This window comes from Drosophila nasuta, chromosome 3, assembly GCF_023558535.2.
Source record: "Drosophila nasuta strain 15112-1781.00 chromosome 3, ASM2355853v1, whole genome shotgun sequence".
NCBI classification, from domain to species: domain Eukaryota; kingdom Metazoa; phylum Arthropoda; class Insecta; order Diptera; family Drosophilidae; genus Drosophila; species Drosophila nasuta.
Genome location: NC_083457.1, coordinates 36,570,457 through 36,857,003, shown reverse-complemented (window position 1 = coordinate 36,857,003; position 286,547 = coordinate 36,570,457). Strand labels below are relative to the sequence as shown.

General features: G+C 37.5%; 30 protein-coding genes and 1 long non-coding RNA gene across 39 annotated transcripts; 19 read left to right on the top strand and 12 right to left on the bottom strand.

The window, feature by feature from the left end:
* The first annotated feature begins 44,160 nt into the window (after positions 1–44,160).
* Positions 44,161–45,150, top strand: LOC132792956 (uncharacterized). Its single transcript, XR_009633058.1, has 3 exons — positions 44,161–44,245; positions 44,521–44,592; positions 44,653–45,150. It is a non-coding gene; the product is annotated as an uncharacterized LOC132792956 (long non-coding RNA).
* A 4,378-nt stretch (positions 45,151–49,528) lies between these two features.
* LOC132790297 (homeobox protein caupolican) lies at positions 49,529–69,513 on the top strand. The gene is made up of 5 exons (XM_060798782.1): positions 49,529–50,522; positions 54,011–54,706; positions 63,697–63,803; positions 66,551–66,855; positions 67,081–69,513. The coding sequence occupies exons 1-5, from the start codon at positions 50,481–50,483 to the stop codon at positions 68,088–68,090; spliced, it is 2,160 nt and encodes a 719-aa protein (XP_060654765.1). The 5' UTR covers positions 49,529–50,480; the 3' UTR covers positions 68,091–69,513.
* A 21,831-nt stretch (positions 69,514–91,344) lies between these two features.
* LOC132790227 (tyrosine-protein phosphatase 69D) lies at positions 91,345–97,780 on the bottom strand. Its single transcript, XM_060798689.1, is given in 13 exon segments — positions 91,345–91,718; positions 91,788–91,923; positions 91,993–92,300; positions 92,363–92,542; positions 92,607–92,717; positions 92,786–92,932; positions 92,999–93,887; positions 93,950–94,193; positions 94,253–94,280; positions 94,282–94,502; positions 94,553–96,384; positions 96,642–96,744; positions 97,517–97,780. Coding segments are annotated over 13 exon segments (4,368 nt in total). The 5' UTR covers positions 97,608–97,780; the 3' UTR covers positions 91,345–91,640.
* A 323-nt stretch (positions 97,781–98,103) lies between these two features.
* LOC132790935 (probable small nuclear ribonucleoprotein Sm D1) lies at positions 98,104–98,879 on the top strand. The gene is made up of 2 exons (XM_060799696.1): positions 98,104–98,234; positions 98,483–98,879. The coding sequence occupies exons 1-2, from the start codon at positions 98,221–98,223 to the stop codon at positions 98,841–98,843; spliced, it is 375 nt and encodes a 124-aa protein (XP_060655679.1). The 5' UTR covers positions 98,104–98,220; the 3' UTR covers positions 98,844–98,879.
* Positions 98,880–99,173: 294 nt separating this feature from the next.
* Positions 99,174–102,636, top strand: LOC132790930 (ankyrin repeat domain-containing protein 11). Its single transcript, XM_060799689.1, has 3 exons — positions 99,174–99,404; positions 100,555–102,254; positions 102,317–102,636. The coding sequence occupies exons 1-3, from the start codon at positions 99,272–99,274 to the stop codon at positions 102,494–102,496; spliced, it is 2,013 nt and encodes a 670-aa protein (XP_060655672.1). The 5' UTR covers positions 99,174–99,271; the 3' UTR covers positions 102,497–102,636.
* Positions 102,637–102,684: 48 nt separating this feature from the next.
* LOC132790933 (hsp70-binding protein 1) lies at positions 102,685–104,022 on the bottom strand. Its single transcript, XM_060799694.1, has 5 exons — positions 103,867–104,022; positions 103,727–103,804; positions 103,124–103,661; positions 102,858–103,066; positions 102,685–102,801 (listed from the first exon to the last, which is right to left on the bottom strand). Exons 1-5 carry the CDS (start codon positions 103,903–103,905, stop codon positions 102,754–102,756), a joined length of 912 nt encoding a protein of 303 aa, XP_060655677.1. The 5' UTR covers positions 103,906–104,022; the 3' UTR covers positions 102,685–102,753.
* Positions 104,023–104,171: 149 nt separating this feature from the next.
* On the top strand, positions 104,172–118,558 carry LOC132790928 (intermembrane lipid transfer protein Vps13D). Its single transcript, XM_060799686.1, has 18 exons — positions 104,172–104,334; positions 104,477–104,705; positions 104,773–105,563; positions 105,921–106,982; positions 107,281–108,188; positions 108,250–108,386; positions 108,471–108,605; positions 108,668–109,280; positions 109,341–109,472; positions 109,531–109,888; positions 109,944–110,742; positions 110,799–111,051; positions 111,106–111,250; positions 111,314–114,700; positions 114,757–115,833; positions 115,892–116,200; positions 116,258–117,865; positions 117,933–118,558. Exons 2-18 carry the CDS (start codon positions 104,609–104,611, stop codon positions 117,987–117,989), a joined length of 11,868 nt encoding a protein of 3,955 aa, XP_060655669.1. The 5' UTR covers positions 104,172–104,334; positions 104,477–104,608; the 3' UTR covers positions 117,990–118,558.
* LOC132790931 (kinesin light chain) lies at positions 118,446–122,283 on the bottom strand. Of its 3 annotated transcripts, none has more exons than XM_060799691.1 (5): positions 122,173–122,283; positions 119,725–120,469; positions 119,174–119,653; positions 118,628–118,933; positions 118,446–118,560 (listed from the first exon to the last, which is right to left on the bottom strand). In XM_060799691.1, the coding sequence occupies exons 2-5, from the start codon at positions 120,442–120,444 to the stop codon at positions 118,543–118,545; spliced, it is 1,524 nt and encodes a 507-aa protein (XP_060655674.1). In that variant the 5' UTR covers positions 120,445–120,469; positions 122,173–122,283; the 3' UTR covers positions 118,446–118,542. The 3 variants fall into 3 exon arrangements, with proteins under 3 accessions (XP_060655674.1, XP_060655673.1, XP_060655675.1); XM_060799690.1 differs by lacking the exon at positions 122,173–122,283 and adding an exon at positions 120,709–120,730; XM_060799692.1 differs by lacking the exons at positions 118,446–118,560; positions 118,628–118,933; positions 122,173–122,283 and adding an exon at positions 118,978–119,116.
* Positions 122,284–122,732: 449 nt separating this feature from the next.
* LOC132790934 (uncharacterized) lies at positions 122,733–123,898 on the bottom strand. Its single transcript, XM_060799695.1, has 4 exons — positions 123,759–123,898; positions 123,365–123,570; positions 123,051–123,309; positions 122,733–122,999 (listed from the first exon to the last, which is right to left on the bottom strand). Exons 1-4 carry the CDS (start codon positions 123,817–123,819, stop codon positions 122,812–122,814), a joined length of 714 nt encoding a protein of 237 aa, XP_060655678.1. The 5' UTR covers positions 123,820–123,898; the 3' UTR covers positions 122,733–122,811.
* A 257-nt stretch (positions 123,899–124,155) lies between these two features.
* On the top strand, positions 124,156–127,094 carry LOC132790932 (protein ABHD18). Its single transcript, XM_060799693.1, is given in 8 exon segments — positions 124,156–124,329; positions 125,183–125,360; positions 125,362–125,451; positions 125,512–125,624; positions 125,689–125,827; positions 125,887–125,976; positions 126,036–126,748; positions 126,813–127,094. Coding segments are annotated over 8 exon segments (1,500 nt in total). The 5' UTR covers positions 124,156–124,237; the 3' UTR covers positions 126,898–127,094.
* Positions 127,095–127,249: 155 nt separating this feature from the next.
* LOC132790929 (huntingtin-interacting protein 1) lies at positions 127,250–132,306 on the bottom strand. The gene is made up of 9 exons (XM_060799687.1): positions 132,189–132,306; positions 130,716–131,137; positions 129,923–130,659; positions 129,754–129,863; positions 129,161–129,694; positions 128,845–129,099; positions 128,345–128,780; positions 127,882–128,283; positions 127,250–127,816 (listed from the first exon to the last, which is right to left on the bottom strand). The coding sequence occupies exons 1-9, from the start codon at positions 132,222–132,224 to the stop codon at positions 127,329–127,331; spliced, it is 3,420 nt and encodes a 1,139-aa protein (XP_060655670.1). The 5' UTR covers positions 132,225–132,306; the 3' UTR covers positions 127,250–127,328.
* Positions 132,307–133,035: 729 nt separating this feature from the next.
* LOC132792132 (flightin) lies at positions 133,036–134,801 on the top strand. The gene is made up of 4 exons (XM_060801379.1): positions 133,036–133,133; positions 133,701–133,976; positions 134,043–134,198; positions 134,260–134,801. Exons 2-4 carry the CDS (start codon positions 133,705–133,707, stop codon positions 134,390–134,392), a joined length of 561 nt encoding a protein of 186 aa, XP_060657362.1. The 5' UTR covers positions 133,036–133,133; positions 133,701–133,704; the 3' UTR covers positions 134,393–134,801.
* Positions 134,802–135,249: 448 nt separating this feature from the next.
* Positions 135,250–136,925, top strand: LOC132792131 (N-acylneuraminate cytidylyltransferase A). Its single transcript, XM_060801378.1, has 7 exons — positions 135,250–135,447; positions 135,507–135,697; positions 135,766–135,970; positions 136,037–136,204; positions 136,263–136,359; positions 136,430–136,781; positions 136,837–136,925. Exons 1-5 carry the CDS (start codon positions 135,344–135,346, stop codon positions 136,357–136,359), a joined length of 765 nt encoding a protein of 254 aa, XP_060657361.1. The 5' UTR covers positions 135,250–135,343; the 3' UTR covers positions 136,430–136,781; positions 136,837–136,925.
* Positions 136,926–138,699: 1,774 nt separating this feature from the next.
* LOC132791622 (alpha-1,3-mannosyl-glycoprotein 4-beta-N-acetylglucosaminyltransferase B) lies at positions 138,700–145,359 on the bottom strand. 2 transcript variants are annotated; one of them, XM_060800625.1, is made up of 5 exons: positions 144,921–145,359; positions 143,853–143,966; positions 143,426–143,764; positions 142,507–142,603; positions 138,700–142,438 (listed from the first exon to the last, which is right to left on the bottom strand). In XM_060800625.1, exon 5 carries the CDS (start codon positions 142,382–142,384, stop codon positions 140,612–140,614), a length of 1,773 nt encoding a protein of 590 aa, XP_060656608.1. In that variant the 5' UTR covers positions 142,385–142,438; positions 142,507–142,603; positions 143,426–143,764; positions 143,853–143,966; positions 144,921–145,359; the 3' UTR covers positions 138,700–140,611. The 2 variants fall into 2 exon arrangements, with proteins under 2 accessions (XP_060656608.1, XP_060656609.1); XM_060800626.1 differs by lacking the exon at positions 144,921–145,359 and adding an exon at positions 144,681–144,695.
* Positions 145,360–145,719: 360 nt separating this feature from the next.
* LOC132791626 (tRNA-splicing endonuclease subunit Sen34) lies at positions 145,720–146,989 on the top strand. The gene is given in 6 exon segments (XM_060800635.1): positions 145,720–145,952; positions 146,013–146,099; positions 146,155–146,360; positions 146,362–146,416; positions 146,476–146,583; positions 146,641–146,989. Coding segments are annotated over 6 exon segments (834 nt in total). The 5' UTR covers positions 145,720–145,897; the 3' UTR covers positions 146,964–146,989.
* Positions 146,990–150,280: 3,291 nt separating this feature from the next.
* Positions 150,281–159,331, top strand: LOC132791623 (transcription factor GAGA). Of its 4 annotated transcripts, none has more exons than XM_060800631.1 (6): positions 150,281–150,728; positions 153,767–154,232; positions 154,292–154,639; positions 154,921–155,184; positions 156,634–157,148; positions 159,191–159,331. In XM_060800631.1, the coding sequence occupies exons 1-6, from the start codon at positions 150,537–150,539 to the stop codon at positions 159,251–159,253; spliced, it is 1,848 nt and encodes a 615-aa protein (XP_060656614.1). In that variant the 5' UTR covers positions 150,281–150,536; the 3' UTR covers positions 159,254–159,331. The 4 variants fall into 4 exon arrangements, with proteins under 4 accessions (XP_060656614.1, XP_060656613.1, XP_060656612.1 ...); XM_060800629.1 differs by having other exon boundaries at positions 150,283–150,728; positions 154,921–155,058; XM_060800630.1 differs by lacking the exon at positions 159,191–159,331 and having other exon boundaries at positions 156,634–159,172.
* Positions 159,269–160,898, top strand: LOC132791625 (putative uncharacterized protein DDB_G0277255). The gene has a single exon (XM_060800634.1). It carries the CDS (start codon positions 159,269–159,271, stop codon positions 160,289–160,291), a length of 1,023 nt encoding a protein of 340 aa, XP_060656617.1. The 3' UTR covers positions 160,292–160,898.
* Positions 160,899–161,191: 293 nt separating this feature from the next.
* On the bottom strand, positions 161,192–252,278 carry LOC132791621 (venom dipeptidyl peptidase 4). Of its 2 annotated transcripts, none has more exons than XM_060800623.1 (10): positions 251,993–252,278; positions 242,439–243,133; positions 165,450–165,701; positions 164,613–165,392; positions 163,591–164,047; positions 163,308–163,528; positions 163,078–163,247; positions 162,854–163,014; positions 162,589–162,794; positions 161,192–162,246 (listed from the first exon to the last, which is right to left on the bottom strand). In XM_060800623.1, exons 2-10 carry the CDS (start codon positions 242,892–242,894, stop codon positions 162,130–162,132), a joined length of 2,820 nt encoding a protein of 939 aa, XP_060656606.1. In that variant the 5' UTR covers positions 242,895–243,133; positions 251,993–252,278; the 3' UTR covers positions 161,192–162,129. The 2 variants fall into 2 exon arrangements, with proteins under 2 accessions (XP_060656606.1, XP_060656607.1); XM_060800624.1 differs by lacking the exons at positions 242,439–243,133; positions 251,993–252,278 and adding exons at positions 176,660–176,753; positions 211,844–212,021 and having other exon boundaries at positions 161,195–162,246.
* LOC132792744 (uncharacterized) lies at positions 179,782–181,628 on the top strand. Of its 2 annotated transcripts, none has more exons than XM_060802201.1 (2): positions 179,782–179,939; positions 180,022–181,628. In XM_060802201.1, exon 2 carries the CDS (start codon positions 180,068–180,070, stop codon positions 180,665–180,667), a length of 600 nt encoding a protein of 199 aa, XP_060658184.1. In that variant the 5' UTR covers positions 179,782–179,939; positions 180,022–180,067; the 3' UTR covers positions 180,668–181,628. The 2 variants fall into 2 exon arrangements, 1 of the variants encoding a protein (XP_060658184.1); XR_009633037.1 differs by lacking the exon at positions 179,782–179,939 and having other exon boundaries at positions 179,961–180,857; positions 180,943–181,628.
* On the bottom strand, positions 184,529–185,283 carry LOC132790342 (thioredoxin-2). Its single transcript, XM_060798836.1, has one exon. It carries the CDS (start codon positions 185,176–185,178, stop codon positions 184,681–184,683), a length of 498 nt encoding a protein of 165 aa, XP_060654819.1. The 5' UTR covers positions 185,179–185,283; the 3' UTR covers positions 184,529–184,680.
* On the top strand, positions 213,485–214,241 carry LOC132790632 (uncharacterized). Its single transcript, XM_060799237.1, has one exon. The coding sequence runs from the start codon at positions 213,555–213,557 to the stop codon at positions 214,038–214,040; it is 486 nt and encodes a 161-aa protein (XP_060655220.1). The 5' UTR covers positions 213,485–213,554; the 3' UTR covers positions 214,041–214,241.
* LOC132792884 (uncharacterized) lies at positions 219,155–220,759 on the top strand. Its single transcript, XM_060802408.1, has one exon. The coding sequence runs from the start codon at positions 219,263–219,265 to the stop codon at positions 219,797–219,799; it is 537 nt and encodes a 178-aa protein (XP_060658391.1). The 5' UTR covers positions 219,155–219,262; the 3' UTR covers positions 219,800–220,759.
* LOC132791627 (dynein axonemal assembly factor 6) lies at positions 235,262–236,249 on the bottom strand. Its single transcript, XM_060800637.1, has 3 exons — positions 235,992–236,249; positions 235,690–235,928; positions 235,262–235,632 (listed from the first exon to the last, which is right to left on the bottom strand). Exons 1-3 carry the CDS (start codon positions 236,131–236,133, stop codon positions 235,369–235,371), a joined length of 645 nt encoding a protein of 214 aa, XP_060656620.1. The 5' UTR covers positions 236,134–236,249; the 3' UTR covers positions 235,262–235,368.
* LOC132791624 (venom protease) lies at positions 246,549–251,008 on the top strand. Its single transcript, XM_060800633.1, has 2 exons — positions 246,549–247,449; positions 250,009–251,008. Exons 1-2 carry the CDS (start codon positions 247,106–247,108, stop codon positions 250,778–250,780), a joined length of 1,116 nt encoding a protein of 371 aa, XP_060656616.1. The 5' UTR covers positions 246,549–247,105; the 3' UTR covers positions 250,781–251,008.
* A 966-nt stretch (positions 252,279–253,244) lies between the features above and the next one.
* LOC132790919 (peritrophin-48-like) lies at positions 253,245–254,403 on the bottom strand. Its single transcript, XM_060799678.1, has one exon. It carries the CDS (start codon positions 254,359–254,361, stop codon positions 253,300–253,302), a length of 1,062 nt encoding a protein of 353 aa, XP_060655661.1. The 5' UTR covers positions 254,362–254,403; the 3' UTR covers positions 253,245–253,299.
* Positions 254,404–255,544: 1,141 nt separating this feature from the next.
* LOC132788214 (alpha-1,3-mannosyl-glycoprotein 4-beta-N-acetylglucosaminyltransferase A-like) lies at positions 255,545–256,225 on the top strand. The gene has a single exon (XM_060795547.1). It carries the CDS (start codon positions 255,545–255,547, stop codon positions 256,223–256,225), a length of 681 nt encoding a protein of 226 aa, XP_060651530.1.
* A 360-nt stretch (positions 256,226–256,585) lies between these two features.
* On the top strand, positions 256,586–257,557 carry LOC132788213 (procathepsin L-like). Its single transcript, XM_060795546.1, has one exon. The coding sequence runs from the start codon at positions 256,586–256,588 to the stop codon at positions 257,555–257,557; it is 972 nt and encodes a 323-aa protein (XP_060651529.1).
* A 673-nt stretch (positions 257,558–258,230) lies between these two features.
* Positions 258,231–259,687, bottom strand: LOC132788212 (peritrophin-44-like). Its single transcript, XM_060795545.1, has 2 exons — positions 259,053–259,687; positions 258,231–258,718 (listed from the first exon to the last, which is right to left on the bottom strand). Exons 1-2 carry the CDS (start codon positions 259,054–259,056, stop codon positions 258,231–258,233), a joined length of 492 nt encoding a protein of 163 aa, XP_060651528.1. The 5' UTR covers positions 259,057–259,687.
* Positions 259,688–259,865: 178 nt separating this feature from the next.
* Positions 259,866–260,546, top strand: LOC132788211 (alpha-1,3-mannosyl-glycoprotein 4-beta-N-acetylglucosaminyltransferase A-like). Its single transcript, XM_060795543.1, has one exon. The coding sequence runs from the start codon at positions 259,866–259,868 to the stop codon at positions 260,544–260,546; it is 681 nt and encodes a 226-aa protein (XP_060651526.1).
* A 361-nt stretch (positions 260,547–260,907) lies between these two features.
* On the top strand, positions 260,908–261,879 carry LOC132789079 (cathepsin L-like). Its single transcript, XM_060796840.1, has one exon. It carries the CDS (start codon positions 260,908–260,910, stop codon positions 261,877–261,879), a length of 972 nt encoding a protein of 323 aa, XP_060652823.1.
* A 115-nt stretch (positions 261,880–261,994) lies between these two features.
* Positions 261,995–269,349, bottom strand: LOC132789078 (tyrosine-protein phosphatase non-receptor type 23-like). Its single transcript, XM_060796839.1, has 10 exons — positions 269,167–269,349; positions 268,405–268,755; positions 267,496–267,894; positions 264,608–267,439; positions 263,533–264,549; positions 263,280–263,408; positions 263,043–263,224; positions 262,800–262,987; positions 262,519–262,638; positions 261,995–262,457 (listed from the first exon to the last, which is right to left on the bottom strand). The coding sequence occupies exons 1-10, from the start codon at positions 269,248–269,250 to the stop codon at positions 262,345–262,347; spliced, it is 5,415 nt and encodes a 1,804-aa protein (XP_060652822.1). The 5' UTR covers positions 269,251–269,349; the 3' UTR covers positions 261,995–262,344.
* Between the last annotated feature and the right edge of the window lie 17,198 nt (positions 269,350–286,547).

The following is a 286,547-nucleotide window of genomic DNA, read 5'->3' as shown; positions in this document are numbered from 1 at the left end:
TTTAGTATAAGTATTTAGTGTAGTAAATACTTCTCGTTTTTTGTTGAATGGGAACGCAGGAGAGAATATCGCTGGAGGTGGTTCAAGTGCGTGTCGTGTATTGTCGTGTCTATATCTATGTCGATAATGGGGATACACACATACAATACTGAGATATACTCGGTGCTGTTGTCGTCGATACATGCTCATGCTGGGGCTGCTTTTGGATTGGTTCTCCAGCAGTTAGCCAGGCTTTTGTTTCGCGCGTTTTTCGTGTTGGCAAATGCGGCAAAAGTGGCGACAGCTTCGGCTCTTGTTGCTGTTCCTCTTGCTGTTTGGTTTTGCTCGTTGTTGTCAGCAGCAGCAGCGAAGGTGGTAGCAAAAAGAGCAGAGAACACACTGAATTATAAACATTTTAAATTGAAATAACGTGTCGCAATTTTTTTGTGTCGCTGCGCTCCTTTGCCACCAAAAACAACAGCAGCAGCAGTAGAGAAAAAACAACAACACCAACTGAGCTTGGCAACTTCAAAAACGTCGTTAACGCTTACCTACCGCGCATTCTGCAATCGAATACGATTGATCTCATACTGTGTTGTTGTAGTTGTTGTTGTTGTCTGTGTGTGTGTACTCTAGAGTGGGTCGCGGGTCGTCGGGCTGGTTAGCAGCAGCAACAACCCCAACAGGAATGACAATAGCAACAGCAGCAGCAGGACAGCAGGCGGACAGACAGACGGACAACAGAAGAGTCGCAGGAAGTTGAAGTTTGGGGGCCTAAGCCATGGTCCCTCATTTCGGCACTGCCTGCCTGTCTATCCGTCTGTCCGCCCGTCTGTCCGCCTGTCTGTCTGTCCGTCTGTCTCTTCGTCTCTTCTCGCGTGTCGCCAGGTCGGTGCCAAGCGGTGGCGGTGGCGGTGGCATAGGTGGCAATGACAATCGCGACCGGATGCTTCAAATCAGATATTGTTTTACTTTGCGCCTTCATTCAACATTTCGGATTTCGATTGTCAGCGTGTCTGTGTCGCAGCTTTGCCTCGTTGTCGTTTTTTTTTTATTTGTTTTTCCTTTTTTTTTGCTGCTTTTTGTTGCGCTTTTGTCTCCAGCCTTTCAGCCTGCAATTTGAGCAAGTTGCGGATTAAATAAATGTGTCCCGACATCAGCAGCAGCAGCTCTCGATTCTCGATTCCTTGACTGCATTCAAGCTTCTCCTTTCTGCTCAATGAATGAGAAGGCGAAACTGTGGAGCTGAAGTCGTAGATCTAATCGCTTTTAACACCATCACACTGCGCTTGGAATACAATATTTGTTTGCTGATGCGCCGCAGTTTGACAAATTCCAGCCCTTAATTAAAATGCAGAGACGAAATCACTGTAGTTCGAGTTGGGAGATGAGGAAGTCGAGAGACTTTTAGATAGAGAGAGGTCAGTTTGAAAGAAGAATAACACTTAAGTGAGATGATGAAGTGCTGGAAGAGGTGAGTTAGTCCAAGATGATGAAATAGGAAAAATAAGACAAGTTTGGGGAAGTTAAGGAACAATGATAATTTATCTAGTCCCAGATGGTGAAGAAGAAACAGAACTAAGCTATGATAGTCTAAGTGGATGGTGGTTGAAGAAAAAGATATGTCAGCTTTTCCTCTATAATAATAACGACACTTCAGTTCAGTACGAAATGATAAAGAAGAAAACGAAGTAAGCTAGTCTCACATAAAAAAAGAGGAAGAGAGGTACGCTAGGCTAAGATTATGAAACAGGAAGAATTAGACATACTCCATGAAGTTTAAGGATTAAGATGTAGAGATATGTAAGCTAGTGAAGTCAGATGTTAATGAAGAGGGAGAGGTAAGCTAACCTAGGAGGTTACAATTCAATTATTTAACAGTCTAGGATTTAACAGACGAGCAAAACTGTAATAGTTGCTCTTCAAAGTTAGTTTTTTTTTCATAATTAAATAATATTATATAAAAATAAAGACATGTAATTGTAATTTTAATAGAATTAAATTTAAAAAATTATAAATTGAGTTTCATAATACTAAATTCTTGACTCGTGATAACAATATTTGTCTAACATCAGAAGGGTTTAGTCATAGTTCTACTTGTAATTCTCTTTTAATTAAGTCAGCTAAGAACAAGAATAAGGTTATTCATTTATATAAAGAAAGAGAGAAAAAATGGTTTTAAGAATTGAGCTTCTCTACCATTATGAATAATGTGTAAGTCGTTCATTCTGGGATATTGATTTAGTTCCAAATGATAAAGTGATGAGAATCTCACTGATATATTAGCTAGTCTTAGATGATGTTGGGAACGAGGAAGAAGCTGAAAGAGTTAAGGGAAAAAGTGAGCTAGTGTACCATAGCGATGATATAGTAGCAGACTGCTGGCCCTAGCGCTTGAGCCAACTGGGGACTTACCTCGGTTATTGTCTCAATTGAAGCAATGGGCAATACTTTAAGCCAACTTCCGCTTGTCACTTGGACGCACTTGGAATCGGTTTGGACTTGGATTCGGCTGCGTGCGAACTTATCGAGGAATGTCCCGGCTGGGCTTTGGACACTGATGCTGACTTTGGCTTTCATTCATGAAGCCTCAAATCCCACCGGGAAAATAAGCAGGCAGCGACACAAGACACAAAAAAGTGAAGCAAAAAGCGCAAAAACCAAAGTAAGGCAGCAAGAGTGCGAACCTTTTGTGTCTTGGGCTCTTAACATTTTTGTTTCGGGTGGAAGGCGCAGAAGTGTCAACAAGCCAAATTGACAGGGCATTGGCAATGGCAAACAGCAAACGATTTTGGAGATTTGTCATTGATAAGTTGGCCGAGTTGGCCAGACTGCGACTCAGAAGCGAGTAAGAGAGCAAAAGGGAGGCAGACTTTTCGCAGAATTGAGCTTCGAGAATTTCAGCGATGAGACAAGCAAAAGGGTGGCTGCGACTTCACATCCAGTTCAACATCGATTTCGACTTCGACTCCGACTCCGACTTCCACTTCGGCTGCGAGTTGGATTTCTGTGTGTGGTTTTTCTTCTCAACATTTGACTTTTGGCGTGCGGAGCAAATTAATTCACACCTTGCCAATCCATTGTTGAACGACAAGACGTACATACATATGCAAATTGTTTCTTACGAATCAGCCTCAGCTCCCCTCTTTCCCTCTTTTATTCTTTCTTTCTCTCGCTGCCCAATTGATTGCCGACCAAAAGTGGCAAACAGCATTTTGGCAAGCTGCTGGTACAAATAACTCCTCGTGTTCCACGAACACACATCTTTAGCTTAGAGTGAGGCCAAGTAGGGGGGAAAGGAAAGGTAAAGGGGCAAGCAGTAATCAGAGATATAGATACAAAGTACGAGCTGTAGAAAGCAGCAATGACTTGATGACGATATTCATTTCGTAGGCAGCTCAGCAACTGCGTATAATAAATTACAAACAAAATATGCTCATGTCTTCGTGAGTAGACAAAAAGTGGCACACACTTTGTGGCTACCACACGACCCATTCAATCGACAACAACAACAACATCAGCAACAACAACAACACGGACAACGACAAAAAAGAGCCTCATTGGAACATTACAATAATATTATGTCAGTAATTCGGCCCGAGACGGACTGATGTGTACTCGTAGTAGTACATGTACACGTTCCATCGATATTGACTCCGCTTCCCCACTCCACATTCCTCCCACTCCACAGCCACTTCCCGATTCCCAGCTACCAACTATAGCTCTTACCTCTCAGCGCAGACACGGAGAGAAATAATCAATGTATTTTAATTTGAAACTAACAGCATTAAAAGATAAGTTTTGAGGCATAAATTAGGCGAACAATCTTTAAATTATTTGATTTAGAAGTATTATTACATATTTTGTTGTGCTACATTTTAGAAAATAAGCTTACTATCATATAAAACTATGAGTACTATCTAATGGGACATCAATACAATTTTTACTTACCATTTTAAGATTAGATTTTACATTAAGCATTAAAATATATCTTTTCTTTATTTTTATTTTTTATATTCGAATTTAAAATAAGACATCTTAAGTACATAATTTATTAAAACAAAATTGTAAAATATACTAATACAACAGAAAGTGATATTTAATATAAAAATCTATCGTCAATAAAAAAGTTTATTCGAAATGCATATATAAAACTTAAAAATATATTATTCATTTGATTATGTTTTCAAATATAATATCGATTTTATTGTTATTTTATTTTATTTGTTGATAACAAAGATTAACATGTTTTGTTTTTAATGTTCTCTATAAAAAAAAAACAAATTTTTACTAAGACTTTAAAATAAAAATTTCGGCATTTTATTTATTTCATTTTTATTAATTCATAGATGAAATTCTCATCTGAAATCTATGTCGAAATTTGCAGAATAAAGTTTTCACTTAATGAAATTTATCACTTTGAGTTTAGTTCATCCCAATTTCGCTCAGTGTAACCAGCAGCTAACCGGTCCGCGTCGCGTCGGCGTTGGAAACAAAACTATCGATTCAGATATGTATGCAAAGTGTTGGAGACCGCGACGACGGCTGCTTTGTAGAGACATTTGGCTCTCCCCCGCCCCCTCCCCACTTTCCACCACACTCTCCAGGCCAGGCTAGTCCGGGCGAGAGCAGAGCAGAGAAGGCAGGGCCAAGCAAAGCAAAGCAAAGCAAAGCAAGGCAAAGTCAAGCCATGGCAGGCCAGGGCAGGCACTTTAAAGCCCGAACATTGTGTGGGGTCAAAAAAAAATAATTAATTTAAAATTCCCGCAACGCACACCGAAACGACACATTGAAAGCTCTTAAAGTCCCAAATTACGACCATTGTACCACAAACAACAGCAGCAACAACAGCCACAACAACAACAACAACAACAGCGAAATGAAACTGAAACAAATGAAAGAGACACAGAGTCGGAAAACAACAATATTTCTGACACATTTGCTGTTTGTCGTAATGCGATTGTCAAACTGAATGCGACGACAACCAAATTCGGTAGTTCGATTAATCTATGGAATGTGAAACAACAACCGCATATTGCTCCATAAAAGTGCACACGTCGTATACGTAATTTGACCAAAAGCGTATGAAAATCACAATTTAAACATATTTTAGCTGTCGACTTTTATGTTGTGTGATTTACATAAGCTAAAAATTAAACAAAATTATTATTAATATACAAAAAGTAAAAGTAATTCCCAATCTTATACTGATCGTAATTTTAAAGAGAAATATTATTATTTTTTGTTTGAAAATTAACTGACTTTAAATATTCTAAGATAATTTAATATATTCTTCACAACTGGAGAAAATTATTTAATATATGTATAAAAACTAGGAAAGCATTTAAAATAATATATATATTATTAATAATTAAGCTGAAATTGAGTGCAATAACATAAGAGTTTCCAAACAATTTTCATCATTTAATTATATTCTTTCTTTTATTTTAATCTTTACAAAATCAGCAATATTCAATAATAGAAATCTTTAATCATCACTAATTATCCATGATCCTTACTTTTTTTCAGCTCTTCAATATATTAGTCATACTTTTGATACTCGATCTTGTTGAATTAGTTCTGCAATCAAGAAACTCTAATCTATTAGATCTCAAGATTGATCGTGATTGTGATTGCGATAAATGCAGCTAGTTAAAGCTGTCGAGCAAAAAGAGTAAGTGGTAAAGTGTATTATAGTGAGTGCCAGTTAGCTGAAGGAATGTTGGGGAAGTATTCAATTAAGTCGAAACGAACGAAATGGGAAGAAGTCTGTGCGCATGTTTGATAAACACAACTCGTAAATCATCGCCGCAAAAGAAAGAGAGAGAGAGATAGAGATAGAGACAGCGATCCCTTGAAGTACCGCTGACGTTTGCCACGTTGCAAGGCAGGTGCGGAAAATTACTTTTTATATGCTACCTTTTAGTGGTTTATTATGACAAAACAAACGCGAGGCAAGACGACGAGCTGCTGCTGCTGCTGCTGCTGATGATGAGGCGACGGCTCATGCGCGGCGGGCCAAAAAAAACTGAAAAAAAACTGGTAACTGGGCACAAGACATTGGTAAGACCGACGAACCGACAGTAGCGTCATACACTGGCTTGTGTAGCGAGCAGAGTCGAGCGCCAGGTTTGCCGATAAAGACGACCGAGGAGGAGTCGGAGGTGGACAGAAACGCTATAAGCGCTATAAACATAATAAAAGAGCTATAAAAGTGGCCCAAAACGAAACAACAACCGCTAGCTGAACAACATAAATCATCAAATTGTTAGGAAGATCCATTATGGCCCATTACGGACACCAGCAAACAAAACGCGACCTCCAGCTGACCAAGCGAAAGGGAAAGGGAAAGGTTAAGCGGGTTGACGGGCTTGGAGAAAGACAGATAAAGACTGAGTGAAAGAGACAGAGACAGAAAGGCAGCAGCATTATTAAAATGCCGTTTTGCTTAATTTTATTTTATTGTTTTTAAGAAATTTCAGCCACGAATACCAAACGAGCCTACAACACTCCACAAAAATGAGACCAGCAACTGTTCCTCTAATCGGGTGGTCGACCAAACAGCAGCAGACAGAGGGAGACACACAAAGTGCGGGGGAGAAAGAGAGAGTGCGAGAGGTGGCAGCGCTAACGAGCACAATGAAAAGCAAGCAAATTCAAATTTATGAATGTGAATGAGAGATACGCTAAAGATACGAAATACGAATACGATCCCAGGTTCCAACACCGACTTCGACTCCAACAACCAACTCCAAAGATGGTCGCTGACCGGGTGTGCAACGTTCTGAGTTCTCTTTGGTCTGGTGTCTCTTCTGTTCTGTTCGGTTGTCCACATCGCGGCGATTCCTTGGAAGTGGAAATGAGTAATTTTTTTCAATTTTCACATTTTTTTCTCTCTCGCTTTTAAATTAGATTGGAAGGCGTTGATAATGGTAGTAAAGATGCAGATAAACGTAATGCGTGTCATGAAGGCTACCGTTTACCTCACCCACCAACAACAAATATTCTTATGAACAATGAAAAAATTAATAAGCCTAATGGTCATCTTGATGGAAAGGTGGATAAGTTTTTCTGTTTTTTGCTTTTGCCGGAACTGAATACATATGCATACGAGTATGGGAGGTCATAAAATGATATAATGAGTTGACAAGTTTACAGTTTTTCTTTCACTTTATCTACTGTCAGATCCTTGAGGTAGTATAATACAAAATTGATATTAATGTTTTCAACAGATGATATCGGCTAACTATTAAAGAGTTTATGGGAGGTATATTTTTCGAAGAAGTTCTTGATGACTATGAATATAAATATTCTAATGTTTATATTTGGTCTTTTTAGATTATTGAGAAATTGATATTGGATGATTATTTCAACAAAATTTTGTATAATTTATTTTAGTACATTTTAAAAATATACATATATATTATTTAATTGTTAGTTATAAAATATTATGGGCCTATAATCAAGTATTATAAAATATTATATCACTCAAAAATTATAGTCTTGTAATTTCCTTATTAAATTATTAATTAATAAAACATCAATAACTAAATTATAAGGGTAGCAGCAGATTTTCTACTCTTAATATAATAATACTACATATAATTTAAGTAAATTAATAATAATTTGCGTTTCTTGTGTCATAAAAATATACAAAATATGTATTATATTAAAAAATGTTGATACTATAATAAAAAATGTTTAAGTTCTTAACTATTATTTGCCTATGATCAAGTGATATTAAATGAAAAATACAATTTTCTAAATACTATAAATATTAAATATCAATATATACATATGTATGTGTAAAACCTTTTGCTCTCATATATTTAATAAACGATAGGTTTAATCAATAATAATGGTTTAGTTATTAGACTAATATTATATTAAATTCTTTCTTCTTCCACCTGAAGAGACTTTTTTGTGTCCAAGCCTATGAAGTTAATGCTCATTCGATGTACTCTCTGCAATTCTACATCTTAAATAGCTCCATAGAAGTTCGGTTTAGGCGCGGCAGTTCTTTGAAAATCATTTGGACCCGAACCCCGAAATGCTTATCTGGAGTTCATCTATGCTAAGCACTCATTGGGCCGTCGTCATAGTGTCTGCTGGAACGGCTTCTGTCCGACACCCGACGTCTCCACACCATGACGTTCACCGGGAGGTCTTCGAACATAGAGGAGGATTGAGAATGGAGTACGAAGAGCGGGGAGAGAGATAGAGAGGGGGTTTGGTATGGTGATGGCTGGTGCGTAGATGGTTAGAGATTGTTAAATGATACTCAAACAGCAATTTGGAATTTATTTGATGCGATATTAATCGCCATCTAAGGGTTACACATTGTTGTGAGAACACACCTTGCCTTCCCTTTGTTCTTTCATCTGCCTCTGGTTGCTCTTGTTGTTGTCTGTTTGTTTGTTTGCTCGGAGATATCGTTAATTCGACTTATATGCGTACTCTGCGTTCCTACAGTGATCATGTCAATCCTCTGAGATTCCAGCTTAAATTCCGAAATTACTTTACACCTTTTTGTAGGCATGCTCGCATTGTACGAGGAATTGTAGTAGCCCAGATCTTAAATTGTTTTCTTTTTATTCTCGCACCTTCTTTTCTCTTTGATCTACTCTTAATGGCTTAAAGGAACTTGTTATAATTTGGTTGCCATACTTGGAAACTACAAGGTACTTAGAAATGTATTTTATTTTAAATCATCAAAGTTTTCTATTTTTTTTTTTTATAATTTAGGATAATTTTTTTCTAAAATTATCTTTATTTGAAGCTGTTGCATTACTTGAAATTTACACAAATACCTGAAATATAGCTTTTGTTCTAATTTACAATTTCGTTCTGTAAAACAAATTATATTTAAATAAACCTTTAAATATCCAATTTGTAGTTTTTCACCTTTAAAAAAGAATTCTTCAAAGCAAACATTGTTGTTGAACATTTTAGCAAGCAACAAAGTATTCAATTGTGCCCATAATATGATTCTATGACAGAATTTGCGTATAAGTTTGTATTAATCGGATTATCAAAGGGTGATTACCCTTACCCCTTGCGTAAGTATCGAGAAACTAGCGTAAACTACTAAAAATGTGATTAATTCACCTTACAATATTGCATGCAAAACAGGAAAACAGCTGTTTACACTGTTTGAGCGGGTTCATAGAGGGGAATATTTAAATATTGATGCATTGCGTTGTTGCGTCTGATATACGGATATAGTATGCAATAAATGGCTAATGGATGGGTCACATTCTGTGCGTAATCGGTTCATTTGACGGCAGTCAAATGTCCGACAAATTGTGAGCGACAAGCGGACAGTGAAACCGACAGACAATGAAATAGTTGATAGCTTTAATGAGTGTGCATTTTTAATATTCACTGGTTCTCTGTTCACATGTTCGATGTTTCACTGTTCACTATTCAGTGTTCGGTGTTCAGTGTTCGGTGTTCGGTGTTCGGTGTTCACTGTTCTTGCTATTTAAATGAACACATGTTCCTTCATTGCCTGTGGACAATTTTGCATATCCAGCAAGCGCAACCGCTGGGCGCCATTGACAATTCATGGGGTATGGCAACAGTAACTATGCAAGCCAGCGAGTGTGTGTGTGTGTAGTTATCACACACATACATACATATTTGGGAACACATGTCAACATTCCATGAACACATGTACCAAACATACACACACACACACACACACACACACTGGGAGCATAACTGCAGATCTGTTGTAGTGTGCATTGTGGGCGGCGTTGCCGAACTTCAAAATAGACTCTATGCAGTGGGTGGTCTCAATTAATTAATTGCCTTTGCCAGCCTAGGCGAGTGTGTAAGTGTGAGTGTGAGTGTGAGTGTGTTTGCCATTTGGGCAAACTGCAATTAAAACACTTACTGGCAAATGTGTCTGCATTGTGCGTGTATAAGTGCGTGTATGTGTGCGTGCCTGTGTAGATATGTGTATGCGTGTTGAAATAATGGTGTGCGAACACAAACACTGCGCCAGAGGCAAGAGGTCGCCACTCTACACAAATAGTTTGTGACCTTTTGGTTGTTTTACAAACAAGCCCCAAACAGTTGGCGTCGTCGTCTGTCCGCGTTTCGCGCCTCAATGTCACACGGCCGTTTCTCGCAGTTCAGTTCATTTTGTTGTTTCAGTTCATGTTGTTTCATTTATCGTTGTTGTGGTTGTTGGTGTTGTTGTTGTTGATGCTCGCAAAAGACGCAGTTCTGCCTCTGCCTCAGTCGCTGTCGCTGTCGCTGCTGACGTCGCGCCGTCACCGGTGTTTGGAATTGCAAATTGCCATCGGCGCGTCGCATCGTTGAGCCCAGGCCCATTTTAATTGTTTACATTTTATTTTGCTTTCAGCGCTTTTAATTATTAATTTCACTTGGCACTCGCCACTGTGCTTGTGTCCCCCCACAACTCCCTTAGTCACTCCTGCCATTCATCATCAAGTTTTCATCGTCGCTGCGTCGCCATCATCTCGCTTCTCGCTTGTGTCTCTCTGTCTGTGTCTTCATCTCTCGCTCTACTGCTTGTGGGTGTTGTGTTATTGGCTTTTGCGAATGCAGCAGAAAATGAATGCAAGCAAAGCTGAAGCTGAACCAGAAGCAGAAGAAGAAGCACAGTGGGAGAGATGCCAGCACAGCCATTTACACCATTCGCTTGGTGGAGAGCTTGAAGCTTGTGCTAAGCAGAAGCAATAAACAAGTTTGTTTATGAAATGATAACCGAGATCTTTATACACTCACTTTCAAGCAATTGTGTGAAGAGTAGGCGAAATATTTATGCAAGTTAGCACAGCAAAATATTAATTTAAATTTACTAAAAAAATAAAATAAAATATTAATGTTATTGTAATATTCAAAAAATGTATTCCTTTATTTCTTTACTTTACATTCTTCTGTAAAAACCTACCAAACCTTATTATTCTTTTGATCCATAATAAGTTTCGTATTTTATTATATTCTTTTCTTACTCCATATATTATAAAATCATCATATTACAACATTAGTATTTTTTTTAATCAGCACGCGTTTCTTAACATTTTCAAGCTCTTCACTTCCTACTTATTAGCACGAGGCTCTTCTATTTAGCTTATCTACACCTACATATAATACCACATTTTATTATGCATCCATAGTTATGATTAGGTTTTCTAGGGTATGTAAACGCCAGCTTAGATACATACAGAATTCTTCTCAATGGTATTTGCATTTGTGCTGGAAGTCTACACAGTTGGAGGCAATGTCGCTGTTTCGCTATTTCTTTATTCATTGTAGCGTCTATGCACGCGACCCGCACTCTGACTAAAGCTCTGTGACTCATAATCAGACGAACTACTCTAAAAAGCGGCGGCGGTTGCAAAGAAGAAGAGCAGATTGTCTACACGAAACTGAGTATCACACCGTTAGCAAAAATCGTACTTATATAGCATAGTCTATGTGTATTCTATGCATATCGCCTGTGCCAAATAGATAGCAATACTTCTTCAGCTATGTGAAACTCAGTGAATTTGAAATCTGAACATGTTATACGTGTGCACTCTACATGTTTAAGCCGCAACTAAAGTGATAATTGCTTAGCTCATTATTAGCTTTTGGCGTGAGATGTTCTCGGCAGGGAAGAAACACGATTGCCTTATATAAGTAAGTAAGTAAGTAGACCTCTAGACTCACATATATTATTGTTTATTCTTGTTCATGTATGTCAATGTGGGATAAGTTACTTATCGTGTCGTGACTATACTTAAGTCTGACTTATCCATGTTTCCGCAGCTTTCAAATCCATATTGATTAACATTTTGTGCATCGCTGAAGATAAAAGAGAATATGTTTAAGTTTTTTGAAAAAGTAATTAATTTATTTTAATTCCCTATTTAGTAAAAAACTTGATTCAGTTTAGAGTAAGCTTGATTTTTTATTAAGCAATTATTCGCTGTTTATAATTTGCATTAAGCTGTTTGGCAATTAATTTACATGTCTTCTTTATACAGTCTTCCCATCAATGTACATCATGTCTCATCAAATCTAATTGCCAATTATTATAGTTCAATAAAACTTTTATGACTTTTAAGCGACTTCTCCTACATACGTAGAACATATCATTATTTTTTATAAATCAATTAATCTTTTTATTTGCAATCAAAGCTAATTTATGACAATTTGTATCACAACTGTTTTATAGTTTTTATTGTGAATCTATTTGTCTAGATACGAAAATTTCTATATTGTTTTATCGGTGAAATAAATCCCTGACTTGAATATATGGTTTTTCTAAAGTTTTTTCTTTCATTTAAATTACTTCCTGTTTGGGAGTATTAAAATACTTTATTAAAAAGTGTGAATCTTTGTGAATAGAAAACTAAAATGAGAAAATAATAAAATTTAATCAATAAATATTTCAAATTTGCAATAAATTATTGAACATTTTTGGAAAAGAAAGAAATAATAAAAGTTTATTTTTGTATACATATTAAATAACATAAATCTATTTATAATATGTTGAATTAAATAATATATAACAAATATAATTTGTTAAGAGTTTGATTCGAAATTTTCCTATTTATCCAATTCCATTATTATTTTTATGACTTCATCAGGTAGAATATGAAATGTTTCTACAACTTTCAGAGCATGTGCAACAATGTATTAAAAGATCTAAAAAATGTTGAAAAGAATCAAAAATGTGTTTGGATCTGGAGATGACAGACAAGATTTGAATAGCCTTTTGAGTAGAAAGAATGGGGAACATGGAATGTTATGCTCATGCGCATGTTGCTCTTTCTCTGACTCTGTCTCCGTCTCCGGCTTCGACTTTGGCCCCTAGGCTCTGACTCTGCTTCTGTCCCTGTCTCTGTCTCTGTCGCTGGTCGGGTGTCGTACGTGATGACAGTGTGGTTGCTTAGATTTGGGAGGAAAACATGTGTAGCTCAATTGTTAATGTGAATGTCGGATTGTATGGTAAGAGAGCGTTTCAAACCGTTGCCGTCCTGCATGCGAATTAGAAATTAATTCGCCCTTGAATGAATATTTAAGTAGAGTCATTGAATCAGCTTGCGTTTGCCGCGTGTGCAACTGCATTTGTGTGTCCATTAAGAAATGCGAGTAGTGCCAATCGTCAATGATTTATACAACCTTTTTACAAAAAAAGGTCTTCCCCCCCCATCTGCTTCCTCTCTCTCTTTTGGTCGCCAACTGTCAATTCGACGATCGCATTCCTGAAGCTTTTGTTCTACAGTTTTGAGCGTAACGCATTTGCTGTCAACCGCATTAAATTTAGCTTCTATGTATTTTCCGTTCCCACGACATTTCACAAGTGGGAAGAGTTCAGCTCAGTTCAGTTCAGCTCAGTTCAGTTCAGTTGAAGCACCTGGGGCATCCCGAGTGCCTAAATCAACCGGCAAACGCAACTCAACCATTTGGCAATTAACAATTTTATTTCTATGAGCCACAAACAATGTTTACCGCTGCCAAGTTGCCACTCTTTCAGTAGCTGCGAGCTGGGAGCTGGAGCTGGAGCAGACTGGCGCGCGTTACGCCTCCATTACACCTTGTTGCAGTTGTTACGCCGTAATTTTATGTCTTTTCTCGGAACAAAGTCATACAAAACGGCGCGGAACTGCCTGCCATTCAAAGACACCCTGAGAGACCCCCTGACTTAACTTGACTTCACTTCACTTCGCATCACATCACATCAGTTTACTTCCAGCACCAACTCCATCCAACTCCAACTTCAACTCCAACTCTTACTTTGACTTTGACGATGTCGAGGCGATAATTGCGTGTTTAACTTAACGTTCTTTTTGCTCTTGATAAGCGCACTGATCTTTGAAGACGCAGTCACAGACGAAGACGAAGACGAATGCGAACACGGGACAAACCTCTAATCAAACCCCTTTTTTGACGGCTAGTATAACACCTTTTTATCTCTGATTGTAGCCCGTTGTCAATTGGTTGTTGCCGACAGCAAACCAAATTCTTTCCATGTAATGGAGTTAGAGGTTTGCTTTCTGTATTTATTATACCCGCTACCCATAGGGTAGAAGGGTATTATAACTTTGTGCCGGCAGGAAATGTATGTAACAGGTAGAAGGAGGCATCTCCGACCCTATAAAGTATATATATTCTTGATCAGCGTCAACAGCCGAGACGATCTAGCCATGTCCGTCTGTCCGTCTGTGTGTCTGTCCGTCTGTCCGTCCGTCCGTATGAACACCTAGATCTCAGAGACTATAAGAGATAGAGCTATAATTTTTTTTCGACAGCATTTGTTATGTTTGCACGCAGATCAAGTTTGTTTCAAATTTTTGCCACGCCCACTTCCGCCCCCGCAAATCAAAAAAATCAAATAACAAGCGTAATTGTAAAGCTAGAATTGCGAATTTTGGTATATATAATAACTACTATAGTAGTTATGATTCCTGAAAATTTGGTTGCGATCAGATAAAAATTGTCGAAGTTATTAAAGAAATACTTTTGTATGGGCAAAACGCCTACTTACTAGGGGTCTAATTTGCTTTGGCCGACAATCTGGTATATTGTGCCGTCTATGGTATATTTTGAATGGTGTACTATATCGATATACCAAATATACCATTTGGTATATTTTAGTATTTTTAGTATATTTGGTATATTTTTTATAATAATACCCCAAAATATATTTTTAGTATTTTTGTAGTATAATTGGTATGTTTTGAGAATAATACCGCAAAATATATTGATTTTATTCAAAATGGGTAGCGGGTATCTCACAGTCGAGCACACTCGACTGTAGCTTTCTTACTTGTTTTTATTTGTTTTCATTTCAAAAATTCATAGATTTACCATTATTCTATTGGTAATGAAATCACAGAGTATTATCCCTAGCAAATCCCAAATATATGTAATTTCAACCTCAAATGAATTTGTGCGATAAATTGGCATTTTTATACCCGCTACCCATAGGGTAGAAGGGTATTATAACTTTGTACCGGCAGGAAATGTATGTAACAGGTTGAAGGAGGCATCTCCGACCCTATAAAGTATATATATTCTTGATCAGCGTCAACAGCCGAGACGATATAGCCATGTCCGTCTGTCAATCTGTCCGTCCGTCCGTCTGTCCGTCTGTCCGTATGAACACCTAGATCTCAGAGACTATAAGAGATAGAGCTATAATTTTTTTTCGACAGCATTTGTTATGTTTGCACTCAGATCAAGTTTGTTTCAAATTTTTGCCACGCCCACTTCCGCCCCCGCAAATCAAAAAAATCGAATAACAAGCGTAATTTTAAAGTTAGAGTTGCGAATTTTGGTATATATAATAATAACTATAGTAGTTATGATTCCTGAACATTTGGTTGCGATCAGATAAAAATTGTCGAAGTTATTAAAGAAATTCTTTTGTATGGGCAAAAACACCTACTTACTGGAGGTCTTAGTTACTTTGTCTGACAATCTGGTATATTGTGCCGTCTATGGTATATTTTGAATGCGGTACTATATCGATATACCACATATACCATTTGGTATATTTTTTAGTATTTTTGTAGTATATTTGGTATATTTTGAGAAATATACCGCAAAATATATTGCTTTTATTCAAAATGGGTAGCGGGTATCTCACAGTCGAGTACACTCGACTGTAGCTTTCTTACTTGTTCTTAGTTATCAGAGAACTATCTTTATAATGTTTAGGTAGAAAAGAGGCATAGGAATATCATATGTAAATAGTAGATAAAGCTTAAGGCTTGAGGAAAGCATGCTAAGAAAATGTAATATTAAATTAAAGTTGCATTTGTCAGAACTCTAGAATATGAATTAATGATCAATACATACATGTATGTACTATGCATTTAAAAACCTATTCACTAAATAAGATCTTATTATGAAAGTAAAAACATATTAATAATTATAGTGACCATTTATATAAATAATGTATGAAAATTAATAAATGTTAAAAGCAAATAACTGATTTTTTAATTTATTAAAATAAGTTCTGAATAAATCTTTCAAAATAACATTTTGATTTCTTACATTTTTTTGTATTCTGAATTTGACAATCTCTGCAGATACCTTTGGCAGACGTAAGTCATTATGCAGTGTGTGATTCCTGACGTAGAATGGGGCATTGGTGATCAGACGCATTTCTTACATTGCCCTATAATTTGAAAAGTTACAATGTTTTCATTAATATATCTTAAGATACGGTTTAAAAATGTTAATCATAATTGAGAAAAAATATTTGGCTTTCTTATGGCACATCATATCCACTCGAAATAATAATAATAAATGTAAACAGTAATAATAAAAATGATAGAAAATTTGAGATAAATTCTTTACGAAATAATAATAAAATCATAATTGGGAAATTACAGTGGCTACTTTATGGCATTACTCAGGCACATTAGTCATAATAGAACTTCCGAGAATATTACAACATGTTTAATAAAAAGTAACAGTTTCACATCCGAGTTGTACAACACCAAAGAAGGAGTACTATAAGTTACTCACCTGTTCAGCACTCCCTCAAAAGGGCTTCCCTAAGTAGGCTCTATAGACACCTGGCGCAGGTGCTGTTTAAGGGCAAAGAGCTCAGCTCAGCTGAGTACAATGTGACTGTGTGTATCGTAAGGTGATTGGATGTGATGTGCGTACATGTGATTTGTGCTAAATACTCGGAACATGGCCAAATGCGTAGCTGTTGCTGTTGCTATTTGCTATTTGCTGTGTGGTTGAACGATTAATCTTTGGCCAGCAAGCGTTTAGTAGCTTGATTGTTTGATTGCACGATTGCTTTGATTGTTTGTCCCACAAATTTGCATAGCCTATTGTGCGAGCATACGCATTGTCATTCTCCGTCTAAAAATGGCAGAGCGAGGCGGAGAGAAGGAGAAGGGGAAGTTGGGGAGCTGGGCGCCGCATTTTGTCGGCTTGGACATTGGATTGTGCGTCATATGGCATCGTATGGATTGCGAGTCTTGCATACATATGCCGCACCTGCGCCTCCATGCCAAATCCAGAAGTCAAAGCCAAAGAAGGCGTTTTTTTAATTGCGTCGACATGCCCGAACTACCAATGAGACTTTTGTTGTCATCGCCTAGAGTTGAGCTGAGCTGAGTTGAGTTGAGCAACTGCCTGTCTATCCGTCTTTCTGTCTCTCCGTCCATCTACCCGATGCCCAGATAGCGATAGCGATAGCTAAAGCGTCGTCGTCGTCGTCGTCGTAGTTGTCGTTGTCGTGCGCAAAAAGTGGCAGCCACATGTGCGATAATCCACTTTCGAGTACATCCATCCATACATCGAGTACTCGACCAGTTTGGTGGCAAGGCATACATGCCTTGACTAGGCGTCGTCATCGTCGTTGTCGACAAAAGCCGTCTAAATATTTGTCCTGCTTATTATAGCTCTTGTTGTCGAGGGACCAAGAACAACAACTGCATAGCTGCCTAACTCTGGCAGCTTCTTAGCTTGTGTCTATTGTTATACTCGGAGTGAAGAGGAGTATGACAAATTAGTGGCAGAAGAAAAGGCAAAGGAAACATTTTCAAATTTTAAAAAATGAATTAAATAATTTGAATAAGCGTAAACAGTTCTGAAAACAAAGACATATCCGTCTGTCTGTCATCCGTCTATAAAATCAACTAGATCTTACAGGTTCTTTAAGCTTGAACTACCAAATTTATTGACAATACTTGTGGAGATCCTTGATAATTAAAAAAATTGAGTCTCACACACAATTGAGAACAACAATCAAATTCCCAATGTCTGAAATGGTAAAAAAGAAATTTAATATTAACGTGTTTAGAAATTATTTTAGATACTAGTAAAAACTAGGCGCTGCTTAGTATCTTAGAGTCAAGCTCACGCGACTGTAGCTTTAATTTTATTATGGAATATTATAATATTATGTTTAAACATTTTTTTAGTATAATATAATATTTTATTTCTTTGGCCTAAAAATACTTTTGACAAAAACTTATAGTACAGCGAGTATCTCAAAGGCGAGCACACGCTGCAATTGCAGCTTATCTAAGTGTGAAACCAAGTATCTATTGAAATTTTAATTTACTATTTAAAAAAAGATGTCAGAAATCGTAAAAGTTAGGTACATCTAATTTAATAAGTTTCTTAAATCAAAACTAATTTTTCAGTACAGCGAGTATTTCAAAGTTGAGCACACTCGACTCCTACTTGTTGCTGTTGTTGGCGATGTACTCACGCTCGACCATTTATGGGTCGCATTGTTCTCGTATTACCAGACCAGTTATATGTAGGGGCAACCAATCAGCGGCTCGTCTTTAAAAGCTGGCATCATTTCAAATATTTGCGCAGCCGCCATCAACAAGCGTTCGATCGATCCATCGAGATGGATGCATGGACGGATGGTTGGATGGATGGACGAATGGATGGATGGATGAATGGTTTAAGATTCCATTACGAGTACGAGTATGACATTCGACACTGTTTGCCTGTTTGCCTATTTGCTCACATTTAACGGATTACTGCGCTTCGTTTTGACGGAAACTAGCCAAGATCGCACTTTGCTTTGCTTTTGGCAAACAACAAACAGCAGTTGAAGCCGTTGACGGGGGGAAAACAGACAAACAGCAGCTTCTCTCTCTCTCTCAAGCGATCATCATCTACAGCTCAGCAACATCTGTAGAATGTGTAGAGACAGCAGCTTACTTTCTTCCCTCTCTCTCTCTTTCTCTCTCTCTCTATGTTGTTGTGGAGCTGCATCTGTGTTTAACAAATAGAAATCAATGGCCGCCTCAGTCCATGGATCAATGGGAATGTTATAATCATGCCAATCCTCGCTTGCTGTGTTCCGACTCATTGGTTGGCCAAGGCAAATACAAACTAGTATTCAAATACCGACAACGGCAACGACAACTGCCGCTGTATACCCTGTAAAATGTGGAAAAGAAAGGATATAATAGATGCGTAAAGAAATTGCTGTTATTTCAAAGAAAGTAAAAAACGATTTAGAAGTAAAATTTACTAATTACAATCTACTTTAATAAGTTCAAATATTTGGGCTTTTCGTCTGTATGTTGCTTTTGTATATTATTATTATTATATTGGTAAGTTGAAAATATATTTGATAAGTGAAACACTTCTTAACATATCGCCTTGAAATTATTGTATATTAGTATAACATTTGATGTCAATATTCCAATACAGAATGAAAAATTAAAAAAACCCTATACCTCTAAAAAAAACATGTAACAATACATAACACTAGATAATTTGGAAAGATGCAAATTTTACGTATGATAAATTTCGAATATTATTTATACATGTAAATATATTTTTTGTAAAATAGTAAAATATTATCGAAAGTTTTAAGCTAATACAATTAAATAATTTATAAATATACCTTTTTTTTTTCTTTTTATGCTTGTATAAGCCTTTCTACGCCTGTTGCAGTATTTCCTCTTTATTTACAGGGTATACCAACGTCACGCACACTCAGCCAGCGTTTGTTCACTTGCTGTTTGCTGTTGTTGAAACTGTCAGCGCTGTTTTGCTATTACCTCCTTTTATCATTTGTCTTATTTACTCATTCGCTCTGGGTGTTGTGCATGGCCAGAGATCTAAACCATGAGCCAAAGAGCCAAGAGCTGGCTAAGTTGAGGCTAGGCCACTTGGCCAGATCGATTTGCATAGCGGCAAGTGGCAGTGCAACACTGCAACGCTGTGGCACTGTGGATCGCGGCACATTAGTCGTGCCTCTTGGCGACACAAGAGTCCCGGAGCCGACTTGTTGTCGTTGTCGTTGTAGTTGTATTTGCTTGTTGTTGTTGCTGTTGTTGTCGTTGCCGATTCCCGCTTGCAAAACAGATGCCGCTTGGTTTATTTAGTGCGCGTGCGCATGCGCATGGCCCATCAGCCTTGCAACCAAGACCCGGACAACCGGAGACATTGCCACAAAACGCTGGCGACAGCGAAAGAGAGAGAGAGAGAGCGAGTGAGCGAGCGAGCGAGTTGCATTGCGGCAACCGGCAAAGGAATGCTTGAAATGTTTAGGCCAAGTTGGGATTACTGGCGTCCAAACATCGGTCGACATCAAAGAGTTGCCAACATTTGATGGTAATTGCCGCTAAACGATTTTCAATGTTAGCTTGTAAAAACGTTAACATTTTTAATTTGTGTTATATACTCACGGACAGCTGCTCTTACTCCCCAGTCAACTCGCCATTCATTCGTATCTACATAAGTATCTAAATATATCTGGCAGGCTCACACACTCACTGTCTGACTGCCAGCCTGACTGCTGCCTGCCACATGCAACTGCAACGGCAACGGCAACCAAAAAGATCTTGAGCCATAATTTCCGTTTCTCATCAAGGGGCAAATTCGTTCAGTACGCGGACTTTACCCACCGCAGTCATCAACCGCCTGCAATCTGAATGAAAAGCACATTTAAAACGTGCTTTAAGATATCCCAGTTGTTCATACATTTTCTACACTTCAGTATCAGTTTTATTGGCCATATTTACTGTAAGCCGCCGCTTGTCATACTCATGAATGATGGACGCTGTTTAGATTCAAGTTAGTTATAATACTCCAACCGGAAGTCTTCTTGGAGCAAAGATACATTTATTATTCTGGTTGATATTAAAGAGGGAAGAGAGTCTTTTCAAATGAATTGAAAAAGATGAAGTGTTGTCTCGTTTAGTATTTTATCTAACGCATTTATAATAACTAGAAATATATTCGTAAGAAATTCACTATGCAAAAAGCTTTATAATAAAATGAATTTATTTGTCATTCTTTAAACTTGTTATCTTTTTATTATGAAATATAATTTCACTGTCATTTAAACGTGTTATTCAGTTAGCTATCGCTTCAAATTGTTCTTCAGTTCAACAATTGATTGAATATCTACATGTTTAATAACGGATTCTATTCTCTAACTCTTTAAATGTATTACTGAACAATACTAAAAGAGCTTGTTCATAGTCATAAAAAGGAATATAAAATGTTGAGCGATTATGTATGCAAGCGGCAAGCTGCAGCAATAAATTTTATTGCCGCTTGCAAATTAAATGTTTGAGCACTAAAAATGTGTTCATATTACATTTTATTGTTTATCAAATTTTATATATTTTGTATTATCATATTAACAATAAATCATTAAATTCTAAGTTGCAAATTCAGTGGCATAAAAACGGCATTAACAATTCTTTTGAAATTTCTTTTTATAGGTTTAAGATCACAAAGAAAAAAAGATTTACCGTCTTTAATTTCATATTTGTACTATTAAAAATAAAAAAGTGAATAAATAAAGAAATGAATAAAAATTAAAATACTAAGTAAAACTTTTTATTTCTGCAATTTTTGATAAAAATAAATAAAAAAGGAAAAATAATAATTAAATAAAAAATTCAACTTGGGGAAATGAATTGTCGTAAATAAAAAAGGATCAATAGTATAACTTCCAGCTGCACTTTTTGGCCACAAAGATAAAAAGCTTGTTGCTGTTTGCATTTTGCGATTAAAGCATATAAACTTGTAATTAATGAAAATAATAGCGATAATAATCAAGAATGTATACACCACAAGTTAATCGTACAGGAAACAAGATCTACAGGTTTTTCAAGAGATCATCGAGTCTGGCAGAGGCAGTGGCATGGCAGCTATTTTTATTAATGTTTAAAGTACACAACCCCTCAGAGAGAGAGAGGGGGAAGGGGTAAAGGGCAGAATGGAAGGTGAACAGATCGAACGAACTTGATGACTGTGCCAGTCCTAAGCACAATGATGATGACGAATGATGATCATAACGACATTGTGCATAAAGTGGAATTCTCGAATCAAAATCAGCTCATTACGGAGGCTAATGTAAGCACAACAAAGCCATTCTACTCAGATTTATTCAACAGCTTTAAGTGCTTGCTTGCCATGGCTTGAAGAAGGATGGATCGATGGATGGATGGATGGATGGAAGGAGGATGATGCAGCGCTAATGACATTATGCACGATTGCTGCTACGAAAGGAAAACGAAAGGAGAAGGTTGCGGAGGTGGAGTCAGAGTCAGAGTCAAAGTCAGAGACAGATTCAAATTCGAATTCAGTTTCAGTTAACGAGTGAATCAATGCATTGAAAAGAAGTATTAATAAGAAGAGCAGAGGCTAGCTAACAGTCAGTTGCAGTCAGTCAGTTCGTCTTCTTTGCAGTCTCTTCACTGGAGCTGAGGTCAAAATGTGAAGCGGTGTGAAAAGGCTTTCATTTCAAACGCAAACAATCGCTCGGAGGTTCGTCGGTGTAGGAATTGAAATTAATTTCATGTATCATCATTAATCAAAACACTCGCTCGCGAGCAAGCCAAAAGTGCTGCGCGTATACACAATGTGTATTCACTCATACACTCACACTCATACTCATACTCCATTCAGAAAGAAAGAAAGAAAGACGTTGACTGCATTTTGGATTATAGTAAGTAGTCATGGTCTTGCTCTTGCTTTGGACCTCTTCACACACACACACACACACACACATACGAAGTGATGAGTATACTCATATTCTCGCATGTAGTTATGAATGTATAACGATATTCATTCTGCAATCGGGGGCCTCTCTTCAATATACAGCAGACAGCAGGAGGGGAGCGCAGGGACATTCCCCGAGCTCAACTAATCAGCATGCAAAGAAAACAACATTAAGAGTCAACAACAACGACTGGCACTCAACACAATTATGAGAACTGACGTTGCAAGAGTTTCATGTTTAATGACAAGTCACTTTCTGCGCCCCAGTTCAGTCATCGTCATTCAGTCAAAACTGACGAGAGCTGACTCTCTGTGCCTCTGTACCTCTTTGCCTCCCCCTCTTCTCTCTCTCTCTCTTCGCCTCTGGCTCTAACGATGTTTTCTTTGGAAAGTTAGAAGCCGTTTCCAGTAGTTCAATTACAACTTCACCTCACTTCAAGCGTTTTGTCCAGGCCGCACCTCTCGCACTCGCACTCGCATTCGCTCTCCCTCTCTCTTCCCGCCCCCAACCACTCGTATTCATAACTCATACTCATACTCATACTCAGACTCATAACCATATCCATGCCCCCACTCATACTCGCACTCATACTCCTACCCATACTTATACTCATTTCAAGCAGCATTCTTCGTATACTCGAATATAATTGAAAAATGAAGACGCACATTTATCTGCTGCAGCCTTTCGACATTTGCATAATTTTGTTGTTTAATTAATTAGGCGAATGCTTTGCCATCATTACAATATAATTATGCCTTTTGTAATCATAAATATTATTATAAGTTGCAAGCATTTTCAACAGTTTACTTTCAGCAGCGAAGATCCTTACATAAGTTTGATTTAAATATTGTTTTTGAAATATGAGTTTAATTTTTATTATATGAAACCACATAAGCAATAGTTTTAAACCTACAAATTAATACAAAAATATAGAAAAATTATTATACAATTTTTACTTTTCTATTACATTTTATAAATTAATGCTAAAGAATCGCCTTTCAAGTCAGCCCGAACAAAAGTTACTATTAAAATTGTTAAAATGACAGAGAATAAAAACAAAAAATAAATTATTAAATAAATAAACATTTGAGAGTATTTACCATAAATGCAAAATAACATAGAAAGGATATTTAATTAATTTGTTATCAAAATAATATAAGAAATACAAATTTGTATTAGAATTTTGGTTGACTTTAAACTAAATCTGTGCAAACTGTAAAAATTCTCAAAAGTCATTTTTAAATTTAAAAAAATATGTAATTAAATTAAATTGTCCGTTCGTGCACATTATGTACATACATATATCCTAAAAAGCATCCTAGCTGCAAAAGCTTGGAAAAAATACTAACACCTTCGTCTCGCTTTCTTCATATTCACAAATAAATACTTATTTTCACAGCAATCTTATAAAGAAGCTTTTGTATTTTTTTAATTGCCTAAACTAATTTATTTAAATACTTTAATATTTCATAATATATTCTCTCCCATTTCCAACATAAGAACAATTCAGGATAGTTTATCAAAAGTCAAACAACAAATCTCATCCTAATAAGCACGAGCAATGCCGCCTTCAACTACTCGAGTAGTAAGCACATATTGTAGTTGTAGTTGAGCATAATCCCATCTCAGAAGAGTATTATTTTGTGCTGTCGCAATGACAACATCGTGCTTATCCTCCACACATAAATACACACACAGAGACAACAGCAACATCAGAGCTTAACTGCCAATTAGGGCCAGACTGTTTGAGTAATCAACGGCGAAATAGAAAATAGAATTGTTTGATAAAAACAAATAATTGAATGGCATGCACAAGAGATTCCGACTCGAACTCGAATTGGAGCTGAAATCCCGCCATGACTTTGATCATTACGACGATGGCCATAATTTGAATAGTTATCGGAGAGAAGTTGAGAGAGGGGAAGCGAGGGACATAAATCGAAATTGGTATTAACCATTAAACACGGCATTTAATGGCATCACGTGTGTGCATGTGTTTTGTTTTGAATCTACAATATTAATAACGCTGATAAAAACTTGACTGCAAACGTTCCGACCTCATTTGTTTCTCAACCTTTCGCCGGCCAATCAACAACAGCAACAACAACAAAGGCAATGGGCTAACACTGTGAACGGCAGCAACGAGTTCGAGATACAGAAATAACAACAAGATACAAATACATACTTGTACCACAGCAACAACAACAGCAGCAACAGCAACAACAAATGGGTAGCAACAGAAAGCTTTTTAGTCAGCGATAACACTTATGTATGGGCATTGTAGACGTATTATTAAATGCCATGTTTTGTTAACGGCCGAAACCGTTCCCAAAATTGTCAACCTACACAAACGCACTGAAAGCGACAACATTTGTTGCCGTTCCTGTCGCTTTTGTTGTTGTTGTTGCTGTTGATATCGTTGTTATTGCTGTTGTTGCTGCTATTACTGCTGTTGCTGCTGTTGCTGCTGGCGGTGTCAGAGCTGCTGTTGTTGGAGCTCTAATTTGAGACACGATTTGTTAATGTGTTTTCGGTGACTCCATCCAAACAAAAAAAAATTAAAAACAACAAAAACATAAAAACTCGACCTGAACTCTAATCAACTGTGCATAGTTCAGGCCATGTTCGAGAGACAGAGTTGCTCTCGTTCTTGTTATCCCCTCATGGCCTGTCGCGACAACCCTTTTCAAAATATATTCACAGTGTTGTGTAATGTGCAAATAATGTTGCCGGATATCTTATGCATGAATAACTTATTCATATGTTGTCTAAATAATCTAGAGATTTATTTCTATTTATCTTAAATATATTTCTTTATACTTATTTTTGTTTGCTACCTTTATTCTGTTAAAGATTGATTCACACTCAGTGTTTTAATTTTATACCTTTGACCTGTTTGATTGAGAGCAAGGAATTATCATGTGCAAAGCTTAAACAAAATATTATCTATACTTTATTTATATTATTTTAGATAAAATATATATAGTAATATGAAAATATAATTATTAGTCGCATTCAAACATTTTTTCCTTTTTTTTTTGAGTATTTAAAATATTTGTCTTTTAATCTATAATTGATAAACATTTTATTTATATGCAATTTCCGCGATTTATTAATTTAGTTCTGCGATCTATTCTTTTCTCTTTATGCAGCTTATAAAAATATTCCAAAGTAATTTATTGGCAATAAATTATGATTCGGGCAGCACGTTAAATACGCATTCTTTTGTTGGACTCACAACAATTTCCGTTAATGGACAAATCGGAGTTGGACAAACAAATGAAACGCACAGGATATTGATATTAGAAATACTTATGTGGTTTTCTTGTCTGTCTCTCTGTGTGAGTGTGTGTGTGTTCCCGAATGTTTGTCAACAAATTGCATTGGCAGTAATAAACGAGTTTGATAGCTTCAACCCTGAATGTGATGCGAGTACTCGCATTGTTTCTACACAAAGTGGCATAACTACACGGAATAAAACGAAACGAAAATCAACTGAATTCCAGCTCTGCGCCATTCGCATCCTCATCCGCATTCGCATCCGCATCCTGTCATTTATGTATCTCCATCTGTCCTCTCCGACCCCCCTTGGCAAGGACGTGTGCAGTCCTAAAGTATTGCCAGAGCATCATTGTTGCTCACAATGAGCATTGAATAGTCACTCTCTCTACCCTTCTCCCTCTTTCTACCTCCCTGGAGTCGCTTATAAATGTATATAGTCTATACTATGGACATCTGTGTGTGTGTGTGTGTCTGCTATGTCAATAGAGACAACAATGCGGTTCAGATGCGACAGTCGTCGTCATCCTGTCAAAACAAAGTGTGATTATTGATAATTTATGATGTCACGGATTTTTCCGCTCGCCGAATTATTATTGTTTTTCGCCAATATTTTCATCTATCGAATTTGCCTTTCTCTTTTGCCCACATTTCAATTGATCACAATGATTTGCAATCTTAAATGCTGCAAAATGTTTACAAAACTACAAAACTATTAAGTATCAAGGAAATTTATTGTAGTTTCAAATTCGTTTCTAAGAAAATTTCCAAATTGTTTTCAAAATATAAATATTTGGTAAATATTTGGTAAATATTTGAACCTTAAGCCTAAATTATTAAATATATTTATATTCATTTAATTATATTTTAATTCCTACCATATCTATGTCTAGCAGCAGGATTCTATTAAAGTTCTTAATTCATATTTAAAAAAAAAATTAATATTGCTTTGAAAAAAATATATATTTATTTGAACTTTTTAAATAATTATCTATTTTTGCATATGATTCTTAATACAATTATGAATTCCTCCTTATTATACTTTCAAATGCATTTCGTAAGCTTTATGTAATCTTAAGCTCTGCTTCATTAGCAGAAATTTCGCTTGAGCAAATTCAAACCCTACAATTTTCCAATTTTTAATCCCATATTACTGCAATCAAAATATTTTCACAACAAAGTTTTTCACACGTTTGCAAAATTTCCCCCTTTCTTTAATCAAAACTGTTTCACACACAGGTTTTCCAGCCATTTCCATTTACCTAATTCCCGTATTGTTGCTCACTTATTGATTGTTTGGTAATGATCAGTTAACTTGCCACATGCCACACCACAAACACCACATAATATTCAACATCTGTTTAGTTGCTGCAGACTTCCCCGCTTTACCACATTTGACCTGTAATTGTGATTTCATGCTAATGCTATTAGCAGCAACTTTTCACTAGAGAGAGAGAGTCTCTATACCTCGTTAGGGGACTTTGCTGCGCATGCGGAAATCCTGGAACCTCACAACATTTATGCGTGTCTAGTATTTGAAATGTCCTAAGCAAATATTAGCTAAGAGCCGCAGTGCCATGCGCAGAGTGTTTGTTTTTCGACTGTTTAGCCAGGGATTTATTTAGTGGTTGCCCGACGCTCTCTTTGTCTCTCTTTAACGGTGACTGTGACTGTAACTCTAACTCTAACAGCGACTGCGGTTTATTGTGTGAAAATCTGTTTTTATGCTCACATCGCTTAAATGTAATGACCAAGTAGGCATGTAAATATAGGCACAACAATAGCCGAAGCCGCAGCCGAGCCTTGATTTTCTTTGCTTTGCCGTGCTGTAAATCAAACAGAGTCCGGAAGTAATGTGCACACAATTGACAGCTCCGATGATCCGGCAATCACTTGGGTTTATTTTGGATATTTTGGAATAGCTGAAGTGCAAAATTAATGAACAGTAGAATAGTAGAAAATATACAATTTTTATTTTAGAATGCATTTAGTGATCGGAAATATGCTATGTACAAGCGAGTCTTAGCTTCTTTGATTGACGATCTAGTATATGCTACATTATTTGGTATATTTCGAACGTGGTAGTATATTGATATACCAAATATTAAATTGGTATATTTTAATAATAATACCACAATGCTTTGCTTTTATTGAAAATGAGAAGCGGGTTTCTCACATCCGAGCACTTGTGACTGTAGATTTCTTTCTTCTTAAATTATTTTATCTGCATTTTATTTAGCTAATTTAATATTAAAGCCGCTACTATGAAGTGCGCTTAAATAAAATATACAAATAATAATAAATATAACTCCTTTCTTCTGAAATAATATTGAAAAACTTGGCATTATTACTGAATAGAAATTAGATATTACTGTGGCAATTTCTTTATATACAGAAAATGGAAGTACGTTTGATAAAAAAGCTGTGAAATTTCTTTCACATAACTACAGTTCATTGATCGTCGCTAATTCCCCATTAAATGTTTTGGAGTGTAAAAGGAAATGTGGTAAACGAGTAAGTTTAATGAATTTTATTGCTCAATAAGCAGAGCAATGCGTAAAGCTTCCAAACATGGCAACAGTTGGTATATAAGATAAATATATAATGTGTCTGATCACGGCCCCTATTTGCCGTTGCAAGTATCTCCATCAATTGTAACCGAAAGAAACATGGGCGGCCATAATTTGTATCGAATGGAGTTGCGTCATTTAATCCATTTAACTCACACGACCAGGCGTCAGTTATGAGCGGGACTTTGTTGTTGCTGCTGCTGCTGTTGCTGTTGCTGATGGTGTGTGGCACAAACAATGCGTTGACGGCAGCGTGGGGCACGCGACGGGACACGCAGCCCCGTCTCGAAGGCTTATTAGGTTAATTACGAGTTTTTTGATTGGTAAATTAAGTCCAACCGACCAAAGCGACCAGCGTCGGGTTTTGTGAGCTGCGGCACGCGGCAAGTCGCCTGCCGTCTGCCCGCCTGCCTCTCCATCGGCCCGTCTGTCCGCCTGTCTGTCCGCCAGCCATTTCGAAATCAGTTCTCAACTCAGTGCCTCAATTCAAATGCGTAAATAATTAATTTAGAGCCAATTCATGAGTTGCTCTGCCTTGGGGTCTATCTGTCCGTCTGTCTGTCTGTCTGTCAGTCAGTCCCAAGTCGGGGCTCTATCATTGTAACACTATCTATGCTGCTTCTGCTGCTGTTGCCAGAGATAAACCCACCCGCCGCGTCCCATAATTTATCCGCGCTTCCCAACACAGTGGGTAGCCACCAGTTAAAGAATGGATTCAATAGCTTCCGAGTTCGCTGCGTGTTTATAACTGCCACTGGCATCTTTTAAGCAGGGAGCAAGAGGAATGGGATTATATTTGATGCAGACTTTGACATAACCCCAAACAAATATGATAAATTGTGAATAATTTATAACCAAAAACCCCGCAAAGCTTGTAAAAATTTGTATTCAACAGCATTTCAGGTAAACGAATTGGGCCACATTCATTTCCCATTTCCCATTACCCGATTTTCCATTCATGCGTTTGTTGTGCAAAACTCAATCCCTAATGGACGCTAATAAACAGCTCAGACAGATAGCAATATGTTTTAACATAGTTGTGTATCAAATTGTTGTTATCAGCTCACACTCAATCGCATATTATCGATAATGCATACACAATTATTAGCGCAGCGCAACTAAATGTACTTACTTGCATAGGACTTGTAATCGGCAATTCGGTTCCGATGTCGCTGATAACTTGACTCATTTACCATATTCATTATCTACATATTCCATTCAGTTTGCGATTGTCCCCGAAAATAAGCACTCGTAACCAGTTATCAAGAATATAGTATGTGTAATGCATTGCATTTTAGTTAAGTCGGCTTACATAATATTTACAATACATTTAATATATGATTAAGAGGTAAATCAAATAAAGTAGCGAGTGATATCCTTATTGAATCGAACGGTCCGAGAACTCAGTAGCAGAGGTTAGAGAATAACTTTTTCAGAATGCAAAACAATATATTAATTTTTTTATTAATTTAAATAGAATCCGAATTCTATCTAACCCATTGTATAGATAAGTCCAATAATTTAACTAAAAACAAACTTAATACTCGAAAAAATTTTGTATAACATTTTATGTCTATATTATTTTGGTTAACATAAGATTCTACACAAAAAATAAAAAGGTTTTCAATTATGAAGTTATTTTTAGGTTTCCTACGAAAAATTTTATTGAATTGATTGAATGACTATTGACTATTGACTATTCATAATGCTAATAGATATGAAAAAAGTATGTTATGTATATATATATATAAATCTGTAATTGACTTATTGAAGCCTTTACTTAAAAAAAAGTAAAAAGTAATATTCAAAGTGGCATAACAGCCAGGTGACGATATTTCTGACCTCAATATCAAGAAAATATATTTGGTAGAATATTAATTACATCCATTGTAAGGTAGACCAACAAAAAATAGTCATTTACAGTCAACATTATGATATAATTTTTACTTGTCTGATGAAAATACTTCAATCGAAGTGAAACAATGTATCTTTAGAATAAATGCTTTCTGTTTATTAACCTCTGGGTGCTAAATTTATCTTCAGCAGAGAGCATAAATGGAATATTGAATCCATTTGCAAATGCTCACATGTGTGAAGTAGTTAGACTCAAAAAGTGATACAATATATCGTTTATTACTATCGCTTCCTGCTGCATACTAATGTCAGAGACTGTACTCGCCCCAAGCTGTAACTATAACTACAGCAATAACTATAACTATAGCTGTAACAGTAGTTCTAGTTGTAGTTGTAGTTGTATTCGTAGTGGAGTAGTTTGTAACCGTAACTGTACATAAGCAGATAAGCATCGAGGTCCTTTTTCGCATATCGTGTGTGTGTGTAGGAAAGTTTCGTATGCCAAACCGCAAGGATAAATGGCTCAGCTCGTAAATTCTTGTCTACGCATGGCTAATGTATATGCTTATGTATAGAGTTGTGATGTTAAATTTATGATTATTATTTGGGTATGTATGTTACACACGCGGTAGTAGTACTTGCCACGACACATAGAGGGCGTGACATATCATGCGAAATTTTTATTGAAGACGCGCTGCGCTGTAATTTGAGTGTCTGTGCCACACTTATCAGCAATCGCCTTGCTACCGCCTCGATTGAAAGCTCGCCAACTTGCAATTACATTGCAAAAACATCAAGTCACGCACCCACACACACATACACCCTCAACACACACACACACACTCCCTCTGAGAACGAAGAGCACGCAATGACGAAATAAATCAAACAATATAATTGCTTCTGTTTCAACACCAAGTACACTACTTGGACCTGCACTTGGGGCATGCCTCGCACCTGTTCTCGTGGTTCGACGTGGTACGAGGCATGTAACTTAGCAGCAGGAGCTGTTCCACGCCTCGACTCGCAGCGGAGCTTCCACTTGCCACAGCAAAACTCAAATTTACGGCACGCAACTTGCGCCCAAGCCACAAGCTCGGGCGTGAACTTCTTGTTCGTCTGTCTAGCTGTCTATCCGTCTGCCTTTCTTGCTCTCTATTTGCCTCTCAGTCTGTCTTTCGGTCTCTCTAGCTCCGTTGTTTTCCAAGACGTTTTCGACAGGCCAACTGTCCTTTTAGGCCGCAGACAGTAACAGCCACAGCAATAGCAACAGCAACAGCAGCTCCGGCAGCACCTGCGGCAAGTAGACAACCTGCGGCAACTGGAACAGCTTGCAACTAACAGCATTTTGATGTTTTAGTTTTGTTTTCGTTGCGCAGTTCACCGTCTTCGACTTAGAAAGTATCGATTCCTGCCAAACGCACAAATTGCCCCCCACACAACGAACACAGTAGTTACTGCCTACAAAGAATGTTGTAGTAGTGAAGATTCTATCCAAAACTACTTTGATTTAGGATTCAAAATTCAAACCTTAAGCCGCAGCAATTTTGCAAGGATATCCTTACCAAATTTCAACTGTTATATACACTAACCAAATACTTCCCACTTTCTTGAGAGATATTCAAAAAATCTTAAATCTCATATAATCTTTGAAAAATACGAAATCGAATATATCCAACAAAAATAAGAAATACTACAAATATACCAAATCTTATTTTCTTTATTTGAAATAATATTAATTTATTTTCTTTTAATTTATTTTTTAATTTAAAATTAGAAATAAATTTTCTTAGGCACAAAACTTTTTACACATCTTACACAAATATTTTCTATATATATGTATATATTTATTTTAATTGAATTGTTATGTATACATCTAAAATCAATATTTTTTTATAGACAGTTTACTCTATTGAAGTTTGACTGTACAGTGATTGAGGCAGAAAAGCTTTGACAGTAAACTCTAGTATATTGATTGCGGAAAAGGTGCGAGCTTGACAGCAGTTTGTTAACTTAAACAACAACACAAGAAAATGAGGGGTAAAAACTCACGAGTAGAGCGTGCTCGACGGTGAAATACTCGCTAAGCAAATACATAATGAAAACTGACGTATGTTAAAGCAATATCCTTTGCAATTATTGTACACTTTAACAGTGAATATAAATATTTATTTTCATTTAAATAAAAACCAGTTCAAAAAGGTCTCTTTCTATTACCATTTTGATTTCAGATGCACAAAAAGAATGTTGTTTTAAGATGTAGTGCAAGTTTAATGAAGTTTCTGAATAATGAAGTGATATTCTGGTTGCTTGCAAGAAAGTGCAAGAAAGACCCTTGTCTACCCTACTTCCGCCAAATATGGCGGGTTCTAAATGCCAAATGATGGCACAGGAATGCCATTCTCAATACCCGATTCCTGTTCCCATTCCCATTACCATTCCCATTCCCATTCCCATTCCCATTCCCATTCCCAATCCCAATCCCCCTGCCATGTTGCCGATGTTATTATTGTCGGCCATTATTTTATTGGCATCGTTTTTGTTTCGAATTGTCATTGTTGCAGAACTTTATGTATTTACGAGTGTGTGAGTATATCTCTGTGTGTGTGTGTGTTTTTATGCTCTACCTCCCGACCCAACAACCCTACCAAGTCCATCCCTCCCTGGCCCAACCCTACGCTCCTCTTCACTCCACTCCACTCCTCTTCCCAATCCAACCTCGTTGCCAGCCGTTCATTCGATCAGTCTCATTAACAGTCGCGCCGCGGGATACGGGGTAAGAGGTGAGGCAGAAGTGCGGGGCATGCGGATCCGGGCGGATAGCGTGCATCAAATTAGAGCCGAGGGCCATGCCATAACTGAAGGAGAAGAAGAAGAAGCAAAAGCAGAAGCGGGGTGGCTTTTATCGGGGTTGCTACGCCCCGGCCAATTTGTATATAATTTAATGCAACCAGAAGTATGTCGATGTTGATGTCGTTCTTCTTGTCGTTGTCGATTTCGTTGTTGTTGCCTCGTTATGAAACACCCTGCATTACGCTTTAGTTATATATAGAACACTCCAAGTGTGGCACGAAGATGGCCATAATTGCACTTATCAGTGCTCAAGTTTTGCGTTGCACCTGGGGCTGAAATCACGGAACAACATTTGACGCCTCAACGCATCCTGCGCAGGCTGCGCAGGAATTGAATTGAAACGGGAAATGCGATTGGGATTGCCTTTGACACGTCGGCAAAGAGAGCAAGAACAACAACCTCTGGCGTTGCCTGCAGGCTGCATATGTGTGTGTTTTGTGGTCCTGTGTGTGCGTGTATGTGTGTTGGCTTTGTTGTCACACACAAGTTAACAGCGCTGTTCAGTTTTTCCGCACTAATTAGATTAAAGAAGGCTGCTGCCGATGAAACGAATGGATTGCACGACGATATATCTCTTCAGGAATCCGCCGATGCCAAAACAAAGGCACAAAACTCCCGACTTGAGCCGAATTCCGGCATCGAAACTCAACTCAACTCAACAAGAACGTTGCCGTCAACAACATCGATGATAAAATAAAAAAAGGAGGCGAAACAAATAAAACGAAACTGGGGAAAATACTTTAATCCTATTAGACATATAATTCAACAATAACAGCAACACATGTTGTTTGGTCCTCTCTCTACTTTAGCTGCCGCTGCCACTGCCGCTGCAGCCGACAGGAAGGATCAAGCGACAGTCCGATTGTCCTTTTCGCGCCGCTTTGCCAAATGCAGTCAGTCAACCATAGCACAAAAAAAACACAACACAAAAAAGCAGAGCGAGGCAAACGTGACATGTTGCCAATTAAATACAAGCTTAATTATATTCACCATATTTTTAAGATCCTGCAACAGTGCCTCAGATCGTATCCTGCCACATCCTTGCTGTCGTGGTATCCATCACAATGTGCTAAATATATGAATTAAGTGAATGATATGCGCTGAAAGCACAACTGACATTTTAATTATGAAACGAGCAATATTTCAATAAGTGAAACAAGTGGGATAGATACAGTTGAGTGTGCTCGACTTGCAAATACTCGGTGGAAAACAAGTGAACTTGTTGGAATTTAAATGTAAATAAAAATACGACGTAATCATTGTAATTATATTAAAATATATTTCAATGTAATATAAATACCAATCTTAGTTTCAAAAAAATATTAACTTGAAATAATGGAAGAAAAGATATAAATTTTAATATAGCTGACAAAAACTTTTTTATTTTATTGTTTTATTTTGGAATTTTTTGATTTTCTAAGGCGTGATGAATCATAGCGAAACCTTTAAGCAATCTTAAGTTATACACAAGTCACAGCAACATTTTCTCCAAGTTTCAGAAACCTATCTCTAATATTACCGGAGATCTTGGCATTCAAATACCTGGACAGACGGCCAGACGAATAGGCCAATGCACAAGACAAGACTCTATCCAATTACTTATTAAATCTATACCTCAATATTCACACTTTCCGCCTCAGTAATACCTTTCTCAGCCCATTCACTTTGTCACCAAGCGATTACACTCTTGTGCCCTCTAGGTACCGGGTATAAATCCAGCAAAAATAATAAAGAATAGAGTAGCAAAGAGGGAAACGTTAGCTCGCCTCCCGCTCGAGCATATTAGTTTGCTCATTTCACGGTTTTCAGCATGCTCGGACATCGTCATCTCTGGTACAAAAATATCTCCATCGGTCTGCTTGATTGGCTGATCGCTTGACAGATCCATTGTGCGAGGGATTCAAATGTCCTTTGGCTGCCTTTTCAAATGCGCAACACAAAGGCAAAAGGAACTACTGCTGATGTTATTGTTGTTGATGTTGGCAATTTCTAAACAGATTTGAACGTTTGCTAAAAGCGGATTATGTGCAGCCGGTAAATACCTTTAATTTTTGCAACTTTATAATCATTCTAAGCGGATTTCCACTGGGCTAATGTGGAAACGTGAAAACCTGTTATGATTCGACAGCCTTTTTCTGCATTTTTCCCATATGCTCATCGCGTTTGTTTATTTGAGATTTGTAAATGAGATACATTACGGAAGACAATGACATCCGTTTGCCAATTAAATTTAATGCCAAAATAATGCATTGTTCGGAGCCAAACTATGGCTCTACTAACGTGCCTCGTTTTAGCCACAATACAACAGACGTAGACGCAGACGACGACGTCAGTAGCAGCAGCAGCAGAATAATGTGTAATGAGCATATATAGAGAATAAGCGTATTGTTAGAAACTTTTTTAATATAAACATGAATATGCATACAGGATATGAAGATGCGAATCAGGATGAGAAGAGGCAGCAGTAAAACTCTTTGCATGCAATGAAAAATAAGGGCTCTTATTGTTAATCAGTTAACAAAAACGCCAGCCAGTCTGGCTAAAATGAGTAGCACTGAATAGCATCCAAAACCAAAAAAGTTGGCAGTAAAAATAAATACGAAAGAGATGCTGAATGCAATATCAGAGACCAAAAACTCCTGCCACAAGCATTGAAAATGTGAACAAAACCGAAAATATTTTAATGACAACACCAAAAACGAAAACTGAGCAAACAACAGATGAGGCAGTGAGGCGAAGTCTGAGGCAGCGACAGAGGCAGTCAGGAACCCCATCGAAAGCGCCACAAGAGCAACACCACAAGACAACAACAGAGCCAAAAGCGAAAAAGAGCTGCGGCAACAGCCATTTCCATTATGTGCGCTCTGCTCGTCGGTAATTATTTGCATAAAAATATATGCAGAGGGTCTAAACAAAACAGTTTAGCAATCAATTATGAAAACACGTTAAATAGGTGAGTGCGAGTGCAAATGTCGCCGCCAGAGGCAGAAATATATATGTATGTGTACATAAGTAAGCATAGGCATAGGAGACACAGACAGACAATGGACTGCGACCTCCAGGAATCCGCACATACACAAAGACTACGCAATCCGGTAAAGGGAATGAGCATCCAAACAGACTGAGAGAGACTGAGACTGAGGCTGAGGCTGAATAATCGACAGATGCACAGGGCTCACATGTGGCCAGTAGTAAGTATTATAAGTATTACCTAGTAGGTACTCTCGCACTCGGAGAATGCGTAATGACTGCGGGCCTCTGTCGCTTTTCGAGTAATACGATAAGTGAAAACAAATATGCGAGGCGACAAAGGTTTTGTTTACCCAACTAAACACAAGACTCAAAACTCCAAACTGAAAACTGAAAAAATGACTGAAAATAATGCGTAATGTGATGTCGCAGTGTAAATGTTTGGCATATTTGAGTTTTGAGCTGTGAGTTTGAGTTTGTCAGCGATATCACTTAAAGTATCCAAAACATTTCTCCAATACTCTTTCTGTGTAATCTAATGCCACTTACACTTTGTATCTATCAACGGAGTAATACTTGATATTTAGAAGACCGCAACAACGCGTTGTTTCTTCTGTTTGGCTTTTGGAATGAGTTCCCTAAGTGATTGACAAGATTGAGAATTGTCAGAGTGAAGTGATATTACTCGTAGTACCATGAAGAACACCTTATCAAACAACAGATCGTTTGTACAGGACAATAAACATTCGAAATTATCATTATTATGATTATGATACTAATGTGACAGGACAGAAAATTTATACTCAACATTATGATAGATAATGATCAAAAATATTTGACCCTTTATGTGGTAACAACTTAGGCTTTCATGATTCGTTTTTTTGGTTTTTTACACAACTTTTCGTGTACGAAATAAATAAGCTAATGTTTGTAAGAAATATGTAACAAAAACTTATTATTATTAAAAATTGAATGTTTCAGATATGCTTGAAATTTTTTTTAGACAATTTTGATTAAATTTTTTCTAATAATTTTGTCGGAATACTATAGGGAAATAGGTAGAATTTACCTTACATAGATAAAATAAATGAATCAAATGATTTTCATCTTTATCTTAAAACACTTTTTAGGCATTATGTTAAAAGGGGTTAAGAATCCTTTGATGTTAATTTAACCTCAAAGAATTATAAATTGCTTAGAAAAATGAAGAAAGTTTGTTTGAAAAAAAATATCTCATTTCGTATGGTTCCTTAAAGTTCCATCAGCTCATGCAAATGTAGATTGATTAATAATCAAAAAGTAATTTGTATACTCATATTATTTAGTTGAAAGTTACTAAGCATTGTAAAAAAAAGAATTTCACAATAATTTTAGTTAATTTACTTTAGAAAAATATGAAAGATACCAACGAGAAGAAAAATACTTTTTATTGATTATCACTTCAATGCCACTGCTAACACGTATTATAAAGTCGTTTGATTAAATCGTAATAGTATTAGTAGAAATATCTATTTCAGCACAATCAACAATAAAATCTCTGTGCAAAACAAATGAAATAATTTCGAAAATGCTTTTTAATGTGAACTCAATTCAGTTGATACTTATTATGAGCCACAAAATGAAATCTTAACGATAGGCCCAAGAAATCAAAACAAGTACTTATTTCCGCGACAAATGGAGATATTTTTTTAGCAGCTATTTGAGATAAGTAGTTGGCTACTTACAGTCACCTGGTGCTTTGGGGTAATTCGATGTCTACATGAAAACGACATTAGATGGGACCCGTGCCAAAAAAAAGAAGAAAAAAGTCAAAGAGCCGCCCAAATTGGTCACGATGACACTTTCATTTTACTGGCGGAGCAAGCAAAAAATCTACCACGATTTATGGTTCTACATAAATCGTTGAAATACTTTTTGGCTACCCACCGCAGTTAATCCGATTATAAAACAGAGAAAGAGATGGGGAGACATCAGATAGAAAGAGACAACTTACTGTATGTGTGTGTGATGTGTCTGTTGCTTTTCAATGATGGCGTTGATAATACGCCACATAATTCTGCATACTTTTTATGTACCTAGTCTCGAAAAAGTTTGGGAAAGGGCTTTTTAGCCCCGGACCATCAAATTAGCATGTTGAAAATTATAAGTACTCACACATTAAACTGCCATCGAAATGAGTGTGGTAAGTAAGACTTGAGGTTGAGGAGCAACTAGAAGCGGGAAGCGGGGAGCGGAGAGAGTCTATATACATAAATCCACTGCTCAAGTTGAGTTGTTATGCTTGAGTTGAGTGTTGGCAAATATTTAACGTAGTATAAATATACACATATATCTCGCTCTTCGTCTCAAAGTCATCCCCCAACTTTTGTCATCTCTAGCATTGTTATCTGGCCGACTGCGTTTTTATTTTTTCTTGGCTTGGGGGTTGTTGTTGGTAGTAGAGGAAAAGCGACCCGCGCTCGCCGCTTGTGTTCAACACAGAAAAAATCTAATTTTCCAACTTTTTACGACATTCGCTTGCCGAGTTCTGCGGCAATTTCATAAATATTTTCCGCTTCTTTGCGTTTGCATACTTTGTATGCAAAAAAACATGCCATCATCAGAACATTATCCCGCCGCGTGTAAATGAAATTCCCAAGTTCCCCCTCGAGTCTCCCTCTCTCTCTCTTTCTCTCGCTCTGTTCGATCGCTTGCGTCGGCAAAAAGCGGCGTCACAGTAACAGCAGAGAAGAGGAGAGGAGAGAGGAGAGTGAGGGGGCAGCACAACACCACAAAATGGGGGAGCATCGCGGAGTCGAGACTCGACTCGACTCGACTCGAGGGTTGTTGACTTATATCATTTATCATAAGGAATTAGGTTCAAGCTTGTTATTAATATTAGACGTGGTCTTCCACTGCCTCCGCTTCCGCCCCCCTCACAACGTCCTCTCTCCCCTCCCTGCCAAACATGCCTCTGCGAGTCCTGCTCGGCGTGAAGCCGCTAACGTGCGAAGAGCGTTAATAAAGTTCATAAAATAAACAAAGTCGAGTCGAGTCGAGTCGAGTCAACATGTGAAATTAAAATCTTTGCCGATGTCAATTGACGCCGCGCTGAGCGTTAAGTGTGCAGCTGTAGCTGTAGCTGGAGTTGGAGATGGAAATGAAGCTGGAGATGGACATGGAGAGAAGGAAGCAGAAGCTGAGTTAAGCACTCAGCTAAAGTCTATTAAATAGTCGCAAATAACGTTGCAGCTTTACGACTCAAGCACACACACAATTATCTGGGGCATAGCATTAACCCCCAGCATTTCCATATCAATTTCCTTATCCATAACTAGCGAGCGAGATAACGATACGCTTATTCAATTAGAGAGCTGTTCAAAATATGATAACATTTGCTCGCAGACACTATTCCATTTTATTTCTTATACCTCTCTTTTATTTTTATATGGTTTTAAATTGGTTGGGAACAATATTAAGAGTTTTTAATATGCTGTCAATCATTCTAAATAGTATTTTTATATAGTATTTTTATATATATACAATTCGAAATGTTTATTGAAAAAAGTAATACAGCTATCATAATGAAAATGTAGTCTGAAAGTAAATAAAGTGAAATATGTTTTTAATCGCTAAAAACTTTAAATTAAACCTAATAAATGAAACTAAAAAAAAATCATACAATTCTGGTAAATTATAAAAATGTAATTATTATTTATCAAATTACAATAACTTATCTTCAGCATCCCGCTGTTACTTTTTTAATCAATCTCACACCTTTTTTTCCAAATATACATACATATATAATCTTCGTAGCAAGACAATTTTTAAAATTGATATTAAATACTATTTTCAGCAAGTCTTTAAAGAAATTCTGTAGTTGTCTTAACCCTAATATATATTCTCCTTTTAATTTTCTTAACTGCATTACATAAAAAATAAAATATATCAATTAATTGATAGCTCAATAAAATTATCTTCATATTTGTAATACCATTTTTAATCAAAAAATAATACATTAATTAAATGCGAACACTTTACAAATCTCAGCATGCTTTGCTAACTTTAAGTTAACTTTATTAACCAACAAGAAGTCACTCTTCTTTAAGATTCGTCTTTGATAAAAATACTTTAAGCTTCAAGTTCAAGTTAGAGAAGTAAAGAATTACTTCAATCAGTTTCAATCTGTTCGCCTCGCACAACAAGAGTTCAATAAACTTTATCCGCAATGCTTGTACTTTTATTCCTTGGCAAATTTCAAGCGAATTTGCGTTTGAAGAACAAAGTAAATTCACAAGATGCCATTTCAATGACGAAATACGAAATACGAAATACTTTTCAATCAAATTAACGTGCTTGTTGTCAGCTAATAATGATGAACATCCGTCGAACTTCAACTTGTTCGAAATGTTTCGATAGCTGCATTGATTTCTTTTGATATTCCCGAATCCATATGCCATATTTATTCCATATTCCACACAGCCGTATTATGAGTTTGCAGTCTCGATTGTCGAACTAGAGTTTGGGGATTATCTTTTTTGCGCCGTGACGCGACGGCTAGTTGTCTCATTATGATGTGTTCAGCTGGCGCTAGGACAAACAAGGACATTGCAGCGACTGTCAGTCCAGGACATCGAGTGGAGGAAGCAGCACTTATTTTTCCGACGCTACCTCACTCGCTTTCTTGCTATCTCGTTCTCTCACTCGCTCTCTCTCTCTCTCTGTCTACAACGTTGTGCTCTCGCTCTTTAAGAGGCAGAGGCAACCCCCTAAGCGCCTGAGTGAGCTCTCAGCGCTCAGCTCTCGCTTCCCCTATGAGCGATGCCTTTTTTTTTTGTGTGTAACAACTTTTTTTTTGCTGCTGGCTTTTCTTTTTGCAGTGACCAGAAGCCACGCCCTGTGCATGTCGAAGCGGTGCAACAAACACGAACACACAACTGTTAGATACGACAGCCAAAAAAAAAAAAAAAAAAAAAAAAGCAAGGAAAAGCGAAAAGAAAATTGAATGAACGAGCCAAGATAAACACTTAAACCTAACGAAAAACGATAAAAACAGCCGCAAAAACACGAAGACCGAAAAGAAAGTTGCCAAAGGTAACAACCCATGTACAATGTACGAGAGGCACTTTGTGCCGAGCTGGCGAATATATGCAATGGAAGAGAGAAGGGGGGGGAGGGGAGAAGGGGATGGCACATGTCCAATATTCACTTAACGCGATAAAAATGAACTAGGAACAACGAAATCTGGCTGAGAAAGAAGAAGGTGGCAACGGGCAACGGCAGCAGCAACTCGGATGCGGCAAAAACACACAAAAACATCAGTTACACTTTGTTTAGTCGTTTTGCGCACTGGACTCGTATGCAGATACAGATACGGATACTACAACTACAGCAGCAGATACAGATACATACGTGTGAGCGTGTATCTATTGAAATGCCATAGAACTCAGGCACTAAAAAATATAGGAGAACCAGAGCGAGAGAAAGAGAGAGAGAGAGAGGGAGTGAGAACGAGTGAGAGTAAGGACAGTAAAAAGAGCTGAAAGCGAAGAAAAGCGGGGGAGGGGAACTAAAGTGGGCTGGCAATTGGGTGGTCAACGTAAAAAAGATAGCGTGGTTAAACGCGCTTATTTTGGTTTATGATTAAATTTATTACTTGTACGCCCAACCACAACGAACCGACAAGCGACAAGCGGCAACGAGGAAAACCAAGGGAAAAGCTCAACAACAACAGCAGAAACAACATCAGCAAGAAAATTTACAGAGAGAGAAATGGTTAACTGAATTTAAGCTGGTAAAATTGGATTGACGGTTTTCAATTGAGTTTTATAGTAATGTATTCGAATTCATAAGAAATTGTGAATATAAAAATACTAACAAGAAATTTTATTTAAGATAAAACCACCAAAATAAAAAAGAGGTGTTGTTAAAATCCTCTTTAAGAAACTTAAAGGCTATCAATAAAATTTTAAATTAGAAAAACATCTAATTATTGTACTAAGTAAAAGTAAATTTCACTTGATAATCAATTTCAATAAATTAATACAAATTTTGAACACAAAAACACAAATTGAAAAAACACATCAGACAAAACTAAGATCTTTCTGTTAATTCTATTTAAGATAAAACTATCATGAGACGTTTGCAAATATTTTATTTCCACTCTAGTGTACGAGTAACGAAGTCGAATTCATATAGAAAATTATATCATTTATTAACGTAAAGAATCAAATTTATTGCATATTAAATACAAAATACACAATTTTGCCTGTAAACTTAGGATTTAGTTAAATTACAATTTGCTTAAATTTATTTCTCGCTGTGTGTTATGCTCGAAAAACAAAATGAAAACACAAAGTGAAAATTAAGGGAGCTTGAAACAGTTCTTTGTTGGTGTTTTTTTTCATTTTTTTTTGTTTTTTTTTGGGCTTGCCTTGAATTTAATTAATGCCTAGACCCAAAGAACAAACAAAATAAAAAAGTAGAGAGAAAAGTAAAGCAAAGAAATGAAAAAGGGAAAAGCATGCTAACTTGATAGAATTGGCCATTCTTTTAAGCTTAGCCCGTTTTGTGCCAACTTGTTTGCTCGCCTCATTTTTTTTGTTTTACTTGCGTCTAATTAAACAGGTCAAACGCGGTCTCAGCTCTCTCGGCTGACTCTTGACTGCTTTTGTTGTGCACGTTAACTGTTGCAGTAGCCGACAACATGCAGCATCCCCCTTCCCTCTTTTAGCCCCCTTTGGGAAGTGCGAGAGAGACAGAAAGCACAGCCATGTTGGCAGCGCCTCCTTCTTACCTTTTTTTCGTTCGTTTTGTGACAGCTACAGCTGCAGATACATGGCAAAAGTATCTTTTTTATCTGCCTCGCTGTGTGTTTCTACGATTGTGCCTCTGTGGCACGACTCCGACTCGAACTCGAGTCGAGTGGAGGCGAGTCCAGGCGAATCGATGGCGCTAGCTTTTGTGGCGCTCGTGCTCAGCCTCAGCATCCTCATCGTGCTCGTCTCGCTCGCTCGCTCTGCATCGTTAGAGCTGCCACCTAGAGAGAGAGAGAGAGAGGAAGCAGGAGCAAGGAGACGACTATTCTCTGGGTCTCTTGGTGCCTGCGTCTCGTTTATTTATGATTATCTGTGTACAACTTGTTTCGTGTTCATCGCATGTCGATGCCGATGATGGGTGTACTCTGTACTCTGTGTTCTGTGCTCTGTGCTCTGTACTCTGGCCATGGAGCATCTCTAGCTGGTTTTGTTTGTTTGTTTGTTTCGCGTTACACCCCACGGCATTAAACCCTGCCCCGAAGCGCACACATGTACGAGCGAGTGTATCGACGCAGTATGTACTAGCCATATATACAAGCTTGTAGATACAAAAAGGGAAACACACTGAAGAAGTGGAATATGGAAGATGGAAAAGAATGGGAGGCTCACCTTTTGCTTTATTAATGATTTGGCTGCAGTTGACCCACGAATTGCAGTCGAGCTCCTCCCACTGTCAATGCTCAGTTCAATCCTTGGCCACGTCCAGCTATAAATATTTAATGCATGTCCCTTTTGCTTTTGTGGCCATATCAAGAAAAAATCAATCAAAAGTCTTGAATAAATACGCACACACACACAGTGATAATCGCTTGGCACGTACCGAAGGAAAACCACAGACAGACATACACAGTAGGATAAACGGACGCACAGTGGAGCTTGCTTGGTGGGTCCTGAGAGGTTGAGTCCTGAGGGGGCGGACACACACCAACACACCACACACACCCGCACACACACATATGCTCAATAGGCGGGCAGGGAGCAATAAAAAAACGGTGAGCAGGCATTTGAAAATGAATCAATACCCAACGAAATACAGTGTACAAAATGCATAAAATACGATTCTATACAGAGCGAAAAAAATCTGGATTAGAAAACTAAATCTGAGATATAAAAACTAATCCGTGCCAATCGTATTTACTTAACATGAAAACTGTTAGGTCCAGCAATTTACTTTACATCGAACTTCTTAAATTTATAAATTTTTGGTATAACATATTTGTTGTTCTTTTTTAACGTAAATGTATAAAAAAAAATATTGAAGATACGTATACGATATTGTAATTTAGGTATTACATTTTCTTTGTTTTAACATATGAAGAACTACCTCATTGAGATATATTTCAAAAATTAACTTAAATTTTGTATTTCTATTGATTATTATTTAGGAATAATTCTATAATGGAGTTTGAACTACAGATCATTCATCAAAAGAAAATTTCCAATTTAGTATTTATTTTTTTGTAAGTACAAAGAGAAAAAATTTCGATAGTTCAAATTAATTGCTTATAAATGGCAATTGTATATTGTATTTTTTAAACATTTTTATGTATGTTATTGTCACATCTTTTGTTATCCGGGTCCATAGTTGAGTTTAAATTATTGATCATTCAATGTCAACTTACTTTACCAATACAAACTTTTAAAATCTGTTTGATTCTTAAATCAAAATTAAAAAGACAAAGTTTTTTTTCTCTGTAAAATAAATATAAATGAAAGTCCTAAATAATATTCTCAGAGCTGGCTCGTTCGATCTCTGGCCTCGATAGCTGGAGTTTTTGTGGCTGTTGAACTGTTCAATCTATGCGCGGTTTGCAACACCTTTTCATTTGTATCTATTAGATTAAAATTCATGTCGACGCACTCGCAGCTGTATCTGCAGATACATTTGTATCTTGTGAACTCTTGTGTGTTTGCTTTGCTCATGTGTGTGTGTGTGTGTGTGTGTGTGTGTGTGTGTGTGTGTGTATGTGTGTCTCTGTGTGTTTTTCCCCAAAGCGACAGCGTAAAAAGTGGCAAGAAAATTGAGCTCGAAGCTCACAATCATCATTGGCTTTGTGCAAACACAAAACAAGGGGGTATCATCACAAGAGACGAAGGTGGGAGGAGGAGTAGGAGGAGGAGGGGAATGCCACTGCTGCTGCCGTTGCTGCTATCTACAAGAGAACACGAACAAGAACAACAATAACAAGCGAAGAATAGAGAGGGAGAAATGAGGTGAGGCGTGGCGTGGCGAAATGATGCGAGGCAAGTTGAAGCTGCCACCAATGCGAGAGTACGAGTAACAGATACAGCTACAGATGCAGATACACAGCGGCAGATACAGATACGCACGACGACGCGCTCGTTTGGGTGTGTATGTGTGTGTTGTGGCAACAAGAAAAATACAAAAGATACAAATGTATCTCGTGTTCGAAATATAAAAATCGTTAAACAAAGACTGACGTTGTTCCTGGATTTGGATCGACTGCGACGTCGTCGACAACGATGGCAACGATGACGCTGCAGTCGACTCTGGCGTCGAGTCGAGTTGAGTTGAGTTTGTGGCAAAGTCGAACCCGCGGGTGGCAGTGCCACAGCAACTGTGTTGCCGTGCCACATAATCTAGCCTGCCCGCTTTTGCAACCGCCTCGTCTGCTTTTTGAGCTGCTGCAAAAAGCTTTCTCTTTCTCGTCCCTGGTGACGTGCCCCAAAGCGCCACTGAGAGCGCCCGCCTCCTGCACTCCAGAGATGTGGCTGCCACCCTGCCTCTTGATTCCTGCCTCCTGCCCCTTGCGGTGGAAGCTGTGGCTGTTTGCTGCGGCTTCGCCTGCGTCGGCGACCGCGACGACTTCTGCTGATGTTGCCAATGTTTCGAATACTGCTGCTGCTGCTGCTGCTTCTGCTGTGCCGCATCTCGTGTGGCAAGCGCGACGGCATTTTGTGGGCCCCCATCAGCAATGACTTAATGTGATCTGAATTTGTTGCAAGCAGGCCAATTACTGCCACACAGCCATGCTACACTCCATACACTCCCATATGCAAAATATGCCATCGACGTGGCAGGTCGACTTCCGACTCCAACCCCGACTCCGACATCGACTTCGCCATCGATTCAAGCTCCATTGTTGCCCTGTTGCCTGTCACTTGAGCATCAGTTCAATGCGATCGCTCTTAACTTGGCCAACTTGGCCCCTCTTCTTCTTTTTCTGCTTTTTAGCTTTTTGCTTTTTCTGGCTCGCATTAAATGCCAATTCTTCGGCTTCATTGGCAGTTTTTTTAATAAGGCAAAATCAATGGAGAAGAGACTTTTCAGAGGTTTTCAATGGACACAGGAAGAGCATTTATTATGTGAGATTGAAGTTGTGATCAGCTTCAGGTTTATTTTGTCGATTTACATATCTTTTCAATGGATTAAATATAATGGACAAAGCTGTTTCTTCTACAAAAGTAAATTTACAATAATTGGTTAATAAAATAAATAAGTAATTGAAATTTATTTTAGAAAAAGAAACAGTTCATAATAGCACATTCCAATAAGAAATTATGTAAATAATATTTCAAGAACATTTTAGAAAATAAGTAATCTTTTTTATTATATCGATAATAGTGGACCAAAAAATGGTACCTTCAGTAGAATGAAAGTTCCTTAAATCTTCTATTCCGTAAAAGTATTTAAACATTTATCTGAAATTACTATTGTATTATTTTTATATTATACTTTTTATAATTCAATAATTATTAATAATATAATAATAATTATTTAATTTTACAACTTACATAATTATTTTTAAAAATTTTATATTTTTGATTAATGAAATAGTGCAATTTAAGGTTTAAATCATATTATTGATATTTTAAATTTTTATCCATTTCATAATATTTCCATTTTAATAATTTCCTATTGTTTAAATTGTATTATGTATCGTAATTACAATTGCGCTGTTTGCCCAATAAGGAAATTATCTAATCGATCGAATGATTTTTTCGCCTCGATATCAAATGCAATAATTTCGCAATGCGGAATTAACATAGTGAATTAGTTTATGGATGGTATTTTGAGTTGTATTATGTATTTATGGATTGTATTCTGTATTTACCATATATAATTGTAATGTAGATTGCGTTGTGGATATTATTGTGACTAATATGATATGATATGATGATATCTGATGCAGTAAAGATATAAATAATTTTGTTATGAAACATTTTGGAGATTGTTCTAGAGATTATATTGATAATGCATTTTAGTTTATAATATACAGATATTTTGTAAATTTTTGAAGAATAAAAACAAAAAAAATAATAATAATAATAAATAAAAATATTTATTGCTTGCTCTAAAATTCGATTTATATTGTGGTTTAAATAAATTGTCAATAATATTTTGGATTCAATTGTAAATTACCCACTGAATTATATTGCACTCTATAGTATAATACTATACCATTAAATACTAATACTAATTAATTAGATTAAACCTGGTTAGATTGTGGTTTGTCTTAAGGAAACAATTAAGGATTTATATGTAAGTTAGTAATAATAATAATAATCGATCGAAGGGTTAACGTATTCACAATAGAATTCACTCACAGTTTAAGCCGTTACATTGATGACACGCACCTCTGGCCACATTGTCATCTAGCATATAGAGCAATCATGCATGCGTTTGATGGAGAGGGGGAGAAGTAGTAAGCGGTGGAGAAATGGAGATGGGGTGATGACAGGGTTAAACGTGTCACAGGCTGTGGCATAACCAACTCACTTACACGAAAGCAACTCGTACAACAAAGTAACTTCATTTAAATGCTGTAAGAATTTGTTTTCTGCGTGTGCGACACACAGTAGGAGGAGAAAAGAGATGATAAGAAGGGGGTTGGGGTGGCAATATAATGTTTTAAATGAAATTTCAGCTGCAGCAGCAGCAGCAGCAACAACAGCAAACGACGATTTCCATTCAAATAGCATACATATGTTCAAACATCTCTACACACCATATAAATCTATGTATGCGCGATGCCAAGTGAGTGTGTGTCTCTTTATGTGTGTGTGTAATTATCTTTGTATAAATGTTGCTACAAAAAATGATTCAACTGCGCTCTCAGTCTCTCGACAGTCGGCGGCACTCGCTTGCACTCGCTCTCACACGCGCGCTTTGCCATTTGGTGGGCTTGTTCGATCTCTCGCTCTCGTTCTCGCTCTCGCCCACTGGCGGCGCCGTCGTCGTCGTCGTCACTGCTCACGAGTGGCGTTTCAATTAATTAGAAAAAGTTAAAGAAACCCCACCACGACCACGACCAAAAAAAAAAGAAAAACAAAACAAAAAAAAAATAAAACAAATATCTCCGTAATAAAAATGTAAGCGCGCATGCAATAGCAGCTGCGGTGACGAAGGCGGTGGCGGTGGCAGTCGGCGCCAATCCAGCAAGAGGCAGCGTGGTCAGCAGCGGCAGAGGAGGCAGCGCCAAATCGACTGCGGGATGATAAAACTGAAGCTGAAGCTCAAACTGAAGCAGCAGCAGAAGCTGAAGCAGCAGCAGAAGCCAAAGCAGCAGAAGCAACGGTGTCCCACCCCTTTCATGAGTTTTGTTCATGTTCATCAAGTTTTTCTTATTTCCAACGTTCGTTTCGTTTGTTGTTGTTGTTTATGGCAACAAATACTTGTACAGGCCCCCAAAGCTCTCTCCCCCCAACTACTCTACACTAGGCACTCTACACTCGAGCAGCAGCAGCAGCAAGTAGCAGCATTGCAGCAGCAGTAACAACAACAGAGTCGACTGTAAGAAATAACAACAAAGGCAACAACAGTGCGTACAAATACATACATCGGCATTTACAACAACACGCAATAACAGCCATTTTTCTAGTTGTTAAGTTAATTTTTTCATGTTCTGTTGGCTCGCTCGCACTTAACACGCGGCAGCGGCAGCGCGCCAACCGACCAGAGAGACCAGACCAGCAGCAGCAGAGTCGGAGTCTTGCAGTCGTCGTCGTCGTAGTCCACACGACGATGTTGACAACAGCCAACAGCCAACAGGCAACAACCAACAAGCAACAACGTGCTGAGCAAATGCGATTCGTGGGCACTGCCACATGCTGTCTCGCTCTCGCTTGCGCCCAACTCAATGCTCCCAGATACTTTATTTATGGTCGCAGCAGCAGCGACAGCAGCAGCAGCAACTCAGATAATTTTTCTGCTTTGTTGTCGTTGTAGTTGTGTAAAATGTTTGCAGTCGCCGCGCCGCTTCTCGCTCCCTTTGCTATTGCTGCTGCCATCGTGACGCAACCGGTTCTCGATGAGCAGGCAGTAGCAAACAGCAACACAGCAGCAACCCGTCTCGCTTCCACTCACGCGCACTGTGACAAACAGCCAGCCCACTTTTAATGATAATCATTATTGCCGTTGTTACGGTCGCTGTTCGCCGTCTCTTGTTGTTTTCTTTTTCTGCTCTCGCACACACACACACATACCAACTGAGAGAGCAGAGAGAGAGCGAGCGCAAACACAAACACACGCACACTCATAAGCATGCCAACGAATTTAGGGGAGAAACGAGTTTTGCCAACCGTTGCGTTGCTCTCTCGCTCACACATACACCGCAGCCACAGCGTATCTGTGTGTATCTGTGTGTACATGTTATGCTCTTGTGGTAGCAGTTGTTGTTGTTGGCAGCAGTGCTGTTGCTGTTGCTGTTTTCGCTGTTTTCGATTGTCGGTTGTCGTGTAATTCCCATTTGTCGTACACTTTGTAGTTGCTCAAGAAACTCATGTTAGTCTACTTTTGGCTGTTACGCAGATTGTTCGTATCGTTCGTACGTTCGTTCGTTCGTGTCTGTGCTGTGCTGTGCTGTGTGCTCTGCCTGTGCTGCCTGCCTGCTGCCTTGTGCGCGCCTCTGCCTCTGCTGTCTTGTCGTCAGTGCTCAGCTCAGTGCCCGCAGTGCCAGCGCTAGCGCCTGTCGTGCCGCCTCGCCTCGATTCGATTCAATTGACAAAAAAAGAAAAATACACACAAAAAAATATTTCCATTCAGTGTGCGTTCGTCTTCGTCTTCGTACTTCGTGTCCCCCTCTGAACCCCACCCAAAAATTACAACCTGGGCATCAGCATCAGCATAAACAACATAACATCCCAGTCGCATAGATTTTTTGGGAGTTCTCAATCGACAAACTGTACGACGCTGGGATTGTTCCAACCAAACACGTTCGTTGAATCGTGCCAAACCGTTTAACCGTCGGCAAATGCGAAATCGAATTCGAAATCTATTAAATCGGTAACAAAACGGTTGAAAAGCGGTTCCAATCCAAAAAAACTAGTGCACCTCAAAAATACAATTCACACACATACACTTACTCACACACTCACCAAATACGCCTCGGCTTAAGAGTGATTATTGTTAAATCAAAAAGAAATAATACAAATAAAAATAAAACACAAATGCATAAAAAAAGTATAATTAATTGAATACTTAAAACACAATTAGGAGACCAACAACAACAAGAAAGACACACAAATTAATGCACAAGTTGCCCCAAAAGTTTGGTGCCCCTCAAAATTCTATTGAATTGAAATCGCGGATCGAAATCGTGTCGAAGCCCAAATCTGAATAGTTTTTTGGAAATTGTGCGTGTTTTCGAGTGTTGCGAATCCGTAATTCGTGTCCGTTACTTAAGCGTATTTTATTAGTTCGACTTGAAAACGCAAAAAAAAATCGAAAATTAAATGACAGTGCACAGTAATGAAACCGGTGTCTGTTTAGTAATGGTGCGTATATATCTAGATAAGTACTACTATAATGCTAAGTGGGAATTAATGGTGTACAGAGATGATCTTTGCAATTGGCAAACTGGATGTGAAATTAATTTCAACTTGTTTCTACAAGTTGTTGAATACAGCGCATTGGACTTGAAAAAGAGATTGAGATCCGCATCGAGATCGAGCAAGAGGAATGAATATACATTTGTACATATGTATATGTGTAGTATATGGTTGCGCTGTTAAAAATAAAAATCGAAATCGACGCGAGAAATTTCAAATCGATGTCTGCCAAATCCCATTTGAATCCCAAAATGTCAGCCATACACATTGTGCTACATTTGTTTAGCGTGCCAAGCGACGGCATCGGTGTGTAGAATTTACACTAGTATGTGTAAGTGTGTGTGCTTTTGTCAATTCCTTTGTCGACACATGTCCAATTGGATGCCAAGCACAGACACACATACACATTTGCATGTAGTACATGCTTGCTTGCAGTATTTGTGGTGACGATTGTCTTCACTGCACTAGTAGTGAACTCTACACTTCGTAGACATCACACACATTCGACTACTTAGCTTGTCTCTACATGTTTCAAAATCAAAAAGGCCTTTTACCATATTACTTAGTAGCCGACTCGGCTTGGTAATCTGATCTACATGCTCGCAAATATGGCAAGTTAATGTTGCCTCTTTGCTCAAATGTAATCAATTCAACATTTACTTGACACTTCAGCGCCAACACACAGAAACACACACTCAGACACATTCACATACTTGAACACACATTAATTACAAATAAGTAAAGAGGCAGAGCAACAACTACATCGACAACAACAACAAAGAGGCCCCATAAAATGCTTGCGATAAACAAAACAAAAACAAATAATGTGGAAATGCAACTTGTAGAACAACAAAGAAAACTGAAACCGAAACAGAAACCGAAACTGTAGCCGAAACCGTAAACCGAAAATCGAAAAAATTCGAATTGAAGTCGCAGCGAAAAAAAATTAAAGAGAGAAGAAAAACAGTAACATGAAAAAAGGCAGAAAAATGCAAAACGCTGTGTTTAGATCAAAATGCCGCTGTGCGCGACAGGGATGGCGATAGTGTCGAGTGGATATTCAACACTTTTTGATCGATGCCCAACAAGAACAACAACAGCGAATAACAAAGCACTCGCAGTAGAAAAGTAGAAACGATTTGTTTATTCAAATACACTCTCGGCATGCACTTAGCACAAAATTCGATAGCATTTTTTATACCCGCTATATATTTAAGTGGAGTGGCATTATAAATCGATGTTGAAGAACGCCAGTCTCAACAGCAATTACTACAATATGGCGCACTCCGTCTGTCTGTCTGTCCACCTCTTTAAACAGCTTAATCTCTGAGATTTTAAGAGCTGCAGCTATCAAATTTTAGGATAATTCCTCTTATTGCTGCACCTATATGCAAATTTATTTAAGAAGTTGGCCACGCCTCTTTTTTGACTTTCAACTCAATCAATTATAAATTGTGAGTGCACTTATAAAATTCAAAATAGGAATTTTTAAAACACTCAATTAAGAGAAGTCATATAATCGATCACATAATACGCTGGCTAGCTTTCAATAAACATTTTTATAAGTACCCTAAAAATTCGTAGCGGGTATTCAACAGTCAAAAAATGCGTCTACAACCTTTCATCTTGTTTTAATTTTAAATTGTCCACACTAGACATACAAATATATTGGACTTATCGATTTGAGCGAGTGTTCTGTGTATTTCTTTAATGTACGTGTGAGTGTGAGCGAGCGAGTGATAAACATCAGGGCGGCTGCTACAAAGGCGCCAACTGATAAGCGATCCATTGGATGGCAGCGCAGCAAACAGCAGAAGCAAACATCGGGAGCCGCGGCCCCCATATGGGTCATAGAATTAATTTTTTAATCGCGTATGGCCACTTGAGTTGTCACTTGGACGCAGTGCATCCGTCTATCTCTGTGAGTGTGAGTTAGTGAGAGAGAGAGAGAAAGAGAACGAGAGATGAAGAGCGGCAGAGTAACACAGAGATAAAAATCCAATCTTACAGCCTTTCGATCATTTGTTAAAGAGTGAGAGCGCAGTAGACGAAGCAAAAGCGAGAGGGAGTGAGGTAAAAGAGGGGGATACGAGTTGATGAGGGAGATGGGAAGGGGGGGAAAGGGAGCGCCGCCGTTTGCCGCAAAGGCAAACACGAAAAATCAAGAAAAGTTTACGAAAGCAGCCAAAGAGACGATAATAAATAAAAAAAACAACCTGAAAACTTGTTTGCGACCGCTGTGCTGCATGCCGCATGTGGCAAAGCACCCAATGCCCCATGTGTGCAAATGTATGCGTTGCAGTTGCAGTTGTTCTCATCGTCGTCGACGTCGTCGTCGATGTTGGTTGACTAAAAGTGTTGACAAAAGTGCGCGATAGGCTTACAATGCACACAAGGCAACATGAACAAGATCCACACACACACATATACACACAACGCACACTCACACACACTTAAGTTGCGCTTAGGACATTGCCGTTGTCGTCGCTGTTTGCCGCTCTTCGTTCGTTGCAAGCAATCGGCTGTGTAATTTAAATCAATGTTGTCAATCGAAAACATGATTTGTTGTTAATGGCGGCTCCACTTTGATGATCGGCAGACAGACCGAAAGACAGACAACCGAACCTAGCAGAACCTACGCTCGGCCATTAAGAGGGTCTCGAGTAGAGAAAAGGAACAACAACAAATTACAGGGAGTGGAGAGCGGGACACAGTCGTGTGCTTATCGCATTGATAACAGAGGCAACGATTTTAATTAAGTTTCGCTTCCCCTTCTACTTCTACTTCTACTATTCCCACTCTGCTACCTTAGACTGCCTGTTTTTCCACCTTACTCCGCCCCTGTTTATGACCGTCTTTCTGTCTGTCCGTCTGTTTGCATTCCTAGATCTCAGAGACCATAGGAGCTAACGTTATCAAATTTGGGCACAATACTTCTTATTGTGGCACGCAAATCAAGTTTGTTTTTGAAGTTAGCCACGCCCACTATCGAGTGCCTAAATCAATAAAAATGCGCATAACGAACGTCATTTTATTTTTAGGCTAGAACTCGGGGGTACAAAATATTAGTGATAGTCTAGTGACTCCTAACAATTTGCTTAGGATCGTTTGATTAACTTAGTGAAGAAATAATTTTAATAGTCCAAATGTGATTTTGTATTTATTTTAATTTCTTAGATTAAATATTGGGTGCTCATTATATCTTAGGATAAACTAAAAAATTCCTGAACACTTCATGATCATCGTGTGATAAACCCATTTAGGAAAAAGTCTTTAAACATATCAGTTTTTAAATATGGTTCGCCCTTATGAAATGTAAAATATTTCTTAAATCTTAAATTTAGATCGCTTTTATTAGCTATTATCTATTTTATTATTTACTATGTCCAATATTAAATACAAATAATGATACTAATATATTGCATTGCTTGCAGAATGCCGTTTCAACTCGCCTTGCTGCTTCGTCGCCCACAACACCCTCCACAAACGCCGCACAGACGCCACATCCTCCGCCACAGCCGCCACTGTCCTCGTCCGCAACCCAGCTACCGACACTAGCCCACTCCGCTTCCTCCGCCGCATCAAGCGCCGCCGCCGGCCTCGGCCTCGGCTCTGGTCCGGGGCCAACGCTGACCGCCGCCGTTGTTGCCGCTGCCGCCGGCTTGCCCAGCAGCGTGCCTCTGCCCTTGACCACAGCCGGCGTCGGCATGGTCACCTCCACAGTGCCGCCGGGCGCACGCTCCGGCTCGCCTTGCTCCGCCGCTGTCACACCCTATGGCGTCTCGGCCTCCGCTTCAGCAGGCAGCAGCGCCGGTCCAGGACCATCAGCATTGCCTGCCGTGGGAGGCGTTGGACCGCCGCCACCAGGCGGACCACCAGCACCGGGAACGGGAGGACCGAGCGGGAATCCGAATCGCTGCTGTGACACGGGACGCACCATCTACACGGATCCCGTGAGTGGACAGACGATTTGCTCCTGCCAATACGATATGCTCAACTATCAGCGACTGGCGGCAGCTGGCGGACTTGTGCCGGGACCTGGTGGTGTGCCACTTGGCGTCTATCCCGAGGGCATGTCCGCTTACCTTTCGGGCATTGCGGCGGATCAGCCGCCATTCTACGCTAATCCGGTAAGTGAACGTGCCACACATGCAACATACAGCGTGCAGCATACAGCATGCAAACGCAGCTCGTTGACAACGTCAACTGAAAGAAGAGAAGGAAGACAGGAAAAAAAAGAAAAGGGAAACGACGCTGTTCATAAGTCATGCGACTAAACAATGGTGCAATAAATTTCTGAATTTGTCCAACGTCCGTGAGGAGACCACCGCAGTCGTCTTCTTCGTCGTCGTCGTCGTCGTTATTTGATCGTGTGCCAGCCAGAAAAAGAAGAGACCTGGAGACTCGAGACTCGCCAGTGCTTCCGAACATGTGTTCAAGCTCTTTTGGAGCTTGGGCTTTATTGGCGCGTTCTAGGCAGAGATTTGTCAAGTCTCCTGCCTTGGACAACTGACACTATGATCATTCTCTCAGTCTGCGTCTGTGACCTTTCGAGCTACGTTTTGTCTTGGTGATATTTCAAGTCGCATTATTTTGCGAAGACTAAGCGTGCCTGGGGCCGAGGGCCATGTCATATGTCTGCCTTACAATCGAGCGAGAGGCATCCTCTGTTGGTTTGCTCGTTGCTTTGCCTGCCTCTGCTGGGTTACAGCAGTGTGTCCATCCCAGTGTCCAATGTCCGGCGCTTCATTCATTTTTTTTGTTGTGGCATTGTTCGCCGAATTATTTCTAATAGCAGCGTGTAATTTGCTTTTGTTTGCCAAACAATTCTATTTGGTTTCACTTCCCTTGGACCACATGCCGCGTCCTCGGGTCAAGCTGGTCAACTTGTCCTAGGGATCGAAGGTTTGCCCCCCCACTGTGTGTGTTTTGGCCATACGATAACCATTCGAAGGGATCCTGTGTGGCTTAGGCAGTTCACTTGAATTCCAAAAAAACAATCGAAGAGTCCATTACTTGACATATGCTTCAGAAGACACTCAATTAGCACAGACTCCGTCTCCGACTCCGATTTCTACTTATCTTTTTTTGCTGCAGACTCTTCTTCTGTCTCTGGCTGTGAGTCTGAGCAATAGTCCCATCAAATCATAAAATCACAAAGACCACAAATGACTGCGGATTGTGCTATTATTGATTTGCGGGATCAGCGATTATGTGAGCTATAAAATGTTAGTGACATGTTAGGGAGACAGAATGATAATATTTTAGGGAACTTACTTACGTAAATGTAAAAATGATATTAATACAATCTCTCAATAATAAAAATTGTTAGAATTTAAATCTATCCTATAAAAACATTCATAAAATACCTTCTTAACTTTTGTTAGATTTTACAAGTTCAATGAGCTATTATTTTTTTCCAGTAATAGCTAAATTCCTTAGAGATAATTTCTACATAAAAGTATTTAAACATTTGCATTGCATTCAACTCTTTCAAGCCACTTGCAACCTTAAAACAGACATCCAAGCAACAAGTTTCCTGTAGAACACTAAGACAGACAGCTGGACAGATAAGTTTTCGCTTGTCCCAATGCGTTGCTTCTTTCCCTTGCACGATAACATTATAATTCCCTCTGCACGAGGGTTATATATTAACATTGTTTTAAAGTAAACATATTTTTATGGCTTATAGCTGATGTTCTGCAAGCTTTGCATATCTCGTTCCAGTAGAATGTTTATGATACAAATCGCTTGCATCGCGTGCAGCGCGCAGTTGAAGCTTCAAAAGGATGTTCTGCAAAATAACAAGAAATTTACATACATGAAAAGAATACTAAACTAAAACCTATGTCAAATGGCTTTCTAATAAGCTGAATATTAGACGAAACTATGACATTTCGATTTGAGAATATTATGTTTGAATAAAAGAAATAAGTTAACGTAAATTATAGATACAATTCGATAAAATAAATGAATTCCTTCTTCAGTACTCAGAATTCTTGAAATATGTTAAGCAACCAAATTACAAAAAATATTCTTAGTCGTGTAAAAAGTTGTCAAAATGTTGTTAAATCAACCAATCGTCAGATCTGTTTGAGTGTCGCGTCATGTTGTCTGTACCCGACAATGCCAGGCAACGAACTGTCCATCCATCAAGTATGTAAATATTTACATCAAGTGTTTGGAATGCCCGCAATAATGACAGAAGTCGAAATAAAGGCGAGTGAAAAGCGATCGACGCACGGTCCATTGTAATGGGGCATTGTGTGTGTGCGTTGATAATCGAATGAATATACATTCATCGCTGCCATTCATATGTATATGAATAATCGAATATATGCATGTATAAATATCGATTTGTATTTTGAGCCAGCTTAGACAAAAGCTCAGCACACAAAACCGGAGCCAGTCTCCAGTAGCTGTGGTTTTGCATAAATTTCGGTTTTATTGGCGCTTTTCTGATTGTTATAGAAGATGCACACAGACACACACAATGACAGACAAACATATCTGTATCTGTATCTCTGCATATTTGTGTGTCAGTATCTTTTGGGACTTATTAAAAAAGTCGTCGCTTTTGAAATTTATCGATTGGTGATTTACCACTGTCGCAACTTGTCGCCCACGCTTCGCCTCGCTGACGCAGCAATTGATGTATTGATGTATTCTATGTACGCATGCTTGTATGCTGTGTATGTGCATACACAGAGCGAAAAAATCAATACGCTTCCGCATTCGTTGACAACATATTTTTGCTTCAATTGGATAGAAATTTGCTCACTTTGTAAATTTATTCTTTGAAAAAAGGTTCATTCAAGATTGTATTCGGTATATTCCTTAATATTTAGTATTTATTGATATTTATTTCCCAAATATTTATTTCTTGATTCAATTTCAAGTTCTTACTGAAATCTCTATTTAAAATTTATAAAATGTATCTATTTTTCTCTCTGTGTACGAAGCACGCAATAAATACAAATATGTCTTAATATTGATTGAGGCATTTAAGTTTGAATTTTCCGGCCGCGGCGCAGCTGCATAAATCATCCGGCGATCGTAATTAGTCAACTGCGGCATTTTCAAGAGCCGCCGGCGCTAAACTGGAGCAATTTTTCTTCGAACTTAGGCAGCGCGAGTATCATCTACATACGCATACATACAGTAAATATACTGATATATAGAGATATAAATGTGCGATACACATTTCATTCGGGGAGTCGGGAGAGTTGTAAAAGTGTCGGCTCGGTGCGGTGGATTCATTACTTTGACACGAGCTGTCAAGCGGCTGTCATTTTGCCGCAGCACGGGAATATATTTCGTCGTTGTCTTCATGCTAAATGGTGGATGATGGTTCCAAGGTGGATCTGGCTCTGACTCTGCCGCTGACTCTGTCTCTGTGTAGATGTTGCTGCAACGCGCTGCCTGTCATTTCAAATGGGCGCAAAAGAAGAAACATTTGAAGAGCGCCGCCTGCCAAACAAATAGGCCAAGCCGAGAGGCAAAGTCAGGACAGGCCGCGCCCGGTGTCGTTGAGGGCGTCGACTGCTACTTTTCGTACCTTATTAATAAATTTGTCAACACGCAACTGACAGGCCTCTGTGCCGCATGTCTGTCTTCCTGTCTGTGAGTTTGCCCCCGCCCCCGCCTACGAACTGCGCCCCTTGCCCCTGTCAGACGTCAGTTGATCTGTATTTATCCTTGACGTTAGCGCATATGTTGCATCCTGAGTTCAGCTGCCGTCGCAATTAGACACTCAACTGGCTGAGTATATTGACTTTTTTGCTACACTCAACTCTCAACTCTCTAGTCTCTAAGTGCCACAACATCATCAAGAGCAACAGCAACAGCAGCAACATCAACATCAATGTCAAACGCCAACAACAATGGTTTTGAGGCATGAAATTTCGCACTCGACAATCAGCTTGCTCTTTGGGGGGGGATGAGGGAGGCGCAAACAAAAGGCTACGCACAAGTGTATGTGGCATATCCATTGCTGCCACACATCCTGTGAGTCCTGTGGGAGCTACAAAAACTTTTTGCCAGCGGCAAAGTTGACTTGGAAAATCCTACGAAAAAGGCAAACTACAAATCGTGGCTGGTCGTCGCTTACACCACCAATGAGCGCCAGAGTTGCCACCCTGCCCGCACGCACATGTGGCACATGAAACAACCCTAACATGAGGCACTTGCTACATGCACTGATTTGTCAACTTTCAAAATGTCGAAAGTGTCGTTCCTTTGGGTTGGGGATTTGCTATTCTTGTCCTGCTGTCCGTCCCTCCGTCCCCCGGTCCGTCCTTGTTGTCCTAATGGCAAGGTGACGTCTCTGAGGCTGTGTGTTGTGTTGTGTGTGCATGTGTTTGGTCTAAGTACTAAATACATTTCACTCTCACGGTCTCCTCGTCAATCTCTCGACTCTCGACTTGCCTCGCATTGTTATTTTGCCTCTAAGTGTTGTGGAAAGTTTTTGTGTTGTGTTGGCATTGTTGTTTGGCTTTTTGGCAAAGTTGAAAATGTTCGTTAACAGTAAATTTTGCACTCACTCACTCAAGGGAAGTTCTCTCCTCCGCTCTCCTCCATTGGGTGTCTACGAGAATGTCTGAATGCGTTGGAGTTGGGGTGGGGGGCGGCTCCTGACTACAACAAACAAATTAGCAGTCATGGCAACTGCCAAACAAACCAACAAAACGAACAACGGGCCAAACAAACAAGTCGCCAGCCCAGAACCCCGCACTCAATCCTCGTACATAACTGAAGCTTGAGCTTGAGGCGCCACAACCATGTTGTCGTTCAGCACATTGAAGCAACAACTTTATAAGCGCCGTACGCAATAACTGTCAAGCCTACGTGGAAGCGTTTTCTGTGGCATTTACTGGCTGGCGCTAGGAGACATCATCTTCTACTAAGCATTTCCGAAAAAGTCAAAGTCCTCACAGATTGAGATTCTGCTTGACTCTGATTCTGATTCTGATTCCGATTCCGATTCCAATGCTGATGCCATTCATTCCATCCACTTCCACCTCGAACTCGCTGGCGAGTACAGACAGGAATGCGATGCGTAAACGTGCGTTTATTTTTAAATCGAAGCAGCAATTAATTAACTCGACCCGTCATTACGCGCATCATTCACATCGCGACGCATCAGGCGACAGACCACCACAGGCACAAACCGCAGGGCTGCATCGCCGGCAGGGACGGAGACGAGGTACCGACTAGGGACTAGGGACTGCCATCAAATCGCATCCGAATTCGTTTCGTTTCGAATATTGTATCGACAATGTGTCGACCAATTGTCGTGGGGTTGTTGGCGTGAAGCGTGAAGCACACAGTGCTCCACATTGAAAATTCGTTGCATTTCCAGTTTCTCAGAGTTCTCTGCCTCTTTTTTTTGTTGGTCTTCACATTCATTAATTTGCTGGCTTTCATTCACAAGTTGAGCAAGCCGCGAAATCTCAGCTTGCAATGCGTGAAGCTGTACACTACGCCAAAGACAGAAGTGACACAACACAGAAGAAGTTAAAAGAGTATTTTCTTATACCAGAAGAACAACTGTGGATTATGCTTAACGTTTATACAGTATTTTTTTTATACTAAAAGAAGAGTTTCAACACTAATTTCTATTTAAAATAGGTATAATTCCTCACGTGTTTTAGCAGTTTCGAGCTCTATTTTGTTGTAATAGGTTTCCGTGAAATAACTTTGTAAAAAGTGATCAATTATGCCAGCTACATTATTTTTTTAGCATTCATAAATACAGTTTACAGTTTTCGGCTTTTTTGAACAGTCTTTTTAGTTGTACTTAATATGAATATTCTTTTGACGTTCCGAAAGCGTTTACAGAATTTTAAATATTTTTCAATCGATCGCTTTAAAAGTTTTGTGTCAAAAATAAATGAAAATGTGCGCAAGTGATTTAAGTAAATGAGATTCTTGGCGATATAAATAGTGTTTAAAGTGCTAAATAAAAATTATATTCAGTTGAAAAAGAAAATATTTAAATACATAGTGCTTTGATAATTGATATTCTATTGAAAAAGATAGATTTAAATAAATATTGTTTGGAGTGTTAAATATATTTGTTATTCTGTTGCATAACCAACTTCAAGAAGGCAAATAATGTGATATATGTGCGATAAGCAATAGTTATGGAACTAAAACAAATACCTTTTAGATGTCTCATAACAATTCAACTGAAATTCCGCTGCACTCTAAATAAATTTCAATAAATGTCATCAAATAAAGTTACTAGAGTGCAAAGTTAGCTTATTAAAATATTAAATCCATGAAAGCTAACTGTATAAGCAACTTTATTTGCTGTTCCACTTTCATATTAATTCCTCCACTTAGCGTTAAAGCAACTTTAAGCTACCACATCGCTTAGCAACTTTTACAAGTTGAGTGCCTGTGCTTGTAGGTGTTTTGCAGGCAGCATTTGAAGAGAGCAAAGCGAACTACTTATAACCGCTATTAGCAGTAGAGATACAGACAAATATCGAGGAGGATCGGTTGCAAGTACAAGCGCTGCAATTCGAGTATCGTATTTGCGCTTGTTGCCAGCCTCGTTGTTGGGGCTGTAATAATAAACGCGAAACGTAGTTGCACACACTTGTCGAGTATTCATGTTGTATTCATATTTTGCATCACACGCAAAAATCTCGGGAGCTGTTAAACGGTAGCGCAAAGGAGGAGCAAGGGTTGAGGAGAAGCAGGAGACTGTTGGTTCCTACTGTAAGTGGTAGCAAACGCAACAATTTATAGGATGTTGCACTCGCATGTCCATGTCCGTGCCCATGTCCATGTCTGTGGGCAGCACGCACTATAACGCGCTCCATTCGCAGATCGGGAGGAGAAGTAAGAAGAGGAGCAGGAGAAGTTAGCAGCGGATACTCTTGATGTTAATGCTAAACATGGTGCTGATGCTGTTGTGGTGGCTGTTGCACGTTTGATAGTTGAATTGCGATTATTGTAAAAGTTGTAAAAATGTATGGAAACCGGTTGAGTCGACGGCGACGACGACCTTTTTAACTTCATTGAGGAATCGGATTCGAATCGTATACGAATTCGATATCAGACTCTCTCAATCGTAGGATGCGGAATCCTTGTATTTGTGTTTGTGTTGTGTGCTTGCAACTGGTAATTGATCGCTTGGCTGCAAGTTTTGCAGCGACCTTCTTCCGATGACGATGCCAAAAACTGTAATTTAATATTGTCTCGCGAGTCTTGGCCAAAAAGGTTGTAAAACGTTTTGCTAAATGACTTCTGCGAACTGCACGTTACGAATGCTTTCCTGCCATGTGCTCTGACCTGTCTAAAGACAGCCAGCTAGCCAGTCAGCCAGCCAGTTAAAAGGGACTCTCTGATCTCTTGTCTGTCTGTTGCTGGCCGTTTATCAGTCTATCGCTGACTTGGCTCAAAGCAAACCTGACCACATGCTGAGCCCATGCGAACCTTTGCCGTTGCCAATGCAGACAGCATTCTCTCGTAACACACACAAAATATTTCCGATTTGCTAAGAGAGAGTAAGAACTCTGAAGATGTTGATAAGACAGTTAAAAAAACTGAAGAAATAAACATGGCCAACTGAGCAGGAGATGTGTATCGATCGTCATCGCCATGACCTTTGACACTCGCCAAGCAGCAGCTGTCTCTCTCCTGTCTGTCTGTCTGTTTGTCCTTCTCCACTCTGCAGTCGCAACTCGAGCAATCGCTAGTCGTTATCACAACGCTTAAAACACGGCAAACAGCTGACAACGACAACAGCAATGACAACAACAGCAACAGCAACGACAATCGACGGCGACGTCAACGGCAGCCAACATCTGTCGCAGTGAATTTCGACAAGACTAAATTACTAAATGTGTATATAAGTAATTGTCATGTTACACTTAATCAACATACATACAACATCCCATCACATCGCATCGCATCGCATCTCCTAGTCTCTTCGCATACCTTTGAGTCTCTTCACTGTGCATCAATTGTCTGCGATTTTAATTACACAATGTGCAACTGTCTGTGTGTGTGAAATGTGACTACATACTTATGCACATGTATTCAGATGTTGCTCATTATCAAAATAAAATGAATCCCAATTGAATTGAATATAGCGAATACTCGCTGCTTTAATCACGTCGCCTCCTCATGCCACAAGATCAGAGCAGCGCAGCAGATGCTCCGACTGAGGTTCGATTGGTGCTTATCTTATTGTACAGTGGGGTAAAATGGGTACACAAATACAAATAAATATGTATGTACATACAAGTGTCTCTTTAATCACTGAATTTAACTAGAAATTTGGAAATGCTTTGCTTGAAGTGCCAAGCTTAAAAATTGCCCTCAAATTCCCTGTAAATTTGTTAATAAATAATTAAAAATAATTTAGAAATATATTTGACGATTATAATTTCACATATTCTTCTATATACGAGCAGTTCTCTAGTTATATTTCTATTAGTTTTTTGTTTAATCGTACCTCTTAAGCCAAAGTTCAATCGCAGTTCTAATTATTGCGCGTGCTTATCGCTCAATCTGACAGAAATTTATGATCATTAAGCGCACATTGTTTAGCTTAACACATTTACATATAATCAATTGATAGTTTTGTATGTCTGACAACAGCTGCTTGTCTCTTTCTAATCACTTGATAGCAGCAACTTACCTCTTCACTTGCCATTGCTCTTGCTTGCTTGGACTATGGAAGGAATTGAAAACAATCTGCATACATTTTAAAGCTAAAACTAAACTTGAAAAGTATTTTACACAATGTGTTTTAAGCAATGCATTTGTATTTTTGTTTATTTTTCTATATGGTTAACATATTTGCTCTGCTCAAACTCGTAATATTAAACGAATTCCTTGGCCCAACAAACGTCTAGCTGCCACCGTATAATTAATTTGTTGATAACAACGCACAGCAGCCGCAGCAACAAAACACGAAATACAAAACACAAAACACGAAACTGTAAAATGTGTACTAATCATTTGTTTAACATGATTTTTAAATACTCATAACTCTGGGGGTTCAAGGTCTTCCCGTTTGGTCGGCTGCAGATTGTGTCGAAAAGTATTTATAATACGTATTTAACTAATTAATTTTAATCTCTTTGTGTTTATTTTGCAGGCTGGCATCGATCTGAAGGAGAACCTGGTGGCTGGAGCAGCGCCTTGGCCATATCCCTCGATGTATCATCCATACGATGCGGCATTCGCTGGATATCCCTTCAATAGGTAAGAAATGCTCCCTTACGATACTCACTTACGATATTCGCTTACGATACTCGGCTCGACATTGTGACATTGTGTGGGGCGAGAACATGAGCGGTGGTCCGACAGGCGATCAACGCCAACACCAGCCTGACTACGTGATCGTACGTGATCGGCAAGCGAATCGATGTGCTCAGGGCGCGGCCTCAACAGTAGCTCACTCGGAATGAGTATTCGAAAGTACGAGTAAATGCAGTTGCAGTTTGGGGCAGTGTTGCATGCAAATGCCAACGCAAGAAATTCGGCCAATTCAATTGAAAAGTAAAAGCCAATACAATACATGTGTGTACATGAAAGCGCAGTCAGCTTTATTGCATTTTCTATTATCATTAACGATAATTTATTTGCTTGTAATTGATCGCTTGCCGACGGCAGTCGACAGAGTGGCTGCTTCCGCTGGACATCGACAGCGACATCGACAGCGACGTCGACATCGACTTCGACATACTCGTAAATATCCAAACAAAGTTGTCGATTGAACAACATCGACAACATCCCGTCACGTCACGTACCCCGCTCTCTCTCTCTCTACCTCTCTATGCGTCTCTCACCTTCTCTTTATCTGTCAGCTCTTCCCATTGTTTCTGCTGTAATTGACACCCATAACAAAAATTTGAAAGTTGAGTCATGTCCATTTGCACAGGTTGTACATTGTAGTGATTGTTGCTGTTGTTGTTGTTGTCTATCAATAATATTCACAATAAATCAATTTTGAGTTATTTTACTGTGACGTGCCGCCGAAGTTCTTCTGCTCCTCTCTCGCTCTCTTCCTCTCGATTCTCGATTCTGAATTCAGCAAGTCAACTCGAATTGTGGAAGCCAAGTCGAGTTTTGTTTTTTAGCAGCCCAACCCTACTATATATTGTAGTTATTAAAGGGGCGTGGGTGCCTTTTGCCATTGTTCCAGAACATCCACAGACGCCATCCACATCCACATCAGCATCGCCTCGCGACGCGACGCACGACGCTTTTTGTGTTGTGTTGATAGTGTAAAATTAAAAAAATTTATTCAACTGTCATGTGATCAAAGGCTGGAATGGCTGTCGGCGCAGGTGTTTTGCACTCGGCAACACTTTGCTTTTCAAATTTAAATTAATTAATGCAACGCACACACTCCATCTCCATCCATCCAGCCAGAGTGAGATAGCCAATAATTGTGTGGCAGCCACACAGACACAATATCGTCAGTGCAGCTGGCAGCCAACAACTGGCAACTGGCAACTGGCAACAGACAACGGGCAACGGCAACTGCAAATTGTTCAGGGTAACACATGCACATTTTGCCTCTTCCTCCACTTCCCTATACCGATACATATATAGTATAGTATGTATGCTAACTGCCCACAAAAAGCGATAAAGGACAGTTGCCGCTGCGCCATGTCGCGTCCATTGACTGGGCAGTTAAGAGCCGATAGCTGAAGCGGTGGAAGAAGAGAGAAGGAGCGAGGCAGAAGTAGGCTTTGGAGATAAAGCAGGAGCAGCTTCAGCAGCAGTTCAAGCGGGAATACCGCCAGGGAGTAGGAGAATCAGCAATAGGTAAAAGAGAACGAGTAAAACAATAAATAGGAATAGAAAGTGGTGTAGCAAAGGTTTAGGAAATAGGGAAGGAAAAATTTGTAAAAAAAAATTGAATAAAAATGGAAGTAGAGTTGGACTCATAAAAAGTTAGTCGAAAAGGTAGCCATAGTGTTAGTGTTAGGAGTAAAGAATGTAGAATAAAATGAAGTAAATATCACAGTGGAAAAGGTATAGAAAATGCAGTATAGAATAGAATAGAATATAGTATAGAAACAAATATTAAATAAAGAAACTAAGTAATAGAAATTAAAGTATTACTAAAAGGAATGAAGTAGAAGGTAGAAAAAGAATTAAGAAATGCAGTAAAAATTAAGTATGAATGAAATTGCGTAAGTAAAAAATAACTAAGAAACAAGTAGAGATACTATAGTAGAATATGTATTCAGGTAAATAAAAAAATAGAAAGTAAATAAAGTAAGAAAGTATTATGCAACATTTAAAGAAGGAAGTAAAAAAGAATGGGAGAAGGAAAGTATCAGAAGACACTTTAAAAATGGGAAGTAGTTGAGGATTATTCTCTGAGTGGATGCGAATAGAAACTCTAAAGTATATAAGGAATAAAGTGAGGAAATAGATGAGTGATTTGAGGAGGAAATGGAAGCAGTACTTTTGATAGTCGATTCACCAGAGATAACATTAACAATCGGGGAGCAGCAGGAGAGAAACCAGAACATGCTATAAAAGCAGAAGTTGAGCTAGGAGAGAGGAGTCAACAGCAGTAGGCACAAGAGTTGTGCCCGGCAAGCGAAACTGTTGCAGCACCCACGAGGGGGAGGGCAGAGAGCTGGCAGCGTAGCCACAGCCACCATGGGGTCAGCTTGGAAATATGTTGCGAGACCGCAAACTGCACATGTGTACAAGCATTAATGTTGCCGGGACACAGACATGGCGCAATTGCCCAATGGGTTTCATGGCCATGGCAAATGTGTTTATTATGAACAAATGTTGCACACAAGTGGCCAGTGTGGCAAGTGCGGCAAGTGAAGCAGAGAGGCAGAGTCAGTGGGATATACACTGCTAATAGCCGCACCAGCAGTTGACCAGTTTAATATAATAATGAGTGGACCACACTCCCACCCCGTTATTACAACCCATTTTAACCCATTCCTTCTTTAATCTTGCTCTATTTGCAGCTATGGCATGGATTTGAATGGAGCGCGACGAAAGAATGCCACACGGGAGACGACATCCACGTTGAAGGCTTGGCTCAACGAGCACAAAAAGAATCCGTATCCCACCAAGGGGGAGAAAATAATGCTGGCGATTATCACAAAAATGACGCTCACTCAGGTGTCCACCTGGTTTGCGAATGCGAGAAGAAGACTGAAAAAGGAGAACAAAATGACCTGGGAGCCAAGGAATCGTGTCGACGACGATGATGCCAACATCGATGACGATGATGACAACGATAAGAACACCGAGGATAATGATTTGCTAGGTAAGTTTAAGTTCCTAATTTAGGTTCGTAAATCTAGATAAAACCTAGAAAGTAAAAAACTGAAAAATTAAAGAAAAATAGTAGAAAATTTCCTAAGTTAGGAGCTTACCAAAGTTAGGAGCTAAATTCTCTTAAAGAATTAAAGGAGAAATATTCTTAAAACACTAAAATGTATTAATTTGCCTAACTTACTAATCGTTTCCCTACTCCATTTGCTACTTACAGATGCCAAGGACTCTGGACTCGGATCGAACGACGACAAGGATCGCATGGGCCGCCTAGGAGACATGATGGGTGATCGCCCCGGTGAGAGCAACAACAGTGAATGGTCGGAATCACGACCTGGCTCACCAAATGGTTCCCCTGATCTTTACGATCGTCCTGGCACGCATCCGCTTTTCCATCCCGCCGCCCTGCATCATCACTTCAGACCGCCAACCGGCTCGCCGCCGGACATTGCCGCCTATCACCACCATCAGCAGCAGCTGCTGCAACAGCATCAGCAGGCGCAACAGAATTCGCTACAGACTGCAGTTGGCGGCACTGGCGGCAGTCTGACTGTAAAACCAAGGATCTGGTCGCTGGCTGACATGGCCAAGGATGGCAAGGAGACGAATACGGCGGCCAAGGATAGTTCACCGGCGAGCGAATTGCCGCCCGCACAACCAGCGTTCTACGGACATGCGGGTCAGCATCAGCATCCATCGCCCGGCAAAATACTCTCGCCGCTGGCGGCTCGCATCCCCAACTATGCGCCCTATGTGCGACCCGATCTCTATCGCGGCTTCTACGGTCCCGCCGCCGCAGCTGCAGCGCACCTCAGCGCCCCGACGCAGGAGTTCCTCGAGCATCAGCGGCACTTTGGCGCCAGTCTGGCGGCGCACAATGGCCTCGGCATGAATCCGCTGCTGTGGAAGGCCGCAGTTTCGGGAGCTGCCACCGGACAGCACTTTGCGCCCCTCAGCCTGACCACAACGAGCAATGCGGGACAAGGACCGCAAGTGGCGCCACCGCCAGGTGCTTCGCCCTCGGCTTCGAGCTCCTCCTCGTCGATGGGCTGCGATGTAGTGCACATTCCCACCAGCGGTGGGCATACATCAGGTGGCGCTGGAGGTGTTAGCACCCAGCATATGATTGGTCCCATCTCCAGCAATTCGACGTCGTCGTCCTCGTCCTCGAATTCGGGCAAGATATCGCCAGGCGTGAATGTGACCTCGCTAAGCGGCAAGCCATGACCCCCATCGCTATCGCTCTCGCTGTCCGCTTCAGCATCAGCATCAGCTTCCACATCCGCGTCCCCCGATCCGTACGCATTGCCGACGGTAGTTGCCAACAGCAACAGTGGAGCAACCACCGCATCTCCGATCTCGGCATTTCGATCGCTCTCCCTGATCGCCATACGCGAGCATCAACTGCAGCAGCAGCAGCAACAACAACAACAACAGCAGCAAGGAAGTAAACTGGCCATGCTGAGGCCATAGATCACTTGAGGGGAAGCTGGATCATCGATCGGTCAACTTTCGGACAATAATTTACATGTGATTATTCGGTATTTTGATTAAACGCCGCTTACACCAAATAGCAAAGAAGAATCATCCCGCTCAGAGGAGCCAACGATCGGTGCACAACAACAACAAGAACAGAACAAGAATAGCCACCGCATTAGCAACCGCATTAGCAAGCTGCAACCGCAATCGCAACAGCAATCGCAACAGCAAACCGCAACCGCAAGGACTTTGTGCAATTTTTCGTGGGAATGAAAAATCCTAAAATCTAATTGATAAACGATTAATGATAATTCATAAAAACAATGCATAGAAATGATAACTGATAATTGAAAATACATTAATTTTAATACGAGTACATACAACTTATGCAATCAGAGCTTATAGGAAGTAAATTTGTAAGAGTTAGTGAAAAACGATCCCCCAATGATATAAACATCAAAAGCGCGCGCGCAATCATCAAACAGCGCTCCACTTTCGTCCTCAGTCCTATTTCCTCCTATACTATAGATATTCTTTACTATAGCTGCTTCATTCTTGGGGGCTGATCCATCGACAATTGCGGTAGAGACGATTCCCTCCTTTGGGTGGACTAAACATATCAAAAACGTCTCGCTCCAAACACAATACAACAAGAGAAGAAATATCCCTACTCTCACCCCCTACACACACTTTGGCCCCTTATCCAAACCAAATATGCAAGTTAAATGCGAGCAATGATTGATTTAGTTGTTGTAGATCTTTTTTGTTTTTATTGTCTTAAGTTATAACTTTGTTCCTGTCGTTTGTAAATTTAATTTATTGCATTGTATTCTACGATAATATTGTATTGTATTGTATTGTAATTGTACTCTACGCTATTTCTCTATTGTATGTATTTATTTGATAAATTGGCAAAACACGTCTTACCTATAATAGTGTACGAATGAATATACATATATATTATTACCAATATATATAGTATATATGTGTGTGTATATCTAATCTAATTATTGCTGTATTTTATGCACAAATCGTATGTAAGCTCGCATAATTTTAGCGCCCTAAGCGGATAGTGTAATATAATGCAACTGTATATAACTACATAAATATATATATACGAGTATATATAAATATAAATAAAAACTGAAAACGATACATATAAAAATTCAAACTGACGAGTTTTTTGTTACTTAACAGGGGAGCTTTGAATTTTAGTTGAAAGAAAATAGTCGATATGATAGTACCGAATCTTTTACTGATATTTCTAAAAATCTATATGGTGATTTTAAAAGAGGCGGTACTGTCGAAGCTTTCTATATAATACCCAGTTTTCCAGCTTATTCATAGATTATTTACTAAAAAAAATTTATTGCATTCAAAAAAATATTCCACAAATTTTTCCACTGACAGCAATATGATTTAGTAATCCGATTCGGTTTCGTATTGAATGGAACTATGATGTGAACAACAAAAAAAGTAGAAAAATGCATACCAAGATTTAAAATAAAAATCATATAAACAAATCATTTAATTGTGAATAAAATGCAGAAACGAAAGGTAAGCGATATTTTAGGAAAATTTCGATTGCCGAAAGTTGAATATTTTAATACACTACAAGTAAAAACATAAAATATTGTTATGAGTATATAATAATATGATGCCATTACAAATATGATACCGTAATTATAATTAACTGTTGCGTTTAAAGTTCCATTGCCACTCTTCAAGTACAAGTTAACAGATCTTCTTTTGAGCATATTTTAAGAATGAGATTTTCAAGTATAAGTCGCGGCTTAAATTGGTATTTGTAATTGGAATTGTAATCATTAATCGGGAACAATGTCAAGTCATTTTACAGTTTACAGTCGCCGATTATGGGCCTTGGGTTCTCTTATTGCTGTCGTCATGTCATCGTCGTTGTTGTTGCTGTTGTTGTTGTTATTCTTTTCGTTGTTGTTGTTGTTGTCTTCGTAGTCAACGTTGTCGTCGTCGTCGTCGTCATCGCAAGACAAACTCTTTTGGTTATTTTTCAAGGCGTACGATTTGGTGCACTGGCGACGACTTTCGACTGGCGAAAAAGCTGAAAAGCAAAAATTGCATTTTGCTGGAAACGTGTTTTCCTGTAGCGCAGACCGGAAACAGCATTCGCAAACCTAAACAGAACCAAAAACAGCAACACACTGAGGCGAAGACACACTCATACCCATACTCATACTCATACTCATACTCATCGTATGAATGAAAATAATAAGCTGAGTTCTCCAGCTTTGCAGAGTTTATTAAACTCTGTTTGAGAACAAAAAAAGAGAAACAAACAAATAGAATTTAATATTGACAGTTATGTATTTTAACAGTTTTGATTAGCTGATGAATGTATTTATTTTTTCATTCAATAAAATTCAGCTTTTTAATTGTGCTTTCATTCAAGCCAAATCAAGTGCTGACTAATTAATAAATTTTTGAAAATTTAAAATGAGTTTTATGCAATGTTTGCCACTCAAGTCAACTAAACAATTGTGTTTTCCTTAGGAATTTTTCCAATTACTTGAGTTGATCAATCTGGTCTATAAGTCGGCTACCTGCATGTAAATACTGAGAAGTTCTTTGCCTTCTTTTTTCTCAGATCAGCTGAAAGTGATTTCATAAATGCACACTTTATTTTGATCTTTGTGCCGCCGACCAATCAATAAGAGTAATGCTATAAACCGATTAGTTGACTACATAGTGTTGTAAGACAGCAGCAAGAAAAAGAAAAAATCAAGTCAAATAAAGAAAAAGTGAAGAATCAATAATTTGTATAAAAGAAAGTTGTCTGTAGCTGTTTCTGTTTGCCAGCCTACCGACTCTACATAATTAAATCATTCGACTGAAAAATACCAGACCCAGACTGAGATACTCTCGACTCCGACTCCGACTTCGACTCCAACTCTGACTCCGATTGAGACTTAATCTGGTGACAAACGTTATCCGTTCCAATTTCAAATGACGACAGAGTTTTAGCGGCGCTGACAATACACGCCCGACATTTTATGTTTAGGCCTTTTGTTTGGACTCACAATGAGGGACAAGAAACGACAAAGTGCTCGGCGCATGAAATAATAATTTACTTCATAAAAACAGACGTCAGCTTAATATTTGAGAGCTCTGTATTTTTTTGTCAGTGTGCTTCTTTTCTTTTGCTGCTGCTGCTTCTTCTACTGTTGTGCTACTGGTTTTGGTTTTTTATGTATATATTTTTTCTTCAATTTTTTGTGTTGTATTTTTATTCAAGACACCAGATTACGCTGCTTGTGTGGGATTGACAGACACCTTTTGTTGGCATAAAACGCTTCGCTTCCAGTTAAGCCGAAGCGTTCAGTTCAATTGGCGTATCGTGGTTAACTCCTCCATTCGGTTGTTATAACTTTGTCACAATATTTCTATGGCATTTTTACCCACCGAAATACGCTGAACCCAAAACACAACAACAAAAAATTGTTGCTGATAATGTGCCGACATCGGAATTAAGCAAAGTGAGAACGCTGAAAACGAGGTAGCTCGACTTGAAGATACGCTAGAGTATCAAAACATTGCAATAAACAAACTAACATATTATATTTTATTTAAAGATTTAAATAAACTTACAATCATACTCAGCTCAACCATGACATCGATTGCTTTATCTTTGTTTAGTGCAAAAGTCGCCTTGATTTCGCTTTGCATTTCATTTTGAACAGCATTATCGTGAAAACATGCAATTTAATAAGTATTATGTTAATTTTAAACACAGCATTTAATATATGTATGTAGATCCATACACAGGTGACTTGAACTTGATAAACAAATCTGATGATAATGACACGTCATTAACACAGACAAAGAACGATTTCCAAACAATGCTGGGAATTGAAAAGCGAATCGCTCGAATTGTGGAGCAAGCAAATTGAAGCTTCCGTGTTTAAGCAACTGGAACCGACCCCAAAAGAAAAATACACACTTACAAAGTTGTGCAATTTTCTGGATCCTATACCCGAAAATTATTCGTTTATTAAATTTGTATTTCGCAGTCCGTCAAAAGCTGTCATTAAGCCGAAAAACACTGTCGGTGTGATCTCGCAAATTATGGGAGTTCAGCCAGATCATGTTTTGTTCTTTGTTCAAATTAAAAAGATTTAATATTTGTTCAGGTAGCTAAAGTTCAGTTTATGAATTCTATGACAAATCCCAGCTAATTTATTACTTTTGTGCTGTTCGAGAATTTCAATAATTCTACATTAATTAATTCAATATCGCTGCGCGACTTTTGCATTTTGATTGATGGAAATTTGTGCAACCAAAATTATGAAAATACATCAGGTTTGTTGAATTAATTAGGAGTTCTTTCACACCCCGACAAATTAACAAATATATAAAAAATAATTGCAACTTTAGTGTTAAACATTTCTTAAATTTAAAATTCAAACGTGTTTAAAATAAATCATTAAATTTACCAATATGTACATGATATTAAATATAGATCAATAATAAAAATGCACTCAAAATTTTTACTATAAGACAACGGCATTTTAACTAATTTAACAAAATAAAAATTGTATTACAAATATTTATATTTTTTCATTCACTTTTTTTACTTCACTTTAATTTAAAATCATACGAATTGAATTTGAATTAACTTATAAATTGTTTAAGAAAGTGTTTAATATAATTTATGTTATTGCTCAATATTTACATGGTATTGAATACAAAAATTTTCAATCAAAATAATTCTAAGGCTGTCAAAAAAAGATTGACAAAATTCCCAATATTAAATGTATGTAGTAACTTTTCTTATTCAAATTTTCTTTTAAATAACCAGAAAGGCAACACAAAAAGCAACTGGGATGACAATAAATGACTTTCTTATCAATTTATTAAACTTTAATTAATCAAACTTTCTTATGGTCGTTGCAATCTCTTCTATCTCTGACACCCCGCGCAGACAAATGAGCTTTAATTGAGGAAAGGAGTGTCAGGGAGCAAAGCAATTGGCCAATATAGATCTCGAATCGGAGGCATAAAGAAGTCCGACAAGATAGCGTTGATGTGTCCTTTCAACGGAATTGCGTTTCACACTTTCGGGTACTCATGTGAGTGTACTCGGTATTTATTTTGACACGTGCGGCCCCCGCGCTCCTTGATCAGCGTAATGCAGAAGACATTCAGACATTCACATCCGCGGTTGGCCTTTGATTTAAAAATTGTGTTGATGCAGCAAATTAAAAGATCAAAGTGAACTCATCCGTATCCCGAATTATGAGGTACGAGTGTATATTCATATATACTCATATAATAAGATGCAAAACTAAAGCAAAATATTCGCACAACACAAACAAAACAAAAAAGAAGTGATGTATGAATGCGAGTGTATTCATGAGTATACAAAACACATCCGTAGGGCGAAATGACAAATGGTGCAAGTTGATTGGATTGAACGAGCGAGGTGCGTACGATATGACAATGCTTCAGCACAAGGAGTCAACTGTGAATACGAATACGAATACGAATACGAATACGAATGCGATTGTGAGTACACTCACACATAATAAGTATGAGTGTATGTAGACGAGGAAGAAGAGAGATTATCTGGCTAGGTCGTGGTCTTCTGAACAACTTGAACATGTGAATCAATGAGGCACTCACTCACATGTGGGTGAAGTGTTTGTTGTCAGGAAGGTACGCGAGTGCCACCTTTGGGTGCCAGTAACTGAGTGTGAATGCGAGTGTGACTGTGAGTGTCAGTGTGAGTGCACATCAGGCAAACAACACTGCCAGTTGCCAGTTGCCAGTTGGAAGTTGCCAGTTGGTGTTGCAACTGCAAACGGCAACAGCAACGGCAACGGCAACCGAGATCGCTGTTGCAGATAAAGGCACTTGGGATGTTTCTTATTGCATGTCGTGATTGTGTCAGTTTGTATGTTCCCACTGGCAGCACTTGCAAAAATTAAGCAGCAACCAATCATTGTTAAATATAATGCTTGCCCGTTTGTTTAAATTGAAAAGTTTTAAATTATCACGCCACAGCATCAAAACCAAATCATTCCAATTAAATGTGAATCCATTTCAGCCGTCAACACAGTGGGGCAAATGTTGCAACATGCTCTGTGCTTTTAGCATGCATTTGCCATTCAAACTATTGGCCAATGAATGTGTATATGTATATTTAAATAGGAATTCATGACGTCAACGATTACATAGCACATGCAGCGAAAATATGTTTGAAAAATGAATTTAAGTTACACGTAATTTATATTTTATTCACACTCTCATTATTCATACTATAACATTTATTTGATAATTAATATATTAATATATAATTAAATATCTAATGTTTGCAAAAGCAATTTCATTGAAATAATTTTAATTAACTAAACATGAACATAAGAACTTTCAAAAGGAAAAATTATTTAAGATGAATTGTAATATTATTAACTCGAACTATAAACTTTATTTTATTGACGCTACAATTCATTTAATTCATTTATTCTATATTTCTCTAATTTACTACTCTATTGATGGAATTGAATAAATGTTATATGATGTAATGTTTATTTGTAAACTCGATCACTATTCAAATTGATACAACAATATTGAACTCGAGATAACAAATTCAAAGTCATGACGAGATTGCACAGTGAAGCAAACAAAAAACATTAACATAAGATAATAATATTCATTTATTATGCAATTTTACACTCGTTTTCACACATATTGTTTTAAATCATGTCTACTTTTAATTTAATATTATTTTATAAATTGGTATTACCCATTAACATATTGATTAAAGACACTTTGAATATTTAAAAGTTAATGTAGTTTCTTCTTAGTTATTTTCAAATAAATGTGCCTAATATAATGAATACTTTTCTAACATATTCACTATTCAAACCTAAGCACAGTGGCGCATGCATTAACATGCTCAGTCAGTGTTCGGAGTAGTTTCACTTTACAAATTGAATATCATTAATTATGATATCATGAGTGGCCGCAATAATCATTCACTATTCAAATTGGTGGCAAATAGTGTGTAGCGATTCCACCTGGGGATTTGAATTGTTGACAGTGATCGCGCCACATGAGATGAGAAGATGAAAATGAAGATGAAGATGTAGATGTAGATGACGATGTAGACAGAGAGTCGACATTTGGGATAGACGAGCAAGAAGAGCAAGATCGAGATCCGAATAGGGATAGAACTCGAGATCGGAATCGGGAATCTGAATCGGGATCGAGATCGCGATCGCGATCATTAAGTGGCTGCTTACCCATATCATCTCGTTGTCTGTCAGTTGACTGTGCCGAGCGAGGTGTGCGTCAGATGCTTAATTTAAATTACTCGAGGGGCGGCAACGAAGCGATGCCAACAAACAGCAGGAGTGTGTAGAATGGAGAATCTGGAGAGTGGAGAGAGAGAAAAAGAGAGGAACAAGAGGAAGAACAAGAGCCAGCAGCTCAGCATGAGTAGCTGCGATTTGACACCTCGACTGACAGCTGAAATTGTGGAAAATTATTGAGCGCATTGGAAGTGGAACCCAAGAGGGCGCCCATTAGATCCCTGCTTCGTTTTTTTCTCCTCAATCTCGCTTTCGCTCTCTTTCTCTCTCCGTCTTTAAATGTATATAAAAACAGAATGTCTTTATTTTGAAAAGCACTCGCAGAGCATATTTGGAAGTTGTGAACAGGGGAATTGTGCAGCAGACCTCTAATTTATTCCACATCAAATTGCCGTATAATTAAAATGTTCTTGCACTTGGTTGCTGTTTTTACGACTTCACAAACAAATAATCATATATTTTGTAACCGAATCTGGCCATCATTTTCACTTTGAAATTCACAGTCGATTCTTGAAAACCAAAAGACGATCTCTTAATAAAAGTTGAATGCCTAAATGATGTCTTCATAGAAATAAATGCTTAAATGAGATATTCACAGAAGTTGAAGCCCCAAATGATAGAATGCAATTAGCGCCCCATTCAATGGGAACTAGTAGGAAGTAATTCCTTCCCCATATTGATAGGCATATGCTTTAATGGGATAGCAATATTGTTTTTAAACATGCAAGCGATTTGCATTTTGGGCACTATGAAAATGTTTCTGCTTAAATAATATATTCTATGAATTTTATATTGATGATTTCGCTTAGATGTTAGGCAGAAAATAGGAATTGAGTGTTTAGATAAAATGAAGTCAAAACTCCTCAAATGTATTTATACTTTATTGTTGCAAATTTCTGTTTGATACCTAACTTCTTGCTAAATTTGTGTTTACTGCAAAATATGAGAATTCTTCTAACATAAATTTGAAATACAAAGACATCTTAATCTTAAAAAATATAAAATACTACATTTCCGATTAACATCTGATGAATGAAATGAACGAAAAATGGGAGCAGACTACATTGAAGTAACGCTTTATTGGGAACTCGTCATTCTCTTAATTGAACACACACGATGCAAGCAATAACAAAATGTGTTATTACTCTATACCTATTATTAACTCCCATTTCTTCTAGGCATAAATAGAGCAGGTAGACACATCTATATCAATAGCAAAAAGAAAACAATTTAAAAACATGTTTCTTTTCTATTTAACGATGTGGTCATTGAGCTGTCTTTTCAGTTGCAACCCAATTCCTTAAGTCAATTCAATTTACACCCAACTCAAAATATAAATTTGACTTCGAACTACAATTATACAAGTAGATTCTAATCGTAGAGAAGAAGTTGCTTCTAAGAGGAAAAGGTGCACTCTCTAGTGAGCACAAAGAACACTCACTGCTTATTAGGTGAGTGAGTTGAGTCGTGCTCCTTTTAAGGGAACGCAGTACAATATGTTAACAATAATGAATTCAGAATCATGTCTTTTGTCGCCGAAAACATTTACCGCAACGAAATGAACATAAAACTGTCATATTTTCTGATGACTTTATATTTATGAAGGCCAAAAATGTTGATCGTAAAAAACGAAAACACATAACAAAACCAGTTGTTTTTCTTATTGCAAAAAATTATCATTATGAATTCATATTCGATGGGACTCTTTGGGATTGAAGATTGAAGAAGGTACCAACAACAACAACAACATCAAGAAGCCAGGGAACTGGGCACGAAGTACATCTCGAATGTCAGAACACACAGGCGGTACGTGCTTTACATTTTAAACGATTGGCAAAGTTGTCTGCACTAATTGATCGCTTCCGAGCGTGGAACCCTTTAGACGATTGTCAAACTGGACCAAACTACGACTCCGAATATGAACTGAAATCATCAAATGAAATGTAATGATGTCCTCCTGTCACTCTGACTAGATTATTTCCTTCCCAAACTGATGTTCTCTTGTTTGACATTTGTCAATGTGATTATTGTGATAATATTTTGGTTCAGTTTTGTTTTCTTTTTGTTATGATGTCTCCTCTGAAATCTTTTCTTTACCTGTTGGCATTTCGAGTTGATGAAGATGGTTTTTTTTCCAGAGCTTTTGCAGTTCTGGAACTAATTGCTTATGGCCATTGTCTTGAGTTTGTCTGCGACTATGCGCATTACTTTTTTTTCAGCTGACAAAGTTATTTTTTTATTTTTGTGGTTGTTTGTTTGGGGCCTTATCAACGGGGCTGGGGCTGGTCTCCTAAGTATTCACCACGAGTAATACGTGTCTGTTTTCGCTGCAGTCTGCTCATATATCCGATTTCCCGCTGTAAGCTGACTCTTTGGCGCAACCTGAGCATATGCATGATATGTATTTGCCTCGTTATTCACTGTTGTTTAACACCGAATTCCGGAATATTTTCTTGGAACTTCATTTTCCCAAGCTTTTTGTGTAAGCGCTCCGATATCCGAGATGCGGCAGCAGATACCCTGTAGACAATGATTGAATACTTTAATTTTAAATAAATCATTTGCAAAAAAAATTATATTAACTGGGAAGTGGGTGAAACTTCTATTTAAGGTTGGTCTACAAACCTCACATATTTAATTAAGATGAAAATTAAATCAAAATATATATTCTATACATTTCGAAACTGTTGCATATAATTTTTGGTATTATGCGTATATAATTTTTGGTATTATAAAATGCAGAAAATTCTAAGAAATTATAAATTTGAAAATAATGTAAATTGAGATCTTCAAATAATATTATTCGGAAACTTATTTATAGTTTAAGTGGTTAGGTTACTTTTAACCCTTAAATTAAAATTTTTAAAGTAAACTTTTTAAAATACAACAAAGTAAATAGTTTTAATATTTATAGTGCAAAGATGAAACAAATTTTCAAAAAAATAAATAAATTAGATACATCCTATACATTTTTCATATTAACCTTTTCTTGTTTCTTACAATTTAATACTAATTCTATTATGAAAATTTTAAGATTATGATTTTCAAAATATAATAAAATCATATAATAGTTCATTACGATATTTTGAAATAGCATCCATTGCGAAATTCCTAAAATCAACTAGCATATCAAAATATTTAATAACCCATTTATATATTGTATATTAAGTCCTGATAAAGTTTCCCCATAAACCAGAAGAACTTAATTATGTAAAACAGTTATTGAAAAGCAGTTCAAGAGTGTATATATTTCATAGAGTGGAATGGGAATGGCGATGGGGTTGGGGTTAGGAAGTTGCCTCCTCTTGGCACTTCCAAAAATTTCATTAGCAGCAACATTATTTCGCATTCGAATCGAAAGTGCTTGAAACTTGTTTATGATTCGAAACTACGCGTGTACATAAAACGCACTCATACAAATCCATTCATATTCACGCACACAACATTCACATTTGTGAGCGTGTTGAAAATTTGTAAAGGATTGTCCGGAAGGTTGTTGCCACACCGCGTCTTCATGCCTCATGCCACCGTGCCACATCGGGCCACATTGTGCCACGCGTTGTGCTGCTGGGGGAAATGTTAAAATGGAACAATCTGCTACATTGTGTAAAGTGTACACTGTACACAGTGAACACAGTGAACACGGGCAACCACCGCGCGTAGTCAGCGCACCGAGCAGTCGGCATCAGCATCAATAAAATCATAGCACGCCCCCATTGTGAAAATGTGGAAAATGTTTCAAATAGTAGTCAGTACACTGTGAGTGTGTGTGTGTGTGCCACAAAAGGAACTGTAACTGAAAATGGCATTTAGGTTCTGCTTTCAAAAAAGGACTTTTCAAAATAAATGGCCTCAAATATCAAATGATTATTGACGCTTTTTATGTTTTAATAATGCGAGCAGAAATATTGTATATTAAGGGTTAAATGAACCCATCCAACGCGTCATCAACACTCGTCGTCGCCTTCGGCAACAATAAAACTTTCAAATTCGTTTTAAAACGACACCGGCTGTTTCCACAATTTATGGCTGAATTTTCTTTTACAACAGCCGTTAACTTCTAAAGAAAGCCGAATACACTTATAAATAAGTGTATATGAATATGTCATGCTTAACACTTTTTTGCGCCACCAAATGTTCACGACAAAAAAGAGCTGCGACAGCTTCACAAAAATTTGCTACACTTGTTAGCTCTTTAATAAACAATTTTCCTATCAAGAAATTACATTTAAGTTGAAACATCTCTTTACATTTTTAGCTTGCAATAATTAATTTGTGGTATTTATAAATTAAACTCTATATGAAACAATTTTCATTCAAGAAACTTAATACTGTGTATGTTCGCATAGAAAAACCGATAGCTGAATTTAGCTAACTTTTGAAAGCATACTTTTGCTCTAATACACAATTCAAATATTTATAAAAACAGTCGTTAAATATATACAAATATTGTATATCAAATTACAATGTTTAAGCATTTATTTAATTAGTTAAAACAGCAAATAAGAGAAAACTTTTCCAACATTCAAGTAAACTAAAGCACGCAAATTGCAGATGATCTGCTTGTCGCAAGCAGTTCAAATGTGTTCTCATGCACTGCTTGCCAACTGTTCCCAAGACTAATTTACCTGTAGTGTGACAAAAAGTGAACAGTTGCAAACATTAACATCCATTTGATTAATTGTGCTAAACTATTTGTAATTAGATGGCACTCGCATTAATCTACATTTAGATGTATTTCGAGGATGTTGAAATTACATTTTATTTATGTTGACTGCGATAACAAGCAATGAATGAATGAAGTGCGCATAAGTTTGGCATCAACAGAAGAAGAAGACGTGCTACCTCTGTGATGTGCAACATATTAGCTAAAGGAAATAAATACATTTATCATTTCACTGTGGCAGGAACCAAGACAGACCACCCGTCGCCATTAGAGAGCAATAGCAATATAGAGCGAGAGAAAGAGTGAGAGAGAGAGAGAGGGAGAGAAAGTGAGAGTGTGAGCTGCGACATCCTGTAGTTTAGTTTTTGTGATGCGTTTGCGTCTTCGACTGTGGTCCAGCATGAAAGTCTTGTTTTCCTGTCGAAATTGCCACAATATCCTTTATGTCCATCGATATAATGGACAACACACAGCAGCAACAACAACAACAACAACGCACTGTGTTATTGTTCTGTTCAACTCATACACTGTGTTATTGACTTGGGTGTCGGTTAAATCCCCTAGTTGTCCGGAGACTTTGCTCACTGTGTATTAAAACGCATACAAGAATAATACCCAAGTCATTTATCACTTGGCATATTGTCCGGCTCTGCGATTGGCGTAGTCTCCTGAACCCATTTCCCGCTTCACTGCCACCGTCGGCCGCTTTTCCTACTCCTCCTTCATATGCGTTTCGCACTATAATAATAAATAAATATCGGGATTGTATCGAACTGTGCGGCACGAGAGCAAATGGTCCTTCGATTGAATGGGATGACCTTTTCACTGTCATTTCATTTCGAGCACAGCTCGCCTAGCCCAGCTCGGTTAGCATCATTGTCTATTGCGCTTTGGGAACGGAAACCCCTAATCTAGCCATGATGTTATTTCCAAGTGCTATCATTTCACTCACTCACTCAGGGGATGGAAATTGAATTGAATTGAGCATTGGGCGAAATATTTTTCGTTTCAACGTTGGAATTCATTGTCTCATTTCTCCTTCTGTTCCTTTCTTTCTTTCTTGCTTTCTTTCAGTCATTCTTCTTAGCGTCTGAGGTCAAAATATTTACGGTCAGCATTTATCTTCCTTTATAGGAAACTCCTTCAGACAAACCTTACCAAATTATTTTAATACCCTTACCGAGGGTAAAACAACATTGGCCACAAATGTGTTAAGCATTTGGCTATAGATAATCCTTAATGCATATACTTCATCGAGTAGACGAGTTTATAACAGCATTCAAGAAACGTGAGTTGTAATTGGAAACGAATGCGAACATTTATCATGTTTGTAACATGCTTGTAATATGATCAAAATCAAAGTAAAAAAATGTTCTACCCCTAGCCCACCCCATTTGGAAATAATGATGCTGCTAATATTTTTTTGGCCTGACTTAAAAGTGATTTCGTGACTGTTTGACTTTCAGTGGGATAACGTTAAAATTATAATATGACTGATTACTCCAGTAGCATGTCGCATAAACACAGAAATCAATTCATGTTCTCGCAAACTCCAGAATATAATATGCACAATGTATCTGAGCCTTATATGGGGATGATTTTGTGTGAGGGAGAATTTAAGGTAACCTTTTGATAAACCATCAAATTAATAGCGAAAATGTTTCGTATTTCTTAGTCGTACTCAATTAGCCCTAAAGTCCTTTCGATCGATGCAATGCAGAGAAAGTGCACTGCTTGCATTGCAGCTGCGCTTCAATCAAGCAGTTCATGCGTGTAAAAACTGTTCCCAGTGTTTTAAATTAACACATTTCACGTTTATTAGTTTTAAAATGGAAAGTCAAAACAAATGAACCTAGAATCTCAACAGCTTCACATTAAAAAAAAAGTTTGCCTTTAAACCTGATTGGGTACCGTTGCCACCTCCTTTGTTGGTAGATCAGAACACGTGTTGACGCTACCGCAAAATGCAACACGGCATTTACTCGGCCCGCACGGTGCATGCTGCATGCTGCATGTGCAGTGGCATGCCCCAAAGGCTGATAGGTGTGTGCTCTGTTGTGGCATGGTTTGGGATGGTAAAGTGGTTAAGGACTCGCGTATCGTAAAATTGCATTCGATGCCAAACAGACCGATGAAGCTGCATCCTCATTAAAAACAAGGGAGGCGTTCTTTGGCATGTGTGTGTGTCTGCAAAAATTTCCATATTGAAATTGAATTTTCGCTATGTTTGTTGCGGTTTTGCTGTGGGCGTTGCCGCTGCTTTTCAGTTAAACTGCAGCTGCTGCAACCGACACGACGTTTGGAGAGCAATCTAAAGGAGAATGCGAGTCTACGCATACTTATGCAAAGCAGCTAGGATGTCAATTTTCACAGTGACAGATAAAGCAACAGATAATTCAGTCAGCATCGCAAGCAACTTATATACCATTCATACATATATATATTTACATAAATATTCTATGTAAATGCGAGTGTTTGTATGTAATGTGGCAAGTTGGGTGGTAGTGTTAAAAGCTCGGGATAATTTAATTAAAATTGTAAAATATTTGGCGGATTTTGCATAAGCTTGCAAAATCCCATTAATTCAGAAAGCAACCCATTGTTGACCGCAACACAATCAAAATATGCAAATTTATCGCATTAACTCGCGTGAAACTTCGAATGCTGGCCCCAGCTTGGCAGCCAGTCAGCGAATGGGATAACAGCACAGCAAAGAAAGCCCAATGCTGTTAGTAAACAAATACCATAGCCATTTAATTGAGAAACGACCTCAAGCAACGCTCAACGCCCAATGCCAACGACCAACGACCTACGCCCTATGCCAAAAAATAAGTAAGTATAAGATACTCACTCCCATCACTGAGCTTGAGGAGTTTTGTTAGATGGCCCGTGAGATCATAGTCCTATTCCTTTCGACCGCGTTCGCCACGCCAAAATAATTTAAATTTCCTTTTCTTGCGCCAACCCTCTAAGAAACATTCAAACATTTACTTGCTTCAGTTGAGCAGCAAAAAGAAGAGAAAAAAAGGGCCAGCAATCCGCATAGAATAAATTCGCTTTCATTAATTTTACGACAATGTTGTTGGTGAGTGCTTTAACCGTAAGTACACTTACATAGACATTAAGAATTGTGTTTTAAAAGCAGCTAACTTTTAGCTTTGATTCGTTATGTTTATAGCGTTTAAAAAGCATATAATTATAACAGCTTAGCAAGCTTTAAACTCGATAACAGTTCTAAGTTCGATAACAGTCAATTGTATCGAGGTAGCTTCGATCACTTGCCAACTACACCTATTATGAGAGCTTAGCAAGGTTCAAGTTCGATAACAGTTATTGTATCGAACTACATCTTTTTATCGTTCATTAAGTTGGTTCATCACTGTTCAATTTAAAGCTTGTTCAGCTCGATTAGTTCCCCTAAACAATGTAAAGTAGACAAAACAAAGTGCCTCAACAACAACAAACAAATTCACTAATAGTTGCCGCATTGATGAGCTTTATTTATCACAAATATTGTCGGGTTAAATTTATGTAAATGATGTATCTATTAACTATGCATGCTTTCAGCTAAACAGTTGTCTATTGCGCTCGACAAAAACAAACAGACAAATAGGAAATATGCAAATTTGATGTGTATGTGTTAGTGTGTGTGCGTTTGTACAGTATGTAGATTGAACAATGGACTAACCGTTTAAGTAATTGAATATCCATTTTCTTCTGTTTACATTTCCACCAGCAAAACGGACACTTTGGCCCAAGAATACAATGAAGTTGAGTTGAAATCCCCTATTCTAGTCTCATTGGCATGTCCTGGGATACCGCAATTGAGCATTTGGCTGGCACATTAACAGCAGCCAGTCAACAGCAAAAGCACAGTATTGAGTGGAGAGTGGTGAGTGTTTCTGTGGGCGTGGAGGGGGGAAATGGTGGGGTGGAACAACCGAAATACTTACCCATAACTGTGTGTACTGTTGTTGTACTCTGTGTCTGGTTGAATCTAGTTTGGTTTGGTTTCAGTTTCGTTTCGTCTCGTTTGCTTGCCGTTCAGCGTGACAAAGAGTGGGCGTTACTCTCCAATCCAATTTTCGGATTTGACTCCATTTAGATGAATTGAAGGATTAGAATAGGCGAAAAAAAAGGTTCTGCAAAGCCAATAATGGCCATGGGTACAATTCAATTTCGCCTAGCCTAGTGTACTTAAAATTTAAAAAGGATTTACGCCGTTTTTCGAAATTGATGATGTTTTCTAATTACATTTACATAACATTATTTCCACTGTTAGATGCTCATTATGTGTTATCCGAAAATGCTAACACATGTTTTTATACCCAACCCAAGAAGGGTATTCAGATTTGATAAACGTCACAAACCAAATGCAAGTATCTATGCTTGTGAATATATCCTGTAAACGAATACTCGAGTGATCCTGTATTTATTCCTAATGCAGTTTATCAACTTTTTGTACTCCATAAATATAAAGTCAGAAATAAATACGTTGAACGAGTGACCTTAAGTAGAAAACTATTTGAAAAACAATGTTTTCGATTATAATACCTTATTCATTATTTTCTCCTAATATGACTCGTTTATCTTAATATAAACAACAAAAACCTAATTTGACAATCCATATTTTAAAACTTAAGAATACCAATCCCTAATTTGTACATTACTATTAATACCCTGCACTTGGTTTTTTATTTTTTTTTTGTAATGGAAATGGTTTTTATCCAAAAGATATACAGTGTCGAGCAAAAGTGAATACATGTTTGACACTTCTGACTTTAATGTGATGTAAAATTCTTAAAAATATGTTAATCGATTTAATTTATTTTTTCCAATAACCTTTATTTAATTCTAATATATAAAAACAATTTAAAAAAAAAAACAAGTTGTTTATATTTTAAATAATTGTTTATTTAAAAAAAGCCAAAATATCGCCTTTTCCACGTTTGGGCTTTTCATGTGATACTTGTGCCCGAGCATTAACTTTAACTAAACAATAATATTTTATTTTAATATTTTGCTCGTAAATTTGAATTTTTCAAATCGTCTCAATGTAAACTCAATTTTAATGCAGTTTTAACAATTTCTGGAATTAGATAGTTTGTGGTTAAAGCAAATCCCTCACTCCCACAACTCTCTGTAGGGTACAATTATTTATGACTGTGGTGTAGACGCTTCAGTGAGATTGGTGTGAGCCGCAAAAGTCCCCCAAAAAAATAAAAATCAAGAGAAGAGAGGAAGAAAGAAGAGAGTAGAAGCGAGTACGTCATACTGCGCAAGCTGTGTTGGACCTGCACAGCAGGCGCTGGCGGAATTTTGTTCTTATCTTATCCTGCTGTCGTGCTTTGTGTACACAGAGAATATGTTCTTATTTGTGAAATTGCTTACTTGTGCCGATCTCTGACTAACTAGTTTCTACCATGCTCCTGATGGTCTCTTGTCTTCCGTCTGTTCAGTTCAGTTCTGTTCTGTTCTGTTGTCTACAGACTGCTGTCGATTGTCTACTGTCCGTTGTCCAAGTTCAACTTCAATTTCACGTACAACTCCAAGTCCAACTGCAGTGCCTTGTTTCTGTAGTTATGTTGATAATGTAGAACAACAATATATGAATGCAGACAATGAAACAAACAAGAGATTACTTGCAAACTGTTGAAACTCTTGATGGCTTTGGTACAAGTATCTTTGGCAACAAGCGAGGACCCCCTGGCGACCAAACACAGCCACATCCGATGTTATTTCACCTACGAAAGGATGTTTGCACTCCGTTATCAATGCTTATATCTGACAAAATTATTTGTATGTACGCCTACAACATAACATGACTCAAAAATCATAACAATCGAACATGCATGCATACATAAAGGTGTGGAGTTCCCCTCCTCACAAAAATAACTCTTTCCCTAAAAAAAACCTCGAGGGATTTTTGTTTGGTTTTTGGGATCGCTGTCTTCATTCCTAAAGATTGTCACGCTAATTGGAAAAATTTAAAGTTTACATATTAAAAGAATTCAAGACTTGGCTTTGACTTTTGGAAAAAAGTAAATGTTTCTTTGCATTTAAAATATTGTTTTGGAGTTTGTCAGATTTCCCTAATGATAGTCTAAGGGCTTGTTAAGTCATAAACAAAACGTAGCTGGAATATTCATGTTATTCTTGCCATAGATTGCTGTGGGAAAATAATCTCTAATCCTAGTTAATGCCATACTGTTTGGGAAATATCGAAATAATATTTCGCTACAATTCGCTTGTTTGCCGCCCAATCGATTGATGACGCTACCGTAATTAATTTCACTTAAACCCCTTGGCTGCCCTTTTTAAAATCTCACCCAAACGAATTAAGACACGTGTATAAAAGTGACTTGATTTCAACAGGAACTACAGGGAAGCATTACTTCCACCCTTCTGTTAACACCCCCCTAACACAGAGATATTGTGAGTCGACTCTCTGGCTCCATGCTGAGAGTTAATTCCTTTCGATGTGGTTATGAATTAGGCACAACTCATCATTTGCAGCAGCAGCATCTGGGTGGGAGTGGGAGTGTGAGAGAGTTTGTGTGCGGTTCGGAACAGGATGCAGGGTGGGCGTACCGGTTCGGCTTCACGAATATCGAATCAGACACACAAAGTTTGTGTTAACACCCGACCATAACATTACACATAGCCGAAAGCCGAAAGCAGAAAGCCATCAGGATGAAACAATATGGCACGTGACACGTCCTTTACTGCTGCCAAACGTCGTCGCTATGTGACAACAAACAAATAAAACGTGTCGCTCTCCCCGCTTCTAAGGAACATGCCCCCCTTTCGTTCCACGTGATCCAAAGATGGCAAGTAAAAAAACATAATGTGCAGGATATGCCCATATAGTATTGTGCATTCATATGTGGGGTACTTTTTTTGCCAACAATAAGAGTTGTTTCAGAACGAACTATAAACTTAATCTTACATGCGATACATACATTATCCTGCATGCGAATATAATGGCATGGCTAAATCGAGGATGACGAAAGGTGGCTTTTAAAAAGTCCATTTATTCCATAAAAGTTTCTATATAATATTTTTTTTAATTTATAACAAGCCTTTATAGCTTGTGTAAGCTTTAAAGCTACAAAAATGTAGTGTCTAACTGGCTGTGATACTATTTTTATTCACTAAATCGAGTTCAAAGTTGTTTATTATCTCATATAATTAAGTTCACTTTTTATTTTAAATCCCATTGAAAATTCTCTTAAGTTTTTTATCAGAAATCTTAGTTTTATTAGTTCGTCAACTTGGCTCTACATTGTTAAATCAGCTGTATAATATTCCTAAGTTGTTACATTAATCTTTTCCACCCCACTTCCACTTTTTGCCCAACAATTTCCCTGTATTCAAAAATGCAGTGGAAATAGAGGGAATAAAGTAATACTAAATAATAAATAAAGTAATACTAAATTAAAACCAAATATTAAACATAGTCTTATATTGACTGCCATTTAATATAAGACTATGCTTAATCATTTGTTTGTGTTTAATTCATGAGGATATTTTTTTTTAAAGTACGATCCAACGGCAATCTCACCTTATTAATTTCAATTATTTCGTTATGAATAGAATCTTTGATAATTATTCTAATTTTGCTGATAATATTTCCTTAATACAACATAACAAGCTGAAACTAAAATATAGAGTATAGAGTATTTATATGTATTTTCTATAATATACAACCTATTGCACTTAAAACAACACAGCTCTATTCCTTTTTTGCTTACAAAATAATTCAGTAATAATGTATCCTTGTTAAGTAACATTGATTCATTCGCAGTAATTAAGTTTGTTCAAAATTTTACGAACAACCAGTTAACTTAATGAGAACTGTTGTATGATTGCGCATAGAACAAACACTCTCCATTCTGCCTGGCGGGGTGAGTTTCTAACAGGGGTTATTCCTCGTAGCGTCACTGATTACGGATTCCTTCAAAGCCGATGGGCAAAAGAGAAGCGGGAGGCATGCGTTAGCGAAGTTGGTGGGTTTTATGAAGGTAAACAAGGACCAACGCTCGCTATTTGTGTTTGTTTTTGCATCACTGTCAGTGCGCTGAGCACTGACTTTGACACGTTTTCTGACTTAATTTTAGTTTATTGCTTTTTATGTGTGCGCGATGTGCGGTGGGAAGTGGGAGGTGGGCAGTCAGAAGTGGGAAGTGGGCGGTGGTGCGATGAGAAGCTATCATAGCCGAAACTGTTCGACTGCAGTTTATGTCCGACAAACAATTGGCGTTCTTAACTCGAGCGTCGGGGCGGCGGTCGCCGTCGAAGCAGGCACGTGTTGCGGATGAGACCGGCACTGAAATGCCCACTGCGCACACCGGACTACACAGTGAGAAAAAATGTATAGTATTGATAAACTTTTACGGCACAGATTTTCCTGAGTCATAAATCGATTTCGATGATATTTAATATTAACAAATTAACATTCTTCTTACACCAAATATTTCAAAACTATTGCAAATAGTTAAATGTACTTTACACTATGGAAAAATTGTTTATATAAAGTAAACACAAAAACAAAACTTTATTTTTTCAATACACAAATAACGATAAATAAGAAAAAAATTAGTAGTGGTAGTTCAAAATGCGCTATATAAATACTTCTTATTGTTACATTAACAATTTGGACATCTGTAGATTAAAGCAGCAGAATTTTTGCCAACAAACTTATCTTTTCTCTCTGTGTATATGCTGCTCCTTTGAAGTCATCCACAACCCTCCCACAATGCTGTCTCTCTATCCCTCTCGACTGACTCTAACGTTGACTTTTCCAACTCGATGCTGCTGCTATTGCTGCTGAGCCATGAAATACTCGTAAGTCAGCCTCCGCAGCCAGAGGACAACATCATCAGGTTAGGGTTGCCGTTGGTTGGTTTTGTTATTGCAGGGTTACCAAAGTTCGCTCCACTTATGCATGTCGCAGATACGAAGTTTTGTGTTTGCTCTTCTCACGCTTGTGACTACCAAATGACGGATTGAAATACATATGTAAATATTTGTTTGTGGGCCGCTGGTCGCTTTTCATGCTTTTCATGCAATCCTCCAATCCCCCGGGTGCCCTTATTAGATAGCAGGCACAAGGTGCCTGATTATAGCTTTGTGATAATGATAATTGTTTTTTTTTTTATTTTATGTTTATAATATATTCATTTATTTGGTTCTTTATTTTTCGAAAAAAAAGAGACATCAATGTCTGGCACGTGGCGAAGTTTATCGTATTGATAAGATGATAAGGCAAATGAATGGATTAAAACAAGTACTATATTTGCGATAAATTATTCATTATGTATGCATAAGCTTGCCTGTATAAAACCATATCCTGCGAAACTATGAGAAAAATTATAAATGAAACATTGCAAATCAATTTGTCAACTTAATTTATTAATAATAACCTTCGGAGGATCCTATAATTTTTATTTAGCAACTTCGATACGGACTTTGCCACTATTAGCATAGCAGCATTAACATAGAATATTTAATATTCTATAATATTTTAGTCTAAAAATTTGATTTAATAAATAGATTTTGCCGATTGTCAATTATTGAATTTGAGGATCAAGGAGAAATAGTTTTTTAAATTCTTATTGACCCAAGCTTATGTATAAATTAAATCCTATACTGCAATGTAGAGTATGCATAAGGACATAATTTAGGCAGTCGTAAAATCAGACTCCTGATATTTATGTTCTACCCTCTCCACTTTAAATTTACACAAAGTTATTTACAGTGCATAAAGACTAATTACTAGAGAAGCCGGAATCAGAATGCGGGCAAACAGGCATAGAAGTTCATCAACTGACCTTTCAACTCCATCCACATTTCGTTCATCAGCTGCATCTGTCTTTTTCAGACACTCCTACAATTTCAGTTAGTGAATGAAAATGGAAAAAGAATCATTAAATTTTCAACATCGTACTCGTCGTACAGGCCGAGTGGCCGTTCATAAGTGTTTACACAAGTCTTCAGTTTTAACTGAAAACATAATTTTCAGCTTGATGATGAGTTTAAGTGGCAACCGGTACGAGTCTCGACTCGCATCTCTCGCTCTCTGGCTCGTTTCGTATTCTGATTCTGACATACAGAACGTTTCTATGCACCCGGCAATATTTGCACAAAAAAGTTAATTAATTTAATGAAAGCTCTGCTCTCTCCCGTGTACATTTACTAATGTATCTATGTGTGTATGAGCAGATACTACGAGTATGTAGTACAACATAATTTGTTACCTCTGCGCCAAATTTACTTTTACCATTCCAAGTTCATGCTTCAGATTTGTTTGAACTTACTAAATAAGTTTATGATATATATTAAATTAAAAGTAAAGAAAGAAAAAAAGAATTCTTATATGCGTTATTTCAAATAGACAAAGTTGTAATTTACACTAAAATTAAAGGAAAATAATAAATCTTTAGTATGTTATGTATGTATAATAAAAATTACTGCGAACTTTAAAAGTTGAATTAAAAATTTAAGAAAGGTTTTTAATCATAAAACAAGTTTATCATATAAGTAGGCAATAACATTAATTTGTATTTTAAGAGTTGTGAAAACAGAATTAATAAATCACCCTTTATGCACCCAATTAACCAGGCAACTCAATTAGTTTTGGTTTAGTCGTGAAAAGTATTTTCTTAAGGTGATTGATGAGTAGAAGGCCCGAGAAGATTTCAGTGTATTATTCCCAAAATAGTAGAATTTTAAAGTTCTTCATTACATAATTTTGGATAAGCTTCATCACACTGCGACATGTACACTGTACTCTTTTCCTTCTCCCTCTAAATTATTATTCTTACCTACTCGCAATATTTCCCTTATATTTAAAACAGATCCACACAATTAAAATTGTTTTTCAAATTAACTTTCTAACTTCTCCTAATTTTTGTGTTATCAAAACAGAGTTTTACCAATACTAAAAGAAAAGGGATTGTTTTCATAAATGTAAAAGATACATATTTTATTTATTATTTTTTACACGAAATCTTATAAAATAAATTAATATACTTCCTTTGGTAGCTTTATCAATATATATATAAATACGCACGTACAGACATATACATAAGCATCTGTATAGACACATTGTATTGTATAAGGTTAAAAATATAATGGTAAAAAAATGTATACATTCGCCGCATTCAAATACTCGTACATACTATATGTAGTTTCATGAAATGTACATTTTTATAATATCTATGTATTTTAATGTGTAAAGCTGCCTACACTTATCTTATGAGTACACACACAATTATTTCCTTAATCCACAATATTTTCCGATAATTTATGTAGATCTGAATAGTTTATTATGGCGCGATGTAGGAACTCGTATTGTGCCTGCAAATTAACAAATTGTTTGTTATTTATTTGTACTAATTATTTAAGTGCCGTTGTAATATAACTTACGAATGAATTTAAAAGTCCTGGTCGCTGAGATCGCAATTTTCTTGTGGTTGAACATATATCTACGCTCTTCTCGAATCGCAAATGCTGAACCAAAATGCACATGGCAACAAAAATTGAACTTCGATCAGTACCCAAGCTGTAAAGATAAGAAATATTTATATTTATATCAATAATTTATCACAACTAATTGACATATCTAAATTACCTGCAGTGAACTGTGAGGGGAGATCGGCAACCAATATTTTTATGGTTTTTATAATGTTTGTGCGCTTGGTCTACAAGTTCAATAATTCCCCGACATACTTCAGGAACTTCCCCATCCACAGTAGGCCAACCGTTATACTGGAATTGCGTAACCTTCAGAGTATCATCGATTTTGCAATTTGTTACATAGAATTCACGCCGTGTATAATACGGGCAACTTTCACTGTGTACGTATTTTACGAGTATTTGATCATATTGAATTTCATCATCTGCCCAATAGCGTGGACACTTCCTTGGACCTTCGCCAATCTGAAAGAGAGATTTGGTCATACATGTAACTATTGTCAATCTGGCATCAATCTCATACTCACTTCGGAAATCGTTATAAGAGTGGAAACACTTTGCTCTGAAATCATTCTCCAAAAATCGCCTATAGTACTTTCCATAGGATCTTGTGCGATGATAAATGATTCAGTATTATCATATCCTTCAATAAACGAAGCATTTATGTATGTGGAATTATCCCGCATTGGAATTGGACTTAGAATAACCTAAAGAAGATTTTGAATATAATTAATAGGTAACTAACATTCATTAATAAGCATATATAATTACTCTATTGCGGTCATATGGAATTATTTCATGGCTTCTGTTTTTCTGCATATTCTCCTCAACTTCACCTACGCTGCAGGTCTTATTTATCTCATCAGCTGTCGAAATCAATTTCTTTAAATGGAGAACAAATTATATTATTATTTTTGTGAAGGGAACTTAAATAAAGATGTGGTACTAACCTCAAATTCTGTTTCCAGCAAGCATTTTCCTTCATTAGGTTTAAATTTAAGAGAGTCAATTGTCGATTGAAGCAAAGCTAGCGGTATATCCGTATTCCCATAGGTGGCAGTGTCCAACAATGCTCGGTAAAGGAAAATGTATTGTTTCTGTTAAGTAAAAAGAGTATTAAAGTATGCACTATTATCCATTATTAAACTGCTGCAATAGCTTACCAAGGACTGAACCAAAAAGTTACGTTGATGTCGCAGATCACACACCGTATTAAATATCGAAACCATGCTTTCTTCTTCCAATTGTTGTACAAGAGAGTCGAGTGCAACAAGGGTTCCAGTTCTGCCAACACCAGCACTGCAATGCACTAATATTGGCCCCCTTTGCACAGAGTAGACGGAATTAATTTGTCGTATAAACTTAATGATACCATGCGGATGCTCGGGAGCCATAAAATCTTTCCATGTCAGATAATGGTATTGTGTTATTTGTCGATGGTCTTCCTCTTCACCAATAAGATTCGATTTCGTCACGTCCAATGATCGTATAATGTAATCACCAGTTTTACGCTCTGCGGTAAATTTAACCGAAATATCGCCAAATTGTTTGGAATCGAAAACTCTTTCTGGCCAATACTTCGCGCATTTTGATTTGTTATACTCCTCCAGATTCGTAAGCATCACAATTATCTCTAAATGTTGTTCCCATATCATACGCCAAAAGTCATTGATGGTCGTTTCCATGGGTCCCTGGGCACAAATGAACTTCTTCCGCTCCTTGTAACCAATCACAAAGTTAGCATTAATATAATCAGTACTTTGGGTTCCATTAGTTGGAGATAGTTTCACTCGAGTTTGATCGTATGCCTTTATATCAGGATATCTATTCTTGCATGCATTTTCTTTCATATCACTATTCTTTGTCGTACGATCACTAAAGCGATTGGGCAGCATCTCATATTCGCGTAGAAAACCATAATCTGTGTCCTTATGTCGATTCTTATAGGCTGTCACCAAATCGGTTTTATGTATAGGCCCAGTATCGAAACCCTTTTGGTTACCAGAGCCAATGAATTGACTATGGTTGTTGATTCGTCGTCCAAATAGTGCCCTGCTAAGTGGGCAAAACAATTAATTAGCTAATCACAAATAGTATTTTAGATAAATAAATACCTTAATGAGTCTCTCAATGTCAAGGTATCTTCGTCGGGCATTGCGTTCTTAGTCTTTTGATGATGTATAATCCATAATGTTACAAAGATCACAACTACGGCCAGTGAAATCGCCAGCACTTGAATACCAGTATTCAAATAAAACTTTGTGTCGTCAAGAGATTGAATTTGTTCAGCTTTAGTAGCGGGTGTAATGACATCAAAGTAATCACTATATGCCATAAGAACAGTCTCCCCAGATCGCACTGTAGAGAATAAAATAGTTAGTATACGTGTAATATAAACAAAGTTTGTTATGACTTACCAATAATTTCAATAAATCCAGTATAATTGGGAATTTATGTCAATTTCGCCATCCCAAATCTCTAGGGGATTACTGACAGCAACTTGTTCTGGCGCATTTGTTGGAATGTTAGTGCTTAAGCTCGTGTCTTCATTGCTTGTAGCAACTGTGGGATTTCGTCTTCTACGTTTTCTGCCTTCTAACATTTTAATCGAGTTTTCTGTTAGATTGCCAAGCTTGATAAGATCTTCCTTAGGTGGCAAAATGGGATCTAAAATGAAAAAGAAATTCTTGATTAACTCATTAAATTCAAACATAAACATTGAGATTCGTACCTGGTTTAGAGATGGGGCGTTGTGTGTTGTAAAAAAGGAGTATCGATAAGACACTTGCGGCATATCTCATCATTGGCAAGGAGGTCCTCGAGATTATTCGAGAATCGCATTTCATCGCCCAAAAATATCTCCGATTTGAAATAGCGAGTACTAAGCATCTCAGCCAAATATGCATGGTTATGTGTCTTACTGATGTTGCTCAGTTCATTAAACGTGGCTATATTCAGCTTAGCCGGAGGAGGCAACTCGCTGTCACCATTTACGATCTTAACCAGATACAATCGATAGCAGCAAATAGGACCATTTCTCTCGCTTACTTTGGGCAAGTACAATTTCAAGACATATTTGGGACCGTTCTTAACCTTTGTCCACATCGTTTTGCCAATTGTTTCGGGCGTTGAAATAGGCATAAAGCAATTGGCCACAGCAGGTTCGCCAGTCTTCTTATGTCTCGTAATCGCAGAGACGGTTACAGTGTAGTTTGTATTGGGGCTAACATTTTCGTAGCTCGCTTTGTGACTGGGTTCATCCACTCTGCGTATGGTAGGTCCCCACTTTTCAGTAGATATAATTCCATCTTGATTGTATGTGTAATTGCCCTCTAAGTTAATGAGATATGAAACGATTTTGCCATTTGGTGTCTTGGGCACACCCCAACCAACAGAAACGGAATTGGATCGGGAGTTATTCTGCTGATTGCAATGAATAGTCAAATTCATGGGTTTCGTGGCAACGCCATCCATGGTGGTGCCATTCACAATCTCAGACCATGGACCACATGTCTTTGTTAGATCACTGCAAGCGCGCACCTGAAACTTGTAGTCGGTTGCAGTTTTCAATTTATCAAACATATATGGCAAATTGCGAGAGTTCTGTTGGTAAGTGACTGTCTCAATTAACTTGGACTTTTCACCCGATTCGGACACAGTCAATTCATAGTACTGAATGAATTCAATTAAGTCTTGCGATGGCGGATTCCAGCCAATCGTAATTGTCGATGCTGTGCTCCCAGTTGTCTCCACTTTGGGTATAAACGTTGGATCATGATCCAATGTAGTGACGCCAAATGGATATTGATTTGGTGTTCCATCGCCAATCGAGTTTTTGCCAGTTATTCGTAAATGGTAAGTTGTATTCGCTTTGAAATTGTCGAGCACATAGGATGTGTAATTGCCATTGATATACTGTTTATAATATTCGAAGGTCGATGAACCAGCCTGTGCATATTGTATGAAGAACTTTTGTACTGGATCGTTGCCATCGTATGATGTCCAATTGAGAAATATCTTGTTGGCGCCCACAGCTTTCACATAATCAATACTGATCTGTGGCACTTCCATCACAAGCAACGCAATCTCTTTGGCCACAATCTCTTCACCAGTGGATCCATATAGCACACATTTATACGTGCCGTTTTCTTTTTTATAGACTTCTGTGAATTCCAAAGTGAAGTTTAATCGTGTCTCGCTCAGCTGTGTGATACTGTAAAAGTTTTCGAGATCTGCCACATGGCTGCCGTCTTTTAACCATTTCAACTGCTTATTTAAGGTCATATTTTGTGGATAAATGTCAAATACACAATACAATATGGCACTATGACCTATCTTTCGTTTAATGTAATCAACCGTACTATCAATGACTTTTGGTTGAAGAAATGGCTGCAAGTTGTATTCGATTGTGTCGTTGCTCTTAGGAAGTTTGCATGTGTAGATGCCAATATCCGTTATAACCACATCACGTATGTGAAGCACATTGTTATATTTAGATATACCATCGCTGCTGTTATCATCCGTCACAATATCAGCACTAATTGTAAATCTGAAAGTAATAAATAACAAAAATATTAACCGAAATGTTTAGAATATTCCAAATGTAATAAAAGATATAATTTTTATAGCAATGGTGCATAAAGATTTGTTATATTTATACTACAGAGGATAAGAAAATATATTTAAGTGTTTTTTTTTTTGTGTTTTACTATCATAGTAACTTTCACAGAAGATTATGTATTATTATATAGAATTATTTCCAAAGATTTCTTAAATTACCAAAATATATGTATAAAATATGTTTACCTGGTATCCACAGCATTAATGCTCTCGTTCTTAAATATCCAAGTCGCAGGTTCTATCTCGGAAACACATCCTAAGGATGCGTTTGTCCCTATTTTCACCCATTCTACAACAACAAGTGAAGAACAAAGAAGTTAGAAATAGTTTTATAAGTGCAGTCAGAAAAATACAGCATGATGTCACGAAACCCTATCAGCAAAAAGGGTTTAACAGCTCCACTAATTTGATGACGAATGAAACGTAATAAAACGTACTGCACTTTGACACTTAATTAACAGCACAGCACAACAAAAAAATGATTTTATAATTAAAAATGACGACAATAAGCATCGCAATGTTTCCACTAAACTTCTATGTGGTTGATTAAAGAGATAAAAAATTAAAATTGTTATAAAAGTAACATCGAATAACTCAACTGTTGACTGAACTCAACTGTTGACGGCGGCCGGTCTATGAAACGCCCTCCCCCCTCTACATCACCACACCACCCATTTTCAACAACACAATATTAGTATACACTTGCTGGCCCATTTTTAGGGGTGTACTACACACAAAAATGACAGATCTAATAAGCGTACTTGCAAACGAAATGTCGAGCATGTCTCATAAAGTTTCTCATCCTTCGACTAGCACATAAAAATCCTTTATCACACATAAAGCAAATAGGCGGTGTGCACTCATACATAAGTACATAGGAGTATGCATGTGTGTATATATACACATTGGGTTTGTATATCTGCAGATAAATTTGCGTAGATATTTATGTATGTGTATATGTATATACAAAATGCAGTCAAAACACGGAAACTATCACAAAATCCATATAGTTGTTGTTTGCTTTGCAAAAATGTTTGATTTTTTTCACACTTTATTTATACCTCTAATAGATCCTTGTGCAAATTCATTTGTAAATAAGAAAAGTAAAAGAGTCACAAAGCCATATATTCGGTGTTCGTAAAAACACGCCATCGCCTAATAACTATGTGAATACTTTTCAATATTTAAAAGGACATAAGCGCTTTAGTCCCTTTCCGTTTTATTTATTTTATCAATTTCACTGTTGCAAACTTTTACAACAACATATTAATTTATTTCTGCTTCTAGTTTGTTAAAAACTGGCTAGACTCTATTTGGCACAGGGTGTAAGAAGACCAAAAAAAAAATATTCTCATCAATTCCACACCCTTTAAAAAATGTTTCACAATTTTGGTACATCGAAAACGAAACACCATCAGCTGTGTATATCGATGTTGTATTTCGATAAATTCCGTTGAAATGCTCAATTTATTATAAATAGACCTTTTTCGACAAATCAATCAATACAAACCATATCATACAATTAATAAAGCGAGTACATTATTAATAATTAAAACCTTTGTATTTATATTTTGGAATTAAATTAAAATGATAACATTTAGATAGCTGTTTCATCAACCACCCTACGAATAAATCGATAATAGAAAAAGCGACGCTATCTTGCCTACGTTTAATACAATTGATGCGGCGTTGTAGTTTCTTTTTCCCTGCCGGCTTCAATTTTTTGCATTTATCTGATTTTTGGTACCAAATTAAATAAATCAAAATGAAATTGGTGAGGTATGTTAAGTATACGAATGCCACCAAAAGAAATTTATAACCTAAACGCGGCTGTGTGTATTAATTACATGTGTGATTGCAAATTTGTATACATATAGCCCAAGTGTTTGTACTTAAGTATGTGTGTGTGCATCTGTCAACATGCTTAAGAGTCGAAAAACCCCGCGAAATGTTAAATACTAATTTTTAATGAATGATGCACTCATTGAAACTAAACAATTATATTTATAATTAAATTTGCCTTTCAGATTCTTAATGAAGTTAAGTCACGAGACTGTGACAGTTGAATTGAAGAACGGAACTCAAATTCATGGCACAATCACCGGAGTGGATGTTGCTATGAACACACATCTGAAAAGTGTTAAAATGACCATCAAGAATCGAGATCCCGTCCACTTGGAGTCCTTGAGCATTCGTGGTAATAACATACGCTACTTCATACTGCCCGACAGTCTGCCATTGGAAACTCTGCTTATTGATGATACTCCCAAGTCGAAGTCAAAGAAAAAGGATAATGGCCGTGTTGGAAACCGAGGACGAGGAAGAGGCAGCCGTGGACGTGGTGGACCAAGGGGACGTGGCAGAGGCAGAGCTCCGGCCAGACGTTAAATATGTAATACACAATATAATAAAAACACATACAACTACTATTGGACTATTTCATTAAGTTGCCACAGACTGGGATGCATTCTGTCAAGTATATATATTCAGAATATTAAATAGCAGTAAGCACAAAAAGATTGTATTAAAAAGTATAAAATATGCATCTTTTAAGCATTATTAATACGTTAATAACAAAATATATGAAACTTTAATGATAACGAATGATAGGAGTGAGCTGATAATGTGACCGCACTTTTATTTGCGAATTATTTATTTTCTTGCGCAACAGTTGGTCACACTACAGCGTGATTAATGTGATTCTATTGAGTGATTTAATAATAACAAACAAACGGGCACACTACATTAATTCAGTCGTAGTTCTTGTTTTTGTTCAACATTTTAAGTTTTCGTGTTTGCTGTTGAATTTAAGTATTATGCCACCCCCAAGACCAAAGGGGATAGGATTTAATACAGGGGTCACACCAGCTAGGCCCAGCTCAAACACCCCCATGTCGGAAAGACAACAAATGGCGTTATTAATCCAAATGACAGCAACCTCCTCAACAGGTAAACCAAACGCACCAAAATACAACGCTCTTAAAGCATAAACAATTTGCTAAATGTGTTTAATTACATAAGTAAACGCTAAAGTCGGCGGCAATAAAGTGTTTAGATAAAAACAATAAGTTACAGTGCTGTAAAAAACATATGTTTTGAGGGCGTCGTAATATGCAGCCATTGTACCACTCACACATACAAGGCAACCCGTCACATGTACGTCTGTGTCTGTGTGTGTGTGTAAATTTTCATGTAGATACATATGTATGTATGTATGTGCTTGCAATTTTCAGTGTGATCTTTTTCACTTCGCGTGAGTGGTAAAACTGTGTGAGCAAGTGTTTGTAATAAGTAACAAAAGGGTAAACTATAAACAATATATATTCGTAAAACATCTAAGTACTTGTAATGAAATAGTTACTTCATCGGAAAAGTTTTATTCCAGCGTAATAACAAAGAAAAGCAATAGGAGCAGTATGGCCATCAAACTTTTTTTTGTTCACGCCTCTGACATTCTGGGTTTTTTCTTCATTGCTACGAAGTTGTCCAGTGCTACCCATTGCATTTATAGTACACAACTCTCTTTTCGATGAAGTGAATTTTAAACTACCCATTTCGATAGAAAGAAATTCTAACTATATTATAACTTAAAGAAAATATATATACATGTGTAATTTGAGAGAAAATGTATTCATTTGAGACTTTTTAATGTACATATATAAATGCATATTTCCCAAAAAACAAATAGTAAGCTAGAGACACGCCCTCGGCCGCTAAAGAATACAAAAGAAAAAAACGAATTGTGGCCGGTGTTTTTAAGCTACAAGGACGAAAATCTAGATACATTCGGAAAATTTAATAACGATGTAATAATACATTTGGAAGCCATTTAACAAAATTATAGGGTTGAAATTGAGGTCTTATGTTACCTCTGTTTCACTTAAAATTCTTCCTTATATATAGTATCCCATCTCAAAGTTTAACAGTTTACTTTTTTCAATTGGAAATGCAGTTTAGCTTAAATCAGCCTCTCGGGCGAAATTGTGTTTTTACTTAAAAAAAAATTTTCTTAAAATAGTGTAGTGACTGCAGTATTCTTCCTATTTTCAATCATATTCAAACAATGAATTAAATTGAATTTCCGCATAATCCTTTTTAGAGACATCGCGTGCGCATTCAAAGAAAAATGATAAAAAGGGAGATGCAACAACAGAAATTGATGAGCAGCTCAATGCTACGGAAAAGCAATTAGAAATCACTGAAGGCAAAGAGAAGGCGTCAGCAGCTAACGATGATGGAGGCGGCATCACGGCGGATGGCAAAAATGTCGAACCAACTATAGTGCAAAGCGTGACAAGTACAAAGCGTAGTTATTCGGATGTAGAGGAAGATTTCGAGGAACATGCTGGCGGCGACGATGTGAAAAAGAAGAAACGAAAAGATTTGGATAATGCAGCGAAAGATGTAAAAAGCGCATCCCTCAAGTTATCCTCAAAGATTGATAAGAACACAAAGCAAGCGTCGGCAAAGAATTCCCCTTCGGCGACAGGCAGTAAATCTAGCACAACTGTGGCAACCGCCGCTGCCAACGCTGAGAAGGAAGCGGACGTGAACAAGGCCGTTGACATTGAAAATGAAACAGAAGGCGGCAGCAGTGAGGATTACAAGAGCAATGATAGTCTCTATAATGGAGGATTGAAGGTACCACCTCTGAAAATTGTGATTCCCCAGCAGAATTGTTCAATCGACACCGATGGTAATGTGTTGCGAAAAGTAGCCGCATCAAAGAACGCAGCATTGCCGTATGTGGTCAGCTCGAATAGCGATTCCATTGACAATCAACAATTGCTATCAACTACCAATCAACAACAATGCCTCAGCCCGCATGAGAGTCCACAGAAAGTGAACATTGCCTGCTCCTCCACAATACTGGATGATAAGAACATTAAACTATTCAATGACGAAAAGAATCTAAGAGTCTTGCGTAGCTCATACAGAAGCTGTGTGACAAGCGCTGAACGCAGCTCGAACAATTCATCACCGCAAATGCAAAGTAGCTCCCCATCGCCAGCGTCATCGAATCATGCCAATGATAATGCCGACATTAAGGTATCATATACAAATATGACATCGAGCCCAATTCAACACAATCAATTCGATCATGACGTTTTACCGAATGTGCCCAGTCCATCGACTTCATCCACATCCTCGTCCAAGGAGATAATCTCATCATCGAACGCTGATTTGCATCCGCGCAAACGAAAGATAAGACCGAAAAATATTAATGATGATAGCTCCAAAACCCCCCAAGCAGCTGATACGTCGTCCGTAACCACTGGCGAATCGCATCCACATGATTATCCATTCACAAATGGATTCCAAATGTTTTTGAATATTCGCCGACAAGTTGAGAAGAAATGGAAGAATTTGTATCCGGTAAAACCGCGTCCGCCACAAGGATACAATGATTATCTGCTCACAAAGAAATCATACCTTCTCAATAAAGATGTAAATACCCCCGAAATTGAAATACCCGATGCTATTCCTGAGAGTATGAGATCCTTCTATGTGCAACAGGAAAAGGCCAGGCGAGAACTGGTCGAGGAGCATACGGTGGAGCGTGAAAAGCTATGTTTAAATGTTGAACAAGAAATCATTCGAGTGCATTCGAAGGCAGCTAGAAGTTTATCTGGACAAATTGCACCGTATTCCGTTTGTACATTCTTAAAAGACGATGAAATTTACAATATGATTACCCCAGAGCAAGATGAGAAAGAGAAGAGTGCACGATGCCGCTTCAATGGTCGCTTGCTACTGAGCTGGCTGCAAGATGTGGACGACAAGTGGGAGAAAATCAAGGTAGGTTCTTATTGATTACGCCCGTATTTCCGTTTTATTTATTAAAATCCTTTTCTTTACAGGAATCAATGGTTCTGCGGCAGCATAATGAGGCAGAGAGCCTGCATGCCATCCAAGTAATGGATTGGAATATCTGCCTAAAACAAAACAAATTGTGTGACTACATATTTGAGTCCAGTGTGGACAAGAATCACGTGCCTATCGTACATGTCGGAGAGGATTTTGATACATTGCCAGCATGAAAATGTACGGAAATTAAGTTAATAAGTTACAATATACTTTATTTTTACAATATGTGTATTGATTACTTCATTTTTTTTAAACGTCACATTTATTTATTGTATATGCTCTCAATAAACATAAGCTAAGAGTCCACACGCAATTCAAAAGCTTCCTATGTTAAGGCATATTAAAAGCAAAGCTTCGCAAATCAGTTTTTATAACGTTTTGCTATATTCTTAATATTATAAATTAGTTCACAATTGGAGTAACATTTCATTTACTTAGAAATTGTATTCAATACAGTTCTCGCATACTGAATCGTCTCCTGAAACATAAATTTAATTAATCAATTGATTATAGTAATTCTCCATATGAACTTACTTCGCAAGTATCCGCCAAAGCTTTGTTATTAATAACTTGCTTAAGTGTCACAGCAGCTTCCTTCTGTTGGGATGAAGAAATTTTCCATTTGCTATTCACGGAAAGTGCCGATAATGCGTATAGAGTGGCTTCTTGTTTATCGTCATATTCGTCTTTAGCCTCCAACTTGCTTAAAAGGATTTGCGCCGCATTTTGCTTATTAACGAGATCTAGAAAAGTCGCAAATATTACTAACTAAGCAGACAACCAGCAATGAAAGTGGTTACCTCGGAATGAATTGTCATTTGATGATAAGGTCGCTATAAGGAATGCCGCTTTAATGTACACTGGGCTATGATTCGAACTTAAACAGGACAAGAGTTGTTTAACGCCATTTGTGCGCAGAAACTCTTTGAGTCCAGCTGGAAAGTTTTGCACCAAGGACGAAACAGCATAGATGGAACCCTTGGCCAAGTCCTCATCAGTGTCATTCATAGTGGACGTCAGCACAGGAATCAACTTTTCATTCAAGAAATAGTTCTGACAAAACTCATTATTTTGAGCCATTTCTGCGACTATATAAATGGACTGTGGCCGCAAATCACGATTCGGAGTTCTAATATATGCCAACAAAGTTGTTATACCACCAACTTTCACAAACGAATTGGCAGCATCGATATCATCAATATTATCACGAATTATATCCAAACACTCTAATTTCTCGGCCGTGCTTATGGAATCATTGTTCAACTTGGCAAGTGCGTATTGAACTTCATCGACCGTCATTGACATCGATTGCAAGGCGCCTTGTAGGAATTCTTGTTTCTAAAAAGATTTGTAGGCATATAGCTTAAATATTCATAGATTATGTGTGGAAGCCGTATAACTACCTGGGTATCTATGTTATCAAGGTTTTCAGCTGGTTCGGCGTCTTCTCCTGTATGTTCAACTGCTAGTCTAAGCAATCCCTGGAGAAAATTAAATAATTAATGCAATGTCTATATCACACATGTTGAACTCCTATGATTACCTCTAAATTTTGCTTATGTTTCGGAGGTACTCTAGACATTTTAATTGTTTACTTTTAAATGTTTGTTTGAAATAGAAAACTATTCGCATGTGTGATTGATTTGTAAATAAATGAGTAAACATGTGGGCAGCGTGACCGCAACTTGAAAATAACAGATATTTCTAGAAAATATACCAATATACCATCAAATTAGTCTCTTTATAATATTCAAAAAATATACTCTTGCGTACCAAAAAGTAATATACTCAAAATACTGCAACGTTGCGTATCTTACATTTCTTTTATTTCTGAGTTTTGGGCTGGTGAAATTAAAATTTATTTGTAGTTTTTTGTATGTCAGATTGCTCAGCTCCACAAAACGTCACAGCTTGAAGTCCATCAGCAAAATCTGCTTAAATTTTTGTTTTAAAAATTGCCTATGACAATAACATTATATTATATGCATATGCAATGAATATAATAAAATGAGTAAGTAATTATAAATAGTTTAATATGAAAATAAATTCCTTTGAAATATGAATTCAATTGCTATTGGTCCATCAATTTTCCGTTCCATGCCAACGTTTCAATTCAAATCTACGTTTTTACTCTACATGTTATGTTTATACAGCTGATATTAGACTACGTTGGATTAAGTGTTTTTGCTTGTGTGCATCAGATCATCTGTAAAACCATAATAAAAGCAAACAAATAGTGCGGAGTGCTGATTTAAGTGTTGCCGTCCAACTGTGCGGCAGTCATAATGTTAGGGGACTTGATAACATGGGTGTTAAACACATACCTCGGCAAGTATTTGGAAAACTTGAACTCTGCCCAGTTATCTGTTGCGTTGTTATCAGGTAAATACTCTAAACATGAAATTTCATCAATTGCCTGAATAAACAAATACCATTTGTTGTATTCCAGGGGAAGTAGAGCTCGAAAACATTCCAATTCGTAAGGATGCGTTACGTTCCTTCGGTCTGCCCATCGAAGTGTCGTCGGGAAGTATTGGTAAAATTAAGCTTCAGGTGCCGGTTCGACAATTTCGCACGTCACCATGGTGCATCTCTGTGGAAGGATTATTTTGTGTGGTTTGTCCCAAAGACTTCGAAAACTGGGATGAGGCTAAAGAGAAGCTTATGGATTTGGAGTACAAGCAATCCGTGTTGGATACGGCTGAAGCCAATTGGCGCTCCGAGAAAGGCAAACAGGTGGAATCCTATTACTTTTCATCGTATAACAATTGGCTTAAATATGGCACAAATATGGCCACAAATATCATCGACAACATTGAGCTGAAAATCAATGATGTGCACTTTCGCTACGAAGACATCGTCGATGTTGGCAACAGCAAAATTGCTGCTGGCATTCGAATTGGTTCGTTGACAGCTCAGACCTGTGATTCGAATTGGACAACGGGTACAAACAAAACCATAAATAATGATGTTAACTACAAGATTGTGGAACTAAAAGAATTATCGCTGTACTGGGATACATTGCACGATGATATCAAGTGTCAGAAGTTCACCAATCAAGAACTACTGCAGCATATGAATCCGACGTGTCAATTGCGACCTCACGAGTTCATCATTAAACCCATAAATGCAACCGCGAGATGGAAACGTGAAAAGTCACCACAGGTTATTCGTTCCAAGGAGAAGCCACGGGTCTCTTGTGATCTTCAAGTGCCGGAAGTCATCATAGTGCTGTCAAAGGTAAGTTGGCAATCGTTCTTGTATTCTGAAAATGTTAATATTATAAACTTGATATCGTAAAGTAGATAAGTCGAAGGTTGCGAAAGAAAGCCAACAATTAAAAATATTATCTAAATGTTTGGTTTGTTTGTGAACGAAAGTAAAATTTATCTTTCTGCAGATAAGATATTTAGGTAGCGACAGTGTTTAATAGAAAATTTACTTCACTGAAAGCTATAGAATATTTATTATTCTTTTAGTATTTATTTTGTTTAGTTTTTTTCCTAAATTTCTAATTTATATTATTTTTATTCTAATGGCCAAAGTCTAATGATCTAATTCTTTAAGTACTAAAATATTTCACTATTAATATTTCAGACACAACATGTCCAGATACAGGATAAACTTGCGGGAATTCAACAAATAAAGGAAATTTCGCAATACAGATTAAAAAGACCTGCATTCAGTATTTTGGAAAATCCCAGAGCCTGGTGGAAATATGTTCTCATCTGCCACGGACGTGAATTGAAAATGAAGGACGAAAAGTATTTAACACTCAAAGAGAACTTAAGATATGTGCGTATCTATCAAGCGGTTATCTTAAATCCCAACGAAAATCTGTCTACCGAGGACAAAGAGTTTAAATCGTACATTGAGAGCGATCGTGCAGTTGCAGAATTAATCATACTGCGAAGGATATGTTTTGAGAAAACATTCACCAAAGGACTGGCGATTAAGTCGTACAATGCCACAGGCAAGCGTATGTTGTTTCACTGGTTTCCCAACTGGATGGGCTGGTATGGTACGAATAATGCAGCCAGCACAGAACAGGACGAAACCCTGCAACATTTGGAAGATGATATATTGGTTGCTTTAGAACATTCACTGCAAAGCCAATCGAATTTAAAGTGTGATACTGTTTTTGGTTATTTTACGATTGAGCTCCTTAAGGGAATTGTCATTTTACAAACTGAGGATGCGAAGAGCGAAAAGAATGCTTGCATGGAAATGCAATTTAATAATCTATCATCATTTCTGCAATTGAATCCGATGTTTACGTCCTATGTTGTTGGCATATCGTTGGGAGAAGTCTATTTGCTAGATAAAACAAATAATGATTCAAAGCATTGCTATTTGATAAAACCACAAACAGAGAGAACAACGTTAACACATCAATCAGATCTGCGAATTACGACGACATCGACAAATAATCAGGATCCATTGTTTCAGCTACAATACGAAAATGACGATCAATTACAATATCGACTTTTAATTAAATCAAAGAGCTTGGATTTGATATATAATCCAGATGCACTTGATTGGTGTCTAAAGTTCTTTACCAAATCGAATAATGTGCGACCAATAATTGAGAATAAATATGAAACGGGCAAAGAAAATAACTTTTTAAATTCCTGGAATCAGCTGCTGCTGGGCAATGAGGTGAGTACGTGCTCTAAAAACAGAATAGTGAATCATAAATTCTTTTTATTGCTCAATTTAAAAAACGATCAACTTGTGTGAACTTTGCCACCTAACCATGACAACTCAATTCTGTTGGGTAATCGCTAATGTCTAAACATTTTGTCTGCTTATCTGACTATTTATGATGGTTACAGCGATTACCAATATTTCGTAGTAGTAGTAACTTCATTACAATCTTACATTCTGTTTTTATCAAAACAGCCTACAAATATGATCTTTGGGACTAAATGTTTTGATTTCATTTTATTTTAAGCAGAATCGCAAGAGTTGGACCTTTGAAATTGAAGTGTTTGCGCCACGTATTATATTTTTGGAAAACTACAAAATCAACAATTCGTTAATGGTTCTCATGGATTTCGGCAAGTTTCAATTGGTGAAAACCGATTTTCAAAAGAAGAGCACAATATTCACCACAAAGACTGTAGATAACTATACCACCGATAGCAATGGTGACGAGGAGGAAACATATTTGACACCATGTTCCACGCCACCAGGATCTGAGAAAAGTGGCTCCGAGTCGCCCACGATTCATGAGAACTTCTTCAGGGATGTGATGAACAAGAATAGTCAACTGGAAACTGTATTGCAGAGTAAAATTTACAATACGTATACGATAAATTTCACAAATCTACAAGTGCTAGTCTGTAAATATCAGGAGAGATGGGAGACCAACTTGAAGTCGTCGTCCAACTTTCATTTGATTGACAAATTCAATATTACATTAACAATTAAACAGCGAATTGTCTTTACATCTGATCCGGAATATCCTTCCTTTACGCTATTTGGCACTTGTCCCATGATCTTGATTCATGGTAATGAGGAGCGCATTAAACATTTCCTAAATATTGTTTATCCAATCACAAATAGCTCACGGTTCAGGGATAAGAAAATACAAAAGCCGGAAAGTAAACTTATCGCTGATAATTATAATGTTAATGGAAGTCATTTGGTTGTTCAATTTGCAATTGGCCAACTGATTATTGAAATGCAATCAAAGGAGAAAAGTATTGCCGAACTGCAGATTATTGGAGCAAGAGCTGGCATTATAACGATGGGCGGCAAATCAACAATAACAATGTCGGTTCATGGCTTACTACTTGTGGATGCCATTCAGTCGTTTGGACCAGACTTTGAGTTATTGGTCGCCAGCCATCGAAATGTGGGGTAAGTAAATGTAGTTTAGGATTTTGAATTATATTTAATTGATATTTGTTTTTCTTCTCAGCATGGATAGTTACTCTGGAAGTCTCAAACATAGCACAGCCTGTTCACCTGTTTCACCCAGCTCACCTGATCCAGCAGATTATCACAGACCAACCAGTCCACACATCATTAAGAAAGCCGTTCAAAATATTCAAAGCGGTATTTAATTGAAAATTTATTCTTCTCCAAGGCATCAACTCTTTATTTCCTGATCGTTAAATTTAAAATTTATATAATTTTCAGAATCAACAGATTACTACGAAGAAACGGAGTTAAATGCTCTCATAAACATTGATATTGTGATTATTGCACCAAATGCGAATAATCCGAACTATGTGCACACTACTAAAATAGCATTCAATAGCTTGGAAATTATTGGTAAACATGTGATAAACTTTAATTTAATAGATTTAATTTACAAAACTTTAATATTTTTGCAGCAAATCAAGAAACAATATTAGAGCTGTTGAACTTCGCCGAAAGAATTTTCAATGGCCAACCAATAAGGAAAAATATGAGCCGTGAAATCCCAAAAGAGACTGCGTTGGCGTTAATTGAACCCGAAGAATCCCTGAGTCACAACAATAGTGAAATCATTTTTGATTTCTTTCGCCTAAATGTATTAATATTATATACGACCAAATTGGATAGATACGATGTTGCCCGCAAAGTGGGAACAATTACGATAAGCGAAGCGAAAATTAATATGTCGATGCAATCGAGTTTAAATGTCATTGGATCGCTGGGAGGAATACAAATTATTGATATTACGCCGCAAGGTATTCGACACCAGCGCATACTTTCAATTGGCAAAGATCCGGAATCGGAATATAATCGACAATCAGTGCTTAATAAACTCTCCAATGAAATTTATTTAAATAATTCCGATGAGGATAAAAGTGAAGAAATTGAGGCTCTCAGTTTTACGACTCAATGGAATAATAATACGGCAATAAGTCTTCAATTGAGAATGGCATCGGTTTCTTATACTCATAATCCTCGTTTCCTGCATGATTTCAACTTTTGCATCACAAGCTTTAAACAAAGTCTGAGGTAAGTTGGGTATCTCAAAGTTTGATAACTAAATATTTGTAACAAAACCATATTTTTCAGAGAATTTTTAACCTCAATTGGTAATAAAGCAACGGACATAGCCAAAGAATTTGTGCAGCAAATAAAAGATGTTAATGCTCAAACAAAACCAGCGCTTTCCAGCAAGTCGAATGAGGAAAACACAAGAATATCGTAAGTATCTTATACATCAAATTTATCTACATACTTAATTTTTTTTTATATTTTACAGCCTTGATGTTATCATTAATAGTCCCATCATCGTACTTCCCGTATCGAATGATAGTAAAGAAGTTTTTATAGCAAACTTGGGAAAACTTTGTTGTCGCAATGATATTAATGAATCGTTAGAAAATATGCAAACAGATGTGATAGTTAAGTATATAATAGAAGTAACCAATATTAATTTATTCTCATTGAATATCAATGAACAAAACGAGGATTGGGCGTTCGCTTTACCCATTGCAAGCCGATTGTATGCGAATAAACAAAACGCCTTTCCAATTTTGCACGATACCGCGATATCCTTAAAATTAAATCTTGGATATGGAGATGACGATGTGGAAGAAAGAAGAATAGAAACATTATCAGTAAGTATAAAATCAATTGAAAATATTTATGCTACTAACTATATTTCTCTTTTAGGTGGAAGGCAGCATGGTGGAAACCCTGAAAGTCACACTCTATCGAAAGCAATATAAGAATATTTTAGATTCTATTAAAAATGCTACAAACTTTTCGGATGGCAACGAAAATATCAAACCAAAGATACATAATGCAAATACAACAAATTCCATAGATCCCAGTAATGACGTCCAACGTTTAAGTACTACTGTTAAGTTCTCAGTACCTGTTCTTGAAATCAATTTGCAAAATGAAAGTCACGAGCCTTTGGTCAATGTCACGTTTAAGGACTTTTTTGTCAAACATCGTATTAGAGGCAACGATGAGCATGTCAAAGTCATACTCAACTCAGTGTTAATGGAAGACTTAAAGTCGGACGTGTCGTCGCCTTTCAGAAATATGGTAACATCACTAAATCTGGAAAATAGCTATCGAAAGAATGGACATTCATCATCATCATGTCCAGATCTACCAAGCTTTTGTAGCAAACAAAAGGCAATATCAACATCTGTACCCTCCAACCTCTGTGAATACATTAAGCTGAAAAATAACCAAAAAGAACTCAAATCGAAATTATGTAGCTCAAAAGACATAAGCGATCAGAAGAAACACAATTTAGTCATCTATAGATCGCATACTAGACGCCTACCTCAACAGACTTCCGAAACTAAAGTAGAAAGACAAAACTCCATTGAGTTTAATTGTTTGAATTTAACAATTTGTGTGGACAGATGGTACACGATATTTGACTTCTTCGGCCTTATTGCCGAGCCGGAGAAACCACATCATTTGATAGAACGCAAAGATATTGTACCAGAAAGTAAGTTCATTTATTGGAAATGTAAGAAACCTTTACTAATTTGGTTAATTTCTTAGGTATTCCGGACTTTTGCAGTACTTTAAATGTTTCGATTCGCTCTTTAAACTTTAATTTGACTCGCAATGAAGCTGCTTTAACCAAAATTAATGTATCCAATGCAACGTTTTCGATAATACAAGAGGAGGCTTTTAAAGCTGTTGAAGGTTGTTTGGGTTCCATTTCAGTGTATGATCTGACCAAGTTTGGATGCATATACAAGGAAAGATTTTTAACTAGCGGCTCAGAGGCTTTAAATTTCGTTTACAAGCGGTAAGTAATTTATTTCCTTTTCTACAATTTTTTATGACCTTAATGGATTTATAGAAAACTTACTGATCTGGATCCTTCAAATGTCATCAATGCCGATGCTGTGCTCTGGATTAATATGTCCTCAGTTCATTATATTCACACCAAGCGGTTTATAGTCGAACTACACTTATTTATCAAAGAGTTGCTGCAGTTGCAAACGGTAAAGTAATTATTGGTAATTAATTTCTTTAAAAAGTACTAAAAATTGTTTGATTATTTGCAGCCCGTAATAAGGAAATTGAAACGGCATAATGTAGATCGCGATCGAGGTGAACAGTCGTCGAAGATAAAGCTTTGTATTCAAGCAGCTACACCTATAATTGTTCTCCCAGCATGTTACAATAGTAATCATGTTTTAATCGCATACCTTGGACAGTTTACCCTGAAGAACAGCTTTCACTTTGCCAATGACGAGTGCATCATAAGCAAAAAGGGTATTACACCAAATCCAGATGAGATTTTGGACGTCATGCGCATCGATTTGGTCAACATCAATTTCTTCTCCGCCGAGCGTAATGTGCAAAAACTGGAAACAAACTACGACAAGGAAATATTCATAAATATTGCAAATACAATCTTCATCAAGGGGAGTCCAATATTTAAAGAGTCTTGCTATCTGAATGTGCAAGTGGAGCGCAATCTGACGACGGAGAGTACGCGAGTTTGCCCAGACATTAGTGTGAAGGGAACCTTCTCCAGACTAAATGCAACACTAAATATTCAGACATACAAACTGATTAGAGGACTTTTGGCCAACAATATGGGTGAGAATATTGATGACGTTCACAGCAACACATTGAGCAATAATTTCTCATCGATGGAAACCTTTTCGGCATTGAATCTTTTCACCAAGACCGAGGATTCGGTGAGAGTTTTGACGCTGCTCTCGATAAGTATTCTGCTGGAGGATGTTTCAATCTTGCTGGTGCTAAATACAAATACCATGCCCGACTTTGTGCTGGAGCCTTTGGCCTGTATTCATTTTATACGCTCGCAACTGGAAATCGATATGTTTAGCGATGGCGCACAGGATATTGATTTGATATCTAGCAACATACTGATTGTTGACGAAAGGCCCGAAGGTAAACATAATGCGAATGTTTTCCGCAACGTGCTGCAGCCTTCAAAGAAAGCAACGCCACCAAAACATTCCGCGCAGGTGGAAATCCACTGCAGAAAAAGAGCAAGTCTAACTAAATACACAATTATGTTGAATGACATGAGAGTTATTGGCATTCTGGACTTCCTGGATCATCTAAAGAAATTCTTGGAGGAAGACTCTTTGCCTGTGATGCCAATGAATCATAGAGCAAGTCAAGCGCTGCAAATGGATCAGGGAACTGCTCAGCCAGTAGAAGCCTCTGTGACCGAGTATATAATAAATGTAACAGACTCGGAAATTATTTTTGTGGAGCAGTACAATCGCTTAGACTCGAATGCCATTATATTGAAGAGCACAACCGTCATCTCCTACAAGCCGAATAATAGTTGTGTGCCGTTGTCTATAAACATCAATCACCTGGAAATCTTTTCCTGCACACTAGACGCCGAGGACGAAAGTGCGCTCTCCATCATTGATCCATTCACATTGAATATTGAACTAAGAAACAATTGCCTAAATATTGTTGTGCATAAACAATTGAATATACGCTTGTCGTATATAGATATGAAACTTTTTCTTCGCATGATTAGCATGATACCAAACCAAACTTCAACGCCTCCAAATGTGCTTTCCAAATCGAATTCGGAATTTGAAAAAATTGCTCCGCTGCTGGCAATGGGTTTCGAAATAACCAATTGCTGGTACGCCATGGAGTTGAACAATTGGAAACTCAATGATGCGGCATTGTGGCTTTCGCAGCAGAAACGCAACACGACACAGAATCCAGCACTGGAGTTGAAGACCGCCGTTTTGGATGCCAATTGTATATCAATGTGTGTGATCGATGATTGCATGGATGCTGATGTGCCACTCCTCGAAATATCCCTAACAAAGATGCTGCTCAAGTATAAATTCCAAGCCAATGGCATCGAGGTGGATAAATTGAGTAGCAATAATTCAGCTGAAGGAGATTTGGATACAGAAGTAACACTCAACTATTACAATCGTCGTTTGAGTGGCTGGGAACCTCTGGCGGAGATTTGGCAATGTGCTGCTAAATGGAAATACAAAAGACTCAGTTTCGATAAGAGGAAACGTTTTGAGATCTTCGTGAATAGTAAGCAATTATTGAAGATCAACATCACCTCGACGCTCATCGAACTGATTCACATGGTTGTCAAGAACTGGACCAGCGATTTCCATTCGCTCGACAATGTGAAAAACTCCAATTTCCGGCAACGTTCGCCTTATGTTCCTTTTGCTCTGCAGAACCTGACGGGTTCAGCGCTGCTCTTCAAGCCTATCTATGCTCAGCTAGGAGATTTAACCGGCTCAGAGCTGCATCAACTAGAGATCATCAAGAACTGGATAACTGTCGAACCGAATGAAATCAAGACCTTCGATTTTAGTCAGAAGAGCAAGCTGAGGCACATTGATTCGCATCTCCTCAATCTGCATCAAATTCTAGTTCAAATCCATGGATGGACGCTGATTGGACCGATTTCTGTTGATAAAGTTGGCATATATTTCCGCTCTACAATATTGGATTCGAAGTATGAGAAGAAAACACGCATCATCTTTGACATTTCGCTGATGGGTTCGGCGCAAAAGCTGATTAAAGTCATGTCTCCACTGAAGATCATTAACAAATTGGATCATGAAGTTTATCTGAAGAAAGTGCTGAATAGGAATCAAGTGGATGCAATGACTGCCATCAGCACAATTACACCCAATGATCAGCAGTGTGTGCCGTTGAAGTTCCTAGATGCCTCGTTGTACATTTCTCATGTGCCTAGCGATGGCAAAAGATCCACAAACAATGCAGATGTCGAGGATGTGGGATTCAGCAATGATGAAATCACGTGGAAACATTGCTGCAATGACAGCGTGCATAATCTGTACACTTGCTACGACATCAATAAGAGTATATTGTATACCCTGATTAGTATTAGTAAGGAGATGTATCCTTACAAGGATAAGACGATGCCGGGTCATACAATCACGCTCTTGTCTCCCTTGATGCTGAAGAACATGCTCTGCTGTGATTTAATTTTCAATATAAACGGTTATAGCATTGGTCGCATCAACGCCTTCCAAAGCAAGAATATATATAATGTAAATGTTTGTGAACCTTTTAACTTAAGCATCACATTGGATAACTTCCAAGTGTCCGGTCAACTAAAGATTCCAACGAATCTGAATGGCATTGTTGAGCCGAAGCTAAAGTTGATTGATGCAAAGAAAAGAGAACTACATCTGCACATATCGATTCATGGCACCAAAGGCAAGGGGATCGAGATCTACATTAGTGCTCCCATCTGGATTATCAATAAAACTGGATTGCCGCTTATCTTCAAGCAGGAAGGAGCTACTAATATTGGAGCTGGACAATTCGAAGAGCATGAAACGGCGCGACAAGTTTCTCCGCTTATGTTTTCCTTCTCCGATCAAGAAGGTTCGCCCTCTTTGGAAGTGCGACTGGGCAACTCCTTTGGCACCAACAATCAGGTAAGCTTCATATTTAAATATAATTTTCTTATATTAATAAATATATTTATTTTTAGTGGTGCAAAAGCTTCTCGCTGATTAAGCACATCACACACAGAGAGCTGCGTACAGAAGGCGGACCAGGATGCTATACGATTGGCATAAGTGTGCGACGAGGACGTGGCTTATATTCGAGCACAACCTTTCTGACAATGGCTCCACGTTTCCATCTGTATAACAAAAGCGGACATCCGCTGCAGTTTGCTCAAAAGTGCAACGTTGTGCAGAATGAATATGCAAAATCTTCGCACATTATTTCGGCACCAATTGATTGCAACTTTCAATTCCATTGGGCGAATTGGGATCGGGAACCTTTAATTTGTGTGCGCATCGCAGATGTGGAATGCTGTTGCTGGTCGAAGGGCATTCCGATTAGCGACGAGCAAAGTTTGTACATAAATGTTCGGAATGAATGGTGTGAAATGTTCTTCTTGAGACTGGAAATCATATCCAGAGATGCAACACTTATACTGCTCTTCACGGATGCTCGAAGTTTGCCACCGCCCATCAGAATCGACAATTTCTCCGAGGTGGTTGTGAATTTTTCACAGAAAGGCTCAAGACCCGTTTGGTCAACACCAGTACGACCGCAGTCTTCATTATCATATGTGATGGATGATCCCTTGGGATCACAAATATTGCTTTTGGAGGCACCTGGCGGCAATATCAATGAATTCCCTGTGGAATTGGCAAACATTACTAAATCATTAACTTATTCAAACTTTATATATATAGCTTTTCACAACACTTTCGATCAGTTTAAGCGGGATGGCGATAAGCCGGATGATAAATATCAACAGCTAGTGCTGGGTGTTTATGACAAAAGTGTTGTCATTATGGAAAAGAATTCTGGTGATCGTTCGCAACTGTGGCTAATGAATTCAAATGGTCAACTAGAGCACGAAGGATCCACGCCGCCCGTACAATCAAACGAAGGCAGCGCTGTGCGCATGGTGTTGGATCTGGAGAAGCCACCGAATCCAACAGAGTTCACTGCTCTCGTAGTGCGCACGCCGAACAAACAAAGAGTCACCACGCAGACATGGAGGTTTGAGAACGGACGTCTTATGTGTCACGCCAATATGTGCGTGCAGGTAAGAAGTAGTGTTTACTTCGTATTTAAATCAACTCTTCATACTTTATTCATTGCAGTCTCCAAATGGCAAATCGGGTTTGAGGCCTGGTGCTCAAGCAGTTTTAGGGCGCATTAAACATAGTTCAAAAACTTCGGACTCAATTCCGATCCAACAACATCTGGTTACTCAAAAACTAAGACCAGGCTCGGGTCAATTGGAGATTTCCTCCAAAATGGATGGACCGATTCGCACTGTACAAATTTGTGATATTAAGCTAAAGCCAAATGAAATTATATTGGCACCGGATTTACTTTGGACTCATGCGTCGTTCAACAACAGACAGATTATGGACAAGACCAAGCCGCAAGCTGTGCTCGAGTTTCAGGTGTGTATTGTTATATACTTAATATGAAATGTAATTAATTGTAATCGCTAATTACAGGTAAATGTGGAGCTGCCGAAAGGAATCGGCATATCAATTATTACGCTCAAGCCTTGCGAGGAAATTGTTTACATCAGCTTGGACAATATAATTGCTGAGATTAGAGACAGCTCTTTGGAAAAGTCACTTGATCTGAATATTGCCTATATCCAGGTGGACAATCAGCTAATGGATGCAGCCAGTCAAGTGACGTTGCACAGTGTAATCCCAGCTGCCGATGATGTGCAGAAGAATGCCTTGTTGCTGAAGGTGAAAATGTTGCCCAGCCCCAATAAGCACGCGTTGATATTCCAATATCTGACATTGGATGTTAAGCCTTGCATAATGTGTCTGGAGGAGAAACTCATACTGAAGATTGCCGCTTTTCTTGGCTATGGCAGAGAGAGTAAACAGAACACATTTCTGCCTAGTGATTATGAAGATTTCGTGAAGAAATCTCTGGAGAACGACATGAGAAGATACTACTTTGAATCCTTCAGAATTGAGCCAAGTCAGGTGCGTTTATCGGCATTCACCTCGTCGAAGTTGCCAGAGGAACTGCAAGCTACGAAAAGGGCTTTGGGTCTGACGTTGATTAAATTCGAAGATGCGTCAATAGATTTGGATTATTTCTCGGATAAGTATCACTTTGAAACCATCGACATCTATCTGCGAGCAATCAAGAAGCATTATATTAACCAAATCAAATGGCATGCCGCATCGATACTGGGAAGCGTTGATTTCCTGGGGAATCCTTTGGGATTTGCCAATGATCTGTCGGAGGGCGTATCTGGACTTATATTTGAGGGGTCGGTCAAAAGTTTGGTGAAGAATGTGACGCATGGCATCTCAAATTCGACGGCCAAGCTAACAGAAACTTTATCAGATAGTTTGGGTAAAGTTGTGCTTGACGATCACGATAACGAGACAAGGCAACGAATTTTAGAGCTACAATCAAACACATCCGGCGGTCATCTGGCAGCGGGTATTAAAGGCTTTGGATTTGGATTGCTCGGCGGCGTTACAAGTATTGTGCGGCATACATACGATGGTGCTGCAGCTGATGGCGTGCCAGGCTTTCTGAGTGGCCTGGGAAAAGGTCTCGTTGGCACGGTAACAAAGCCAATCATTGGCATGCTCGACTTGGCATCAGAGACAGCAAGTGCTGTGCGAGAAACCAGTCGAGATACACATCGAAATTCGCCCAATCGCAAGCGCTTGCCACGTTGCATTACCGGTGCTCCTGGTGGACTCTTGCCTTCATATTCTAGTCGTCAGAGTAAAGGACAACAGTATCTTTACTTGATCAATCGTAAGAACTTTGCGGAAAAGATCATATTCTATGAGCCGAATATTTGGAGCGATAAAGAGGCAAGATTACGCCTGTTGGTTTCCACCGAATATGTGCGTCATTTTTCCTTGTGTGAAGAAAATCCAACGGTGATGTTTGAGTGTCATCTCAGCGAGATTCTATCATGCCATCATGTGACAACCAACACAGCGACCACGTCAACGGCAAGCAAAACGATATCGAGTTATTATATAGAAATATCAATAAACTTACCAAAAATTACAAGACCACGAATTCGATGTCGAAACGAGGAGTGCGCTGAAGCTGTTTCCCGATGTGTAAGTTGATACATATTCAAATTATTTCCTAGACTGCTCATTACTAACTACATTGTTTTCGTTTCAGATAAATTATGCTAAAAGTGTTTTCGATGAACGTGAAATGTCGCTCACTAAATACTAAAACTAATCCTAATAAATAATTATTTTGTAAATATTTAATGCTAATAGTTTTGTAGTGTTACGAATGAGTAAAGGGTTTTCAAAACGGATGATCTGTAAACTTGTTTAAAACAACATCTTTACTTATGATTCCCATGGCTAAGCCACTGTAGCTTTAATCCCGAATGCATCACAGGTGAAATGTACTCAAATAAATAGTTTACCAGTAAAAACATTGAATAGCTAGTTGCTTATATTTGGTTTTGTTTTTTATTAAAGAGCCGTTCCCATAAATTGTGGAACTTTGTCTATTTACTAAATTAAGCTTGAGTTAACTGAGTCAGCTCTCTCAATACACGGTTAAAAATATAAATTGTGTAAAGCTATTTAAAAAATCTTTAAGAACATAAACAGCTTTATTTAAATAGAATGCGGTTAAAATTTTACTCTCCGTCATTGAGAAAATTAACCCAATTAATATTAAGGAATGAATAAATATATTTAATGTTCGAGAGTTAGCGTTATGTATAAAAAGCACATTGATTCCACAAAACACCGCGCGGCAAAGAATGTACTTAAGGCTTAATGGGTTTCTGAAAGACAATAAACAATCATAATATTAGCTACAAGAGTCGAATAAGATAGATTTGTATCTTTTACCTCATCTGAAAAATCCATGTCATCCCGCATCTGTTTTGAACGTCGTTTTTCGGTCGATGTGAGAAGTTGTGCAACTTTTGTTTGTTTTGCCAAATCGTATGCCTCCTTTTTACTACGCATTGCACAGTCTTCAAGGGTTTCGGCAGCTTCAAACATGCCCTGTCGCCTATAGAGTGCGCCAAGGTTCTTTAATGTCGTGGTTACGGTAGGTGAATCCACTTTAGCCGCTTTGTGCCAGCCACCATATTCTCCATAGGGCGTATTCTCGCGATTATCATATTTGTGTTCCTCACGCTCTTCCGCCACCTATAATTAAGACAATCATTAATAATAGAATTGTAAATCAATAGAGGCTTGAAATTCGAAGAGTGTGCCATTGAAGAAGAGACGTTGCAGATGCATAATCTTCTGTGCGAACTAAAGAAGTACCTGTGCCAAGTTAGGTAACTATAAGATTGATTCGATGGTTTATCGGAACAACTACCCCAACTTCAACAGAAAAATTATAATCAAAACCTTCAAAATGAATGCAAAATAATATATTACCTGCCAAATGGGCTTATTCTTGCTGTCGATAGCTCCAAATTCACGTTCGTGGGCTCGTGTCAATACTTGCTTGTATAGAATTTCGGCCTCGGCATATCTGCCCTGCTTCAGATAGCAACCAGCCAGATTGTTCTTAGTCTTGGCCACATTGGGATCATCAGGGCCAAGCTTTGCCTCATAGATATCCAGGGCACGTTGATAATACTTTTCGACTTCATCATATTTGCCTTGGTTTTGGCAGAGCAATGCCAGGTTGTTCAGTTGCTTGGCAACATCTGGATGGTCTTTGCCTAGAACCTTTTCACGGATTTCAAGAGCACGCTTGCACAGTGGTTCGGCATCCTTGTACTTGCCACGCTTGCCGTAGAGGACGGCCAAGTTGTTCAAGGTGGCAGCAACGGCTGGATGATTCTCTCCCAATGTTTTGCCTCGAATGGACAAAGCATCGTTCAATAAATTCGCAGCCTCTTTGTATTTATTCTTTCGAAAAATAATAAATATGGCGTTTAAATCATTTACCCTAAACTTTGTTGAATGTTTTCAATACTTACTTGATCACGATACACAAGGGCCAAGATGTTCAACATGGTTGCAACATCTGGATGATCGTGTCCGCTAGTCTTCTCAAGATCCTCGAGCGCTTGCTTGCAAAGCGGCACAGCAACTTCATATCTGCCCTGTGAGGCATATTGAATGACCAGATTATGAAGTGTTCGCAGGCGAGCTGGAATCTCATAGCCTGACGTTTGATTTGCAAATTGGCTTGGAGGAGTCGGAGACATATTGTTACGGTCTTCATTTTCTTCATCGGGGAAGAGCTCGACCACAGGATCTGTGCGCGCCTTTTCGCAGGACTCATCTTGTTCCTGATTGTCATCGTACTTCTTTACGGATGCCATAAATTCTAAGTGTTTCTTTTCTTCTTCTAGCTGAGCAACCAATTGCTCGGAGGCCTGGAACTTCTGTTGAGTATTGGCAAGTTCGTCCCTTAGCCAAGCATTTTCCTGATGGAGGCGACGCACTTGTGTCTTCAGTTTCTGTTTTTCCGCTTCGATATTTTGCAAATGGGAAGTGAGTGCCATCATTACTTGTGCTTCGCTCAATCCGAGCTCAATGTTTTCAATATTCTTGCGCAATATATCGGATTTCTCATCTTTCTGCACCTCCGAAATGCCGTTCATAATGGAGACATGTTCGACGCGCAAGGCTTCCAAGCCTTGCAACACCGTTTTGGTGTTACTTATGATTTCGTCTTGCGACATTTGCGTCATTTTTCCGATTTGCTCAATTTTCTGTCTGTAAACGAAGGAAATTAAAAGAAAATGAAACCGATTATTTAAAAAACACTTAAGAAATTTGGCCGCTTGTTTTTAATTTTTTCATTCTTATCCATATGTATGAATATGACTAATGGTTGTTTGGTTTTTATTGTGCTATCGTTTGGCTCAAAAGTGTTACATGCAAGTAATTCCAAGTCTATACGATTAGAACTAAATTCACAATTGCAATATGCAATGAATTTCTTGTTTCCTTACATTCTGTAATTTTTAATAGCTTTGGAAACAATCATTTTCACAAAACGCGTGTGGTCGGAGAAATAATTTCAAATAAATCGATAAAGACAAAAAACTTGCGCATGCGCAGGACCAAACTACGCAGACTGAAATGGGAATATCCTTAATATTGTTTACGCTTAGTTAAGGGCATTCTTGAACACTGAGTTCAATGCACTTGCCGCAATTATAACTAAAGTAAATAAACATTTGCCGACTTTCAATTGGAAATAAACAAAACATTAGTTAATGGGAAAATAAAACAAAATATGTGTTTACTTTTTTTACACTTTGAGAAATGTTTTTTTTTTTTGCATATTTAACAGGCTATTTATTTATATAAGATTCTTTGAAAACTGATGAATGATTGATTCATGCAGTATGCGTTATTTACGATTCAATAAAAGAACTATTGGCAATTAATTTGGAGTTGGGAAATAATAATACATCGAATATTTATCGGCGTATTAAATTTGCATACTTCTAAAATGCAAATTTAAAAATTATTTGCAAGCCACACGGATTATTCATAGTCGTTTTAGCTCTACAGTGAAACAAAGAATGAGTTAATCAACAACATATTGTACAGTAAGTACATCGATGTGGAGCAGTGGAGCATTAAAGGCCAGCTTGACTTAAATTTTCTTGCACGAAAGTCGTCTATTGCTTACAACACAACAACATCTACAACATGCTGCTGAGTCAGCTGCTGTTGCTGCTGCTTCGTGAACACTGAACATTAGAAAACATTAATAATAAGCAGCTCTGCAGTGAGTAACATTTCGTATGTTCGTACATACATACATATGTCTGTATGTATGTACATAGGTACGCAGCACAGCTAGCAGCTAACGATGGTCGAATAATTGCAAGATAGACTGTATATCTTTTTATGTGTGTGTATGCAATTACATACATATGTGTGCGTGCAACTATCTGCTGCAAAACTGCAATAAAGTAAATGACTATATATTTGTAACAACTAACTATGTGCATTTAGGTATAAATCGCAACAACTTTATCTCTTTATAACAGTTTTCACACGCACATACTTATATACGTACATATGTATATTAGTCATTTAATCAAGAGAATACACCAATTATTTAATCTCAAAATAAACACACACACACATATGTATGTTCACTGTTCGCATGTTTTAAAGTGCGTTAACATAAAAATATATTTTCGTCTTTATATTTATGTACATGGCATACTTATGAATGGTAATGTATCCACCGTATACAAATGTTTATGACGAAAGAACTTTCAACACTCACATACATATGTACATGCCTACCGCATTTACATATGAATTAAATATGAAAAATTGTACAATTGCAAGTACATATATACATGTACATATATAATTATATATGTAGTTTTTAGGTACGTATACACATTATTGAAGTACGTATCTTAGTGTTGCAAATAATAGAAACTTACATGCAGAAACACAAGTTATAAAAATATTTAAAAGATACAGATTATTTCTAACAATTTTTAGTATCGAATAGATTTATTAAAGTGGTAAAAGCTCTTAAACAAATGCACACTTTGGAACGTCAAAATAGTACACTTTTCACTGTTTCTTGAGCTTAGTACGCAGTCGAGTGCCAAGCAAAATACACCACTACATTTATCTAGCGAATAAATTTACTCTCAGAGATAAACTTAAATTAAAAAGAACGATGTAGATACATTATTTGCCATGAACTGAATCTATTTGCTGATATTGTTAATATATTTTTTCCAACCTTATTATTATTTAATCGGTGACTTGTTTCTTTTCAGTGTTCCTCGGTGATATCGATTGTTGTGTGTGAATTAAAGGCTGCGTAATACATATCGATTCTGAACCAAGAGTAACAGTTCAATTTTGACTCACTTGTTCATGACCCCAATCACCTGCTGTTCCTCGAGTTTGTTTACAATTGAGACCGGTTGTGATTAGATGAGTGGCTATGTATAGAATCTACATTTTAGGTTCAAATATCGTTAATCAATTTATTTTAAGCTATACATTTATTTTGATAAAGTATTATATGTTTTTATTTATTACAAATATTTTTTAACTAACAACAATTAATCACTGTCATTATCATTTAATATTGCTGACATAACCTCGGCTAATTGCTCGGCTTTATTTAGTAATTCTTCCCTCGATAAATTGGGATCGCTACGAAGTGTTTGAGCAGTAATAAGCAAATTTTCAAAATCGTTCAGTTGGTTTTCCAATTCTTCCGGATCAGCAGATTGATTGCGGTTTGAACCTGCATATAATATATTTAGTAAATATTTCACAAATATTAATATAGACTTACCAATTTTTACGTTTGACCACACACAATTTTTTAGCCCTTCCAGGATTTCTGAATAATTTAAGCCTTGAGTGTCGTCTGCATCCTCGTCATCCTCTTTTAAAGTAACAATATCGAATACTACATTTGTGTGTTCTCTAAGATCTTCGGCATTCAGTTCATTTGTTTTGCCAGAAAACGAAGTTGTCGCCAAGAAACCAATTTGAATTTCGTTTGATTCTACAAAGTCATTTAAACCGGAAATATTTTTTATAAAAGTTCTCTGCAAAAAAAACAAATGTAAGTAAAGTATAACTTTTTGACAACAATAAACTTACATCAGATGGCTCAAAGTAAATGATTAAAGCTTCAGTTCGTTTTTTGATTTCTGGTGGAACACTTTCAAATTTCCCATCAAAGGGAATTAAAGATATGCTGGTATTATAATATTTGGTTATAATGTCACATTTATAACAATCGACAGATGTTGTTTCATAGATATTTGTTGTTATCAATTTGGGCTGCTTCAGTTCACCTAATATACCTGAAGAAGTATGAACATTAAAAATTATAATTTTATAAATATGTATTATTTGTAGAGACAGTTGTGTCTTCATTATGAATCATTGAAGACGTTTTCACACCGTGCCATAAGCGCACAGCATCAGTAAAATAAACTCCCGTAGAGCAGAGACATAAAAGATATGTAGATAACTTCACAATACTACATACTTTCAGCAATCTCCTTAGAAGAAACGCTTCCATAAGATAGAATCAATACTGCCGGATCCATGTTAATGCAAATTGTGCTAACCTCTGCAGCACTGAATTTGTAAACAAATGAGTTTTTTATGATTAATTCTGCAGTAACTCAATTATCGAACTATTCAATTAATCGATAAAGATTTAATTGTTCGATACTTTTAGAGAGCACATAAAATGAAACAGAATACATGGTTTTAATTGAATAAAAACTATGAATTACACTTGTATATGAGATATATAATCAATAACATTTTATTAGTTGCTAAAGCTAAATTTGTTTAAAGTCTTAAGCTTTGAATTAAATCTGAAATTGAAACAATTTATCGATAGGGAAATGAGTTAGTTCATTGTTCACCGGGTGAACTTGTTAATTAGACAAGGCACCTCAGTTGGTGCCGACAAACTCCCTTCGGTTATAGTACAAATTTTTATTGTTATAGATTAATATGCCGCCTAGTAAACTTGATAGCCTTTACCGACGAATGCTCATAACGCGATTCTTTGAGAAGGGATGGGGGAAGCCAGAAAACTTACGTAGGTAAGTTAAGTAAGTTTCTAGACTATGCACATACTACACATGCATCTCGGCATATGTATTAATTGAGGGTGTGTGGGTTGTGTCTCTCATGTCCTTTACGTAACTTGCAAATGGAATAAAAATATATTAAATTAAACTAATTATCCGTCATTTATCAAGCAGGAAGACATATAATACATCTTATTTCATCAACGTTCATAAATATAAATATCTAATAATAACATTAGGTGCCGACATAAGGGTTTGTTTTTGCGGTAATGTTATCTGGAGTATGTAGTTGCGATATGAAAAACATATCGTATTTAATTACGGGTATTCCCAAACTAACCACATACTTATACAATATTAATTAATATTAAGATAAATTATGCTAAGGTAGCATCAACTATTTTCCGAGCAGATAACTAAAAAACAATTTCTGTATAAATTTTATTTATTATTTCAATGCTGCTTTCCTGGAACCTTTTTTGCTGATCGTGAAATTATATTGATAGATGGTTTGCTTAAATTTAAATTTAATATATTTCAAGTTGTATCGTCCTGGCTGCCAATATGGATAGCATTCCCCACCTGGTTCATCAACTGCTACCCATCTGCCAGTTGAAGGACTTTGACAACCGATAGCATAGCTGGAAGGATACACATTGAATGTAACAGTTCTATAGTTATCACAGATTACTTAGATTGTCAATAATATCTTTAGGGATATACAAATCGAGGGATTATTTGATAAAAGTTAGACAAAATGCAGCATACTTCAACTAGCTCGAGGACTTTGTAAGCAAGCTCGGAACTTTCGAGTTATCTAGTAAGTACCTGTAATAACCAGTTATTTGTATTTTTACATTTGCAGAGTATTTCAGTTTCGAAAAATTATTTCCAGTAGAGAAACATGCTACAAGCTAGTACCCCGAGATTATCCCGTGGAGATTACCAAGAAGAAAAAATACTCGGATTCCACATTGATAGAGGGTAATTTTATGACTCCACTGGAGCTACATCTTCCCGGAGTTGTTCCAGAAGCCGCACAAAAAAGCTTATTTCCAGTTATTAATTCCCAATAAATGGATTAACGAAGAGCATAAACCAGTCTGTATTCATTTGGCAGGAACTGGAGATCATGTAAGTTTAGTATACTTTAAAATTAAAAAACCTGATTTTATATAAATTACCATTTTTTAGTTCTTTTGGCGTCGAAGGAACCTTATTGCTAAACCTTTATTGAAAGATGCCAACATTGGATCTATTATACTGGAAAATCCATTTTATGGTCTCCGAAAACCTGTCGATCAAATGTATGTCCAAGAGACTTTATTTTAATAGCGGAAATACTTACACCATACCGTTTTTATTTTTTAGACGATCAAATTTACACAATGTATCTGATATATTTGTTATGGGCGGATGCCTAATACTGGAATGTCTTGTGCTATTGCATTGGTGTGAAAGAAATGGATTTGGTCCTCTTGGTATCACTGGATTATCAATGGGAGGACATGTAAGTCAAGTCAATAAATATTATAGCTTGCCTTCATTAAGTACAATTTATCTTAATAGATGGCATCGTTGGCAGCAACAAATTGGCCCAAACCTTTAGTTCTTGTTCCTTGTTTATCATGGTCTACTGCATCTGCAGTTTTTACCACTGTAAGTAAAATCTTTCGTTGAATTATTTCATTCCAATTATATTATTTTCTTACACATAGGGAGTGATGAGCCAATCTATTAACTGGGATATGTTGGAAACGCAATATTATTCGGATGGTCAATTTAGAGAACGTCTTTCGAAAATGGTTACTATTATCGATGATGCGTTTGCAGCTGGTCAAAAGTTTATTCAGAATTTTAATCAGTCTCTGCATGAGTTGAAAGAAGACATTGATGATACGAGAAAGAAACAGTGCGATACTGTTGGAAATAACTATGACACCCAATGCAATTCAGCGGATAAGGATAATTCAATATTCCTAATGAAATCGCTTGAAAATAAAGCAGTGAATTCAAGCAATTTGCCATTGCCATTAAAGGATATGCTTGGTAAAAATATTGGCAACTCTTCAGAACTATCCACATGCCAGCCTGAATCAATCGAAGATAGTTCTGCATTAACGAAACTCATGCAATATATTTTACCTTCATCCGCACATGACAAGACCAAAAAGATTGATATTACAAAGACAAATTGGTGGGAAAGAGAGGCTCTTCAATTTATGCGTGGAGTGATGGATGAGTGCACTCATTTGAAAAATTTCTCAGTGCCACATGATACCTCCCTAATAATAGCAGTTTGTGCTAGAGATGACGCCTATGTTCCACGAGAAGGCTGCTCGAGTCTTGAGGACATATGGCCAGGTGCTGAAGTCAGGTATTTAGATGCTGGCCATGTAAGCGCCTATGTTTTGCACCAAAAACTATTCAGGTATGGAGAAGCCTTGAATGTTATTTTTTAAATAGTATAAAAATAAATATTAAATGTTTTGCAGATCATGTATAATTGAAGCATTTGAGCGAGCTAAAAAGGTTTATGGAAATGCCAAATATGATGATTTGAAAGCGGCCATAAAATAAATGCAAGAGACTAAAAACAATCCTATAGAAACGATAATCATGCGAGGAATCAAAGCTGCTGATCATCACAGTGTATAAAAACCAATTTGGCAATCCAAAAGTAAAGGACAACAAAGTATATAGTTGGTAAGGCATAATTAAGTATAGATGATGGCCTCCAAGGCATACAAAAAGCTTTTTTTTTTCGAAAGTTAAAGTTATTTTATTTGGACAACTTTTTAAAATTTTGGTACTTTAACATTTGGGGGAGTTCAACAAGGTCATTTTACAAATGGTTTAAATATTATATAATAATATTATTTTCTGAAAAAGTAACTATGACTGTATTTTACTCCAGCACCACACTAACAAATTATACACTTATATATATTAAATTGTATATTAATTTATAGTAAACAAAAAATAATACAAACTCTTTTCATTTGTCATGTTTAGTACTCTGTTTTCTGGTAATGCTCCTTCCGGAATGAGGACAACTTCAAGCGTTGCGTTTGAAGTGCCTGCTCTAGTTCTAATACTTTCACTTGTATTTCCATTTCCATTGTCTTCAATTGTGATGGTGTTAACTTCGCAAACTCCAAATCCTGCTGTTGCTCCGTTCTTGCATTGCCATCCTTCACAGTTGCAACAACAACTCCAGTGGCTTTCGTTACGTTGCGCGATGCGAGAGTCAAGTTGCTCAAGTTTGGGCTATTGAGATTGGCTTTCACCTTACTGGCCATCACCAGCTGAACTGTGCAAGCAGCAATTTCCTGGGCAGCAACGATTAGTTCGAAATTTTGTCCAGATTCACTGTTAATCGCATTATTGGCAGCTTCAACGAGATAGTTGGCACCTTTAGCCACGCTCTTGGATGCAGATATCAAACCCTCAGACCATTGGCTATTACGCTTATAGAATTCATTCTCTGTAGCATTGCCTAAGATATTTGTGAGATACATTTCAATTAGCAAATCATTAACCGATTTAAATATCTTAGCTTACCTTTCTGGGAGGAAACAATCTCCTGTTGCAGCACACGGGATTTCAGGATCAATATCTTAATAGATTCCATTAGGGATGTGCAAGCCTCCAGAATCTTTTCATTCACTTCCAGTTTTATTTTGCTGTCGGTCTCACGCGATTTGGAAAGCAAATCAATAATTTTAGTCGCTGCTTCCTCAATAGCAATATCCATTTCTTTCAGTTCGGTTTGAATAAGTTTGTCCAAGTCCACGCTATTCTCAAAGTTGCTCATTAATCCGCGCACAAGTTCATTCAATTCGGACAATTTATTTTGTATCTTTTGTCCAACGTTTTTAATTTCCGAACTATTTTCATCCTTTTGAACAACAACAAACAGTTCAGTTAAGTCAGGACACATTGTGCGAACCTTATTTAAAATATCTAAAACAGAATTAAATTGGATTAATCCAGTTTACATAATTAATTATTTGATAACACTCACCTTGACCCTTTTCGATCTCTGTGGTAGATTTATAGATCATGTCGCATTGATCATACAGTTCTATAAAATAGTAACCTAAATATAAAATATCGTGCAACTTTTCGGTGTTTCCTTCATTTGGTGTTTGCGCGGAAGACATTATTTTGCTAAGCAAAGTTTCCGTCTTTGAGGAGATTTTTAATACTCCCTCCATAGGCTGTTCGATCACATCGGTTAGTTTCGAAGAACACATTTCTTTCACAGTCTGAATTGTCAGATTCCTCATCATCTGTAAGGCATTCTGACATTGTTGATTCAGGTTCGATAGCGAATCATTTTTATTCGATGCATTTACTAAATCCTCTTCACGTTGCTTTAGCTTAATTTGTACATCGCTTAAGAGTTTTTCCGTGGACACTTTTTCCTCGCTTACTTTAGCTAAAGATGATTCAGTTAGCTACAAAAATAAAACAAAATATTAAAATTATGATAAAAATAGTCGAACGTTGTATATCACTTACCTGTAAAGCATTTTCCTTTTGCTGAAGTCTGCTTTCGGTTTCACTCAACTTCCCGCGCAGGTCTTTTGTATCTTTTTGGTGAATTTCCTCCAATTCTTTGTGTTTAATAGACAGCTGACTATATTTCTCTTCGTGTGCCTTTAGATTTTCAATGACTTCCCTTTCTTTTGAACTCAAGGAGACCTGCACTTCCCTTACGAGTTTCTCCAATGTTACTTTTTCTTCTCTTAACCTTGTTAAAGAAGTTTCGGCTTCCTAAAAATATCGAAAATATCAATAAGCATGTTGTTAAAAGAAATATATATTTATAAGTTACCTGCAATGCATTTTCCTTTTCTATGAGCTTGGTTTCACTCTCCACTAATAAACCTCGAGAAGCTTCGGAATCCTTTTGAAGCGTTTCTTCCAAAACCTTATTTTTGGTAGAAAGTTCCGAGTTTTTTTCTTCATACGTTTTAAGGTTATCGGCAATTTCCTTATCTTTCGCAATCAACAAACTTTCTGCTTCTGCTAGCTTTTGTTCTTTTTCTATTAGAACCAATTTAACAGTGCCCAGCTCAGTTTCACTTTCTTTTAGCACATTTACCATTGAATGTACCTCAAGATTTTCACTTTCCTTTTTCTGTATTATAGCCTCGTATTTAGCCTTCATTTCTTTGCCAACACTTTCAAGATTTGTCGAATGAGTTTTTTGATTTTCAATTTCCAGCAAAAGCTTTGCGGTATTCTCTTTGTCGGCTTCAATACTTTCGTCCTTCTTCAAGATTTCATTGTTTAGATCTTTAATCTGCACTGATAATTCTGCATTCGCTTGCTTCTCTTTATTTAACGATTTGGTAAATTCGCCATGCTGCAAGGATTGGTAAGCAATTATTTAATAAGAGCAATATTATATTATAATATAATTACCTGACGAAGTAAACTTATGTGCTCATCTCTGATTTGGGTGTACATTACTTTAAGCTTGTTAAACTTTTCTGAAGACAACTTTTGCTTCTCCTCTTCCTCAAATACTTTTTCTATGAAATATAATAAATAAATGAATATTAAAATTAATATTGATTGTGGTTTTACTTACGAATTAAAATGGGATTATTTGTCAATTGCAGTTCAAGCTCATCCTTTTGCATCCGCAAATTTGCAACCAATTCCTTCGATGATTCTAGATCATTACACAATGCTGTATTACTCCTTTGTAGTTCCACGATATTGTGCTTATACGTCTGTTCCAATCCATTAAAATGATTCAGGCTTCCATCGAGTTTATCCTTCAGTTGTCGTATAGTATCCTCCTTATCATCTATCATACTTTCGAGAACTTCAATGCGCTGAACCAGAATTTGATCCTGCTCTACAATATTATTGCCGGAATTCGTATCAACTAGATCTTCAACAACCGGATCTGGTTCGGATTGAACATGGACAACAGGGGGAACATAACTGCCAAAATCGACCTGGGACTTGAAGTTCGGACTATGTTCGGGCAACTGTGGAACTGTAATCAGATCATGGAAATACTGCAATGGTCTCACGCTCTCGTAGAACAATTTTAATCTGGCAAAAATGCCAGCAAAGCGTTCTCGATGACCGCTGAGCACGTCGTTGGGCAACTTTTCGTGCAGTTTAAACATAAGTCGCACGCTCATATCGTACAATGGATTGGAATCTTGAATCAGCGTTATCAGCGGTGCTAATCTACATTGTCCTGCCTGCGTCATCGACGATATGCGATACGTATTAATGGAACTGAATACGGCGACTTGTAGAGCAATTATATCATCCAGGTAATCGAAGATTTCCACACAAAGTTGAAAACTAAAATGAAGAATAAAGTAAATAAATATGAAATAACTACAACATTATTTACATACTAGAAATTTAGATCTCCATTGGCGACATGTGCGATATCAGCAAACGATATAAGCAGAGTTCCAGGATACATGCGATTCTTCTCGTGAAAGTTCAGTTTGGTTACCAAAAATTTGCTATATGCCTTTATGCAGTTACCAATGTCACCGTGTAGATGACCCCACAATTTGCCAATCTCCAGTATCATATTGGAATGCTTCAGGGATTGCTGTATCGCACATTTGGGGCCTTCTCTAAGGACTTTGTGCAGCAGATGGCAGAATTTCCAAGCTGTAAAGCGACTTTCCATAATCGGCTGTCGTGTAATGACGGCCCAGAAGCTTCGCGCTTCTTTCGATTTGTGTATGATAATAATAGCTGAGCGAGCATGTTTCGACTTCAATGGAGCCTCCAGCCCATTGAGCGCCTTGCTGACACTTTGGTTCTACGAAAAAATATAAGTAGTTTTAAAATATTATAGTAAATATTGGGTCTAAGTGTTATTCCTTAATACGAACTAGTTGATATTATATTTTTAAAGAAAGGAGAGAATTATTAGATGTTGATTTACAAATGTATAAATGAGTCATGAAAAACAATAACTTCTAAATTAAACTCAGAGTTAATACAAACATCTGTTCATAAAAGGAAACCTTTTAGAAGTGCATTATTTATTTACTCTACGGATTCTCCATATGAACAAAAAATACTTTTGGGTCATACCCTTAACTATACGCACGTAATCGTAACCTATTTTATGATAAGTAAGAGATAATTTTTATATCAGCGATTATAGATAACAATGGCATTTCAGTAGTTAATGGATTTATGCAAATAATAAAAGTACTATGTGACTTAATTTAGTTGTCTTATCGTGCCGTAGGGCAATAAGTCCCTATCTAAGTTTAGAACAGAGCAGAACAGGTTTCCCATCTTCTCGTAGGAAGCGTAAGAACAAAAGAGAAACATCTTTTCAGGTAGTAGGCATCGCCTAGTCGAAGTGTTTAGGCACAAAGGCAGCACTTGTCCGCCACTCTAGTATAAGCGAAACCCAAAAATTAAAAATATAATGAATGATTACTCATTGTTCGCGGATGCCTGCGATTTCTATTTGTCAACAACAAATATGCAAAATTGTGAATGTGCGCAATGGGCTTGGTCAGATTTTCATTCAGCGCATGCCTGGCACTGCCTCCGCCTTTTTCTGAATGGATTAGTATGCGGTTAAATCACATGTGTGTGCGTAAGTAAATAAACAAAAATGCACTATTACTATTCACTTCTGCTTGAGTTATTTGCCGTATGAGTAACAAAACAATATGTATGTACATATGTATAAGTATGTATGTACATATATCAAGTACAAACAGATGTGCGCATTTAAAGCGATGAAATTACAATTGTATGTGCGTAAGTAACTCAATGTACAAGCAATGCAAGTAATGATGTTGGATGATGTATTTGTGCTGTTTACAGATGTAGGGATCTGTACATACCAAGTGAAAAAAGTCCTTCTCTGCGTTAGTTGTCATTATTTTGCCTTACAATAATTTTACTTTACGAACTGAACTGGAAGTGAATCACACTCAGATACAAATGAGTGCATGTGGCTCGTATGTATGTGTGTATAAACTGAAAAACAGAAATACATTTGAAACATTAATTATCTTATCAGAAAAGTATTCATTTGTACTCTTTCGCTCAAGCATTGTGTACACATATGTAAGTATATACGCTTGTAAATACATACATATATACAATCATTTTTGTTTATTGTTTTTATCGATACTCCATTTGGTGGTGTGTAGCATATTGGCAGTAATCGGAAAGACAGCGGCGATTTGTGAAACAATGGAATCGGAACATGAAACAATGCGAATTTATTAAGCTTGTTCAAAAAATTTGACTATAATTAAAAAGCAACAAAAATAAACTAATCTAATTGGTTAAATACTATTTACGACGTAAATTAACTTTTCAGTTCGTTCATTGTTCAACGAAGCAGAAAGTATGACCTTTTTTGTATATTTGGTATATTTTTCATTATGTATTAATGTACCGGATATTATTATAATATACCGGAAAATGTTTTTATGACCGTTACAATAGTTAATATTCAAAACAATCGCTTGAGTGATTGGTTTTACTTTTACTTAATTCTTATATAAATTCTTATATATATATAGCTGATCGATGCATTATTTTTTTCGGACTTCTTAGGTGTTGTGAGTGCCTGGTAGTTTGAGGATAGGTGTTAATAGTGTCCAAGTGCTCATTAGCTATTTCACTCACTTCACACACAGATACAAATTCTTTTATTATATATTCTATTTGAGTATGTGTATTGTCGGATTGAGAAATTGCATGGCATTTTCGTTCAGGGAAAAAAATTTACTGGTTAGTCTTTTTAGTTTAATCACATTATAAACACTATATTACAGGTATAAAATAAATGACAAATAAAATAAATTTAATGTTTATCAAGGATAAAACAAGATCCTTTATCACTACGAATGTGAAGAAAGAGTATCTTCAATTGGGGATATTTACTTAAGTTGCATAAATTTGAAAGTGTTTTATAATTAATTGTCATGGAGTTACCGAGTACACCAATAATAATTCGAATTCATTCATTTAATTATTGTGCCAAGAATAAAAATGTTTACATTAATCCGACCTACATATAAATGTCAATATGCGGTAAGACTGTGACCTAACTTCTATGCACTTGGTGCCCCAAATAACATAACCTATTTTGGGAAACATTACATAAGCGTCGCCTCTATTCTTGGCTTTATTCTTGCATCGCTATATTTAGTAGCCCCAATATAATGACCTTTTAGATAAAAGCTTTTGCAGCTACTAAACTTCTGAGAACGTTCCGTTTACCTTGGATACATTTTTAAAAGTGTTCTTTCTTTTTGAAGATCCTTTCTAACTTAAACAGAATTTATTAGAAATATTTTGTGATTTACTTTTATTATATAATTTTGTATTTAATGTTTTAGTAAAATGGCGGATGAAGAAGATCCTTGGGGTTTCGATGATGGCGGTGATGCTAGTGATGCAAAGACTTCTTCACAACCCGGTACTGCTGATGTAGCACTCTCAAAAGCTGAGAGCGTAAAGTCTGAGCCAAGATCCGAGGCTGCTCTGGCTGATGCTGCACCAGAGGCAGAAGTGGAAAATATAGTCGAGCCTGAAATTGAAGTCAAGGCACCTCCACCTCCACCTGAAGACGATGGTTACAGGAAACCAGTTCAGCTATACCGTCATTGGGTCCGGTAAGAATATCTGAATTGAATACTATAGAATTGACAGACTTATAGACTTCGATTCTATATTTATAGGCCAAAGTTTCTGCAGTACAAATACATGTACAACTACAGAACCAATTACTATGACGATGTCATTGATTATTTGGACAAAAAGCAGGTTGGAGTCGCACGCGAAATCCCAAGACCACAAACTTGGGCTGAGCGTGTGTTGCGGACACGAGACATCAAGTGAGTTAAAAACTGAAATAAGTTATTTCCAATTTGTATGATTTTCTTCATTTTTTTACAGTGCCGGCGATCTGGACTCTTTTGTGCCAACAAAGCGGGACAAGCACTTAATCCAAACATTAGCTGCATCAATCAGAACTTATAATTACCATACTAAAGCATACATCAACCAGAGATATGCAAATGTTCTTTAAATTGATTTCACAACTGCCTTGAGCTTGATAGAACTGAAAAGTTATGTTTGTTTATTATCGTAGGATGTGGACATAGGAATTTTTGTATATACATATGTACATATAATAATTAAAATTACATTCTTAATTTGATAGCCAAAATTGTAGTTGAAAGAAAAACACGTCTCAAATCAAATATCATTTTCAATATTTCAATTCAAGCTATTTTATTTAATAAACACTAAGAAAAAGACACTGTTAATAGACTAAGCAATTGTTAAGTTTATTTCTCTTCTCCTTTTCCTACTCACGACCAAAAATAATTAAGTAAGTGATAATTTTACAATCGACAAGATCTAAAAGTACAAATAACCATTGAGCAATATATAATAACTGTGCAATAAATATATAAATAAATCAAATAATACAAGCTACAAATCAAATGCATGTATAATTTTATTTTCAAATTTACAGTGTAATATTCGAGGGGCGTTACAAAAGTTCTGTAAGCTTGTGTCTTTTAAAAGTTGTTTGCAAATCTTAAAGTATAAAACATTTCGCAAGATTACACTTCAAATTTTGAAATAATTGATTTAAAAACTCAAAATAAATAAATGTATCTTTGAAGAACTCCCTCCACCAAACAGAAATTAGTATTTATAGGGGAAACTGAAGTTTAGCAAACGTTTAGCAATAATTAGTTTAATAACTATGAGAATATATATATTTTAATTTTAAGATACCTCACATTTTGGTTATACTACGATTACGTAATACCTTGCGTGGACAAGAGCTTATTTATGTTATTTCTTTCGAAATTTCGTATGCTTCAGTAAATCACAAACTAACCGCGTTCTCATTTTTTATTATTATCAATTTAACGCATTGTACGCTCATTCAATCCACGAACGTGTGACATTATTCTTATGGGTGCCTCAGATTTATTCACTCTAATTTTATTTGTGGATCTGTATGGTTATCCATACTAAGTTCCTAAACGTGAATATCACAATGAAAAAGTCGCTGATACTTTACATACTTTATGTTCTTATTCTTGTTGAAACAAAGCCCTCTTGGTAAGGTTCAGCAAATAATAAATATATTTAAATTAACTAAATTGATGATTTTTTCTAAGTAACGACAATGATTTACATGCTCTGATACTCGCTCGTGGAGGAAGCAAGGGAATTAAGGACAAGAATATGGTTGAAATTGATGGATTATCTCTATTATCGCGTACTATACTGACTATCAGAAATTCTAGTTGCTTTCAACACATTTGGGTTTCTACGGATGACAAGAAAATTGCAATGGAAGCTGAAAAATGTGAGCTGTTTTTTTTTTACGAATATTAATGCCATTTTTGTATGTACATATGTATATTGACTTTTAAGATGGTGCTCGAGTACATATTCGACCTCCGCATTATGCAAGAGATGAGTCGTCATCCATTGAAGCTGTTATGGAGTTCCTGGAAGTTCATAGCAAAGTTCAAAATTTTTCATTGTTTCAATGCACTTCGGTTTTCCTAAGAGAAAACTATATTCAAGAAGCGGTCGAAAAATTTCAGACACATGATTGCGTTTTTGCTGTAAAAAGGTAAATTCTTTTATACACTTATTTTTATACAATTTTTTAATTAATTAATTCTTATTTCTAATCTAGAATTCATTACTTACGTTGGAAAATGGTTGATGATAAAATCCTGCCTGTAGGCTTTAATGCGGAAGCGCGTCCTAGAAGGCAAGATTGGTCAGGAGATTTGGTTGAAGCGGGAATGTTTTATTTTTCAAAAAGAAAACTCGCAATGAAAGGAATTTTTCAAAATGAAAAGTGAGTGTATATAATGTTTACGCAAACTTAAAAATATATATTTTTTATACGTGATAAGGTGTTCTGTTGTTGAAATTGCACCGGAGGATGGTCTAGAAATTGATTCCTATCGAGATCTCACGGTAGCTCGCAGTATTATAAAGGATGAGTTATAGGTAAGAAATTTACAGTGATTGCAAATATAAATTGTGTGCATAAAAATAATAATGTTATTTTATTTTACAGAATACATGGATCAAATGTATTAATTAACTTAACACCAAGAACACAAAAAAATCTTGATTTTATTCAAATTTGTAGTACTTGAAACATAAAATTTTCTTTGTTGTTTGATTTTTTATTTAAAAAACCAAAAAAATTATGTTTTGCAGTCCCTGGCGTTTAGATTGTTAAATATTCAAATATCGGTGATCAACCCTGATATTGTTTATAAAAAGGCTATACTATTAGAAATCGTTTGGTATTGTTTATGATGCCTTTGCAACAAATGTTGCATTCGTTTGATTTACAATGGATTCCAAAGTATTATCGTCATTCTTTTTTTTTAGTGTGATCATGCTGGTTGTGATTCATGCTGGTAAAAATAAAATAATTTAAAAACTTCTCATTTTATGTTAATCCTGTTTATTTAGAGCCATTTCGACAAATGCGAGTGGATTTGGAAAATGGAATGTCAAATGATTTTCATGGGGATATCGCACCTTTTAAAAAAATCCTTGAGAAATACTATTATATCGAGCAGAACATCAAAGTTGATTGGTATACAGCTTTGCACAAGTGCCGTGAGTTGGGCGGCAATTTGGTGAATTTTCAGAGCGATAAGGAATATGATGCGGTGCTACGCGAATTAAATGTGAGAGAGTTCTATTGGATCGATCTTAACGATCTCGGTGAACAATTTAAATTCCACTCCATAACAACTGGACTTCCGATCAGCTTCAATAGATGGGGCAGAGGGGAACCGAATAATATGGGAAAAAAAGAGCGTTGTGTACAATTAAGAAACAATCACAGTGAAACGTTAATCATGAATGACATTCAATGTGATCGATTGTGTTCCTTTATTTGCCAGACCAAGTTACCATTGCAAACTAATTTTGTGGTCTGGTGAAACTAAGAATATATAAATATATTTTACTCTTTTTACTAATCGAAAGCCTCTGATTCATTTAAGTTAAAGGCAGTAAAGAGAATAGAATAAAATACAATAATTTTACAATTTTGCATTAACATAATATTAATTTATATTTAACTTTAAAATGAAAGTGGAGCCATTATAAATATGGCCAAATACTTTAACGTTGATTATTAATTATGAATTTGGTTCAAATCGACCTAATTTTTCTGAAACATTAATTCTTTGTATCCAGAATTCTATATTATAATCAATATTTCATAGAGTTCCATACAAAGATATTCTTCACCTAAGTATCTGCGGTTGAAGTTGAAATACTAAAAATTATTATAAATGTTCATAATAATAAACATTGCCTTTTATTTAAAAGTTGAGGGAATCAAATCATAGTAAAATTAGTAATAATACTTGTAGGCTCTGCCTGTGTATAAGATACGACTGCAAATTAATTTTATTGACCAGTATTTATTATATCGCTGCAATGTTTCCTAAATAGTTATGGCTAGTTTATTATATTTTGATTCACCTCACCATACTTCATCTATCTGCCGTGCCGAATAATAAGGGTAATATTTCAAGTATTTAAACAATCGTGAAATAAGATTGATCCCGTACAGATCAGATACTGATAAGATGGTAAAATGATTTTAATGCAGACGCGAAACCATTTAAGAAAATCCTCGATAATTATTATTACATTGAGGAAGACACCACATTAAATTGGTTTGTCGCAATGCACAAATGTCATGAACTGGGTGCCGAATTGATAAGCTATGAAAACGAAAACAAACGAATACGATGCGCTACTAAATCACTTAAGTAATACTAAATGTTATTGGATTGATCTAACGAATCCAAGTGCGGAGGGAGGTTATCAATCGATTACCACCGGCTATCCGCACAGCTTTACAAAGTGGGATGTGGGTGAGCCAAATAATAAGTTTGGAGATGAAAACTGCGCTCAGTTGATCACTTAGGTTTGGGGTATTTTAAAAATGAACGATAACAATTGTTATGACTTGTGTCAGTTTATTTGCAAAACAAAATTTCCCCTTCAAATAAACTTTGTAGTGTGATAAAAGTTATATTATATCATCTATAATTCTAAAATATATAAAGAAAAATAAAGATATATAAAATGATAAAAATAAAATTGCAAAATATAATGAAATACGACGCAACTTTATCATATCAGTTTTCTTCTTTGTAGTTAACATTGACTCTAAGCACCGAAGAATATAATTTTTAACAAAATGAAAATGTAATCGAAAATATTTCAACTTTTTAAAAATATTTCTTTCTACTTGTGAAGCAAAGTTACCACATCAGATATTTTAAATAAAAATGCAAATTGTTATCAGATATCTTTGTTTTAATGATTTATTAAGCTTATACACATAATAGCACGCAAGTTTTAAGAACGTTTTACAAGCGTGCTGATTCTTGGTATATTTTTGTTGTTGTTGTATTCGAGTTCGAACAAAACCATCAATAAATATTTTGTTGTATGCGGGAAACGCGTTATATACATATATATATTTTGCTATTTATATAAACGATTTCAATATTGAAATCGAATACATTTTTTGTTGTAATTTAAGCACATGACATTTCATTCAATTCATTTGTAAATGAGCTGTGCAAAATTATTGTGGCTTTCGAAGTACGTACATTGGACATGTATATATAAAAATATATATAGTATAATATCTATAATATAAGTATACATATACGAGTACATATGTTAAATTAAGCAAGCAAATTATTAACGTGACATCAGTTTTTATAAACATTATACCAAAGCAGTCTACAATTTTTGTTCGTTTATACATTCTTTTAGCAGCACACAAATTTTAGTGTTGGCATTAAATTAACATTGTTTTTTACAATGTTTTTATTTTTGAAAAGATTCGCTTCGTTTCGAAATTGTTAAATTAATTGTAGAATATGCCACTATAATTAAGAATATTGTTTGCTTAACAGGAACCAAGTGTAAATCTTTTCTCTTTTATATGCTATAATAAATTTGGCAAATCCAATTGTTTATCAATTCAATACAATGTTGTTTTAGTTACATTTTTCTTTTTTTTTTTGCTTTCGTGTAAAAAACTTTGTTTTGGAATTTAGATTACTAATCAGCAATTGTTGTTATAATTTATAAAAAACACACATTATTATAATGTATTAGTTATGTTTAGTTTGTTCATGGTTTATATGCATAAATTATTAACAAATCACAGTAAAAAGCAACAATGCTAAAAAATGTCCGCTTCCGCATGTTACGATGAATTCGATTATGAATATGTGTTGAATTTTGTATATTTTTATGAATATTATTTTTATTACATACTAATTCGATTCGTATGGCCCGAGTTTACTCGATTTTCTTTTTAACTGCGATTGCGATTCATATGTAACTGTAGCTTACATAAAAATATAAACAATAACTTAGAAAACAAAGTGGTTGCGAAATGAATACAATAAATTTGTAAATGAGTTTCGAGTATGATTAAGAAGTACATCTAAAATTCAGCAAACAGAAAACAGTCGGAATGTTTGGATTCGAAATAGTAGCCAATCAATAAAGATAACACTTAAAATTAACTCTAAGAAATGCATAGCAAATAACAACCAAAAAAAATAAGAATAATAATAATAATAACAATAGTTGTGTATAAAGAGTGGATAACGAATTGCTCGCAGTTACATACACCTCTTATAAACTTTAGTTGGATGTATAGTATAAATATGGAAAGGGGCACTTGGGATATGCGGGAATGAAGGACAGTTAATTCACAAAACTCTAATAGTTATGACATTGCTAGTTACAAAAAGGTGGACTCACACGAGCCAGATATTAGCATGAAATTTAATCACTCCAAGACTCCAAAGAGAACTTCAATTACATTAATTACTTTGACGGGTAAACGCTGCTTTGCAGTCTAGTTTAGTTTACGCGCGACTGTGAGAAATGTATAAATTCGAGTTAATATCTGTTGAACGCGTAAACCTATTTGTTGTTGCAATTGCAATTATTGATAGTAGTCGACGATCGTTACAAATAGGGTAGAGAGTTATATACACATTTAGATGGTAGGCATTAAAAGTAGCGCTCAAAAAATATACACACAGTTAATTACACCAGACATCCAGTAGACAGACACACAAATAGAGATACAATTAGGGACACATCAATATCAATATATTAATATCGTAGTAGACATCCGTTTCAATCATCAATCATCACTCAGTTGCCGATGGCGATGCAACAATCAGCTCCCTGCCACAAAACGCGGCTTTGCTGCATTCGTCTCTGAGTTGCTCGCATTGTTGCCCAACTCTTGCAACTCAATCTCACTGAGCAGCGCCCAATTCTCGCTGTCGCTGTGCACATGCAGACGCAACTCCTTGATGGCACCAATCTTGGGATCTAGCGATCCTTCGGCCACGCCGAGGCTATCGAAAGAGCCAACAACCAAATAACCATCCGTTGTCGTGTTGTAAGTACTCCAAACGGATGAGTTTTCGCTCAGACTGTCGGCGGGCAGCAGCTCCACGGTGGTGTTGTAGAAACGATCCGACGGATGCTCCGAATTACCGCTGCGAAACAGATAGCGACGCAACAGCGTTGGCTGCTCAAAGATGAACTGCACTAAGTCACCAGGCTGCGGCAGCAGACCCCAGAAATACGATTCTCCACGATATGCACGTTTAAGCAAAAAGTTTTTATATGGCGCAATGTTTGACTTGACCAAAGCTGGCGGATTGTGCGTGTGGGCATAAAATGTGGGCACCTTGCTGCCAAATTGTTTGTCTTTTAGCTTTTGTACTTTGCCCTTTAGCGAGGAGCTTGTGCCAATGTGTTGAAATAGCGATTTACGAAAGTGCTGCCAATACTTGGCCTTCTCCTGATTGCAATGCTTTTGATCCTTATCCGTGCGACACACTTTCGACTCTATGAAGTACGTGAGCAACCAATCGACTGGCTTATCGTTGTAGAACATTTGAAAGTAGGTGATTAAGTAGGGCAACTCGGCACTCTTGAACATCTTGCCAATGAAGCCGAGCTGACAAAAGTCGAGCACAAACCATTCCGGTTGATCCGGCTTTGTTAAAGCACTCTTGATGAGCGCAAACTTTTTCATTGTGGTGATAAACTGTCGCTTGGTCAAAATATCATCCTCCAGCTGCACATAAAAAGTGCCCTTAGCATGCGCATAAGCCATCAGATAGGCAAAATCCAGATTCTGTTTGCTGCGCCATTTCACACGCTCCAAGGGATCGTTTAATGTAATGCGCAGTCGCTCAAAGTTGGGATAGTAACTTGGTGCCGGTGCAATGATATCGATGAGTCCACTCTCGACTTGCGACTCGAAGTTTGACTCGATTTGTTTGGCAATCATTTGCACCGCTTCGATATCCGTTTCTCCAATGTACACAATGATGAGTGTCTCGTTCTGCTCCTCATCGTTCATGTTCTCGATGAGATTGTGTAGTGTGCCCAACAGATAGCTTTGCTTCTCGCGATGCACTGTTGGAATCCCAAGTACAATGCTCACATCGCAGCGTCCTTTGCTTCTCAAATACGCGGGTCGCAGTGAGCCCGCATCGTCGAGCAGATGAGGCAGAAAATGATAGGCGTTAGGTAGCCGGATGTTGTGGACAGGCACATAGCCACGTGTGGTCGTTGTGCCGGTAGTTTTTGTCACATGCGATGCATTGCGCAGCAGTTGACGTGCTTCTGGACTCAATGCATCCAAAAAGTTGGCCACCGATTGCGGTGGTGGACTCACGTTCGACACATTGCCGCTGCCATTGGTGAACTGCAGCTGACCCAAGTACTGAGAAAGCAGTGAAACATCCTCCTGGCGGGCGCGATACATCGACTCGAGGTACTGCAATCGCATGTGACACTCGGCCAGGCGTTGTGTCAGCGATTGTTCGGTGGATAGTTCTGGACCCAAGACCATCAATATCACAATGCAGGGCGCGAGTATGAGCACCGTGGCAATTAGCATGCAATTCCTCTGACGTATTTTGAACATATTGCAGTCTGTTTGCCGCTGCCTTGGACTTCAATCGATGCAATTCCAGTTAAACTGAAAGAGAGAAAGAGATAAATGTTAGTGTCATTTTGAATTCACATTAAATTAAGTGCGCTGCATACCAAATTTAATCATTGCCAATTGTAAATATTGCTCGATATGGTGGCGCAATAAATTCCGATTTGTTTACGAGACGACCAACTTTGACTTGAAAATGCTCTGCAATTGAAATAAGGTTTGAATAAAGGAGAGATGCGAATGGAATGGTACAATAAAGAATCGATAAACTTTTCTCAGAACTGCATATCATTTAAGGGGCGTATGCAGAATTCTACAGAACAGACAATTAAATTAAACGCACATCGAACTTTGATGCTATCAACAATTCGATTGCCCATTCAATCAGTCTCAAATTGAAGCTCTCTTAATTGAATTGTAACAGTCAGTCAGAATATTAATTGATTGTTATTAATAGCAGAACCTTGACTCTGTTGACATGACTCTGATCTCGGATATTCTCGTATATATCAATTATCAGCGGGTTTTCCTTGATGCTGTTAGTAATCAGTTTATTAACAATGTAATAGATCTGCTTCAGCAATTGCATTTTAATTTAAAAAGCTGAAGCTAAAGACAGTATATTAAATGTAAAATGAAGTGCAGAAATATTCAAATTAAATGCAATTAAAAAACTGCTATTATATTCAAGATAGAATACATGATTGTAAAACAGTTAAAATCACATCATTTGCATATTTACAACTCTAATTAGCATATGACGTCGGCTTTGAAATTTCCACAATATTATAACAATGCCTTTTTTAACAACTACTATCGCATGTCAAATTATATAATGCAAATTTGTGAGTGATGCACTCATTTAAATAGTTGCCCTTGCAGCACTAGAAAATTCATTAATCACAAATGAAATAATGACTTTTACAATCAACAGCTTGACATTATCTGGAGTAAACTCTAATGCACAAATTCCTCAGCCCCTATAGAGGAATTTTGCTTAAATGAAGCTTCATTTCCGCTTACCAGCGTTAAGTTTGTTGCTCGACTACGTTGTGTAATTTGTCGCCACATCGCTGCTCAGCCTGAACTGATGGCTGTCGTCTCCACAGTTCGCATTTTGACGGCACGTTTTAGTGACTAATAGAAGTGGGTTGCCCACCCATTGTGGACACTGCTGCTGCTCTGGCGATGGGGGGATTGGGATTGGGCGCTGGTCGGAAGCGTTTAACAACGTCTGGCAGTGGCAATAATAATTGTTGTTGTTGTTGTTGTTGCCACTGCTGTTGTTATTGTTGCCCTCAGCCGTGAACGTTGTTGTTAACGTCTTTTATGCGGCAGCTGTCGCTATTCTCGCCACATGACCTGCAAGCAACAATAGTTGTATAATAGATATTGTATTGTCGCATATGTACTATAAATGTATCTAGTATATAAAGAGAAATCTATTTACATGGCCAAGCGCCAAATGCTTGCGATTTCCTCCTCTTCTTTCTCCTTCTTCTCCTGTAGCTGTTGCTGTTGATGTTATTGTTGTTTTTATCGTCGGTGGGGTTTTGCGAGCAAACTGTAAACAAAAAAACAACAAAACAAATAAAAGTAGTCAAACACAACAGGGAGAAGTGCAAATAAATGAGCTAATTCGCGTTAATGAGCTAAATCCCCATTGTACACAAAATTTCTAAAAACGTTCTAACTGGCTCGCAATTTGCTCGAAATTGAACGATTACGGCATACGAAAACATATTTGCTTTGTAATTACTATATATACTATATATATAGAATTTGAAGCTTTTATTTAGATCGAAGGTGATTCGGTGTCAAATCTCATAGAGATTAAAGCATACAGTAGACACCAAAATATTACCAATTACTTTAATAGTATTTCTAATCTCACAAGAAGCCAAAATACATTTTCGGGAAGATCAAATTTCAACTCATTGTGGTCCTGAAATATAATCTTTCAAAGATTTGACTCTAAATCACCTTTGATCTCAATTCGGGATTGAACTTGAAATAACAACGTTATATCTTTTTTATAATATACTTTTTAACACAATAGTAAATCTGTTATTACACTCATAAAAAAAAAACAAAATTCAAGTTCAAACCAGGTTTCAAACTAGTTAAAAACTGATTAGGCCAGGTTTGCCAACAGCTTCGTTCTAGTTTAAAGCTGGTTAAATATTTTTTTTAATCCTGTCTCAAAGGCAACTTACAGTTGCTTTACTCACACACACATATGAGCATTAATGTGGGTTACGTTATATTTATAAATTACCGATAATATCAATTTATCGCTGAGCTAAGTGTGAACATTAACGGTGCCAATGCATATTTGAGAAAAAAAAATTAAAACACACACGAAAGTGAGAGTGCAAGCGAGAACGAGCGACGTCCGGGCAAACATAAATAAATAAACAACATTAGCAACAGCGCCCCATGAATGCTATACACACACACACGCCCAGTCACTCACTCTCTCCACTCTTCAATGTTTGTGCGGTGTGTCCATACTCACTGCACGTAAAATAATTCCGTTAATTGCGGCAGCTTTACAAATAACAACGCACAATCTGTGCGCAATTTACGCAACTTTATTCAAAACGACACGCCACTTGCGTTAATAGGAACTGATTAAGTGTGAAAACAAAACGCTAGTTTTGAATTTTTTTTGTATGTTGTGTGGGTGGTGTCTTCGTCGTTGTTGGTCGTTGCAATTTTTCTTCTTTCGTTTTGCTGCCATACGCAACTTTTACAATTTGCATGCACTCCGTTAACAATTGGTTACATTTTCGTTACAAATTATTGGTCAGTTGGTTATGTAAATCGCGATTGGCTAATTATTGCAACACTCGCGATACTCTTTGTGTATTAAATATGCGGAAAAAGTTAGTAAACTCCTCCGTGAGCAACAATAACAACAGTGAGCAACATTCAATTCACAGTGCTGAATAACGTGAATGTGCAGCTGCAACTACTGAAGAGTGGTAAATAGCGTTGCCAGACGCTTGCTTGCATGTAAAACTATCACTTATCGATAACTTAATACTGGTGCTGTTAAATTTTGAGTGCTTTATAGTTGTACAGCAGACTTTGGGAGCTTAGATACTTTCTTAGTTTATATCAATGTTACATCGGTGTTTTTAAACAAATATATATACATAGATTATTAAATATATAACAGAAAACAACACAAACTTCCAACAGAGTTGTTCGAGGTTTGAAATGATGAGCCGTTGTCCGTATACGAATATGTTAAATTAAGTGCGACCAGATTTCTGTATATTTTTTCTTGGCGTAAATAAGTATATTCTGTTCACGTTGCTTTCGGACACATACCGGCACAGGTGTTAAATAAAGCTATTTAGAAAAACAGCGCTTAATTAATGGGCGAATATAATAAATTAAATAATAATAATTTGATCAAAATAGTCAACAAGAAGCATACACGTTGTTATACAAAATACGGGGCATTGAAAGTTGTAAAGTATAAATATGAAGATCCACTTAACTTTATTAAATGGCACTGGTTATGTTTTCGATGCGAATGGTAAGAACCAAGGAATGACTATTGAAGCTGCATGTTATTATTAATTTATATCTTCATTAGATTACATGGAGCTACGCACAAAGCACCGAATAATGGGTGCTCTTGTGGGCACTGCTAACAGCAAGGGCTGGAGCTGTAGTGAGGCCGGTAGGTGCGCGTTCCTCATGAGTAATATAAATTAAATTCTTAATACTATTTGTAGCACTCCCAGTGGAATTGAGTAAATGTGAGACGCAGTTGCTCATTGAAGAAGGAATTGCAGATTTAGTTAGCAAAACAGCAGCTTTAACTGCTCCACCAACTGACGAAATGGTGCAAGCGTACAAGGCACAATTTGAGGCAAGTTTAATGGCGCAAGCGGATGCTTTAAAGGCGGAAAAGCTGCGGGAAACCGAACGTCACGTGGAAAAAAATCCTTCAAGGCAAACGCAACAAGTTATTGAAGCAGGGCAAACCAAAAGAGGGTAAACAATAACTGTGCTATATTTTTAGATTTGTATTTGATTTTTTTTAAATTTTGTAGCTGCTGCTCTAACTGCCAACGATGTACTTCAGGAAATTGCTAATAGTGTTGTTTTTGAACGACAAAATGCGCTTGTGGAGTTGCCCTCTTTACATATGACAAATCACTGTAAGGCATCCCAATAAGTAATTGCAGTTTTCTGTGTCTTATGTTACTATTCTACAGCTGCCCGACTATGTACTGATCCCGTTTACGACACTTCTTCTCTGAAATATCGCGTCTTTCACGACTTGTGGTTACGCGGAAAGTTTGTATCCACGGGTGAAGCTTTTGGAGCCGACTTCTTAGTTTATCCAGGCGATCCTTTACTTTATCATGCATCGCATATTGTTATTATACAAGATGCACCCACTATACGTCCAATGGAACTGATTTGCAAGGTGCGTCTGTCAGTGATCGTAAATAAAAGCTGTGTGTTTGCTTATGAGGAGGTCGAAAGCAGCAAGATCGCTTATCAAACGATTAATTGGTGCAATCCCAGCAAATAAATAGTGGTGAGTGTCATGTCTATTATTCTTTTAGATTAAATGTTTAGTTAGAAATCTTTATATTTTGTTGAACTTTTGCTTTAACCTTAAATACAATTGCCATTATCAATTTAACTTAGTTTAACATTTAAAAGTTGCTCTGATTAGAACTAAGATTTTAATCAGGTTACTAAAAAAGTATTATTGAGTGAATTATACTTCAATAATACGATTTTGGCCATTATTCTTGGATGATAATTTAACTTTCAATATTTCGCAATTAATGAAATTAACATAATAACTTTAGAGTAAATTTATCGTTTTTTAACAGGGTATTTCCTGTTTCATACGCTCTTATTCGCATTTTGTGATCTTATGCTCTGGTCACACCGTCAAGTATCTGTTGCTGCAGAGCGCAGATAGATCTCTTGTAGTTCGTTCCAAATTCAGAAGATCTCGTTTTGTGGAAATCGGATACAATAACAGAGCAATGCATGACTTTGGACTCTTGCCCATCTCTCTCTATCTCTCCCTCTTTCTATCTCTCAATTTGAACATTTGTGTTAGTGAGTGCGCGCACTCACACTCGCACACATGTGCAAACACTCAGTTGTATTGTGGGAAAGCGAACTAATAAAAATGAAACTCTTGGACAGCGGCGTTTGGTTCGCTTTTCGAAATTTCTTGGAGTACGCGCCGGGCGAACGGCGCTAGCCTCTCTCCTCTCAACAGTGTTGCTGTCAAACCTCTCCGCTTTTGTATCTCAGCCGCAGCAACAGCAGGAGAGGGATACTGCTGCTGCTGTCGCGTCACAGTCAGGTTAAAATGTTGTATGTAAAAATGAGTTTATTATTGCGACGACATTCAAAACGTGGAGATGTTTTTGTTGCGTCTCGGACAAGTTTCAGAAAGTCAAATTAGATTGAACTAGTAGTGACAATAAAATGAGGCAATAATTTGATTGGCTGCCGAGGCACTAAATAAATTCAAATGTGTAAACAAGCGAGCATAAAATACACACAACCAGTCGCACACAAAACTCTTCAAATCATTCACACAAACATATAGCAATGTGCATGAGTGTGTGTGTTTTGAACAAAATTTTAGCATGTTTCGTGAACTGCGTTTCAAGCATTTGGCTTCTTTTTTTAAATAGATTTTGTCAAAACAGAAACAAGAACAACAACGATAATAAGGTTGTTAGCGCATGGCGAGGAGACGGCAAGGCGAGGCCGCCAGTCAGGCATTGTCGTGCCGTTCGAATTTCAGCGAGTCAGCCAATCGTACCGTGGTTCTTGACTCATTGGTTTCGCAGTTATTCCATATGACGATATTCATATCTGTTCTTCCACATTGCGGCCTACTGTGCGTTTCACTGTGGCGCTCACACAAACAAATAATTTTCTTGCTACTACCCCCAAATCAACCCACAGAGACGAGCCACCCAATGGCAGCGACTCTTTATTCAATAGCGTTGCCAGCCATATGTAAAATGCGCGCTCATTGCTTTAATACTACTTATTGGACTTTTAAAGCAGCATTCACATTTCTCGTCTCGTGTCCAGCATCAAAATCAAAACAGAGAAAATTGTAATCTTGCGTAGTTTGTTTGTTTTTTTCGGCTCTATACTCACACACGCCGCTCACATTGAACACATTACTTCTCAGAGTACCATGGATAGAACTCTCCCTGGTAATATTACTCTCCTCGCCAATAGCAGCGGCAGAAGCAGCGAAACGAAAACAGCACGTTGTTTCCAGTCTCTGCTCTTAAGCGGGACTTGATCTGCATAAAAATAGGGTCGAGAGCTCTGTCTCTGGGATGCATGTCAAAAGTAACAGGTGACTGAACGTGCTCGAAGAGCACATCATATTGTCGCATAGCGGGTGGAGAGTTCGTAAGAGCGAACCGGCTTTTGAGCAGGATCTGCTGATAGGAGATGTTCGCTATTCGAAGGAGCAAAATTATCACTGATAACGTTGTTCGGTAAACTAGTGACAGCATTTGACAGTCAAATTGTGGCATTTATTTAGACATATCTTAGAATAATTTTCCATATTTTTTCATTTTGAATAAAATTTATTTTTAAAAAATATCTTTAATTTTTATTTTGTATTTGCTGAAAGAAAAAATACTCTTGCATTTACGTTTCACTTAAATTTGTTTCCACCTGGCAACGCTGTTCGTCAACTGTACTTTCAAGAGCGCGCACTGCCAGCCATCTCTCTCACTCTCACGTTGCTCACCACCGCAGCAACAGTGTCACCCACACTCAAGCTGTATATGTTCACATACACTCACTCACACAGGCAAACATGAAACCACCACCAAAAAGCGGTTCTGTGGCGCATGATCAGAAATTTTCTCCGTATAGAGACTAAAACTCGTCATACGACGCGCCGCGCTGGCAGAACGTAATTCGATCGAATGCTCAGAGCTCAGTTCGAGTTATTCAACGTTGGCGAGCAGAGCAGCAGCAGCAAAAAAAGTAGAAAACCAAGAGCTATAGAGCAGCCAGCCAGCCGTGAGCGGCGGCCAAGAAGGGAAAGCACAAACCGAACCGAGTATAAAATAGCAGCCAGCAGATTTTTCTTTGCGCTCCGGTGAGAAGATAATTTCAACATGCATAAAATTGTTCGCTCCGGGAGCGACAGCAGCGTGTAAACAAACAACAACAACAAAATAATAACACTACGGTGGTGAATGAAGTGCTACTTTTAGTTATAAAACAATTGCAATGCCTAAATGCGTGGCGTTAACTGTACAAAAGTAAAAAAGCGAAAAAGAAAAAATATATGGAAAAACCCGAACAAAATGTGCATACTGTTGCATCTACACACATACGTTTGATTGTGTGTCTGCTTGTGTTTGTGTGTGTGTTGGCGCGCTATTTTTATTTAAAATTCAAAGAACAGAATTTTATTTGTTGCCTTAGTTGCTTAGTTGTGTGTTTTTTTTTCTTTCCTCCAAGTCTAAAGTCATGCATTTCCATACGCTCGTTTATTCGTTCGTTCGACTATCGGTCTGAGTTGGATTGTGGGGGGGGGTCAAGCGGGTGGAGGGCGGCAGACGGCCCACATTTCACATATATATGAGCTGTAAAACTTGCTCTCTTGTTGTCTCGCTCTCGCGCGCTCACATAGCAAAAACTTGCACAGTGTTTTCGTTGGAGCGAGAGAGTGTTGGGGGGTGCGCGCGCATGACAGCTCCAAACCCCCTCCCCACTCTCTCTCACATACAAACACAGACACGTACTCAAAACTGAAACTTTTTCTCGCGAGAGAGCGAGAGCACATGAGTGCTATGTGCTGTGTTATTTAGTTTGCCATCTCTGCTTATGCTCTTTACTCTTTATTTTTTTAAGGGGAACCGATAAGAAGCAGCGCGCGCGCCATTCAGTCATCGTCGTGAAAGCTTCGTGAACGTGGTGGAGTTTGGAGCCTGAGCAGCAGCATTTTTAGCGCTGCCATTTAATTGAAAATTTCTTGTTGATACGTTGCAACAATAACAGCCTCGTCGTGTTGGCCACAAACAGCAATCAATACAATTACAACGCTGGAGAACAACTGTTGGATTTGGACACGACAGCCCTAATGTCGTTGCCAATGAATTCGCTGTACTCGCTCACCTGGGGCGATTATGGCACGTCTCTGGTATCGGCAATACAATTGTTGCGCTGCCATGGCGACCTCGTCGATTGCACGCTGGCCGCCGGTGGACGCAGTTTTCCGGCCCACAAAATAGTGCTATGTGCCGCTTCGCCGTTTCTATTGGATCTGCTAAAGGTGAGAGCTTTTTTTGATGATGAACATATTCCTATCCCCCTTAAGATAAGCACACATAACCTCAACAATTTTGAATTTTAATGGCATGTGTGTGCTGTGCTGCCTGCGCGTACAGTTTGTAAACAGAGAAACCAACGTCGTGTCCGCTTTGCCAAATAGGTTAATATGTGTGTGTGAGTGTGACTGCGATTGTAAGTGTATTGGAGCAGCTTTGGCTCCCGTCTGTGCATGTGAGCACTACGTGCGTGTCTGTGATTGTCTTTGCCGTTGTGTGTGAGTTGAAGACGTGTGCACTCGCGCTCTATTCCTGGGTTGCGCTCACTCAGCAGCATTGCTGTGCTAACGTCTTGTCTCGTCTCCTACTTTCTGTAGAGAATTCTGTGCAAGTTTTCAATTGTCAATTGAGTTGAATGAGTTGCGCACTCTGGGCGCTGTCTCTAAAAACTCCAACTCTCCCCTGTCTCATTTGCTTCTTCATGCGTTGCCTTTAGTCGCGTATTGCCTTATCAACTTGTTTGTTATAACAAATACAAATATAAAAGAAAAGAACTTATAAGCTTTTTTGAGTATCAAAGAGAGGGAGAGGGCGAGAGAGAAAGACAGAGGCAGAGCGAGAGCGAGTGAGCGCAACGGGCAGTCATATAAAGTTGCGCCAACTTTCAGTTCGAGTGTGTTAGAGCGAGCGCAAACGAGAGCGCCAACAAAGTGACGGGGCTGCCTGACTGCCTCTTACTTGCTTTGCTACTCTTGTTGTTGCTGCTGTTGTCGCTGTTGTTGGGTGCACACGAGCGCGACCTCTTTTTGCTTATGTGTGTGTGTGCGAATGTGTTGTGTGTGTATCGGTGTGAATGTACAGTCGATATTGGCTATGGGGCATGCTAAAAAGGGGAGCAGTCGATTTGATAAAAGTGACAAATTTAATATATGTACATATTGCCTTGCCAGAAAATACATAATTCTCTTTGTATGTATATTTATCTTTCAAAATATTCATCGTTAAATAAGTTTTACTGTATGTTGTTTGTGTTTGTCATAAACAAGTTGTACTGTTCAATGAGCAGAGCTCATATCAAAATTATTTACATACCGACATACGGACGTACATACTTACCGAGTATTTTCGGTATGTGTTTTGCTTTTAACTTTGCATTTTTTTTACATTTGTATTTAAATGTGCTCTACTGTACTTTTTTAGCGCCTTGTTTTATTTCAATGTGGTAGTTTTTGTTTAATATTTGATATTTGCAATACACACTGTTGATCAGTGCCAATAAGATATTCCTATTATCAGTTGTTGTCCACATGTCATTTTGGACCAAAACAGAGCGCAATGCTGCTGAGTGCAGATGGCCAGTGAGAGGGAGAGAGTGTGAGAGGGAGAGCGTAGAGCGTAGAACACCTGACACGGCGGGCATCTGGCATCGGCTTTACGTGCTCGCTCCCCGTTCAAAAAGTAAACAGAGCGTAATTTTTAAAACGTCGCTCAGAGCCGATTTTGTCGGCGGGAAATGTCAAAAATTGGTTTTTATATGTGAACTCTGCAAGAGTCGCAGTCGCAGCCGCAGTCTCTGCTGTCGCCATACTAAATACAGAGTGTGTAGTACTGATCTCGTTACACTCACACACACACGCAAAACACGTAAACAATGCTCTTTGTTGCTCCCGCTCCCTCATCAAATGCAACCAGCGAAAAGCAACCACTCTGAACTGAACTGCTGAACAACAGCAACAAAAATCGATGAGCGACGTCAGCAGCAGAGCGAGCAGGAAGGCACAACATGGCTGGCAGCAGACAAGCAGAAGGGAGTGTAGAGTTCAAAGAGCGTTCACTACGCGGCCTTGCTGCTGGTTTGAGTGCGACGGAGCGTTGGCTGCTTGGCTGGCTGGATGACATTTAAAGAGATTTGGGATTGGGTGAGAGGCGCAGACAGAGAAAACTAACAGACATTGGCAGCTGGGGGTAAAGAGAGGGGTGAGCTGCCTCTGTCGCTGCCGCTCAGTACTCAGAGTGGTGCTCACTTTAAGCGCGTCTCTGACAGCAAAATTTTCTACTTGCCGCCCGCTAATTAAATGTGTTGTGTGAGGAGCGAGTATTATGTTTTTTTTGCTGGCATGTGAGCGGGGTGCTCTTTCTTGAGCAAGCAGCGAGCGCAGCGCAGCGGTCATGGGCAGCATCTCCAATCCTGCTGCAGAATGCAGAGCGCGCATAACTCAAAAGCCGGTTTATTCATTCCAATGAGAGTATGCGTATGTGTGTGTGTGAGTGTGCGTGTCGTCGAATTGCCGCTGTATGTGTGAGTGAGTGTAAGTTTTGTCGTCGTCGTTGTTGACTGTGTTTATCCGTTTCTTTCGGTGGTCTCACATGATGGCCAGCCAATTCTTTTGTCTCTGTTATGACGCACTCAGCAGCAGCACCACTGATTGAGCGCGCGCGCTCAATGCCGCCAGCAGCCGGCAAAGTCTCTATTTGGAGCGTCAAAAACAAAAACAAAACAAAAACGCACGCTACGAGCGTATTCAACTAGAGAAATTACTAGTTACCCAACAGTGCTTTGTGTACATGAAAACAGTGCTGACAATAACATTGGAATTCTTAAGTATTTTACTTAAGATGAGTTAAGTGTATCTTATTAGGCAAATATTCGTTTCATACTTAGATTTTTTTTTTTTTAAATATAATTAGTTCATAAAAAATATGGCGATTTTTCTTACCTCTATCATTATCGAACTTTATTTTTTTTATTATAAAGTTTCTTAAATTTTATAGAATATATGATAATGTCCAATAGAGATGCAAATAAATAAGTGGGTAGAAAATAAAGAAATATCAACATCCAACTAAACAAAAAATAAATAAGTTATATGTTGAATAATCAGAGCAATATAATTTATCTGAAATTAATAAAAAATGCAAAAGTATTCAATGTTCAAAACAGTCATGAAAAGGAATTTTATAAAGGAATTGTTATCATTTACTATTTTTTTTTTTTTTTTGGTAAATTGGCTATAATTGTAGCATAATTTGTTTTCTTTTGTAGAATACGCCATGCAAGCATCCAGTTGTGATGTTGGCGGGCGTGAATGCCAGCGATTTGGAGGCACTCTTGGAGTTTGTCTATCGCGGTGAAGTGAGCGTCGATCATGCACAGCTTCCATCGCTGTTGCAGGCGGCGCAATGCCTCAACATCCAGGGACTGGCACCGCAAACAGTGACCAAAGATGACTACACCACGCACTCGATACAACTGCAGCATATGATTCCACAGCACCATGATCAGGACCAATTGATAGCGACCATTGCAACGGCCCCACAGCAAACTGTGCACGCACAGGTTGTCGAGGACATTCACCACCAGGGACAAATTCTACAAGCCACCACACAGACAAATGCCGCCGGACACCAGCAAACGATTGTGACAACCGATGCATCAAAACATGATCAGGCCGTTATACAAAGCTTCTTGCCCGCTCGCAAACGGAAACCGCGCGTTAAGAAAATGTCACGTAAGTGTTAACAATGAAAAGTGTCTCAATAGTTACTAATATTCTGCTTGTCAATATAGCCACGGCACCGAAAATATGTAAAATTGAAGGAATGGACACGATTATGGGCACATCGACATCCTCGCACGCAACAGCCGGACAAGGACAAGTGGTTCAACAGCAACAGGTGCTAGATGAGAACGGTGCGGAAGCGCAAATGTTGACATCCACGCCGATCATCAAGAGTGAAGGCCAAAAAGTTGAAACAATTGTGACCATGGACCCCAACAATATGATACCTGTGACGTCGGCCAATGCGACAACCGGTGAAATAACGACCGCATCTGGAACAACTGTAACGCCAAGCGCCAGCGGAAGCACCGCCACGCCCAAGACCAAACGAACCAAACATCCGCCTGGAACAGAAAGTGAGCTCATCCTCAATGCAATTGCCTTATTTTCTAGCAATTTAGTTCTATTCATTAGCCTTATGAGAGTGGTAGATTGTCTGTTGAAGATTTATACAACCGACCAAGGAAACTTTGTGCCCATGAACTAAATAATGTTCATCAGATTGAACGTCTGAAGAATAATTTCCAAATCATGGAGAGTTTTACAACTTGACATTCTAAATCCGAAGACATCATCTTAAACTTGAATTGAACCCTTAATTGTTTTATAATCTACAATAATACTTTTCTTGTTGCAGAACCAAGATCACGCTCACAATCGGAACAACCTGCAACTTGCCCCATTTGTTATGCCGTCATACGTCAATCGCGCAATCTGCGGCGCCATCTCGAGCTGCGGCACTTTGCCAAGCCGGGCATCAAAAAGGAAAAGAAAAGTAAGTCCGGTAACGGTAACGATAGTACACTAGACACCAGCGCCGAATTCAACACAACCACTGAGGGCGACACCACGATCATCTCGGGAGCGGGAACACCAGCAGCAGCTACAGGGACGCCAGTTAGTGCGGTTGGCACGCCCATAACGCGAGTCATTGCCACGCCTGTGACAAGCAGAGACACAATTATGGCCAGTACTGTGTTGCCACAGCAGCAATTGCAGCAACAACATCATCAAACGACGCAACAGCAGCAGCAGCAACACTTAACAACACCAACACTTAATGCAGCAGGTGGAGGTCAAACACATCTCATGAGCGTGAATGTCAAACATGAAGGCAGCGGCGGTGGCGGCGGCAATGCGGCTGTGCAACAACAGCAGCAGCAGCAACAACAACAACAACAACAGCAACAGGGCATGCAAAATGTTATACACATTGTGGGCGATCAAGTGTTTATGCCACAGCAGCAACAGCAGCCGCAGTAAAATTAGAATCGACGACGCTGCCGCCCAATGCCACCTGCCAAATCATTCCATCTTATCACCACACAAAACACACACACCACGCTCATCATCTACACACATTTCAACACACATCTACATACACACATACATGCAATGTTTGTAAATAACAAATAATTATCCGTCAGCAAATGAATGTTTGATTTCATTTTGTATAATTTTTGTTGTAAGTTTCATAATTTCGCTTTTAAACTTATTTTAACCCAAAGCCCAAATAACAATAATAGCAAAAGGCAAAGACGAAAACGAAAAGCAAAACAAACGATAATTATCATTTTATGCAGTATTTTCTTGCATATGAACTAAGCAACGCTAAATACTCCAACAACAACAAATTTTACTTAAAACCACAAAAACAAAATATAAGCAATTATGTCGCATAATAATTCTAAGTTGTAAAAAAAGAAAAATCCCGATTAACAGATATTTTTAATTGTAAGCTTACGTTGTGGCTTAAAACGACATGCAGTTTAAGTTTCTCTTTAAATAATATATAATTTTATATATATTACAAATTGTTTAATAAATATATACGTACTTCATTTTTATATAACACACATTTTTTTGCAATTAATTGATTTTAATTATGATTGGCTCTCGTTTCGTGTGCGTTTTTGTGTATCAATTTGTTTATTGTTTGTTTATTTTGTGCAAGAAAATACTGCGTACTTAATTTTAAATGAGTTATAGACTTTCGTTTGTTTTTTCCATTAGCTTGTTTAATTTAAAATTTGTAACGAAATTTTCATTGCTTGTTTGTAATACTACTAACATTTTCTAATTCATGACTTATTTGTTAATCTCGTTAACTCACTCACTACACACACATCATCCACACACATACGAACACACAACTTAACTGTTCTACATCTCTTTTTTGTAGTGCCTACGATCTATACTCTCGTTATTGATATCACTACTAGTCAGGTTGTTACAGCTGTGCCTCCCAGTCGGTGTCGCCCTAGTTGTAGTTGTTGGCCTCTTCTCTATTTAACACTCTTGCTTGTTGGTCACATTGTTTATACTCCTCTCTTCTCCCCACGCTTTGCAGTACCCAGCGGCAAGAAACCTGGCAGCGGAACATCTGGATCTGGGCAATCGCAAGCAGGCGCTACTGGCACATTGAATGCCAGCGGTGGCGTGCCTCAGGTGCAAACAGTGCAATCTCTGCATCCGTTGCAAGGCGTACAAGTGAAAAAGGATCCCGATGCACAACAGCAGCAACAACAGCAGCAGCAGCAACAACAACAGCAACAACAGCAGCAGCAACAGCAACAAACAATGACAGTGACAACCACGGCCGGAGGTCAGGTGCAGCAGCAGCAGGTGCAACAGGTGCAAGTGCAACAGCAGCAGACGCTGCAGCATCATCAGATCATCGATTCGTCGGGCAACATGACAACGCCAACGACCAGTGCCCAGGCAGCTGCCCAGCAACAGGCAGCGAATCAGCAGCAGCAGCAACAGTTGGTGGCACAGTCCGATGGCAGCGAGAGTGGGGCGCCCTTGTCGATTGCCCAGGTGCAAACGTTGCAGGGTCATCAGATCATTGGCAATTTGAATCAGGTGAATATGACTGATTTTCAACAACAACAACAAGCGCAGCAGCAGCAGCAGCAACAACAGCAGCAGCAGCAGCAACAACCAACACAACCACAACAGACGCTCTGAGTAGAGCAAACAAAAACCAAAAAGAAAAGCACGACGCACGCACCACTTTTGTTGACGTAGCGGACGGATGCGTAGTTTCACTATGCAACACCTAAATCCCTGACTTGGTTATATACAAAACGCTTTTATTCTCCCGGATTGCGTGTAGTCCTAATTTTTACTATCAGAACTTGGCCAAAAGGTGTAAACTAACCATTTAATAGACTCTTTCCAATTAATTTTATATTTTTGATTTTAATATTTAAACAGGAAAGAGTTTATTGATTGTATAATGATACTTTCCTAAAGTCTTTATTTTCAATTTGGCTTAATCCAATGTTCTGTTGCGACTTTAGACACTTGTCATTAGTTAGTTTACTCCATTTGTCCTATTTTAGTTTTTATTACCAATTTTGTTGTACAATTCTGAAAAATTGAAATGTTGATTTCGCTACGTTTAATTTGTTTTCGCTATAGTTTAACTTTAAGTACGCGCTATGGTTATTGGACTATGTAATTGTAATTGTGCTGTAGTTTGCCCCCCAAAAATATCCACGTCCCAGACCCAAACCCAGATTCCCTCTTCCTGTCTTTGTTATGTGTATGTAGACTTAATTGAACAGGCTAGGCTAGGATCAACCTAGTCAAAAACTTAATATGCAGATCGTTGAGTGCTCAAAAAGTTGGGTTAAGACAGTTTGGCAGTGCTGCCAACTTGTTTTTCTGTGCAATAGCTAATCATTCACTTTTGTGAATAAAAACAAAACACTTTTATTGTTTACTTTAATTGAAGAAGGTTGAATTTAAATTTTTACCCTAAGCTTCTGTTTAGTGGACAAAATCATTTCAATTACTTTCTCAAACTTTAGTTAATCCCTATTTTTGCCTGATCTTTGCTATGATGATTGCAATCAAGCCACAGATATCTATATAAGCTTTAGTTCTTTCATGCTTCCCTTTTTTGGGTCCTTGGCCAAAACATCTTTTACGCTACACAGTACAAAACATTTGTAGCCGCCAACTCTAATTTTATTTACAACTACAAAAAAAAAACACAAAAAAAAGAAACAAAAATTATATATATTTACATAATTATTTCTTAATTTTAATAGTTACAAATTTTTTAAATAAGTTGATGTTCGAGTGGATCGTTTATTTGCACCAAAGCAAATATTTGAGCTGCTCGAAGAAAACGAAAACAATTACCTTAACTCTTATTACTTAAATAAAATTAAATTTTATTTAACTTGACAAATAAATGAATAAACCAAAAAATGTTGAAAAAAATTTATGAAAGTATTTTCTGTTGAATTTTCGGTGTTGGTTTTTTTTTATCATTCATTCTTATTGTTAAGTAAATAATTTAAATCATTTTTGTAATATTTTAATAAGTTAAAGCTATGTGTTTACTAACTGTATTCAATCTCTATTAACTTAATGTATTTATAAAAAATTTGTTTTGGTTTTGAACTAAATTTCCTATATAATCCCAAACTGTTTGAACTCTACATTGTGACTTACTGCACCAAACGCATTTACATGAAACTCACACACAATCACTTACACTCACAAAACTTGTTATAAAATAGTTTCTTAATATCTGTTATAATTTGTAAGTCTGGATTTTCTTCAAAATTTCTTAAGAGACCCAACGGTATCAGCGGAAAGTTGTAATGAATTTTCCATACTAGTTTTCTTCAGTTCTTATGTCGAAACTATTTTATGACTTGTTCGCATTGTCCTTACACACACACACACAAGCTCACATGAAACCCATAACCAAATCATTAACGAATTGTTTGTTTTTATCTTGTCTTCTTCTCTCTTGTCGCTGCCTCGTTGTTAACAATCACCAACTCTAACCTGAAATGAAATATGTTAATTAATCGCCAACTCATGCATCCATCGAATCAATCAAATCATATCAAAAAAAAAAACAATCACAATGTATAAAACAGGGCAACAATAAGAACATTTTGGTAAAGAAGGTTTTCATTTTGAAAGGCGGGAATAATACGTAATGATGAGCCAACGATATGACCAGCGGCCCTGGAGGTGGAGGAGGAGCATCCGGGGGCGGTGGGCAGCCAGCGCAACAGCAACAACAACAGCAACAGCAGCAGTCGCATAGCAAACACAACATCAGCAGCAACAACAACAGCGGAAACGGCAACAGCGGCAGCAGCAACAGCGCGGCATCAACAGCAACAACAGTGAACAGCAGCAGCAACACTCAAACCGGAGCAGCAACAACTGCAACTGGTGGAACACTGCAACGTCGAGTATTGCGCGGTCATGCGGCGCAAACGACAAGCGGAGAGCGAGTGTTGCTGATTAACTATGTGCCACAGCAAGGAACAGCGGGAAGCACATCCACAACGTCCACGACGAGCACAGCATCACAGTTGCCCACACGCAAGATACTCCAGGCCAGAGCCACGGCAGCAGCAACATCGTCAGCAACAGCAGCAGCATCGGCAACAGGAACGACAGCAGCAACCACAACAAGTGCTGCCGAAGCATCCACAACGCCAGCTGTCTCCTTTGCTGGCCTCGGCTCTGAGGTGACAGTCACATTGACACGCACCAATCAGCGTGCCAGCGTGACCAATGTCACAGCCGCCGGTCATATTGTTAGGAATCAGCAGACAACAGTTTATCAGACGACAAGCACAGCGACGACAACCGGATCAACGAGCAGCACTAGCACAATGCACGAACCCGTGCAGCATATTGCAACACCCACGACACCGCCACCATTGCGCTGGCAGCAGCAACAGCAGCACGAATACCAGCACGAACATCATCTGGTGGAGCAGGATCAGCACATTATCATCGATCATCATCAGCAGGCGGACGCCGATGATCAGCTGATCGAGTATGATGCCAGCGAAGGTGTTGTTATTGAGGAGCAACATCATCAACAGCAGCAGCAACATCATCATCAACAGCAGCAACATCATCTGCACCATCAGCTGGAGCTGCAGGAGGATCTGCAGGATCACGATCCACAGCAGCAACAGCATCACGATGTTGTGCAGGAAGTGTATCTGCAGTAGTAGCAGACAGTGTTAAATACGAGTATATATATTATCTAGTATATAGCTATGAACCGATTCAAATTAGCGATAAGTTATCGAGTCTTCATTATCAACAAATTACTCATAGAAGTATCTACAAAATTTATAGAATTTTCATTTAACCCGACCAAAACACCGTAAATCATTGAGTTGAGCTTTGGCTCACGCACACTGCACACATACGTTAAAGCTTTGCAAGCTCAAAGCTTAGCGCAGCGTGCGGACAAAAGCAAACCAATACATGTACATTTTACAGCTGCAGATATGCATATGTATGCATCAACTTACAATTTAAATTGTAAATAAATTTATCATTAAGTAAAAATTTGCATATTTAACAAATTTATCTAAGTAATAAAAGCATATGTATAAAGTGAATTGGCCTAGCACATAAGTTAATCATATTCCATAATTATAAACGTATTTTTAGATCGTTTGCATAGAAAACAAATCAAATAAAGATAAATATTTTTGTACCATACAAATTATGCTTCGAATTTCAATATAAAATCTTAACTTCTCATTTATGAAACAACAAATCAAATCAAATCAATTATTTATTATTGTCTGTTTGCAAAGTTTAAACTTAATCAATATCAATTGTAAAATACAGATTTCAGAACTTAGAAAACCCCAAAACAATTAAAATAAATACGTAAATATACAAAATTATTTATTTAAAATTGCAAAAGTATTTTATGGAAATTTCGTATGGGGATTTTATACATTTTGGGGCCAAGAAAGAAAACTAAAAAGTTGAATGCTGAACTAGAATTCTATCAGCAATGAAGGGAACATAAAATATTAGATAACGATACATTTCATTTGTTTTATGTAGGAGATATTTTAAGAGTTTCATTCATTCAACCAAATAAAAAAGAATTGTTTTTGTTTTTCATAATTTATTTTAATAGTTTGCCTTTTTAACTGTTGCCTATACACAATTTCCATCTAATTTACAAAAAGCCATTTAACAACTATTTATTTACAAGTTTTCGTTTTGTTTTGTTTTTTACAATGTGGCAAATTAAAAAGCTAGAACAAACTACAAGCTATGAATTTCAGCTGGCGCAATGTACAGGAGATAATCTTAGTTATATAAGAGAACACCTGTCGATTCAGCTCTCTCCGGTCGGAGCCGAAGTTATAGTCATCTAATACCCTTGCGATACCGATTTATAGTACTTTATAGTGCTTGCTTGAAATATTTGATATATGATTTATATGGTTATACTAAGTATGCAAGGGCATCACAAAATTTTAAGCAGATTACTTTCACTAGCATCGAATTTGAGCAAAGAGTTTATAAAATGTTTTGAATAGTTTTCTAAGAATTAATTGTATCTACATTTTTGTTTGCGATTTGTTTGTGAAATAGTTTTATAATATTCCTCAGTTTTCTTGAATTTCTATTTAACAGGCGCTAACTACAATGTCAGACAAGGTCTGTACGCTAGGTAGTTAATAATTGTATAAATATTTTTGTATCCATTTCGTTATTTTGTAATATGCTTAAAATGTCTTAAAATGCAATTTCAAATATTATTGTTCCAAGTTATCTTATAACACTTTTGGACCTGCATTAGTTTGGTTTTCTTGTGAAGCATTTTCTTTTTTACTTTTAATGTGTAACTACATTTTTAATTAATTGCTTTGATTTAAAACTTGTTTTTCTTTTTTTGTTATGTTTAATGGAAATGCAACTTTTTAAGTACCAATTAGTTTAGCTCATCGTCATTGAATAATTTAATTTAATTGAATTCTGCTTGCAAGCTTTAAAAGTTATTATTTTTAGATGCTTATTGAAATAGAGATGTTTATTTGGCGCTCTTCGCGAGACGACTGCTGGCAAAGCATTCGCCAAAGAAACGATCCAGCGAATGATATAAATGCGGACGCACATTGGCCAGTCCATGATCCTCGTCAGCGTAGCTCTGAAAAGATTGAAGAAGAATTAGGTATCAATTTAATTACAAGTATTTTATGGCGATAATTGTACAATGCAGATAATAGCCACATTTATGCAATTAAAATAAAATTATAGTTGGGGTTCTTTTATGTCAAATGGATGTATAGTATACATTGTATACTAAGATTTGACCAATGTGTTTAACTGAAAGATTTCTTAGAAGATCTAATGTACTAAAACTTATGCAATAATCTTAAATGTGTACTTATATGTTTTGCATTTAAATACATTTGCTTGCAGTCATCTTCGATGTGCAATTAAATGAAGATGCCATCATAGACTGTACTTATTTAAAAATTGAACTTACAATCTGCTTGAAGAGAATGTCGTGACGCTCCAGATTCTTGGCCAGAATCATGGACTGCTGGTAGTGCACATTGTCATCGGATGTGCCATGGACGAGCAAGTATTTCTTGCCCCGCAGTTGCTGGGCTCGTGTGCTCAGCCTAGACTTGGCATAGCCAGCCTCATTAGCCTCTGGCACATTCATATAACGTTCCGTATAAATGGAATCTGCGAAGATTGTTCAATTAAAAGGCTGCAAAAAATAACTGATGAAATTCACAACATACCATAATAAGTCCAATCGGTAACAGGTGCAATGGAGGCGGCGCACTTGAAGACGCCATTTTCATCATTGGCCAGCGCCATGGCTGCCGCATAGCCACCATAACTCCATCCCCAAATACCAATGTGATCAGCATCAATGTACTTATACAACTGTGTCAAATTTCTATAAACGAAATAGGAATTCAAATGATGTTGCACTAAAGGGTCTTACGCAGTCGTAACTCACTGTGTGACTGTGATCTGATCGTTGATTTCCACTGTGCCCAATTGCATATAGATGGCATGCAACAGCGTCTCGCCACGCAGTCCGGAGCCGCGTCCATCGATCTTGGCATAGATCACAGATTGATTTGAGGTAAGATAAGTGCCCCAGTCCATCATCCACTTGTCGGTCACCTGGAAGATTATATGAAAGTGGTTAAACCTAGAATTTTTAGACTGTTTCACTTCACTTACGGAGTAAGAATCAGGTCCGCCATAGACATCGACCAGCATGGGATACTTTGTGTTGCCGCTGGTATCCAAATTGGGAGGAAGTTGCAGCAGCACCTTGGCCTGGAATCCGCCATCGATGTTTACCGTTAGTATCTGATGCGAGGGCAGTGACACGCCCTGCAGCTTGCTGCGCAACACATCATTGGTCTCCCAATCCAGCAGCTTCTTCAGCGTCACTTGAGCTGTTCATGTGCAGATCACAATATTAAATCTTATGCGATTCATAAAAGTGAGATAAACTTACAGTTGCTATAGCTCCACTCGTAGATGGCTGTTGTGGGTATGCCTGGTCCCAGGGAGCTAATCACAATTTGATTATTGTCATTGAAGATGGCCGAGTAGTACGTTTGCTCCACGTTTCCCGATGTCATCAGTTTGCATGTGAGACAACTGGGGGTCTGCTTACGTGTGGATGCCACCGCACGTATCGCATACAGATGCAGCTGCTCGGGGTTCTTTTCCGTGTTGGCCGTGTAGAAGATGACGTCATGCGTGCCATCCCAGTGGAGAATGCTGTCCACCACAAATTTACCGCTGGTCAACGGCTCCAGCTGTACATTAGTGCTGCCATCTGTTGGCAGCAGCTGCAAATGCTTGTAGTTCTCATGCGGCAGCACAAAGGCCAAGCGGGAGCCATTGCGATTCTTGAATGGTGCTGTGTACAGATCCACCCAGCCCGTTTCAGACGTCTTGCTATACAGCTGTAGGGGGATTATAAAATAAATTAAATTATTACATAAAAAAGTTTTTGCATGGCTAACCAGAGAAGCACTGTCACTAAAGTTTTTAACTGCATTGCTTCCCTAATGTCGCTGTAAACTGTGTGCATTATTTTCCTTTTAACTTCCATTTAGCACCACAGCGTGCTGTTGCTGTACCTCTGACTAGCTTGGCTGCTCTTAAATACGATCTTTCACTTGCTAAGCCTAGCTCTGCACCGTGTAAAGTGCAATGCACGTAATTGTTTCCACTCATTCTTAATGTATTTTAAATGTACTTAAAGCTTCTAGATTAGTGCCTTCTGTTCTCATTCATTAAAAGTGTTGCTCATTCCATGCACTACACTGTTCTCACTTATAAGATGTCTCAACTGAAGATCAACTATTCCCAGTTCTGTCCAGCTTAAATCTAACCCTCATTCATTGCAGCTGCTCTTAGCGGTCGTACTAAGCGTAGCTTCAAACCCCAACTGTTCTCACTCAGCTCTTGCAACTGATCTTATGAATTGCATTGCTAAACAAGCGGTTCTTTTCCCTGCGAACTTACCCGCTTGCGGCCGCGTCCATCGAAGGTAACAACATAGGCGGCGTTTTGAATACGATTCATCCAAATGGAGAGCACGTTATTGTCATCCAGCCAACTGACAACGGTGACAATGTAATCGGTTTCAGTGTTCAGAGCGCTCGGAATTGGCATCGGAGTAAGGAAGTCTGGGCTACCAGCCAACGCGCTCTCGAGATCAGCCATGTAGAGCACAACACGCGGATTGGATGAACCCGCCTTGGGATAGTGAATTTCCTGATGCAACGGATACTGGAAGCGCACATCGCCAGGTTCGCCATAGTAGGGGAAATTAATGACATGCGTCGGTGAATCATCAAACTGAATGAAGGCGATCTGAGTGCCCGATGGATTAAACCAGGTTGCCACATTCGAGCTGAACACTTCCTCCTCATAGACCCAATCGGGAATGCCGTGCAAAAAGATGCCATCCTCATTGGTTGTGATGGCAATTTCACGCTCCAGAGCACCCTTCTTATAGTAGAGATTACGCTCAAAGTTGATGATCAGCGCATTTCCCACCGGAGACCATTGGACCATGCTGAGAAAGACCGGCTCATTCTGAATGGTGAGTGAGGAAATATTGCCCGAGCTGATGTTATAGATATCGTATTGAGCCAAGAAACTGTAGCGGAAGTTCTTCTTGTAGTTCTTAGCCAGCAGCAGGAATTGTCCATCAGCGGATTTCTCATAGAGCACATATTGCGCTGCATTGGTCATCAGTTTTGTGACCGTTAGCGTCTTAGTATCCAACTCGACAATGTCCTGCACACAGTATGTATTCAATATATATTCTTAACAGGAATGTCTCATTTAACCTACCGAAAGCTCTTTGTATATCACTGAATTGCCATTGCTCCAGCTGCCATTGAAACGTTTCGCATATAATTGACCAGTGAGCACATCCTCCAGATTAATGCCCTTATCCCCAGTATTGTCAGCAGGCTTGTCATCATCTCCAGAGCCCACAATGAACACGATCATAGTAGCCACCAGGGCTACGGCTACGATGGCAGCAACAATGCTCAAGATGATCCGCACGCGGCGTTTCTTCTCCTTGGAATACACCAGGTTCTGTGAAGGAATATTATTTTGGAGACTTAGTAAAGTTTTATTTGAGAGCATTCGCTATATTTAAAAGGACATTAGATTAAAATAGTTTTCCTTTTTTAGCAGGTTGATTTAACACTTAAATTTATTAACTGCAAGTTTGTCTTGAATAAAGAAGAGATTCCTAATTAGAGCTAATCCAAGAATATCAAAAAACAATTTACTATACTCCTAGGTAAGTATGTTTACACTTAAGGGTAAATATATATAAGGTCAAAAAATGTATAAATATTTGTGAATCATTATCATATTTTAATTATTTATGAATAATACAGAAAAAAAGGAATATAAATTACAGTAAAGAAATAAAAATAAATTTAATTGTATTACAAATTATTCACTTGATTTTTACCTTTTTTTAGATATTTCTTGTTAAAAGAAGTTAATTTATTTATTAACTGTTGTTTCTGAGTAGCTTAAAATTAAAAGTTTGGAGTCTAAAGCCAGAGCAAATTAAAACTTTAAACTTGTATTTTATATAGTTTGGTCAATCCGTGAGGAGCTATATTGTTTTTGTTATTTGTATTAGATTTTCATAGGAGAATAGATAAAATAACATAATTTTAATAAGTGTAAATCAACCTTACTTCATTATGAATTAAAAATATTTTCTTGCAAAGCATTTGGTGCTATTAAAAGACTTTCGCAATTTTCGTTGTGAAGACAAAGATGACTTTTCATTTTTCTTGAAAGAAGCAACTCGTTAAAGCTTGCAAAACTAGTTGTGCTATTAAAATTGCATAAATCATATTTTAAAATTTGTTCAAATATTCCAATTTTAGCTTGGCACTTTTTATGCTTTAAGTTGTAAATCTTTTTAGTAATTAAAATTTATTATGTACTCAATAACCACAAAAGACCGAACAATTTTTTCTAACAAGTTTCCAAGCTTGTCTGTATTATACAAGTCTTTTTCTCATAAAAACTGCAACACTTGCAAAAAATTGCCTAACAATATTTGAGGAATATTCCTAAAATATATATAGAAAGTAATTGAAGTTGGGAAACCGCATTTTGGTCCGCCACCGCCTCAAAATGGTTATTTGGTCAACTCTTCCTGTTTGTCGTACGCCACTATTTATGGCCAACAGCAATTTGTGGCTCAATATTTGAAATGAAAAAAAAAATGCGACTTGCTGTTTTGTTGATGGTTATGCACCTTCTAAACCTGACCAAAATAAACGTGTGGTAAACAAATTCCCAGTTTGCAGCGAGTGTTCATCAATCCCAAGCACGTTCCACAAAGTCGCAGTAAGCGAAGAAATAGAAATATTTATTGGAATTGGAAGCGTCGTTGCGCATGCCCAATAACTTTTTCTTTCTGTTTTTTTTTTGCACTGTCTACTTATGGCCGGGATGGGAAGGGAAGGGGAGGGGAGACAGAAAGTGAGCCCAAAATCAAAAAGACAAGACGCTAACTGAAAATGAAAGTAGTTTTCTATACGTATGAGAGATACACGACACGGACTGAAGTTGTCTTGAAACTGGTTTTACGATGTTGGGTGATGATGCACTGCCGCGGGGAATTTGGAGAAGGGGGAATGGAGACAAGGGAAACGGACAATTGGGGCATGACGTAAGCACATTAAACATTTACCAGGTAGCAAAAACGCTAAGAAATTGCTCTTTATGTAAGTATTTTTTATTGGTTATTTCTTGTTTTGTTTTTTCAGTTGTGATTTTTCACATGATTGCATTGCGCCACTCTCTCAATTACAAATTATTTAATAGAGCTGTCGATACTCGTTTATTTCGCATAATACTCACAACAAAAAACATTATTTGTTTATATTTTTTGTGTCAATAGGTTTTTAGTTGTGAGGCAAAAAATCAGAGACAACATGACAATTGTTGACAATTGTGCGTTGGAGTTTTTTTGTTTTGTTCAAGCTTCAAGGTTAGACGACTTTTATAATGAGATTTCAGTCGAGTCTCAGCAATTTTTTATTATACACTTGCTGTGGGTATTTTTTGTGGTTTAGCTCAAAGTGTGACGGATGCCATAATACATTATTGATCAGGGCAACGCGTAATGAATTCGCATGATTGGCGGAATGGAAATTTCTATGAAAACTATTTATGGCAGCAGTCTTTAAAAAAGTTGATATGTTTGGTATAAATTGGGATATTGAAAGTCTGAAGTCAATGTAAATTACCTTAAGATAAACACAGTTACTTAGTTAGAAGCAAACTTTTTTTTTTAATACTTTTGTATCACACATATTTTGATATGATATGATATTCTTTATTGTTTTGTTTATTTTATATATATGTATATTTAACAACTTTAATAACTTTTTTCAGAATATTTAAGCCACAGATTAAAGGTGTGAATTCTCAGACTCACTAACAAGAAATTTAGCTACTTCTTTGCATTAGCGTCTTTGAATTTTTCTCCATAAAGAAACGAAGTTTTCTTAAATTTCTCAAAAAAGTCACATTTTATATTTGAAGTATTTAAATTTTTCATTTTATTAAATAGTTTTATGTGCTAAGTGGGGATTGGAACCCATCAACAAAAAAGTTTAAGGTATGAATTCCCTGGATCACTTAAAACTAATAAAAAATGTACTTGCTCATAAAGAAGGAAAACTGTTTTTAAATAACTGTTTAAAGGTCATATTTTATATTTGAAGTTTTAAGCTTTCAATTTTATTAAAATATTTTATAAGTTTCACCTCAATTTCTCGACATCTAAAATATGGGAGAATTGTAAACTTTCAACCAAAAAGTTTAAGGTGCGAATTCCCTGAATTCGCTTTGAATAAATAAAATATCTACCTGCTGTATTAGGGTCTTTAAATCTCTCGCCCCGCCCATTAAAAAATCGCTCTTAAGCTCATTGTCGTTATTGAGATAATGCCCTTGGCTGGGGAATTCTTGGCTGAGAATTCTCTAAGCACGTAGAACGTATTTCACACCTCAGGCAACCGGTTAAGATCCATTCCAATTGCAATTTGCATTAAAGCCAACAAGTTTGTTCCACTTGGTGTCAACTTTGACCTTAACCCGCCAGCGATTGCATGGCTTTTGGCCAAGAGTACGCACATATTTGCCATTAAAATATGCAGAATGAAATCGAAAACAAGACTTCTCGCACACACACATGCACACACGCACACATTAACACTAACAAACGGGTAAGTCCACGCCCACGCCTTCGCCACGTGTGTTCGAGGGTCTCCAATGATTTGTGGCTGTGGCAAAGCTGAAATATATGGCACCTTGGTGGCAACTTGCGACTGGCTACAAGTACAAAGACATGTTAGTTACAACTTGTACGATTTTATGGCTAGCACAGACATAAAATATGTTCCCTCTGGTGTCCCTCTACTGCGTATCGCAATGATTTCATTCTCTTTTTGTTTCCCTGTTTTTCTTCTTCTGCGTTTTTCTTTTTGTTTTTGTTTTTATTTGGGTTTTTAGTGGGGTTTTGGGGTCAACGCAGCATTTCATAAATGCAGATCAAATTGAAATGGTTTGCTCTCGTTTAGTTACTATTCTGATACACTAACATTGTAATTGTAAATGGGGTACTTCGATTAATTGATAGATTTTGGATTTATGAACTTGTAAGTATTTATTTCCATAGAAGTATTTTTCAAATTTGCGACGTTTTTCAATATATGACAATTTAAAGAGAATTGTCAATTAACAAGACTCTTTGTAGATAATGCATATTTCTAACTCGAATTAATATACAAAGTTTCGATAATTAATTTCAGAATATGTATTTATTTATATTATTTTTCAATAATCTTGACCCTTCACTTCTTAAAGAAGGGAGAAAAGTCCATTAATTCTAATGATAATTATTCTTCACTAAAATATATTTTCAAAATGTTTGTTGTATTGAATTTTTGTTGTAAAATAATTTATTTATTATTTGTAAACTTTCAGCTTTCATCTTTAAAATATATTCATTAGAATATATTTTTAAAATATAATATACATTGTTTTATTCCTATTTAACACTTTTATTATTATTTGTAATGTTTTGAAAAGGAATTCTAATATAATTATTTATTTAGAATTTATAATTGTGGCTTAGAATGAAATTCTACACTTCACTAATATAATACCTCTATTTTTTTTTTACTATTTATTATTATACATCCATTGTAGAGTATCAAACAAGTCGAATTGGCACGCATTCTGTTCACTTCAATTGTTTTTGATAGTGCACAAATTGAAAAATCGCCCGGCTAGCTTCCTATGCGGCTTGCCAATGCATGACTTTTGTTTGGTCTGGGATTGTTTGGGGATTTGTGCACAATATGGCGCAATTAGTGGCGCCAGAGAAGCCCCGAAACGAATTCATTAAATAAATATGAAACCGAATGCTTTTAGGAGCATTCAAATCCCCAAGGCACCGCTAGAGGAGCACAGGGGGAAGACTAAAGCTAAAGAAGTGATTGGAAGGGAGTAATTCCAATTGAAATCGACTCGAAACTCGATGGGAATCAGCTTGAAGCTGTGCTTTTTGCTTTTGTTTCTTCTCCTGCTTCAGATTCAGCTTCAGCGTCTGCTTGTTGTGCACTTGAACTTCCGGCAATTAGTTGGGTGAGGAGGCAAAACAAGTTGAATGAAATTTATATATCCATGTTGCACCACATGTCGTATACATGTTTAGTGTTTTGCTACCACTGAAATTGTTGCTGCTCTCCCTCTCCCTCTCCCTCTCGCTCCACTCATGATTGTTTGGTTGGGGTCTTTAGCCTCCTCTAGATGTCCTGCCACTGCTAAAAAATGAATGAGCCTCGTCGTCTGCCTTCTCTGGTTTCGAGTTATTTTATTTTTTTTTTGTTTTTGTACGGGTTTGGGGTTGGTGAATGGCTTCTCCTTGGGGCGCTCTTGGCCTGTCATTTGTCGTTTAGTTTTTCATTAAACTGGCAAAGTTAATTAGTTGTTGTCCTGGGCGTGCCGCTTTTTGTGTCCTTGGGCGCTTTTTGTTGTCCTTTTGCTTGTTTTTGTTCTTGTTGTTGGCTTTTTTAATACAATTACACTAATTGTGAACACATTTTCGTATAAGCGAATTAGACAAATTATCCCCATAAATTGTGTGCTTACATTATGTGGTTTAACAACTTTTTGGGGAAGAGTTGAAACACTTCTTAGGGGATTAGTTTGCTAAAGCGAAATCACTGAACTGTTGAAATATTATTACACTATCACTTAAAAAGATATTTTGTACATTCCTTTTTTTTGCTCTTTTCCAACTTTTTCAACAGTGTCTTTTCTGTGACTTTTTGCTGGTTGGAAAGATGCTCTTCCGTTGACTTGAAATAAACTTTAGCTGCGAAACTTTTTTAGCTTTGTATTCGCAAAATCTTTCATAACATCGGAAGCCTTTGAATTCGCACAACTTGATTAAGAGTTAATTTCATTTTGAATAAGTTTGCGTAGATATTGTTGGCAGAAAGTTTAAGCAGAAAATTTGTATCACTTTAATTATTATGAAACATATATTTCATTTAGTAATTTTGAGCTCAATAAATCTTTAAAAAAGCGCTGACATTGAATACAAATGACTTACTTTGTTGGTTATTTAACTTTTACTCTTTCTGCATTTTGAACTCGCTATCAGATCTTCATAAATATAATCTACAAATACAATAAACAAGTGAACTTTAAGCTCTCACCAAATCGTTGAAAAAATTCAACTTGTTTATTTATTTATGCCTTTATTTGATTTGGAATAAATTGTCTTTGGAATTGTGGCTAGAAGTGGCTTGAATAATCACACAAACATGAACTAGAGTTCAAGCTCTCAGCAAACATAAGAGAAAACTCGTTTATCTAATACTGCATATATGATTGCATGCGCATATTTATCTTGAAAATAATCTAGTTTAAATAAATGTTTCTTGCTTGCTTCGCTTCTATGCTTTTATTGGCTTTTTTTTCTTCATTCACTATTATTAATGTGGTGTTGCCACTTTTAATTCTATATATAGAGATTTATTTGCTTAAGAGAAATGGAACTAATCATTGTTTCTTTTGTAGTATCTCGTGTCGTTTTATCTACACTTAAAATAATTATTTACATTGTGGCTATAATGAACACAATTTTTTTTTAAATCGTGTATATTTATTTTACAATTTATTATTATATTTATTTCTTTCAATTATATTACATATATTACTTTCTGCGCTGAGTTTCTTACTTTATATTTCTCATTAAGATTATCCACTACTTTTTATTTATTTATTTATTTTTCCTTAAAGATTTTCCATTTAATTTCTTACATAAAAAAGTAAATTTGATTGCATTCTAATTATGTCAAATTTATTCTCATCGAAATTTTTTTTAAAATAGTTTTATTTATAGTAAAATTATTTAAAAAAAAATGTTTTTTCTTTTCCTCTTATTATTTTAGATTTTTTTTTTCCAATTATAATAATTCTATTTTATTTTAGTTTACTGACATTTCTTTCTTGAACATAATTTATAATTGCACTATTTAGTTTAGCTTAAATTTGTTCATATTTTATTTTCATTCATGTTTATTTGCCGCATTTTCATAGCGGTATTTGTTTTTGCTAATGAGAATAATTTCATTTTAGTTCATTTCCGTTAATTCTTTTTTCGCCATTTTAATGATTATTTTTGTTTAATTTTGCATAATTGTTTATGAATTATTTAACATTTCCTAATGAAAAATAAACGCATTTCATTAGCATTTAAATTGCATATTTTGCCCGCAGTTTAAATAACGTTTAACCAATTATTTTCGCTGTTATCTGTGCACACTTGTTGCATGCCACATTCACACACACAAGTTCATGCCACCCATCAGTGGGAATTGTCATTAGGACAGCGTTGTCCAGCTGCATTGACTTCACTTGACAGGTCATCAGCAGGAGCAATTAGTGGCTCATTAGCATTTAGGAGGAGCCAAAGGAGGAGAAGTAAGTGCCACACTTGCCACTTGGGGGCAAATCAATTTTAATTGAAGAGCAACAATCTGTCTAAACAGTGTTTGGCAGTCACTTCGAGTCGAGTCGAGTCGCGTTGAGTTGAGTTGAGTTGAGTGTCAGTCTGTTAGTGTGTCAGTGGCTTACCTTAAACCGTGTGATGCCACCGCCACCTCCAAAGCCACCGGCGCTGTGCAAATCGTCATCGTCGAGGCTGCTGCCACCTACGCCGCCCAGCATGGATTCGTGCAACTTGGCACTGTGGCGCCTCAGCTGATAGCTGCCGGTTAAGTTGGCGTGGCTGTTGCTGTGACTGTGGCTGTTGCTGTTGCCAGTGGCAGCCTTATAGTAATACGGCGGGTGCTGGTGACGATGATGCGCGTGTGCGAGTGCGGAGGCGGATGTTGTTGCCGCTGTTGTTGGCGTTGCAGCCGCATCCTCATAGTCATAGTCCAGCAACTCGATGGGATGCTCGCATTTGCAGCGGTGCGGCGGTGTGCGATGCGGTGTCGTCAATGTTGCAGCTGGATGTGAATGGGTATGTGCTTGCTGCTGTTGCTGTTGATGTTGCTGCTGCTGTTGGTGATGGTGGTGCCTGCTTTTGTGGCCGTTGTGGTGACTATGACTGTTACCGCCACCGCCTCCGCTGCCATGTGGTGGATGAGGTGGCGGCGGAATGTCTGCGGGTGTTATATAGATTTTGCCCTGCTGCTTGCTCGGCCAGTGGAACTCATCAAATTCGCTTGAACTGTTCGCTAGTTGTTGTTGCTGCTGTTCCCATTGCAGCTGTCGAAGTTGCTGCTGCTGCTGTTGCTGTTGTTGCTGCTGCTGCTGTTGTGGTATGTGTCGCATGCAACTCTGTTGTTGCTGCTGCTGCTGCTGTTGCTGTTGTGGCTGCTGCTTGTGGTTGTGGTAGCGATAATATTGATGAAACGCTGTGGTCCCACTGGCGGGCAGATACTGCGCATCGATGTGGCAGGAGGAAGAAGAAGAGCGTGCGAGAGAGTGGCCATAAAAAGAATTGTTTGTTGACAGCAAGTGCGCCTGTTAAATCTTTGTTAAAGTGTTCGTTTTTGTTTCCTGTATGTGTGTGTTTTGCTAGGATATGTGTGTGTGTGTGTGTGTTTGCGTGTCTTTTGAGGATAAAACGTAAAAACGAACGCAACACAAATTCACAAGCAACAAGCATACGAAACTCGGCAAGCTACAAACTTAAAATCGAGTGCATTAAAATAACGCTACTTAACTGGATTTATAGTGTGATCATTGCTATCGATAAATTGTTTATACGGCGTGTGGAATCAATAAACGAAACGAGGGAAAAGCATTTTTCATTTTATTGTTCGTGCATTTCAATAAAAAAATTTTGATTTTGTGTAAATAAAAAAAAACACATTTCTTTGTTTTTTTTTTAAGAGGATTTCTTATATTATATAGATTGATTTAATTTTCTATACTTAAAATTAATAAACATAATAATTTCTAAGTCGATTCTATACTTATTAGAAATATTCTTAGTAATAAATACAACATTAAAGCAAGTTATTAAATAATATTTTTCAAGGCAATTAATAACAGGCAGAAGGAATCATCTTCGATCTCATAAAGTTGACACATTATTGATCAACGTAAACACCCGTTTGTTCGTCTGTCCATTTTTTATATATACCATAACAACTTTATTCTTTAAGACTCCTGCAAATTTTGTTGCAATTAGATAAAACATATGAAAGGTATTGAGGAAATAATTTCGTGTAACAAAAAAGGGATAGTTGAAAATTTGGCTCTATATCGATATACCAAATATAAACTTCGGTATATTTTTTTTTATTTAATTGGGTATATTTATTTCCTAATAAAACTAAATGAATTTTTTTTCTATATTTTATTTTCTTTCATTCGCTTGTATGCACTTTATGGTACTTATTTGCTTGAGCTAGCATACCAAAATTCATAGTTAAAGTTTGCTATGGCCATAATTGATAAAGTGCCGTATTAAAGCAGGTTACAACAGCGGTTTTGAATAGCAGCAAATTCTCAGCTGGCTCAGTGTGCATACAAAACCCCAAAAAACTAAGTTATGAAATGCAATTTCCACATGGCCAAATAAAGGAAACAAAACGCAAACAGCTCTGGTAGAAAGCAAAGTCATAACCAAGTCACAACCAAAGCCAAGTGAGATTTGAGCCAAAAATGCATTAGCTCGATTTGGTGGCCAGCTCACCGCAATTATTTAATTACACTGTGGACGCTGATATTCCCCACCGAATACACTTTGCTCTCCTCTCCGTTCTGCTCTCCTTTCTCTGCTTGCCACGAACTTAATCAAAGAGCCAGCGCCAAAAACGTGGCAAGTCAAGCACAACACAAAAGAGCGACGAAACTTTTGTTGCAAGTTGCAAGCAAAGGGCGAACAGCAAAACCTCAAAAAGGACGACGACGTCATCAGCAATGGCCCAATGTCACCCACACTGAGAAAGAGATAGAGTCAGATAGAGTGAGAGAGAGAGAGAGAGTCTCACATGCTGGCTGGGCAACCTACAAAGCTTAAGAGCTACAAAGCTCAGAGACCTCGGACCGATACGTATCGCTAATGATGATCAAATAACGGGTCTATTCCATATAGCAACAGCAACAGCAACAAAAGGACCCACAAAAATCGTTAGCCCAGTTGGCAGCACACCAGCAAACCAGGGCTGGCCTCTTGTACTCGTAACTGAAACTGTGTCATGTGCAGCAGCAGCATCCTCGACGTCGTAATGAGCAAAGCTTTTACTTTCTCCTCGCCAAAGAGTCAAGAGAAGAGGGAAGCGGTGGAAAGCGAGCTCCTTCCACTTTTGGCACTCGTTTAGTGCTCGACTCGAGTACAAATGATATGTAAATAACCAAACAATTTGCCATGAACTGAATACAGTTGGTCCTTATTTGATTAGTGCTTGATCAATGCGTCAAAAACGTTTAATGAGAGGCAAACTCTTGACGATGACGATGACGATGATGATGGCAAAAGTTGAACGCAACATAATTTATTAATTTGCAATTTCACCTTTTTTGTGGCATTCTTAATTGGCTAAGCTAGCTTATGGCTTACCAACAAAAATACGAAATAAAATTTCTACAATGTCAGCGAAATGTTTTTTGGGCTAATAAATATGCACACGCAGCATGGCCCCAAAAAGTATGCAACGTTTTTTTTTTATTCTCTCTCGCCTGCAGTTATTTCGCTGCCTTCATTTCTCTTCCGTGGCCACAGCCATTTCTGTTTTTTTTGCTCATGCATAACCAACGAAACACAAATTCAAATGCGCCAACATAATAAATAATATTTTAAAACACACATGCCAAAATCACACGTGCCAATTCTATGTGTGTGTGCGTATGAGTGTGCGCCTAAAACTAGGCAATGAAAACACGCCCAAAAACTACAATGCATAAATATTTCCATGTATTAAGGCTTGTCGCAAACACACGCACACATACACACAATCAGCCATAAATTATGCGTGGCAAATGTTTCAAAATTAAAATACAGCCAACCAAAAAAAAAAACAACGCAAACTCAATTTGAAGGATTTCTACCTGGCCAAAACTGAAAATTATAGCCAAATATCATGCCAGAGGGGAAAACGGAAGAAAAAGTTTCAGTAAATGTTTGAGGCTTAACTAATATAGAGGGCAAAAATTCATGCGCCAAATTTAGCATAAATTGAAATAATGTAGGGTACTTTGTCAAGTGTTTTTTAAATTTTTTGGTGTTGCAAATGGGATGTGCTGAATTGCGTTTTCGCTTGCAATTCGCAAAGTGTGATAAATTGAGATTATGGAATTCGTTACAGCAAATCTCAGTTCGCATTCACTGAAATTAAAGTGCTATTTATTTCACTTTCACATCAATTTAAAGTAAAGTATTTCACAAATACAAATACAAATGAATATTGAAACACTCAACTACAAATTCCATATTCCCAAGCAATTTAATATCTTCGTTGTGTATTTATACATACCTGATCGCTTTGTGCTGTTTCAGTGACAGAAACATCATTGCCAGACATTTTATATGCGTTGTGTGGTTTTTAATTGTGTACTTTACAATTGTAACTGCATTGAAAAAACAAACATTTGTAAATTAAAAATCAAACGATTTTATTTCATTAGGGGTTTTCTAATTTTCTTTTGTTTTTGGCATTTCGAGTTATTTATGGGCTTTGATTCTTTTGTATTTCGTTTAAGTTTTTATTCACTGATATTTATTTAAATTTGATTTATCACACATTCTTTCAGTCAGCTTTTATTTGCATTTCAGTTTGTTAGTTTTCAGAACAAATATTTGGAATTCTTTTTTATAAATGTTTTTATGATGCGAATTTGAATGTGAATTTGTTTTAACACCAGCTGGTGCAGGGATTTATGTGGATTATGGTTTGAGTTGAATTGAGTACGATTTAGTTCAGTTGAGTTGAGTGTCTGTTTTCAAGTGCACTTTTCACAGCAAGCAAGTCGGCAAATATATTGTATTGTGCATTTATTATTGTTTTTATTTGAGGTACGTGTATTTTGGTTTTAGTTCATTCGAATGGAGTTTTGTTATTTGCCTTGATATGTTTTATATGTGTATTTTATTATTTGTCTTTTACGTTGCGTTTAGCCTAATCCTTGTCCACACAAGCGAAACCGTTCAGATCTACGAGCTTACCCTCAACAAACACACACGCTTACGTCTCTGCTATCGCACATTTGTGCTATCTCATTTTGTGCAGTCGAGACACGAGGAATTGCCTGGCGCTTGTCATTTAATGCAAATTAAGCAATTTAAACAACAAATAAACAAATGCGTAGAAAACAAATTTGCGGTTAAATGTGGGAGGACTAAACTAAGCCGAAGACGTAGCCAAGGATAACCCAACACACATACAACACACAGTGGATATACACACGAGTGCGTTTTGGCTTGCTGTTTGTTTGGTTCGTCGCATTGCACATAACTCGTTACTCATACGACGCGTTGTACGATACAGCAAATGTTACCGCTACAAACGTGTTTCGTGTGTGTCTTGGCCCTTTTGCCCGCCTGCGGTTTTCAATTGTCAGCGGCAAGCGACTGCGGTAGACAATAGTCCCAAGCTCTGGGCGGGTAACCAGGTCCCAAAGTAAAAATAAATAACAAATATAAAATACCAAAGAAATTGAAATTGCGTATACGTTGCCAAAGACAACTTCTCCCCTCATCCAAAAGAAAAAAAAAAAGAAACACCAGAAATAAAAAACAACAACTGTGAAGACACAAACAGAGAGCACACACATTTAAGTCTTACACAAACAGACAAAAGTAGGTAAGAATTGCGTTGCGGAACAAGATAAAAGAGAGTAAATCGTTGCCCCAAATAAGAATGAAACCAAAGAAGAAAAAAAATGTGATAAATGTGCCGTGCCCTTTGTGCTAATGTGTTTGAAAATATGTGACAACGCTGATGCCGAAGCCGGGGGGATGGGTAATGGTTATTTAAAATACTGCGAAAGAGCAAAACAATGTACCTTTGGCTGAGGGAATCATAGTTATTATTATAATGAGATGCCTTCTATTGAATATTTGGTTACGACTGGTTCGACTGTTCAATTACATTAACATTTGTAAATGGCAACGAACATGGAATGCACACAAAGCTTTGACGAACTTAAGTTTGGAGTCTAGAAATGATTGCTAGATGATGAAACAACAAACTGAAGTTCTAAAATCATATTAAAGCTTTATTTTTATGAAAAAGCTTCAGTTACCATTGCATCTCTCCTTTTATTTTCAAATATCAAAGGACATTGAATTTAAATTCATAAATACATCAGCAACTTTAATGTAGACAAAAAACGACAAACTGAAGCTCTAAAATCATATTAAAGTTTTATTTTTATGAAAAAGCCCCTGTTAGGTTTTACAATTTAACATTGCATCTCATTTCATTTTCATTTTCAAATGACAAAGAACATTGAATTTAAATTCATAAATACATCAGCAACTTTAATGTAGACAAAAAACGACAAACTGAAGCTTTAAAAACACATTAAAGCGTTACTTTAATTGAAGAAGCATCAGCTAAATTGTAAAATTTAACATTACATTGCTGCTTTCATTTGCAAATGGCAAAGAACATTCAATGCACTCAAAGCTTTGACAAATTAAAGTTTGAAGTCTAGAAATAATTGTTAGATGATGAAAAAACAAACTGAAGCCTTAAAAGCATATTAAAGCATTACTTTTGTTAAAGGATCATATGCTAAACTTTTAACTTGAAGATTGCATCTCTCTCTTTACATTGACTCTAAGCTTTAGTACCATTTGAAATAACACTTTTAAAGCAGCTGAAATCGTATTTCTTACACCCAACCCTTTACATTTAATGTAAAGCTTACAATTTAGTATTTAATTAAATTTCCAAGCATTATATCATTTGCTGAATACTCAAGTTATTTACATTTAAATGCCAAATTCCTGCCTATGTTTGGTTAAAATTTCAAACTTGTAATGACCGACTATCAATCAAGAGCTCATAAAATTGACCAGACACGAAGACGACGGCGTAGACCATTAGGCCCAAGCACAGAGGCCATCTTGAGGCTTGAAAAATAACCAAGATACTTTACTTTGCGGTGCGGTTTTCTTAGCTGGCTATTTCATCTTGTGTCGTATTGTCTATGAGGCCCAGCTGTTATTTGCCAGAAATTCATTAAATATTAATGAGTCTGAGAGCGACGGGCGATTTGTCGTTTTGCGAAAGAGGAAAATTTTAAATTTGCAGCTGACAAATCGCTTTCGTTACAGTCAGTCTGACAACAACAAAAGTTGCATAATACATCAACAAATACGAAGATTGTTAATTCTGAGTTTACTATTTGATATTTCCATTTTATCTATAAATAAATAATAAATATTATTATCGAGTAATTTTCCTCTTTCTAGGATTTACGAGACTTAATTGTTCAATATAAAATTACCAATTGTTCATAGTGGCAGCAATTTTTGATAATTTCTCGTCGACAGCTTAAGATATCGATAATTTCATAAAGTGATTTACAATTATCGATTACACTTTTGACGCAAGACTGTAAGCTTCCATGCACTATATAAAAATATACTCAAAAGTCAATATTTCAAAAAAATCTAAAACGGTAATATGAAAATTAAAGTATTGTATTTACAAATTTAAGTCAAGTTTTTGGATATTTCCTTTCTTCATCAATATTTTGACAAGATTTATAGCGTGAGCAACCATAGCTCCATAAGTCAAACGCCAGGTAAGCTAAGATTCACATTATCGAATCATTTAGTTGACAGCGTAGCAAATACAATCGGCCTATTAATTTTTATTCTACACAGTTTGTGAAAAAAAGTTCAGAGCAAATCAAATAACTATACGCGAACAATGTCTGACGATACTTGCTCGAGTAATGATGAGGAGAGTCTGACAAGCATGACCTATGAAGTGGATGCAACGCTACGAAGACTATTAAGAGCTGAGCTTGATGAAAGGGAAGAGGAGCGTGAAGACGATGTTTCCGACTTTCGTGACTCGAACACATCATCCTGGATTGACGTGGAGGAGAACGATTCGGAAGAATCCGTTGAGACCGAGCCTATGACCACACAAGCAAACGACTCGGGTTTGGATCTACGACCAGTGCAGGCCTCCATCGATCTGAGAATTCGTCTACCCGCCAACTGGCGTGAGTATTATTCACGTTTACGGACTTATCGACAGAGATTACAATCGCGTCATGGCAGAACGTCGAGAGCAATGGACGCTGGTCGTCTGCGCGGTGGACAGCCCGATCGAGGACATCCCGTTCCTGCACTGATTGATCCTCAATATGGGTTAATTTATATGGCCAGCGAATCGGAATCCGAAGAAGAGGAGATACTGAGATCGTGGCCAATGGTGCCACGTCGTGGCAACAGCATCAGCGATCTCAGTGAATGCAGCAGCGATGATGAACAGCAAAAAAATTCAGAGCAAAGCATTTAATGAGAACTCGTCAAAAATATTGATGTCAAGTGTAACTACTTCCAAAGATATAGTGATAAAATAGGCTCGAATAAATATTAGCATAAATAGAATGGCGAAATGGGCATTTTATATTTTTGTTTGAATAGCTTCGGAGTAAATAAATTTAACTTTGCTTATCGAATGTTTTTGGAGATGCCAAGGTTACTAGGTGAATTAATCGAAATCAAAAGTTGTATTGTAGTAATAATAATCTATCGAAATTGCAATACATCGTAATCGATTTCTACTCAAAGTTCACATAAAACAAGTTGGCAGCACTTTTATTTGATTGCAATTGCGGTTTTTGCACGTGCTTGGAAAATGTCCGACGACGATTCATGTGCTGAAGAAGTGGAAACTATTCTGCGCAACCGAATGTACTGTATCTCTGTGATTCGAGATGAATCGTCATCACCATCATCGACCAACTGCAGCTATTCATCAACCTCGGAATCGGATCTCGACATTAAAGAGGAGTACCAATTGGTTGACAGCCCTGCACGCACACAAACTGTGTCGAATCTGTCTCAATTCAACGACATGGTTTCCCTGGAATACGATGCAAACTATTTGGCAACACCAGGCTTAATCAGGGCACGTCGTACCTCATGGCCTTCGGAGTCGTCCATGTGGCACGTGACTGGCACCCCGAGGTGTGGCAAAGTACTTCCTGGGTGGCAATACGGAAGAAAACGTATTTGGTTAATCGTTTTGTTTGTAATTATCTTAGTGCTTAGCATGCCATTCGTGATACGTGAACTATATACATGGAAATGTTTGTTATACTTAAGATATCAAAACTAAAACTTCTGATCTTTATTTCTGTTATTTTGATTTTCTAAGAACTCTGTACAGCTTTTGATTATAATTGAAAGTTTTGAAAATCTTTTTTTGTTAACAATAAATCTTTTACTTGTCTTCTTTTCTTTTGATAGTCCAACATATTTTTTTCCATTTTTAATTTTTTTAAATCTAACAAAAGGAGTTGCTGAAATATTTTTTAATATTACCTATTCTTACTTCTTTGAATGAATAATTGTAAATACAAATGTATGGCAGACACCAACAGATGACTATATTTCGTCCTCAGTGTGTCATTTGCTGGCACCTTCTACAATTTCTTAATAACTTGATGCACAATTTTAGGCAATTTGCTTGCTGACTTAAAATAAGTTGGCTTAAATAATTGCAATCGAAAAATTGCAGTCAGGATGGAGGCTAACAAACAATGGGCTCGGCAACCGAGTGGAGAGGAAAGGGAAGTGTCTGAGGTGGCGGCTGTAGAGACTATAAATTTGCTGGGCCATGGACCAATGTCTGGCACTTGGTTGGCGCTGGGAAATTTATATGCCAGCTGCCTGTCGTAGCGCATATTCCGCCGCCTACACACAGCACACTCACACACACACACACACACAGTCAGTTCTTTGTTATGCAAGTTAATCCTTTTTATAGCTATTGTTCAGCGCATCAAAGCTGCAGCATTGGCGGAGGCTCCACAAACCCGTTAGGATGGATACACGCACGCCCAGCGCATTTGTTTCAATGGCCAAAGACCGCAACACAGCAGGGCAGATGGAATAGGAGGACTACGAGGAGGGCGGCGGCAAGGGGAGAAGCGTCAGCTGGAGGCCAGGCAAAGCTGTAGCACATGTCACTGCATTTTTCAGCGACTCCGAGAGCGAGAGACAAGAGACGGACGACGGGAGACAACCAACATATTAGCTGCCACACGCATAGATTTGGGGAAGCGGGCAGGCGTTGCGGGGCAGGCAACAGGCAAGCAGCAGGGCATCAGGCATCTGCGGCACGTGGGGCAAGCGAAAAAGGGACTCCTGGCTTGATGTATGTGTATGTGCATCTACTTGATAGCACTGGCAAAATCTGGTGCATGTTGTTGCGGAGGCGTTGGCGTTGGCATTGGCGTCGGCGGCTGTCGGTGCTGAAAGTGTTTGTGTGGCATGCCGCAAATTCATTATTATTTCTCCCTCGCCCCCCAACGCCCACTCAAGCAGCTGCAGTAGCTGTATAAACACTCAACATATGAAGTGGATAAGCAGAAAGCATAAGAATTCCACTCTCTTTCTCTCGTTCTTGCTGCACTTCTTCGCTGTCTTGCAGCTGGGAAAAAAGTGTGCTTAAGGCGTATCAAGAGTTTCAACCCAAGTTCAGTGCGCGGAGTTAAAGTGTTTTGCGCGAGGTGGCAACGCCACAACAAAAGCAAAGTGAGGTTATGAAGAGCTTTCTTTATTAAACCCGAGCCAGATGCTGTTCAGAAGTGCGGAACGCATTTGAGGTGGCGTTGGTACAATAAAGATATGCTTGAACAGCACAACTTGAGACTCATATCTGTTTGTTTTTATGAAAATTACTCGCTCAGCTTGTAAGTTACAACTTTGAAACTTGAAAAAGATTCATAATTTTAATGAAGATGTGTTTAAATAGTAACCGACTATTTTATTAAAGAGTTCTTAATCTAATAATCGTAAAATAATTTGTATATTCATAATAATCACACATCCTTATTACTTTTTTATTCCCATTACAAGCAACACCTCGTCGGCAACTTCATCATCTTCATCTGTGTTAAATATTCCACTGGGAAATTAAGTTAAATTTGAGTAAAATTTCAATTCCTCGATCTTTCGATCTCTCGTGCATTTACACTGCAGTTTATTCTCAAATTATTTCATTGAGCTCTCGTCCGGGACGTGCACTGGCAGCACCCGCATTTAACCTCTGACCTCTGGTACGTAATATCCGAGACATGACTGAAAGCCATAGCACCCAAGGAACCGAGGCATGAGGAGCGAGGTCGAAGCATTTCAGTCAACTACAACTGCTGCAATTTCTCATTTTAATAAAAATGCAAATGTCTCTGGCACAAAGTGAAGGAATGACGCTGCCTTCCATCCACATTTCGACCCTCAGGCGATAGCAACAACATCCGCATCCTCATTCTACTGTTTCTGTGCGCCCCTTCGCTTTGGTCCAGAGTTTTCCCTCTCTTGGCCAGCGCATTTTCCTTATATTAAACGTTAGTAAAACTTTTCGATTTTTCACCATGAAGGCTAAAAACAAAAAAAGGGAACAAAAGGCAACCAATAAAGGAAATAAGTTTCCAATAAGTCAAGAAAATGCCAAAAGCATCGATGATGAATTCTTCGAGAATTGCCATCGAAATCATCAATGGAATCTCAGCTGTGAATACTTTGTTCAATTCCAATTGTTTACGTTGAATGCTTGCTATATGCTTAATTATTCAATTGCACAGATGACAAGGGCAGACGACGAAGGCATCATCATAAGGCAGCACAATGGTCCATACAACACAATAGGAAGCTGTCGACAATTATGATATGTGGGCAGAGAGATAATTATAAGTTAACAGCATCTTAAGCTTGAATTGAATATCAATTAATTTAACCAAATAAGTGTGTTGTATAAGTAAGTGACATGGCTTTCGAAAATTCTGACAAAATAAATTATTGATGTCTTTAAATATCGTCATAGGAAGAATTGTACTTTTATTGTTGAGTATAAATAAGTTATTGATGTCTTTAAATGCACTTTTATTGTTCAGCAGAAATTATTTTATTACCAAAGCGTCAAAAACCTAAAGTTTATGAGCAAGTTCTATATTGTTGAACTTATGATTATGGATATATGTATTAATATATAGTTTTTATCTGGAGTACAACTATGCAATTCAACACTATAGAATTTATTAAAATATGGATAATATTAGGGAAGCATAAAAGCAACTTTTGAGCAAAGCAATTAGAATAAATAAATAGATAAAATTGGTGATTGTTTTTGTAGAAAACATTCACCATTGCATACTTTACACAATTTTCTTTATTTCGGCTTAAGAGTCAAGATTGGTAAATACAAATACACAGAGTATATTTTCAGTGAGTGTTCAAATTTCGCTATCATTCGATTTTCGTTTAATTTATTAAGAGGCTTAGAGCCTAGACGTCTTTGCAATGTTACTTTTTATCACCTGACTTTGATGGTTTTAGAATGGGTGGCGTAACGGTTTTGAGCAAAGACATAATTTTCGCAGGGGGTTTAGCTTCAGCGGGTTTAACACTAGGGCCGGGAAGTGCGGATTTTCGTTGGTCCGGCTTGCCGCAGAATTTTTGCAAAGTTGTCTGGACTTTTTCGGCATTGCTGCCCGCAAACTGCTCCAGCGTGACTTTATCTTTGATGATCACAAACGAGGGCATGCTATTGACATCGTATTGCTCCGCCAGTTCCTCGTTATCATCGACATCGATCTTGAGCACAAGCAGGCAGTCTTCATACTCGGTGGCCATCTGCTCCAGATGTGGTCCAATTATCGCACATGGACCACACCATGTCGCAAAGAATTCAACCAGAATATGCTTATTCCCAGCCTCTGCGATAGTCTTATCGAAATCGGCCTTTGAAGCGATTGTAATAACCTTCTTGGCTTTCTTATTATCACGGGCGCTGGACGCCATCTGTGTGTGTTAAATTTTTGATAGCCGAAATAAAATCGAAAAAGAAATTTTGGAAATCTGTTTTCAGTTACTGAGTATCTTAACTGACAAGCATAGCAAGGTTTAAAATACAGCACTTGAAATATTTTTTGATTTAATGCACATATTTAAGTACTAATTATTTTTAGCCGAAAATACATTCCTTAGGTTTCAGAAGAAAATAACATTATTAATACAATTTTTATTTAGGCGCTTAGGAATTGATTCTTCAACTAAATAGAATTTTAAAGATTCATATTCAATTAAAAAATGGACTAAGCAATAAAATGATTTTTGTGATAAGTTAAGTAGCATACTTTTCAGCGCAATAAAGGATGCAATTGAGCTCAGCAACTGCATTGTTAAGAAAATAGCCAAGATAGCGATGGGAATGTATAAAACACAGATAAGAAAAAACATACGTCTATCTTCGACTCTCTTTGTGATGAAAAAAAAAACGGCAACTGCTAAACAAAGTTCTCTTTCAGCCGCTTGAATGCGCTCACACATAGTACACGCATTCAGCTTGATTGCATGGATTCATTGTTCATGTGTGTGTGTATATGGAAGTGTGTGTGTACTTTGGTGTAGTTTGCTGTGCTTAGCAGCCTTTTTTGCCGCTTTCAGTTGCACTTTGTTGCCAGTTTGTTTGTTTGTTTGGCTTGTCTTGCATTTGTCAAGAATTAAGAGAAGTGCACCACAATATCTAGAACTGCAGCAACACCACCACCGCAGCTAACCACCGCAATCCTCCACTACTGTAACTATGTGTCTTCGTGTGGTGCTTATCTCGCCCTCTCTTTGGCTGTATCTTGACTGTTTACCTTAGGGCTTAACGTGGTTTTTCTACTCGTTTTCTTGCTGTCTTTCTTTTGTTGCATTTCTTTTTTAGTTTGCTACCCTGTACTCACAAAGTGCAAAAGGGTGTAGTGAATTAATCTAGCCGAGTGTTACAGTGAAAGGTAAGACTTTAACTGATAGTATGTTCAATTATTTATGCCACATACAAATGAAGACTTATGTTTTCGTTATAGGATAATGTTTCTACTCCTTATTGGGAACAAGGTCTCTTAAAGTCAAATGCTTTAAGCTACTCTTAAGTACTTCGTGCTCTAGCAGTTGCAGTGAGAGATAAAACTTTTATTATTTATGTTACCCAACACTAGTACAATCGTAAAATAACCAATGAACAAAAATCACCTATTGAGTAAAGTGAACAAACTGAATAAGTTTACTTCAATAGTTATTTTTTATTCAGTTCTTCATTAGTTCATTTTTGTTGAGTAGTTCATTTTTATTCTTTAGCTCGTTTGTATTCAGTTATTCACTTTTGTTTTTTAGTTTGTTCATGTTATCATGTTCCACTTTTCATTAGTCGTTCTTTTGTATTGGTTGTTGTTCACTATCGCCTAACAATTTGAGCTGATGTGGCAACACTTACATATTTAAGCGTTTAAGTGATTATGTACATTTATTTTGTACCATAACAAATTAAAGTACCATTTATGAAAGTAAATGGTTAAGTATAAAACAAAACCGATTTCGAGAGAAGATCGTCAACAAATAAAATATCGTCAAAAAAGAAAAATAAAGAAAATGTAGCAATGAACAATGTTGATAACAATATCGAACGACCTAGTTCCCTAGTTTAAAATGAATGAAAGAACTTGTTGAGCAAAAATATAACACTGGCGCATATTATGATACTCAAGATATTTATTTAAGGGTCTCTTAAAGTCGAATGCTGTCCGCTATTAATTTTTTTAGTTAGAGTACTTCGTGCTTGTGCAGCTTGTAGTAGTTTTGTTAGTTAAGAGCGGCCTGTCGGCTTAAAGCACTTTAAATACAATTCGCCAGCTTGTACTTGACATTGAGTCATCGTTAATAATCCGCTCGTTAAGTGTACATCCTGCGAGTATGACTACAAGTACTCCCACGACCTACAGCTGCTTGCATAACCTAATGAGCAGCATGAGACTGACAAATGACAGCATTTAGTTGACATACACACTACGAGCGGAAACGGCAGCAGCAGCAGGTGCTGCAACAACAACAACAACGACGGCAACAGCCACAACGAACGTTTAACGTGTTAACCGTATCAGTGTCAGCGTTCTGTCATATTGTGCAATCGCTTCAGCATTCCAGTCCAGAGAGCGCAACCAAGTGCGCGACTTCCGCACGTTGGGATTTGTCAACCATCCCTGTCTCTTTCGCACTCACTCTCGCTCTCTGTTGCACTCACACTGCCAACCAATCTGTAGTTCGTTGCGAAAGTGCTGACCTCGCAGTCGCACCTTGACACGCGGCGTATGAGCAATGTAATAAAATGGCAGCCAAACAACTAGTGAACAATTTTTGCGCGTTGACAACAACAGAGCGAACAGCGCGAATATCGTTTGCCAACAAAAAAATGGAAAGCATAGAAAACGAAAAGTGTGGTGAGAGAGAGACAGGGGGGGAGGAATGTGGCGGAGACAACGAAATAGAAATGAAATGTACAAAATGAGAGAATAGCAAAAGTCACGTATGTGGCAAGACAAATTGCTTCAAGTGCATAGACTGCCACTTTCATTCGCTGTCAGTCTGTCAGCCAACCATTCACTCAGTCCATCTGTCTGTCCAACTGTCTGTCCCTCTGTCCGCAAGTCAGTTTGCCAGTTATTTATATATTGCGCATGCTGTTAGCATATTTTTATTGCGGTCAACTATGAATTTGGGTTGAGCACCAAATACTTGTCGCGTTATCCAATGACTATATCCTGTAATGCTCTGTCATGGAAAGAGGTATATATATATTTGAAAAACTACTTTTATTTGCAATCTTCCAAGTAAAAATTTCGAAGATAACATTTAAACTTATAAATTTAGTTTTTTTTTTAATAATTTAATAGATGCTTAATAAATGGTTGGTCTTTTTAAATTTGGTGAGGTTTGCTCAAAAAGTTGTTATAAATAAAGAATTATTTTATAAACACACATAAAATCTTGCATACATCGTTCAAACTATTCTGTTAGGCAAACATGTTTAAGCAGAAGACTAGACTCCAATTTTAATAAAAATCTTGAAATAGTTGAATGGGGAGATTGAAGTTGTTGTGATTTAATTCTATCAAGTGTCAAAGAAATCACTTCCACTCGAATTTCACCATCATTGACAACTGACTTTAAAGTCATTTTAGAGTTTGATAATTAGGCAAAAGTTATTTCATAGTATTAAGCTAATACAACTTTCTCTGCATTTTACAAGGTATTAACAACTAAAGTTCTAGCTGAAATTCCACACAAAATGTTCGCAGTAAAAGTACTGTTTAGGTGATATTTAGTTATCGATGGTCGCCTAAAACGGCCAGCCACATGGGAATCAGTTGCAAAATAGTTGCGGAATGAACACGAAGTGAAGCAAGCGAAGCTCAAGTTTGGCAGCCAAAAAGTATGCTATGAAAATGACGAAACAGCATTCTACTGGCTGCTTCATGTGACTTTTTGACCATTTCAGTGCAATGAATGGCAGCTGAACAACAGATGGCATTGTTATGCCAGAATGTGTATTTGGTTCGTCTCCCCTGTCTCCTTGCCTTGTCTCCTAAGTTCCCATGTTCCCTGGTCGGATAATTGGCTAGGGCTCTCTGTATTTGTTGGAGGGGTTTTTCTTCTACACGTAAACAAAGCAATCTCCTGGTGCGACTGCATACAAATAGCGAGCACGTTTAAGCATGTCAATGCTGCTGTTGTTCTCGTAGTTTTTGTTGTTGTCTGGCTATTGTCCAGTGCCAACTGTCAGCTGTTGTCTCCACCACAAAATGATGAACAATCTGGCACTACCAACCACAGGCAGCGCCAACGACAAACAGGAAAATTTCATTGCTCGAATTTTCGTTTAACAAGTTTATGAGCAATTTTCGTGAAGAGGGCTAAGCTCATGCATTTGGATTTTTCGAGTGCGTTGAGCGAGTGAGATTCTCTCTCTATCACTTTTGAAATTACAGCAGCTGCACAATGCGCTCTCTGCTGGTACTTACCCTCCTCTATTTGCCACCCATCTGCTACCCATTAGCACTCTCTAATCCCCACTGGTACTGCTGCCCGCTCGGTACTGCTTGCGACCCTCCACAACCTGCTGGTCAGGCACCCGCTGGCTGTGTTACTCCTACTTGCGCCTACTACCAGTCACTGCCACTGGTCGGTGCCTTCTGCTAGCCCATTAGCACCCACTGCCACCGACTGGTACCCTCTGCTACCCTTTGCGACCTTCAGCCTTCCGTTGGTAGTGCAGCCTGCTATCGCCTCTGTAACTTGTCAGTCTGCTTTGCCACGCGTTGCCACGCACTGCTGGCCAGTAGTAACCTCTGGCATCTGCCTCTGTTTCCTTCTCAGCACACACTTCTGCCCCACAGCTGGTTTCACTCTGTCAGCCTCCCTGCGGTACGCCTCTTACTCCCGCTACTGCTGCTTGCAAGCAAATGCACGCACAGGCTTTTCTGTGCGCTCTCGTGCTGCTGCATTCAAGTGTCAAAAACCAAAACACATTTACATTCATGCTGGAGCCATTGTAGTCACTGCCATTCGTTGTTGTCGCCTCGGGCCGCTACCCTCCCAACCTCCGCTCGCTACTAACGCCATATCTCTGGTAAGTAGTTGGTTTATGCGGCAGGATGTCAGCCTGATGTCTGTGTGAAGTGTGCTGCTCCCCTGTTAGAAACGGCAGAAGCGGAGCCTTTGTCAACGTGCAAAAATCTCTCAAATTTTATTATGCTCGAATTTGCTGGCACTTCACAGCTGCCACAGCTGCTGTGAAAGCGTTCCCTCTATCTTCGCTCTCTGCTGGTGGCAGGCGCTTTTATGGCGCTTAACGTTAGCCCATTACAAGGCGACGAAATCAAGCCGAGCAACAACTTGGAACATCAACTCCACCTCCGCATTGACAGTTGGCATTTTGGCAGCAAAGAAAATCGAGGCGCGGCCCCAGCTAGTAATGAGGAGGCCATGCGAGGGCTTGTGGTTGGGGCATCAAACTGAGCCGAGCTCCGCCTGGATTTGGGGCCCTGTCTTATGACGATGCCACGTTTTGCCAGCCAGATGAGGCCATACATTTTTACAAGCTGCTAATGTGGGCTTTATACGAGCACGGACTTCTTTTACTTTTCCTTTTTTTTTTGACTTGGAAGCTGTGTGCCTTGAATTTGCCTGTAGCCATAGTTTGGGGCTTGGGTTTAAGCCAAAGTTGCGGCGTGGCAAGGCCTAAACTGCATCGATTTACGAAACACACATTTTTATTCATGTTTATTACGTTGCGAACAACAAAAGCAAAAGCAAAAGTTGCTTCTTGTTTTTGGTTTTGGCTATAAACAAAAAGTTAGCTTATGTTTAAGTTTAAGTAAAGTTTAGATAGGTTCGTTAAGCTTTAAGCACAGATAAGATATAGAACATTAAACAATAACCATGTTTTTTTTTCGAGAATCAATTTGGAAAATAATTCTAAAGTGGAAGATTATAGTTAAGTAAATTTCTGTTAAATAAATTCGAATTTTAAATTGTTTTAAAAATGACAGCAGATAAATTTTAAATAAATTGAATGCCACGGAAATATTATTTTTTTTTGTCATAGAAGGAAATTATAACGATTTAGGACACTAACTAAATAAATATTGAATTTTTCAAATCTTCAACAATTATTGAAGAAATTTATACATCTAAAAACGTTAGACAAAATGATAAAGTAATTTTTAATTAAATTCTTTTATTATCTTTTATTTAACATACTGCTATTTATTTACTGTTAAATTTTTGATTAATTTTATATTTAATTTATGATCTTTAAAAACAACTCTCTTTAACTTTAAAGCAACTGGAACTGATTAAATATGTATCGATATCGATAAATTTATCTGAAGGCAGCTCATTTACCGCATACCGAGTCATTAGTCTAATTAATCATTTTAAAATGCAAATGCAGAGTAGGAAGAAAACTAGCCGTTGCCCCTTTTGCTGCCAACGGGCTAATCAATAAGTTAAATGTGCGCAGCAAAAGGCAAACAAACCGAAACTGCTTAGCCGGGGTGGCATGAAAAAGCTTCAATCAATCAAATGTCACGATAGAAATCATCAACCGAAGAGACCGAGAGAGCGAGAGAGAGGGAGCGTGGTAAAGTAAAAGAAGAAAGCAAAAAGGGTTTTTGCCATGGCTTCCATGTTTGCTTCCCTGTTGCTGTGCGGCATTAAAAACCACATGTGCTTCAACACAAAACATTTTATGCTCCAGATGGTTGAAGATGACTGAAAGGTGCGGTGGCATCCACACAAGAGTTACTTCTTCCCCCCAGCTACGGCTCCCATCATCAAGCTACTGCAGTTGGAGTCGGTAACTCAGTTGAGTCTTCGTAACAAGCTGCGTCAACAAACTAAACCACTTTGAAATTAACACGTTACATTGACATTGACAGCTTTATGCGTGGCATGCCGAGTGTCGAGTGTCGTTGGAGTGTCAATGGAGGTAACAGCCCAGCAGAAGCAGAATCAGCAGCAGCAGCCATAGCAAACCACACAGCATCAAGAGCAGAGGTAGAGCTGTCAGCCGCAGTTATAGAGCGAATGCTAAAGGCATGAAGGGGCTGCCAAACGATGCGGCAAATATGGAGGCAACCAAATGCTGACGGTATGGCGGCCGGAAGGCGCGCAAAAAAGGCAATTTCCGTTGTGGCGTAAACAAGACTAAAACTCTCAGTGTATCCGCGTGTGACTGAGTGTGTGTATATCTACGTGTGTGTGTGTATTTACTGTGCGTGCGTGTGTGTGTGCGTAGTTTTTATGCGTTGGCATTCAGCGAAACGAAAATTACCAATTCAAATGTCAGCAGTCGTGGGAACAGCAGCTTCGCTTCGTCCTCTGTCCTCTGTCCTCTGTCCTTCGTCTTGCTCCTCCTCGTCGCCATCACTTGACGCGAAATTAAATTCAGTGTCAATTCGGTTTCTCTTCAAGGCGTGTGCACCTAACGAGGGATCAGCTGGTTTTGTCTGTACGTAATCAGTTGTGCCGAAAAGTGCTCAAACTCGGGGACTGACTGTGAGACAAATTGTTGTGAAAAAGTCTTAAGTGCCACAGACAGAAAGCACACCCATTCCGAGCCTTAATTTATATGCCATTTGCCACCCCTTTGCCAAGTCAAAGCAGATGGTATCTAGGCGACTTATGAAGCATATATCTTCAAGCATTACAACATGATTTAATTTAATTTCATATGCGAAAAATGGGCATATATTAAAATATTTTATTATTTTTTTGAATTTTGAATTTCAAATTTTACAGGGTACTCTGCTAGTCTGTACACATTCACTTATTTACCCTCTTGGCCCCTCGATTTTTCACTGCTTTTTAATTTTTGGTGCGTGCCCAGTCGATGGAATTTATGCCCTTCTTATGGCACCCCAAAATTAGTTGGGGCACCAAAAAGCCCTTAAGATTTTTCTCTTTTTTTCGCATTTATTTTTCGTTTGGTCGGCAATGAAAAGTGCAAGTGCTGCAAAAGTAAACTGTGTGGAAACATTCAAGGAGTGTACATTTTTCCGGTGCCTGTAATTTAATGGCTGGTAATGGCCAAAAAGGGTTGGAGATCAACAGAGCGAACGCAACCGGAACGGAACTTGTTAAATTCTTAGCAATTGACTTAAAATTGTGTTGAAAATCGCCTCATGACACTGGCAAAAAAACAGATTGATAGAAATAGGTTCGCATGCCATTATTATCAGCATTAACATTATAAACTTTATTATTTGGCATGATAAGCGAAAAAAATACGGACTAAGTTTACGGTTCATTGTGAAATCTAATTTCAAATTTACAATGGCAACTCAAGGTTTACTAGTCTTTAAATCAAATTGAAAATCGTGAAAGATAACTTCGGGTATTTTTAACAAGTTTGTAACTAGTTTTTTACGGGACTTGTTAGGTAAAATATGTAAGTTAATTCTAAAACATAAGTGTGTAGATAATTTCTTATTAAAGTGTTGTTCAACTTAGTTTAACTTCTTATTAAAATTATGTTTTTTCTCAGAACTTTCTTACTCTTGAAACTTCAGAAGTCAGCTACAAAAAAGAAAAACAATACATCTAGTTTGGCCCCATAAAAGTTACACTTGAGATGCGCTCTAAAAATTGAATTATATTGCAAAAAGCTGTTGCCCTTGGAGCTGAACGATTTGATTGCTATTTGATTTCGTCTTTTTTACAATCTAGTAGCAGCGGCAACAAATGTATCGAAAAAAGAACAAGAATAACAACAATTGATTTGTTGCGTTAGCAATTTGTTTACATGCAATAAATTTACAAATCAACGATAATGCAATTTATTTGCTTACATTTGTTTCTACTCGTATATCTTTGTCGTCTTTTTTCTCTGTCTAGCTGTCTGTCCGTCTGTCATTTGGTCTTTATTATTGCATTCGTATTTCGTTGGCTATTTTATGTGCTATGCGCAAAAAAAATTTGTCCAGTTTATTGGATTTGTGTGCGAAAATTTACGAGTCACAGTGTCAGGCTGTTTTGTCATAATTTTATACCCTGCGGAAGGTGTTTGACGGAGCGTATACTTAATATTGCATATGTTAACAAATATTAAGTATACGCACATATGAATTATTGTTTGTCTGGCATTGTTTTAAATTGCTTGAGTAGCACATTAGCCCATTTTTTATGAGAGATAAGCTTTTAGTCTGATTATTGATTGTTAACGAATATTAAGTATACGCAGATATAACATAAATAAGTGCTTAGTGGAAATTCTTTTAAGTTTATTTCAAATGGCACATTAAGCCTAATATTATTACAGCGTCACCATTCGTTAACTCTGATGTATAAGTTTATTGTCTATTTGTTAACAAATATTACGTATACGTACGCTCATGCAAATCATTCTTTAGTTAGAATTGTTTTGAAGTGCTGTCAAGTTGGGCAATACATCAAATTTTATTACAGGGGAAATTTTAGTCTACTCTTATTTATTTCTGCTTTTTTACAGCAGCAAAACTATAATTTTTTCATTCAGAAATATGTAAAAAAAATATGGATTGTAAATATTGACTTAATGGTCGGAATTTGATTATGTGATAAGTTTTATCTCGTTTTACAGATAAATAAATAATTGATTATACTGAATTGAGTTATGGATTTAATAAGTTAATTCTCTATATATTCAATTAATGCAGCAATTAGATTTTATTTGATTGCATATTGAATAACAGAGGTTGCTGCAATTAATATAGGAAATCTGTGCTTGAATTTAAGGCTTAATTAAAGGCTGCATGAACTTAAAATGAAGCACACTTAATGTACACATATTTAATCGCTTACTGTGCTCAGCAAACAACAGTTTGCCGCATGCCTTAACCCAAAAGCCACAAATAACTCAATACAAATCCAAGTGTATCCTAATTGAACCATCTAATTGTCAAATAAATTTCAAATTTTATCGCCTCAGACGTTCGCAAGACCGCAGCCACAGCCGCAGTCGCAGTCAAAGCCAGCATAACAATAACATCTACAATAACAACTACAACAGCAACTACAACAACAACTACAAGCGCAGATAGCAAGAGAGTAAGCAAGTTCAATTTGAGTTCAGTTAAGTTGAACACAGCCATAAGAAGTGACTTCTTGTATATCGTAAATATTTACGATTTACATAAAGTTTTATTTTTAAACTGAGCGGCAATATTGAAGTTTTGTTTGCCCTTTTCCTCCCCCTTTTTTTTCTTCGCATTTTTGCAGTAGCTTCTGTTGTTGTTGGGCAGTTAATTGAAGTGCGTACTTATGAACTTGGCCATCGCAAAAAACCAAAAATGAAGGAAGAAGGAAGAAGCTCTTCCAATCCATGTGCTTCTCCCCCTTTATTTCTTTTTTTTTTCTCCTTCTGCTGCTAAGCTGCAACTCATGAGCGAACCATTTGCTGCAGCCATAGCAAAGCCAAAAGAAATAGACTGGGAAAGAAGGAGAAAGCCTGTGGGGGGAATGGAAGAGAGACAGATAAAGGAAATTGCAGCAACAAATACGAGAGTTTGCACAGTTAGTTAAAAACAATTTCTGCGGCAAAGCGATGCTGCTGCTGTAAATGAAACTAGTATTTTTCTGTGGATTCTCTCTATTTCTATCTCTGTCTCTTGATTCTCTGGATTTCTCTCATTGATATGCCAGGCAGGTTGCATTTCTTTGCTTGCTTTAGCTTTGTGTAATGCGGCTCCCAAAAAGTGTGCCATGATTTTGCTTCAAATTTTTACGGGATCCAGCATCCTCATTGCCTTCTAATTGCCACACGTGCCACATTACGCTTTTGCCACATGAAACGTGTTTTTGGCGCGCCTAAAAACTGTCTATACTTTTTGTTGTTTTTATTGCTACGTGTTTTCACTGCAGTTGCGTTTGCAATACTCTTTGCACACGAGTAATGTGAATTAATAATGTCGATTGCAACTCAAGGGAGCGCACAGGCATTAATCATTTATAAGTTCCAATAAAAAACCAAAGCAATTTTTGGTTTTTATTATTATTTCAGAAAGTTGTCATTGGCATTTCCTCTAAGGGGAATTAATTCCATTGATATTTATCAATGGCAGATATTTAGTGGCCATAATATTTACCAAGCAAGTATATAACTATGTAAATAATTCTATCCATTTAGGTTGTCATCGATTGATTATTATAGCGTTAGCGAGCATTTTAATAATTTATGTGGCGAGAGGTTTGTCGGTAGTTAAAGCGCACAACTTTTGTTATTGGATATAATATAATGTGTGTATATTAAATTATAAATATATATTCTATTCTAGAATGAACTGAAATTTGTTATTTGTGCAACTAAAAGGAAAAACAAATTCTAAGTAAATAAATTTAATAAAAATTATAACTAAATAACTAATAATTTAAAATCTCAAATTCCACCTTTTAAATTCAGAATTATAAAAATACCTGCTACCCATAGGATAGAAGGGAGTTCTGACTTTGTGTGGAAGGAAATGTATGCAACAGGCAGAAGAAGGCATCTCCGGCTTTATGAAGTACATGTATTCTTCATAGAACATGTCCGTCTCGCTGTCTGTCCGTCTGTGTGAACTCCTAGATCTTAGAGACTATAAGAGATAGTGATATAATTTTTTCAACATCAGTTATGTTTTGTGTGCAAAAGTTTGCTTCAAAGTTTTGACACGTTTACTCCAGAAGCATAATTATGAAGCTAGGGTCTAGAATTTTGGTACAGACAATAATAACTATGGTTTTTATGATTATGATATATAAATATACCAAAAACACAACCTTTGATATATTTTTAGTATTTTCGGCATAATAATTTGGCATATTTTTGATAAGTTTTTATTTTTTTCTTTCGTTAAACATGGGTAGCGGGTATCTCACAGTTAAGCACAATCGAAAGTAGCTTTCTTACTTGTGTGTAGCTTTTACGGGACTGAGAGAGTATTAAAGTCACAGTAAGTCTGCTTTTAAAAAAGAGTATACACTTTTCTGACCTTTTTTTCAACTTGTTTAAGTTAGCAGGTATTTTATAAATATTGAAATAATATTGAATGAAAATTGCTTTTAAAAAGTGTATAAATGCTTCGCTTAGTTTAAAGCATTTTTCTGTCAAAGGTTTCAATATGGGAGCCGAGTGTAACTTCTGTTTGACATGTAAGACTCGCCACACCACGCTTCACCTAGTTGCCATTTTTTTCATCCTGGCCAAGCACAGTCACACACTCAGACTGGCACACTCGTCACACTCATACACACTGCAGAGTATAGCAATGCATTGCAATGGTGTTGGCAAACATTTCAGACTCTTGGCAGGCTTCAATGCTCATTGCCAGACTGTTGACATTTTAATAAAAATTATTTCAGTGCATTCGTCGCATTGCAGAAACGCCTCTAAAAGGCTCAATGGGTGGTTACGCCTCAAAGGGGTGTGAAGAGGAGGGGAGGGGAGGGGAAAAGTGAGTTGTGGCCCCATTAAGAACGTTGGGGAAAACGTTCAATGCTCGCACACACACACAGAGAGAGAAAATGTATTTGGCAGATGATGCTGAACATGTATTTAAACTGCAAATCAAACTGCGTTTCTTATTGCATTCTGCACTTCAACTGCAAATCCGGCTTAATATATGAAAATGCTAAAGGCAAATTGCCTTTTAATTGTTTAGTTTTGGGTAAGGCAAGAGCTTAAAAAGTTGTTTCAAAAGATTAAACAGTGCAGAAAGTGCAGAAAAGAGAGCGAAGAGAAAAGAGCCCCAAAGAGATGTGCTCAGCATAATTAATTGTGGAAGTGGAAGTGGAAATTCAACTATTAAATTGAAGACAAACTTTTTAGTTTTTAACAAAAAATGAATTTTAAAAATAAATTTGCTCATTTTGCATGTATTAATTATAATTATTTGAAAATATTTGAAACATACAAAATGAAAAGAGTTTTATGCTGCACAACTTACATACGAGTTTTAATTGTTTTTAAACAAAAATAACTACTTTATTGATCAAATAAGAAATATCCAAAAATGTTCTATTAAATGTTTTGAACTCTTAAAAAGCAGTTGTGGACAGAGCTGCTTCAGGTTTTTCTCAACCAAGCAAATATTTACTATACCGACTAATACAAAACACTAAATATACTAAAAATGTATAATATTTTATATTTAGCTTTTGCTTAAATTATTTAAAAATATTGTGAACTTTTTAACAAAGCACTTGTCGACAGCTTTGCTTCCTTAATTAATCACCAAATGCTCTTGTGAAACTTGTTCTCATCTCTAGTTTTGGGAGTCAACAGAAAATATTAAAAAAAACGGAGCATGAAACAAAATGTTGGCCAACAGCACTTGGCCAGAAATAAGCACAGTCCGTTGGGTTTGCTCGCAAATAAATTTCAAGTTGTTTCGGCCACTTGGGCGAAACAGTTTCTTGTTGTTCTTCCCTTCCCTTCCCTTCACCACCCTCTGCACTGTTCTTTTTTTCGCTCTTCTGCGGCAGCTTTTAAACTCAACACCGAAACTGATTCGAAAGTAATAAAGTTTTATGGCACCAGCCAATTAGCGAACTACGTAGGCCAACTGGCGCCCGACACGATGGCCACCACCCAACTTCCCTTCCCCCCTTCGTTCTTTACTCCCTGCGGATGCCCAAAAGACGTCTCAATCTTAATCTGGAATTTCCGCAGTCATTTGTATTTTTGCCACATAATTTCATTGAATGTTATGGGAGGCCTTGGCGTGATCTTAAGACTCTGCTCATTATTGTTAGTCGAGAGTTGGTTTATGTGCCCGCCGACTTCTTATCTGTTATCAGCTTATCAGTTCACTGGGCTTTGTCTATAGGCGATGGCTTTTGTGTGCGCTCATCCTGCGAGTTGCGAGAGCGAGTTGCCAACTTTGTCCTATTCAAAATGTTGTTGGCAATTTGTTGACAGCCTCTCTGCTCTGCACTGCGTGCAGATAAACCAACAAAGCCGCAAGGACTAGGCAAACAGAGACAGCAAGAGAGTGAGAGGGAGAAGCAATTTTAACTGCTTGCGGCGAAGAGCATCTTGTTTGTGGCCATAATTATTATTTGATATGCCTTTGCCGACAGAGAAGCTGCATAAATTATTGATACATGTGCTCAGCTTATGCATGCCAAGCAGCAGAATAGTTTCATCACCAACAGAATTCACTATTTGGATGGCAGAAATTGAGAAATGAGCAATTGACACCTTCATTTCAGAGAGTGAAATGCAAAATTAGGAAATTTGAATTTGCTATCAAATAAATAACAAGAAGCTAACAAGTAATCAATTTAGGTTTTCACTAACCAATCAAATGTCCAAATGAACTTCATTCATTATGAATAATATCGAATAACATAGGCATAACATAAATTTATTATTTATAATTGAATCTTTTAGCATTTCACTATTGAAATAAACGAATGAATGCATGAAACTGTCTTCATTATAAGTAAGACTGAATAAGAGAATTAACTAATGCAGAGCTAAAAAAATTTGCATTATAAATAATATTAGAGGTAATACTCTTATAATAGCATAATTCAGTTATTCGCTAACGTATTAAATATTGAATAAAGTTAAATTCATTGTAAATGATTCTGAATAATAATGAAGAGCTGATGTCTCAATTTTATTTTTTTTATTGCTAAATATATAATATTTTATTCATTTAATAAGTCAATGCTATGATTTAACTTTAACATTTAATTTTTGAATTATGTCCAAATAGCCAAAAAAGAGGAGAAGAGAAGAAGAGCATAAATTTGAATATTTCATTGTTAAATAATTTATTGTATAAAAGATTTCAAATTTCCTATTGCTGCTTTGATATTTAATGCTGTAAATTTATAAAAGAGTCATTTAGGTTTTTACTAAAGAAGCAAATATTAAATTGAGCTATATATTGAGTAAATAAAATTGAATAATAGACTTGACTAATGTAGACTAATTGTATTGCATTTTAGATCTCAATGATTTTATGGTATTTTTGCAAAATTAATATTTAAGACACAAAATGTATAAAAGAGTCATTAAACAACTGAAAAAATATTTAATTAATCTATTTACATCATAAATTCTGACTAATGAAGTGTAAAAGTCTCAATTTAAATATTTTATTGTTAAATACACAGTATTATTAATCATCATTACTCATTCATAATTTTACGTCGATTTTTATTGCCACATTCATTACGGATTAATTTTTATGCCTCTTTGTGGTGCTTCAATAAAATGTTGCTTTATTCCTGCGATGATCTTAAATTGCTTCTTCAACACTTTCGCACTTTAATTGAAGTGTTGCAGTTGAATTGAATTTACTTAAGCCACGCGCTTAATTGCTGTTGAGATAATGAACGAATGATGCAAATTGTGAATTATCCCTTGATGTCCTATTAATGTCCTTCGAGCTATTGCCACAAATTATATACTTCCGCCTCTGCTTGTATTTTCTTTTTATTATTTTGCGGAAATCTGAAGCCGGGCTGAAGCAACTACATATAATTGATTTTTTTCTTGCTTTTCGAGCTGCTGATGATGCTGTAGCTGTGGCTGTGGCTTGTTGTGTCGTTTCTTTTTTTTTGGCCGCTTTAATCTGGCCAGGCCAAAACACGAAATTACTCAAGTATATGACCTGAGGTTAAGCCCGATACTGTTTGGCATTTTATTTTCATTTTGTTTTATTTCTCGTTTTTTCTGCGTACTTATTTATTTGTTGTTCGTGCAATAACGAGGACAACAAAACACCGACAACGACAACAACAACAACAAGAGGAAGCTTTGGCCCTGCGGCCAATTTGCATTGATAAATCCTTGAATGCTTTAAGCCAACAAGAGGAAGAATGTCAGAATGCCAGAGCACAAATTAAATAAATATTGTAAATATTTGATACACACACGAGTGTATGCAAAATACTCGCCTAAGAAAGAGAATCCCTGGGAGAGTTCATCAGACGAAGAAGAGGAATCCTCTTTCTCTTGCGTTGTTTGTCTTTATGACGCTTTGATGTTTGCATAAAGTTCAAGTTAATAAAATTCTTTTATGTTTCACTTTAGCCTGTCGCATTATTAAAACTAGTTTAGTAGCCACACTCCGGCCAGGACAAAAGGATGTAAGAGGAAGGAGCTGCTTTTAATTTAGATTTTCGGCAGCAAGTTGATCCAAAGTTTTTATTACTATGTGCGGTTGCTCGGTTATTAAATGGACGTACTTGCAATCTGTTTTATGGCCAGACATTAATAAGCATTGTGCCATCACACGCACACACACAAACACACACAAACACACACACTGACACGCTATCTCACACCTACACGAGCAGTGTAAATTTTATGTTGCCTATTTCCAGGCGCCGCCAGCAAAGTGACAACTGCTGTTGTTCTGTGTGTTTGTTGTTGTTGTTGTTGTTCTTTCTGCTGCTGGACATGAAAATTAAATGTATTTATGAACATGCAACAATGGGAAGTCAACGTGCAACACCCACAACTGTGTGTCATATGTGCAATCTTTGTCGCCTGCAAATGTCATAAAGAAGGCGCAAATTGTTGTTTGTTTGTTTTTCGGTCTGAGCTAATTTGACATTATACTACATCATATTTTTCCTCTTCTTCTAGTTGCAGCTGTTTGTCCTCTTCGTATTTCTTTTATTGCCATTTTAAATGGCTTTTCGACGGCTGTCGCTGTAGTGCTCACTCACATATAAGACTTTAAGCCATAAAGCTAAAAGAGCGATTGATAAATAATGTTCAAGTTTTCGGACTGAAAAAAAAGGGTCAGCAAGCCAAAGGTCGATGATTTTTATTGCAAGCGAAGGGTGATTGTCATAGTAGAGTGAGAGAGTGAGAGATTGAGATTAAGGGGGATTATTATAGTAAACAGCAAAATAATTTGGAGCCAAGCCAAATAGAAAACAGACTAAGCAGCCTGGGAGAAGCATGGAAGTAAAAGCAGATCAATAAAAATCCATGCGACGACTGCAAGAAATAGCACTCAAAAAGATGAGACAGTCTGTGATTAAAAACAGACTAATATTAAGTAATTGAATTGGTAGAATATGTGATTAATGTTTGCTTAAATACAGTTTGCCCTTTTTGTTAGAGAATAAACAGAATAATGAACACTGTGACAAACTAAGATAAAGTTAAATGATAACATACAAATAAATAAATAAATTTACCATAAGTGTAATCTGATAGTATAATTTAATATTTGTTCTATAATTCTTTTAGCTCTCTAAGATAAACAGAATAGTGAACACTTTGTCATATTAAGATACAGTAAAATGATTTAAAATAAATAAATAAATCTGTAAAGTAGCTACAAATATATTATGTGTGTAATCCGATAATAAACTGAGTATTATCATTATACAATTTTGGTGAGACTCAAAATTATGAATTTCTTCCCTTAATTCTTAAAGCTCTTCTGATTATTGTTTGCTTAAGTCAAAATATAAAAAAAATAGTGAGAAGAAATGAAGTCAATGAAATAAATGAATAATAAATAAATAAATTTGTAAATTAGCTTAAATGTATTTTGTGTGTAATCTGTTAACAAGCTATGCATTATCTTGTAAAATCTGTTGTGTCTCAAAATTATGAATATTCTCCCCTTAACTCTTAAAGCATTTCTAGTTTCTTATTTCATGTTTTAAAGTCCGGCCTCCGTTTGCAGACTAATCAAAGCAAAAGCCATTGGTAACAGCTCATTGCCAAATGATAATGGAAGCGACCAAGCGCCGGCAAAGCTATTAATTAATAGAAACAACAACAAAAACAACAAAGCATAGAAAGGACTCGGCTAAAAAACAAACCGAGCACAAAAGCAACAAATTAGCAACAGTCGCCACACACACACACTAACTCACACATTTGAAAACAACTCGGAAACTGTTACAAGGTCCTCAAGTTCTTTTGTTCTCTGTGGAATAGTCAAACATATATGTGGCTATTTGGTATCTATTTTATGATTATGTGTGAAATATTTGTTAGTCTTCTTTTGATTGTCAAATTGTTGCTTGAAAGTCGAAATTTAAATATTGATTTTGTGGTCTTTGAGGCAAATATTTACGAATTCAAAGAAGGTGCAAATATTATGGCCTCCTCTCGAATGTTGAAGAGGACAGAGATATCTTTGTCTTTGTCTTTGGCTTGGCTATAGGACAAGGACAAAGAAGAACCACAAGACCCAACGTCAGTTACACAGTTTACAGTCAGTCCGTTCTATTGTGCATAATTTGCGTGCCTAATGAAAATTTCATAGATGCTTCAAATACACACATTATCTATGTATGTTTGTGTATTTGATTCGTTTGTGTTTCTGTTTCTGTTTGCGGTGATTCTGGTATTTTACATCACTGAAATTTGATTTTGTGTGTTTGAATTTCAACACGAATTACGGCTGGCGTGCATTAGCTAATTTATTGTAGCGTACTAAACGATAAGATAATCTCTCACACGCAACGCAATCTTATCGTTGCCATCCCACATGACATTTTTAATTGTCCTAAGTGCCCCCATTATTATCGTCTATCGATTACGCTGATAGACATGTGTTTTCTAGTTGGCCTACTAAAGTTGTTGTTTCCTTTCTAATAATTCTTTAAGTATATTTTCAGCCATCTCTTTGCAGCTTCGAAACTTTTTGACTTATTCAAATTAGCAGTACAAAGTTTTTTGGCAAGTTCTGTTTGCATTTTCACGCTTTCGCAGTGTTGCAGTGTTGCAAAATGTAAGCAAGTTCTTAAGCTGCTGCAAATTCGGAACTAGTTCAAAGTTGCAGCGGATTAAGCGGCGGCAATTAGTATGCAGCTCATTACAGCTGCAAAGGCGATTACACAAACCAGGGCTGCACACCTTCAGCTGTGCTTAATGTTTAAATTAAATGGCGTCAATTAAGCATTCACTTTATTTGCGTTGTGTCTTATTTAAGAAAGTGAGATAAGATAAGATAACTTTCACAATCGAGAGAGAGAAATAAGAAACTATTTGTACTGGCGAAAAATATGTAAAATGAAAAACGCTTTTAAAAGTGGAGAAGAAACAGTGAAAATGAAAACGACGGTAATTGTAAGCGTAATCAAATAAATTAGACGAGAACGTGCAAGTGCGTTATTCTGAGCATCATATTAAGTGTCATTATTGTTGCTGTGGCTGCCACAATGACAAATGAATGAATGAGTGACCAAATGAATGAATGAATGAATGGATGAGGGCGGACAATGGTAATGTCTACGCAAACTGACTGAATGACTGAATCAACTTGACGCGTTGTAATACTTGTAGCATCATCTAGCGACGCTCTTCGTTGCGTTTTCCAACATTAAGACAATCATTTTAATTGAAGTGCCACTTGTACTCACAGCACAGCTCTGCCAAAATAACAAAAAACAAACAAACTGAAAGGGAGAACAAAGAGTAACGGACACGTCTCGTCAATGAGTGGACTTTGATGCTTGTCGACCGTCAAGCACGTTGGGGCGCAGCGGGGAGCTTAGACGAGGCGAGGCGAGCCGAGGCGTGTCAAGTGGAGAGTATAAAGTTTGTTATTGCTGCTTTTTTAGTTCGCTAGTTATTTACTTAAGGGCTTAAAAAGTAAGTGAACGCGTATGTGCTGATGGGCTGAGTGCACTGCGGAAAATGCGGGTAAAGATAAATTGCGAAACACAGCTTTTCATTCATCATGAACATTTTACAATCAGTCACTTTTGGGTGTGTAATTTAAGTACTCAATTGAAGCAGTCAAATAAATACTAAACGCACTGCTCTAACTAATGTATGTATGTATGTAAAGACACTCATACGCTTGCTTGTGGGTGTGAAAAGTGCAAACATACTCGTCACTTTCCATTTCTCAACACAACAAACTGACTGATTCGTCACCGTCCCTCTCTCTCTCACGTTTTTGGAATGCTGCGCTCTCGCGGCAGCGCTGGATCACTCTCAATTTAAGAGAGTTTGACTTTGCTTGGGTAGTTCCCATAAGTAGATCAGTGTGCTTGTGTTTCATTAAGTACGTGCGAACTGTGTTAATTGTTTTGTAAGTAATTGTTAATTGCCAGTAATTGAAAGTTCGTGATTTTAATGAATGTGATGTCAAAGGGAAGCAGCAGATTGTATTTTGACTAATCTACGCCACGAATGAACCGTTTGTGAATTTAGTTCCGGTAACTGAATTAATTTGACGCTCGCTGCCAATTATTGGATAACGCCAAATGAACGGCAGTTGCGTTATCTAATAAAGTGTAATCAATTGTAATGTGTAATGAACAAGTGTGCATTCAATAGTTAAATTTTTAGCAATTCGCATACGAGTTACAAATCTTATCTAACATCCACACTGTTGAGAAAACGAAGAGCGGCTGCAAGCAATAACCTCATATGTAAGTTATCTGTGCTAATTGTTTTAAGAGAGTCGCTGCGGCTCTTAAAATTCCAGTAAGTAAATAAGCACTTATGTCATCTCTTTTTGTGTTGCAGTTATTTGTTATTTACTCGTTCCGATAAGCAAAGTTGATTGGGATTCCCTATTGAGATGCCAGCAACATGTAACGAATTTAAGTGCCTCTGTAAAATTGAAATTTTGAAGAGAGCAAATTACTCTCTTTGGTGTGCGTTTAATTGGGCTACTGTTCAGTGCATTTTACTAATTAAGCTTCAAATTTATAATTGTTTGTGTGAATCACAGCACGTGTGTGTGATTTAAATAACAGCTGTCATTTTGTGGTGTTAGCTATAGCCACAATTGTGGGAAATACCCAGTCCATTAAATGAAAATTGAAAATAAATGCAATTGCGTGGTTGGTTGACTTTATCCAGCTTAGAGATACCCTAAAAATGCCGGCAATGTTTGAGGTGGCAATTAATCACTAAAAAGTAAAAGTATTTTTATGCATATACTATTTAATACAGTTTTTATGTTGTGAAAAAATAAATTTCAAAGATATACTATATGGCTTTAGGTTAGCTTATTTTTTATAGCTTCGAAAATTACTTTATGACGTTTGCGCGGTATACAAAAGTGAGCTGCGATATAAAAGTTTTGTTTTATGTGATTGTTGTTATTATCTTTCGAGTGTTGGCAATTAAGTCAACATTTACGGAATATGCTTCGTGAGTTCCACGGTGTGTAGAGTGAAGGTTGTTAATGAAACTGTTCCCAAGAACTGTTTATAAGAATTGTTCACAATAACTGTTTACAAGAACTGTTCACTGCAAAAGTTCATTAAACTGTATGTAATAACTGTTCACAAGATCTGTTAGCAAGACGGCTCGCAAAAACTGTTCCCAGGAACTGGCTACATTAACTTCTGAAAAGGGATGCTCACAGGAAGTGTTCCCAAGAAGTGTTCACAGCAAACTAGTCCAAAGAACTGTTCACAGGATCTATATAAGAATTGTCAACAAGAACTGGTTCCACAAGAAATGGTGCAAAAGAGTTGTTCACAAGAACTGCTCTTAGGAACAGGTTACAGAAAATTTGCTGTTCATAGGAAGTGATCATAAAAACTGTATGTGAGGAGTGTACAAGAACGAACTGCTCTACGAACTGTTCACAAGAACTATTCATAAGACGAGTGCTTAAGAACTGTTCTTCAAGATCTGTGTTAAAGAACTTTACACAACCTTAACTATTTATAGAAACAGTTTAGAAATACAACAAGAGCTGTTCACAAGAATTGTTCAGAAGAGCTATTTACAAGTAGTATTCATAGGACGAGTGCATGAAATCTGTGTTAAAGAACTGTTCACGTGATAATCTCGATGGGAACAGTTTACAAGAACTTTTCATAAGAACTATTCACAAGGACTCTTGAGATATATGCAAATTGCAATTGAATGCGGCAACTTGTTATTAACTAATGTGTTTACTGCATGTTTCATGCCGCATTTACCACATCAGGAACATAAGTTTCTGTCTGCTTCTTTTTTGCGCTTAATGTGGCATTTAATTTAAATATGAAAAGGTGTTTGTGCGTGTGTGGGTGTGTGAGTGTTGGCTTTCTCTGTAAGTGTGTGTGTGTGAAAGGCCATTGAAGCTCTGTGGGATGTTTGCACATTTCTCATTTGACGCTTGCGTTGCTTTCACTGTTAATTATACTCGTCGACACTCTCATTATGCATAAATATAAAAGTGAGCATGTTTCTAGTGGGCGTCTCGACCTTTTTGTATAATGTCCGTTCTTTTTTTTTACGCGTATTTCTTTTTTTGTTACTGTCTCTTTTTTGTTGCGTTGCTTATTAATATGAAAATTAATCACTCAGCAAAACATGGGAAGAAGAGGCGAACAAAAAGGAAAAAGGGATCCGGGGACGGCGTTGAACAAATTTATATGCCATTTTAATGGCCCTATAATTAGCTCATTTCCCCGGCAAATGTTTGCCTTTTGCACAGTGCATATTGTTTACCTTTTTGATGAGCTACAGTTGTTGTTGTTGCCTCTTACTGTTGTTATTTGCCTGCTGTTTATTTGCTTTTTAACGCGCTGCTCTTTTGCCGTTTTACTGCGCGCGCGTAACACGTTACGCATACGTAATATGGAAACGCCTCGAATTAGGCTATGAAAATTTGTGCCGTTGCTAATGAAAATTGTGTCAGTCTGCCTTCCTGCCTGCCTGCCTTTCTGCCTGCGTGTCGTGTTGTTGTCTGTGCAGCACTTTTGTCAATTCAGCCAAGTCCATTGACTGCAAAGGGCGTAACAGCAAAGCAGACAGACAGAGCGACGGAGAGAGGAGAGAGAAGGACGCAGAAAAATCCACAGCTCAAATGCCCAATTGGGCATGTAGACAAGTTTTTGGTTTTATTTTCATTTTCATTTGCCAAACGGGGCCACTTGAATGCGCAATGAAGTCCAACCAAAGCGAATAAGAGAGAAAAAAAAAACATAGCAAGAGGCGAATGACATTTCGATTTTTGTTTCTCCCGAATTTTTGCATAAATTCAACGCGAAGTTAAAGCACAATTTCCGCTCAGTTATCGTCAGCGATTTGTTGGCACAAAATCTGTGCTTAATATTCATAAAACCAAAAAGTGCAACAGCCCTCGAATATCCTGCAGCTTACTGTTGACAGGTTTCCCCACCCCTTTCTTTTCCCCTCTCGCTGAATCTCGCCTTTAACCACATGCCTACAAGAGTGTTAATTAAGCGGACAAAAAAGTCGGACGTGGGCTTTTTAAATAGCATTAAATTGTCAAGTTGTTGTCAGTGTTGTTGTTGCTGCTGTTCCTGTTGTTGTTGTTGCCGCTGCTGCTGTTGGCGGCTTAATTATTTTTATAATTTTCAGTTTTCCTCTTTCAACTCTGTGGTGAGGCTGTGTCCCGTTAAGTGGCTGCCGCTGTTGTCGCTGCTGCTGCAACCGCTCGTTAAATTTAATCAATTAATTTTGCTTTTTTTGTTTATACAATTTCCTCGGCAGTCGCTGATTTACGTGCCACACAATGTGACAATTGTTGTCGCATTGAAAACGTGTTGTTTACGTTTGAAATTATTAATTCATTTGAATGCTTTTCAATTAGTAAGAGCTTTACACTGGCATAATCAAGTAACTGAATGGCAAAAAGGTAAATCTGTTTGCGTATTTTCCATAAGCTCATTCAACAGCGACAGATTAGGGAGGAAAATTGGAAGATAATGAAGAAATTGTAATGCTTAGTTCAGATTTTTAAGGTTGAAATTAAAATTATCGAGGGAAATAATTGGAATAGCAATAAAATAAATACTTTTTTTTTATCAATTTAATTATTTTTCTAACTCTATAATTTAAAGTTTAATTAAAACAAGTAAGATAGCTGTGAGATACTCGCAATCCATTTTGAATAAGAGCAACAACAGTGCGGTATTATTCTTAAAATATACCAAAATCATTTACTGCAAAAATTTCAAAATATACCGAAGCTTATATTTGGTATATTGATATGTTTAAAATATTCTATAGATCACCAGATTGTCAGACAAAACCGCTAATACCTTATTGCTATAGGAGTTTTTTGCCATACAAAAGTATTTATTGAATAACGTCTACAAATTTCGTCTGATCGCATCCAAATTCATATATCGGGAATCATAAATAATGTAGTTATTATTGTATGTATTGAAAATCGTCACTCTATCTGCTAACCTAAGGGTATACAAATATTAAGAAAGCATTTAAACTTCTTTATAATCTTTCACTTACTCAAAATAAATGAAAAGCAATATCAAAGAAAAACAAATGGAAAACCTTTTAATTAGATTATAACTTATTTTCAATTGACACAAGACTACGATAATATGGCAAATAAATAATCTAGAAAGATGTAGCTGTATTTTCTACGATTCTTACAATTTCTGATATTCAACATTTAATTTTACTTTATATTAATTATTACTTTAAATATTTTCTTGTATTTTTAAATTGCTACTTTATATTTTCTGTGCAATGTTGTAAAATTCAATTTTATATTTGTCTTTATATAATTTTAACCTTTATTATTTTCCGTTTCGAATAATAACTCGTTTGAATGTCAATGATAGCTAATCTGATTGTTGTTTTTTGCATTCAATTTAGCTGGTGTGCATTGACCCAGTTATTGTTATTTGTTATTATTTGACAAACACACAAAAGAAGAGCGTGTCAATGAAATGGCTTAATTGCCATTCATTATATTTGCTATATGGTTAAATGTTTTCGAAACTCTTTCTCTCACTCAGTCGCTTGCTCAAAATTATATTATTTAATTCCCCAATGCAAAAACATGTTATTGCGCTTAAATTGAATTTTTGTTGTTGTGGTTGTTGTTGTTGCTGCGATTGTTTTGATAAGAGAATTGTAGGAATCACCCAAGTGATTTGTTATTATTAGCTGCATTGCAATTGCATTTGCCACAAGTTTGTAAAATGCCCTTTGAACTTTGAACAGCAAAAAAGCGCTAACGTTGCTTAGCTTTATTTTTCTTAGTTATTCTTGATATAAATACGTATTTAAAGGGTATCTTTTAGTTGTTCTTATTGAACCTTTTTACGTATTTACTTTGCTAGTTCATTTGGCTTCTTGGCAAAAGTTTTGCTGGCATTAATTAAATCGATTTGGATTTGTTTTTGCAACTTTCATCAATCAGGCAATTGAAAATTACTCATACGCAGTGGGGTGCCGTTGGCTACTCACTGCCAGCAGCAGCGGCATGGATAGAATGCATCTAAATATAGAATTGAATATCTGTCGAACACATATAGTTTCTTTCTCTCGCCATCTAAATAAAACAACTTGGAACAGTTTGAACGGCCTAAATTTTGGACAGCTGGCTGCGATGTGAGCTCATAAATGTTTTTGACCAAAGTGTACATATTTTAAATGTACACACGAGCTATTTATGTATAAATGAGTGTGTGTATCAGTTTGTGTTATCTGAAAGCAGCTTAACTTATAACAACATATTTTAAATCATTGCCACTTCAAATGCGAATCGAATTCACTTGCACTTGAATTCATTTATCAATCAGCTATTGGCGATTATATTTTGATCAACCTTGCCTTCGATTTCGCCTACTTTGTTGCAGCTGCAGGGTATTCATAAGTCGAGCATACCCAACTGCAGTTTACATTTGCAACAGCAACTTGGCAAGTACGTGTAAAAATGCAGCGAAATGTTGTCGAGAAATTAACATGTAAATTGGCTTGTAAAAAAAATAACTACATTGTGATAGGTTTTTATTGAAGACTTTAGATGATAACAAATAAAACAATATAATACACATTAATTAGATTGTATTTATAGAAATGTAATCATAATTTAATAATTTAAACATTGTATTTTACTCAATTTAATTTTTAGCTTTTAAATTTTTTTGGTTTATTTTTACTTTAAAAGATTTGATCTATTTAAAGGTTTTGTTTTAGATTATTTATTTTTTACTTATTTAGTTCTTATTTTTGTTTATTAATATAAGGCAATTTTTAGATTATTAACTTTTATTTACTTTTTTATCTATTTATTTTTTTATATTATTAGATTATTTATTTCATTGTATATTTTATTTCATTAAGTTTTTAAGTTTGTTGTGTAAATTTAAAATATATTCAAATAATAAAATTTTCACATTAAAAATATTAATTTAAATATTAAGTTTATTGTATTATTTTTATTATCACAATTTATTTATTTTGAAAACATTCTAAATATGTTTCAAATTTTCATTTATGTTTTTGTATTTCTCAACAGCAACTTAAAAATTCTCAGAATGTTTTTTCTTCTATATTTACCGCAATTCTGTTTGATGTTTATTTTTACACAATATGATGAATTAGATTGTCAGTGAATAAGATTTCATATTCTTTTTTTATTTTGTTGTATTTTGTGATGTTAACCGAAATGATTTAGTATTTTATTTACCGACTTGTTCACTTGCAATTAGTTTAATGCATCATTTTGTTGGCAGTTCGGCAGATGGCCAAAAGCAAAGGCAAAGGCAAAGGCAAAAGCAAAGCCAAGTTTGGTAACCACTTCATAACACTTGACAGGTTGCCCTGCTTATAGAGTACAACGAGTCTCTTCACATGCATTGTTGCTGCTTCACTGTTGTTTCCCAAAATTTCACCGAGAGCCAAGTTATAAAGAAAATCAGAAAAAATAGAAATGCTGGCAAAAGGTTTTGTTTCTGATTTTTCTCTTCTATGTTTTTTTTTTTCTGTGGCATAGACAAAGCGGCGGCAACGAACAGGAAAAAAAAAAAGAAAGAAAGAAGACTAAACCAAATATTATAACAAGTTGTAAATGAAACGTGAAATTTGATTACAGTTGCAAATTCGCAGTGCAAACAAACAAATGTTGCGGATAGATGGAAAGACTGAAGTGGATACGCATAGATTGAGGAATTTGTGTGTGCAACGGAAAAATGAAATCAAAATTCATATGGATGCCGCGTGCCCGCGTGCTGCATAAACTAATGAAAAATCAGCGACGTCAGCGACGACGGCGACGACGGCGACAAACAATGCAGCTAAAATGCAAACGCCAACGCAATGGAAATGAATATCCATCCGGTTGTCTGTCCGTTGTTCCGTCTCTGTGTCCGCTTGTCCGCCGGTTTGTCTACACGCCTCAAACCATTTTGCCCATGCATCTGTTTATTAAAGCACGCGAATGAAAACACTCACACAACTACGCAATATTCCAATGCACACTCACACGCACACACTGAAGTACGTAAACGAGTGGGAGTGGGAGCGAGACAACGAGCGCGTGTGATCGAAAGTAAAAGTGCGCAACGCCAGCGAACGCCCGAAACCGAAAACGAAACGAACCGCACGTGGCGACTAACAAGCGGCAACTAAACTGTAAACTGAGCCACGGCAGTCCAACGAGTCCAAGTCGCAGCACAGCAGCAGAACAGCACAGCTGGAAGCGCCAGTTTGCCAATTGAGCGAGAAGCACAGCACAAAACGAATGAGTGAGAAAACCCAAAACCAGATTACGTGATGGCGCCAAATTCGCTTGTGTATTTTTGCCGGCACGACGAAAGAGCAAAGCACAACAAACGCCACAAAGAGCGTCAGCGTTGAGTGGGAGTGCCAAGTGTGAGAGAGCGACGTGAGTGAGAATGAGAGGCAGTGAGTGAGTTCGTCAGAGAGAGCGAGCACATTGAGTGTGAGTTACGTATGGCAGGCAACAGGTGTCGCTTGCGGCCTTCACATGGCAAACACTGCGTGTCTTTTATGTGGGCGATTGCATGCAAGTGCGTGTGTGTAAGCGAGAGAGTGAATGTGTGTGTTTGTCTCTGTGTGTGGCTAAATTGTCGACAAATTGTTTAGAAGCGGATTTGAGTTTTGTTCGAGTTTCGTGACTCGGATTACACTTTTGTTTTACTTCTTGTTTTTTGCGTTGGCTTAGTTTCGCACACTGCGTATACGTAATATTTATGCATTGACAATTTGTGTGCATAACTTGATATGAACTAAAAGACCAGCGCTTAAGAGCTCAGCATTAAAACTAAAGCTTACATTTGGATTCAACTTACGAATGAATAAATTTTATGACATTTACAAATTTAAATTTCTTAAATTAATGTTAAGTTATTATTTGCAATACTCTGTGAACTTTAACCTCTGTCAAAACTGAGCTGAGCATTTCTGCACCATACCAAAGACGTGGCGAAAGCAGAAAAATTAAGGGAAATTAATGAAAATGCCAAGTGCCCTCATCACTTTGACACTGACCTAACCTCAAGCCAAACCCGCAGCATGCCAATTAATCCAATTAGGGCAAACAAGCCCCTCGGACATTCTGAAGGACTGAAGGAAGGAAGAAAAGTGTGGAGTAGTAGTGGAAAACCAAAATGAAGCGACAAAACCAAAATCAAGTGCTTTGAGCAATTAACATTTTTTCACATTTCAAAAATTTCTCATTTCACCCCAAGCAACAAAATGCAAATGAGGTTTAAGATGGAGCGAAAGAGATAAGTAGATAAAATGGAATCCCTTTAGTAAACGACGCTCATCTCCATCGTCATCGCCATCGCCATCGCCATCAATACAATTAAAATGGAAATTAAACCTTTTGAAATTATTAAGCTTAAATGCTTATGCTCTCTGTGTTCCCATTTTGCCCACAGGATAATCAATTATAAATGGAACAAGGCTAAGAATACAAAACTGTCTCGAACTTTAATCATTCATAATGATAATTGCATGTTTATTGTGACAGTGTGTGAACTGCATTTACTTGATTAGAAAACTAATCCGCTTATCGTCTAATTATATTAGGTAAATGTCATAAATCATCATACAAATAGGCGTTGCCATCAATTTCAACAATCATAAATTGGGAATCGAGCATGAACAGTTCAAAAAGTAGTTTTCATTTTGCAAAATGGATTTAGACAACATTGATAATCGTTTGATACTCTTGCAATGCATCCGAGAGAATGCATCGAATATGCGCATCGAGCAGCAGCAGTTGAGGGAAAATATCTCGAATGCTTTGATGCGAGCGCGCAACAGTTTGGATTGCATTAGAGCCTTGAGTGCTGAGCTTATTGAGATGAAGGCGGTTGTGGAAAGTGCATTAGCAAAAGCAGAAGAAGCAAGAAACAATGTGGAAGAGCTGGGACTAGTTGAAACTGGGGATGAAGGTAGAGTTATAGCAGAAGGAATTGTAGTTGAAGAGTCTTTAAGTGATGAGCAAATTGGAGAAACTGAAGGTGAAGTAATTTTGTCAGCAGAAGAGATAACGGGAGAGCTCCTTGAAGGTGAAGAAATTTTGCCGGAAGAAAATATTTCAGAAGAGATAGTAGAAGATATCTTTCAAGTTAAAGCTGAACCAGCGATGGATGCTAATTGGAATATGGAAAACTAATGTTGAATCTAATGACACAAAAGGGGAAAGCAGCATAATTTTAAAGTTATATATTTTTGTTATTATTGTTACTTTTAAACATTTAAACAGAATGACATAGCCAGCAACCAAAACTTTTAGATCTTTCGATGCCAGATAGGCAAATTGCTAAATACATAACAAAATATATGATTCTGATGAAGCTCATCCATAAAAAGTAAATTTACAATAAGAATGTATTACTTAAGAGATTATAAGGGAAATCTTTCAAGCTAAAGCTCAAACATCGAAGAAAACTCATATTAAAAGGGGGAAAACATCATATTGATAAAGTTGTTAGAGAGGTTGAAGTTGCAGTTTGCCAGATGTTGAGATAATGGGAGAGGCCTATCAAGATAAAGTGTATGCATCGACTGAAGCAAGTTTACCAATAGATCATATTGCTGAAGATATTATAGAAAAGATCTTTTAAAATGAAACAGAACTATCGAAGAATATCAACTGGGAAACTAATTTTAAAGGACGGAAAATATAATGTTAGTTATATGTCTTTGTTAGCGTTAAAAGTTCTAAATAAAATGTCACCGCAAGCAGCCAAAAATTGTAGACCTTTCGATAAAGGATGCATTACAATACTTTGTATGTTCGCATTTCTTCACTTTACCTTTTTTGTGTAGTTTCATGTCGTTGACTCTCAACCTTTGCTTGACCCAAAATCATCAATTATGCCAGAAGCAATGTCTGATGATTGAGCTGTGCCACATTTTTGTCGCATAATCAATACAAAGCAAGGGCAGAGAGTGTGTTTCGGTTGCTTTGCCTATTTTGTAATAAATCACATTTGCAGCCGCACATCAATTTTAAATTCTTTGCCCGTTGCCTTTATCGCACAGGATGCGTTGTGGATACCTTAGTTAACTGGATTATGTGGTCCAATCAATCAACTGCTTTCAATTATGTTCTGTGCGTGTGTGTGTGTGTGTGTGTGTGTGTGACGAAAATTAAGCGCAAATATGTGCACAACTTTCACTCAAAAGTTGACCTGGGCATGCAAGGCGTATACGTAATGTCAAAGGCAAAGCCGCTTTACGTCTTAATTAAAATGCTTTTCCGATGAAATGTAAGCTTTTTATTTAAGTGCAAAATATAGTTGGAAAATTAAAAGAAGAAATTTAGAAAATAAAATTGTTGCAGCTTCTCAACTCACAATGTTCGACACAGCAGAGTGTGAATGTGATTGCGAGTGTGTGTGCAAGTGTGCCTGTGTGTGTGTGTGTGTGTGAATCGCTTCCACTCAAGCATATAGTAAGCCGATAATGCTCCGACAATGGCGCGATTGAGCAGCGCTTTTACGAGTCTGCCGAAATCGGCTTAATGTCTCTTGACTTCAATTCACATCGCATTCGACGAGTAGTCGGCTTAAGCGTGGATGCTGTCAATTGATAGACCATTAAATCGATAGTTTTAAGCTTTGCTTTTTCCGTTTTAGCTCAGTTTCGTGTGTCAGACAATGGAGGAAATCAATTATTCAATTGCACCCCCTCCCAAAAGTGGCAGCCACTGACTGCAAACTCCCAAGCAAATGTCTTTGGCAAAACAATGGCAAAGACGATTTTAATAGCAGATTAAAGCTAATGTACTTTAGGTGAGAAATTCAAGTTGAAGTTATAAGCAGAATAACTAAGTATAAACGTTTGTTGTGAAAGCAAATATTAGGTAACTACAATACTAGTAAAATTTAATTTGAGTTCAAATTGAAACAATCGCATTCCATTATTGAAAATAAATTGAAACCGATTAAAATAAATTCAAATTGTTAGAATATTTTAGAACTCTTTTCGACTTAAGCTTAAAGTATGTATTAGAAAAATATTACTACGTCAGTTGGTGTTATTATATCTGAGAAGCAAAAAAATTGAAAGAAACAATTGCATTGCAGTATTCTTAAGAGAAATAAATAAATCTCAAATGAATTTAAATTGTAAAAATATTGCAATGGTGATTAAGACACAGGTTCTTTTAAATATGAAACAAAATCAGATTTTGATATGACATAAAGCAGCAATATAAAACTGATTGCTAATTTCTAAAACAATTTTTTTTTTATTCAAAAAAGAAATAAATCTAATAAAATAATTGTAAGCAGAAGAAGTAATTTAGCAGTTTAAAAGACATAACTTAAATTGAAATTAAATTGTAAAAAATACAATAAAACTCAGTCAGTTTTAGACATTGTTTAAAGCAACAAAAGAATATAAATTCAAAACAATTAAATCCTAAAAATAGAAAGGGCATCTAAAAAAATAAAATAAAATTGAAGGAATTTTGCAGCAGTGAGTAGACACAGCTTAGTCAGTTAAAAAGTCAGTTCTTATAATTTTATAATTCAAATACTTAGAGAAGCCAAAGAATACTAATTTTCAAACTTAGTAAACTTGTGTTAAAATATTTTAATGCGCTGTCAACAGATTTTGTCTCACACCATAAATCAATAGCTGCTCAGACAGTTTGAAGCGCTGCTTCCAATCTGTCAAATTAAGCAAACTTGCAGCTTAAACATAGATTAATGAAACATTTCGTTGTCAGGCTGATCGATAAAGCTTTGTCCGCTTTTAAATGATTAATCCAACATCGAAAGTGTCACTTGCAAAGAATGTGTGACAGCCGGAAAAGTTGTTATTACACATTGTGGCAGTAGCTTACCATTTTTTCTTTTGTTATACTGCCTGTAAAAAAACCATATAAGCGTGTCGCAGCTTACCTGTAAGTAAGAAAAAAGAAGAGAGAAATGAAATATTAACACAAGTAGCGCGTATTATAATCAACATTTTGCCATTCGCCTGGCGAACTTTTTGTTGGCCAAGTAACTTTTGCCATTGACAGCATAAATAGCTAACGCTTTTGAGACCCACCCAAAAAAAAAGGAAAAAGGCAAAGGAAAACAAAATGCTGGCAAGGGAAAAGGTTTTCTTTTTTTTTATTAAGAAAACAATATTTGTTTCCTTGCTCATGGCTTGAACATTTTACAGCTGAGTGAAGCAATTTTTGTATTGTTCTTTTTTTTGTATTAATTTTCCTGATTTGATCGAATAATTGTTAACGCGTCAACAATTTCGAGGTATTTTCAATGTAATTCCTTTGACTTGAGTTTGTGCAACGCAGAACTTTGTTCATTACCCAGGCGAGCTATGCATGAACAAGCTTAGAGCTGAGCTGAGCTCTCAGCTAGGGAAAAAGTCATTTGCCTCAACTATGCAACTACTTAAAAACTTGCCACAAGCAGCAGCGTGCAACTGCCACATGCTGCACAGGTGTCGACGTCAACCGCGCTGGCAGGCGATACGTGCCGCAAGTCAAACACACTTTTTCTTCGTTCTTGGGTGTGTCATTGATTATTCTAACACTGGCTGCGAGTGCGAGTGTATATTACGCATACGCCGCGTTGCCTAATTAAAGTGAGCGCCACGATGCTGTGGCTGTCGCTGTTGCTGTCGCTGTTGCTGTTGCTGCTGTTGTCGATGGCTGTGCAAACAGCTTGAATGTTGCCAAATTATTGTGCGAGAGTGCTTGGCTTGGCTTGTTTGTTATTTCACCTGATGTTTGACAAACGCAACGTCCGACTAAATGAAAACAGAGAAATGCAAGAGCGAAGAGAGAAATGCTTTTCATTTTCTATTTTCCATTTGCCATTCACCGTTCACCATTCACAATTCACCATTTACCATTTTTGCCGCTTTTTTACTTTTTCACATTTCGCTTGCAATTTAATTTTTGTGCTTCCCTTTTTGCTGCGCTGTTTGCGTAGCTGAAATTGTTTTCTATTTGAGGTTGCCCGCCCTCGGCGCAGACAGACAGACAAACATACATAAGTAAAGCGAGAGACAGTCGCCGAGTCAGTTCCCCAGTTGGGTATCTATTTCAAGTGCCCCGAGGGCAATGGCAACCTGCAGATACTAACGAGTAAGCGTTGCTTTGGGCGTTCAAAATTGCATGTTGGCACTTTTTCTTCTTTTACACACATTTTTTTTCCGCCCGTATCAACACATTCGAAATGCTCTGGCTCAAAGTTTGCTCAAGCAAAGTTGTCAGACGTAATGCATTAGACTTCACTTCAGGTATTTTCATAATTGATTCAATAAATTTCCTCAGTTTTTTTATCAGCATTTTTCTAGGGTATTCGCGAGTGGTGACTAACTGGATTAACGTTGTCTTGTTCCCCGGAGAAACTAATTTATTAAGCGCGGCTCTTAATTATGCGCATCCTTAACTTTAATGCCATCCTTCGCACACAGCATGCAAATGAAGTTGCAACAAATTGTGGTGGCGAGCCAGCATGACGCGAGAGTTAATAACTTAAAGCCACAGTTGATGATGATGAAATGTGAAAAACAAATATGCGAATAATAAACTAAGCTGCGAGAGTTGTATTAAATTGATAATTTAATTAGAATTGCTGGCAACCTTATGACTAATTATTATTATTTATTTTTGGAACATAAGTAAACGTGAATATAATATATAAACATATATACTTTATGCATCCTCTATTAGAGCGAAAAAAATACTTATATATTCTGAAGACTATGCAGATTTGGTATATCGATATAATATTAAGTGGACAAAATGTAATAAGGTACACAATATACCAGATTCTCAACCAAGGCAATTAAAACCCAACAGTAACAACAGTTATAAAACCATTACCTAATTACCTTCTACAAATTTTTGTCTGATTATGATTGTATGTAATCGTAACTATAGCTTTAAAAAAATTACGCTTGCTTTTAAATTTAAAGTTGGAAGTGGGCGTGTCAAAAATCCAAAATAAAATCGAGCGGCATGCAAAAATTAAAAGTGCGATCGAAACATTATAGCTCTATCTCTCTGATTTAATATTTCATCTCTTGGCTAATAAATAAATAAAAATAAATGATTCTTTATTTAAGCTATACACATTTAGTGCAAACATTATACCACGACAGATAATAAAGAAAACTTGGATAAGTTTTTTGAAGTCCTTTCAACAAAGAAAAAGTGTATTTAAAAAGAATTGATGTTTGTTAAGTAGGTTGCAAGCTTAAACTTTCTAAGGGATGCCAACTCGAATTCGAATTGTGCACTTTATAGAAGTTTTTCGAACAATTTGTGTAGTTTGCTTTGAAATTAATTCCAAATGACATTAGAAATTGTTTCGTGTGAGACACGTCTTGAAAACTGAAAACACACACAAAACATTCAATTCAATGATGATCCAAAGCGAAGATCAGGAAATCGATCGAGCCCTCGAACTCTGCCAACTGATACGCAACGATCTGCTGAAGTGTGTGGGAATAGTGCAGCGTTTGGATCGCAAATACAATGAACCGAATCGCTATCGAATTGATGTAAAACCCTTTCACCTGGATCCCATGCTTGGTCGACCGAATTCGCCCTCGTTATCGAGTCTTGGTTTGGCGCGATCGACGAAAGTTTCAGGATCGTTGCTGAGTCTGGTGAGTTGTGCCGAAGTGAAGCAAGAGGGACGCACCTCAAATGAGTTGAACGCCATCTTTGTGGATCTGAACAGCAAGTGCATTAAGCTGCGACGCGAATTGGAGGCCACCACGGCGCATGCGCAACGTATTATGAATTGCAGCTTGCGACAAGATCGTGTGCAACATCGAATGCTGATGGGGCCGCAGTCATCGAAGACATTGATATGCAGGCATTGGGGAAATAATTCGTCATCTCCCAAGACTATGAGTAGTGGCATTAAACGATCCTTTCGCATAAATGAATAGAAATGATGAAACAACCACAAAAACAACAACAGCAACAGCAACAGCAACAAGCGTAAACGAAACAAACAAAAAAAGTTGAGAAAAATAATAAGAATATAAACCCTAAAACAATAGAAGTACAAGTACGATGAAAGTGAAGCAATTCTACGGAATCGTTTTGACAATTTCGAGTGTTAATCGACATTTTGCTGTTCCTAACGTTACTTCCCTTCATTATACCCCTCACACACACAAACACACAGTGAACAGGACAAAGTCAAAGTCAAAGGAGCGAAGAAAGAGTATCGTGGCACTTTTCAGCTTTTATTAAAAATTACTGTCACCATTAAGTGAGCGTCAACTTTGGCCAACTTACCAAAACTCATTTGACTTGACATGAAAATGAGGCAAACTTTTCTCACATCGCCTGTCGCCCCCGCCGTCCCCGCCGCCTGTCGTGAGTGACAAGACAACAGCCGAAGCAGACGACGTCGACACAACATGATGTTGCATGTAACATCAGCGCAAGTTCTTTTCCACCGTGTTGTTCTCTCCTGGCAATGAACAATAATGATGCTAATGATGATCATCAGCGAGCAAAAGACGATGAAGAAGAAGAAGAACATCATAACAACTATGCGACATGTTTATGGCCCCGACAATGGAAGATACAAATACTGAGAGTGAGACTGAGTCAGAGACTGAGACCGAGAGCAGATGAAATATGAAGAAAAACATGAGAAATTGCCAACACAAAAGTTGCCGAGATAATGTAATGCAAAAGTGGCCAAGGCCCAGGATGTAACTTTTGTATAACATTCCCAACTTAGTTCATTTTGCTTCCTCGTTTCTCGTTTCTATCTTTTCTCTTTTTAAAGCCTCCTTGCCACTCAAAAGAAATATACATAGATGTGTGTGTTTGTGTGTGTGATTTTATGTACGCTCGACTTGAAACATTTTTCTTAAAAAAAAAAAAAAATAAAAACAAAACAGTGAAACAGAAAAAAAACACGAAATGTTAACTAAGCAAGATAAAAGGGGGAAAATCACGCAACAGAAAAAAAGAATAACAACAACTGAGGTTCTTTGCTCAACTGACCAGCAGATGCCCCAGCAAGGACATAAAACAGAAGTTTGCATATTTCAAGTAACACGAACGATTGCGAGTACTCGCATCTCTCATACTGAATGCATTCAGTGAATGCACAGAAACTGAAACAGAAAAGTTTACTTTTAGTTATGCTTCTTTCTTCTTGTTTATGTCCTTTTTTTTTGTTTTTTTTTTAACAATTCCTCCCCCCGGCAGGTAAAGTTGCCATTGAATCGCAATTTGAGGTGTGGTTCTCTTCAAGCTTTCTAGAGTTCTACACTCGAGTATTGTTTGCTGACGTGGAAATGCTAAAAGGTAATGAAGGTTCCTTATACGGTTTCTTACAAGAGAATGCAAATTCTTTGACTATCAAATGTGCATGACAGCAAATATTGAAAGGCGAGTATGGGAAATTCTTAAAATTACAACGAGAAATACTTATTCAATTGACAACTAAAATGACATCGTTGAAGGAACTTATTTAAACATATCTTGCAGCACAAATCATTTCAATTTGTGCAAATTTGTTAAACAAGTTTATGATTACTAAATTAGTAAGAATAATTTTTCATTCAAATTTTTGAAATAATGGTAAACAAGTCGAGCGGGCTCGACTATGAGATACCTGTTACCCATTTTCAATAAAAGCAAAACAGTGCGGTATAAATTTGAAAATATACTACTGCGCTCAAATTTGATTTTCTAAAAATATACAAAATGAAAATACTTTAACATACTTAAGGTTCTAATTGGTATATCCACATACTATTTCATTTCAAAAAATATACCATAGAGGTAAAATAAACCTCGTTTCTCATGACTCACTGAATCTAAATTAGTAGACCTAAGAAAGTTAAATGATCTCCTATCTTGATAGTCAGTAATCAAGCTTTAAATTCTAAACAAATAATGAAATGTCAATATGCCAATTTTCATTAACAAAGAAAATCAATTCGAAGAACAAACATATTTAATCTTAAGAATTTTAAGAGATAATCCAATAATCGTAATTAATAATCAACGAATCGTTTAGTCGAGATAAGCTGCTTATATTCGAGAGTATAAAAAACAAGCGTAAAAATTGTATTTGTGCAAATCACATTTATTTTAAGGTCTCTTAATCTATCTGTGTTTTCATTATATATATTTCGATTATTGTTGCCATGATCCGTTTCACTGTTTGCACTTTGTGTTCGATTTCATTGGCCAAATGAAATGCTCGAATTCGATTTTTATATCTTTCATAAAATGTTGCTGTTTCCATTCGCAGTTTCAACTCGCAGGTCATGCAAGTGTCAACTTTTTATTTATTACATACACACACACACTCACACACACACCGACAGCTTTCGCATACTTCAACTTTTACACATAGATACGAAGCGTAAGAAAGAGCTTTGATGTGCGCCATTAAAATGGCATTTTATGGCGTAATTTTCATGGGAGTTTTCCAAAGCGTCGATGGATATGCGCATGAAAATTTATTATTGCTTTAATGGCTCAGTTCATGTCGCACTCCCAGGAGGAGGAGAGACGAGGAATGAGAGTGCAGAGAGTCGTCTTTTTGAGCAGCTTCTAATTTGTTAAGGGCCATTGAGCGGCTGCTTCAAACCCGTTTACGAGTAGTTGGCCAAACAACAATGAGATGCCTGCTAAATGGAGCAGCAGCAGCAACAGCAGAGAATGCTGTAGAGACAGAACTCTCAGCTGAAAATCAAAGTCGAGAACCGCCAAAATGTTTTCTCTGCTTGCAGCTCTGTTGGCATTTGTTCAATACCAATACCAAAACACAGCGTCAGCACAGCTGTGTGCATGTTTGTCCAGAGCCAAAGACGGAGCTAGAATCAAGACAAGGACCAGGCGGTGGTCGGTGCTCGGTGCTCCTTTGTTGGCCATTTGTACAAAAGGATTTTGCCATGCAAGTTGTTTAATTAAGATTTCCTGCGGGTCTCGTGGCTGCTTTAAGTGCGCCTTCTTGGCCATGTTTAGGCTGCGACGACTCAGTCTGTGCCAGTGTGTGTGTGTTTCTTCTCTCTACATGTTGGCCAAATTAATACAAATTGAATGGAGCATGTCCCGAGGACATGCGGGCATAAATAAATATGCAATCAAATTGTAGTCAAACTGTTTTCATATTTGTGATCTATATAGACTCTTGGCTTTGTGCTGAGGCCTTGGCAAGAGGACGAATAATTTCGTTCATGAACATTTAATGGGTTTATACGACTATATAAATTATATAATTGTGGAAGCTGGTCATTTTGCAAATATGAAAATTCTAGTTTCTTTAATACTTTGAAGAAAATTAATAGCAATAAAAAACCAAAAATGGATTATGTTTTAATTTGGATGTCAGCTCATTTTATACATAGAGAAATTGATCTAGCTCTAGTTTCTTTCAAACTTTAAGTAATATCAAATAATCAATAGATCGTCACTTCAAGTTTCTATATGACTTTAAAGTTCATTTCACTACAGTTTTTGAGTCCAATCTATAGTGGAAACAGTTATAAAATAAGCGAATTCTAGTTTCTTTGAGTGTTTACATAATAAAAGAAAAGTTTAAATATTTTTCTCATATGAATATAAAATTCTTCTCTTTTTTGGACTATAAAAAAACAAACAATTTTAAAACAATTTAATATAATTTATTCAGTATCATATTTCATATTTCCATTTTTATTTACCTCCTAAGTCAGTTAAAATTCTTTAGGTACTCACAAAACCATTTAGAGCACTTATTTACGTTTAAGAATCCTTTAAATGAATCTGTAGTTATTTTGACTGCGCCTTTTCGTTTGATGCCCAACTGAATGACGCATCAAGTGGGCCACAGGGAATCTCTCGCAGCTCGCAGAGACAATTCAGTCATAAATTTGTCCAGGTCCTCGCAGGACTTGGAGCCAGGACACGCTAAGCACTTCCGTATGAATAAATATTTAATCAATCAATTTCGACAATTTCTTTTCGGCTCGTCAAATGCGTGTATATATAGTATGTATATAAAAACTTGGAATGATATATTCTCAATACCGTTCCAAACGATGCTGACAATAATAATAATAATGATCCAAACAATGATGATGATGATGATTGCGTTGAGGCGTAAAACAAGTCAGACACATAAAATTGATTTGATTGAAATGCTAATTCCTTGCGCAACGTTGGCGTCCGCAGACAGGAAGAAAACCGAACAGGACAGGACAGGAAAAGGACAACAAAAGAACTTTTGCGGCTGATTACCATAAGCAGACTGACTGACGAGAAGAGCTCGCTGGACAAGAGTTCATTGAGAGGCCTGTCGTCTCTGTCCATTATCCGACTTAGTCATTCTCAATGTCTGTAATGACACTGCAGATTTCCCAATAGGTGATTCACCTCCCCGCCGTTCCTCCGACCCTCAGTTGGCCCACAATTTTTGTGAAACTCATCAGTAAACTTCCGCTTATCATCGTTTTGCTACAGTTTCAATTTCGATTTCATTTTCTTTCACGTTTCACGTTCTCATTCTCGTTTTCAATTCAATTGATTTTCTATGAATGCGCATTTCTCTCTTCCACTCTCATTCTGTTTATGGTTTTGATTCGGATTCGGATTCCGATTCCGATTTCGATTCTAGTACGGATTTCTCTCTCGTCCATGTGCGTGTGATTATCAGAAATGTTATTAGTTTAGATGCTGCCGCTGCTGTTGCTGCTGCTGACAGCTACTTTGAACTCGGAATTGTGTTTGATGTGCTGTCGCCATCGACAAGTATTTTAAAACTGTTTGATGATGTTGCTGGCATTCCATAAATTCTACCCTATCACAAATATTTGCACACACACACACACACATCTCTTCTATGCATGTGTTTGGTATCCTGTGACATTTTGTAATTGAATTTCATCTGTTGCATTGAAATTTCCATTTTCAATTCAATTCGACAGTCAACACAAGCGCAACGAATTGGCAAACGTTTTTCTAATGCATTCAAGTTGTTAATTGACAAAAATTTGCAAGTGTTGACTTTAGCTTTCACTAGTTTATTTGCTCTTGATACACTGTAATATTATTATGGTTTATTAATTAAAAGTGGTCGATTTCATTTTTAGCAAATCTGTGTGTTCAATTTATTCGCCATTTATTGATTGAATTACCTAGACTATTATCTTTAAAGCAGACTAAACAAAAAATGAAATGGCGGTCGAGTGTGCTCGACTATGAGTGCAGAATTATTCTTAAAATATATTAAATAATGTTTTAAAATAAATTCAAAATAAATAATAAAAGTCTATATACGAAAATCTTAAGCTAATATCGAAATAAAGTTACATAAATAATAATAAACGATATCCTGTTTTTTTTTATTTGTGGTTATGACATTTCTTCTCTATGCAGCAACAACAACTTTTCCGCTGAATATTGAAAGTGTAATATAAAGTTGAAGGAAGAACAACAAGTATTTATATGAAGTTGAAGAGCACGTTGCATGCCACGCTCGAGTCGAGTCAGTTTGTCAACTGACACAGCGACAGCTGCAGCAACATCATCGGAATTTTTTGATGAGAATATTTTGATAGTTGTTGCAGTTGTGATTTGGTGGCTGACAAAATGCTTTTGACAATATTACATTTAGTGACACAAAAAGAGAAACAAATGTGAAATGAAATATCATATTTCATAATTTGTGGCGCTCGAGTGGTTTATGAAATTATGTTGTGCCACACGTTGTCATAGAGTTTTTGCGATAAAGTCACAAACAGAATGCAATAAAATTTATTCAGTTTCGAAACTGAGGAGACAACAAATATCTCGATTTTTGTATTTGTTTTGCCCCAAGCGAAAATTTGTGGCAAAAGCCAAATGCAAATTTTGTAGCAATTTCGACTTATTTGTCGGTTGGCAAGTTTGTTGTTAGCTGGTTAGCTGCTTCTTCTACGGCTTTTGCTTCGTTTGCAAAAAAGTTCTGCAAACAAAATGCCCATAACAAACTGCAGCTGTTGATAATCGCCACTGGCAATATTGATGTTGGGTCTCCTTCCGATTGAAGAAAGTTCGGCTCGACAAATTGCAGAGTAAAAAGCCAAATGCAAAGAGATCGAATCGACTTCCAAGTCGCATTAATTTGGTTATCAAAGTAGGAGTAAGAAGAAGTACTTGTATTTGCAATTTAAATGTACTTTTGTTGCTCTTGGCATTTCCCCCTTGAAACGAAGTGAATCGAAATGAATTGAAACGAATCGAATCGATTGTTGTTATGCAAAATGCTGCATAAATCTTGTAGAAGCGCAAATGCTGGGCAGCTATTAATAAAGTTTCAGTGCTGTTAATAGTTCAAGGCGCAAAAACTTATTGACTTTAAACCAAGGAAAAGCGAAAGTTCCAACAATGAGAATGCAATAATGAGTTCAAGTTTCTGCGAGTCTAAGAAATTCAATTACATTTGGTCGTTATTTCCAAGATTATTAAATACTTGATACTTGGTGAAAATAGAAATGCAGCTAAGCCTCAAAGGCTTTAAATATTATTTAATCTCCTTTGAAAGCATTTATTAAGTAATCGAAAAATAATGCGAGTATTTGACATTTTCGATAGGATTAATGCAATAAATCATTTTATATTTACGTTGTTTTTATGTTCTTATTTTATTGACGCACAGTTATTGTTGTGGAATACGATAAGATTTTAATTGTATATCTTCAAGACTATGAAATTATATTAAGTTTGCCCTTAGCATATATTGAATAAAAATAATCACTACTACTACTTTTGACTACTCTTAAATATTTGAGAAGAAATGGGCAAAAAAAATTATTTAGTATGTGAAATTAAAGCTGTTTACTTTTATATTATTAGTTTTTTATTGCACAGTTAATTTGGTGGCACAAGTTTAGCACACAAATATTTATCCCTTCTGTCAAAAACATAACTTAATTGATAAATAACAAAAAACAAAACCACATTAAGAATTGTGGTCATTTATTCAGAACTTGGATCGTTTTCAATAGTCTGACAAGCGACAGTATCTCCAATACGTTCCACAATAAATTGGAGCTCTGGTTCTTCACATTCAATACTTTGATCAATTAATAGATTAGAGGCAATATCTCCTCCAGATTCCGTATACTTCACACCACAGTATTTCTCTACCATTTCACTTGACTTAAGCTTATCAACTTGTTGCTCCTGCAGCATCTGTTTTAATCTGTCGGTTATATAACTGAAGTGCTTTTTCAGCTGTGAAACTCGCTCTTGAACCACACTCAACATATCCATAGATTGTGATTTCTCTGAAGATTCTGAACTTTCGTTAGTGACTTCAGCTTCTTCAGTCTTTTCACTATTGAGCGATAAATCATTATCGAAAGCATCCCAGAATGAATCTTCTTCGTCTTCTTTCTGAATCTCCATTTCGTTTGTAGTTGCATCGCTAAGTTCTTCAGACATTTTGTAGTAAGTAATGATATTAACGTTAATAATAGGAGCGTGAATTTTTCAGTTGTTGAGTTAAGATTGAGAATAATTTGTTAAAATGAGTTTTGCCTTTCAAAAGACATAAAACAAAAAGGCCGCCTTGACTTGACTTGTTTATGATATTTATGAAAAATACTCGTATAAAAAGATGCTTTTCGTCGGGAATTTATGTATGTAAATGCGAAATCAATTAAAGGCCATTATTGCACACGAGGAGTCAAGGAAGTCATCGAGTCAACAAAGTCAGAGTTGGCCTGGCAAATAAATCTCTGCGAAAAGTTTCCACTTTAATGGGCTCTTCCCGTGGGGAAAAGAGAGAGAGAGAGAGAGAGAGAGAGGGAGAGATGCAAGATGGATGAAACAAGTCCCGCCATGGTTTCACAGCTGAATGAAGCAAACTGAGAACCGAACGAAATCAAATTCTATAACGATGCTATAGAGGGTGGTTGCCATGTGGCAGCGCAAAAGGCAAAAAGGCTAAAAGGCGCCAACGCAGCAGAAGACAAAGGCCAAAAGCAAAAGGCGGAAATGCAGCATTCAACTGCCATTCGTCTCGGGCTTGAAAAACAGTTTCAATATGCTTGTTTGCCATATGCTTAATACGAATGTGAATGTGAATACGAATGCGAATGAGAGAGCGAATACGATTATATATGGATATATATATACTTTTGTGGTGCCTCTCAGGGTAATAAAGCAATAAATCTTTTGAACGAGATGATTCTTTAAAAGCAAAAACTACATACATAGATATACATTATATACATAGCTACAAATATATGTTATGTTCATGTTAAATTTCGAATGCATAAAAACGGCATAGAAATGGCTTTTTTTGTAGTCTGGTCAAATAAATTGCATTTGATGTGTTTTATGGTCTTACACACTCACACACACACACACACACACACACACACACAATACTTGTCGTATACGTAATATGTGTGTGCAGCTGTGAACATAAACAGCAGCAAATGGATTTGAAATTGTATTTGACTTTTACAATCATTGCAAACTCATTGAAACGCCCCGATAAATATGCAACAAATTATTTGCTTGAACAGATTTTGAAGAGCTTGAACAGTGCAAAATATGTTGTGACATCAATTCGCTAGATATATTTCAAGAGTGTATTCAAATTGTGTACTAAACATCTCACTAGAAAACACAGAACTAATATTGCCTGTATTGAATTTGTGCTAATTATTTATTTATTATAAGGCTTAGATTATACATTAATTTATTAACTAGCGCTGACTGCAATTTGTGTTAAATAAGCATTAGAATGGCACAGTGTTGAGTTGGCTTTAAGTTATAATAGCGTTATATAGACAATATTAAGAAGCTTTATTAAAATGTATTAAGTACATTTTAATTTTGTAATGTTTCATGGCCGTATATGATATTTAAATGCAAATTTATTAAATACCATATTATTAATTTAAACAGTGTAAGTTGCCTCTTATAATCTTGCTAATTTGTTTGCTATATTTGGCATAATACTATTAATGATTTCTCTAAATCAATCGCAAAAGTATTAAGTACAAAATTATAAATTGAAGCATAGAAGCATTATAGCTTAATTCCTATTTCAGATTTTTATGAGTCAATCGCAAATTGATTAAATACAATATTATAAATGTAAGTTTGGTTAGTTACTCTATACGATTTTGATAGATTGGTTTGCTGTTTGTCTTTAATACTATTTAACATATCGCAAATTTTAGTACTATCGCAAATTTATTAAATACAATATTATAAATTAAAACATGACAAGAGCTGACTTAAGAGCTCGCTAGATATTTTACTTATTTTCAACTACTGTACATTTTATTTTAGCTAGTCACCCACAAATAAAGTTTCGTCATATACCCATTGCTGTGTATAATAATTAATAAGTATAAAACAAATGCTTAAAGCATAGAGAATTATAGAATTTTTAGTGTTGAAATGTTTTGCTTTTGGGTTATAGTTTAATAGAAGAAAATTGCTTGTCCAGTATGTATGCTGCATACATTTTGTAGATCATTTTATAAGCTCTATTAATCAATTCGAAACGTGGCAAGTTGCCTTTCAAGATCTCTCTTGTCTTTTTGCTACTTGTGCCAGCCTCTTGTGCCAGCCTCTTATCTTAGTTAGTTAATCACAATTAAAAGTTCATCATATTCGCATGGTTGAGACGGTCTAATTGATGATCTAATTGAATGTCGGACAATCTGAGATGTGTGGCCGTAACAGCTGTTTGCTGAGCGTTGTGCGTTGTTGCGACGACACAATAAATAACCATAATAACTACTTGGCTTATAACGAGCATAACACGCCCACATGGCTGCATTAAAACGCCATCTTCTTGAGATTAATGCGAAAAGGTCATGCGAGTAGACGACGAGGGCCACTTTAGATGAGACATTGACATTTGCTAGATGGGATACCCAGTTATTAAATAGAAGGGAAGTGATGGAAGTGGCAGTGAACTAACCTAATTGGAATGTTAGTGAAGTCATTTATATTAATACTAAGGAATTAAAAGGAGTCTGATGAGTCCTCTTACTTCATTTACAGGGTATCTCTCCCTGCAGTTGTCTCTGCTTTGCTTGTTTTGTTTGACGATTTCTATTGTTTTTGGCCGGCTCTTTTGACACGTGACGTTATCATCAAAACGACACACACACACAAAAATGCCGTGCGACTGAATAAAGTGAAATTATGTTCTTGTTGCCCTTCTAAGAACATGAGATATGAAGGTAAACCTTTTCGACTTGAGCAACACGGCAACTTGGCAACTCGTTGGCTGGCACCTGGCTTGCCTCGTGCGTCTTTTGTTTGCCCAGTGAAAGTGACTTTTGGCATGTCTTTTAGTAGTTTTTACATTTGTCTTAATTATGGGGCAGTGCGGGGGGCGACAAAGAGAAGACGTATCCGGACCCCAAGTCTCTTCCGAGCGAGTGTGTGTGTGTTCTCTGACAACAAACACATCGTAAGGATAACACTTGCCGCTGTGGCCAAGTTGCCTGCATTTTGGTTTTCGTTCTGCTTACAGCCAGCTGCTGTATGCCATTCATGTCCTTTTGTAATTTATATGACTGCCAGAGTGCTACGCATCGCCCTCTTTTCCATCCCCAAGACTGTGTCTCATGTTCTTCTTATCCAACACAACTCGCACAAATTTCCTTATCTTACATTGAATTAAACTTGAAAAATGTGTTAATGGCCATGTTGCTAGCTTGGCTTATACACTATGTGGAGCCTTAATTAAATTCCACAATGATTTTATTATTGTGCACTGTACATTGCGCACCACATGGCGTATGTGTAATATGTTTTGTGCCAAGCTATTTAATTTGTTTACCAAATTGTTAATAACACAAGGCAACACAACACAACTTTGGGCAATTCCACTTTAATAAGCCTTCACTTCTCACTTGGCTTCTTTTACTTTATCCCACTTTGTTAATTTATGCATGTTGAGACTTTAAATCTGCCAACACGAAAATGACTTTTCGTGGTAATTAAACACCTTCAGATTTATGCGCGCAAGAGAGAAAACCAAAAAAAAACAACTTTATGAACAACATTGTGGTATTTCGTTACACACAATGAAATATTTAAGTTGGTCGCCTTTCAGACTTTTTGTCAGATTAAGAACGGCTTTAAATTGAATTTGTCGACTGTGACAATTAGCTGGACGCTGAGCCGGATTAAGAACAGCCAAGTTAGGAACTGCAAACGGTTTGAAGACAAAGAAGATACAATACAAATGGATAAGACTGTTGAAGCTGTTGTTTTAACTTATTAAAAATATATAAAATCAGTCGTCGAATCCGTAATTAAAATTAAACTTTAAGCTGTGTACTTAAGCCTTTAACTTGTTAGTTATTAAGTACTGATGTGGTGTGTTGAACACAAAAATGTAATACAAATTATTTGCAGTCTAAAAATATAATTAATACCCTTTTTAAAACAGTTTATTGTAAGGTCTTTGTCAACTTGACAAAGTATATATGATAAAGAAACAACAACAACAATAACAATTTAATAAATTTAAGTTTAGATAAGAAGATTATATAAGCAAGATGAAACGAATAAATGACAATAAAATATAAGCTAGCTTAGACAACAAAATTATTTTTGTGGTCAAGGAGAAGCGATCCTGCGGCTGGCTGCATTATTTCCTCAATCATTATTCTATTAATTCAAAAACGAAGTTTCATAAGGATATTATAGCATACTTTTTGAGGCAGTTGACATTTTAAGGATGAGGCTGTTAAAGCTATTAATTTAACTTTTTAAAAAGTATATCAAATCAGTCGTCGAATCCATAATTATGGCTAAATTAGAAGCTATGTATGTAAGCGGAACTCAACTTCTTAGTTATTAGGAACACATATAGTATGGCATACAGAAAAATATGGTGGAAATTATTCGAAGGATCAAAATATCATATTTACATTCTTTCATAAACATTTCCACAGCATACTTTTTAGTGTAGACGAGAACTAAAAATATTTTACAGCTCATTACAAATGCCCAAGGTGACGTTTAACAATTGTTGTTTGAGTCTGAGCTGGCAAGCGCATTTATTAATAAATGCTGAATGTGCAACTTTAAGCATCCACTCGGATTTTTAAGCATCCGAAGTCAGTTGAAGCGGCACTTCAGCAGTCACGCATTCAACTGACTTGCATATTTTTCCAACAGATTTCATTTTGTTGTGGTCTCTTTTTTTTGTGCCCCACACTCCCTTCCCTTCTCTTCCCTTCCCCGCTATTCACACCTGCTCTTTGGTTTGCCATTTGTTCAGAGCTGTTCGCCATTTTTACCATTTTACAGGTTAAGTGGACGAGTCGGGGGACGCTGCGAAATGCGAAATGAAATGAATAAAAGTCGAGCACTATACCGACACACACTGCAACTCGCAGGCAGGACCTTTTGTTGGCTGAGCCTTGTTGCCGGTTGCGGTGCAGCTTATTACATTTTTTAAGTGCGGCTGAGTTATTATTTATTAAATGCGGCTCAACAACAATAACTTGTGCGCTTATCCATAACGTAACCAAGGCCAAACTGTCCCTTTAATCAGTCGTAAATATTTGTGTGTGTGTGTTCCAGAATTTGCCACAACACGTACAACAAACAATTCTCTCACATTACGTAAAATTTTCGGTTGCAAATTCTTTATCATTTCTATCTTATTTTACTTTTGCCTTTTTTTTTGTCTTCATTTGGGAGTAAGCAAATTTAAACAAACCAGAAAAGTTGGCATTGCACATGCGAATTTGCATGCGAATTTTCTATATTGGTGTTGATGAAAGTTTCCCTAAAAGTTGATAAAAAGGGTGCGGCTCGACAAATAAGCTAGTTTCGTCTGCTCCCAACTGTGTATTTAGTTTTTGCCATGTTCATATAAAGCATCACGTTGACGATGATGACAATGTTCAGGACGATGATGATGATGATGCTCATGGATGCTGCGTTTGTGCAAATGAGTTGGAAATTGAAAAAAAAAAAGAAAAACAGAGAAAGTAGATAGATATATGCCCTGGAAACATTTAGGGGACAAGAAGGAAGACTGATTAAGCGGTCTCATATGAAAAAGAGTATTTAATACTACATTTTCTTTAGTACTTGCATTCTACTGCTTCATTTTTCCATTCAAATGTCTAAATGAGTTTTTTGTTTTTAATATTAAACAACAATATTATAAATATGAATATTATTTATTTTTGGTGCTTTACATCAAATTCAAGCGTAGAAAGTTACAAGCATCCTGTCTTTTAGCTTACTTATTCTTAGTTATTGAAATCAAAGAAAGCATTTCAGTGAGATTTCTCAAGGTATAGGGTATCTAGCAGTCTACTTCAGTAAACTCAGACAATTCTTTACTTGTTGTTTTAGTTTTTCGAGCATTTTATGCTACGGTTTTTGTTTGCTTTTCGCAGTCTAGTGTCAACGCAGCTATTTTTGTTTATTTTTCAGCCTTTTGCTAAGAATACGCTTTTTGTGAAGGCTTCCATTTCTTTTTTCCATTTTGGCATGTTTTTTTTTTGGCCAAGTTTTGTGAAGTTTGTTGCTGGTAAATGTCATCGAACGCATGTTTGTGAACAAAAGCAAAAATGTGGCAAACAAAATGTGCTTGTTTCCTTTGCTCTTTAAATGCAGATGGGAATTTTTGCAAAGTTTCGTTTTGATTTCGGTTAAGTTTTGATTGCTGAAAGCTGAAAAAGTTGACAATCAATTTTTGGCTAGTTGATTAGTTTGATCAACACTTTGCAGTTGGGCAATTGAAATAATTATGCACTAGTTTTTTGGTCCAGATGGCAATTCGTGTATGAAATTCATAATATATTTGATTAAGTTGCACTCAGCATAATCAGTAATTTAGCCAAGGAAGTTGAGCAGACCAACTGCTGCCAGCTCATTTTGCGGCCATTAAATTGAATTTAAAGTTTTTGGCCAGACTCAAAATGTAGTCGCCGCTGTCGCCGGCATCAGATGATTTATTATTATCAACGGCAGTAAAACTTTTCGTCGACCGAATGATTAAAATGAGGCAAAAATCCCAAAAAGGAAAACTACTCGCCACGCGGGGCACGCGCGCTGCTTTCTTCACTTCTTCAGTGTTGGCCGAAACTTATGCCTTTATCATTCTTGGCCCGAAGCGGGACTGCCAACATTTTCCTGTCAAATTGTGTGAACTTTTCTATGTTTTTTTTTCTGTGTTTCGTTTTTGTCGGTGTCCTGGCCTGGGACGACACTTTATCATGTCTCAGTCGGTGGCTGTCGCTGACCGGCGTTCACAAATTGAAATGTGCCCGCGTCAGTGGAAAGTAAATGAGGCAAAACGCCGTCGTCGTCGCCGTCGCCGTCGCCGTCGCTGTGGGTCATCTTTTGTCCCATGTTCTTCGTTCTTTTGAGCTGCCTAACTCTCGTGGTTTACGCTTTGAGTCAAACAAATCTTTAACAAGAAAAAAAGAGGATGAAGAAAAGTGCTGAAAAGAATGTTCGCTTTCTAATTTGTTGCTCCTTCTTCAATTCACGAATGATGGCAAATTTTTGTATTTGACTTTTCTTCCATGTCGTTCGCTGTCTGCTTTTGACAAATATTTAGCTTAAGTGATTTTTGACAGCAAGTCCTTCGGCCTGTACTTGTATTTAATGCCCCCCATGTGTACGTAGGCATACTTTATGCTTCGTTTGAGCGTAATTTGTGTTTGACCTGAAGGCCAATGCGGCGTATGCGCAATTTGGCACCAACATAGGCCAAAGCCAAATGAAGAGCGGCTCTGTACAGAATATTTTTTTTAAGCTAAAGTGGGTCAAAACCTGCTTGCAGTTACTCTGCAGACATGAGAGAACATTTTATTTCAGAAACGGATATAATCATTTACTGTTTTGTTATATTAAATTAAGGGTTTGCAATTTTGAATGAAAAAGAGTTTAGAATTCATCATCAAAATTCAGAGTTATTTATATATCTTATTTTCTGTTTTAATTAGCAAAAACTTTTTTATTACCGCTACCCATATTATAACTTTGTGCCGGCAGGAAATGTGTGTAAAAAGCAGATGGAGGCATCGTTGACTCTATAAAGTATTTATATTCTTGATCAGGTCAACAGCCGAGACGACATAGAAATCTCCCTAGAAGTTATTTAAGAAATACTGCCTTCGCTGACAATCTGGTATAATTTGGCCTCTGTGATATATTCCGAATGTAGTATTACATAGATATATCAATGATCTTCGGTATACTTTTGTATTTTTAAAGGATGCAGCACTGTTTTGAAATGGCAAAAAAATTTTTGTACGATTTGAGGTTCATGTACATTTTTCGTATATCCTCTTTATAAGAAACAATATTACTATATTCGCTTTACGGATGGATTCTATCTGAAGACCAATTATATTTTTTGCACAGAGAATTTTAATACGTTTAAAATATGAATGCACATAAGTTTTTTACTACTAAGAGGCTCGAGTTTTCTACAATTTGTGTAGTGTAGTGTAGTATAGTGTAGTGTAGCATGTTTCTCTGATATACATAGGCTTTAAAAATTGACATAGTCTAACTCCCGACGCAGTCTCAGCGTTAGCCGCAGCTTGCCCTGTTCGCTATCGTATTTGGCGCTGCATCGATCGACATCAACGGGATGCGGAAGAGGAAGCTTTAGTCTGTACAGAGCTGTGCCCAAATCCACCTCTTTTTCCAACAGGGTTAGAGTCATTTTATCTGCCGCCATCGGCTCGTCTGGCAAAGCAATCTCAAGGATGAGATCTTCACAGCTGGCAGAAGCGCCCGTGCGTTGTCCCATCTAAATGTAAATGGGGAAATTTGTATGAAGGCGAAAGCAACAACAAAGGAAAACAACCTGCAGGAAAACATCCTCGGTGCCCACAGCCTGGCGGTAGGTCATTGTGTATTCGGGGCACTTTCTCGACTCCAGAATATCTGCATCCTCGCGTTCCTGCGCCTCCTCCCATTCCTCGAGCGTAGTGGGTTGCGGTTTCTCCGGTTCCACCAGCGGCGTCGCCACCAAGTTAACCTTTTTTCTTTTGCCTCCCGGCTTGGTTGCGTCACCAGCTGCTTGTGCTCCAATGCTACCAGGTGCTGAGTGGCAAGAGTCGAAGTAACAGTCGAGAGCGAGTCAATCAGCAGATGCCATTTACTTACTCTGCTTGCTGGCCACTAGGGATTCGCCTTCATCCTCGCTGCTGCTGCTGCTGCATTCGACGCCGCCGCGTCTCCGACTGGGATTCGGATAGAGTAAATTCTGCAGCTGTCGCAGCTGGTCGGGATTGTCGAAAATCGACATGGTATGTTTACTCAACTTTATTTAATCTCTGCTTCTATTTATTCACTGCGAGTTTTTCTAACCGTAACACTTCCAGTGCCACATTTACAGCTCGATGTCTGTAGAAGGAATACAGTTTTCCCAGCGAATCTTTTCCGTTTGCTTGAGGTGGAAAGTGGAAATCGATTTGCCAGCGCCTGCTAAGTTATTGTTTTTCATTTGAGCAGTTAGAGGGAGGGAGCGAAACAACCGGAGAAGCAGCTGCAGCTTGTTTATTATGTTGACCCGGCAACGGATATTGTTTACAACGCGGAGGAAGAGGTTACAACAATAGCAACAACAACAACAACAAGGGGCTTCAGGAAGTTTCTAAAGCTCAAGGGAAAGGCAATTGAAGCTTATAGTTAAGAGGAGGAGAGTATAACTATGAATTGTACTACTCTAATAATTAAAATTGATAGTAGTGATTGGTTTCTAAATTAAATGAAATAAAAACAGTCTAGGAAAAAATCTATACAGTTGTTGTTTAAATAGGGGAATAAAATTAGTTAAGCTCACAATGTACAAGTAAGAAAGTTACTGTCGAGGGGTCTCGACTGTGAGATACCCGCTACCCTTTTTTAAAACTGTGTGGTATGATTCTTAAAATAAACCAAATTAATATACCCAAAACATTGAAATATTCAGTATATACAAATACAACTACATTCGAAATATACTAGATTGTCAACATGGTATATTTCCTGTAGGCAAAAGTATATAATAGACTTCTACCCTATAGATATAGAGTCAAAAAATAACATATAATATAACTTTCATAATTTAGTATTTCAAATCAAGTCATCGTATAAATATTCTTGTTACACTCAGAAAAAAGCTGTTCGTTCTACAAAATAAAATCAATCCTGTCTCAATATAGAGTTTTTCAGAACGATTAATTTTTAGATCTTCTTAGTCGTATCATAAATTATGTATTTTAAATAAAGACAGTATCGTTATTATATACAAAAAAGCTTAAAAGTTAATATACTTCTCGAACTTCAGAACCATCAGATATTAAACTACTTATTTAGATCCATGCTTAAGAACACTACGAAGTTATTCACTTGATTAAATAACTTAAAGAAAATAGTTCGAGTTGTTTGTGCAGGAACTGAATAAATCATTTTCAGCTAGTTTTCCACTTCAGCACTTTTGTCATTGTTTGAATATGAACAAAAAAGTGATTGTCGGTCGTGATAAACAATTTCATAATTATTGCCAACGCTTTGACCTTATGCAAATGCATAATTCACTGTCAAGGGCTGTTAAACTACGACTATGTCCCCCTTCCCTCCTTCTCCTTTGGGCCATTTCAATTAAAAACTTGATGCTATTCGGTAAAACTTTTGCACAGCAAACCGGCCAAGCGAATGTTCCTCCTATTCTCCCTCACTCTCGAGTCGAGAACTAAAGAGAGCAAGAGTGAGAGGAAGCTGAGAGACTGAGGAAATATTTCAGAACATGTCAAAAACAATTGTTTTGTAAATTTTTGCAAATTGTATAATTATTGTTGACCTTCATAGCGGATTCTGGGGCTGCACACAAAATTTGCATTTTTCACGCGCTCCATTTGAATGCGAATACGACGCTAATTTGGCCAGGCCTGAAAAACGAATGCTGGCCAAAAGCACTACTGACTGGGCCAAGTGCACAGACATGAAAACATGGCCGCGTGTTAAATGTAAACAACATGCTACTGACTGCCATCTGCCATCTGCCAGCAAAGCCAACAAAGGGCGACGGGACACAATAGCTACAAAGGATGGTTGAGGGGGAAGAGGGGGCAGAGTTGAAAGGAAAAATGAGTTGAACTGGGTTTCAGTTTCACTGAAAAACGAAAAGGATTTTCGTTATCGTTTTTTGTGTAACTCATGTTTTTCTTCTTGTCCGGATGTTACGTGTTTAATTTGTTTAACACGAGCCCAGCACGTTGCAAAAAATAAAAGTGGCTTGCATAGGAGAGCCTAGAGCAGAGAGATACCCTGGATATTGAAATAAATAAGGACTATGAAGTGTTGGAATGTTGATTGCGATATTTTTATAAATACAAATAAGACTTTTGTTAAGTTTAATCATAAAAGTAGTTAATTAATTTCTGTTCAATGTGTAATAAACTTTTATAAAAATATTAACATATTTGTATTACTGCTTATCTATTATTAATTTAGTCATAAAAATCGATATCATATTATGAATATCTTATTTTATTTTTACTCTCAATATTTGCTCATATTTTTATTATATCCTTACTCCTTTGAGCAGCAGGGTAAAAACATAATAAACGCGGCCAAAAACATTCGGTTGGCCGTTTTGGTTCAATGGCAACCACTTGACAGTATGCATTGGGTCATTGGGTCTCCATTGAGCGCTGTCCTAGTTGGCTAGTCAACCAGTCGACAACTAATTGTAAAAACTTTCGACTAAAACCCAAATCACTTTATAACGCTCCCCCATTTCGCATTGAACTAACCTACATAACATACATACATATGTCTATGCCTGACGATGAAAGTTTTTGCCAGAAAGTGAAAATATGTAAAAAAAAGAAGAATAGAAGTGTAAAATACTCACATGCTATTGACGACATGCGAAACTTTTTACGAATTCGAAAATTTGTCGAATTCGAAACTATTTTGCTATTTAGTGCTGCCCCCAAAAGTATGCTACAAATATTATGCGAAAGCAAATATTAGATGTTCGATCAACTTGTATTTTTATCAGACATCAAAATGTCCATTCGCATGCTGCTTTTACCCCTTCCCCATTTTGAGATCGTTGTGTACTGATTGTGCAGACAAGTAAACATCGTGTTGCTTCAGCTAACTATCACGTAACTGAGCTTTAACCTTGTTGCCGGCAGCCAAACAAGAAGAGGAAGAGGAAAGGGATGCGTTGGTCTTCTCTTTGGGATTCCCTTGGAATCGCAGCTGACGCACAAGCGAACCCAGAGACAATGGGGCATGATGCATGAATACATTTGTAATTGTGTTGTGCTGGTCGCACATTTCAATGAACTGCATAGAGAAGAAGTCAGAGGTAGTTTTCAGGGACGCGACGCGTCGGGCGGGGCGGGAAAAGTTTTGTTGACAGTTTTTTGTCCCCCAGGCTGTGGGACGAGTCCCAAAACAGATACGACGACCGGGTAACAGAGGTGGCAACAGGATTTTTATTACATCCCTAGCACGTAGCAACATGCCACATGGACTGCGAGGCATGCAGCGAAAGTACAAGTGAAAGTGGACGTCTATCCCCTCCTCTCCCCTCGCCACAGTCTAGAAAGCCATTCCCTTCATCAACGCAGCTGCTACAAATTTTTGCGTATTTTGTTATTTTTCGTGCTTGTTTTTTTTTCTTCTTTTTTTTGGTCGTTTTGGCTCGCTCCTTTTGAATATGATTTGTGTGCTGAAAGCGCTCCAACTGGCATTTTTTTGCTGCCGCTGCTTGGCAACTGAAATGGTTGGGTGGCGGAGAGTGGGGAGAGTCTTACATAAAATGTAATTAAGAAGGCATTAAGTATCATGCATAAATCATTGAAAAGTTGCACATTTAGAGCAAAGGCAGGCAACACATGTGGGCGTGGCTAAGTGAGCTTCCGGTGACTGAGGCTCATTCTCTCAGTCTGTGAGCCTAGGTAACATATATAGGCATTATGTTGCGAAGCTGTGCCCATTACTGCGTTATTTGATAGGTACCAAAAGAGGGAAAGAGATAGAGAGACAGAGAGAGAGCTGCATCGCAGAAGCGCAACCAGAAGCCAAGTTGCCGTCATAGATCTGGGTCTGTTGATTGCAATTTCGGCGACACGCTGGCGCACAATTTTGGCCATTTATTTTTTAACATTTTGCAAACCGAGCGCACAGCAACAAAAGGAGAACTACTTCCGACATAACAAAGACTACGCCGACTAGCAGCTGCTCTCTCTCTCTCTCTCTCTGGCTTGGCATGTGCTTGTGTGTGTGTGTGTGGGAAATGAATGCGACTAGTTAAATAATTCCCACAACAACCGCAACGCAGCCAACAACGATAATACAACCCAGCGAAATAAGAAGAGAGCAATACTTGTAGTAGTAGGGGGACAAAAAAAAGAAGCAAAACAGAATAAATGCCGTTGCCGCACAGTTGAACGTGTGCAGTCAAGCGTTGCAAGGAGCAAGCAGCAGCCGCCAACGACAACAACAACAACAACAAGGAGTAGAGTACAAAAATAATACGAATAAAACTAACCAAGCAGCAGTATCAGCCATAAGAGTCATATCCAAAACGAGGAGAACTCCACAAAAGGACAAACAAGCAAGCAAGAAAAAAAAAACACACAGCGCAAACACAGAAAATATAATCAAAAACTCGCGCCGCGCCTCGCTCAACTTTAAGCAGCAGCGAGCATTTTAAAGACCATTCGAGCACGAAATGACCTGCAGAAACAATGAAAGAGATCCGCAAAAGCAGCAAGGCAGCAAACTGACAAAAGACACAACAGAACGTGGTCGAGATTTAAGCCAACCGTTTGTCGACCACAGCACACAGCACAGTGCTAACGTTGCCCATGGCCATTGGCAACGAACATAACGTAAACAATAACTCAAAGTGGTAGCTGCTAAAAAGCGCTCAAGAGAGCAGACCACAAGAAAGAGAGTGAGTGTGTGAGAGAGAGAGAGAGAGCGAGAACAAGAGCGAACACTTCAAATTTACTTAACTCAAGAGTCAGCTGTGAACACGTCGCACGTGCTGAAGCTTTTCCCTTAGTTACATGTTTGTTTGTAAACAACTTGCAAGCTTTGCAACAGCTGATCAAATTTGCATGGCACAGTGGTCTAAAAGCTATGGAATATTTATTAAATATGTTTTGTGTGAAAAAGAGAAAAGCATAGCATTATGGAAGAGTTTAAATCTGCTGTAAATACTCATATCAAATGTTAATTAGTATGCGCCTTATACGGACAAGTTTGTATAGCAGTGAATTGTTTCGTGTCGAAATCGAAAAAAGTTTTTCAATACTTGAAAATAACAATATTTTTTTAGGGTAATGTAAGTGAGCAAAGCAAAGAAATCTTAAGAAGCTACTAGAGCTCTAATTCTTTACTTCTATGAATACCAATAGGTCTGTAGTTAAAGTTGAAAAAGAAAAAGTTAATATAAATAGAGATTAAAAAAAATGTATGGATTGGTTGCGTAGGCATATTTTTCTAACAATTTCTATGCAATAGAAAATATCGTACAAATTTGGCTGATTTAGAAACTTTGTATTTTAAGTAGATAAAATCTTAACCCAATTAATACAAACCGTTCATAATGGTATCGGAAATGTTTTCACTCTACTTCAGCATTATTGTTAAAGTATCAATAAGCATGAACTGATTACATTTTTGCACATTTCCAATGTGTGTTGAAAGTTATTTTTATCAATCATTAATCTCGAAAAGTTTTGCGAATATTAAAAAATTTCTTTTTGATTTCGCCACTTTCAGTGGATTCTCATTTATTCGCCTCATAAAAAGAAACTACCTATTGCAATTATTTGAACTTAATTGCCATTTGAGCTAGAGTCGGCGTCAGAAAGTCTATCAGTGAATCGAAACAGTGAATTTTCACACTTATGCAGATTATTTTCGTTTTTATGTTTGCCATATACATAAATACAATAATCAATGTATGAGTACTTTTTGCCATAAAGCAGCTGCATATTCAGTGAGTTGTGGATCATAATTCAATGCTCTAGATGGGCTCAATATTTTCGCTTTTCATGGAAACTGACCTCAGCCAACTCGTCATATTAATTAGCATACTCTCGCCCATTTTCTATCTCTTTCTCTCTTTCGCTATTCGCTCCAATTTTGGCATTGTGTCGTCAAAATTAAGTGAAATCTGTTAAGCCAGAGATAGAGATAGAAATAGAGAGAGAAATAATTGAAACAGAGCGTAAACACGACGGGGGTAAACTGTGCCACATTTTAAATTGAAATTGACCGAATACATTTTGCATAAATTGTTTAGCAATTATCTAATAAAAACAATGCATAAATATTAATGCCCAATTATCGGAGGCAACGAACGAAAGTAAATTAAATCACAGCGAGTGTGAGTTTGATATGTCGACGAACGCAATTAAGTCGAAACTCGTGCTCGCATTGAGCCAAATTCGCGTAATAAATAGCGTATACGCGATGTAGACAAGTCACGCACACGCACACAAAAAGCTGTAGTAATTCATCAAGTGAGAACTGATTGGAATACTTAAATATGATCTTTACTACCTTCGAGTGAAATGGAAAGTGTGCAGCACTTACCTTAAGTCTTCCTCTGTCAACTTTTCGTTTGCTGCGCTGACTGCGTTCTGGCAACTTTTGGCGCCACGTGCGACGTTCGGTTTCGTTGGCAAACAAATCATCGACACTGCTGCTTCTGCTGCTTAGCTGACTCAACTCCCCATCCGATGAACTGGCATTTGAACTCAACTCATTATCCATGCGACCAGCCTCCGCATCGCGCTGTCGCAGCACACGATAGTTGCCATCGCCGCCGCTGCTGCTGCCGCCGCTGGCACTCATGAAGCGCTCTCGAAATGATTTGTAGAGCACAGCGCTGACGCTGCCAATGCTGCTGCGACTGCGACTGCGACCGCGGCTGTGACCATGAATGCCTGCAGCATGGCCGTAGCTGCGACGTCGCTTCTCTGCCGCCTTCTGTCGTGCGGCACTCGCCACGCTCGCTGACTGCGCATCCAGAAAGCCAGCCGCACTCATCGTAAAATAATGTGTTTGCTCTTGTTCTTATTCTTGTTGTTCTTGTTCTTCTTCTTTGAGATCGATTCAGTTATGCAATGCTCATGTTGACTTCGTGTTCGCCAGATTCGCTTTATGCACTTCTGAGTCTCCAAATTGGCACAGTTACCAATTACCAACCCCTTCCTCTGTCTCGCTCTCGCTCTCTCTATCTCTTCCTCTCTCTCTCTCTCTTGCGCTCTCGTTGTCTCCTTTGCAATCTGCAATCGAAAGAAGTGGGCGAAAATTTGCATGTGCTGCATTAATAAGGGAAATTTGATGGGTGCGCCAAAAACGGTTTTCTACAATTTCTAACATGCATTCTTGACTTTATAGGCAAGCTACAGCTGCATCTCAAGATGCAAATGTATCTCTTGGTAAGTGCTATCTGCTATGCGCATTGCCAAGTGCCAAGTGCGTCAGTCAATAGGCTCACACGAAAGGCAAGGCGATGATGAAGGCGAAGGCGAAGGCTTTTGAGGTGGCAATGAGCCATGCCACAGACTCGAGGCGCCGCAGGTAAACTTTGAATACAGACATGGATATTAAGCTGGGGATAGTTATTAAATTACAATACAAATATTATAGTAGAGTTTACTCTGGAGAAGAACTCAAAGAAGATACTTAACATATTTACATATATACTATTAAGGTGAAACTAAAATTTTCACTTGTAAGTAGATCGACAATTTTATTTACCAATACGTATTGTGAGTATTATTAAGATATCGTTGAGAAATAGGATTGAAGCAGCAACGGTTATAGCATGGGATTTTAAAAATTTTTGTAATCGTTTTTCTCTCATTTAAAACTGTAAGAAACTACGATCATAAATATTTGTATTCATATTAGGCAACAATTAGCTCTATTTCCATAGTAAACTCCAATCCTTCTCTTTAAATCTATTTTCTTTATCCCAATTTCTCAGAAGCTAAGTAATATTTCATTAAGTAATTGAATGCCAATCATTAACAAAATAGAAATTAAGTGTTTAAAGGGTTACCCTAGTCTTTATAACTTCATGTTTTTCTCGCAGTGAATATTGTAATAAAAAAACAATTACCAATATTCCAGCTCAGATAAGATAAAATTTAAATCTATTTTCATTTAGCATATTCGACTCTATCGATTATTTTTGATCTTAAAATCGATTTTACAATATCTCAACAGTTCAATTAAGTTTCATGAAGTAATCGAATGTCAATTGTTAACAAAAAAGAAAACACAGAAAGTGTTTAAAGGTTAATCATGTTTTTTTCGCAGTGAATATTGCAATAAAAAAACAATCACCGATATTCCAGCTCAGATAAGACAAAAGTTAAAATTATTTTCAAGACTCTATCGGCTATTTTTAATCTTAAAATCTATTTTACAATATCTCAGCAGTTCAATTAAGTTTCATGAAGTAATCGAATGCCAAACATTAACAAAACAGAAAACACAGAAATTGTTTGATTGAATCATTAAGCAATTCGCACCTAGTTACTAAATTGTTTTACAATTCAACGGAAAATTCTATAGTATTAAAGCGACGTCAGGCCATTTAATTATATTTATATTACTTCGCCATTATTGCTCAACAGTTGAGTTCATTCGAACAATACTCTTAACACACTTGAGTGCAGCATGCGCATAACTGTAAATTTTGTCACTTTCATTTTGAATCATTGGAAAATTGCTTAATTTGGGGCGTAATTGCGACAGACTTTTCATTTGTAAACGTAACTTGAATTAATTCTTAATTGGCAAAGACGCAACCGGACAGGCCTTAATGGCAGTATTTGCAACTGGTCTATGCGGCTTATCTGTTGCTGCTGCTGCTGCATCGTATGCTGGTTGCATGCCGCATCTGGTTGAAGCTGTCAGTCCAGCTGTGTTCTCCCCTTTCTCCCTTTGGGGGACAATTGGGTTGCAGCGACTGACAGCGAAAAGTTAAATTATCCCGTTCAAATTTTTGTTAATTCATGTCTTAAAAAATTAAATAAAAAACAGATGGAAATTATTTGCAACGACGACGACAACGGCAACGGCAAATGAACATGAAAATGCGAATTTTCCACTGTTTGTTTTTCATGTTGAGTCGAGGTATTCGCTGTCTCTCTTTTGTGTGGCTCTGGGCCATTTGCATGCAAGTGAAAAGTGTCGGAAAACATAAAAGCCCACAAATGAGGAGTAAAATGCGAGTACTCGTTCCACACTCGCCGCCTGCCTTCTGCCGCTTGCCGCTTGCCGCTTGCCACAAGCCCTTCTGGCGTCTGTCGGACGTATTATTCGCCGCCGCCTGGTGACAAAGGTTAACGAGTTCGCAAAGGCAATGTCATTGTTATGATGACGGTGTTTAAATCCTCACACAGAACTGCGCAGCTCCCATTTGTTGTCAACTATTTTATTATACTTGTCGGGTTCCATATTAATAATATAACTATCATTTTTGATATTCATTAAATTCAGTTCTATTTGTGGCTTTTTAATGCTGTTGCTTATTAGTTAATTTGCTTGATCGTACACTGAGAGAAGTGTAACGTATGAACACATTTTTATGTATTGAATGAAGATAAAGATATATATCTACTATTTAGTGGAAAAGAAGATTAAGAAACTCTTAGGTAGGTAGAACAAGCTGTCCCTAGAAAAGGCGTAGAATAGTGATCAGTCAGTAGAGATCCGAAACTCTACCGAGGTATTTTGGTTAACAGTTCATATTTTTTAATAAAACAGAATTAATTGATTTAAAAGATTGATTGACATATGTATATAGCATTTCATTATTTACTATATACAATTGTTTTGAGATATAAATGTAACATCATAATGAACAAGCTATTGTATTTATTTATATACTATACACAATTGTTTTGATATATGAATGAAATATCGCAATGAATAAAGCACAACATTATTCATTATATCTAATTATTGTAATATGAAAGTATCTGAACAATCTAAAACATAATAGTAATCAAAGTATAGTACGCTAGCTTTATCCTAAGAATCATTTCTGATTGAATTCTATATTACATAATTATTAACCACTCAGAAGGACAAATCAATTAGGAGTGATCAAACCTACTGAAGTTCGTCAAACACTTGACGAACAACATCTTAAAACGCGGCTTCCTTACATAATTTCCATTATGCATAGAAGAAGAAGAAGTAGACGACGAAGATAAGAAGCAAAGAGTCGCCTCAGGAAATGCCCATTAAACTGGTTATCAACAAAATCTGAAGACATATTTAACCATCATTTAAATTCTCACGGTGTATTGACGTTTCAAGCACTGTAAACAAATGTTGCCCGGAGGGGACAAGGCGAGAACAAGAACACGCGAGAGAGAGAGGGAGAGAGCACTAAAAAGCGTGAGAGAGAGATGGAGGAACCACCGCATTGATACGACATGGCAAACTGTCACATTAGCATATTGGGAACGCAACGGACTAACGAAAAATGCGACTTGGTCTCTGCTGTTTGCTGTTCTCTGTTGTTTGCCAGTCAAGCGGCGACGATGACGTTGACGTTGACGTCCGCTACACCGACGCCAACGTCGCAGTCGCTGCCGCAGTCGACGACGACAGCGACGTCGAGAGCAGGCGCATGCGCAACTTTGTGTGTTGGCCAGAAGATCGTGTCGGTCCGTTTGTTGGTATCAGTCGGTTTGCAGACTTTCGCGTGTGCGGTCGAAAAAAAAAGCATAAACGAGGCAAGCAGAGATAAAAAGTAAAGCTTGGAAAGAAAGGCAAAGCTGGAGAGAAAGATAAAGAGACAAAAAACACGAACGAAAATCTGACCAAGCCTGGGCGCGTCTTGTTGACAGTTTGAATTATGTGCTAAACGACTGAGAAATACTCAAAGAAAAATACAACACAACACAAAAAAAAACATAAACACGAGAGAGGCATAAAAAAGAAGAAAAATAGTTCATATACAATACGAAATCGATGCATGTGATTAACATAATTAATGGTGAGCGAACGGGGAAAACCGGAAACTGAATTTGACGAAACTGAATGCCGAGAAAATTCTTGCCACTAACGGTAAATACGCGTTAAAGGCGCATTTAGTTAACGTAACGAACGAACGAACGAACGTAACGTGTTCCATCCGTGTTTGCCTGCTCATTAACTTATCACTGCACAAAATTGCATAAAGACGAGTTTTGCAAAGAGAGAGAACGAGAAACGAGTAGAATAAGAAGATGCTGCTGCTCCACTTACATCATTGGCCATTAGTCTTGGCCATAATTTCCTGCATTGTCGCCGCCTCAACAACAGCAACAACAACAACATCTACGACGACGACGACAACAACATCCTCCATACCTGGCAAATATGAAGCCTATGGCAGCCAACATCAGCCAAAGAAGCTGCGCCTTGGATTGGGTGGACTGGGAGCTGCTGCAACGGGCAACTCCACAAGTGCCGTGAATGTCACTGGCAATAAACCAGTATTCCGGCAAAATCCGATCAAGAATTGGTTTGGCGTCTTTAATCGCAATAATTCGCCGCCGGCTCAAGACCAAACGACGACATGTTCTTGCAGGTGAGCACAGAAAAATGAAGCAAAAAAAATTAAAAATAATGAAAAACCAGCTGTCATGGTCATGATAGTCAACTTCCAGTTAGCCAACAATTCATTGGGTGTTTATTGTCATGGCATACAAATCAGATATTACAGTTACAAATGTTGCGTGATGTGCGAGATTTAGTTTTCCTAACACGCCCCATGACAGATCTCATTGACGTGCAGGAGAAACGTTTGCTGCAAAATAGTCATGAAATGTCCAGAATGAGGACTACAATCAATTAGCCATTTCCGTGCCGAAACCAATAACATATACTTCGACTTTAAAGATCTGTAGTTTAGTTCTCTAGCTAGCTAGCTTTCTAAAAACATATATTTTCGCCTTTTATGGCCTGCAAAGTATCAATTTCAAGCTTCATAGTTAAACATCCAGTAAACGTAAGTACTTTTTGCCTTCTTGCCTTTGACAGCTGAATCAGACACACTGCTCAAGCTAGTCAGTCTCTGTTCTCAGTTCTCAGTTCTCTGTGCTGGGTTCTGCAATCTAAAGATGTGCATTTGAAAAGCATTCCATAGATGCCTGCCTCAAATTGCAATGCCCAATGGGGAATCGCTTCGCTTGGGGCATTGTCGTTGTTGTTGCGCGAGAATAGACTGAGAACTGAGAACTGACACGACTGTAGGGACTGAGAAACTGTTTGCATAAGCAGCCACTTCAGGGAGTACGCCCAGGAATGCCTTTGTCGGCATCTGTTGCATTGGAATTTTGATGAATCGATTGCGCTGATCACAACAGGGAATTGGGTTAGGTCAGTGCAGTGCTTTTCTTTAGCTTTTCACTTTTCGAAAAACCATAAAATTAGTACTAATTGATATTTGGAAATTACCTTTCTAATTCGTTAAGAGATTACAGAGCACTTAATAGCTCCCTCTCTATCTAGTTTTTTACAATTCTTTCGAGTCTAAAGTTTAGTTTTTTGTTTTTGTTATCTAAAACTCGTTTAATTTGATGCTTTTAATTTTTACTTTTATTTTATTTTTGCATTTGAAATGAATCTATAACTAATTAGCATACGATTCGATAATATTCAAAGTAAATGTATCTGTATCTAAAATGTTTGTATCTGTATCTGTGTGTGCTGGCCAAGTTTAGACTGCATGCCATGGGGTATACTCGCACTTACTACCATATACACACATATATGAGGTGTAGTTCGAACTGAGGCCCAATGCGTCATGCGTTGTTCGGCAGGGGAACGCGACATTCTCTGAATTGGGTCGCACACATTTCTCTGCATGCCTTTGTCTTTGCTTTTCGGGAAGCCGTCTCCGACGCTGCCTTCACCTTCGCCTTCGACTTGGCCACCATTTTAGGGCAATGACTTGATTAAACAACAACAACATCAACAATCGCAGCCAGAACAAACGACAACAAAACCAAACAGAAAGCCCTCGCTCGAAATGAATAAGAATATAAGAAATATATTATATATTAAACATCGATACAGCAGATAACTTGTAGTATTTCCATTTGGCGAAACCGGCTCTCTCCCTCTCCCTTTCCCTTTCCCAACGTCCCCTCTCTCACTCTCTTCACTGCTTCAACAGATTTTTAAATGCATCTGCTTTGTAGTATAATGTTTTTTTTTTTTGGCAATTATAAAACCAGTTTAGTGTAACGACAACTCTTTAAAGTTGATGGAAAATCTGCAAAACGTTTTGCCATCTCAATAAAACACTTTGACACTTTCTTTATGACATTATTATTTATGAGGACTGTTAATCTCTTTTGGGTTATTGAACTCTGTATCAATCGACACACAGTCCATCCGTCATTTAATGCTAATGAGACAGACTTAAGAAAATATTAATGAAGTCTTAGACACTTCATTCAGAGCTAAGCTGCAGTCGATCAGAATAATCAAAGCCAAAATATTTTATTAACTGTGTGTAACTGTTCTTGACAGACTATTTATAGGTAATAAATAAGAATAGTATAAGTTATATTCAACAGCTGCTATGCAGTTGATTGTTCAATTGCTGTGATATAAATATATAACATTTTAGTTTCACTGGCATATAAATTATTTGTGCCCTATAAAATATATTTTATAATCGTTAAATCCTTGGTACCAAATACATATTTATATTATATGTATATATATAGAGTGGAACAAAACATAAACTTTAAAGAAAGTGCAAAGTTTTCGTTGCTATCTAAATAAACAAATCTACAAATGCAGATATAAAAATAATTACATTTTAAACAAATAAACAAGAGCCTCTCTATGTATGTAGCAAAATCCAGTTTCTCATCCGCAACGATCGTCGTCTACAGCTAGACAAGATTATTCTAAGCTCCATCTCCTACTTCTCCCACTATTTTCCCCACAAGTCTGAATTGAAATTTCCTTAGCTGAAAATGAGTTTTCATACGCTGCAAACTGGTTGAGAGTTAGTACTACTCGTTGATGTTGTTCATGCCCGCTCAAGTGGATGATAATCATTTATTACTGAAGTCCACTTCCACTTACTCATACTCCCCTCTCCCTCTGCCTTTACCCTATTTTTTTGCAGATGTGGGGAGCGTAACGATGAGTCTCGAATCGTGGGGGGCACCACAACTGGCGTCAGCGAATATCCCTGGATGGCCCGACTGAGCTACTTCAATCGATTCTACTGCGGCGGTACGTTGATCAACGATCGCTACGTGCTGACGGCGGCGCACTGCGTCAAGGGCTTCATGTGGTTCATGATCAAGGTGACCTTTGGCGAGCACGATCGCTGCAATGACAAGGAGCGCCCCGAGACGCGTTTTGTGCTGCGCGCCTTTAGCCAGAAGTTCAGTTTCTCCAACTTTGACAATGACATTGCGCTGCTGCGCTTAAACGATCGCGTGCCCATCACCAGCTTCATTCGGCCCATTTGTCTACCCCGTGCGGAGCAGCGTAATGATCTGTTTGTGGGCACACGCGCCATTGCCACCGGCTGGGGCACGCTTAAGGAGGATGGCAAGCCGTCGTGTTTGCTGCAGGAGGTGGAGGTGCCTGTGCTGGATAACGATGAGTGTGTCGCACAAACGAATTACACACAGAAAATGATCACCAAGAACATGATGTGCTCTGGCTATCCAGGCGTTGGTGGGCGTGACAGCTGTCAAGGGGACTCGGGTGGTCCTCTGGTCCGTCTGCGTCCCGATGACAAACGCTTCGAGCAGATTGGTATCGTCTCCTGGGGCAATGGTTGTGCGCGACCAAATTATCCCGGTGTCTACACCAGAGTCACCAAATATCTCGATTGGATTGTGGAGAACTCGCGGGACGGTTGCTTCTGCGATGAGGATTACTAATGCACATCATTCAACTTTTAGTTTGTAGCTCTCTTAGCCTTAGCTTTTAGTCTTATCTCTATGCACTTTTTTGTACTTGAATGCGAAAAGAAACATAAATACAAAAAACAAATCCAACACACCCAAAACAAGTTGAATAAAACCAACCAACGAGTTCCTTGCTTTATTGGCCTGGCTACAAAAGTGCCCTCATCAGAAAAGTTGCTACAAACAATTATTATCAATATTATTAAATATTAAATAAAATTTCATAGAGTCGGCGTTAAAAGTTAATTAAACTAACAATTTTGGTTTTAAATTTAAGTTGCTCGCGCCAAAGGCGCACTCAAGCAGTACACTGCTTGCAAGCAATGCACAAATTTGTTGAACTGCTTGTGTGAATAAGCTGCTTGCTAACACTGCTTCAAATTTGCTTGCATTTTGTTTAGTACAACTCGATGCGAAAGTTTTGTTTTATTTAAGCGTAGCTTTGAAACGCGATTAATCATTTATAATACAGTATAATTATAACAATTAACGTAATTTAGTATACTTTATTTCCCATTTAAAACACATGCTTGATATGCAAACTTGTATTTAAAGTGAAGTCAAAACAAGACGTTGACTACTTTCGGTTTCGTTACACACACGAAAAGCGCATGTTGCAAGTTGGCAATACACAGATAACTGAAAACTCTCACGCACACTAATGCATACTGTATGTGTACTAATTCACATTTGACTTTTCGATGCGGTGTGTGCGCCCGAAAAATAAAACAAAAAGCGTTAGAAGCAATACACCTAAACAAGCTATGAGGAAACTGGTTTCCCCATTCAAACAGCTGTAAATACACATAGGCGAAGAGTCATGGGAGAGCGTGAACTAACGTTAATAAAGATGAACAGCGGCATCGGCAGCAGAAGCAGCAGCAGCATTAGACAGAGCAACTTTGAAAAAGTCAAAGCATTAACTTGGCCCACTCTGGCTTTTGTGGTTTGGTTCCGTTTCACGCAGCAAGTTCACATTGCTCGCGCCGTGTTTACTTTTCATATTTTTGTATTTTCAAAGATTTGTGATTCACAACGCACACATAAGAAGACAAACCAATGTTTGCAGATAATATCACTTGGCACTGATAATAATTATCTATGGGTTTTCTCTACTAGTTGCTGATACAGGCAATTACTTTGCAAAAGACATTCATCAATTGCCACACTTTTCACTCAACTCACTTGCGTAATTATTCAATTTGTCACACCGAAGATTCGCAGTCTCACAAAGTGTTTTTCTTCTACTGGCTGCAATGCCACTGCTGCATCAAGTGTGTTGACGTCTTCCAGGTCAGCGGTCGATGTTGGCAAAAGTTTTATTCGAAAAATTGTGTTTGCTTTTTTGTTTTCGCTGTGGCTCGTTTTATTGCTGGTTTTGTTTGCCTCTCTGTGTTGGCAGCAGCTGTTGTTTACCGTTTGCCGCTCGCGCGCTCACTGAAAATGCCGCCAGGCCGTGCGTCTCGATCGTTTCCCAGAGATTAGCCTCGTCAGAGAATCGTCTCGGGTGCTGCTCAACAAATATCGTTGTCGATGCTGTTGTCATTGCATAGCAAAGTTTCTCTCTCTTTCTCTCTCTCGCTCTGAGTAGGCCGAGACTAGAACTCTTATCTTAGCAAACTTCCAAATAATGTTCACATACGTCACAATCACCAAAATAAATATTATCTTCGGTTGCTTTTTCCGAAAAACTAAAAACTCAAAAATTATATATAAATAATAAATATTCGCAACAATGGCTTCCAATCCAGATTCAATGGACTCTAAGGATCTTCCGACAACCTCTAACATTGGTGGCGATGTTTTTGCCGAACTTGACAAACGCTTGGTCGCTCTGTTAGATCGTGCCAATAAGCTAGAATCGACACTGGCTAGCTTAAATGATGATCCCCTAAATGAGAATAAAGAGTTGCTTTCGACTCTAAGCGATGAGGAAACATGTAGCTTTGAGTACGACATCGACACAGATGATTGTGATTTGGAAGATGACGATAGTGACAATGATATTCACGTTGAAAAGATTCAACTGAACGCCAATGAAGATTAAAAGATCTTTTTTTAACACAACTGACACGGTTTAAAATGCATAACTAAACGTCAAATGCTTGTTAACTGCCAAAACAAATTCAAATTACACTAAGCTGTACGATTTCAACTTATATTACGACGTACTAATACATGATAAAATCGATTTACGTTAATGTTTAACGTTTTATTCCTTAAGCTTTTGACATATTTTTGTATTTGACTTCAATTCCCACTTCTTGCTGTCAGTGGCGCCATCTATTAGCCAGTAGGTGCTCAATCTCAGCTGTACGCTGTACTGCTTGCTACTGCAGCATTTACACTGCTTGTAGGCTTATAAATGTACGCAAAATGTACTAAGCTTATTATCATTTATTTAAATAATTTTAATATTTATAATACTTTTGATATAATAATAATTGATTTAAATTATGGTAAACAATGATCTTTCATAGTCTCCATACAGCTCACGTGGCTGTGGTGGTCGATATTTCCTCATCGATCAACTTTTCTGTCGTCGATTCTGTTGATTCCGATGATAGGGCACAGGCTACAAACGAAATAACCTGTGTTGTGCACAGCTGAGTCAACTCATCGAAATATTCGCCGTTTGGGCAATCGGCCTCCGCAATTATGGTACCGTTTTGACATATAGCAAATCCGGTGCATCCATCATCCGACAGGTTGGCCAGCTGTATCGTTGTATTCCCCATGTTAACGCATCGATTGTAGTCACAACGTATATCAGTTCGTGGCACGCAGGCGCCACCATTCGCAGCAGAGAAGAAGCGACCGTCGGAGCACACGCCATGCTCCAGAACCATTTGCCCCTGAGTGGTATTCCGACAATAATAGTAGCCATTACATGTTTCATCGTCGGAGATGAAGGTGCCCGCCTTGGGACAGACATCGGGAAGAACTGTTTGGGGTGGTGCCTCTGTGAAAGCGCACTGCACGTTCTGCGGATAGTCGCATTTACCCAGGCTCGCACTAAAGTAGTAACCATCTGGACAGGTGCCATTGACGAGCTCTGCCTGCCAGCACATTTGCCAGCCATCACAGTTCCAAGTGTCCTTAATAAAGACGCCATCGGGCAGAATGTTACAATAGCTGTCGGGGTTCATTTTGTCAGTGCAGGGATAATCGCGAATACAAGCTTCGGTACTGGGATTATAGTTCAACCCAGAATTACATTCGCCCCTTGTGCCAGTGCCATTCTTGCAGTAATAATAGCCATTGCAGGTGTATGGATCGGCCGTAAAGCCATTGGAAGTAGCGGCGCAAGGATCACTGGAAACACAGTCCACATCTGCAGAGGGTAAACAGTCTTCACTCTCTCGATCATAGAATAGTCCCTCGGTACAGGATCCATTAACAGGTAAGTCATTAATGCACTGTATCCATTTATCACAGGCTCGAGGATCGTTGATTTTAGTGCCATTTACAATTAGGGTGCAAATCAAATCCGGATCAAATGTGGTTGCTACAGCAGGTGCAGCAAACAGGCCGATGGCGAGTAGTACGAACATTTGCCATAAAGTATTCCTTGGAGTTGTCGTATCTGTAAAGTATAAGTACTACTTAATTCAGGAAATATCTTTGAAAATAAAGGAAGTTAATTTTTCATCCCACATATTCACAATTATTGTTCACTTTAATTTAATGAATTTATAATTTTTAAAGGATAATTAATTTTCTCGTTCCTTGAATATAGAACGGAATATAGAACAGAATATATTTTCCAAGATTATAATTCAGGCGTAGATAATAAATTTATTAGAAACACTTTCTTTTGCTTTTTCGTTTATATTGCTATTTTATTATTATTTTTTATTTATGTTTAACTTTATTTAAACGTAATGAAAAAATTATAGATAACGTGTTCAATTTACGCACTCATTTTTTTATTAAATTAACTTCGATCCGAGGTACGACTAGTCTGGTAACAGACAACAGCTAACTGAATTAGAAACTCAAACTAACTGCTTTTTTATGTTCTAAAAGCGAAGACAGTAAACTATTCTTGGAACATTAGAACAGAGCTAAAAGTTGTCGTTTTATTATCTACCCGAAATTGATAATTCAATAACGAAATAAAATCATTATTTGACATTTGATAAATTAGGGAACAATTGTTATCGAGATAAAACAATTTGTAAATTGCTTAAAAATAAATAAAGCGTAATCCAAAGTGAGTAAACATTACGCGTTCTACAATTGGATGTGCTACAATTGGATGTAAATAAATAAGGGTTAACAGAATCAATAATTGATTTGTCATAGGTATTATTTATACCGTATGCTCTGAGAGTCATGTACAAATACGGGCACTGCTTATTAGCTACAAGTGAACGATAGTGTTTTTAAACAAAATTAAAATTTGTAACTTCCAACTTGAAAATGAATCGCCGATTTACCTCATTGCTCATAGTTTTTATATTGGTGTGTGGTTTATTCGTATTATACTATATAGTACTAATGCCCGAGAGATTGTTAAGACAGCAACTTTTTGAATGCCAAATGCAACTAAAAGCGAAAAAAGTAATGAAATCAGAGAGATCAATAGTAAATGAGAACACAACCGGAGGACTATCGCTCTCTTATCGCTTTCCTAGGCATCTTTTAGAACCCCACAAACCATGTTATATACAGAGTAAGGGACGAAACAATGTATCTATTGTCTTGGGTATTCCAACAGTTTGCAGACAGAAGATGTTCACTCTGCGAACAACTCTATACAATCTCATAGTGAACATGAACGAGCAGGAGCAGGATGATACACTTATCGTTGTTTACATAGGCGAAAGCAATGAGGATGAAGTGCAGCAGATTGTAGAAAAAATTGAAAGAAGTTTTCAACAGCAATTGAATAAAGGACTAATAGATATTATAGCACCAGCTGCAAATTATTATTCAGACATGGACATGTCATGGCAAAGCAAACAAAACTTGGACTTGGCGTATCTAATGGCATATGCCCATGCAAAGGGAGTCTTCTATGTGCAACTAGTAGATGACATTATGACGAGGCGACAGTTTATCACCAGCATGAAAAGATTTGCGCTGATTAAGAGCGCTTTGGCGAATCCTTTTCAACCAAGTTGGATTGTTCTGGACTTTTGTGAAGCTGGCTTTATAGGGAAACTCTTGAAGGCAACTGAGCTACCCTATTTGATCACGTATCTGCAGTTGTACTACAACGATATGAGTGCTCTAGATATACTTACTCATCTGATTGAGGCGAAAATGTGTCGCCAGGTGAAAAAAGATAAATTGCAGTGTCAGCATTTGAAGACAAAACTATGGCAACGTTTTAATAGCAACTTGTTTTACCATATCGAAAATATCTCTCTTGAGGATAAGCTGAAGCTGCAGCTAGGTGGAGAAGATTAGAATTAAGATGAAAGCCGGATGAATAATATCATTTTAGGGTATTATTTATATAAGTTTAAATGTTTCAACGTCATTTCGACACAGGCAAAGTTACAAAAGAAATAGAAAAAGAAATCATAATGCGTTTGTTCCACTCAGATTAAGTTCCACAAATATCAATAAAAAGAGAATTATAATGAAAACATAAAACGTCATTCGCAATGTGCGTTCTTATTTATGTTAATTATAAATAAATATATTTTTAGTTATGTTCATTACATATGTGTATTACAACTAAATATATTTTTAGTCTTGAAACCGCAAGAATAATCGAATATAAAGGGCGAAAGTCCGTAAGGGAACATTAGTTAAAGTCCAAACATGAAGGGAATCATCGCATTTGTGAGCTTAGTCGGACTAGTGCAGTCGCTATCGTGGGAGTGGGAAGATTTTAAAATCACCCATTCCAAGGTATACAAGGACGAAGACGAGGAACAGCTGCGTTACTACATCTTTCAAACGAACAGGGAAATAATGAAATTGCACAACGAACGTTTTGCAGCCGGTAAAGAAACCTTTAAGATGGGTGTTAATCAGTTTTCCGATTTGTTGACTGAGGAATTCGAGAAGCTCATATTAAGTGACTACAATATGACCCAGGAGGATGATAAAGATGCCGACTATTTGGTTTACGATCCTCCTGCCAATCTTCGAATTCCACCGAGCATTGATTGGCGTACAAAGGGTGCAGTAACTGAAGTTAAGAACCAGAAGCATTGTGGTTCCTGTTGGGCTTTTGCTGCTGTAGCCACACTGGAGGGTCAACATTTCCTCAAGACAGGCAGACTTGTAGCACTCTCAGAGCAGAATCTTGTTGATTGCTCTACGAGTAATAATGGATGCCATGGAGGATCAAAACTAAGTGCTTTGATATATGTTAAGGAGAACCATGGATTAGATACTGAACGATCGTATCGCTACAGAGCAGAACAAATGCATTGTCAGTTCAAAAGGTCATACGTAGGCGCCACAGTCAAAGACATCGTGCAGGTAAAGAGAAATAGTGAATCAGCACTGGCAGCAGCTGTTGCCACAAAAGGACCCGTTGCCGTGTCCGTAGATGCCACACACATGCATCACTACGAAAGTGGAGTTCTTCGAAAGACTTGCCACAAACCAGCCCATCATGCTGTGACAGTTGTGGGCTATGGCGTCGATGGAGACTATGGAAAGTACTGGTTGATCAAAAATTCCTGGGGCTCTCAGTTTGGCGAGGATGGATATGTTCGCATGGCGCGCGATGACAACAACTTGTGTCACATTGCCAGCAGGGCTGTGTATCCATTGGTGTAACTACTACTTCATATAATTTGTCAGTGAAATATTTGCTATTTTTTTACTAAATGGTTCTGCTTCTGGTTCCAATGAATACTCTCTCATTGCTTCGCATTGTTTGCAACAATGTCAGAACTGTGTATATTATCGTTTTTGCTGTAAATAGTTTAGAATAAATAGTTTATAAACATTATTATTTTAAATAAAATGTGTAAATATGTATATGCATGTAAATGGGTTTAAGCAGATTTAGCGCTGCACTTGTTCGTTCAGTCGTTTCTATTTCATCTTCCAGAGTGCATCCAGTTCATTCAATGGATCCTTGCTCTCCTGTTGTTCCTTCGCAGTGACCTGCGGTGCCATTTTCATCTGATACGACGTCATGATGCCACCTAAAAGTCAAGAGATCATCTTACTTATAGTGCTAGGATATTGAATGCGCATATTGCTTACGCTTATTGAGCACATCATGGGCATGGCTAAGTACAATCTGCATCGACTGTTCCAGCATAGCTGCATCCCGCAGCGAGTTTTGGCGCTGCATGCAAATACGGGACCAAACATCGACAATATCTGCAAGAAAAGATGATGATAAGCAATGTTTTAATAAAAATGTTGCTTAAATTAATGTTAAGTTTCATTATTATATTAGACAAGAATACATAATATAGAAGATACATTCCAATGGCGACTAAGCAAAGACGCCATCGGGCAGAATGTTACAATAGCTGTCGGGGTTCATTTTGTCAGTGCAGGGATAATCGCGAATACAAGCTTCGGTACTGGGATTATAGTTCAACCCAGAATTACATTCGCCCCTTGTGCCAGTGCCATTCTTGCAGTAATAATAGCCATTGCAGGTGTATGGATCGGCCGTAAAGCCATTGGAAGTAGCGGCGCAAGGATCACTGGAAACACAGTCCACATCTGCAGAGGGTAAACAGTCTTCACTCTCTCGATCATAGAATAGTCCCTCGGCACAGGATCCATTAACAGGTAAGTCATTAATGCACTGTATCCATTTATCACAGGCTCGAGGATCGTTGATTTTAGTGCCATTTACAATTAGGGTGCAAATCAAATCCGGATCAAATGTGGTTGCTACAGCAGGTGCAGCAAACAGGCCGATGGCGAGTAGTACGAACATTTGCCATAAAGTATTCCTTGGAGTTGTCGTATCTGTAAAGTATAAGTACTACTTAATTCAGGAAATATCTTTGAAAATAAAGGAAGTTAATTTTTCATCCCACATATTCACAATTATTGTTCACTTTAATTTAATGAATTTATAATTTTTAAAGGATAATTAATTTTCTCGTTCCTTGAATATAGAACGGAATATAGAACAGAATATATTTTCCAAGATTATAATTCAGGCGTAGATAATAAATTTATTAGAAACACTTTCTTTTGCTTTTTCGTTTATATTGCTATTTTATTATTATTTTTATTTATGTTTAACTTTATTTAAACGTAATGAAAAAATTATAGATAACGTGTTCAATTTACGCACTCATTTTTTATTAAATTAACTTCGATCCGAGGTACGACTAGTCTGGTAACAGACAACAGCTAACTGAATTAGAAACTCAAACTAACTGCTTTTTATGTTCTAAAAGCGAAGACAGTAAACTATTCTTGGAACATTAGAACAGAGCTAAAAGTTGTCGTTTTATTATCTACCCGAAATTGATAATTCAATAACGAAATAAAATCATTATTTGACATTTGATAAATTAGGGAACAATTGTTATCGAGATAAAACAATTTGTAAATTGCTTAAAAATAAATAAAGCGTAATCCAAAGTGAGTAAACATTACGCGTTCTACAATTGGATGTGCTACAATTGGATGTAAATAAATAAGGGTTAACAGAATCAATAATTGATTTGTCATAGGTATTATTTATAACGTATGCTCTGAGAGTCATGTACAAATACGGGCACTGCTTATTAGCTACAAGTGAACGATAGTGTTTTTAAACAAAATTAAAATTTGTAACTTCCAACTTGAAAATGAATCGCCGATTTACCTCATTGCTCATAGTTTTTATATTGGTGTGTGGTTTATTCGTATTATACTATATAGTACTAATGCCCGAGAGATTGTTAAGACAGCAACTTTTTGAATGCCAAATGCAACTAAAAGCGAAAAAGTAATGAAATCAGAGAGATCAATAGTAAATGAGAACACAACCGGAGGACTATCGCTCTCTTATCGCTTTCCTAGGCATCTTTTAGAACCCCACAAACCATGTTATATACAGAGTAAGGGACGAAACAATGTATCTATTGTCTTGGGTATTCCAACAGTTTGCAGACAGAAGATGTTCACTCTGCGAACAACTCTATACAATCTCATAGTGAACATGAACGAGCAGGAGCAGGATGATACACTTATCGTTGTTTACATAGGCGAAAGCAATGAGGATGAAGTGCAGCAGATTGTAGAAAAAATTGAAAGAAGTTTTCAACAGCAATTGAATAAAGGACTAATAGATATTATAGCACCAGCTGCAAATTATTATTCAGACATGGACATGTCATGGCAAAGCAAACAAAACTTGGACTTGGCGTATCTAATGGCATATGCCCATGCAAAGGGAGTCTTCTATGTGCAACTAGTAGATGACATTATGACGAGGCGACAGTTTATCACCAGCATGAAAAGATTTGCGCTGATTAAGAGCGCTTTGGCGAATCCTTTTCAACCAAGTTGGATTGTTCTGGACTTTTGTGAAGCTGGCTTTATAGGGAAACTCTTGAAGGCAACTGAGCTACCCTATTTGATCACGTATCTGCAGTTGTACTACAACGATATGAGTGCTCTAGATATACTTACTCATCTGATTGAGGCGAAAATGTGTCGCCAGGTGAAAAAAGATAAATTGCAGTGTCAGCATTTGAAGACAAAACTATGGCAACGTTTTAATAGCAACTTGTTTTACCATATCGAAAATATCTCTCTTGAGGATAAGCTGAAGCTGCAGCTAGGTGGAGAAGATTAGAATTAAGATGAAAGCCGGATGAATAATATCATTTTAGGGTATTATTTATATAAGTTTAAATGTTTCAACGTCATTTCGACACAGGCAAAGTTACAAAAGAAATAGAAAAAAGAAATCATAATGCGTTTGTTCCACTCAGATTAAGTTCCACAAATATCAATAAAAAGAGAATTATAATGAAAACATAAAACGTCATTCGCAATGTGCGTTCTTATTTATGTTAATTATAAATAAATATATTTTTAGTTATGTTCATTACATATGTGTATTACAACTAAATATATTTTTAGTCTTGAAACCGCAAGAATAATCGAATATAAAGGGCGAAAGTCCGTAAGGGAACATTAGTTAAAGTCCAAACATGAAGGGAATCATCGCATTTGTGAGCTTAGTCGGACTAGTGCAGTCGCTATCGTGGGAGTGGGAAGATTTTAAAATCACCCATTCCAAGGTATACAAGGACGAAGACGAGGAACAGCTGCGTTACTACATCTTTCAAACGAACAGGGAAATAATGAAATTGCACAACGAACGTTTTGCAGCCGGTAAAGAAACCTTTAAGATGGGTGTTAATCAGTTTTCCGATTTATTGACTGAGGAATTCGAGAAGCTCATATTAAGTGACTACAATATGACCCAGGAGGATGATAAAGATGCCGACTATTTGGTTTACGATCCTCCTGCCAATCTTCGAATTCCACCGAGCATTGATTGGCGTACAAAGGGTGCAGTAACTGAAGTTAAGAACCAGAAGCATTGTGGTTCCTGTTGGGCTTTTGCTGCTGTAGCCACACTGGAGGGTCAACATTTCCTCAAGACAGGCAGACTTGTAGCACTCTCAGAGCAGAATCTTGTAGATTGCTCTACGAGTGATAATGGATGCCATTACGGATCAAAACAAAGTGCTTTGATATATGTTAAGAAGAACCATGGATTAGATACTGAAGAATCATATCGCTACAAAGCAAAACAAATGCATTGTCAGTTCAAAAGGTCACACATAGGCGCCACAGTCAAGGACATCGTGTACGTAAAGAAAAATAGTGAATCAGCACTGGCAGCAGCTGTTGCAACAAAAGGTCCCGTTGCCGTGTCCGTAGATGCCACACACATGCATCATTACAAAAGTGGAGTTCTGCGAAAGCCTTGCCACAAGCTAACAAATCATGCTGTGACTGTTGTGGGCTATGGTAAAGATAAACACTTAGGAAAGTACTGGTTGATTAAGAACTCCTGGGGCTCTAATATTGGCGAACATGGATATGTTCGCATGGCGCGCGATGACAACAACTTATGTCACATTGCCAGCAGTGCTTTGTATCCATTGGTGTAACTAATTTGTCATTCTTTCTTATATATGTAGTTAAATATTTGATATTTTTTTAATCGTTTACTAAATGGTTCTGCAACATGATTACATTGCTTCATAAACGTTGTAGATATATTTATAGATACAATAAAGATATATATATAATATAGTTATCAAGTTACAATACAATCAGCACTAAAAACATCACCATAGTTCGAAAAAATATTTAGTTCATATAACAGTAAATAGTAGGACAAATACAATTTGAAACTTTCTTTCGATCGTTCGATATTTTGAATACTCTCTCATTGCTTCGCATTGTTTGCAACAATGTCGGAACTGTGTATAAATATGATGTTTTCGTTTTTGCTGTAAATAGTTTTGTATAAATAGTTTATAAACATTATTATTTTAAATAAAATGTGTAAATATGTATATGCATGTAAATGGGTTTAAGCAGATTTAGCGCTGTTGTTCGTTCAGTCGTTTCTATTTCATCTTCCAGAGAGCATCCAGTTCATTCAATGGATCCTTGCTCTCCTGTTGTTCCTTCGCAGTGACCTGCGGTGCCATTTTCATCTGATACGACGTCATGATGCCACCTAAAAGTCAAGAGATCATCTTACTTATAGTGGTAGGATATTGAATGCGCATATTGCTTACGCTTATTGAGCACATCATGGGCATGGCTAAGTACAATCTGCATCGACTGTTCCAGCATAGCTGCATCCCGCAGCGAGTTTTGGCGCTGCATGCAAATACGGGACCAAACATCGACAATATCTGCAGGAAAAGATGAAGGAAAGCAATGTTTTAATTTAAATTTTGCTTATATTAATGTTAAGTAATTTCATTATTATATTAGACAAGAATACATAATATAGAAGATACATTCCAATGGCGACTAAGCCGCATATATGTGGCAATTTATTGCTATTACTTACTTATTAAAATGGGTCGCTTGGTTTGAGTTCCCAACACCGCGCTAATGCCAATTGCCAATAGTTCTGATCGCTCAGAGCCTGTTAAGCAATTGAGAATGAGCGGCGATGTAGGCGTATTGGCGGCCAAACATCGTTCCTGATGCACTTGCAGTGCATTCTGGGCAATTCCGAGCAATTGAGTTGGCGAACTGTTGAAAAGAATAATGTTAACTGAGTTTATTGATCAATATATTATGTGCTTACGCTTTGGTCCATTGTTTGAGCTGCAGCACAGATAAATCCAGCACAGCATCGGCGCCATGCATCGACAACTTGAGCTGATACTCAGTGCAGTGGCTTAGCTGCTGCAGCTTCACACAGTTTACGGTGAAATCATCATAGTTCTTGGATTGATTGAGCTCTTGCGGCCAGTAGGGATCAAAGAGCTTTAAAAATGTCATATTAAGTGTAAAGTAGTGTATTTTTTTTTATTTATTTTACCTCATTCGTAGTATGCAGACAGCACACAGTGCGTGATTTTTCCGACCAGATCATAGACCAGAAATCATTGATGGTATTCGCCTGCGGAGTTTGAGCTACAATAATGTTGGGACAGCCAGCGCTTAAGCTCTGCAAAAAGGGAGAGAATATTGTAATAATAATAATATATCTAACTTATAATACAATAAACATATTCTGCATGAATGAACTATACAGCTGATATATGCATATTGATCCTTAGTATTTTTCTCACCTTCATGTAGGCCGCATTTATGTAGTCATCCGTCTGCTTGTCCAGCTTAACTCGCGCATGATCGTAGGGCAGGCAGTCCAATGAGCGATTTTTCTCGGGAAATAGTTTTGCAATGGTTGTGGTACGTTTTACATTAGTATTCTTGTCGAGCTTCTGATGCAGCTCTTGCCATTTGGTGCCCAGCTGCGTGTTGCCATTGAGCATCTTTACGTGCAGATTCTCAACCAGCTTTTCGTAGCTTTCCACCTCCTTGTGGAAGTACTTCAATGTCTTGTCGTCAGTAAAGGGATCGTGTGGTCGCATTTGGAATGTAATCAACGAATGTTTATCTGTGGTCAGCGGCCTCTCGCTGGCGGAATGTGTCAATGAAACCGAATCCCAGTCAAAGTTTTCCAATGAACTCAAGTCCGAGCAATTGGACAGATTGTCCAGGCTATTCTTGCGCTGCGAATTCGTTGGTAGGGCTGCAGCAGACGAAATTGTGGGTGACACTGCTGGCGCCACAACTGGAGCAGTAGCTGTTGCAGTTGCTGGTGGTGCTGGGTCAACCTCTGCCACCTCGCTGGTTGGTGGTGTGGGTGTGGACACAATCTGTGGCTGCAGCAGCGGTAACGGTAGCGGCATGGCACCCACACAATCCAAGTCCAGATCGCTCAGCAAATCCACATTGCTGGCATTGGACTTTGTCGGTTTGGTCGCTGCCTGCTGTGTGGCCGAGGAGGCATAAGGAGCACTGCTCGTGGTGGTCTGTGTGTTGGCGATGCTGCTGCCACCGCTCTGCATATAAAGCGAAGGCGTGGCAGGTGATGAATTGGACAACTCCTGCTGTTGTTGCGGCAACTGCTGTTGTGGCAACTGCTGAGGCTGCGATTGCGGTTGTTGTGTAGGTGTCTCGCCTGCCGAGTGATAGCCATAAGGAGGCGTGTAGTAGTTGCCAATGTTCTCTTGGGGCTGCGCTGCAATTGAGCTCGAGTCTGTGACGGTATTTGATGCCTTTGTATGGGAGACAATGGGCGACTGCAAGTGGAGTGAGATATTAGTGATGCTTAAATGGTAAAATCTTTTTAATACTCACATCAAAACCCGTGGCCGACGTGCTGCGGTTGGCCAACTCAGAATCCGTAGTGCCCACAATAGCACTCTGTTGTTGTCCGCTCTGTGTGAAATGGCCAGATCCATGTGAAACTTGTGGAATGTGATTGCTGTTGCCCTGCTGATAACCGCTGCTGTAGTCGTAGTTGCCCGTCTGCGGATTGTAACTGTAGCCCGGATGATTGGAGTAGCTATAGTAGTTGGCCTCACTGCCAGCTGCAGTTGGTGCAGCTGTGCTTGCTACGGCATAAGGCTGTGGTTGTTGTGTGGCCGCTGCAACTGCAGTTGAAGTGGCTGCAGTTTGAGAGGGATACAATGTGGGCTGCGGCGGATACTGTGGCTGCGATTGAGCAGCATATCCGACAGGTTGCGACTGCTGTGGAGTCTGTGATGAAGGCACATACGCGCCAGGTTGCAGTGGTTGCTGAGATGAAGGAGCATAGATGCCAGTCTGCGACTGCGATTGCTGTGGCGCCAGGGATTGAGGATACGCTGCGTTGGGCTGAGCTGCCGCGAAGCTAGTTGCTTGTTGCGGCGTTTGAGATTGAGGAGTATAATTGGCTGGTTGTTGAGGAGGATAGTTGGGCGTTTGTTGAGGCAACGGCTGAGACTGAGGTTGGGGTTGTGGCTGGGAATAGGCTGCAGCTGGTTGTGTGTACATAGAAAGCTGCGGCTGCTGCGCTTGAGGATAAGTTTGAGCTGTTGGTTGTTGATATGGCAACGGCTGCTGTACTGTTGACTGCTGGCCATAGGCAGACAGTTGAGCCTGTTGTTGCTGCTGTTGTTCTTGCAACTGTTGCAGTGGTTGTTGCTGTTGTAGTGGCTGTTGTTGTTGTAGTGGCTGTTGTTGTTGCAGTGGTTGTTGCTGTTGCAGTGGTTGTTGCTGCACTTGCTGCTGCTGCAGTTGTGGCTGCTGTGGATAGTTGTGTGCTTCGCTAGGCTGTGTCGATGTGGCTACATAGAGCGGCTGCTGATAGTTGTAGTTTTGAGCAGCAGGTGATGCAGCTGGCGCTGGATAAGTCAAGGGATAATTGTAGCCATAGGGCAGCTGCGATTGTTGGCCATAAGCAGCAGCTGCTGCTGCCTGATCCGCCTGCAGGTTCATCGCCGCCATGGCGCCGTGCAGCGTCTGCGAGTTGGGCGATGCCTGTGCCTTGTAAGCCGGAGGTGCAACATGCTGCTGTTGTTGCTGATACATTGGATTGGTGTAGCCAGCCGCATTGGGATCGTAGTATTGCTGTTGCTGCAGACTGTAAGGTGGTGGTGGTTCGTTTGGAGGCGGCGCTGTGGCGTAAGCCGAGCATGCGGCTTGCGTGGGATTCTCAGAGCCAACTGGCACTGGACGTACAGTCGGCACGTAAGGTGTGGCATCAATGGCAGCTGTAGCTGCAGCTAAGCCATTGTTCTTCGCCTTAAGATAATCACGCAACTTGGGTGCTCCACTTGAAGCTGGTGTTAAATCAGGTTTGATGGGTGTTGTAACAGCTGGAGCTGGAGCTGTTGTCTTGACAACGCTCTGCAGTCGCTGCTGACGCTCTTCGGACTGCACATCGCGTGCGGACTTAAAGCGAGTAAGCAGCTTTTGCACATTGCCCGCCAGTTTCTTGTAGAACTCGAGTCCTTTCGCCGACTTGGCCAGCAGATCTTCGTATACATCATAAGAGGCTGCCAACGAGCTGTAGAAATGCTCCCGCTTCTGCTTGACATCCTGCAGAGTCTTCAGCACTGGCGCAGCACGGGCATAAGCCTCAGTTAGAGCCTGAAGTATGTTGTGCTGGGCGAGCAGATTCTGATCGAGCAGCTGCGTTAGACGCTCGTGTTTCGCCAGCTCGGTGGCAAAGAGTGCTTGCAGACCTTCTTGCCCACCATGCGCAATCACCTTGGCCGTGATGTCGTCCTCGTTGATGGCAATTCGCAGATCAGCGTGGAATTGAGCACGTTGCGCTTTCATTTCATTGACTTTGTTCACAATTAGTTTGACATCTTTGAAGATCTCGGCGGTGTTTAGCTCCGAACTCAACTTGGGCATTAGTTGCTGTATCTCCTGCAGCGGACGAGCCAGAATCTTTAAATTGTTCACATGCAGACTCATTGCTTTGCGCAGCGTGTTGTTCGATTCGCCAGCTCTAGTGTGGGCTTCACTGTACTTCTGGAACTCGCGTGTTAGCTCCGTGATGTGGGCATTGGGCGTGCGTTGAACGCCACTCGCCGCTTGAAAATCGCGCTCTGCTTGCGCTTCTGCGTCCAGCATGTGAGTGAGTTCACTGAGATTGGTTTCGACGTCCGCTGTGATCTCTGCAAGTTGCGACATCGCTTCGATCAAATCACTAATGGCTGTTTTGTTGGCATGCAACGCTGCACAGCGATCCACAATGCCCTGTGGCAACTTGTTGGCCTGCTCCTCGTTGATGTTCAGATTGTCGAGCGTCAGCGAACTCATGTAGCTATCGAGCTGAGTGTCTTTCTCCTCTAGCAAAGCACCGTATTTGCGCAATATTTTAGCCTTCTCCTCGCTGTACATGGAGCTCGCCTCGTGCGCTTTCATCGGCACCAGACGTGCAAAGAGATCGGTGCCCGCGAACTCCTCGTCTGTGATGGAGAAACCAATGCCATTAACCAAATTGGCGCCTTGCACGGCGGCAATAGTGCTTAGATCTGGCACAGGTTCGTGGTAGATGAATTCGTTCTCGTTTTTAGCATTCTTCCGCTTTGCTTCCACCACATCAGCGGTGAAGCTGAGGGACTCGTTGATCTCCTTTTGATCGGGTAAACCCTTGGACTCCTTTCGCGCATCCTCCAGCTTGTCCCAGGCGGCCTAAAAGGGACATTGTTAATTGAATTTGTCACATCACATGTTATCTTCAATCTTACCTGATAGAGCGTCACACGCTCGCCCATCTTGCGCTGCTCCTCTGCATGTTGGCCTTGATACAAGTAGAGTATGCAGTTCAGATAGTTGATCTTGAAACGCACATACTTTTTCCATAGCTTGTAGACGGAACTATCGATCACTTGGGACACAGGTCCATCATCACCTCCAGTCAAAAGCGCCGCCAACGCTGCGCCATAGTAAACCACAATTTGTGCCGTCACTTTGGCCACAATATGTGGCTTGCGATTGTCAATCAACGACTTTTCCAATATGCATTCCTGCGCCTGGGCTAGCGACACCTGCTGCTGAAAGACCAAGAGTTCATTGGTCATAAAGTCGCCGCCGCTGTTGACATTCGCATAGCGCTCTCGCAGTTCATTGTAGGCCCAAGCAGCAGCCTGTCGATAGAATACAATAATTTAATTATGGCAAGTTAAACGAGAGAATTGTTATAATTAACTTAGTCTAAGTTACAAAAGCTTATTGTCTGTGTATGTGAAATAAAAGAACATGAAAGGACAAAAGGTAATTAACTAGCTCCAAAGTTTCACCCAAAGTCGTTTCAGGAATATAATTTATTTATTTACGTGTTTAATTAATAATAATAATAATAATAACTAAAAGAAAGGAGTGCTTGCTACTAAGGCCATCGACTCAAGTTTCAGGAATAATTTTCATCAGCTATTCTTATCGATTGAAATTCTCATAAACTAAAAACCAGATGATAAAATTCTCAGAATTGTTTTTCTAAGTGAGAGAAATTTAATCTAATCGACGACGTAGCTATTAATTAGTGTTTCGTTTATTTATGTGGATACGGATATAGCTTTAACTCTACAGATCTTAGATATTTAACAGTTCAGTTGTCACACCGCTATAATACTCTGCTATAAATACCGGGTAGTTACCTGGAAGTGGGTGCAGGCCATTTTCATGCCATCGCTGTCGCCGCGAGTCACCGACGCTCCCGACTGTGTGTGCGAGGCAGCAATGTTGAAGAGGACAGCGGCGCGTTCGAAGCGCATGTCGCTCACCTCGTGCACCGTGCTGTGATAGAGATCCTTCCAGGTGAATGTAAAGATGCTGCGCTCGGCAAGCTGAGGGAAACGGTTCTGCAGGGCATGCAGCTGGCAATAGTAACGTTTCATAATGGGAGCGCCGTCTTTAGTCGTCCGCATCGCCTGATTACGCAGCGTTTCCAGTGCATGCACCTCTTTCGAGTAGGCTTCGGCATCTTCATGATAAAATTCGGCAATATACTAAAAGATAGATAGAGAGAGAGAGGGACATAGCTTAATAAAGTGTTTTGTATTTGTTTAGCAATTACTCGTGATAATCAGACAACAACTGCAACAATAACAACAACGACAATAATAACGACGATGGCGACTGCGACAACAATTGCGATGACTCAGCGGCTGTCTCAGTTGCAACCCACACCTTAATGCGGGCGACGAGGTTGCCGGGGAGGCTCCTCGCATAACAAAGAAAGGGTAGCAAAGACTGGGGCTGTGAGGGCAGCAAAGAAAGCGCAACATATTTGTGGATCAGCAGCAGCTGAAATTGATTAGTTCGTCGACCGTTGTTCGCACTTCTTCCCTGCCGTCGTCGCAGTCTCGGTCGCCGTTTTTCTCAATCTCAATTACAAATTGTTTAGCAAAAAAACTCACCTTTTTCAGCGCCATAAAAGATGTGCCCTCGGGACTCGATTTGAGGGCAAACCAAAGCATGTGCAGACGCGGCACGGCCTCCATTGTTTTGCGTTTTTTAAGCAGTCTTTAGATGTTTATTTATTTATAATTTGGAGAGGTCTTTTAAAGAAACGTCCAATGTAGAGGTGGAACAACATCGATGAATGGCACTATCGATGCAACGACTAACGGCACACACGATATATCGATAAGTGGCACTATCGATGCGTCGATGTTGAAATTTTTCAAATAATTACGTGTTTTAAATCATATAAATTACATAAATTTATGTATGGTTTGATAAAAATAAAAAGAAAAGTATTTTATTTAAGAAGCTAAGGTTGTAAAATATACCATTTAAAATCATAAGAAATAATAAAAATGAATGAGGGACATTTATGGGTGTAGTTACTGAATAGCCAAGACAACACTCTCTTGACGAAAGCCATTTGTAAAGTGGTTGCTGTCTAGATGGAGTAATACAAATGCTTACCGCCAGAGGGCGCTAGTGTGGTGGTAACGGATTGAATTTGAAATTGTGTAATATGCAAAATGTAGCTTAAATCTCATTTTATACAGGTGAAAATATTTCATGTGAAACTATTTAGAATGATGCTCTGCTCTTTCACACCTCCCTAATAAACTGACCTACATAATCCTTAAGCGAGAGCAAAATAAGTAAAAATAATGCAACGAACTACTAAGTTGTGTTTATACAGAAGAAGTGCAAATTTACATTTTCGCGGCGTTTGTTGACAGCAAAGCAACAATGACAACGACAAATGCGACAACTCGCTGGCTTAGTGGGAGACCGAGAGATGGAAGGGTGAAAAAGATAATAGTAGAGATTATTTTCCTTTTGTTCCGTTGCAAAAAATGAGACGATTTTAGTTAATTTTATTATTTATATGACCTTTTTTTCGACATTTTTGTCATTGTTGCTCTTAACAATTATTTTTAGCACTTCCTGTGCGAAATTCTAACCGCAGGGACAACAAAAACAGCTCGCAAGCGTCCAAAAGAGACATGGAAAGTGAAAGAGCGCGAGAGAGAGAGAGAGAGGGCGACAGTTGGCCAACTATGCACTTCCTGTCGTTGTCTTCTATTCTTTTCGCACCCCACTGTCTAAGCTGGCCAACACTTCAGTGAGGATTTTCCGAAACCCGAAACGTTGTTGTTAACATTTCCGTTGCTTGCAAAGGCATTCTCGATTGTTGTTGTTGTTGTTGTTGTCGTTGGTGCCCACATAATTCGCATGGCTAACAACTGCACAAGAAGAATTTGCTGCGAAATTATTATGAAACATTTACAATTTGCACATGGCAAAGCGCTTCACATTTTCATTCATATTTTTTGCTCTCTTTCTCAAAATGCACTTAAAAATCAAGTTGAAGTTTTTGCATTGTCCTGTGTGTGGCTGCTGTGTGTGTGTGAGTGTGTGTGAGTCTGCGGTTGTCAAAATGTTTATTGCGAATGTCTAGAGCCAAATGAAAACGAGGTGCTGCAGTTGGAGAGAGAGAGTGCACTTGCTTTATGTGTTAGCACACAAAAGTATGCAGCATAAACCTATTTCCTTCGACCCAATTCCGTAGATGCAGCTAAAATAAATTACGTTGCATACTTTTAGACGCGTGCTTAAATTGCTGATGGTAAATAACTGAAATATTGCATTTAGATTTTTCTGTATATTCTATTCTTATATTATATTTTGTTTAATTAATTATAATGAATTTATTTATTTATTTATCTATTATTTCCTTATTATGTATTATTAAATACAGGATTCAGATTTGCTATACTCATTTTCCTTTGAATTACTTCTTTACTACTAATACAAATTTTCAAAGCATACTTTTAGGAGCTTTATAAATTACCTGACGAATTGTGAACGGTCAACAGATAACTAGATAATTAAAAACTGAATCTAAAAAGAACGATATAAAATAATTACACAACAAGGTGAGGCATTTGAGTGCACATTATTCAAATAAGATAGTTTTAATTGACTGTCAGCAGGAAAGTTGCAATAAAAGTTTTGTTAGAAATTCTTTTCAGAGTTGTCCAACTTATTACTGGTCGGTATCTAGTTAGATGACGTTATAAACTGGCAAGTTTATTGTCGAATCTTAAGTGCATCAGTTAATGACAATAAAAGTTGTGCCGAGTGCAGTGCAGTGCTTAAAGCAATTAAATAAACAGCCTGTGATCATCATCTCATTGATTATGTGAGTAATCTGTGGGCGCAACACAAATGAGAGAATCCCACGCATAAATCTCGCAAGTGAAACTCATTAAACTTATCACTTAATGCTGAAAACCAAATGGCAAAAGTCATAAAAAATATACAACAATAAACATTACTCATAAGCCTTGGAGCCGGACAACAACAATGCCCCGTTGCATGTGTGGACAATTAAAAAAAAGAAGGAAACCAACGGAAAGAAAGGACAAAATGGCAGTTAAATTTGAAATGGGCTCGTGCATATGTGTGTGAGTGTGTGCAAATGTGAGAGTGTGAGTGTGAGTGTGTGTGTGCAAAGCCAAGACCAACAACAAAGATAAACAGCGACTAAACAGGGACTAAAAACAAAGCCAAACAAACCGAAGAACCGCAAACCGAGACAACATCAGGAAAGGGGAGAAGGGAACGGGAAGAAGAGAGGGGAAAACGCACAAACTTGCGCCTGGTACATAAAATCTACGCGCGGCCTCAAATTAATACGAATTTATGACAATTTCAAATGCATTTTCAACGTCCGCCCCATTCCAGAGATCATAAAAATTTTTATGCCAAAAAACACGCGCGAATTTTCCTTTAGCCAAACATTTTTATGTGCTGCCTGCCACGCCTCTAAAATATCTATACATGTGAGTGTGAGTGAGTGTGAGTGCTTGCCATGTGTTTGATTCGGAGTTCCGTCTTCTTGTTTGACCATTTTTATGACCCGCACGAATCTGCCCAAGCAGCAGCCCATTTTGTAGGCTTTGTCTTACGAGCTTCCGTTTCCCCCTTCCCCCTCTCACTTATTCTTATAATTTTTATGACTACTGACAATGCCATTTCCATTTCCATTTACCCGGCACGTTTCAAGACTGAGACTGAAGCTGCCTCGGCGACTGCGACTTTATGCACTTTATGCACAATATACATAAATAAATTCGCATTAAATTTGTACTCTTTTAGAGTTTTATCCTCCCTTCTCCCTTCTCCACATTTGTGACACGCAACAGCAGAAACATTTGCGTAGCTCATAAATACTTTTAATGATCTGAACGTTTTGATTTTTGTTTGGTTTTTTATTAATTTGTCACAGCTTGTCAGTAAATGGAAAATGCCACTTGGAAATGTCTGCCTAATTTGTTGGGTACTTATTTATATGACCAAATATAAATGTTAATTGGCGGGTTAAACATTTCAAATGCGAGTAAAGGATTGTATTTGGATAAATATATGGCGAACATAAACACAAAGCTGTTAAACGCAAATAACACTTGTTGAGAATTCTGCTCATAATATTCGGTAATTAATGAGGATTAGTTGAATTTTATATTTTATATTTTACAATTATTTTTGTCACAAATTTAAAGGGCTAAAAATTATTTGTCAGCTGTCGAAAACATTTGCAGCACATTTTTTACTGCACAACATTTTTCTTTGCTCTGCAAAGTTGGCAAATGACAGGATTTTAATAGAAACGCGTTCACTGATTTTCTACTAACTAAAAAAATTGCAAAAAATACATATTATAGAGAAGTGAAACGAAGAGGAGAGTGGAGAGGGGAGAAGGGGTAAACTGGGCAAAAGTTGTCAGTCAAAAGCAGTAAAAACATTTTGCTGCACATTTTCTATCTGGCCAAGGAAATTTTCGAGCTCAACTTGTTTTTGCCGATTATCGACGGGACATTGGAACCGCGGTGGAGTGGCATCGATGCGTGAGGTGGGGAGGGGAGCGGTGTGGAGGAGACTATTTTAGTGTCTTATGCTCGCAATTTTCGCGTCGAATGTCAATTGATGCGCATTTCGTGATAATTTTCTTGTTTTCCGCATTAGTGCGTCGCCTACAAAGAATGAAAAAAGAAATCGAAGGCGAGAGAGGGGAAGAGGAAGTTGAAGTCTATTGCTTGTCCAACCCATTCAAACTTAAATGGAATTTATTTTTATTTTCCTTTTTTTTGGGATGTTCGAAAAGTGTTTTGCATTAAAAGTTTAAATTGAAATTCAATAGTTCCGATTCAAATGAATTTGATTGAAATTGCAGAACATTTTGCAATGCAAGTTTATTTGAATTGTTCATTAAATTTAAAGTATGTTAAAAAACGTATTTAATTTGTGTTAAATGATAAAACAAAAGTAATCTTAATTCAAATATAATAATAGCAATGCTATGAAAAAAAGCTTGTTAACTTTTTGTGTTCTTTGTTAATTTGATGTGGAAAACGATTTTGCATGAACGTCATCTGTAAAGTTTTGTAATCCATTCTGCGAAGCAATCTGAGGGAGAGAGAGTTGAATATCATTTGGCTGAAGACTGGAGAAGTGAAAATTCAAGTGCATAAACTGTGCACAATTCAATTATAAAAGTTAATTTCGAAGTCGCCTCGCAACTTGCAGATAGACTTTAAAAGTCACAAAACTTCGTTTGGTGCTGTCAAAAGTCGAGACAGACAAGCGTCAAAACAAAACAGAGTAACACCAACAAAAAACAAACAGCGCACAACAAAATAACAGAGAAAAAGAGAAGGGTATATACAGAAATAGAAAGAGAGAGAGAGACAGAGTTGGGAAAGGAGAAATAGAGTCAGTGAGATGGATGCAGAAATTGGCATACAAAGAATAATTTAGTTTTGGCAGCCGCAACTAATTGAAAGGTATTTGTTTAGCGAGTGCAGTTGGCTGCCTTCTGCGTGGAAATGAAATTAGAAGCAGACAGACAGCGGGAGAAGGCATCAAAGCCGCAAAAGTCACATGCACAGAGTGCGAAAGAGACATCGGAAGATAGAGAGAGAAAGAGAGATTGGAGCTGTCTCGGAAAACTTGTCGTGTGTGTTTGCGTCGTGGCAATTTTCGCATATTTGTTTTGCTAATTGGATTAATTTTGTGAAAATATTGAAGTTAAGTTTGTTGTTGATAAATTGTCTTTGACTTTAATTATCTTGATGCACTCACAAAGCGTGGCACAAACAAAAGCGTATTTATGAGCTAAAGCGATTACACACAAGTCGATGCGCTCAAAAGTAGGCAACGATTTTTTTTTAAGTAGAGATAAGTTGCGCATGCGCAACGTGGAACAAAGAGCTTCAAAGCAAACAAGAGGTGAGGTTTAAATAAGGAATATTTAATTGTGATGTGGAAGGCAGCAATATGTAGGAAGAAGTTTAATTTATTATCAACTTCATATTTAGGGTGACTTTTTACGCATGCGGAGATTAATGAACACACTAAATTGATGTACTGAATAAAGTTGAAGTGCTGAAATCATAGAAAGGAAAAAAAAAAAATAAATGTAATTTATTTATAATTTTATTTTTAGGGTGAGCACTGCAAATTGAAGTAGTGAATAAAGTTTAATTGAACAAATATTACAACTAGTATTTAAGTAAAATATTAGCTTAAAGCAGAGCAAACTAAAGTGTTCACATTACATATTCCAAAACAATGTAAGCAGCACTTTAATTGATGCATACTCGTATGTACTTAAGTGTGAAAAGGAGCTGCGACATGTTCGTGTATTCAATGCGCTGGTCTTTTGTCCAGCTGATTTCATTCACTTCGATCGCTTATCAATGCACAAAACACGTGGCAAAACAAAGCAAAACAAGCATTCAACAAATTGTTATCACGACTTTTTGGTAGGGGGAACAAAATGTCGAGGACATTAATTAGCCAATGCGCCGATGCGACACAGCGATAAACAACAAACATTCATTGTCTGAGCTACTGACTCTCGCTAACTGGCACAGTTTGTACCCCTTTCCCCTCTCCCTTTCACACACTCACTCCCCCTCTCTCGCTCTGTCAGTTCGTTAGTACAACTTGTTTGCCTCGCTCAACTCACAACTCACAACTCGCATCTCGCACATTTTCAGTTTCAATTGAACTTTTGTCTCGTTGGCAATTTTTCGCAGCTTGGTTTTTGTCGCGTCTCGTTAAATGCGTTGAAATGCAGTCGAAATTGCAGTTGTTTGTGGCCGAGAGGGAGGGACGGATAAGAGGGAGCACTATTTGTTTGGGGTCAAAGGGGGGAGGAAGAGAGAGGGAGAGATGTGCGTGGTCTCGTGAAACTGATGCGTTAATTTGATAAAGCAGCTTTAGGGCACTTTTGTGCATGGAGCATCCAAGCAAGGATTGCTTTCTATTACAAAACTCGCAGCGCTAATTAGAGAACTGCATGAAGAAGAGATAAAGAGGGAGATAGTTAAACGAAGAGGGAGGAAAAGGGTCTGTGTATGTTGTGGGTGCGGAATATCTGCAATGATGCCTTCGATATTTGCTCTCTAATGGGGTTTCGAGGTTTGCAATGTGGTTTTCACAGTGGTTTCTGCGGCTTTGACCAAACTTTGGTGCTTCGATATAGACTGAAGATATTTGGATTAGATGATAGCATGTGTATTGTTGCCATTATCCCACTTGAGCAAACAATTGCTCTACTATTTATTCAGCTTATAGAATAATGTGGCAAACAACTTAAAGTCCACATCAATATTTACGACTTAAATTAATTAACGATTGTATTTATATATGATTTGTGGATTTATCTCATTGAAAATCTGAAGATTAATATTTAAAATTGCTCACCTAACATATGAAGTTTTTTGCATTTGTGAAAATAGGTAAGCAATAATTCATAATTTCATTTCAGAACAAAATTGTTTATAGAAGATAAACAGATTTGCACTAATATATTACAATTCAATTTACTCTTATAATATTGCTTTCACTTAATAAATGTTGAAGATTGATAAAAATCGTAAGAAATTTCGGTTTTATTTACAACAAGATCAAAGTTTTCATAAATTGTCAAAAGAGTTTTTTAAGTTTAAATTGCAATTTATGAAAAATATGATAAGATATGTCTAAAATTCAAACTTTTTTATGACAATTAATAATAAAACAGAAGCTTTGTTGTCTATTCATTATATTTTTTCTTGAGAAATTTAATGTGCATGATTGATGAATTTGATAGAGAATTAAAGAACTTTACAAATAGTTGTGTATTATATTTGCAAACAATTGTTTTATTAATAAATATATATAAAACTATAAGACTTTAATATCTTCTAGCAGTTTTAAATGAGGTCGACTAAAGTTGAAACTTTCAGTGTTTTTCTTACTCTACTTTATCTTTTTATAATATAAAACTAAACAAGCACTTTTAAAGTAGAAAACGTTGCAGTTTGTTCGACGTTTTGTGGAGTTTCTTTTGTGTTTTGCTTTTTTAATTAATATTTGCATGCGGTGCATTTTATAAGCTTCGTTGGCTTAGTTTTTATATTGTCTATTATGTATAACATGTAGAGAGTAGATTGTCTGTGTAGTTGGCTGCTGACGTTCAAAGTAGTGCAGCGTTGTGTATGCATAGCAAAGAAAATTCTAACCGCATTTCCGCGACTTGATTCCATTAAACGACCTTTTTTTCTTTTAATCAAGTTTCATAGGCAACAAGATGAAAATGTGGCAGAGGAGAGAGATTTCTCATATGCGAGAAAGTGCAGTGGCAAAAGTTGAATATTAAATTGTACTAGATTTCATAAGCTGCAGCTTAGGTTAAACATTAAATGTGAAGGAAATAAAAATGGAGAGAAATAAAGAATAAATCAAATATGTAAAGCTCACAATACACAAAGGCGAGCGAGCGAGCAGTCAGACAACAACTGTAAATGCCTTGTAATAACTGAAAGTCAGTTTTTATTACAGCAACAGCAGTCAGTGATGCTATAAGGAGAGAGAGGGGGGAAAAGAGGGGGAGGTAACTGCATTAAAAATTACATATGAAAAAGAATGCGAAACATAAATAGAAATAGCAAGAAAATACGACGACGAGTATTTGCGAGTGTGTAAAGCAGCAATCGCTAACAACAAACGCAAATAAAAATGGCATTATGTTGGAGGCGTTAGACGCCCAAAGGGGGCGTGCCAAGCTGGCGTCTTGACATAGGCTAAAAAAAATATAACATACATATATTTCTATAATAAATAAATGGAAAGAAACTCTTGGAACTCTTGGGGCACTCGTGAGAGTTTATTGCGGAGTGACAAGAGGCAAGAGGCAAGAGGAATCTCGCGAGTCGGGCAGCCAAATGCGTATGCGACTCCTACGGAAAATTGTGGAAATGCCAGGCAATGGCAGTGCATGTAATAAATATAAAGATTTGCAAAGCGGAAAATTGTGCGCTTTTTTCCGGGGTTCCGCCTACTCCCCACTCTTTTACTCCCACTCCCACTCTCACTTCAACTCCCACTTCAACTCTCACTTACTTGCAGTCCCACTCAGCAAAACACTGAGAGAAATGATGCAGCTGGTTGAAGGACCTCACAAAATATATTTAGAATATTAAAATCTTCATTTTTATTGCATTAGAAATGCTTTCGATGATTCACATTTCTGGGAAATTAAATTTTTAAATTTGAAGTATTAGAAACTTTATATTATTTAGTTAAAAATTATTCCTTTGAATTATATTATTTTTAAAAATTTAACTTTTATTAAATTTACTTTATTTTTTAGTTTAAAGAACTCAATAATATATTTAGACTTACTATTATAATTCTATTTCTAGTTTATTGTTAATTTTTCCTGTGTACCAAATTGTTTTCCTAATATAAAAATATGTTTGCAAAACTTTAATTCAACTAACTATATTTCTAAATTATTGTTGCTTTTTTTCTCGTAGTGCATTTTGTTCTTCGAACTGCCAAAAAAAGCAGAAATATATGACGCATTGTCGTATTGTTTTTTTTTCAACAAGCAAATAAATATTAAGAGTACAAAGAAAAAAATGAAAAAGAATTCAAGAAATGTGCAAAAAGTTGTATAAATCTGCAATGGAAGTCAACAAAAAAATGCGACGATGGGTGTGTGCCAATGGAATTTATAGTGGCAGCATACGCGGCGTATGCGCAACATGCGAGATGCATTGTGATGCCTTCTGTGTGCGTATGTGTGAGTGTGTGTGTGTGCATGCAAAATTATTGCGTTTGTAAGCGTATTTCCGCTCTTATGACACGCAGACGGTGCGGGTGACAGACCAAGGGTGGAGAGGGTGAGCAAACTTCGAAGGGGGAGGAGGAGAAGGATGCACAAATCTCAACGGGGGCGTTCGCCGTTTTGTGTTTATAGAAATTGCAACACAGGCGAGACGGAACGTCGATGACGATGCCGATGCCGATGGAGACGACGACATTGTCTTTACTTATCGACAAACGAGGACAATATATATTCTCTGCTAAGATACTTATGATAGCAATAATGATGACGATGAGGCTGTGCTGGCAATGCAGATGATGAGGTTGATGATGTTGAAGTGATCATCATCATCATCTTCAGCTACAATGCTGGCGCCCCACGACGACTTCGTTGCCGTTTCCGACCTTCGTCTCAGACTCATTCTCCTCCTCTCCCACTCCTTTCTCTCTCTCTCCCTCTCTCTCCTGTTCTCTTCCCTCTTTTCCCTTTCTACTGCTTCATCTCCGTCTCTCGTCTCCGACAATTGCTATTATTGCTCAAGTGTAATGCCAACAATAAAGTAGCTGTTCATATCTACGCCATTTGCCATGCAATATTGTTTAAGCACACGGAGTCAGCTGAAGGCGAGACAGAAAGAAAAGAGAAACGAGCGAGCGAGAGAGAGATGAGAGTTGTAGAAGCAGTTGGCAATTTAAATGCGCATTAAAAGTATAAATAAAATGTTGAGCCTGGCAGCAACTTTCCTTCAAAGGCTTTTCTGCTTTCCCAGCGTAGGCATCCGAAATGGGGGAGGTAAAAAAGAAGGAGGGAAAAGGGAAGACACTGCTTCTTCTCCATCATCCAAGCACACATTGCATTTCGAATTAATCATGAGCCTAGAAATGTGCAATAAAATATTTAAGCGCTATTGTAAAAGTGGGCTACGAGTCGGATGGGTGAGATTTTCGTTTCGAGCTTTTGAAGATGGAAATGGTCAATATCCTTTATATTCCAAATTTAAAATATAAGTTATATATTCTATGTATTCTATATATTCCATATATTTTTTTTATCTATATCTATAATTTGTGTACAAGTTTTATAAGTATTAATTTGAGCTTAACTAAAACTGAGTTAAAAAAAATTTGCATATTCAAATTTGCGGTGGGGTCAGAAATTTGATCCGATTTGATGTAGAAAAAGTTATTTACTTTTCATTTCGGTAAGACAGACTTACTCGCTTTGTAAATCGAAAGAAACTTTCGTTTACGTTTTTAAACCGAAAACTAAGTGTGAATGTGAAACCCGCAGCCACTCTGAAAAACTGATTATGGAATGTTATGATATAGGAATTTATATTCTATATTGAATATATTCTATATATTCTATTTATACTACCAAAATCGTTATATTTTATATGTTCTATGTATTTTCTATATATTCCATTATATTCTATATCTACATTTATCTATTCTATTCAATTACTTTAACCATCAATTAATGTCTGACTAAAATAACTTGAAATAAAGGTTCATAAATTGTATTACATTTTTGGCGTTTGGCAACTGCTAATGCAATGTGAGAGAGACCAATTTGTGTTACGTATTTGTGTGTGTGTGTGTGTGTGTGGAAATTCTGTAGCAACACCTCGGAGAGAGGCAGTAACCGCAGAGAATTTGCAAAATCAATGAAATGTTTGACAAAATACCAAAAAGCCACGCAACAAGCGTAGGCAGCAGTGAAAAGACAACAACAGACTTTTAAGAGTGTTAAATATGTGTGTAGATGGAGTAGAAGTATTTGATAGTATCTGAATGTGCATAAGTATTTTGTTGTATGCATTTTGCGGTTACTTCTGCATCACTAAAACTAATAAATTTCGAGTTCATTTATTAAAGTTGCTGTAAAGTTGCCATCAAAAGTCTAATCATACCGGATTTGTGGTTATCTATGGCCATGGCTTACATGTGTTTGTTGCCTGCCTTCTGAATCAGCTTCTGCGTCTGCTTCTATTTCGTTGCGTTGTGTTTTCAGTATCAGATACAAAAACTCACTCAACAGAGCCAACACAACATAACATAAATAAACAAAATGCCACAAAGTGTGGCAACCAAAGGGACGTGTTTCGAGTGGAGCAAGGTGAAGGAAAAGGGAAAGGGGAGGTAATGTTTGCCTTTGTACTGCAGCAGAAACATCAACTCTCTGCATCTCAGAGTGTGTGTATTTGTTGTAGTCAGCCATGAGCTGGCATTCAATAACATGTCAATATGGATATGTAATTTGGCCATTTACTGTACAATTTTCGAGATAAATATGAACGAACAACATCTCTGGGCGGGAGCTCTTCACCAAATTACAACATTAAAAGCGTCGGATAATTGCAATAGACACAGAAAAGTGTTGAACTTGAAGCGAATTTTTCGAATATTTCATTCATTCATTCACTGACTGACTGCATCAACATGAATGATATTCATATGTTTGTTGATTTTGCGAGTGCATTCCAATAGGTTTATTTTCGAATTTCGATTTATTTATTTTGCTGTACATATGTGTGGATTCAAAGCCCAAAATGGAAATTTTAATGAACTTCCATTTTCATTTTATTACAGCGCAAATGTGCATATCAAATTTCTCAATTATTCCGCAAAAACACGCCTGCCAAATTTTGTATTATTTTTTGTTGCAAAATACTTTTGCTAGCACTAATGAGCAACAAGATTGAGTCTCGAGCTGTGAACGGGTTTTTAAATTACGACTGCTGCAGAAATTAAATTTTCTATGTAATATTTTTGTGTAGAAATCATAAAGCATAAACTGTGACATTGTGTGACCACCAAGAACACAAACTAATCATCTTCGCCATGTTCGGGTCAAGCAACTAATAGCAATTAATCAACTGAATTTCATTTAAGCTTACTTTGTTGGTTTCGCACGAGCATAAAATGCTAACAAAGTTGTTTGACTTTACGGTGTCGTCGACGTTGTCGTCGTCGTCGCCGTCGTCGTCATAAATGCCATTACGGCACACACGTTCCGCCAATTCCAAAGCCAAAGCCAAGCCCCTGTTATTCCGCCCCTCTTCACCAATTTCACCTGCACTCTAACTAATGCAATAGAAGCAAACTGCAATGCTTATGTGTGTGTGTGTGTTGTTGCCAACCTGGCTGCACTTTTTCCTTTTCTTTTTTCTTCCTTTGTTGTGTATTAATTTCATAATGTAATTTTTACTGCTTAGCGCAACATTTAGCAGCAGCAGCAACAGTAACGGCAACGGCAGCAGGACAACCCTCTAATGTTGCATTTGCTGCTTCTCGTCGATACGCCTCAAGAGCTGGTCATAAAAACTGAGCCCCAATTGAATTTATGACCAAGGCAAATTGCCAACCATTTTCCACTACTTTTATGCACTTTTCTCTGAAATTTAATAAAAGCATCCAAGCTTTTAAATGCGATATTAGCAGAGCACACAGAATGCAAAGCCATAGATATTTGATTTAAAAATGTAGCATACTTTTTGGGGCAATATTGTACACTACACAAAATGCATGAAGTAAAAGCCTAAATCTAATTTTTGTTACTCGAATTTGATTGCCGTGTACCATAAAATTTGAATAACGATTTTATTTTTTTATATCTCATAAGTACAATTTAATATTAGGTGATTCTTTTTATATTTTTTTGTCTTAAAAGACTAAATTACACTTCTATTACTCGTATTTGATTATTCTATGCTCACCAAAGTGTTAAAGTTTTTGCTTAGAAATTCAGTTGTTAATTGTCATGCATAATACATTCAAAGCAGGCAGCAAACCTTTTCAATTGTATTGCAAAGTATATCATGTGTGAAACTGTTTTCGATTCGTAAATATTGCAACCAAATTAAAATGCAAGTTAAATGCGGTTATAGCGACTTTCAAGGGACCGTCGTTATATCCGGAACACCTACTAACCAAAAGTTGAAAAATAACATTTTGTTTATTTTATGGTTGCCATAGGTTTTTAAAATACAATTAATTAATGTTTTAATCAATTTAATTGGGGGACCCACCAAGTCATCGAGTTTACGTCACAATAACCGGACAGACGCTATAAGCGGCTTGAGAATTGCAACAGGCAAATAAGTAAAATTTACTGTTTACGTTTTTAATTTATGTAAACAAACCTGCAAATTTGCCACAAAAACGAAATATTGCATCCTTTTAAGGCTGATCATTCAAAGAACATAAGAAATCAAGAAAGCTGCTACGTTTCAAAAATTTCCGGATATGATGTTCTTTCTACCCAAGTTGCAAGTTATTTATTGATGGAATATTTAAATTAGAAATGTTCGATTATATTACAGCTTAAAAAGCGGCTAATAAAATGAATATTAATAAATTAAATGTCCCAAATAAAAGTAATAAAATTACTTTGCAATTTAGAACTTTCATAATAAATACAAATTTAACCAAATGCAATAACTAGTTGCAATCAAAGTTGCGTCATCTATTTGCCTTCTACATATCTTTCTAGCCAGATACATAAAATACGTGCCAATTTAAATTTTCTATTACTAGTATTTGATTACTCTATGCTCACCCAAAGTGTTAAACTTCTTGCTTCGAAATTCTCTTGTTAATTGCCATTCATAATGCATTCAACAGCAGGCAGCATAACTTTTCTATTGTAATGCAAAATACATGATATGTAACTCGTAAATATTGCAACCAATTTCACAAGCTAGTATTTCAAATACACTCCCAATCAACTAGCAGATTTATTGCAAGTAAATTATATCCCTAAGTCCAATTGGCTTTTCTCTTCCCTTTCTCTTTCTCCGTCGTGGCAATTTGTATTCATTACAGAACTCAACTGTCGTTTGACCTAATGAAAAACTGCAAATTTGCTGCAAATTACAATTAATTAATTATATGAATTTCTCTCATTTGTCTTTTGGCCTTTTCGGTCTACTGCAAATTCCAGCAGATTCTTAATAATTAAACAATTTGAATTTGTGAATTGCATTTGGAAGTCCGTTGCTTGTTTTTGCTTTGGTTCAGCGTTGACTCAGTAACAATTACAAATATTACAATTGTAATTGATTCTGATGCGCTTGATGAGTTTGCCACGCCTACGAGAATGTCATGACATATTCGCATTGTTGTTCTTGTTGTTGTTTGTTTTAATCACATTAATTGAAATGTTTGGAGCTTGTTTATTCTGGCAGCTTAGCTTAGCTGCTGCTTCTCACTTCTATTTATTACTCAATTTACAGTTGTGCATAATGAATGCATTTGATTGTGTTGCCCACTGTTGTTGCACGAAATTTGCATTAAAAACGTTCAATATTATTAATTGTTAACGAGACTAGAAGATGATTGATATGCATACATAACATGATCGAAATGTCTGCTGAGCTTATGCTTGTGTTTATTCAAGTGCAAACTGTGAGTCATCTATCTGAATCAAATTTGCAATTGAATTAACTATACATTATATTCAATAATTTAATGGTTCGTCAAATTTAATTTATTATTGTTGTGCTTCTTGAATATGAAATCAACAGCTGAAATACAAACAAACATATTTACATATTTATTGTACTCTTCATCTTTAATAAGTCTAAATTTCGTTTAAAATTATATTTCTCCTCTACCTTTTTCTTATCAATTGCTTATCAATACTTAATATACATTATAAATTTAATACATTTTGACATACCTATCGAATTAAGATTGTATTTTTCATAAATGTATACTTAAATTTCATTTTAAATTATATTTTTCCTTTACTATTTTTTATCGATTGCTTCTCAATACTTATTATATATTATATTAAGATTGTATTTTCCATATTTAAAAATGTATACTTAAATTTGATTTTAAATTATATTTTTCCTCTACTATTTTCTTATCGATTGCCTGCCAACACTTTAAACTTCGTCCCACGACTAACGAGTGGTGTCTGAGCACATTTTTGGGCGCTTACTAACAGCGTAATTGAATATAAATATTGCCCGATTGTCTGGGGATGGTGCTGCTGTTAGTTGGGAAGCTGAGAAGCTGGCGCTGAAATGGGAGAACGGCGCAAAACTTGGCAACTTGTTTCAGTTTTTCCATGTCAGTCTTCAGTTCACACTTCGTGTGGAGGCGACGACGGCGAATGTCGATGAAATTTATACGCTCTGCAGATTAATATTTAATAAATACAATAACGTTGAAAATTTCTAACCGTTTCGCCTCACTTCGAAATTAATTCCCCAGCTTAACACTCGCTCTCTCTCCTTCTTATGTTAGCTTGCAGTCCGTCGAGCATCGTTCGCAACCAAAGAAGTTTATGTGAAAGTCATACACAAAACTCAAATATGCACTATACACACACATCTGTGAGTGCGAGTGTGTGGTGTAGTGTGTATGGGTGAGTTTAGGGATTTCTTTATGCAAATTTGCCTTAGCAATGTTATTTTAGCCAAGGATGAAATCGCTGGGCAAGGGCGGAGCGAGAGCAAGAGCGAGAGCGAGAGAGAGAGAGAGAGAGTCAGAGAAACAGAGTCGAAGCGAAATGGTTGGGCGAGAAGAGAAGGAAACTCTGGCAAAATTGTGTTCAAAATGCATAAGAGCGTGTATTAGTGAGTACTCATAAATATTACCATATGCACATACGTCGTTCCATTGCCTTTGTCCCCTTCCCCGCGCGCTTCTCAAGTTCCTTGGGCGAAATTTAAATATGCTTTAAGTAGAGCGCACAGATTTACCGAACCATAAAAAATGCTCCGCAGAGAATCGACGATGCGTTATGATATGACTGACTCTTTCTCTTTCCCCCCTTATCCCTCTCTCTCACTCTCTGTGACACTGTTATTCTTTCTCCCAGTGGACTACTGATGGGGCAAATGTGTCACGACCAATGCTCTGCTTACTGCACCGCCGAATTGAAAAAACAAATGAAAAGCGTCCAGCGTGAAAACAAAAGACACACATGCCAAACACACCCACATTCTACACACATACTCGACACACACACATTTGACATACACACACAAATCACATACAAACTGAAGTTCGCTCCTTCAATATGTTCGCGAACGAATTGTGAATAATATGCACAAGATATGACAATGAATTAGAGATTGCGATCACAACGCAACGGAAGTTTTCCGGCTTTTAAAGAAGTTCTCAAAAATCAAAATTTAAAACAAGTAAGAAAGCTACAGTCGAGTGTGCTCGACTGTGAGATACCCGCTACCCATTTTGAATAAAAGCAATATATTTTGCGGTATTATTCTCAAAACATACCAATTATACTACTAAAAATATATTTTGGGGTATTATTATAAAATATATACCAAATATACTAAAAATACCAAAAAATATACCAAACGGTATATTTGGCATATCGATATAGTACCGCATTCAAAATATACCATAGACTGCACAATATACCAGATTGTCGGCCAAAGCAACTCAGACCCCTAATAAGTAGGCGTTTTTGCCCATACAAAAGTATTTCTTTAATAACTTCGACAATTTTTATCTGATCGCAACAAAATTTTCAGGAATCATAAATACTATAGTTATTATTGTATATACCAAAATTCGAAATTCTAGCTTTACAATTACGCTTGTTATTCGATTTTTTTTATTTAAGGGGGCGGAAGTGGGCGTGGCAAAAATTTGAAACAAACTTGATCTGCGTGCAAACATAACAAATGCTGTCGAAAAAAAATTATAGCTCTATCTCTTATAGTCTCTGAGATCAAGGTGTTCATACGGACGGACGGACAGACGGACAGACGGACAGACACACAGACGGACAGACGGACATGGCTAGATCGTCTCGGCTGTCGACGCTGATCAAGAATATATATACTTTATAGGGTCGGAGATGCCTCCTTCTACCTGTTACATACATTTCCTGCCGGCACAAAGTTATAATACCCTTCTACCCTATGGGTAGCGGGTATAAATATAAAGGAAAGAGAGAGAGAGAAAGAGAGAAAAAAATGCTTGCAAAAGAGATCTATTTTTATGCCTTTTTATACCCGCTACCCATAGGGTAGAAGGGTATTATAACTTTGTGGCGGCAGGAAATGTATGTAACAGGTAGAAGGAGGTATCTCCGACCCTATAAAGTATATATATTCTTGATCAGCGTCAACAGCCGAGACGATATAGCCATGTCCGTCTGTCCGTCCGTCCGTCTGTCCGTATGAAC

Excerpts from the sequence above, each read along its gene's own strand:
- LOC132790297 (XM_060798782.1), top strand. The coding sequence starts at position 50,481 with ATGACAGTGCACAGTAATGAAACCGGTGTCTGTTTAGTAATG. Across the intron at positions 63,804-66,550 it reads GCTGGATATCCCTTCAATAG|CTATGGCATGGATTTGAATG; the intron begins GTAAGAAATGCT and ends CTCTATTTGCAG. Across the intron at positions 66,856-67,080 it reads CGAGGATAATGATTTGCTAG|ATGCCAAGGACTCTGGACTC; the intron begins GTAAGTTTAAGT and ends TGCTACTTACAG.
- LOC132790930 (XM_060799689.1), top strand. The coding sequence starts at position 99,272 with ATGCCACCCCCAAGACCAAAGGGGATAGGATTTAATACAGGGGTCACA. Across the intron at positions 99,405-100,554 it reads GACAGCAACCTCCTCAACAG|AGACATCGCGTGCGCATTCA; the intron begins GTAAACCAAACG and ends AATCCTTTTTAG. Across the intron at positions 102,255-102,316 it reads ACAAGTGGGAGAAAATCAAG|GAATCAATGGTTCTGCGGCA; the intron begins GTAGGTTCTTAT and ends TTTTCTTTACAG.
- LOC132790933 (XM_060799694.1), bottom strand. The coding sequence starts at position 103,905 with ATGTCTAGAGTACCTCCGAAACATAAGCAAAATTTAGAG. Across the intron at positions 103,662-103,726 it reads TTGATAACATAGATACCCAG|AAACAAGAATTCCTACAAGG; the intron begins GTAGTTATACGG and ends AAATCTTTTTAG. Across the intron at positions 102,802-102,857 it reads CTTTGGCGGATACTTGCGAA|GAGACGATTCAGTATGCGAG; the intron begins GTAAGTTCATAT and ends TTTATGTTTCAG.
- LOC132790928 (XM_060799686.1), top strand. The coding sequence starts at position 104,609 with ATGTTAGGGGACTTGATAACATGGGTGTTAAACACATACCTCGGCAAG. Across the intron at positions 106,983-107,280 it reads AGCTGCTGCTGGGCAATGAG|AATCGCAAGAGTTGGACCTT; the intron begins GTGAGTACGTGC and ends TATTTTAAGCAG. Across the intron at positions 108,606-108,667 it reads CAATAGCTTGGAAATTATTG|CAAATCAAGAAACAATATTA; the intron begins GTAAACATGTGA and ends ATATTTTTGCAG.
- LOC132790931 (XM_060799691.1), bottom strand. The coding sequence starts at position 120,444 with ATGACGCAAATGTCGCAAGACGAAATCATAAGTAACACCAAAACGGTG. Across the intron at positions 119,654-119,724 it reads CCCTTGTGTATCGTGATCAA|AATAAATACAAAGAGGCTGC; the intron begins GTAAGTATTGAA and ends ATTTTTCGAAAG. Across the intron at positions 118,934-119,173 it reads AGAATAAGCCCATTTGGCAG|GTGGCGGAAGAGCGTGAGGA; the intron begins GTAATATATTAT and ends TCTTAATTATAG.
- LOC132790934 (XM_060799695.1), bottom strand. The coding sequence starts at position 123,819 with ATGGATCCGGCAGTATTGATTCTATCTTATGGAAGCGTTTCTTCTAAG. Across the intron at positions 123,310-123,364 it reads TTTACTTTGAGCCATCTGAT|AGAACTTTTATAAAAAATAT; the intron begins GTAAGTTTATTG and ends TTTTTTTTGCAG. Across the intron at positions 123,000-123,050 it reads GTGGTCAAACGTAAAAATTG|GTTCAAACCGCAATCAATCT; the intron begins GTAAGTCTATAT and ends TATTATATGCAG.
- LOC132790929 (XM_060799687.1), bottom strand. The coding sequence starts at position 132,224 with ATGACAACTAACGCAGAGAAGGACTTTTTTCACTTG. Across the intron at positions 129,100-129,160 it reads AAAAGGAAAATGCATTGCAG|GAAGCCGAAACTTCTTTAAC; the intron begins GTAACTTATAAA and ends CGATATTTTTAG. Across the intron at positions 128,284-128,344 it reads AGAGATCGAAAAGGGTCAAG|ATATTTTAAATAAGGTTCGC; the intron begins GTGAGTGTTATC and ends ATTCTGTTTTAG.
- LOC132792132 (XM_060801379.1), top strand. The coding sequence starts at position 133,705 with ATGGCGGATGAAGAAGATCCTTGGGGTTTCGATGATGGCGGTGATGCT. Across the intron at positions 133,977-134,042 it reads CTATACCGTCATTGGGTCCG|GCCAAAGTTTCTGCAGTACA; the intron begins GTAAGAATATCT and ends CTATATTTATAG. Across the intron at positions 134,199-134,259 it reads TTGCGGACACGAGACATCAA|TGCCGGCGATCTGGACTCTT; the intron begins GTGAGTTAAAAA and ends ATTTTTTTACAG.
- LOC132792131 (XM_060801378.1), top strand. The coding sequence starts at position 135,344 with ATGGTTATCCATACTAAGTTCCTAAACGTGAATATCACAATGAAAAAG. Across the intron at positions 135,448-135,506 it reads GTTGAAACAAAGCCCTCTTG|TAACGACAATGATTTACATG; the intron begins GTAAGGTTCAGC and ends ATTTTTTCTAAG. Across the intron at positions 135,698-135,765 it reads TGCAATGGAAGCTGAAAAAT|ATGGTGCTCGAGTACATATT; the intron begins GTGAGCTGTTTT and ends TTGACTTTTAAG.
- LOC132791622 (XM_060800625.1), bottom strand. The coding sequence starts at position 142,384 with ATGTTCAAAATACGTCAGAGGAATTGCATGCTAATTGCCACGGTGCTC.
- LOC132791623 (XM_060800630.1), top strand. The coding sequence starts at position 150,537 with ATGTCGTTGCCAATGAATTCGCTGTACTCGCTCACCTGGGGCGATTAT. Across the intron at positions 150,729-153,766 it reads TTCTATTGGATCTGCTAAAG|AATACGCCATGCAAGCATCC; the intron begins GTGAGAGCTTTT and ends TTTCTTTTGTAG. Across the intron at positions 154,233-154,291 it reads GCGCGTTAAGAAAATGTCAC|CCACGGCACCGAAAATATGT; the intron begins GTAAGTGTTAAC and ends TTGTCAATATAG.
- LOC132791625 (XM_060800634.1), top strand. The coding sequence starts at position 159,269 with ATGACCAGCGGCCCTGGAGGTGGAGGAGGAGCATCCGGGGGCGGTGGG.
- LOC132792744 (XM_060802201.1), top strand. The coding sequence starts at position 180,068 with ATGTCTGACGATACTTGCTCGAGTAATGATGAGGAGAGTCTGACAAGC.
- LOC132790342 (XM_060798836.1), bottom strand. The coding sequence starts at position 185,178 with ATGGCGTCCAGCGCCCGTGATAATAAGAAAGCCAAGAAGGTTATTACA.
- LOC132790632 (XM_060799237.1), top strand. The coding sequence starts at position 213,555 with ATGGATTTAGACAACATTGATAATCGTTTGATACTCTTGCAATGCATC.
- LOC132792884 (XM_060802408.1), top strand. The coding sequence starts at position 219,263 with ATGATGATCCAAAGCGAAGATCAGGAAATCGATCGAGCCCTCGAACTC.
- LOC132791627 (XM_060800637.1), bottom strand. The coding sequence starts at position 236,133 with ATGTCGATTTTCGACAATCCCGACCAGCTGCGACAGCTGCAGAATTTA. Across the intron at positions 235,929-235,991 it reads CCTAGTGGCCAGCAAGCAGA|CACCTGGTAGCATTGGAGCA; the intron begins GTAAGTAAATGG and ends CTTGCCACTCAG. Across the intron at positions 235,633-235,689 it reads CCGAGGATGTTTTCCTGCAG|ATGGGACAACGCACGGGCGC; the intron begins GTTGTTTTCCTT and ends ATTTACATTTAG.
- LOC132791621 (XM_060800623.1), bottom strand. The coding sequence starts at position 242,894 with ATGAGTGCGGCTGGCTTTCTGGATGCGCAGTCAGCGAGCGTGGCGAGT. Across the intron at positions 165,702-242,438 it reads TTGACAGAGGAAGACTTAAG|AACCTGGTGTATTCCAAGGA; the intron begins GTAAGTGCTGCA and ends ATTCCTTCACAG. Across the intron at positions 162,247-162,588 it reads ACATTCTCTTCAAGCAGATT|AGCTACGCTGACGAGGATCA; the intron begins GTAAGTTCAATT and ends CAATCTTTTCAG.
- LOC132791624 (XM_060800633.1), top strand. The coding sequence starts at position 247,106 with ATGCTGCTGCTCCACTTACATCATTGGCCATTAGTCTTGGCCATAATT. Across the intron at positions 247,450-250,008 it reads ACGACGACATGTTCTTGCAG|ATGTGGGGAGCGTAACGATG; the intron begins GTGAGCACAGAA and ends ATTTTTTTGCAG.
- LOC132790919 (XM_060799678.1), bottom strand. The coding sequence starts at position 254,361 with ATGTTCGTACTACTCGCCATCGGCCTGTTTGCTGCACCTGCTGTAGCA.
- LOC132788214 (XM_060795547.1), top strand. The coding sequence starts at position 255,545 with ATGTTCACTCTGCGAACAACTCTATACAATCTCATAGTGAACATGAAC.
- LOC132788213 (XM_060795546.1), top strand. The coding sequence starts at position 256,586 with ATGAAGGGAATCATCGCATTTGTGAGCTTAGTCGGACTAGTGCAGTCG.
- LOC132788211 (XM_060795543.1), top strand. The coding sequence starts at position 259,866 with ATGTTCACTCTGCGAACAACTCTATACAATCTCATAGTGAACATGAAC.
- LOC132789079 (XM_060796840.1), top strand. The coding sequence starts at position 260,908 with ATGAAGGGAATCATCGCATTTGTGAGCTTAGTCGGACTAGTGCAGTCG.
- LOC132789078 (XM_060796839.1), bottom strand. The coding sequence starts at position 269,250 with ATGGAGGCCGTGCCGCGTCTGCACATGCTTTGGTTTGCCCTCAAATCG. Across the intron at positions 268,756-269,166 it reads CTTTTATGGCGCTGAAAAAG|TATATTGCCGAATTTTATCA; the intron begins GTGAGTTTTTTT and ends TCTATCTTTTAG. Across the intron at positions 262,639-262,799 it reads CAAGCGACCCATTTTAATAA|ATATTGTCGATGTTTGGTCC; the intron begins GTAAGTAATAGC and ends CTTTTCCTGCAG.